Below are 288,358 nucleotides of genomic sequence, written 5' to 3' on the forward strand. Positions count from 1 at the left end.
GTTTCTGCTGGATTTTGCAGGTTGGGTTTTTCTTTTTTTTTTTTTCTTTTTTTTTTTATTACTACTTTTCCAGACCGACCACTTTATTCCAGGTCTGATATGTTTTGCACAGATCAAGAAGAACCCAAAACCTTGGCAAAAAAATTGGTTTTACCATATATCAAAACTCAGAATTTAGAGAGACACTTTCTCTCTTGCATACCCATCAACATCCCTTGGTTCCTCTTCATCATCCCTTGCCAGTAGATCAGCTGAATTCCCTGCTGTACTGGAAACATGTGGTTGCTGCTGGTTCTGCTTATGTATCAGAAATTAGATTTTAGAGAGTCAATTTATCTGTCACATACTCATCACTATCTTCTTCATCATCCACTGCCAGTGATTCAGCTGATGCTCTGGAAAGATGTGGCTGCTGCTGGCTCTGCTCCCTGTCCTGCAGGGGGGTAGAAATGGAGGCACTTAGGAACCATCTGAGCAGTCTACTCCCTGCTCCCCCATTTCAGTTTCCTAATTGCATTTGGGCCTGGAGCTGTTTCTTTCCCTTCTTACCCCCAAACTGGCAAATGCACTGTGGTATCCAAAAATATTTTGTATTAGATTAACAGTTGCTGATGAAAGAACCCCAAATCTAAACCCACTCCTGCTTTTGGTGGAACTGGAACTGGGTCATGCAGGTTCTGTTGTAAAGTTTGAGGCCTTTCCTTTGCAAAGGCTCAAGAATAATGCCAGGAGGTACCCTTTATGTTATGCCTGCTACATATTCTGCTTTGCGTGGCAGCAGTGACATGGAGACAGATTAAAAACCATATTCCTCCCCTGTTCCAGCTCCCTAACTGGATTTGGACCTAGAGCTGTTTCTTTCCCTTTTTCTCTCTCAAAAGAGAAAATTCAAATGTGATATCCATAAATACTCAGTATATGGTGAACCACTCCTGAAGAATGGAAACCACAACAGGCATTGGGAGTAAAGAATTCCAGTTTGCTGCTCTATTGGCACCAGGTATATGTGCAATTTGTTAATCAATTGCACATATTGCAATTGATTAACAAATTGGAATGTGTGCAATTTGTTAATCAATGCTAGAACTACAAGGAAGACACAGATCTGCCAGTGTCACCCTGGCAAGGGCTTCTCCCTCTATGGACACCACCAAGGAGGGACTTGAGGGATGGGCAAGTTGGAGCTTCCCAGCAAGGGCTGTGCTTCCAGCCAGCTGCCTGTGGCACCCACCTAAAACAACGGAGTTGTGCAGCTCCCTTTTTGTTCCTTTCCCTCCCACAAACCAGAAAGGACAAGAACATGTGGATCCTCACCTGTGAATCCTCATCTGACCAAAATGGACGATTGAAATCAAATCGTAGCCAATCACTAGAGAGAGCAGAACCAGGAGAACATACAGCCATTTAAACATGGAGCCACTTATTTCCTGGGTACCAAGGGTTATCACCAAACAAAATGTTGATACTTATAACATCCCCTATTTTGATTTAGCAATATCTCAGTGTGAGATCAATGATGTCGTCTTCACCAGTGAGATCAATGATGTTGTCTTCGCCAGTGAGATCAATGATGTCGTCTTCGCCAGTGAGATCAATGATGTGGCTGTACATGTTCCCCTGAAGGATGGGCCACAGCTAATGACAGGTTTTCCTCATCTTTGTCCAGCTTGGGAGATCCCAAACTCAGCTTGCCACCCTTCACTGTGGTAGCTGCACTGACTGCCAGCTCATCAGAACACACATGCAGCAGCACTTGAGGACTACACAGCTCCTCTGCCACCAGCAGCCAGTGTATTGAGCACAGTAACAAACCAAAACAGTTGTCAGAAGGCTTGCTCTTTAGGGATGCCATACCAGGTGCTGCCTCAAACCCAAGGTCTCTCTTCCTCCCCAGGGGAGGGAGGGCCTACAAACTGGCAAAAGCACATGGCCAGATGGTCTTCAACCCTCCAGAAGCAATTTCTGTTCTCACCAGGCTCAAAAGCAGGCGCACCAGTTTCCTCAAGGTCTATTGGCTCTGTCTGCGAAGCTTTATCTGCGCTGGAGGGCAGCAGCCTGCTCCTTTTCCGAGCTGGTGTGGAGCCAACTGCTCCTCCAGGCCGCTTTCGCTGATGCGGAGAGGGAACAAAGCCTTAGCATTTCCTGTGGCACTAATATGAACATGGCCCTTGGTTTTGCCACACCAATGACAGCACACAAGGATACAGAAAACTCTCATGCAAAGGCTGGAATACACACCAAAGGGCCCAAATGGGCCATTCCACCTGAGCACATCACATCAGGGAAAAGACATCACCCCTGATCTCCCACAAGACGCCCTCCCAAGAAAAAGTCTGTCCCAATGCCTTGAGAATGAGGAGACCAGTTCCCAATTCCAGCAGGTTGCTGCTCACACCGTAAGCATTTCTGCACTACTGCTAACACCCACAGAGATTCAAAACCTTCACTGTTGCAGAACACCAAGTTACATGAAGTGTTTGAAGTGTTCAAAGGTTTCTGTTCCTCTGCATTTGCTACAAACTCTTGAGATCCTTTCCAGAAGTGCCCTGGAAAATGTTTCAAGAATCAGATTTGCATTGAGTAGCAAAGTACTTACTGAGCTCATGGTGCTTTGAGACCGAAAAATACCGTCAAAGAAAGTCGGGCAAACACCAAAAAAGGAATGTCAGGGATGAGATCAATCCCTACTCTTCCTTTAGGTAGCCCAGTACAGATTTTTCAGAAGACAGAACACTGCTCTTCCAAACCTATCAGGAAAGTAGAGGGGAGATTATCTATTTGGAATGCCAGGTTTCTTGAACACCCCCATGCCCCAAGACTCCCATTCCTGAGTCCCCAGTTCCTGTCCAAAGCTAGAGGGCAAGCCCACGACTCTGGTACTTGAGCCCGTGTGCAGCCCATCCTGCAGCCCAGCCCAGCCCCTTGGCATCAGAAGCCTTTCCAAGAATCGTCTGCACTCACCTGTACAGTCAGTCCAGAGTTTGGCTCGCAAATGTCAGCAAATCGCTCTCTATTCCCAGCTGGGATGGAGAAGACAGATGCTCCACGTCTGCTGCGCAGGCAGAGAATCTGTCAACTGGCTCAACAGACTCCGTGCCAACAGAACCTTGGGAGCAGGAGTGCCCCTGGCAACCGGTGGCAACGTTCCATGCCCAGGTACGGGGTGTCTGTGCTCATGCATGGAGTTCCACAACTCCATGGAGACACCTCAACCATCACCTGCTGCTGCTGCCACCACCAGATCAGGGTGCTCAGGGCCCTGCCCAGCCTGGCCTGGAACATTCCAGGGACAGGGCATCCACAGCTTCACTGGGCAGCCTGTTCCAATGTCTCACCGCCCTCACAGCTCTTCCAAACATCTGATCCCAATCTCCCCCTTCTCGTCCAAAGCCCTTCCCTTCCCCCATCGCCCTCTGCCCCTTTGGGCACTGCGAGGCCGCACCGAGGCCTCCCCGGACCCTGCCCCTCCCCAGGCTGCACAGCCCCGGCTCTCCCAGCCTGGCTGCAGGGGACAGCTGCTCCAGGCCCCCACACATCATCCCCACGGCCTCCCCCGGCCCCGCTCCACAGGCACATCCTGCTGCTGCTGGCACGGCCGGGCACGGCTCCGCTCCTGGGCCTCAGGGCCGGGCAGGGGCAGAGCTGCAGCTCCCGCCGCCCTCAGCCTGAGCAAGCCGAGCACCACTGGAGCCTTTCTGTGACTAAATAAACCCCACCAAACCACACCTCCCACCTCAGAAAGAAATTTAAACCATGCCTTAACCCTCCTCCTCCACATTTATTAGTCTGTTGCTCTTTTATTGTCAGTGTTTTAACTTTAACAGTAGTAAATAAACCTTCAAATAAAATCCAAGTTTGTTGAGTTTTTTCCCAAACTGTTGAAAACATCTAACCATTCAGATCCTTATGTCAAGTCTCTGAAGTCTTGACATTTTCAGGTGTTCCACTAATCCTCTACCAGAATTTCCCAGCAGGGCTGAGGAGTTTTGCTCTGCTCCCAGGACAGCACCTTCCTCCTGAGGCCCTGCTCTGCTATGGAAGGTGACACAGCAGAAAAGGCAGAATTAGTATTCAGTTTTCCTTCAGCCACTCTGCCACAGGACCTGTGTTCAGAAGGATGGGCTGTGGCTCCTGAGAGCAGCAGGGAACCCATCTCAGTCCTGCCAGGTGCAGGGCAGCTCCTCAGCCCCTGGTCCTGCTGGGACCCCAGCTCTGTGCTGTGGGCAGAATGGTGGGAATTGATCCAGCGCCATGGAGAGCGCAAGGATATGTTCAGTTCATGCTCTACATGAGGACACTCATTTCTTGCAAAAGTTTCTCTGTTATTACAATTCATCCTTTTGGGTAATTGACAAAATGTTGAGTGTTGAAGGACGGGTAGGGATGACTTTTCCATTTCTTGAAAAATCCCAAAGGAGATTTAACACACATAAAAACGTTAAGATGCTAAAGGAATCCAACATACATTTAACATATGAATTAAGCACCTTGTTTGACTTCCAAAGCACTGATTATGAGAAATGAACAATGCAAATATGCTGTCTTTCTGGTCCTGGCTTTCAATGCTCAAAAAACTCATTTTCAATGCCTACAGATCAATGATGGAATGAGCTGTTTGGGGAATGTCCCTTTTGTGGGGTGTGCACCATATACTCCTTGGAGTAATTTGCACAGGAGTCATTCCTGTGCCATCTATATTCTGGAAAAGACATCCCTGCCTTTCTCCATGTGGCTTCATTAAAAACTGCCCTTTTCAACACAGCAGGGCTGGGTCAGCTGTGGTGGTGCTTTGTGCACACATTTCTACCTCCACACAGATCTTAAATGAAATCCAAAGTATAAGAAGGAGGAATCCTGACACTGAAAATGTCAATGGGGTGCTTGCATCCCTGGGGCAAGCAGGTGTGAATTTATGTACCTGGGCATCCTCTGGGAGAATAAAATTAAAGCATGTCACCCTCCATTCTCCTGAACTGTACCAGGTGATCTGATAACATTGCAGCTGGCAGAGTTGTGGGTCAGAAGAGGAGAGAAAGATCTTTGTTTTGCACTTGGAAACAAACTTGTCTGAAAAACTGCAGCTTTCCAAGACTTGCTGTGGATTGCAGAAATAAGGTGACATCTAGATCCAGAAATGTTTGATTAAAAATATTCCAGACTCTTTTCCCACCTATTCAATGAGGACACCTAGCACAGTGGTTTACTGCGCCAGTTTTGGACACTATAATTAGGATTCAGCTGCAGTGCAAAGAGAATGCAGTAACCTTAGCTGAGTTTCAGTCATTAAGCACATATTTCTATTTTCCATAGCTGAGCCTGACATAAAAAATTTGTTATTTTGCCCCTGTGTGTTGGAAGCAGCAGCAATTAGTATATAGACAACATACCTGGTAAAGCAAAATAAGGAAAAGGGCTAAATTACTACAGCAAGAAATTCAGGTATTTAAGGTTGGGAAGAAACCCAGACTATCATGGATCAAATAATCTCACAGCTTTCAGAGATCTCTCTCCAACAGAGCACATGAATATTTGGAGTCTGTGTTTTCTAAGAGAAAATGAGTGACATTATTCCCACATCACCAAGGGGGAAAAACTAGAGTGAAACAGCTTCACCTTGCCAAGGCATGGCACATGCCTGTGGTGGGGACAGGGACAGCAGCCATCCAAGGCTCACTCCTGTTTTGCTCTGCAGATGTCATGCCCAGGAAAACACATTTCAGGCCTGAAGTCTGGCAAGTGAGACAGAAAATGGGGGAAACTGTAACAGCTGATCATCTTTTTAGAGGCTAACACTGGTATAATGTTAACTCCTTTTATTGTTTAAATTTACCGAAGTGATTTATTATAAAACTATTCTCAGCATCCTTCTCTATTTTGAAAATTCAAGTATTTTCTTAAATTCATTTTGAGAAGACTGCAGAGAAGGGTACTTCTTTAGTCATGTAATTTCTGTTTAAATAAAAGCTACAACCAAAGAAAATTAAGTTGCTTTCATTTTTACTCTTTGTATAGAATCTTAATATATTATTGACTTAGAAAATTGAATTTCTTTTGATGATAGTTCTAGTAAGCTGAAACTTGCTAAGCAAAAGCTACTGAACAGAAACCTTGGTAGCCAGGTAGTTTAAGTGCAGGTCTGAACATGGAAAGTCCAGAAGTTTTCTTCATTTCATTAGGGGCATGTAAGTAACACTAGACATATAGACAGGTAAAAACATGATACCTAGGTTTCAATTTTGTTAAAAAAATGGCAACAAAACCACAGGAAGTTAGACTGAGATTGTACACGAGGAATTTTTTATGACAGACAAATGGTCCAAGGCAAGAGCACTGAAAGTAGTACTTGATTATGCTTAAAGAAAAATGTCCTTTTCCTTTGACTGACAACTAGGCACCAAGCCTGAAACTAATGCTTCACCTCTTCAATTACTTTTTGCTAATCTATGCTTTCCTAGATCAATACTTCTTAAAAATTATATATATATATATTTATATATATAAATGTTTATATATGTACATATAATGTGTGTTTAAACCTATTATAAAATCATCTGAGTGTCATTTCATTGCAGGTTACTTAAACTTACCTGACCATAAATGTTTTCTTTAAATGCTCTTTTCAATGAGAATACCTGGTATTGCATGTCACCTAGGAATACACCCACTTAGAAAGACATTTATGCTTACTGTCATTGCATCCACCATGTAGCTAAAAGTCTAGCAAAAATGAGAAACAAAATATCAGTTTAAAAATTGTGGCCACCCTATAAGTAAATAATTTTATGTGTGCTTGTCTAAGGATTACCTTTGAATAATTTTGGCCACTCATGCAGTTTTCATTAATAGCAAAAATCAAAAGATGGCTTTATCAGAATAATAGTAAGATTTTACCTTTTTTTGTTTAGATCAAGCCACATAAAAATTAAGGGGCACAATGAACCTACTAGGAATGCCCCTTGTTTATTACTACCCTTGCCTAAATACGGCAATATTAAGACATCTTGAAATATGGCTGAAAAAGCAGATAAATAACACAATAAAGACAAAAATTTAAAAAAAGACAAAAATAAGGATACATGTCCATACAGATGACTAACTTCTAACACAGCTTGGTGATCTGTTTCCTGTTATAAGATTACTTTTTCCAGCATTACAGGTTACAAGGGAAACATAAAAGAAGACTGTCAAGAACAATGAAAAATCATGACTATGCTAGGACAGCATTTTGTTCATCCTATAACTGGTCCCAATGGACCAGAAAAATGAAAAACATAAATAGTACTTAGATATGCACCTTGGACATCAAGATAGCTCCTTGCATAACTAGCTGCTAGAACAACAGTTGTTCACTCACCAGGAGCACACTGTTTAGTCACCTTGTTTAGGCAATTTTAGGCTCTATTAATTCTATATCATTTATGTATATAGAAACATAGGTCAAAGTAACATACCTAAAAACTAATATAATTGAGTTCATCTTTCTAGAGAAAAGTACATGCCACAGTTTAGCAATTTAATCTGTGCTGAATTAGGTATTATCTCTTGCTGCAGATCTTTATTTTTATGCTTTTTTTCATCTACTTCTCTTCAGTTTTCAATAAGCATCAGTTCATCTGAAGTATAGTTCAGGCTTTACTATTCATAGCAACGTAACTCCATCCTTGGATGTGAGAAAGATTCTGTTCTCCTGAGAAGAAACCAGAGCCCATTGATGCCAATAGCAACAAGCTCACAGCAGTATCACAAATAGAATGCAGCCTCACTAATCCTGTAAGCCACCAAGATGATGGATATTGTGAGATGCCATTAAAATATTCCCAATTTTGGGAAGGAAAAAAATTTGTCATAAACTCACTTTGTATAGTTTGGCTCATCCAAGAAAAAATGGGATGTCATCACGCATATAAACATAGCACTACTTCTGCAGGTTTTCTCCCTTGCTTCTATAAATCTTTTCTTCCTGTGAAGCCTATTTCTTTGTGGGGTTGCAGGTACAAAATAATTTACTTAAGTCACAAGTAAGCAACACATGGGAAACTGTCATTAACATGAAAACAGGTACTTTAATAAATTGGGGAAAAATGGGAAACAGAGATTGGTATTTGGATTCCTTTTTGGTTTTACGTGTTTTTCTAGACCATCTGAAGCATCTAATAAACACTTGGTCATTTGTCCAAATAAGGTTCCTTTTCCACCTCTCTTTTTAAGAAATCCTGGTTTTGCCTGTTAAAAACCCCATTTTTATCTTTTATTCAGTAGCACACATGTTCCCTGTTGTACACCCCAAATGTATTCCTTCTTTTCAGGTAGATCCAAAAACCATTACAGACTATTGATACAGATATTGCAAAGAATGTGAAGCACATAAGAGCAGAGAATTCTGCTCTACTGAAAGCTCTGTACTATTGCATAGTATTAAACCATGCCAAATGTTCAGCAGCACCATAATTAAAACTTTGATATTGCTACCCACTGCCTGGAGCACAGAAGTGTGAAAACCCTTACTGTTAACAGCATCAGTTTCCAACTGCCTCACCTTGACGAGTTCTTCCTTCAGCACAAGAAGGTCATAAAGAGACATTTGCTCACTCCAGAGAAGTAATCTAACGTGACTAATGTTCAGATTGACATACCACTAATTTAGAAACTGAATTCTCATTGGACAAGTATTGCAGAAAACTCTGGAGATAACTGGTATCGCCAAGTATTTTGTATTTGCCATACATTCTTCAAAACTCAAGTTCCTGTAACCACAAATAGCTGCAAAAAAAAGTATTTCATCATTTTCTATGGAATAACTCAAGCTAAAGGTACACTCCTACTTGCTCACTTTTGTGCTTTTTAAATAAGTGGGTAACATTCCATATGTTCACATTAAAAAAACCCTAAGTATTTAGATCTTTTTGATATCTATGTTTCATGAATAATGAAATACTTTTGGATTCTTTTTTTTTTGCTCCAATACCTATTGTTTGTAATTCAGTTAGCCATATCTGGAAGCTACGTTCACAGTTTTCAAACTTCAGATTATTTAAATTGAAACATGGCAGAATTCACAGATGTGCAAAACCCTTAAACATGCAGTAAAAACCTCATTAGGAGCTACCTTCCATTGTGTTTGTGTCAACAGGTGATTTAAAATTAGGGGGAAAATGGAGCACAGGAGAACACTTATTTTAATTTTAGAGCAGAGTAACCATGATTATCTTTTCAAATGGTTCCACTCTGCAGCTTTGGATAAATTTTACACTGAACATAAAATCAATGAAGATTATGTATGTAGACACATCAACTGTTCTTAAACATTTCTTCTGACAGCAAATTTCTTAGGAATGGGAATCAATACACTACTATTGCCAATGCAACAGTGAATGATCCATTCACTAACATCACGTCTAGCTCCCACTTTCTGGTCAATGGATAATGAGGAGTTTGGTTTCTGTAAGCCAAATGTCAAATGCCTGGTTACAGAATCCTTGCATAATATTTAAAAGTAAATCTGAAGTATTTAAAAAAAAAATTTGGCAAGGTAGAATACATGTTTAATAAGCAGATTGAGGCCCAAAGTATTCTGATGAACTTTTATTAAAAATAATCTTCCTATAGTAGTATGGAATTCTTTAGCAAAGTCAGGCCACCACCTGTTGCACAGCCATCTTCAGTAAAACAATAAATTTGATCTTCTCTCTTCCTCTGGTGATCAGCACTGCTGGCTGATAACTGCTCTGCTTATGAACACAAATGCTGTTTTGACCACGAATGCAATTTCCAAGCAGCCAAGACACAGCTTTACTGAAAAGGAAATCACCTTTCCTTCAACAAAGCCAGTTTTTTCTAAACTTTTACAGATGGATATAATTCCATGCACAGTCATTAGATCCAGAAACTTCTCAGTATGAGAACCAAAAGTAGCTTAATGACACATTACAAGTTGATTTGTGATGCTCTGCATGCAGTTTGCTTTTCAGGCCTTTGGGGGCTGCTTCCCTTTCTGAAGGCAATGCGTTCAAGATGCGGGATGTCTGCTTCCCAGCGCTGCCTCTATCTGCTGGATGTCATTATGCACTGAAGATTTATGTTCAGCTTCAAATCGAATGCAAGCTTCACACTCTAAGTAGGGATGCCCACAAACATATTGTTCTTTGGAGAGCAACTCTCTGGCTCCATAGATATAACTTGGACAGAATAGTTATGTTCTTCTGCAGCCCATGCCCGATCCAGATCCACAAGTCCCATACACTGCTTTCCTAAAATGAGAGCAAGGGAAAGCACAGAAACTCAAAATGTAGAAACATTAGCAGAAACATGCATGTAAATATTCAATGTTAGGAAAACACATCAGTAAGCCATCTAAAAAATAAGTTCCAAATCTACTTTAAAAAACATCTTAATCTGGTTTACGTTCCAAATCACATCTGTGACTTGTAACCCTCATTTTGCCAAGACCTTGAAGAGATTATTAACTCCTTATTTATGGAAAAAGGCACAACTATTTAAAAGTATTCTCAAAACTTACAGAAAAAAAGTATGCTTTAATGTAAATGGGAAGAAAAATGCTTGGTTTATACCTTAGCCCTCTGAATTGCCGACTTCTAGTCCCTTTATAACCATAGCTGTTTCCCTCCTGTACTTTCACCTAAAATCTGAAAAATCTCTGGTGATTGAACATGAATAGACTAAAATACCAAAAAGTGATCCAGTGTAATTGATTTGAGACATATTACTGTAACTACTTATAAACAAATATACTAAATTGGTAATACAAAATAAGCTTATTTCAGATTTACCTGCAGAAAAAAACCAGGAAGGATAGAGGATATTATTCTGCTTAGAAGTTTTTTATTATGATACAGCCATGACAAGATGATGGGACCATTTGTCTTTACTTATTTACTCATTATAATTGATTATTATGTTCTGAAAAACAGAATTGACTTGTCAGATTGTATTTTCAGCATCTTGAAACTCTATTGAAAGAAAAATTTAATGCTGCTTTGAAATGTTTTATCACTAGTAGTTACAGTCTCAAGTCAACAGGGCACAATCCTGCTTCAGTCCCAAACATAATGATCCTGCCTCTTCTCTTGTTCCTGACAGAATTGTATAGTTAAATGTACTTGGGGTCTGAGAGGAAGAGACAGGAGAGGAAGAGACATCCTGTTTGCCTTTGGAATAGGAGTCTGGCATTCCAAACTACCCTCTGGAACAGCTTACCTCTCTTCCCTGAATATATAAAGAGCTTTTGTGCCTGTGTCATTACCAGCCCTGTTATGCACCCTGGTCAGGTGCCATTAGAAGCTTTGGGCAGGTGGCACCAACACACCCTGTAGTATCCTTGTATTTCAGAGCAGTTGATGCACATCACAATTGAATGCAGGGCTCAGTCCAACCTACCCTGTCTGTCCACAGTGAGTCCACAGCCAGGACTATCCTTCTCAGCTGGATTCCTTAGTTACAAAAGCATTTCACTGCTTTGAATTCACTACTATGACATTTGGCCTCAGTTCTGTTGGTGGCTTGAGATTTGAGGCGGGTTGTAATTGGGTTGGAGACAATTTAAATAGACAATAATAAGGGAGGGCCTGAAAAATATTTTTCCAACTCAGTCCTGTATGGATTTGTATGTTGCAGGGAGAAATCACCAGTTTATATAACCAACCAGGACAGAACTCTGCAAATTACCTTTTGTAGCCCTATCCTCCCACATTAGTGGTTTCATAGAAAACCACTTTCTGTGGTTGGTTGAACAAAACGGCCACTGTCTCCAATATTATTGTTACAATAATACACACTGTCAGGACAAAACACTTAAGTTACATTTGTGGAAAAAATCCCTGCAGTTTCAGACACTGAGACCAGATAAAGTTACAATCCTTCAAAAAAAAAAAGTGGGTCCTATTTCAATTTTCAGTCCACATGGTGTCCAACACTAGTAAATGAATATTGACCTTTTTAAAATTTGTTTTTCAAATATTGTGACGATGACAAAAGAAACGGACAAATTTACTGTCAGCTTTTATGCACGATCTCTATTATTTGCTTTTTGTGCAGCAAGTGTAAGAAGTACTTTCAATTGTTAAAATTAAGCTTCTTAAAAACATCATGCTTATTAACTAGCACTGCTTTAATATACTTTGCAAATGTTTCTTCTAAGCCAAAAATGCAGACTTATCTCTAAGCAGACTTAGAGTTCCTAGCCCCTTCTGTCTTTTCTGGCCTGGAAGCTAGTTTACAACTTCCATCAAAACAACAATACCAGACAGTAAAATGAAAACTGTCACTTGCATATTGATGATTTTGGATGAAGAAAAACATTTCTATAGCAAGAAGAGAACAGCAAGATGAGAAGTGTGACAAAACTTAAATTTTTCAACTGTTATCTGAAGACATCTACTTAATGCCCCATTCATAAATGTCCTACTTCTTCATATATCAAGGTAAAACCATGGTTTACACAACAGCTGCAGAAATTCATACCAATTAGCCTGCGTTCAGGTGGAAGCTGAACAGCTGTCTGATCTGCAAATCTGCAAAGAATCATGTGCTCCTATAAAAAAGACCAAAAAAAAGAATTCATCAAGAAAAATCTGATTAAATGCTTAAGTGTATCAGAAATGCTACCACATTGAAGACAGTATTTCTAAAAAAATTTACCTGTGTGGAAATCCCAATTTTTATATCGCAAATACTTATGTAGGTAAAGTGTTTGTAATCACTGCTTCATTTCCCTTCATGAGTATTTATTTCTTCCTAAACTTCCTAATTCTTTGCAGCAGTTGAATGGGATGCAATGTATACAAGACAGCATTCTTCAAAGACATCCGAAGACTAATTTTGCCTTCAATAACTGATGAGCAACACAGCCATCTTTTAGCACAGTCATAATAGGGCAGCCTCCCTGCATCAATAAGCAGCTGAGACAAAATTCTTTAACAGCTGACTTGAACATTTCTCCCAGGCAGTGATTTTGAATCCCAGGATAGGCTGATGGGTCAAACTTCCTCTGCCCCACCAAATCTAATCAGATCCTGAAGGCAAAAAATACCTGGCTGTGAATAGGAAAGTCTCCTCCAACAAAAGGAGCACAATTTACTTTCAAACTACCCCTGTTCCAATAAAATTTTCTGCAGACACTTCTACAGAAGAATTTCTCCCTGCCCACTCAGCCAGGGGGATGGTGCAGGGGAGGAGCAGCAGCAGAGCCCCATCCTCACTTGCCTTCAATGCCCACTGCCTGTGCCAGCACTGCCAAGGAAGGCAGGTTAGCCAGGTGGAGAGAGCAAGAGCATTGCAGGTGTGGCAGTGGAATTACTGCTCTGGTGACAGCTGTGCTTTGTGGGACAGCTGCAATTCTCAGTACAGGGCAGAAGAAATCGGAACAATCTTAGAATCACACAGCACTCCCAAGTCTCCCACAACGTCATGGGGAGAAAAGATAATTGGGCAACAATGCAAAATGCTCTCCTAAGCAAAATTTCCAGAGCTATAGTTCTGAAACAAGGACATGTTTCAGAACTAAAGGACAAGCTTTAGTTTACCTTCGTGGATATTTGTGTCTTGCATCAAAAGGATTTTTTTTATTCTTGCCTGATAGAAAATTATTATTTTAAAGATTTGGTTCTTGTAACAGGTGGTGAGAGCAACTTCACCTAAGGATACTTCAGGTTCTTCCAGAATTCTGAAATACGGATACTTATTCCAGCTTTTTTAGAGGGCCATAAACATCCAAGCCTCCACCCCACAAAAACCCTTCATATTAAATCAAGATGGCAGTTCTCTCAGTACACTCCACTCAATTCATAAACAGACACCTGACCGCAAAAATTTTTCCCATATACTATAAAATATTATCACTGCTTGATACACAAATATTACTCATTTAAATATATTTATAATATCTTGATGCAAGGATATTTGCTCCCTAGTACACTGCATTGACATGAAGGTTTCCAGCTCACAGCTTCATAAAAAATATGGAAGCAAAATAAGACATGTCATAACACATTAAGGGCCTTAAACATGTTACACCTGGTCAGTTCAGTTCAAATGTGGCTACTCCTACAGTACAAAAGAGGTGAAAATGTTAAACCCAGATGTGGCCACTAAAGAAGAAGGGGTGCCATGGACAATGTGGCCACTGTTAGGAGAGAAGCAGCTTGGGGAGAAAAAGAGGGATTTAGAGGAGAGGGAGAAGACCCATGTTAGCACACAACTCCTCACCAGTCTTCGGGCACCTGACAGAACTTGGCTCTTTGCAACAGCAAGTTCCCAGCTCTTTGGACCAGACCAGAGCCAAGGTAAGTCATGTCACTTAACCTGAACATCTGAACTGACTCCAATCCTTGGCTTCTTACAGAGTGATCCAAAAAGATAAACTAGACGCTGTTATGACTACATTGTTCCCCCTGAAACAATGATTAAATTGTCATATTCCTTGTTGGCTGAAGTAAAAAAGGCAATTCTAAAGTAATGATTAGAAACTCCTCCAAAGTGTGCATAGACAGTTAACTTGGTTACTAGAACACCCACCTGTTCCATTTCTATTAAATTTCCAGAGCTGTATTTGCAAATTTATACAGTGCTACTTTCCAATTCTCCTCGCGTCTTGACAGAGTCTCAAAATGCATCACAGTAGAAATCTACAGCTAGCATAACCTTATTCCTTGCAACTATAAACAAATGAATTACAGCATAATGTTCTCATCAAAAAAGTTTTGGAAATGCCAGACTTCTGGATGTCTTTTTAGATCTCACTAAAATGAAAGATAAGAGAAATTAATTTAAAATGGGAACTGGAGTGGGTGACACAGACAATGTCTGGCTAACACATGGCAACTTTGGCTGCTAGCCAATAACCTGTAAGAATTTATTAATATGAAATATAAAAACACAGCTAGCTGCATAACAGGAGTTATTTATAACTAGGATTATTTGAGGCACCAACCAGCCTAGACCAATTGTATAGACTCTCATGTTACTAAGAGCACCAATATTTTTTGGCCTTATCTTTGACTCCTGTGCCCTTCTGCAACACAATTAATAAAATTCTGGAGCTTCTCCAGTATTGACAAACCCTGTGATTTAAATCTGCATGGTTTAACAGATTAAGAAGAAATTCACTGAGTTGCAATGAGATTATACACGCTGTCCTAATCTAGGCATCCTTGACTTTATAATTGACATCATCTCTCTCTGTACTGTCAGCAGGTTTAATAATGCTAGTAAATAATTTTTTTCTGAGCTGAAACCTGAGTTCTTTGAGATGATGTAACAGTGATGCTGAAAGGAACATTAATCATAGGAAAAATTAATGGCAGCTCCAAATCCATCATGTGGCTTTTGGCATCTCAGTCTTTGGGCATTTATTACCTGATAACTGAACTTCCCTTATAAGATGGCTGGAGATTTTCTGAATTCTTAAAACTCTCTCTAATTTAGGGATCAAAGACGATAATCTAGATTTTCCTACCACATACATTATTTTTGCACTGCCCCCTGTTTCCAAAAGCATTTGGATAACAGAAATACCCTCCTCTATTTCCATATTTCTGTTACAAAGAATTATTCTGCACCTCCAAAAATCACTTCTACATTGTAAAAGTCAAGAGTCATGTCTAGGATTTGAGCTGTAAGTTTACATAACCTTGCTTCTTTCAGAAGGAAACACGTTCTTTCCATGCCACATTAAGTGCCTCTAACCCTCAAATTTTGGGGTGCTCATCACTAACTAGTTTAAACTCACAAGATAAAACTTAACAGATCAGTACTAGTTTTCTGCTGCCCACCTCTCTGCTCTTCCTTTTCCACTCTCCTGTTACCCTTCACTCTGTCAGATCTGTATGCTTCAGTGATAATTTCTCCTGTGTTTCTCTCAAATTATTTCCACAGACCCCAGCTGCTCAGGGTCAAAACACACTTTAATATTTCAAAAATAATTTTTAACAACATTTTTAAAACTGCATAGAATATAAATACTGTATTAAATTCTTGCTGATCTGTTTAAGCTCTTCCCATTTACTATGTCCAATGTTTTAGACATAAATTAGAGGGAGGAATCTAATGTTTATTACTACAGTTGTATTTAACATCTAAACAAATTGGTATCCTGTAATTTTTAACTGATACACTGATTGAAGTACCTTAGGAATGGCTCACTTATACATAATGACAAAAAATGTTTTTTTTGTGGAGAAACTATTTAATTTTATTGAAGAAAAAAGCCTTTAAAATGGATGGTAGAGAGAAAACACAATGGCACCTGGTCTAATAATGAACATTTCACATAACACATGCCCCTCCTCGGGATTAGAAGATAACCACCTATATTTCATTTGATAAGAAGACCCAGTGAAATGCAGGAAGCTGCACACAAACATCTTCCCTCTGTCCTTTTACATACCTTGTAGGACAAAATTTCTTTGAACTGATGACTGAAAAAAAAAATAGATCAATTCAGTTCACATCTGAAAACAGCAAAGGTGGAAAATAGAAGCAATCATTATATATTTGAACACATTTAAAAAAACCCAGCAATATCTGTATCATACAGAAAGGCATAAAAATACCAAAACCCATTACAGCTCCAGTTCACTAGAAAATGGTGGGGTTTTTTTCCTAGGTTATTAATAAAAACTCTCTCTTTAAATCATTATAAATGCTAACATGTACCTACTGTGGTTTTCTCACTGTCATATAAGACTTTACATATATTCAATTACACACACATATATTTTGTTTGTATCACAAAGCTAAAGGGTCTTTACAATGGAATTGGGTACAAAACACAGCTACTATGGGGATGTTGCCAGGCTATCATGTTTTGTCATCATATAACATAAGGAAAAAAAGGAAAAGCAAACCCCAAAATGTACCTCAAGACCAGGCTGATATTTCACAGACTTATGAGGTTAGACAGAAAATTGCAGCAAACACAATCATTTTTGCAGCATCCACAGCAACAAAAATTTTCTAAGTGATCATTTCCAGGCTCTGTGGTCTAAAAATGAAGCTGGTGAAAAGTTAAACATTAACCAGCCAATTTTAAAACAAATCTGCTGAGAAAAATTATATGCCTGTTAATTTTAGAAGGCTTGGAATTTTATTGCCTCTTCATTAGAAGACTTATTTGTATTATTGTGTCACAAGACAAAATGAAAGAGATGGAAGTATCAAATTGACTAAGAAAGAACAGTTAAATGCAAAGGTTATCAAATTGACAAGTTATAAAAAATTACTTTCCATACACTTCTGTACCACACTTTGATACTACAGAAAAGTATGAAAAATATTTCACATGAATGCATATTATCTTTTTAGATTTGTTGATACCTTTTAAGACTGCATGTTTCAGTTTCTTATTGCAGAAAATATATACTTAAGTCATTGATGTAACTCCTGGTAGAATTAAATCTAATTCATCTTCGACATCCAAAATGCAAAGCTCAGTTTTATTAACCAAAAAAAAGTCCAAGCAAAACACAACCCTTTTCCTCCACCTAGTTCTGACTCAGAAGGCTGTTTAACCTCTTATCTTCTGCCACTTTTTGCTTATCTTTTACATTTTATTTATATCAAAGGCATTAAAATTCTTAAGCAAGAGATATATTAGTATCTCCCACAAGGCAGATTTGAAGACAAAATATGTACACAATCCATTGAAGAAGTATTAAAAATATGAACTGAAACACAGAAGAGCTTATCTTCTTGGGAATAAATCAAAGAAGTTCTACAAGCAGTAAACTGTGGTATAAAGCAGACCCATTTCTTTAAACTGACTGCTTACATCTTGCTCCAACATTAAAATGTCAATTCCCCTTCTTAAAGTAATTTTCATGAGTTTTCTATTCACTTTGTGATTTGAAGGTAGAAGGTCTGCATATAAGATACTATATCTACTATGTTGATTGTATAAAGCCTTCTGAACCATGAATAGATAAATCTAGAAAAAAAAAAAATCCAGGAATTATCAATCTGCCCGTGAGGATGGGTTGACAAACAGGAGGAAACAGTTTCATTTTAAGTGTGAATCAGCATAGTCTGGTCACTCTCAATGATCCTCAAATGATTAATTCTATACTCTTTTAGGATTTTATTCCTTCACTTAAACTGATCTTGCAAGCTTTAGTTTACCTTCGTGGATATTTGAACTTGACTGTATTTTGAATGAAGCCGTAGCAGCAGGGGGAGATGACAAAGGCTGCCCGTGCCCTGAGGCAGTGCTCAATCACCATGTCTGTGGCCACCCCACAGGCATGCAAGGCCACCTACAGCAGGCAAAACAACCAAGAAAACAGGGAAATTCATCACTGGAACATTCTAAATACAATCCAGCATTTTTTTTGGTTGACTGAGTTAATTAAATGCATGAGGAAATTTTTGCAACTAAAGCTGTTACACAGAAGGCCTGGTCCTTAATTCTCCAGTTTTTAATTTCTCTCCTTCATATCTATGTCGAGGAAAATTTAGGGTGTATTTCATTAACAAGGAATCAATCACTCACCAAAAGCACTCAAAAGGCAGGTGCACTTCATTGTGATCTCAAATAAACCAAACACAAATCTCCAGGACAAATAGTAGTTGTGGAATACATAATAACAGAAAAACGTATGTGGTGATTTGTAAAAAGTTTTTGTCAAGCAAAAAGGACTTAGAAATACAAAGAACTATGTCAAAACTGGATTTCAACTAAGCATCATGAGAAGAAGCAGATATACCTGAAGGTCACATCTTAAGGAAAAAAATTATGCTATTATGCTAAAATTAGGCTGATATTATATAAAATTAGATAATTTGATTTTCAAGTACTGAGTAAAATCTATAGGAAACAAACACTGGAGCTAGGGGAGGCATCAAATACAACTTGCCCTCCTTTAATTACTTTTTTCCTCTTTGTTATTCTTTTATTTATTTTTCTTTCTGTGAGGGGCTCTAACTAAAACTAAAATAACATTTGATCACAACTACCCGCGAGCACTGACATGTTTGGGCAACACAAAGGTTGCACCCAAATTCTTTCTGCTCTCCTACAGAAAAGCAAATGACTGCAGTACTCAACATACTGCAAGGGAACACAGGCAGCTCCCTCCTATCCATAGCTGGGATGCCAAATGCACCACTGAAATGGGGCATTACCTTCTCTGCCTCCTCCCAGGTGCCTTCTCAGCACCTCAAAGAGTAGGCCTGGTGCATACTTAAACTAAGGATGTTTTTGAGGCATATTTCTGATTTTATGCAGCAGTGTGGATTTATTAAACTACATTGTTTGCTTTGTTTTTAGTTCACTGTATGTCTAGAGAAGAGGTTTAAGACTGCAGAGCTCAGATTTCAGGGTTCAAAGCCGTTTTTCAAGGTAGAGCAACTGGAAGATAAAAACTTTGCTCTCAGATATAGATTAAAACAAAGTCTTTTTTGTTTCCAGTCTGCTGCTGTAAGCTCAGCTGAGGAGACCATTAATCATCAACTGAACTGTAATTGCATACAGATGGAAACAAATATTCTTGTCTCAGGCAAAACACTAAAAAATTAACAAGAAAATAATTGCATGATTAAATTTTCTGCTCATATGAATTTAACAACAAAAATAAAACTAGTTTAACATCAGAAATAGAATCTTAATATCACAGCTATCAGATTATCATGGAATTCAATTATAGTTACTTCCTCATCTATCCAAGTAGAAAACAAAGCCAGCACTCTGCTTTCCTCTTTTTGCTTGCAGAAAAAGAGACCTTAAAAAAGCAGCAGATAAACCAGTAGCTTTGCTGAGCCTGTATGACCTGTTACACCAAATGATATCTCTGGCTTTCTGAAAACCCATTTAGTTAAGAAAAAATCCCAAATAAAATTCAAGACAAAGCTTTCTCAGTATACCCTATACATTGAACTCACTATGTGAAACAAAATAAAATGTGAAGACTAATGCAGATATTTAGAAAAGAAGAATTTCCAAGTGAACTCTTCTGACATATACTTCAATATCTCCCTTGTCACAAAACTTGAAAGAGAGAATGTAATGCTTTTTTATTAAATAAAAACTCCACAGGGTTAACATTGTATTAACCTTTAAAATGGGCCCCCAGAAATCAGGATCAGAATTCCAATGACCACAAAATTGGAGACTCACTTCATAAAACAACTATTAAGCATTTCACACACACCAAGTCAGTGTATTATTCATGAGATCCTGGTATTTTGAAATAGCTCTCTAGTTCATGCACTGAGATTTATATGACAATGTAGCACAGAAAATAAAGCTAGAGAATAGGAAATTTACACTTGGAAGGACTGGGCTAAAACCATTTATTCTCTCCTCTGTCTCCTGCATTAAATTTCTTTTCCTTTCTTAAATAAACCAACCAAACAGTTAAACAGCACTGTTCATGTATCATAAACCTTTAGCATTACCTATCCCCAGCTACAATCTAAACAGGCTTTTAGATGGATGATTTAAAGAACAGTCAGTCTTGCATGGAAAGCTTGCACCTTGCCACACAGGTTCATATTCTATTAACAGCATAAAAACCTAGATGACAGGAATATTTACAGAGCTACAAAATACTATTTATGCCTTATTCTTCACTAGGGCTGTAAAATTCTACACAGAAGATTAATCTCATTTACTTTCACAGTCTGTATAGACATACAGAATTTTATTCTCTCATGTATATCAGTTGTTTTAAGAATAATTAATCAGACAGAAGTTTTGAAGTGGAAAAGTTATAATCACTTACCCCAATGTTAAAAGTCCCATTAAAATAGTCCAAATTTGCTTGAATAAACCAAATGTTGTTTAAACCTAGTTCATCACTTCTGTCTTTAGCACGGATCAGAGATAACTCCTTATTTTCTATGAGTACCACCTAAATTTCACACATAGGAGAAAGTAAGGCAAAATAATACTGAGAAATAAAAGTACAACACTACCAAGCAGAAAACTTTGTAGTTTGTTGACAAAACCTCTGAATCACTTGTGGCAGAGTCTGAGATCTACAAAATTATTATCTGGACACCCGGGAACAAACATTTAATACTTGCCAATATTAATCAGACTACCTTTGTCTTCTCTGGAAAGCACACACTCATTTGGGGATTATGCTAAAAAATTTGCATGTTCCAATCCTAAATCCTCTGCTGAGACAACTGTGACCTCTATATGTCCTCTCTATATACACATCTTTCACATCTTTTTAAGATGATTACCAGAAATCTTTTTATTGAGGATTTACCTGACATGATGGCATCATATAAGCAAGAACAATTCCAACATGGCCCTGTGAAAACAAAAAGAAATAACAAAATCTGAGTCATTTTTCAGTGTTCCCTGTTGTTCACTCATTATGTGATGAGCATCCCCATAGCAATGAGAGAACCTTTGAAAGCAGCTAAAATTTCAGCATCTGCACATCTGCTTTTCTTTGTAGCAGCAACCACCTAGCACTGCAAAGACGAAAGCTGAAAGAAGTTGCACCATATAAACAAAAACATACATTACCCCTCCACTGCAAAAATCCACAATCAAATCTCCAGGTTTTGCAAGTTTTGTCACTGCTGCTACCAAATTGTTCAGCTGCTGCTGCTTCCTGAGAGCCCGGTCTCGAGACATCTTTCCTGGGGATGACAGAGAAAATGTCTAAGTAATGATCAACAGCTCTCAACACTGACAATTTTACATGGGTAACTGCAAAGCACTGCAAATGCAATTTATCACTGAGATTGAAAACCGCTGGAAAACTTGTACATCTTAATCCACTTCAAGCTAAATTAATATTTAATGTATTAAATATTTGGTAGAACCTTCCCCAAAATTAACCTTCTAGTTGTTGCTGTTAATGTATCCTTAGGAACCAGCTCATATAAACTTAATGTAAAGCAATCAAACTCATGTAAGCTCTGGCCTAATTCTCCTCCAAACCTGTGATTCATGCTGAGAGACAGAGTTCAAACATATTCACAGTGAGGCTGCAAAAATAAATCCTCATTTACTCTATCTATATACACTATCCTTAAGCATTTTGGTTTTAAAACTTGTACTCTTTCTACTGTCAATTTTTACTTTTTATACTAACCAGACCTATTTATTTGAATGACTGCATGTGCAAGGAGGTACTTCTCAAATGACTATTTCTACATAGCAAAGACTGGCTTTCCATCACATCTCTAACAACCAAAACTGGAAAAACTATTCATTTCTTTCAAATGTGCTTATAAAACTGCAACAAGAGCTGCTTCAGATACAATAAATTTGTTGAGTCAGCACTTAAGCATTTGTAATGCTGTGTTTTGTCTCAGGGGGGCTGAGTGCTGACAGACCTATTAAAGACTCCTTTACTTGTTCAGAAAGCAGAGTTTGACACAGATATTGACACCTCATCTTCACAATAAGAAAAAAGTACTGAAATTACTCTTTAGTATTAAGTACAACTCCTGAAAACCATCAAATTTTCATACTGTGCAAAATTAGCAAATAGATTCTAAGATCCCTAAAAATCAAAAAGTAAAATAGTCACAGGTTTCATCAGCAAAACCAGATCCACTACTAAGTACTAGGTTAGTCAACGTCATGAGCATTAAATTATTAAGAAAAGTAATTTTTTAAGAATTAGCCTACAGTCTTCAAAAACTAGCAATTAACTCCTCATGGTCACCAACTAACAAGGTTTATCCTCCTTTACTGTGCAAACAATAAGTAGTAAATATTCCCTTGAAAGATGGATAAAATGAAGCTTGAATCAATAGGACTTTTGCCTGCTCTACCTCTGTATTTTGAGCTTGGTAGCCAGAATTACAGAAACATAGCAAGTTGTGATGTGGCCTGCAAAGAATGTTAGTTAGCATGGTTAATTAGTCCTTCACTACAGCAAACAGGAAATAAATTCAACTAAAACTTTTGCATCTAAAAATATTAGTTCACTTGCCATTTCACAAGCTCTGTGATTGTAAACTATGTTAATTGCCGTCTTCAAGAACAGTAAGAAAAAAAACAGTTTGAAATTTAGCTCTACAAGGCAAAACCTTGAAGAACTTGACATTTTTTTGTACAATACACTGAAAGGTCCCCATAAAATTATTTGCTTCATTCATGAGAACCCAACTAATAGATTGCCATGCAGTCCCAGAAAAATTCATTTTCAATAAACAGTCACAACAAAAATATTTCATTTGGTTTCACAAATCCAACATTACCGTTAATTCAGCCCATGTCAAGCAGAACTTTAAAGTTTCTGTGGCATTCAGAGGTCTTGTACTTTGGCACAAATAAATATCAACTTTTCAGAAGGCAAAGCCCCCTTTACTTTTGTATTACCTCGGTCAGTATTCAATTTCGTATAATCCTTCAGTCCTCAAAAATTCTTTCATATTTCTCAAGTTAAACATGAAAAGTCACTAAAGTACCCTTAAAAAAACCAAACCCCATATATCACCTCTAAGAATTTAACCCTATTCAACTTCCAAGTCCTACCATAGTACATCTGCACACGCAGCTACCAACACATCCATGTAACACAGGGTGTGCATTCTCCTGTTACATACAGTAGGGTTGCATACTTCTATCGTTTCAGCACAGGTATCTTTTACATAAGCCTTGGTTAACTAATTCAAATGATAATATGATTCTACTTTTCATGGAAATTCAGAGGAAGTGTATTCATGGCTGTACTGTTTAAGTACAACAAAAAGGCTCAGTAACTACAAACCAACAGATACTGTTTTATACTGAGCTGAACAAGTTTTTCTGAAACCAATGCTTTTCTTAATGGTAGTTTCTTATGATAATTCAGGATATTCTAATTATTTCCTAACACCCACAATATCTTTTGCTAAACTCTTTTTGATACCTGTTGGCAGGTAGGGGGTGTTATTTGCTTCTTTGTAGTGGGGGTTGTTGTACTTTTGTGTTATGGTGTTTTGTGTCTACACAGAGTATTAGTCACATTAATACAGCGGTACAGTGGTTCCCATGCAACCACTACAATAAGCAGAACTCAAAAAAGATGTAAGGAATCCAGCTCAGCTAACATTTATTTACAAAGAAATACTCTCAGCAGTCAAAAATAATACCACCTTCTTCCAATTAACTCTGCCAAATCTTGCAATAAATACAATTAGTAAAGCAAATAACTTTGCTGAGGTCCATCAGTTGCCTTGGTTATTTGAACAACATTCTTCTTCAAATTCAGCTGCTTTTATTAAATCTGTGTGGGCCAATGCTGACAGCTCAAGATCTGCCCTCCCCTTCTCCAGCCTGGGACCACCTTCCAGCTGCCCCTTTTCACTGCACTGTCCTGTCTCCCTTCCCCTCCCTCCCAAGCAGCATCCTGTTAGCTTTCAGCAACATCTGTTCCCTACTTGTTGCATGACCACACCAGAGGAGAGAGGGGAAGTATCAGAAGATACTTCCAGGCCAGCCAGCCCCAGCATCACCTCCAAGGGTGCCCTGGCAAGGACCCAGTGGAATCACAGTCTGAAATACACACTATATCAAAAGGCAAAGAGGCATGCAGGAGGAAAATGTCTCAATTCTCCTCTATTTTTGTAATAGTGGAGGGAGGCAAATTTGATTGGGCAAAAAGTATGATTATATTTTTTGAGCACTACCTGATTTCAATATAGCAAATAGTGTGTCTGTAGCTTGTTCACTTGGGCATAACTCAAAGTAGGGGACACAACAAGCACGGCTGTTGAGAGAGAAGTTGGACCACATCCTGCATTGGGACTTGAATACCTCCTCATTGACATAAATCTGTCCATTTAAAAACAAAAAGTTACATTCTTATGGTTTCAGCTTTGGGAATGAAACAGACTTTCATTCCAGAGTAGCCATAAAACAATTAACACTGCAAAATGTCTCTAACCAATTCCCCAATGCAATCTAGATTGTAGAATGACACTGACCTTGGCTCTCCACTTATCAGGCTCAGTGTAAATTGTTTTTGTTATGTTCAACTCTCTTACAGTTGTGAAGTAACTCAGTCAGGCTGTTTGAGTGATACTGGACTAAAAAGTATCTGTCACTGGAAGCCTGCCTCTTAGTTACAAAGAATATACTTCTTTACTGTGTGTGTTAAGCCTAAGGGTCAGACTTTGAGCTCTGACCTGAATGCAGAATTCAGAAGCGGGCCTCTAAAAGAGAAGCTTTAAAAAACCTGTTGAATTTGATCATTAAAGTCTTTCTTATAATGTGGGATACCTAATCTGCTGAAATTCACTAAGACAACATCATCAAATTAGCAAAAATGTTCCATGGCTTTTACATTTTCCGCTCCATCAGAAATGAACCCCCGAAATCTAATGCAACTAACTTACACAATAGAGGAATTTTCAAAAATTGAAAAGTAAATGGAACATTTAACAGCTTTCTGAACATCTTCATGAAATCTTAAAGTAGGTATTTAATCAGCATTTTCATTATGTTGAGATAATACTTCTGTGTTCTCCTACTTTCAGCAATGTAAAAGTCTAATTCACATTTTGGAAGGCCAGGGGGAAAAAAACATCCGAAAGAAAAGAAAACCCACTTTGAAGCATCAGGAATATCAACTATCCTAGCAGCCAAAGCTCTATGCTGGACTTTTTTTTTTTTTTTTTTTTTAGAGAAAACTACAGCAAATCTCAATTTTCTTTCTTTTTCATTCTCTTGACCTTGTTGCTTTATCAAGATTTCAGTCCCAAGGTATACCCAAAAAGGAACCTGTAGGTGGGAAAGGATATGCTTTCTGGCTCTGCAGAGAATCTCACAGAGTTACAATGTGTATGAAGACACAGGGGCCAGAAACCTCTGAACAGCACCAGGAGAACTAAATGCTCACACCTTTCCAAAAGGCACATCCACAAGCTGCAGCAGAAAGATGCAGTTAACACAAGATGATGTGGCAACTCTGCTGGCTTTCTGAACAGTCTGAGCCCTGTTACTGCAGAGGTAAACAAAGAATTCCTTTCTCTACCATTCCCTTGTCTGTACCACTACTTCTAGGAATGGCCAGGCTCTCTTGGGTGCTTTACCACTCCATATGGTGTGGGTCTCTCATGGTTTGTTGAGCTATATCCCAGTGCTGCACTCCATATGTACACAGCATATGTACACTTCAGCCTCCTCATTGGCCTTCTCCAGGCACTGTGACACTGGCCCAGAAAGCCAAACAGCTTTTGGCACCAAACAGAATTGTTTTGTACTTACAAGAATTATGACAATCTGTCTTTGTAAGTTTTTTAACACACACAGTCATGACTGAAGTGCTCAGACTGTAACTTACTTCTTCTCTTTAACCAGGTATAAACTCCTATGCAAGGACTAAAGGATATGCTTTACTGTTTGTGTCACTAAGAGACAACATTTACCAACCTTTTCTTTCTCCCTAAATTTGGATACAATATTAAAAGAATTACAATGTACAAAATTAAGCTTGCTCACTGAACAATTCTCAAGAGAAACCACAGTGTAAAGCAGAATGGCACCTATGGTAATTGCCTGCTTCCTAACTCTGCTAACACAGATGACTCACAACAATCTATCACTACATTTTAGTTCTCAGTGAAATACAAGTCTATTATATAATAACTAAATTTATGTGTTTGTTTACAAAGGCTACAACATTTGCTCAATCAAATACAAGATCAGATAGCTTAAGGTTATTATTGATTCATTTGTTCTTTCTTTGCATTTGAAAATTGCTATTCTGGTCTCTCTTTTAACACAGTGGATATGAAACTATTGATTTACTCTTAAAACACTTTTCTGATTTAAGTTCACAAGTAATGGAGTTGGGGCAAATTAAAAAAATCAAACCATCTAGTCCTGATTCTGTACGTATTTCCTTACTTTTGCATCAGAGTTTTAATGCATTAGTCCTATCACAAAATATACCACTTTATCACAGACATTAAAAAAAAAACCACCCAGCAACACTAACCAAAGTGTTGTGCTCTTATTACTGTCCTCCAGACCTCATCTTCTCCCATTTTTAAGTTTTCTCTTCATTCACTCTTGGAGAATTAAAATATGAACTAGAGATACAGTAAAAACACTGTTTCATAGATGAGGCTGCATTGCTGAAAACCTAACTTTCCTTCCTTTTTAATATTATCCTTTTACAGAATATCTTGTTTTATACTACACCTGTTTGAAGCAGAAGCATATCCTGAAGGCCAGAGTGTATTTTTATGAATAAAAGCAATCAGCAGCCACATTTATCCACTCAGTTCAGATGTAGGTGGTTGGGCTTTTTTGTTGTTGTTTTTGTAAGCTTTTTTTCCACCCTGCTGGATGTTTATCAAAACATACTCTGGAACTATGAGGTTTGGAAATACCCCACATGCTATTACTAGTTGGTAAAAGGACATGCAAAACTTTAAGAGGTAACAGGCACATATGCCAACTCTGCAGCTTCACATATTTCTAAAAGCAGCAATCTCTATTAAATGAACAAAACTGCTATAAAGTTGTCTTGGCATAGTAGGAATGTCTATTCACTATTTCCTACCAGAGCACTGCATTAATTTAGTTCATCCCAAGAATTATTAGATTTTCAGGAACATTGTGTTTTGTTTTTTAACTAACTCTGAGAAGCTTGGGACTTACAACTGGCCAACATTTTCTGTCTGGAGCCTCCTTACAGCTGAGAACAGATGGCTACTCTGCACTTGGCAGCTCAGAAGGCATCGGTCTCCATCCTGCAAAGACCACACTTGGAACACTTGAATGTTCCTGAGAAGCCTCAGAGAACGAGCAGCATTCCTAAAGTTACTCATGTGCACATATTGCAAAAATGGCATTAGCATTCACTGGGCTGGGGGAAAACAAACAAACAAAACCTCCTAAACATTACAAATGAAGCCTATAAACCACCCCTCTGGAGATAGTGCAGCATGCACTGAGAGTCAACAGGTAAGGCCAGAAAAGAAAATCCCAGAGGCCACATTACTTTTTATTACAAAAAGTTTTTTTATGATGAAATGTGTTGATGTTTTAGCTACAGTCAAGGGAATAGGAGAAGAGAATGCTACAATGCATGATTTAAAATATATTGGGCAATAGTCAAAAGGACAGGAAAGACAACTGCACTCCATGACAGCATTTTATTGGGTTTTTCTTAGGTAGGAGTCCCTCCTGATGTTAGTAACCAATCTGCTCTTTATTAAGGCAAGCTGTGCAAAATAGTTTTATCACTTCAGGCACAAAAAACCCCTACATCTCACATATGCTATCTTGGTGCAGTCTATAAAGGTCAGACAGCTATGAAAACTGACCCTTGACAACCTAAGCAGGAACTTGGCTCGCTTTCCTTTTTGTTTTTTGGGGTTTTTTGGTTTGGTTTTTTTTTTTTTTGCATTAAAGTATTTTAAGCAAGAAAAGAGTAAGGCACCTTTAAAAATCATAAAGACCTACAGACACTACTAAAAAGAAATGAAAATTAATGTTGAGGTCCCCCGAATGTAACTACGTTCTATTTTAAAAAGACTTGTTGTTTGGTTTTTTCCCAATTAATTATCTTCAAAACTTTTCTTCTAAATATTCAGCAAAAAGCAAACAAAGAAAACAAAGACCTAACATAACTAGAAAACAAAGACCTTACATTAATCTACTATTTACACTATTTTAAAACTATTTTGTACTAGATTATGAAGCCTCTATATGTACTTAAATTAACGAGTGTTATCCACATTAGCATGTATTTGCTAGCCGTGCTCTTCCAAATTTTTCACATTATAATATTGCCAAGAGCAATCTTCACAAAAATCATTTGTCAGCACCTTTCCCAAAACATTAGATTAGTTCCAAAGTACTCAGCTCCTACACATTTAAGCTGACAATGTCTGTTCACTCTTGCTCTCATTCTGAAGCCTTTGAGATTCCTGTTTTCAAGCTATTTTTCTAGAATCCCAAGGATTAGGGAATAACTTTGTTTTAAAATTTCATGACAGAATTATGGGCAGAAACAAAGACCCTGCAGTCACCCTTCTTCTACTCCTTTGCACATGTATTCATACACTCCCTCTCTCCCACTCCTCTTTCTTCACCTCTCTGCCTAACCTTCACTCCTTTAGGGTCAGGATTCCATCAAGCCAGCTATTTTGCCTGTATCTTATGCTCCTTAGGTGCCCAAACCCACCTATCACTTATGGCGAAGTGTTTAAGATGTGATGAAGAAAGCACAGCAATACAAAACTTAAAAAGTGAAAGATGATAAAACATTTGGGGAAGAATAAAGGAAAGGGAAAAGCAGCCTCTGCTGTACTAAATGTGGGAAAAGGTCTCTAACACAAACGGAGTGCTGTTCTACCTATACACAGCATAGGTAGAACACACGTTTGGTAATGTATATATACACATTATACCAAATGTCAGTAACACCCAGGCTTGGGAGGCAGGGGTTGCTCGCTTTCTGCAAAATATCTTCAAATGAAGATGTCACTGTCTGACAAGGAAACCAGAATCAAATGCTTGGTTTACCTTTCACAAGCCTAATATACTGATTAACAGCTACTGTCTTGCTGAGAAAGGGGACTTGAAGTCAGTTCTCACCGGGGACTAAGAGTGTTTGTCCTTGTAAAAACAGGAGAGCTCCTTCCCCAGCAGGCAGCAGTGGCAGCTGCGAGGTCAGAGCAAGGGCCAGAAGCCCCTGCTGTTCACACTCACAGCTGGCCAGCAGCAGCTTGCCTGCAGGGGACCAGCTCTCAGCTGCTCAGAGGCAGCAGGAACAGAGATTTCCCTTTCTGAGCTCCTTATGCTGAATTGTTTATAACTGATTGTTAAGGAAAAGGTAAGGACTGAATTGCCTCTGTACAGGAAGTCGTGAATTGCAGAATTAAAGGAAAGCCCAAAAGACTCCTTCTGATATGCTGTATATACACCAACTCATGAATTCCCATCACCACCTCCAATTAAGAAAAAAAATTACATATTAGCTATATGGATAATTTGGATGATTCCTGTCTTTGATTTGCTTATCAATAAGAGTGAGAGAGCCTGAAATAATAAACCAGAAACAAAAAAAAAAGCTGCTTGGAAGGCAGACATACTTCATTTGTCCCTTATGTATCAAGCAATTGGACAACTGGCTGCGGGACAAACAGCAGGACTTTCAGCTTAACTTCACACATTATGCCTGTTTACTTTACAAAGATGAATGGCTGGAGGAATTCCTTCAGAACATCCTGATGAAAAGTAATTTCATCCTTGAAATTTCATCCTGAATTTCTGTCATTACAAAAATTAAATCCCACACTGCAAAGGTTTGATGACATTTCAACATGCAAATAACATCATTTCACAGTGGCTGTATATAACTTCCAAACAAAGGCATCCAAGTTGCACATGGAAAGGCCAAGGTTACACATTTCTCCATTCTCTGAATTCTGTCTGATCTACACATTGCAATTATTACAACACTTTCAGCTTGATCCTGTATAAATCTGGAGTTTACGAAAATTTTAGGAAATTCAATCAAATTTGCTGTATGAAATGAGTGTCTTTGGTATTCATGTGCTTTATGTTAGCTAAAAAGGCTGAAAAAACATTCAAGAGTTCAGAGGAAATACAGGCATTACAGAGCTCCATCATAAGGTTTTCATTCAGTAATAGTAACTGCTTGACCACTCAACGTTTTCTTTTCATTTCTTTTTTTTCTAATTAAGTTTTGAAGCAAAGTTGGGGCAGAGGGGAATCAAAATGAACAGCAGTTTAGATAGCAAATACAATTATTTCCTTTAAATATATAGCTAAGTAGGGTATTTTCCATATAATTTAAGTGAGTCACAAGCTTTGGATAAGTGCTCTTTTAATCTCTGATGTTGAACATCAGTATCTGCTTGTGCCAGGTTACCGCTGTAAACGCTGATGATCAACATTAAAGTTTGTTTAACCTCCAGAGCTGCACTCTGGAATAAATAAACTTTTGCCATTAGTAGTTTGTATGAGACATTTTAGAAAAGCAAACACACAAAACCACCACTAATAAAAATTTTCAATCAGCATTTCTCTTTGCACAGCATGTTTTCTCCCCAGTGCTCTCAGCCTCTGAAGGCACAACGAGCAAGCCCCAAGCTGCTGAGGTGGCAGTCCCTGAGCCACAATGAAGCTCCTCTTACAAAGTGCCTGCTGGGCAACTTTGCAGGTAGCACGCCACGGCCAAGAACAGCTCCTAAATTCCCTTTGAAATGTCTATGGTGCTCTTAGTAACCAGTTTGGGTGGAAACCAACATGTATCTCAGCATTCTCAGCCTGGAGAAGTGCTGTAACTACGTAGAAAGAACCAGACCACCGGCTAATCAAGACTGGCATTTACTATTAGAGAAAATAACCCAGGCTTTGTAACAAACACATTCCTAAAGACAGCCAGGCCATTGGTACCCCACCACCTTTAAAGCTGTAATAGATATTTATCCACACTAACAGAATCAGGGTATTTTGCAGAATGCTTCTGTTCAAAGTGCTCCTTTTCATTGTTGTCAGTAATCCAAATGAACCATTCAAATCCTGCCAAGTTAGGTAAAGCACAAATTGACAATAATCAGCACAAACAAACTATGATGCAGTGGAAGACAAACCAATGAAATAAACAAAAGAAATATCCACTTCTTTCCTTTTAATATATAAAAATGATGGTGTGGTCATCTGGATCGTATTACATAGCAATAATCACCCATTACCAACTAATGCTACTTTATTGCACCTTTTATGTCAGAAAGATTGTGAAATAAAACAATTCTGCCATAAATAGAAATTCTTCATGACAAGTCAAAAACATGCAACATGTAGACAGTAACATTTTAGATCAAGTTTAGAAGATAAAAATTAAATGAAATTTCAATGTGTTTTAATGAATTTCTAAAGGACTACACATGAAAAAAAAAGGGGGGGAAATGCCTCTCAAGTAACACAGAACTGTCAGCTTATGCTACACATCACATCACAAATACATTCCTAGAAGGTTTTCAGAGCATATATAAAATACCAGTTAAGAGAAAAGTTGGTTTTGATCAATTCAAAAGCTGCCTAATGGTGGATTTTATTTTTTTTTTTAATTCTGGCTAATCCAATGAAACATAACCTCAGAAACACTGATGAAAAGTTAGTTGTGCACACAGTTCTCCACTACATACATACATACATACTTGACAAAAGAGCAGAAGAGGGTGTTCTGTTATTATAAGGAATAAAAGTACCCAGGCTTGAAAATATTGTCACAGGCTAATTCATTTTCCTGAAATCCAAAGCAGAGGCAAAAGTGAGTTTCCAAGACAACAAATACATAAAATTGGCACTTGTTGCCCAATCAATGGTTCTAATAATAAAAGGTTCCTTTTTCTTGTGTTGTAAGCAGCTTTGTGGCAGGTGGCCTTTTGTATTATTCTTACATAGTTTATGAAAGCAAATAATCAAGAAAATCCATAAATCCCTTCAACCATCTTTGAAACAGAGACCTGGATTTAAATGGGGAGGAAAAAAAATTTAATGAAACTGTGGGCACCAGCCCAGTACTGCACTCCAGCTCCCCAGGCCTTTCAAGTGGGAGCATTAGGAAACAAAGTCATGGCTTCATCTGGCCACTTGGAACAGCTGGCTGCAGACAAAGCAGCACTTTCTGCTTTACACATCACTTCTGTTTCCTCTACAAACTACCAGCATACTTCAGGCCACTTAACTAAACAGAAAGGTCATCCATAAATTTATCTCCCACACAAAAACTCTGTACTAATTAGTTAAGGGGAGAAAATGTACACAGTATCCCCTTCATGTCCTCATTTTGTTACTTTATAACAGTTTTGAGGGGATGGAGACAGAAACACTGCACAGCATCAACAAAAGTGAATTCAAACAGCTTGCTGAATTTCTGTAAATTGAAGCCAACAGAAATGAAAAATCATGAACTCTTTTCCAACAGAAATTAATCAGCTCTGTCAACTAAACAAAGACTCCGACTAAAGAAATAGCTGCCTTCAGAAACTTAAAAAGAAAATATATCTCCCACTAACTGCCAGAAGGCATGTTCTTGAAACATCTGCCTTAATGAAAAAATACACAACTAAACACAGACTTAAGATATTCAAACAACAGATAATTATTTGTAGCTTGTTGTGTAGCAAATGGGCTTTGACATTAACTTTATGTGCCAGTATAATGTCAAAGGAGCCAAAAGCTGGAAAACAAGTAAAAAAACCCAGCACAAAATGTCATCCCAGGAATGGGTTTTTTTGGGTAAGACCTCTGGAGGACCTACTGCCTTTCTAGTGCAAAAACCATCTCAGAGCTCCTTTTCCTGCACCATCATCAAATGTGGATAGAGTTGTGGTACTGGAGGTTATACACACATATTTACTCTGTCATAATCTTTTAATGCTGATCAGAAATTGATCTAATAGGTCACCAAGTATCTGCAGCTACAGACCCCATCATCACCTAATAAACTGAAAGAGGGGATGTCCAGCAATGAAACAAATGAATAGTTTGTAGACTTTACAGCAGCACCTGTTGAAGAACTGCCTCAGTAGTGCATCTGCTAGGCACTGCCTTAGCTAGCAGTTCTTAAACATAAAATCTCTTCTAATATATATATAAGCACACAGTCATTCTGATAAATGACTATAAGAATGCTTCACATCATTTAAAAATCAGGACATTCTAAAATCACTACATAAAGAGGAAAATAAAACCTCTGGATTTTTTGAACAAATTTGGCCTGTCACATGCACATACACAAACTGGGCTTAAGCAAATGCATATCAAGCTCAGACAGCAATAGAGTCACCTTCTTCAGAATGGAGTTAACAGTTTGCATGTTCTGTCATCCTACTGTCCTTAGTCTTCCTAGTCACAAGCTCCACACAGAAGAATGCAAGATTCTGCATCCCATTCTACATACAATGTACACAATGACAGCCAGCATTCTTTCTCTGGACTTACAACTGTGCAGGGAATTGAGAAGGAAAGACCCCAGTAATACTGGTCTCAAGGAAATAAAAGCTCTCCTAAGTAGGTGAAAGGAACTGAGAAACACAGGGATCCTTCACCTTTGCACAGACCCCACCTTTGAGAGCAGGGCACATCCACACTCCTGTTGGGAGCTCTGAGACAGATGTTCTGCAGATGCTCGAGCCCTCATTTAACCAGAGAGCAGAGGAAGCATTTGGAAAAGAGTAAGCCAATGGGGTATGGATGTTTTGTGCAAATTCTCCTCAAGCCAAAGGCACAAAACTGTCCTGACAGTAACTAATGCAACATGGCACAAAGCCTAACCCATAGTGAGAAGGTTCATCAGTCAAATCAATAGATTTGTACAAATATAATCCTTAACATGGGTGTTTCTGCTTTAAGAGTGAGATTATTTTGAGGAAATGTGATGGGATAATTTTACTTAGATTAAACCACTTCTGGAGTAAACCAAGCTGAGAAGATCCCAAGTCAGAACAAGCACATCTACACTAAAAATTATATTGCAATTACATGGAAAAGTGTTTGTACAATGGAGGGGGAAAGACTACCTGGGACTACAGAAATATCCTTAACTGAGTATTCAGTAATTTTAAGAGGCATTTTTCATTCAAAAAGCCATGAAAACCTGAGCTGCAAAATAGTAATCACAACCTCCATTGTGTACCTGCATAATGGCAAATATTGGCAGAAAAATGCAAGATAGTCTGCAGGCACTGAAATTTGAGCATGGAAGAGAATCACTGGTTTGCCATTCAATTCCCCCCCTTAAGTACAAAGGAATTCAAGATCCTTTGATAAATCAAAGTCTGTAAAGCCCATTTCTTCTCTTGTACTGCAGCTTTATACAAAAAATATAATAACAAAGTATGCTTCTAATTTTACTCATGCAGCAGCCACTGGATGTCTTACAAATGGACAACAAACCACATTCTGTCAGATTTGAATTCTCCATAAAGCTGTATTGAGTTAATAACTAAAATATTACAGAGCTAGGGTTTTTCTTTTAATTAATTAATTAGTACTGAAAATATTTCAGAAAAATTAGTTGCTTACTGTGCTCTGTCCCTCTCTGACACACAACAAAATTAAATGAAATATAAAAGTCCTGCAGTAGGGAGCACTCACCTATGTACCATATTTCTGATAAAAACTGAAAGAAATAATTAGTCTTAATGCTTGTTTCTTCAGCATTGCATATACTGCACAGTAGCAAATCTGAGTCATCTTAATGAACAACATAAATTTAAAAAGTGACAATTCTACTGAAGATCTTGTTGCTCCTTTTTTACATGACCTCAGCAGGACTCTTTCTACTCTGAAACAAAGTACACACATGGTTGCAGTGAGGTAGTGTAAGGTCTACAAGCCACTGCAAAAAATCAAATTTACCAAATGAAAAAAAAGTCAGAAGGAAGTTTCCTTATATTTGTTTAGCTAGCTTAAGAAACAGACAGCTTTTAAGCAGCTATTTCCATATTTATTAAAATTATCACCAACTTATTCAAAAAAAGCTCAATTCATAAAGAGTCTTGAACTAAATATGAGATACTACCTAATTATTTAAAATTAATTTATCCTTGCAGGACTTTCAGGAAAAAATGTACCACAAAATCTGCTCATCTTTCCAAGAGCCCAATCATGAACAAGTGTGTCCACCTAAACCTGCATGTTTTGAATGTGACACAAACCCAGGCAAAGTGCAATCTACAAGCAACTCCAATGTTTAGCAGAAAGTTGCTCCTGTGATTTTCAGCCCTACTGCTTGTCATTGCAACAACCTACCGACCTGATCTTTACATGAAATTTCTGACCTTGTGGTTCAAATAGGAGTTCAGCATTGATAATCTTGGCCATATGTTCTACTTGCTCCCTACAAGTGGGAATCAGCTGTGACCATGATCTTCATGGCACAGTTAAAAACATACAGAGCTGCAAAATGCATGTATTAACCACAAAAAAAAAAATCATTGGGGAATTGGGCAACACAAACAAGAACAAACTAACTTTTGTTTACAAAACAATTAAGATACAAAGTGTCAAGAAAGCTTGACTGAAGGTATTATTTATTTTCTGCATTTTGCCTTACCTAACATCATCCAACTAAGTTACAGAGAGCTTATAATGCCAATATACATCAAGTGAGATCACAAGTGGGCCACAGCATCCGGTAACAAGCACAAGGAGAGGAATGTCAAATACGTGCTGCAGATAAGATGGAAAGTAATCCATTTGGCAGATGTTTTTGAGTAGCGTAAAATAGAGGATTAAGAAGTGTTTTGTCTCAGTTCAGGTTGGGTTTTTTGGGGAGTTGTTTTCTTTTTAGAGAATAAGATTATTTTAATGAAGAAATCTTTTTCAGGCTTTCAAAAATGATGAGAGCACACTGAAGAAATAATGGCAGTGCTTCACAAAAATTGCCAAGTAATAGACTGTGCTCAAAAAAATACCTTATAGAACACTAACAATTCTAATTCTAACACTAACAAATTCTGACTCTAAAAGATGGCTATATATCTATTTATGTTGGTTTTCATAACCATATTCCTCAATATTCAGCATTACCACACATAGAAAAGCTATACTTCATGGGTAAAAAACCAAATTAGTTACAAGAATAAATTCAGAAGCTGTTCAAGAGTAAACATCCTTTTCTTAACCCTTGATTCTAAAAGTTACAAACAAAAAAAAAAAATAAACCTCCTGGTTAGAAGACTTTTCACAGTACTTGCTTACAGTTTTGTAATAGAAATATGAGACATGATTCAAGATATTATATCTATAAATGGGCTTATTTCTTGCACAAAATCCTGATGTTGGAAAATACTGTGCAAATATTGTACAAGTAAAAGCACTGTGTTGTTTACTAAAGACACTGCTTAATTAAATCCCCCTGAACTTGTACCAAAACTCATGACTCCATCCAGGATGCAGCATGAAATGTTAGCCCACGGCAGTCCATGACATGCACCAATATTTCTCCCTGTCTCAGGCTATGAAGGACAGAGAAATAAAACCAGTGTCCATATGCAGCTTTGAAAATTACACATCCAGCCTAAAACCATTGACCACCTGAGCTGATGTTCAGTGCAGCCTTAAAAATATCAGGTACAAAGTTTTGGACAGCAAGGAGTGTTTGTATAAAACAGCAGAGTTTAGGAGCCCATTTTTACTTTTGTCCAGCATACTCTGGTTCCTAACAAATGAAATTCTGCAGAAAACAGGCAAGGCAACCAAGAGCCAAGGTTGTCCAGTTGAGCTTCATGGAAGCACTCAGAAGTATCTTAAAGTATCTTTGAGGTGAGAGGATGTTCTTTTGTTTCTTATTTCTTGTCATTAAAAACACAAGAACATATGGAAGATCTGCAAGTGGGATATTCAAGAGCATTTAAGCAGATTTGAGTCCTCCTTCACCAATCAGATACATCAGAAAATTCCAGGGAAAGTGTGCTGAGGGAATGACTACATGAATGATACTTCAACTGGTCTACTCACATTACTTACACAAGCCATTCAAACACCAACACAAAGACCAACAACTCCATGACAGACCTGCAAAATTTCTGAAGCCCAAGCTGAAACACAAGCACCGTATCTCTCTCCATTATCTCTGGATGCTTAGAGCAATATTCCACACTAGGAGGGGACAAATTTTATTGTTTCAGATTAGGTTTGACTCATTTTAATATTGAGATTATTCTCCAATTCTTCTGCACTTAAAAAATAATTCTACAAACAGATGAACTTCCTACTTGCCTTTGCTCTTCAATGCTTGAAAAGTTTCTAAAGGATGTGAACTTCTTTAGATATTGCTATGGTAAGATGCCAGAAATTTGACATGAGACATGAGCCAAAAATTAACTTTTCAGAAGCATTTCCAAACCATCTGGAAAAGAGGCCTTTAGAGTACAAAATAATTAATACCACCTTCAATAAAACACTAAGCATACAGTAGTCTGGCCTTTCCTTTGTGTAATTAAAATTTTTGAAAGCATCAAACTACTCAGAACAGATCATGAATCACTGAAAATAATTTTATGGGGTTTTTTAACACTATGAGGTTTGGGTTTTTTTTCTTGAACACAGCAGTACTGACTTCCTCAAAATTGCTGATTAGAACTTTAGATGAACAACTGTGCATAAAAAGTTGCCTTCAGGAAAAGCCAAAATCAAACTCGTGACCTTTCCAATGTAAAACTGTATCCAAATCAAGTAATCAAGTAATGCATTCATGGCTCTTAACACGAATATCCAAAACCAATGAAAGTGCAGATGGAAGCCATAAGCAACTCCAAGAGGCAGAAAAATTCCTCCTTAACTCACACTTTACAGTCACAGCTGATTTATGGTTTGGAAACAAATTCCATACCTCAACTGTGCAACATAGCAAGCCTGGGGGAAGGAAGAAGGTCAATGCAGCCCCTTGCACAGTGCTCACCTTTGAGCACAAACATGAACTTCAAGGTACATCTTATGTGCTGGGATGAAATATCCTGCGATTCACCAACTCCTAATAAAATGTCAGTGAAGAGCTCCCAGAAATTCACTAATGCTGCACAAAACTTGACAATACTTGGGTAATGATTCTGACATACTCTTCTATACTTGTTTTATATTTCCAATGTACAAAATTGTGACATTGGAAAATAAGTTGTTCAAAATGTGTTTGCCTACATTTCTGCAGGAAACTGTTCAGTTTAATAACTACAAAATAAAACTCCCTTTTATTTAGTATGATAGTTTATGAATGCACATAAAATCTGGGCAACCACAGACTCTGGAAACTACCAGTAGCCTTAGAAATAACTACTTATAGATATTAAATACTAAGCAGGAGAGATTAATAGAGTTTCGGTAATCAGGTAAAATCAAAACTGCAAATTAAGAACACATCTTGAATTATCCATTCACAAATAATCTACAAATAATCTAATGGGTTCTCCAGAGATTATTACAAAAAAAATTAAATCATCTATGAAGTATTTCAACTTCCAGCAAGTCTTACTTTCCCCACAAGGAAACAACAAATAATGTTTTTAAAGGACTTAGCCAGAAAACAAAGTATGAGTATCAATAAACTTGAGTGAAAACATAATTTAAATTATTTTTATGTGTTTGCACTATTTTGTCACTGAGAAAGAGAAGGAGACACACTTGGGCTCAGTTTCATTTGCTTTCTAGGTTGTAATCTTTTCTGTGCATAAGCAGAGAGACTACACCTTCCTTCTCACACTTAGTCAATCTGATCTTATCCTCTGCATAATTTCCCAGTGCCTTTATTTCTGAAAGCAAGATTATATCAGGAAGAGAATTCATAAGAGGTTCAATTAAGAGAGAGAATCATTTTTGCCTTGTTTCTGGGGTTCATTTTAATGCTTTGCTCCTGTGCAATGTCTAGGCCACACAGCTCTTTACATTCCAACTCTTCTTTCCTTCTGACTTCCACTTCTACTTTCCTCCCATCCTAATGAGGATAGTCATGTGCTCAGAGTGCTGCTACAAAATAAAAAACAAGTGAATTACTGGTTAGTTCCTTTACATCCTTTCATTTGCCCATTTTTTCTTCTAACCTATTCAATAAGTTATTTCCCTTTCCTTTGAATTCCAGCCATAACCCAGCCTACAATGCTACCACGTTTTTTAATTTCAAAACATTGGCCCTTGAACTATTGCAGTATTTATTGACCAATTAAAAACAATAAATCTCTTGCATAAATATCTGCATGTTGTTACTTGTGAGCCAGAAAAAAAACTTCCAGAAATTTCCATTAAGCTCCTCATTTCCTTAGAAATATCTTCCCAGTATTACTCCTTTTCCCCAAAGAATGTAAAACTCCAGCAGAAGTTGAGCTGATCAACTTTCCCTCTCCTTCACTCTCTGCTCAGCTGTTACCTCTTTTCTGCCTTTAAGGCAGAAGTTGTTACTCTGCTGTGTGTTTATACAGCCTCAGCAATTACTGCTTTCAGGTGTACTCCAGCACAATGAATGTGTCAACTGTTAAATTACCAATTCTAATTCAAAGAGGGGGGGAAAATGTTTTAAATCACTTTTTACAACAGGTGGTCCCAAATTTTGGGACTAGAGATTACTGAGCTGAAAACTGCCACATAAACAGCATCTTTCTCTAGGATGACTCCTTAGTCCAGGGCACAGTTCCATCCATCCAGGTACAGCTCCAAATCCGAAGTGATTGTGCTGCCCTCCTGTGGCTTGTGAAGATTTTAAGCTCCAGAAGTCACACACACGGCTGAGAAAATCTCTGATTCTGCTCTTGAAAGACACACTGCATAGCTATGAAGTTTACTTTACTTTGAAAAAAGTAAAAAAGCCAAAGTGCTGTTGCAGGGGTACCAAAGGTCTCCTGATGCCTCTGCCTGAAAGGACCAGTTCGGCTTTGCAGAGGAAACACAGAACAGCCATGTGAAAACTCACCTGTCCCTCAGTTACAATGTGCAGAAAACAGCAATGTATGTTACCTACAAAAATACTACAAAAACAGGTAAAAACCCCCTAAGTTTAAATCCTTGTGTTGATTATGCCACATAGGTAAGTGAATTATCAATCCCCACACTCTGGGATATGGCAAATGGGTGACATAAAACAGCTAAAGGACACAAGCTGCACACTGACCATTGATGTAACTAGGATTTAAGCCTAATGACAAAACATACAGAACAATCTTCAAATAAGCACTGAAGACATTTTACAGCAAGAAATACCAGAATACTGAAGCAGATCAAATATCCCATTGAAAGTCAAGACTGGTGCTATAGAAAACCAATTTAAATTTTACAGTAACTGGAAATACTAAGATACTAATATATTCTGGAAAAAGATTATGAAGAGTAATGTCAACAACAATTTAACATTTTATCCAATAGCATATCTAGAATATTTGAAGACAGAAAAGTGTTAACTCCTCCTCCTCCTAAATATTTCTAATTAATACAAATATGATAAATGTCATCACTGCATTCTCTACAAAGTGATACTCTGTAGCACCACATCACTCTTAAGTACACCTTATTCACCATTAAAGGATATTAATTTCTAGATTTCTACTCCCCAAAAATACCTCTGACGATGATTTTGAGCCATGTTCAAAAGAAAATATCTTTTTGAATCATAATAATCATAATATGCTGGACATTGTTCCACACCATAACTGCTAGAATGGATCAGCATTCCTTCACTCCTCAGTAGTAATCTTCCACAAAAAATGACCTGCACCTCCATGCTGTGGAGCACTTAGTAAAAATGTAACCTCTAAACCTCTGGCTTAAGAGATGAATTATGTATCTCTGGGGATCTGTGATCCCATGAATAAGGAACATAGAAATAGAAAAGGGAGAAGAAAACTAGTAAACTCTACTACAATTATATCAGGAGTAAAAGAAAGACCAAATGTTTAAATGAAACAAAGGGCAGAGTTACTTAGCAGGCTACTTAACATTTATTAAAGATTTCTGATTAAGATATGAAAAATTAACTTAACAACCCTGTTAAAAAATATCTGCTAGACACCTATGAGTTAATGGTTTTGGGGTTTATGCCCTTCTATGTGTCTAATAACTTCAGAGACAAAAGAAAAAAAAACCCTCACAGCCTAACAAATAAAACTCTTTTTTGTTTTTTATCCAGGGCAGATTACACTCTAATTCTACACAGGTAAATAAAGTCAGTTTAGGCCACTGACTGCCAAGTGCAGACATTCTGTCAAAGTTAATTGTGGGTTAATCAAAAACATGTTTCAACCATCAGAACCAAGACAACTGTGAATTTACAAAACAAATCATTATGAATTGTCTTCAGTGCTCAAGCCATAAATCTGTAAAACATTTCAACTGCCAAACTGCAGTATTTAATTTTAATTCTTTAGTATGTTCAGTAAACAAAGACAAACCACAGCAGGACTAAAAAAGCCTACACTGAACTTTATGTACAATACTCTACAAAACAAATCTCTCCAAAGCCTAATAAACTCCCAATTAACAAGGACTTGTGAACTGTAAAAATCACACCTCCAGGAATTAAACCTTACCAAAACCTGAACTTTTGTTGTAGGGGATGTTCAATATGAAGCATTAAAGCTTCAGTAATTCTCTGAGGGCTTACACTTACTCCACAGAGGAAGGCACTGAAACAAAGGTGACACCTTCCAGTATGATGATCAGCCACATGAAAGCCCATCAATCACTCATCACAACACGAGTTTACAGAGCAGACCAAACACCAAGGAGAATGTGTCCTCAACTGAATCAGAATGCAGCTGTTAGAACTGAGTATCATTCTTTCTAGTGTGATTTTTAATAAGATACACTAGCAACTGTTGTTTTGTCTTTGCAGATTTTGAATATTTCAGAGGCTGTAGGCTTGTCATTTAGATCAAAACATCACTTAAGAAAATGCAACAGACTTCAAGCAAACATAAATATACTGAACTTCTATTCCTCATAATGCATATGCATTGATTTCATGAGGCATGTTTTCAAAGAGTATTCATTTTAGGAAATCATTGTGCCTAAAAATAATTACTACATACTAATTTAACGTGTAATAGCTTTGCCTCCTGTCTCCAAATAGGCATTATACAAATATAAAATAATTCATTCCCGTCCCTTGTTTTGCTTGGTAACCCAAGACAATCACAAAAGAAAAAAGGGAGGAAGAGTACAGTAACAGTAGGAACAGTGTACATTGTCATCCATGAGTTATCTGGTTTGGTGACATACCTAAGTTATTGTTTCCAGTTAAACCTAAAGAATTTTTGGTCTAAAAATTAGTAATTGCATTCAAACTTCCATGAAAATTGTCCTCAGGCCAACTACACAATGTTATATCCCTAAACAGTCAAAAGACCCTAAGAAGTCACATATGAAATACAAAGTTTTGCAAGAATACTCTTTTTAAGGCAAGCCAGTAAAAGAAGATATACCAGTATTACCTATATTACATAAATGAGCATTTTTGCTTTCTCTTTGTTACTGAAAATTATTTACTTCTCAAGTATGTATCAAGAATGTGAAGCAACCTGGCTGTATTGCCATCAGAGGTTTTCCAGATCTTGAACTGCAAAACATAATGCACACACAAATATGGTTTAAACTTATTTAAATGAGTGCAGCAAAACTGTAACTTAAGGGGAAGTTAATGAGAAGCAGCTTCAGCTGAATTTCCCTTGGATTTTACACCCATGTGGTTTGCAGGCAAAGAGCTCTCTGATATGGAAAGATCAGCTGAAGAAGAAGGATGAGTTCCTGCTTCAGGATGCCTGAGTCACTGAAATAGGCTAAAACACTATTAAAAAATCTTCAAAGTCTTTCAAAGAGTTCTGACAGGCTTGAAAGGGAAACAGAGAACTTTAAAGTGTTTCTTTAAACTCTTTTTGTTTTACAGAATAAATGAGTGTCTGGATTTAATTTTAAAAACACAGTTGCTTTTAACTTTCAAAATAAAATACACAATTTGCATATCTTGATTAGCAAAAGTTTTCATAAAATGTCAGATTCCCTAAACCACCTTTGATTTTTAGGCATAATGTATTCTCAACTCGGAAAGCATCTTTCAAGTCAAAATATTCAAAAGGTAATATGAACATAAAAAGCAGAACAAAATAAAAGTGACCTACCCACACCAAAAAAAAATCCCAGAAACAACCTGGATATACTGAATCAATTTTGACCATTTTGAATTAAATAGCTCTGCATCTAATACACCATTTATTCCACAATTATAATATTCAGTTCTATGAGCAATTACAGACAACTTTAACATGGACACAAAGTCACCAACTTTTATATTGGTCAGAAGACAATTACATCATTAAGTGCTGTTCCTTTCATTAAAACTAATTTTGTTTATGATGAGGGTTAGAAAATTTTCAACATTTCCTTTTCTCTGTTGAGAGGCCACACTACAATAAAGTATCCTTTACTTAATAACAGTTTTGGAAGCTGAAGCTAATATACTGATCCTTCAGGATTGTTGTTTGGTAGCCACCAAGACTGTTTAATCAAAACATCAGTTAATTCCACCGAACTGGAACACCATGCTCTGTGTTACTGTTCTAGCCTGTGTTATTGAAAGGTACTTAAGTTTCAAAGATGTTTCTAAACTACAAATGTAAACGTTGCTTTACTCTGTAAGTAAATATCATCTCATGCATACTGTTACTGAAATAATGGTTCATTTCAAATGATATACCACAAATAAAGCACTTCTTTTAAATTCTTTTACTTCCTGCTTAACAAGTATTTCAACTCCTGAGAAAAATAGTAAGGCTTTGTAAGACTAGGTCAGTTACCTCTCATTCTTGAATTTCACAGTTGGATAAAAGTCAATAAATAAAAAACTGTTTTAAAGAAAAAATAATTAATTCCTGTTATTAAAAAAATATCTTTTTTTTGTTTGTTTCACAGTGAACACAATGTTTAATGAAAAAATGTTAACAGTACCAAAAGCTTCTATTTCCATATATCCTCAGAGTAATAAAGCAGCAACAAGGGTTATCACCATCCAACCCCACATTCACACACTTTCCCCTTCCCTCCAATGTGCTTTGGATTAGCCTAAAGGAAGCACCTCTAATCATATCCAGCCAAACTGATCTTAATACTCACAAAGCCTTTGCAGCAAGTAGGAAATGAAGCTGAAGACAATGAACCCATTCACATACACAGGACCAGGAACACAAGCAAACACTCCATGACTGACTGAAGTTCCAAAAAGGAATGAAACCCCCTTTGTAATACTGCCTAATAAAACCACATAGAAGATGTTGCATTTCTTTGTTGGTCACAAATTAAATATAATCTCTTCTTTCCCAAACCTCACATATAATCAGCGTTAGCACAATATTTCCATTAAACAGTCTTATTTCAACAAGCCCCTCTTCCCAACATTTTCAGCCTCTGCCCTGCTAGGGAAAAATGAAAACATTTCCTATGATGATGTAGAGGGAAATAATCACATGATGTTTCTGATTTTCCTTCTCTCTCACACTGTGACCACCTACACTTTCATATTCTGATCTGCCACCCTCTTTTTACTGCCTGTACATACTAACAACCACAGTAACTTTATTCCTATGGAAGGTGTCTATGGATGCCTTTACTTCCATGGAAAACTCAACACAACCAAGCAGTAAGCTTGGTTAGGATTTTTGGGTTGTGTCAACTGCTGACTGAAATTAAGGCCAATCTTTTATCCCCAGTTTGCTCATCAGCTGTTGATCACCTGACGGAAGTTATGTCACCATGTGTCACAAACAGACTGAATTTTAATACAGATTTGAAATTGCTTACCTATCTTAGCTCTGAAACATACTGAAAACTGGCACATTTCTTATGAAACAGTTAAGTAGCTTCACCAGAAGAAGCTCCTGTTAAAAACACACACAGACATACAAACTCTCACCTTCCCCAGGACTGACTGCAGATGGGAGACTGGTCCAGTCTAGGGTCCAGCTGGGGGATGGATGAGGAGCAAACTTTGCTTCAATTCCATTTTCCTACATGAAAGAAGGAAAAAATAAGTTAAGACCCTTCACCCACTTAAGATGGTATCAAAATTCTCATTAACTTTAATGGCATCAGATCAAACTGCAGCACTGTCAGTTTAAATGAAACTGAACAGGCAGATGACTCTACATTACACAAAATTCAAATTATGTATTTCCCTCATTCTCATAAAAAGCCCTCCTAAGTTTTTTTTAGGAAATGCTGTCAGCTTCTATGCAAAAAATATTGAATTATGGAACATGATGGACAGCTTTCTTTAACAAAACTCATTAGGGTTCCCAGACGTTCACAGCTTTAATCAAACAGCAAAACAAAACCAAAAAAACCCCAAACCAATTGAAAAGGTTGGGTAATGAAGCCAAACATAAAAGCAACAGGGTTTTTTCCATTCTTTATATAAATAATTTTAAAAGAGAAATACAATATTGCAATTCAAACAAAATGTTACTTTGATTATTCAGAATTATTTATAGGGCTCCAGCAGTCCTATCATTGCCCAATTCCTGAATGAATCAAATATCAGAAGAGAAGAAAAAAGCTGAATCACTTCTAAGTCAATGAGGATCAGATTTAAGACAAACAAAGGGCATTAAACTGTTCAAGGCTGTCTAAATCAGCTTGTACAACTTTGATAAATTCTTCCTAATCCAAATCAAGCCAATATGCCTATAAAAATAACTCATTAAAAAGTTTAAATTACCATTAACTTAGTCATGGTTGGCCTTGGACCACCTATAAAATGACTGTCTTCATGATCCTCTTCTAACTCATCAGGAACTGAAGCAGAGTCCTGTAGCTGTTCCTTGGGAGGAGACACCAACTCTGGAAGCTGGAGCAGCTCCATTTTGCATTTGTCAGCAGCTTTCTTTACCCCAGGTACTTCTTGAACTCTTCGATACCAACTGGATATCAGTGGCAAGTTTACCAGATTTTTGCCTTGCTTCTTGCTGGAAACCTAAAATAATAAAATTAGAAGGTTAGTGGCTGCTGTAAATTTCTTACTACAGGCCACCAAAAGGCACAAACTACAGGAGGAAACTCAGCTCCACGCTGAGCACAAGCACTCACAGCATGATGGCAATCAGCTGGTTCAGAGCTCCACGTGGAACTGCCAGTTGGCCATTTAGACTTCATCTGCAATTCCCATTTGCTTAATAGGATGAAAAGGTTTACATGACCAACTTCAATCATAATTTCAGTCAGTAACAGGAAAACTCCATAAAAATAATACTCTTAAATATATGCTACAGGAAAGATTAGTTTTGGTTGGTCATTAGACAAAAACCCCAATTTGCAGTAATTTGCAATGAATACTGAACTCTAAGCATGACATTATGGTACCTGAATGGTTTTTCACACAAGTACTCCCTTAAAAGCTCATCCACCAACAGCTGTTTTGCTAGGAACTGCAAGTCTGAAATACCTTAGACTACGTGGTAACAGGCAGCCATTACCCCTGGTCTTTATTCAAGTCTTTGCACTATGTCTATGGCTTTTTTTTTTAAATTAGTACTGACTTTTTTTAATCATTAATTACTTTTTAGAATCTTATGTTCATATTTTTATACAATAACAGTAACTAGTATATTTATTTTCTGAATTAGAGTATGTGATTATGAATTAATGTGGCATCCAATAGAAACAAGCATTTTAAGTGTAAAAAACGAAATAAAAACATTTTGTGAGTAAGAATATCTTCCAAATATTTTTTAAAAATATACCCAAATCACTTTTTCAGATGAAATCCAACTACTTTTAAAAAGGATGCACTTGATGAAATGAAATAACTTTTGTTTAGATTCCCAAATGTTCTAGAACAACAGAGATCATCCTCTTGCAGGAGAGGTTGTGAAGTCTCCTTAGAGGCACTCAGAATATAACTGGACATGATCCTGGGCAACTGGCTGACCCTGCTCTGAGCAGGGTGCTTAGACAAGATGAGCTCCAGATGTGACTTCCAATCTCAATTATTCCAACTTCAACTACTCTGTGATGCTGTGCCTGCTTTAAACAGAAAATTAAAAATCACAATTACAGGGACAGGCAGAAAAGGCCATGCAAACCCAACATTCTTCCCCGGAGCTGTGCGAAGAGCGGAAATAGAAATTGGCAAAGAACACCTGAAATTACACAAAATTTCCAAGAGCTCTCCTGCGTGCTGTGTTTATAATATGCTTAGGGTAATCACAAGTAATTAGCAATAGCTAAAGGACAAAAAGGATGAACTGTGTAACTTTAGTATCTAATTTAATAACCTAATAGGAACATGGGCAAAACCACATTAATTCAGTTAAGGAAGAAGTCTTTTGGAAAGCAATTCTAAGAGGCACTGTTACACTTGTTATCAAGTGTTCTAAATTGTATTTTAAAAAGTGAATAGTGTTTTTTCCCAGATGAGGACCTCAGCTTTTGTTATACCTCTATTAATTTTCAACAGTTACAACTAATAGAAGGCACAACAAAGGTAACCTCAGAATGATAACAGCATTGAAATGAGGTAATGAAAAACAACCCTTCAGCTTCATTATCTTACTTTTGGTAATTATAATTACAATCAGCTAGTCAGGTCTCCTCATATTTATAGGATGATATTTTCCAGACACATACTCATTTGAGACTTCATTATTATTCACACCCTTAATTCAAAGTAGAACTGCAACTACAGTGATTTTTTTTAAACACAATCCAGGAAGCCCAGTTATACAAGTGACAAATAATACTTGAATACAGAATTGAACTCTGGGACTTCCATCAACAAGTGTAGTTTCAACTCACGGCCTGCAAGATGCAAGTCTTTCAATTTTGATGACAACTGCAGGCATCAAGGTATAATTGCTCAGAAAACATTCACCAGAGAACAGAAATAAACAAACATTATCCCAGAGCTCTGGTTAATCAGGTAAAAATGAAACTGAAAGCCAGGTTTTCAGGGCAATCCTTGGTGTGAGTTAACACAAGTGTACTGTAAAATACCTAGGTCATGAGCTGCAGAACACCAGGGCTCAAGGGCAACATATAAAAAGTCAATAAATACAAAATTCTTGGCTGCTCACAGTACATCCACAGAATGATCCCAACTACATCACTGAAATCAATTATGCATTGGATGCAAAAATCTTCTCATGCCTAGCACCACTAAATCAACTATTACTGTAAAAAGTTATGCTCTTATTTAAAAAGGTCTTGGAAAAACAAAGGCTGAAATACATTAAAGTTTTTTAAATAGTAAGAAAGCATTTTGTTTTAATACTTTTGTTTAGTATCATCCATAGAAGTTGCTGTTCACCTCCAGTTATGTGACTTGCAAAACAAACAAAGCAGATGTGAATTAAGAAGCATTTCTGTAAAATAAGTCATCCTCTCAATTCAAAGGCAGCATATTGCTATCATCATACAGAAATCTACTGAGGATGATGATAATGGTTAAAGAAGTTATAAAGTGGACATTTGTCACATTCTTAATATTTGATAGTCATTATCTTTATTTTGAGACTGTTATCCTCAATCTGACTAACAGCATCCTCTCCAGGAATTCCATTTGTTTTCAAACACCATAAGGGAAATTTGGCAAACCAACTTGCAAAATCAAAATGCAAATGTTCCTGGAATAGACACCAGCTTAGCTATAAATCTCACAGAGTAACTGCAGGAATAGAACTGTAGGAGGCAAACTCACTGTATCATTTCACTGTGATGGGAAATAAAGACATAGTTGTAATTTCCTTAAATCTCTCCTATGCATCTATCCCCATAAAAGTAAGTACACAGACTGTGCTGAGCAAGACCCTTGCACAGTCTTACCACAGAAGTTTTCCCCACTGTAGAACTAGTTTTTAAGTTGAGTTCAAGTCAACTGTACTAGTATTTTTTAATTATTATTTTCTGGGCAAATTGGTGCCAAAATATTTCAGTATAATATTTTAATAGTTAACAGAGTTTACTAACCATTGATATGCTTTATATCTAGAAGTAACTTTAGTGACCTCACCAATCCCCGTTTTTTGTGTTTGTACAAAGACAAGACAAATCTTTGATTTTGGGTTAAGGTCACTTTGGAAACGCCACGGTATGTTCAAATTAACATATTAACACATTTTAGATTCTTAAAAAACAAACATGTACACTAATTGATACTTGCAGAATTTGTCAGCTTACCAAGAACTGATGGATGCATGGCAAAAGCACTAGATCTGCCACAGTAAAATAAAGCCCTTCTGCAAAAACGTGGTCCAAGAGCGGGAGGTCAGAGGTTTTTGTTCTCCTGATGTGAGGGGCCTCCCTGTTGATTCCATCTGGTGCTTCCTGGGCAAGTAGTTTGGAGAAAGCTACACTCAGTTCCAAACTTGAGGGTGGATGTTCATGGACTTCTCCTGGTCTTAATCCCTCTGTTGCTTCTTCACCAAGCACAGGCACTGCAGCCTTGGCACCTGCCTTCTGTTGTTGAAGTTTCTGCCTTCGAATTTTGTCATCATTATGTACTCGGACAGGTTCTCCAAGCTTCCTTTCCAACAGTAAAATGTCAGGAGGAATAGCCTGGCAGTGCTCAGGAGAGGCTGTCAAAAATCGTTCAACAGCCAGAGGTATGCTGATCTCACAGAGCCTGGTCCACTGGCTAACCTGTCAAATAAACTTATGTAATTAATGTCTCCACAGAAACAAAATCCAGGGTAACTTTCAGTTGCTTTGGTTACTCAATCACTTCAAGCAAAAGAATTCCAGCTCTAAATACATTCTTTGTTCATCTCAGAAACTCAGATATTTCTCTACTGTTATTACAACAGCAGAATTAGGAAGCTAAATCTTATATATAACAGAACGGTTATCCAGTACAGCATATTTTTATTTCCTTGTTATTGACATAAAATTAGGGTGGCTGTGTAACTCATAAGAAACAAAGCTGTGAACTGAGTTGAAGGGATGGTGATCAATGGCAACCATGGAAACAGCAATCATGCCAGGGTGGAGCTCTGCCTCCTGAGAGGTGCGAGGAAGGCAAGTCTAGATGGATGAGCTGCCAGATGAGCAAACTGCTGCGTGATAAAGGGAATGACATCTCAACTCAGGTAGTGCTGGTTAACAGGTCACACTCTACCTGAAGGCCAGTTAGGAATGGAAATCTTTAAGGGTCTATGCTGAGGCCCATCCCATTTCATCTTTACCTGGAGCGGGGAGATGGATTACACTCCCATCAAGGATGACAGGGAATTGAGAAGAGCAGACAACAAATTCCCAACAAACTCCAAGGTAGAGCTGCTGCTCACATGAGCCTGCACAGACTAGAGAATGAGCTGAGAGGAACTGATGTGAAACTCAGAATATTCCATACCTAGGAGGGACTTATCCCCTGGAATGGTACAGATTAGGGACTGAACACCTGGCCAGTTAGCCTCTGCTGAAAAGACATTGGACAACCTGGTGAGGACAAGCTAAACAAAAGCCACCTTGACAGAAAAGGCTAGCAATATATCGTGCTCTTGAAATCAAAATCAGTAAGAAATTAGGTATTTTTTAGTTTACTTCAAACTTTGTAACTCATTTATACTGCTAGACATGAAACAAAGATCTGACCTACTTTTTAACATTAGGTTCTTTTTGTGCTGCTAAAAAGTAGTATCTTCAAAAATAATTATTTTTCATCTTTGTGCCAAAATACAGGTACTTCTCCACAGAAGAAACAGCATTTTCTAAGCAAATTAAGTTTTTTACTAAAAGAACTTACTTGACATGAATATTAAGAGTCTACTTCAGAGCATTTAATGCTTATTAAAAAAACAATCAATGTATCTAAGAGAGAGACACACTCACTTCAGCACAGGCTTTTAAGCAGGTCTTCTTAAAGCCCAAGAGTTCCAAAACCTCCTTTTTAGATGGATCTGCCTCGAATGTTTTCTGTATTATGTGTCTTAAGACCACAGAAAGCCCAGCTCGGCAGAATTTGTCATCTTTCACGACAACAGCAGGTAAAGTGCAGCTCTGCACAACCACTGGAAGCTGACACCTGGAGATTAAGTGGACCTCAAGGTCGCCAGCGAGGTTTTTTGTCACACACTGATCATCCACATCTTCGCCAGTTGGCACTAAAAAAACTTTAAATAATTTGCAGTCACAGTAGGATAGCAAAAACAGAGAGATAGATGTATGAAGAGGAAAGATACTATCTCTGTACTGATGAGAAAAAGCCAAATATAAATGTTCTTCAGCAACATTATCTTTCATCTTCTTCCTGAGATGAAGTTCCTGAAATAGAAATCAGAGTATGACATCCATAAAAGAATACAGAATAAAAAAAAAAAATTAAAAAAATTAAAATCACTGGTTCTTCCACTATCTGCTACAACTGATTTTAACATAAGACACTACTAAAGACATCCTGCCTGAATAATTGGCAGGCTCCTTTCTGAGAGAAAAGAATGATTTCACATCTACATCTACACTGTCCTTTCACATACAAGATCATGGATAGGAAAATGATCTCTGTAAATTTTTTTTTCAATTTTAGCATATTTCTGACATCAACTAAGACCTAAAGTAAATGTTTCATTTTCAATTTTTAAGTGTGTAAACATTTTAGAGCAAGGCTTTGTTTTTTTTACACTAAAATGTCCCACAATATTAAACATGCATTATTAAAAAAACAAGTTCCTGAGCACATATCTAAAACAGTCAGTTCCCTAACACAAAGATCTGTCTTTTTGTAATTGCTAAAAGACATTTATAGCAGGTCTTTAGGCCATGGGAAATAATATTGGTTTCTGTATTAAAAATTAATCTAGAGTTGGGTGAGATAATAACTGAAGGACTCATAAGCAAATAAACATTCATGTTGTGATACTACATGAACACCTCAAACACACAACTACTTTAAAGCAGTCCAATTCAACAGTAGCAGAGCTCAAATTAGCATCTTCTCAGTGTATTAAAAACTCACATTAATTTTCCTTACAGTCCTTACAGAAAGCTACATTTTTCCTACTACAATATTCCACAGGAGTTTAACATAAGACACTGATGCAGTAATTTTTCTGCTCCGTCACTCAGCAGCATTGCCCATTGCCTGAGAGATGAGAGGTGGCACTGAAAAGCCTCAGACACTAGATGGCCCTCTTACCACAGGCGACACAGGGCACAGCTGGAGCACGGTGAGGAACAGAAATTTAACTCTTGCTGAGAAAGGCCAGAATAGGGTTTTATAGACATATATATATATATAAAGCATGAGTGACACTGGAACTGCATCAGTCTTTCACACAACTGTCTAGATTAATAAGGTCTTTGCATAATTACAATTGCTTGCATTTTCCCAAATGCAAGTATTTTAAAATAAAGCTTTAATTTGATACATCTTGATTATTCAATTTCTTTTTTTACATATAGACATATACATCACACTTATTGTATTACCTACCACAAGACCAAAACAAATTGCCCAAAAAGAGGGAATGGAAGAATAAAATCAAGTCCACCTGACATTAAGAATACTAATGTCTGTTACAGTGACACATTTTTAAACCATTAAATGACAAGAGCAGTGGCTCTGCTACGAGTACTGCTGCTTCTCTTTTATTAATACACTGCCACACAAAGAACAGGACAGCACACAATGCCATACCTACTTCACCACAAGATATTTTACTTGGGCAAATCTTGACAGCATGGAAGTTGAGGTAGACTCTATATCCTAAGTGCACCTCTGTGGTAGAAATCATCCAGTGAAGACACTGCCACAGAGGTAAATCAAGAACAGTTACTGCTACCATAGTCACATCCATAGCTTCTAGCATTTAAACTCCTATTCTCAACTACAGTACCTCTTTCAATACTAAAAAGCACCCTTATATGCATTTGGGTTCATATTTATGCTCTTCATGTAAGCTCAAAGAGCTCACAAGTTCATCTTTTGCTGGGCATGCAAACCACTCACATTCACCTCATCACTGAATTTTTTCTTCTAGTTGATGTTCCTGGACTCAATCAGCTATTTTGGTCATTTTCATGCTACGCAAAACTGCTAAATATTCTGGTAAACTCTGGCAAAGTTTCTATTTCCAAAGTATATTATCCTGTAGTTTCCATCTACTAATCACCCAATCTTACAATTTATTTTTAAAAACTGCTTACAAGTAATTTTAACAAACTGGGCTTCCATAATGACTGTAAATTGACACACAGGTCATTAGAATACCAACACATTCAATCTGGATTTATTTGACTTGTTAGTTATTGCAAAAATTTCTATGTCCCTCCACCTCACCAGTAACTGAACATCTCACAGACTTTCCTCTCAGAGAGCCTTGCAAGGTGGACATTTCCTGTGTCCCTGTTACACATCTGAAAAAGCAAAAGCACAAAGAGAATTTATAGCTCAGTGTCACACTGGAAGTCTGTCCTACAGCAAGCCAAACATTTGGACATTTTTCTTTAAGGGCTTCATTGTTTGGTTAGCGGTGAGATTTTGGGGGTTTTTTAAGGTCAGTCCATGACAATGAAAATTACAGTCAGGCTAAGTTTATTCTCAAATCTCCCACAGAAGAGAAACTAAAATAATCTGCCCAGGAGTTCTGTCTATAAGTGACTTTACCTCATTGTTTCCTGTGAGAAGAAAGGCCTTCTTGAATCATCACTTCAACTGTGCTGTACACCCTTACACTGCCACACCCAACCCCTCTCCCATATTTTACTTGTGAGAATTCCTCCCAACATTTTGTCTCCAAGCACTGACACTATAAAGTTGCTTCCTATATTTTTTATTTCCAATACTGGTGCTCTTCCTCACTGATGGAGCTCTGCAGAGTCTATATTCCTTGTGGATTTATGCACAGATTTTCAATTCAAAGATTTAACAATCTGGTTACCCATTCTCACTTAAGTATTTTCACAAAACTACTACCTAGCCATTAAATGTGTTTATTAATCCTTGGAAGCTTACTGAGACAAAAGCAGACACAGACATACACAATCAAATGAAATGTGCAATACAGAACTAACCAAACCTAGTAAGACATTGCACTATTTGCTCACTGTATTTTTCCCAGCACATTTTTCTCTAATTAGACCATAAATTCTGTGGGAAGAGATGGATTTTTATTCTACTGTATTTACAGTAACCACTGTTTGAAAGAGGGAAAATGAAAAGCAGTGACCAATACAGGATTTGCACCGTAACTTAAAAGACAAAGATAAATCATGTTGCCTACCTTTGGTGTAAAAGACACCTACTTAAAAATTATAAATATTATGCCAGTGTAACTTTCACTAGCTGTGCTGTTTTTTACCATTTTCTCTTCCCTGTTCAACATGCACTAAACAATAGCCAAATTAGTTTCACTCAGCTGCCCTGTTAACAACGCAATAAAGAAAAACTGCTTTCAAAACAAGTGCTTCCCATAAAAAATTAAAGACAAATAAATAACTACATAAACATACTCTTCCTGTTAGTCCCTGAAACGGACCCTATTCATTTGCTGATTACTACACAATAAAAGGGATCTTTTGTTAAGCAGGCACGTCAGCATGTGAGAAATGTTTAACACAACGCCACTTAAAAAGGCGGCAAACATTAAACTTAGTGCCAAGCACCACCTGTGCCTCAAGGCACACAGAACCGCAGGCTCTCAAGTTATCTCTATCCAAGACGATCCATTTACTGGATGGATCAGGGCCACCCTGCACAGAAGCGGGAAGCACAGAAAAGCTCCGGACCCGAGCTTCAGGCGGCTCTGCGAATGAAGCCAAAGTTGTGGACGGCTCAGGAGAGCCAGACACGAGCGGGCCACGAGGGGCAGAGCCGGGGCACGGGGCAGCGCCACACGCCCGAGCTCGGCAGAGAGCGACACCACCGAACCGGCACTCCCCCGCAGCCCCGCTCCCTAAAGCCTCTGCTCCCGGCTGCTCCCGGTGCCCAGGCAGCGCTGCCAAACCAGCCCCAGCACTTTACCACCTGCCCTTTATCCTGCCCGCCCTCCCGCTCCCGTTCCTTACCCCGGCCCGGCGCTTCCGCCCCGGCCCCGCCCCTTCCTGCGCCGTTCTCGTCTCCGGTGAGACACCAGCGGGCGGGAAGAGGGGACTTGAGAGGAGGAAGGGAGGATCGGGAAGAGGAAATTTGCAGTGGGAAGGGAGAAGGAAGAGGGTGGCTGGGAGAAGGCAGAGGGCGACTGGGAGGATGAGGGAAGAGGGGAGTTGAGAGAGGGAAGAGGGGGTTTGGCAGCAGGAGGAGGGAATGTTGGGGTTGGGAGGGGAAGAGGGGGTTTGGGAGGAGGCAAAGGGGGTTTGGGAGTGGGAAGAGGCGTTTGGGACGAGAAAAAAGGGTTTGGGTGGGAGAAACAGGGTGTTGGGCAGGAGGGAGCGAGAGGGAGCCCGCAGGCACACTGGCCGCCCTTCCCCTCGCTGAGCCCGGCGTGCCCGGGCCCGGCGGGGCAATGCTGCTTGTAGGAGGGTGGCATTCTGTTCCTTCGAGCATTCTGAAGTGTTGCTTTCATATGCGGGGCCTTGCCTTCGTTTGTAAAAAGAAATCTGGGGAGAAATTTGCAGCGAGTATGTTGCGGAGGGTCGCGTCGTGGCTTTGGCGTAACTGTTTCAGAAATTAGTTTTTAACTAAAGTTTGCTTCTCTCTCTGAGAAACTACCAGGAGGATGATACCCGGGAATTGGTACACTTGATAAGTTTCAGTGTAGACACTGAATAATGCAAAGGTGAAAACAGTAGTGGAGGTGTACTCAGTTTACCTGTGGCTTAAGCCAGTGAGCAGTGATGTGTTGAAACGTCTTCAGGTCCATTTTCTGCAGAATATTGAAGCTCAGTGGTGGCAGAGCTTAACAAATCTCAGTCGTGCAAGTACAACGATCACAAAATATCCTGAGGTGGAAGGCACTCACAAGGATCATGCCATTTATCAGGAAAAGGATTCACAAGGAAAATACGTCACCACTGCTGTGTGGAACAAGGGTGTTAGTGACAGCAGAAACAGATCAGGGTCAAAGAGTTGATGTCTTCTTTGGCCTGGAAGGTCTCCCAAGGCCTTTTGCCACAAGGCAGAGCTTAAGGAGATGAAGAACTACAAGTTGTGGAAGAGGATTGAAGCAGGGTTGTTCCCCTGATAAGTCCATGGGCCCAGGTAGACTGCATTCAAGGGTGCCAGGAACTGACAGGGTCTTCACAAAGCTGCTTTCTGTTATCTTTTAAAGGCCATGAGACTGGGGGAGATCCCAAAGACTGGAAAAAGGCAGATCTTATCTTCGTAAAGGGCAAGAAGGACAAGCAAGAGAACTACAGACTGGTCACCTCATTCCTTCCTGCTGTGGAAGGATAAGGATTGTGGAGGAAGCCATTTGTGGCATAAGGAGGTAAAAACTGGGCAGAGCCAGATCTACCAAGCATAAATCATGCCTGATCAATTGGCCTGTCCTCTGTGACTAGAGCTAGAGCTGGACATGGAGGGAGTGTTGGATACCATCTGCTGTGGGCTTAGGGGGATATCATGGGAGCTTTAATTTACCTGAGGATATTATTGGAAAGATAGAGCCAGTCTCACTCACATGCACAGTGGGAGAATGAGAGACAGCACAGCTTAAAGCCTCCAATTCAAAGCAAGGAAACGAGGACAGTGAGGCAGTGGAACAGGTTGCCCAGAAAGATTTTTGCATTCCTGTCTTTGGAGATTTTCAGGATCCAGCTGGAAAAGTCCTGAGCAAGCTGGTCTGAATTCAGTGTTGACTTTGCATTGAACAGGAGGTTGCACAGGGTGGGGTCCCTTCTGCAAGGAATGATTCTATAATCCTGAAATAATTCACTGTTTCTGTGGAGAAAATAGGGCATTATTGTAATTTTTAAAATATTGGATAAGCTGGTTACAGTGATACTGATTGGAATACTAATTTAAAATAACATTATAAAGTATGTTGTAGAATAAAATGTAAAATTAAGGATGCCAGTACTAGTAACTCCATAGCAGGAGATCTTATATGTGTCTCAAAAGATTCTTTGAAGATGATGACAAGGAAATTAGAACTGATTAATACAATTGTTCTCATTAATACAGTTATCCAGACTACTGAAGTGCGTGAGTTTTGAAATGTCCCTTGTGGAAAGTAACTGAGAAATTATCCTGTCATAAATCAAGTGCTGATTAAGATACTTAAGTAGCAAAAACTGAAAAGAGAAATTCATTTTTCCCCGCTTTTAAGATTTTCCTTGATCTACTCTTTTAAGGCTCATCAGATCTGAAAGTGACCTGGAAGAGGCATTATTAGTAAATAAACAAAATCTACCACTGTCACTGTTAATAGATTTAGTTAGGAAGAAGGTAAATTCTGAGGAACAAAAGGATCCGAAATGACAGGGAAAAGTGAATTGATTTTATGGTGGTAAATGGAAAACAGTGCAGTGAGTGTGTTGGGAGGAATTATAAGCTGTTGATTCATGTGACTGTGTTTTAAGGTAACTGCTACAGATATTGAAGGTAGCTGAAAAGGATATGTGAGTGAAAGGCCTTTTAATCATAAGTGGCAGTAAAAAATAACAATATTGATGAGTCTATAAAAGGATGGCATAATAGCAGAAGTCCATAATAGCACTGCAATATAAATAGATGTGTGCTTTCTTGGAAAAACATCTTTAGTAGTGCACCTGCCTCAGAAAATAATAGGAATAGGAGCTCAGAAACAAATGGTTGAAAATATGACCATATCTGAAAATGTAATGGAAGTAGATCCTTTTAGCTGCAACTTGTGATGAATAAGATAATACATGAGCAAGTATGCAAAACAGTAGATGGCAAATGAATGAAAAAAAGAAGAGGGCTCATACACCCTATAAATCTAATAAATTTTAAATTGGAAGACCATGTAGTCTGCAGAGTGCACAGTTAATGTTGATTGTATTTGGCAGAAGACAATAATATACTCAAGAAATGAAAGAATCCAAAACTTCTTGGATGTTTTAAGAATTACAACTTACTGATTAACATCTATGTTTTCCCATGAATTTAAATCACTTAGAATAGCCCACCTTGGGAGGTAACAGAAACCCAGGCTGAGAAAGGTGCTTTTAGGGTTAGGCTGATGGGGGAATGTGTGGTTGCAAGAGGTTCTGCTTGCTGGGTGCAAAACCTGTTCTGCTCAGGGTTCAAGGGTTTTAACACAGCCCTCTGATCTCACAGCTGCATTATCACTCTAATACAGAAAAGACAGCGTCATACTCACTCTTTTCTAAACAGCATTTAACTATTTCCTGTACAAAGATTCCACTTCAAGAAGAAAGTCAAGGAGGTCTGTCTTGCAGAATCGCCTATGGTTTCATCATTGACACACTCTGCTGTCCTTGTCTCAAGGCTGTCACATTGCTGTGTGCTGACTTGACTGCCAGAGGTGCAGTCTGTACATGCAAACATGAATGAATGAAATCGGATCTTGGGTTTATAAGTGTCAAACCACTGTTTGATACTTAGAAATGGTTTGATCTTTGAACGTCTGGAAAGGGCCACTACCAAAAGCAATAATTTGCCTTTTGGACCAGGACAGATGTTGTTAGTAACCTGTTTGACAGCAGTGTTATTATGGTCCCATAGGAAGAGTGTAATTATCAATTTGCTTTTTTCAGATGATGATATTTTTAAGACAGTTATTGATGTGCTCATCTTTCCATTGAATATGCTTCCCTTTTCTAACTCAGTAGATTTTTACAATTTGAAAATACATTCCTAAACTGAGCATACTTGAACTGTTTACTAAGCCCAGTTTCTTCTCTTCTCATGAGAAATTTCTTGTGATATGTTAGTCATAAGTGAAGTAGCCTGGGACATTATAATTGTCCTCAAGAACAGAGAAAGAATTGCTGCAATTACATAGCAAATAAAAGAATAAATATGGAGAACCCTTTTGAAATTTGGGGTTCCTTTCAATATATGTCTTTAAAAAAACTAGAGCTAGAAGCAAATCTGGGAAGTGTTACCTTCAGAGAGATGAAAATTGAATTATGTTTACATTTATTCTCAAAATATTAGAGAATGGCTGTGAATGGCTGTTGAGGCTGCCTGTTTCTCATGTACACAATTATATATTCCTAGTAGAATTCCTCTTTTGCTCAGAGAAGAACTTGAAGGATTCTTTTTTTTAACAGGGAGTTCTACAAAATTTCTGAAATTAGTGTTTTGATTCTGCAGTTTCCATTCAACAGAGGGTTTAGCAGAGTCCTGGTTTGAGTGTGTGGGGTACTGACACTTGGATGACATGCTCACAGAACAAAGAAATGCAGGACATAATCTACCCACAGATCTCAAGGGCAGCCTGAACATTTATCAGAGGTAGATGGATAAAGAAAAGGGGATATGTGCTTTCTGTGCTCTGTGAATTCACTTTTTGTAATCATCAGAGAGAGACCGAATTGCCAGGACGGGTCTTGCGCTGCAGTCTGTGCTTGATCAGTGATACAGCTGAGTAGCTGGTGGGTAGCACTTCCTGGCAGAAGTTCTGTGGCCACCAGAAAATGATTTGTCAAGTAGCAAAGATTAAGGAAGAGAGAGGAGGCTCTTGAAGAGGTTTCTTAGCTCTCTGTTGGGTCCATTGATAAAATCCCTATGAAGTTCTGTACGTTGAACTCCTTGATGATCTCAGTCAAGCGATGCTCTGGTGTCTCGTGAAAGCTCAGCATGAGATAAAGGTTCCTGGGGACTTGCAGGGAGGTGTTGAGGGAGCAGCCTGCCAGTGCTGGTGTTTTGGCCAGAGAGGTAAAAGTTCACTGCCATGAATATCAAAAGGAATTAATGAGACAAAACCTTAGAAACTTCAGCTGAAAAAGCTGTCCAGACAGTGCTTTTGATGAAAGAACTGATGAAAGGCTTTTCAATAATGTCTTCTAGATTATTGTAGGTAAAAAACCCAAACCCACAAACATCCTGATGTGTTTTACATGAGACTTAAAGGGATTATTAACAATAACACTTCTCATACATTTTTAGAAAATATCAGGAAACTTCTCATGTTATTTCTTAAATTATTAATTGCCGTTTACTGATTTTAGTTAGGTATCTCTCTCTGTAGGAACAATTTCTGGTGTAAATGCTGTTCCTTAAGAGTTTTTTAAAGAAATTAACACAGTGCTCCAGAGTGCAGGAATATATTGCTATGAGGCAAACAGTTTTTTAAAGTCATTGTAACATTTTCCTCAGTTTGTTCTGTTTCCATGGACACTGTGGCATCTCACAGCTCTGGATAATCATTGTCTGACATTACACTTAGACTGTCACATGAGTATGTGGATAGGTCACAATCTGAGTTACAAGTTTTTTCAGTTTCAGCTAAATTTAAAAATGTATTTTTCAGCTATTTCATAGTTGCTCTTAAATGATCAACGAGTTAGAAATCACTGTATGTGCAAGAAGTGTTAAGGAGAAGGACGGTAATTGCTTTTCTTGAAGTTAATATTTATTTTGCATACTTTTCAGTATTTTTATATATGTAATATCAAGACTATGATTTTTTTTTCATTTATGTAAGTACGATGAGTTTCATTTCTGAATATCATACATGCCAAAGAATGGATTTGACATTTCAGATGTCCAGTCATATTCTAAGTTCTGCAGCACTGAAGTTCACAGTCATCTTCTAATGATAATTAATTCATGTATAATCCTTGCTGTGGTTTAATATAATTTCATTTTAAAAAGAAAATAAATCTTCTATTTGCCACATGATGTTTGACTTATGCTCCATGTGAATAAAATTGTCATTGTTTTTCTTTTTTCTTTTAACTCAAGTTGAAGACACAACTATGGCTGCTACAGTGAACTTGGAACTGGATCCCATTTTTCTGAAAGCCCTGGGCTTTTTGCACTCAAAGAGTAAGGACTCTGCTGAAAAGCTGAAAGCGCTTCTTGATGAGTCATTGGCCAGAGGAACTGACTCCAGCTATCGTCCCTCTCAGAAGGTACTGGTGTTGGGGAGCATGGCTCCTTTCTGCATGCCTTGATAAAGCTCCTGCTGTTCCTAGTTCCTCTTTTACAGCTGAAAAGTTAAAAGAGAATCAGAAGTTGAGGAAAAAGTAATTATGGAGTGTTCATATTCGTCATTCCCCTTTTACACACAACATAATCCTTTCAATTAATGGAAGTTAATGGGAAAAAAATCTCTTTACCTTGTTGATCCACCAAGACTTAAAGAGATATTCAGCATTATATTAGATATGCTGTGTAAGGTGCACCCACACTTACATATTTCTGCAGTTACATTTCAGAGCTAAAAGTTCTTTAAGATATAAATTACCTTTGCCACAGAGAAATAAAAAACCAAAATAAGCTATTAACCAATAAAGCTGTATCTCTTTCCTTGAAATTCTGTTGATGAAATCATATGAGAAAACCACCAAATGGTTCAAAGCAGAAATTAATTGCAGGCTGAAACCATTGCTGTCCAATGGACAAACATTACTTGTCATCTACTGAAAATCACTGAACACCTGCTAGAGAGAATATTTGACTCTGAGATGAGCGCATGGAAATAGCCAAGCAGGGACATCCTCGTGGTGCTGTGTATTGCCATATGGATAATGAGGTATTGTTCTCCCCTAGGATGCCTGCATGTCAGCCTGCTGTGTTCTAATGATGGTCTGTATGCTGATACATTTGCAATATTTCATTTCTACGTGGCTCCAAATAATGAAAAGATGCTAGTACTGCATCCATCATGCTTTATTGTGTGGTCTAGCTCCTTTCTATTCATTTTGTTAACTCCCTGAAACCCAACACAGGTCTCAAAACTCTCAGGTGCCCTTTATCTCAGAGCTCAAGGGAGAAATGTGTGGTTTAAAGAGGAAGCAGGGAGCAGAATAACAGTGCAGAGAGGTTTGGGAAGCCAATTCTAATAACAGCTTGGCTGGAAGTCACCTGCCCTCAGGTGAAACTGAGGTTCACGCCAGAGGAAGAAATCTTTCATTCTCCTCTCTTCAGTATATATCCAATATCAGCAGGAATGCAAAGGTCAGAAATGAAAAAAGTGCAAGAATTCGTTTCCTTGCATTCACAGGCTGCAGGGTTAATTTGTGTTTGACCATGAAATCCAAGAAGGATGTAGGGAGCAGAGGATTACCACAGTCAAGTCAAGGAACTTTGGAGGGCTGAAGCTCAGGGCTTAGGACCTGTCCCAGAATACAGCAGAGAATTGCTCCCATCTTACCTTGCTCCTGCCCATCAGTGTGACTGGTCACTCATTTACAGGCTCTCCTGACATTTGCTGACATTAATGTGTCATTAATGAGAACCATTTATTTCTGTTAAGATCTAAATTTATTAATCTGGACTGAGATTAAGAGGAGGTCAATATTTCTCTCCATGAAGGTATGAATTATTGATGTCTGGTTATATCAGTTGTCAGCTTATGTTTTTAGCTTGTACTGAATTTTGTCCTCAGAACTATCTGAAAATTCATGTTCATTACCTCTTTGAATTTTAAAAGCAGAAACATCTCCTTTTAAATTAATGTTCCAAAGAGGATCTGTCTTTGGAAAAGGAGCACCTTTTCCTCAGAAAGGTGAGTGGTAAGGGAAAATTTTATTAATTCTTTGCAATTTAAACACTGGTTTGTTGATGTGATATGAAAATGGTTTAAGAATCTTTTTTTAAATGTATATGTAGATGATCAATGTTGTATGGCATATTGTGTGCCTGTCCTATTATCTCACTAATTGCAAATTAGGTAGGAACTCAATAGCAGAATTTGGCTTCAATTTTTGTTTCTGTTTCCAGGAAGTAGAGCAGCCAAAAGTATCTGTCACCAAACCCATTAAGCAAGAGCCTAAAGCTTCATCAAGTTTGCCTTCTGGCAACAACAATGGCAAGCCCACTGCTTCAGAAAAGGTGAAAAAAGAAACAGAAAAGAGATCTGCAGATAAAGTAAGTTATTTTTGTTCTCTAGTGAAATAACTTGGTTAATTAACTCAAAGGTGTTTTAGACAAAGGCTCCCCTTTTCAACTCATTGTATCTTCAACTCATCTAGCCTGTGAGCTGTATTAGCCAGTCATGTTGCCATTTAGGCAATCTAATGAATGTTTTCTTGTAATCTGTGATTGTTTTCCCTGCTCATTGTGGGGAGGTTGGACTTCAGGGATGCCTTCCAAACCATTCTGTGTTTTAAATCCTAGGAGATTATCTCATAAAAGATTACTAAAATGTAGCAAGTTGAAATGTGATATTTCCAAAGCTTTTTCAAGGATTTTGAGGTGAAGTACAAAAAGGGAGCTTGAGCATCTAGTTCATAAATATTTTGAAGAAAATATTTAATTAAAGAAAATACTTTGTGTGTATGCTGCATAAAGTACACCTTCTTATACTGCTAATATAGCTGTTCCATTTTAACTCATTTTAATAATCTGCTAGCTTGTTGCATTTTCACATTCTGTGTGTGTGTGTTTAATAGATGAAAGGGGATCCTGCTGAAGGAGCTGATGCACCAAAGAAGCCCAGGGTAGAGAAGCAAGAGGCTCGTTCCTCTCCTATTACAGTTCAGACAAGCAAGGATTTATCCATGCCTGATTTATCTAGCTTTGAGGAAACCAGTGCTGATGACTTTGCCATGGAAATGGGATTAGCCTGTGTTGTTTGCAGGTAAGTCAACATTGCTTCTTTCCAGCTAGGTGTAGTTACCTTTTCTTTTTAATTGAGTTAATGCTTCTCAAAGTTTTTATTCCAGAAATAACTTAATCATTTAATATCCAAAATTGACAATACATTTAAGGCTCCTTCATGAATGAGAATGGTTTCTTGAAAATGGAACTTTAAGAGAGTGAACCAGCTTTTCTTCTTCAGGAAAGGACAAGTGAGAAATAAAACTAGATAAGATGCAAAACCTATAATGACAAATACATTTTTTCAATAATTGGAAAACAAAATATTAACGGCTAGTGATCTAGTGATAAGTATTTTTTTTTAAATTGTTCTCATCTGAAAGGACTTTCAGGTGGTATTAATATGAGATCTGTATGAGTTGCTCTTCTTTTCCTAATCATTTGACATCAGTTTACACATAGCCATGTTTTATCAGCAAATATATCTTGCAGTGAAGACAGGTTGTTTTTAGGTTCCAGTGAGGGCTCTAAAACTGGACTTATTAACATGGTACTAGCAGTCCATTTAGTGTTAACAGATTACAAAATACTTTTGAATAACTTTCCTAGGATCAAATCGCTCACGTCAGGATTTTGTTTCACAGATCATTTATATCCTTGTTAGACCCCAGTGCTGCCAAAAGGAACAGTTTGGCTCTCCCAATTTTACCTCCTTCCCTGGGCCTTTTAGGGAGATGTATTGCCAGTACAGTTTGTGATCAGCTGAATCAGCCTTTGGATCAGCTCTCCAACATGGTTTTTTCAGTAGGTTTGGGTTTCAGTCAGCTCAGTAAGAGTAAATGCTGGCACATGTGTGGATGCAGGAGTGTGGAGCCAGGACAGAGAAGAGGGACAGGCCTTTTGGCAGCAGTGGGCATTTTAGCTCAGCTTGAGTCAGTTGGGAAGTGGCATCTTAGAATATTATTCTTTCATCATTTCTATGGTTATTCCTGTTGTGAAGATAGGAAGGTGTTGTCAGAGCACAGAGGATAAATTTCTGTAGTTACAGATGATTATACTGGTGACCAGTTGGGGACTGATGGGATTTCATGTTATTCCCATGTGTTAGGTCAAATATTTAGTTCCTTATTATAGATATTGAAAAAGAAAGAAGTATATAAATATCTGAAATTCACCTTTTTTCCTGCAAATTCCATTTTTCCTGTCTCCTAAAAGAGGCAAAGCCCCATTCAGTGGTATGTTAAAATGCTGCTAAAAATAGTAAGGTATTACCTTGTTTGGCAGGAGGGGATAATGAAGTTTTGTTTATACAGTCTTGACTGCTGTGGATGATTAATTCTCTGTCTTCCCTGGCAAAGAAAAACACTTGCAGGCATAATAAGAAATGCCTGTGAAGTAAAGAAACAGAAGAAAGAAAATGCAATTCCTGTGCCCAGTGTAGCCAAGACTTTGAAAGGCACAGGCCAGATACATGGCTCCACTAGCTGTTCCACAATCTGTGTTTATTTAACCTGGCTGAAGGCTCTGCTCTACCCATTCATGGTCACCAACTTGAGTGTTCTTGCAAAAGATGTATCTATCTTGGCTAACTAAAATATCTCTGATGCCAGACAGAGGGAGAAGGACTGCTGGGGAAGGAACAGCTCATTAGAGAGAGAAAGGCAACAATCACCCCAACACTGTGGATTGTTTTCATTTTACATGGAATCCGCTGAAACTGATGTCACATGGTTGTGTGTCTGCAGCTCATACTGGACTGGATGTTTCTCAGAAGACTTGTGCTTTAAACTTCTGAATCCAGCACATTGATCAGACAGTATTCCTCTATTTATTGCACCCTTTTTGGGGTAATATCTTGAGCCAAAATAATAACATCCCTGTACGTTTTTAAAATACATCTTTTAATAACTCAATTACTCAAACAGTTGTGAATGAAAACATGTCAAATTGCAGAGTAGGTGGAGTTCATAGCAAAAGAGTTTATATTTATAATGCTTAAGAAGGCAAGCTAACAAGAAGCCAGCTGTGGGTTCACAAATGCAAAAAAGTCCTTTTGTATATTAACTATTCCTTTTTAGAGATGCAAAAACAAAAGCAGAGGCATGAAATGTTTCTTCAAGATTTGCCAAATGTCAAATGTATTTTCATAGTGATTAGAAGTAATTATTGTTGATGCCTGTGGTGTTTTCCTTCTTGTTCTTTTATATCAAGTTTGTTGTTTTTTTACTAAGTTAGGCTTAAAGAGGGAGGGAATATTAAAATAACTTCATCCTCTCCAGTACTTGTAGGCAGGGAAAAACAGAACAACTCGCCAGTTATGGAGGCTCCTCACTGGCTCCTGTGTTGTACAAAGAGATAATACTACATGAAATTTGTAGATGATAGCAAAGTTTTCCTTCCAAAAGGAAAATATAAATTAAAAGACTGGTTTGGAAATAACAACCTAATTTTCTATGAATACTTGTTTGTTTGGTCGGTTTTTAGGTTTCAATACTTGTTTGTTTTGAAACCTAAAAAATCATTCGGTTTGTTTCTTAGTTATCTTATAATTTAAAAGTAAGTGGTTTAACTTGTTTCTGGTCATGATGAGTTCATGGGTTTTTAATCAGTTGGGGATTGGTTTTTGTAGTTTTAAAATAGGGTGAGTCTCCCTCCTTGAGGCTCTTTGTTCTGATCCAGTTTATTTAGGAATAAGAAACAAACAAAACGTCTTTTAAATATCCTGAATGTAAAACAATGGACCTTAGCATTTCAGAAAGGTTTTCCTTTCTGTTTTTAAGTAGCCTGTTTAAAAGAGAAATCTTTCTTAGAAAATGTTCCTGTACTTATATGGACAATACCTTCAGACTTTGTTTTTCTGTTATATAAAGAAATAAGGGATTACCTTTCCCCATGTATCTACAAATAGAGTTTCCATGGTTACCTGGGTACCTGCTCCTCAGGGATATGAGCAAAAGCAGCTTAGCAATTAAATAGCTTGATTTGTCATCTGAAAGAAGGAATCGTTAGGAAAATGGTATTTGGGTAATTCACAGGCAGACTCCCAGCCATGTATATATCACTAATGTGTCATTTATACAGAGTGATTACTTTCAGCCAGGCCCACGCAAAATGAAGCCCTCATCACCAGCTTGCATGTTTGCTTCAAGGCAGGACTGCACAATTAATCCTTTCTATTCCATCTCTCCATGATCCTGGTATTATCTCAAATTCCACGTGTCTGTTTATGGGGTAGAGACCAAAGGGATGGCTAATAAAACATCTTCAAAGTAGCGTAGAGCTTGGGTGATGATGCTTTTAAATCCTGCAGCAGAAAGCACTCCTACATGCTTGTCATTGAGAAATTATTTGTTCTTGAACTGTATTGCTCTGCAGCTGACAGCAAAATTACCCAAATGGAGACTGTCCCTCATATGCTATTATAATGAGGAAGTCATAATTGGCATGCTGTGATGTATCCATAAAATGCCCAGGTGAACCAAAGCGGGCAAGACTTACATCTCTACTCTAAAAATCAAACAGGGAAATCAAGACTGTCATACACACATGTTTAATAGAATGGAAGTCTTCAAATCTCTTGAAAGAAATTACCTTTAAAAAATACCAAATTTCTAAAATGTTAGTTAGGAAGAACTGATACCGGAAGAAAAGGAATACATTCGATTTGCCACAGGTAGAAAATATATGTGGAAGGAAAAATATTTTTATTTTTTATCTTAAGCCTTGCAAAATTTTTAACAATTGGATAATCCTCCAAGTGCTTTCTCCCGTAATCTGTTCTTAACTATTTGCTCTGCAGGCAAATGACAGTTACTTTTGTGAATCAGCTAGTGGAGTGTCAGGAGTGCCATAATCTCTACCACCAGGATTGCCATAAACCTCAGGTGACAGACAAGGAAGTGAATGATCCTCGACTTGTCTGGTATTGTGCCCGCTGTACCAGGCAGATGAAGAGAATGGTAGGAGTCAGTTTTTTGTCTTGTGTGAGCACTATTTGAATACAGCAGGCTATTTCTACTGTGTGAGAATATTTCCTGGGCTAGACAAGTCTTAGGAAGCACATTGGCGAATCATTTTTCTCAGCAGTAGAGAGAAAAAAACCTTGCTGCAGCTGTGGTTTTTAATGTAGCATCTCAAAGACTATTCTGTAATACACTTGTTAAACAAAGCTTTTTAAAAATCAGAAGTGAGTGAAGAAGAGTAAAATAGGATTGTTTCCTGCTTGGCAAGCAGAAGTTAAATCCTTTTTTTTAAAATTTCAGGTGATACTCAGCTTTTAATAATAGCCCTGCAGTTTTTCTTCTCAGCTTTGGATATGAATGATTCTTTTCCTGTAGGACAAGACTGCCAATTTCAATCTGGCATGTTGAATGTTCTCAGGGTCAAAAATAAGCTAAGGGTAGCACATTCCAATTAAAAAAAAAATTAAAAAAGCACCTTTATTTTGATTTATCTGCATGACTGAACAGTATCCTACCAGATTCCCACTCATATCATTATGAGAAAAAAACATAAGAGCTTTGGGTGCATGCAACATTAGTGACTGTAGTTCTGATGTTTTAAAATCACACCTAGAATGCAGAAAAATACAGCCAAAAATGTGTTTTGAAACTGTTCTGTGATAACTGTGCAAGTGTTATCTATTGAAATGGCTCCACTAAGAAACAAGGAAAGAAGGCAAAGTAAGATCCTGGCCTAGGGTGTACCATCATTGACTGAAATATATGATTATTCTGCTGATCATCAGGCCTTTGAACTCAGAGGAGTGTTTGCTTGAGGTCAGTTCCTGCACAGGGTAGCCAGTTTAGCCATTGAGCAGTTGCCTTCAGTATGGCCTTTCTTTTATTTTGTTTTGGCATGAGTTCTGCCATTTTGCTTGCCACTTCTTAGCAGGCTCTTGCAGCCTACATCCCAGTACTGCTGGACTGTGTCCTTGTCTTCTGCAAGTTCACCTGTCTTTGCCTTAGTCCTGTAAAGGCCCAGTGCTTTGCTGCTCTCCAAGCATCAACACTGCCACTCTTTCCACACTGAAATAGCAAGCTCTGTTCAGGATGCTTTTTGGCTGGTCCCTGTCCCCAGTACCATACCCAGCACATCTCCACATCCCCTATTGCCTCATTTCTCAGGGACCATTAAACTTGAAATTGTAAAGGCTAGATTGCAATCTTAAAATGCTTATGGTTTTTTTAACAGTCAAAACAGTCCATGTCATGTGGCCCATAACTTACTCAGGGTGTTTTATTCCTGCCACTTACACAGGCTCAGAAGACACAAAAACCACCTCAAAAACCAGCTCCTGCAGTGGTTTCAGTTGCACCAGCTTTGAAGGATCCATTGGTCAAGAAAGCAGAAATCAAGTTAAAACCTGAGACCCCACCAGCTTTTTTGGCATTCAAGAGAACAGAAGTCAAGGTAATGTAGTTTAAATTTACCAGAGGAAGAGTTTCACTGCATAGATAATAGGGTTTTTTCAATTTGACCAATCTTTTCATATAAGAACCATAATTGAAAATAGTCTCCTACACTATGTGGACTGAGTAGTACCAGAGCATAGTGGGTTTGCTTGAACACTGAAAGAATGGAGAGCAAAAACCTCGCTTGACATGTGGATGCCCCATCTCTGCAAGTGTTCAAGACCAGGCTGGGTGGGGCTCTGAGGAACATGGTCTAGTGGAAGGCATCCCTGCCTATGGCAGGGGGGTTGGAACTAGATGACTTTCCAAGTCCTTTCCACAACCTGAACAATTCTATGATTCTATGAATTGTATAAAATGCATTATTTGCTCTCTCTAGTCATAACTTATGTGTATTTTGACACTTAAAAGGCTTTTTCTCATGGCAGCAGTGGCCATGGCAGTGCTGGGTTTACACTTGAATTTGATTATCTTGAAGGTCTTTTCTAGCCTAGACAGTTCTGTGGTTCCATTGTAGGGAAAGTGTTGCTGACTCTGTGAGATTTAATTTAGGAGCTTCTTAAATATAATCTGATCTAGAGGGTGGCATTCCTGCCCATGCTGGGAGGATTGGAACAAGATGATCTTTAAGATCCCTTCCTGCCCAAACCATTCTGTGATTCTCTTTGATTCTGTGTTGCCTCGTGTTTCTGTTTTTCCAAATTAAGACACTGTCAAAAGGTCAGATTGGTCGAAGGTGGTAAACCAGAAGCAGTGTAATAAATAACAGAGTAGTCTAATAAAGCATGACCCTTTCTTAGGAAAACACAGCTTTGTCTGAAAATTAAAGCAATTATTCATATGCTCAAAGTTTTGTTTGCCACTGCTCTGCCTGGATGCAAACCATCATGAATACTAGGATGGGTATTGCTCTGGTACTTACACTTATGAATTACTTTTTTCACCTCAGCAGAGTTCTTTATGTGCTTAAACAGGTTGTAAGAGCTGGGACCTGATTTCTTCCATCAGCTTTACTGTTTAGAAGTTGTCTGGGTATACTATAAAAGGAGTATTACTTTAATAGAGAGGTTTAGTTTTTGTTTTGTCTCTGCCAATTGGTCTAACTGATTTAAATCAACATAACATCCTTACCTGAAGCCTGGGGATTGGAGGGTTTGAGGTGTGGGAACTCAGTGTGGATAGCACAGTGTTTTGCAGGCAAAGGAAACCCATGTTTGCTGAAAGTGTCTTTTGAAATACCTGAATGGGAAAAGACTATAGGCTGAGAACCCAAAAGAAAGGAAACTGTTTAGATACTGCTGTTTGGACAGTAAGACTGTAATAAATCCAATACTTAATTGCTCAGTGTCTAATTTTTGAGCATCTGTCAGCTTGTTGAAAAGTGACACCTGGCAACAGCAGTAAACAAAAAAGAAAGCAAGCCCCACGACCTTTTATACAGTTCACAGATTTGGGCTTTTATTGTTTATGGAGGGATCACAGTGCTGTGTGGTAGTCTGCTAAGTGTGCAGAAGAAAGGGGAGAAAGGATACTGTGTGCTGTGTGCCTGGGAGATTGAAAGTTGGCTGTACCTGGCATCCTTTCCTGTTCTTGTTAGTACTTTTCAACTGTGGTGACCAGTGATGAAATATTGTCCACTGGGTGTTCCTGGGAAAAGAGCTGAATCGGAGGCTCAGTGTATTCCTGCTGTGATGTGTTACACAAATAGATGCTGCTATAATAAGAATGCTTATTTATTTTAGACCTCAGCAACAGTTTCGGGGAACTCTGCCAGTACAAGCGTTTCCTCTTCAGCAACGAGCGGCCTTACAGGATGGGCTGCTTTTGCAGCCAAAACCTCCTCTGCCAACCCATCCACTGCCAAACTGGGATCCGCAGCGCAGAGTGCCGGCGGCAAACCTGCAGCTTCTTCAAACAACCAGAAAGCCGTGGGTTTGTCAGGGCTGGCCACTTCAAAGACAGGACTGGGGGCCAAAATAGCTTCTGCCAACAACAACGCAAACCCCGTTCAGCTGAAGCCTCCCCCGCCGCTCACCCTGGGGAAGACGACGCTGAGCCGCTCGGTGAGCAGCGACAACGTGAGCAAGGCAGGGCTGCCCAGCCCCGGCAGCGCCGCGCCCGGCACCGGCGGTCAGGCCGGCGGCGGCAACGGCGGCAGCGGCTCCGCGGGCAGCAGCGCCGGCAAAGCCGCGGCTGACACCGGCAGCCAGCCGGCCTCCCTGAAGGGCCCGACCTCGCAGGAGTCCCAGCTCAACGCCATGAAACGGCTACAAATGGTCAAGAAGAAGGCTGCTCAAAAGAAGCTCAAGAAATAGCGTGGCCGCTTGGTGATGTTGTGTTTGTGAGACAGCGGCGGCGGTGTTTTTCTTAAAGAAAATCCCCCAGGTACTGGACTGAAGGAGGTTAAATCAGGGAAGCCCAAACCTTGTGTAATACAGAAGGTCGAATTTTAATAATTCTGGTGTTCCTTCTGCCTTTCCAAATCTGTGAACTGAATATGTTAGAGGAATTCATTATTACATGAAACTTGAAATTGTAGATGTCGGGTCTTTTTTAATATTAAAACCCCCACATTTGTGTAGATACTTAATAAATTGAACTTGCTGAAACCATCATTCTTAAATGTTAATAATAAAAAGATTATTAATCTGGGAAGTCATTGCTACTCTTCTTTCACCCCATATTCCAATACTTAAAAGGCTTCACATGTTCAATATTGTGCAGTTTATTACCTCAAATTATAAAGTTTATTAGAGGAAAAACTACTTAAATTCCAAAATTTAACTGTTCAACAACAGAGTATTTAGACTGAGATTTTTGGTTGGGCAGTTTGCTAAAATTGAACTGTTTTGGTTTTATACAGTGAGAAACTTCAACTAAAAGGAACAGAAGAGAGTCAAATTGTCTTCAAGTTTTCTTAAAATGTAGAGAATCATCCTGTATTTGGGAAATATCAGGTACTCCAGCTCTCCACTGTTATCCCTGAGCTGTTCCTCATGGTTTGTGCTCCCTCTCTTCATCCCAGCTGCTCCAGGTTGTGTTCAGCTTAGAATGGGTTCAAGATGGGCACTGGAAAATGACCTTCAGTCTTGCTCTCTGTGACCAGCACATGGCAATTTCTCTCCATTCCTTCTGTGATGAGGGGAGCACCTCTAAACATGAAAACATCTTGGACTGTATTGGGTTTGCATGGCCAGTGTTATTTTCTCCTTATCATAGTCTGATTTGATGGGTAATAAGCCACATTAATCTTCCCAAAGCCGAGTCTTGCCCATGATGGTAATTAGTGAGTGATCTCTCACTCCTCTTATCTTGACATACTAATCTTATTTTCTGTGCCCCCTGCCCAGCTGAGGAGGGGAGTGAGTGACAGAGCAGCTGGGGTTGGGCACCTGACATCTGTTCATGGTCAACCCACCACACAGACTGGCACAGCTACTGTTTTTCTTTGCCATCCTGTATTTTAAGTGTGTGTAGCTATTTCCCATACCTCATTTCCTTTCTCCACAATTGGGTAGGTGAAAGCTACTGTTTTAATTTGCCATCCTGTATTTTAAGTGTGTGTAAAGCTTGATACGTGGCAGCTATTTCCCATACCTCATTTCCTTTCTCCACAATTAAGATTTAGGCTAAAGTTCCTTACACAGCCAAAGGAATAGTTTCATTTACTCAGGATTGCCTCAGCTGCCTGGAAAATTTGCATATTTTTTCAGCTATAATTTCCTGTGGAGGGAAAAAAAAAAAAAGGTTTTATCTTTATAGTGTCTGCAGCTTCCAGGGCTGTGTAAAAATAACAGCATGAGGAGGAGGAATCCAGAACTTTTACTGCTTTTTGATCAGCCCATCCTTCCTCCTTTCTAGCACAGAGGGTTTTTAATGGTAGCATAATAGGAAAAGACACTGATGCAGTTTCCATTAGCAAACAGAAGGCATATTTTCTTCCTAGGTGTTAATCAGAAGACTGTTGCCTACACTGAGAAATAGTGTGAAGATGGATTCTTTCAATGGCCAAGTGCTCCTATGTGTTCATTCCAGTGGTAAAACCTGCTCCCAGTGGGGTGTTCAAGGTGCTAGGTGCCTCTGTCTTGCCTCTGAACACACATAAAGCTTTGCTGGTGAGAGTGCAGGAGCTTACATCTCAACTGTGCCCATTACTTTAGGTACCACCAATGAACACAGGCAGAAAAAGAATGATCCTTGTTTTCAACTTGTGGTAGCTAACGCCATTTAGAATACTCCTGAGACCTGATTCAAGTGTGCCCTGTGTCTTTGCATCTATAACTCTGGCATGGATGGACTGTAGGGTCCCTCCATTCAGAATGAAATAAGTGATGCTGTGCTTTTTTGTGCCTTTCTTTTCCCTCTAATAAGGCCAGGTCTGGCTGCACTCCTCAATAGCACTGCATTAGCAAAATCTGCAATACAGGTACAGTTTGTATCAGCAAAAGACTTTCTTCCACTGTAACTTTCCCAGCTTCCTAAATGAAATACAAAGTCATCCTCTCTTGGTATAAAAATGTCAGTTAGGATTGTGATTCTTTGAAGTGTTATATCAGAAAGGATTTATAGCACAGACCAAGTCTTTTAAATCAAGTGTTTAGCTTGAATATGTTAGATAGGCACTGCTGAAAAATAGAGAAGATTGAAGGCAACAGTTGCTTTCTGCTTTGATGTTATAGTTAGGATGGAATTAACAACTGTATTTTCAGGAAAGGAGTCTGTTCTACAGGCTTGTTTGACTGAAGTCGTGTGTCAGGTTGAGGAATGTAGTGTAGGGCAGGAAGAAGGAATGCCCTCTGAAATTTGAGAAGCATGCCTCCTATTTCGTAAAAATGACTGGAAAATAGTCCTGTGATTTTTCTATCCCCAAACCAAATTGCTCTGTGATTTACTATAAAAATAGCTACCTGACTTTTCTTAAATGTTTTAGAAATTGGTGTTGGTAGTATTTTACTTCCACTTAAATAGGATGTTTTTTTCATAGATACCCAACTTCTGATACCCTCAGTAATGTGAAATTATAGGTTACTCTGGTTCCATGAGTGCTCCTTCTGGCTGGACTAGAGGATGCTGGTGATATCTGTGTCTAAAAAGGAAGGTCTAACACAAGGCTCTGATTTACAAACTTTTATCTACTACAGCTCATAGTGGTCACAATCTCAGAAGCAGCTGGAAAAGAACAGAGCTATGCTGACATCTGGAACCTTGAAGTGTATTTTTAAACTTCCTTAGTATTTTTGATAGTGCTTGAAAAGTTCTAATGTATTGATCAATAAGCTAGGATGCATCCTAGAAATGCAGCATTTTCTCTGAGGCAACTAACTATTTCTTCTGCTAACTTTGCAGGCAGATCTTGGATAGCATATAAAGCTCTTTGCTCCTGGAAAAGATCATATTTAAAAAAATAAAGAAGAAGAAACATCTTTACAAAAATAGATTTTTATTATTACAATAATTTAAAAGAAGATTTTTTTTTTTACTATTTCCCAACAATATTGTAATTATTAGTAACAGATCTATGGGAGCAAGGATTATCATGGCTGTGTTTCCTAGTGCACGTGGTAGGTCCGCTTCATCTATCTTCATTTTTAAAAGCTATCTTAAAATGACAGGAAGAGTATGCTTGAAGAAAGGAAGGTGTTTGAAGGAATTAATTACTCAGTGAAGCTTCCAAAGATGAAGGAATAATTCTTCAGTCTGTGTTTGCATTGCTGAACCCCTGCTCAAAGATCAACCAGCCAAAGGGAAGATGGTGAAGCACGGAGGTGCCAGAGGTCAGAGCCTGGGACTCTGTTGTGTACTGGCTTGGACACTTTCTGGGTTCCAGGTTATCAATGGCAACACATAAAAATATTCAAATGATTGGAGAAGCACTTCAGTTTGAGTGGACCTGTGTTCTGGCTTGGACACTTTCTGGGTTCCAAGTTATCAATGGCAACACATAAAAATATTCCCTGATTGGAGAAGCACTTCAGTTTGAGTGGACCCAATCTTGGAAGTACTTGTACATGTTTATTGTCACAACACCTCCAGTAAAACACATGCATTTGAACACATGCAAGATCAATCCAGCAAACTGCAGCCTGTCCCTGCTTCAATCAAAATAAATTAGTTTTGTCATTAATGAGAATAAGAAAGCTCCTAGAATACTGTAACCTTCCCTATAGTAAAAAAAAATCCAGTGGCAAAACTATTGCATATTCTTCTGAATTTCTGGAGCCCTAACACAGCTCAGTTTCTAGTACTTAAAGCACTGTCTTAACAAAAATGTGACTGAGCAACTCTAATATGAATTGTTGTAAATCCTTAATTTGGAAGGCTTTAGATTCAAGGAGTATCTCTTAATTTTCTGCAATTGCTGTTTGCACTAATCTGTTTTAAAAATAAAAGTTTGCGATGTATTCATAGTATCAAATGATAATGGCTAACAATTTGAATTTCTGAAATGGACTAAGCCAATCCACCTGGGTACCTAATTACATACTTTCACTGGATCCAAAGTTACAAGGCTACAATAAAGTCATATAATTATCCCACAAAATAAAAATTATTATGGGTCCTAATTCTACAGCAATTTCATTTGGCCTACTAGGCATTCCCAGGTCCCCAGAAATTCACGTGGTCAACTCCAGTATATTCATCCTTCATTCCTTGTTACTTCAGGATCAGGATACCTATATTTTGGAGAGCAGCATTTGAGTACTCTTTGAGACACCTTCACAGAGTCTGATTCTTCATGGAGAATGTACCTAACACTCAAAATCTGAGCTCTCCTGTGACTCAAGCTGAGTTCTCAGCACTAAGATTTCAGAAATCCTTTTTTTTCCTCTTTCCCTTGATTAATTTTGCTGTCTGAAATAAAAACTTCATCATTGTGCTTACATGACTACATTAAGCCTATTAAGTACAATTCAGTCATTTCTAAAACTGTTTCAGCTACTGCAAAGTATAGATCTTCTCCATATAAAATATTCTAAATTGTAAAGCAGAGCTGAAAACCTTCTTGTGTGTATTTTCCCCATAAGCTCAAATTATAAAAGCCAAAGCAGTAAAAGGGTAGCAGTGAGTCTTTCAGTCCATTCTTCCAAGCTGATGCTCCCTCTGTATTTTTATTTTCTTCATTTAACTAAAGGTGAAGCTTTCCATAAAAGCAGCTAAATCCATTCATTAAATGATTGAAAATAATTTTTGCTTGCTATGGGAACAGCAAGATTTAAGTGCCTGAGGTGATGTACAATAAGGCAAAATAATGCTTACTGAATAGCAGTAGTACACAGAGATTCCCACACCAGATTCTGGATGTCTGTCTCTGAGAACTCTAAAAGTTTCTCTATCATATGATTTAATCCAGCACAAATTTCAGGTTTAATCTCTGTGATCCCCTGCTGCATTCAGTCTCTGAGCAAGACTGACAACTTTTTCTACCCTTCTATGAAAATAATCTGAAAATTGAGGACATTAAAGAAAGTGAAACTAAGTTCATTAGCATAGCAGAAACTATTGTGTGTAGCAACTGCCCTAACTTTTCTCATCCTTTCTTTGCTGACAGGTTATTTTCTATTACATCTCACTAAGCATTTTGAATCACTTCAAACCTCACTCTTCAAACTATGGGAAGTAGAAACTCAGACAAAAGCTTTAGAAGAGTTTCTGTTTGCCCTTGATCATCAACACGACCTGCCCAGCCCTCGATTGTAACAGTGTTGTCATTTTTGTAATAAGTACAAGCAATTATGCAAACCAGAAAATACCTGACAGGAGTTTACTTTCAGTTATTTGCAGCAGGCATAATCACTTTTTTTGTTTCCTTTTGCAGTGCTTTGCACCAGGTCTTGGCTAATCACTAGAGGACCTTGGCACTGCTGTGGTGAAATACCTTTTGTTGAGCACTCAGATACCAGTGAGAGTCACAAGGAGGTGTTTTCTGGTTGCTGTCACCATTTAGTCTGTCTTAAATGCAGGGCACCAGCCTGACCTAGGAATCACTGCAGTCAGTGAACCTAAAGAAACTTATTGACTAGATATTATGATCCCTGCATCTGACTTAAGGAATCAGAGAGGCACTAAATGTTAATCGAAAGGCACCACTTGACTTCTCTTCTTTTTTTCTTTCTTTTTTTTTTCTTTTTAACTAGTAAATTTCCCAAGACTAATAACATAGGTTTCATTTCACTACACAGATCTTGCACTAAAGCAGTTAGTGTGGAGACATATGTGGATTTCAAACTTGGGGCACTTCCATATTCCTACAAACTGTTCCCCTTCTACCCTGGGACTAGTCACTGGTACCACCACACCTGGTATGTCTTAAATGTTGAAATGTTTCCTTAAAATTAAAGCCCTTTTTCTTTTCCCAGTCCAATAATCTCCACTGAGAAAAAAGGTTCTTCACAAAAGCGGCTGAGCATAAAAACAGACTATCAAAATAGCTCAAGTTTTAAGATGTGTCTGTGTTCACTGAGATAACAGTTCAGGAACAACTCAGCCTACAGTATCCCTGATGACTGAATTTGTCCTTTTTCAAGGCTAATTCTCTTCATCTTGAATATTATTTGCTAAATATCATGGAAGAAAAATGTAATTTCATCTGTGATTTGTACTTGTAGGTTGAGTCTTGATGTACGACGCTTTGACAAAAGAGAAAATTATGGGGTAATAGAAAAGCAAGCTCTTCAGCATGTTAATCAGAATCAGTCTTCCTGTTAAATGTTTCCTCCCTCAGGTCTTGACAAGGTGATGGCTTTTGGAGAATGGAGGTTCTCAGTATCATCTGTGTGCTGGATACCATGGCTTCTGTCAATCACTTTTGAGCTTGCTTTGCTTGCAGCAAACCTAACGGATGATTATTCTGTCTGCTTCAGGGAGTCTGGCTCAACAGACCCTTCCCCTCCTAAGCATATGTCATCTTCCCTAGATAATTAGATGGTACATATCCCTTCTGGCCTTTTGCTTCAGCTAGCCACCATTCCTTATTTCCACTCAGATCGGAAAAGCGAAGTATCCTCACCCTCTGGTACTCCTGAAGGCTGAGTTCTTGATCACTTCTAGCTTGAAATGCATAAACAGCATAGAAGATCTGAAAAAGGAAAGCCACATAAACAAAAATCAGAATTGAGAAGTGTAGCCACATGTTACTGTGTAGTTGTGTGTCAGCAGCAGTTCTGTATACAGAAATGTAGTAACCTACAAACCAGCGTTCAGCTACATGGCCTGCAATTTATAGACAGGGACAAACTAAAAAGTAAAATTGAAGCATCTGGGGAGTTTTGCATGACAAATCAATATCCAAGACCTCATCACCTTGCAACACTGGTACAGTTTTCAGCTTGCACCAAGTGCCCAGGGGTTGCATGAAGAATTCTTCAGCAGGGTTTCCTCATGGAGAATCACCTTTCCTAAAGCTCCTATGCTCAAATGTGGCACATGGGTCACTTCTGTGCCTTGCTGATCAGCATTCTTGTCACAGCTTTCTTGTCAACAGTAAGTAGAGAAATCCCCCAAACTGAGCTATTTTGCAAGGTCCTTCTCCATATGAGAACCTTGAGGTATACATGGGGTGGGATGATGCAAGAGTGACACGGGAGTGCAATTCACAATTTAACTGATTCTCTTTTCCTACCTCACAGCTATTTAAGAACAGAGAATAACAAATTCCTATATCACACTGACAGATTGGTGCCACTCTTTTCTGGTTTGAAAGGAAAAACATTTAAATTACTAACAGTATAATTTTGGATTTTAAATAGGAACAACAAGAAGACAGGCACAGTGTGTATCATACTTACCTGCTGATCATCCATACCCTGAAGAGCCCCAGTCTCCGTGCCATTGATAGAAGAATTTTCACAGAAGTGAAAAGGTGAACTGCTGTCGCTCTTCTTGTACCCTGGGCTGCTCGTGCTGCTGTCAGTAAGGGGCCGTGAAGAGACAAAGAGGCTGATGTCATCAAAATCATCATCACCAAAGCCATTTTCTGCTACATCCTTCTGTGCTTTGGCTGGATTGTATGGCTTCAGGAAGGAGGAATACACATATCCTGTGAGGACTAGAAACCAGAATAAAGAGACAGAAAATAAATAAACAGCAAAATGCTGCTAAAATAATTTCAAAACCAACCGCTTTATGCAGCTGTCAGTGTGACAGAGGCAAACAGATGGGGCCAGAATGAAAAGAAATCAATATCCCAAAGGGAAGCTGTTATTGGGATATTTGTGCAGAGAACTTACTTCCTGTGTCAACAAGCCATCTGCTTGTGCTTCCAAAGGGATCCTTTTGCTCCACAACAGCCACCAGTTCTCCTTCATGCAAGTCAATATCCAATTCCTGCGCGGCGTTGCACTTGCGCTTAGCCTGGTACAGTGACTCGGTGCTGTACGTGGACAGCAGCTTGGACCTGTGCTCCTCTGTTTGCCGTGGGGACTCCAGCTGGAAACAAACAGATGATATTCATCCTCAGTAATGCTGGGGCCATTTCAAGATAAAAATGCTGCATGTGGCAACTGACCCAGTGTTTTTACACACAGACCAAGGAGTTACACCGGAACTAAATCTCCTCTGCATATGCAGGAAGAACCTGTCCCACTGCTATATTAACAGGTGAGAAATAAAGGGCAGATTTTAAAGAAATGTAGGATTTTCACTAATTAAAGACCTCTGTCCTCTGTCCTGTGCTCTCAAAGAGGTGGTGTTCTGCATGTGAACTCTCTTCTGCCTAATTGGTTTTCCATAGCCATGACCTTTGTATTCCGATGTAATATCACAAAAAAGCGTAATCCAAAAATGGGCTGAGGTGTGCTAAGGCCACATAACAACTTCCATGACAAGGCATTAGGCAAAAAAAATCAGTGGTACCCAAACTGGGTGCTTCTTGTGTGAAATTACCTCTCTAATGAGGACAAGATGCCATTACCTGCTGCAAGCATATTCATTTCAGGGTTTGGTTAGAGGGCAGAGAGGGATATGCTGCACATCAATGGGATCTTAACGTACCACAGAAGCAAGAACTGTGCCTTCACTGATGCTGAAAGGAATTCTACAACTGCCCCAGCTTCTCCTGTAAACCTGCACCCAAGTCCTTATTTTACTGTAAACTAAACTCCTAAAATCTCCAGAAACATCTGATAAGAGACTGCAGATTTCCTGGTGGATTTTCTGAGTCTTCTGCTGTGGTTGTGTATGTTTGTACATATATGTGTAAACACCAGTGCACATAACCACAACTGAGCACAAGGAAAAAATGTTCTGAATTAGAAGACTAAGATGCACTATAAGAGTATTTAACAAAAGAAGTTACCAAAGTTTACATATATCTTAGCCTTACCATGTGCTTAAAGGCCTAAGGGCAATCTGAGGTAATTTCAAGTGGATCTTCAAGATATTAACATGAAAAAAATGAAAAATCTTTAGAAGTTACTGGTCAATGAAAACTTTACTCCAACAACGTGATTCAGAGTCGTAGTGGAGAGACAAAGCCCAAAACTTTGGGTGGCATAAAAATGGATTTGCTTCAAAAGTGATCGAAAGAGGATGCTTCATACACAATTTGGATGTATGGTACTCACCGGAGAAGGAACAGGTTTCTTTTTTTCCAGGCTCGATTTTCTCTCAATAAAGATTGCACTGCTGTTTTCTTTTACAAAATTCAGTTTGTGAACCTCCTCTATCAATTGATTCTGCACTTCACAGATGCTTGAGGAGGACAGCTGCAAACACAAATGTGGGTTAGATCTCATGTACAAAATAGTAGGGAGATTGGAGAGAGCAGATTTAATTTAATTTGCTGAGAGTTAGGAGTCAGGAAATCTAACAAGTTATGTCTATTTTCTGCAGAACCCATAAGCAGTGCACTCTCTACGTATGAGATGTAAGGAGAAGAAAGGTCTTTGCTTAAAGTTTCTAATGGACGCTATTACATTTAATAGACATAGCAATTGAAGTTAAATCATTAAAAATATTCTAAATGGTGATGAAAATGAAGAGCCTTGCATTTATGCTACTGAGCCACTTGCTTTCAGATGCAAATGATCATCTCAGCAGCTATCAGAGTGGTCAATGTGCTGCAAGGCTTGGAGTAGTTTACTCCACAGCTGTGTGTTTGTGCAACTGAGAGCTGCCAACAGGTTAAAAATTGTTGGGTAACTGAGTCTCTGTCTGTGGCACTGAATAAGTGCTTTCTGTATATGCCTAATACCAAATGCATTTGCTGATGTAAACAGGAAAAAAAGAAAAATAAGGTAATTTTGTAGCCAAACCCTCAGAGAAAACAGTGCCCAATACAACAGCTTTCAACACATGAAAACATCAAATTACAGGGATGAAATTTCTTCATGCAGAAAAATCCTTAATTTTCCCATTAAACACCAGAGCTCTATGTTTTGATCCTGACCTTCTTTGCTTAATTTTTCAGCTGCCCCTTACTATTATGCGCTCTGTTCCAGTCTTGATGGAAAGGAATATTCCAGAATTGCCTCACTAGAGTGTGTTTCCCAAGCAGCCTTGCTTCTGTTCAGGTGAGTGGATTTGTATGTGTGGAAGGCATTGTTGCAGCTGTGTTTCTCGGGGGGTTCAAGTCCTCCAGCCGAGTATTCATTACTGCTGAGAGATATCTGCAGGAGTTTCTACATCATATTTGGGTTTTAAAGCACCTTGATTTTCATAAAAACCATTTCATCGGATCTCCGAACTTGTTTCTCTTTTGCAGTCATCTGTGACTCTGCAGGTCTAGCAGCAAAGGAGGTGTTCATGCACTTTCTTATAATTTCCTGTGTTTTCTGGAATAGTCAGGGTACATGCTAAGATATGCTAGCAGCTGCCTTCTTATTGCCTCCCTGTAATACTCTTGCCATCACTGTCACTGCAACAGCAGGAACAGTTCCATTAGGATCATTCCCAATGAAAAGCCCAGATCTGACAAAAGTTCAGAACAGAAGTTCCTCAAAACTCACTCCAGAGTGACTTACTGTGGCCTTCAGGACATGAAGGGGGCCTACAGGAAAGCTGGAGAGGGACATTTTACAGGGGCATGTAGTGACAGGACAGGGGGGAGTGGCTTTAAACTGAAAGACTGCAGGTTTAGTTTGGTTTACTGTGACCCTGGTGAGGCACAGAAATGGCTTCTGCAAGAAAGCTGTGGGTTTCTTATTCCTGGAAGCTTCAAAGGTCAGGTTGGATGGGGCTTTAAGCAACCTGGTCTAGTGGAAGGTGTCCCTGTAAATGGCAGGGGAATTGGAACTAGATGGTCTTTAAGATCCCTTCCAGCCAAACCATTTTGATTCTAAGAACTTAATCTGTACTGAGCTTGCTAAGGAAAAAAAAAAAACAAATCTGACTGTGCTCAGCAGAACAAACAAAGTCACAAAATCAGTAAATCAGTGTAGCTTTGTAGATATGTGTCCTACATAATTTTAGCCAAAGCATACAGAAAGAAGAAAAGAGAAATTAAGGCACAGCTACACCTGTTTCTAAGGTACTTACTGGAACAGGCACCACAACAGCAGAGTTTGATTGAAGTGCTGCAAACGTAATATTCCTGAGGAGGGTGATGAAGCAATGTAGACAGTTCAACACGATCTTTTTGGCTGCTCTGTTGAATACCTGAAGTTCTTCCACTAGCTGTGCATTTAGAGCCTCATAGTCTTTCTTTGCCAGGTCCAGCTCCTCTCGAGCTGACCTCTGAAGGTAGCTGTTGTAGTCCAACAATTTGTCATAGCGCTTCTGGATGAGCTTCTGAGGGCCTGGAAACAGGGCTTGCAGTGCTGTCAGAGGAGTCAAGACAAGCTTGTCCAGCTGAGCCATCTGGAAAGTATAAACCAACCTACTCATTACCTCACTGATACAGTCCATCCAATGCCATAAGGGGCTGAGCCTGATGCAGCCCATCAAGCAATCTGTTAATCACTCTTCACAAAGCTTTGCTGCCAGAGGCAGTTTCAAGCAGGGTCCAGCATGACTTAGAGTCTCCTTCATAATGGGAGATGTTAATTTTTTAGATGTTAGTTTTTCAGCTTACAGTGTCTGCTAATGGCAGTGGTCCCTTGGAGCAGGCAGCCTCAGGTACTGCCCCTAGGGAGCTGCCACTGCAAGGATTGGTCAAGTGGTCAAATAAAACTGGGATTTCCATCAATATACAGTCTAAAGCAAATGAGGTCTTATTAAGTGGCAGCCTTGAATTCTCTCAAAGCTGCTTTTCTTTTTTTTTTCTTTTTTTTTTTTTCTCTCTCGGGAAAAGAAACAGCTGTAACTCAATTCCTGTTTAAGCAAACACAAACAATCACTTGATTTGATTAAATTAGGTTATGCTTGTTGGTTTTATCGCTAGTAATCAACAAAATTAGACACCTGGTAAAAAAACCAGTCTTCCTTACACTTTTCCATTAGTCTCTAATTGTCTCATGGGATTAATATTGCATGAAATAAAATTTATTTTTGTAAGTCATTTGTTCAAATAAAGCACAGGCTTGTAGTGAGTGAAATTCATCATCATATTAAAGCTCTTGGACATTCTGTGTGAATTAAGTTGTTGGGTTGGATGTGACAATAAAAAAGCATCTGCCTCCGCATTCTCAAAAACAGCAGAGTCGAGGACAGACCCATTTTAGCCCCAGAGTTGCTCTCCAAGGCCAAGATGATGTACACTGGCTAAATAGCTCCTATTTTATTTCCACATGAAAAACTGGGCTGTGTTTAGTGAACTGATTTTTGATGCATTAAGAAAACAATTCTTCCAAACTGCTGGACCTGATTTCTTAAAAAGAGGCTACTGGGAATTTCTGCCCAGACAATTTTCCAAAAATCTAATGAGAGAGGAAAGTATACATTATTGACAAATGCACCTCCACCTCTGAATTTTTCCAGCTTGAGCAGCTGTCTGAATAAGCAGCCTGTCCCATTTTGAAAAGACATTTAAGTATCTTATTAGAGCCAGGCTCTTATTAGAGTTCATTTTAATTCTGAAAGCAGAAGACTAGTTGAAAAACTATTACTATTTTTAAAATTGCTTTATTAATTACTATGGGCTATATTTGGATTTTTCATGGTTTCCCCATATCAAGGATTTGACAGCTCTGTGTTAATATCTGGACTTGATGATCTGAGAGGCCTTTTTCCAGTTAATAAATCTGAGATTTTTACAGATCTGTGATTCCAGGAGCAAACAGTACACAAGCATAATATCAATCACAAAAGTCACTCAAACTGCAAGTGCTGGTAACAAAAGTAGCAAGGCAACAATCTCCTGCTCTTTTCTGAAGTTCAGGTGAAACAAATACAGAACTGTTTAGGTGATACAAATTTGATGCAAAGATTTTAGTATAAACCTAGGAATTTAGCTTGACAGGTTTTCTTTCGTTCTTCTAAGGAAAATGCAATTCATTTATATTGTATTTTATCTTAGTTCCTACAGAAATTCAACCAAAACCCCCACTTATCTTTCCCAACAGATTCCTAAGGTGTTTTGGTTTTTTTTCCTCTTTTCTGTCCTAGTCTTCCTCACATACAGCTGTTTTCTCAGACATACATATAGCTGTGTAACACTGGACATTGCATTAACTTACAAAGTCTTCACATAGATTTGCAGTGTTGGTCTGTTTTTCTGAACAGTCATCAACTTTGTCATCTTTATCTTGCAGGATTTCCTGAAGCTCAATTATATTCTGGGCAGCCAGATGTATAGAATCCTAAATTAAAAGATTGGAAGATGAAACTATTACAATCCGTTTTAATATGCTGCATTCACTCATGCAGCTACTCAATAATACTTCTGGAATCAGAAATATTTTCCATCTCTGACACCTGTGCAGTTGCTGTGCAGTTTCCAGTCATTATGAGGTTGTTTACTGTGAAAATATTTTCCTGTGCTTTGTCTATTTTCAATGTAAACTACTTAAGAATCAAGCTGTTAATGTTCAACTGAAAGAATTATGCCCTAAACTAATGAATATCCCACTGGAATTCAGCTACTCCTCAGCAAGAAGCCAGCTTACCATGCATCCTCAAAAATCTCCTTTGGGGGACCAAGTAGGACTACAGTGGTGTATTTCAGTTACTCAGAATTTAAATCTTAATGAAGTGTGGATCCATTTGGATAAGGAGCTGTCAGCACCACTCCAGGGAGCAGCCCTGCTTGGCTGAGCTCCCTGGCCTTTCCCTGTTGGCAGAACCAAACACGGTGCGTTCGCCATAAGCCCCGGCCAGCTGGTTATTGATCTTGCCTGTCTCCCAAACACCCTCCCTGCCTGGCTAGGGCACTCTTACACTTGGATAGGCCTCATGCCATCTACAAAGCTGGCAAGTAGTCCATGGAAGGGACAAGCCAACCTTCATCTCTGGAGAGGAGGGTTGAAGCAGAGACATTTTAGAGAAATCGAGTACTCTGTACGTCTAATGCTAGCCCTCAGCACAACCTAAACACAGAAAAAGGGAAGGAGTCCTTCCATCCAAGATATGTATTTTAGGATGTTTTCATTCATGTGGCTGCAGCTCAATTCTTCAATCTTTAATGAGAAGATTGGTTCAATCTCAGTTGGTCCCCCACTGCAGCAGATAGGGGTGACAGCTTCACACGGAGATTGAAAGTCCTGACTGTGCCACAGACAGAACCTTCTTCTCTGCACCTGTGGGTCTCCCCAGAACCTGCCTCTGTCAGGGGAAAAATGGAAAAGCATGGGCTTCAAAACTTTGCCATGGGCTCAGTAATGCAGTGGCAGCACAGCTTATTTATTTAATATTCTGATGTAGACAGCCCTGGTTATAGATAATTTGGTGTTGCCCAGCCAGTAGCAGAAATGTGTGTCAAACTGGTTATGGACAGGGTTTGTGACCACAGATTGCAAAAAGGCCTGACCCACCTGGAGATGTTGCGAACAGAGCGAAATGTTCTTCACACACAATTTCACAGTCTTCTCTAGAGTTTGAAACAACTTTTCTTCCTTATTAAAAGTTCCATCTTTCACCTAAAATAGACATTTGCACCGTTATTTTGGCAGCCCAAAGGAGCCTGGCTAATGAAAGAAACATCCAGAGCGCTGCTCGAAAAATCCCTGAACTCCTCCCTTTGAAAACATATCAACCCCTAATTCTCCCAAGCTCCAGCTATAATTCAAGAAAAGTCAAAACCACTGGGACACGTGGCAGAGAATTTCATTTTTAATCTTTGTGGGAGCAGGGAGTTTTACTACAAGGCCGACAAAATGCTTCATTTTCCTGTGTGCTGTTGCCCCACCTGAGGAGAGGACAGGGGAAAAGGTGGGATAGGTATTTATTTTGGAGGAAAAGGTGGGATGGATATTGCGGAGGAAAAGGTGGGATGGGTATTTCAGAGGAAAAGGTGGGATGGGTATTTTGTAGTTAAAGGTGGGATGGGTATTTGGGAGTGAGTTAAAGGAGGGATGGGTATTGCGGAGTTAAGGAGGGGTGGCTGTTGCGGGCGCTGTCCCGCACGGCGGCTGTAGGTGGAGCTGTTATCCCAGAGCCGTGCCAGCCTTTCCTCTGGAAACGCCGGCAGCCGCCGATGGCCTCGGGAAACTTCTTGATGCTGGCTGGGGACACCCTGCAAACGCGGTCATTCCTGCCCGTCTTTTCCTGCAGGGGCTTCAGAAATCTCAAGTCACGTCTTAGTGGTTTTGCCGTGGGGGTGTCAGCGTGTTTCAAGACACGTGAGTTGGGGACTTTCTCCATCTAATTAAGCAGGAGAGACGGCTGAATCTCTAACAGATGCATTCTGATACTAAAATGATCCTCAAATGTTTTAAGCTTAATTAGAAACAAAACCAAAAAAACATAAACCAGAAGTTTCTAAAGGATAAAAAAAAAAAAAGGGAAAAGAAAAATCACATATCCTCTTAATCAAATTTAATTCCCTTTTTTTCTCTGATTTTATAGCCTTGCTGGTGTCTGTCACATTCTGAATGCAAAAATTTCCACTGTATAAATAAATGAACAGAAGAAAGTATATGTAGGTGATTTGGATCAGAGAAAGAAGAAAAACACTGATAAAAAGCGAACCAGGAAAAAATGGCATGTATCTTGTAAAGTCACATCTAGAAAGGCAAGTGACCTTGTATAATCAGCCATCTCATGCAGTGAGGTGCACTGGATATCACTTTCAAGGTCATTTATAATTGATTTTCTTTGAGATTTCGATTTAAGCTTTCCTGAAAATGTTTATCCTGCTAGGTTTTGAATTACAACTTTGAAATTATGAAGGAGGATTTTACTTTTTGCTGCCCAACACGCATCAGACTCATCCCAGAGTTCTTTGTAGTTTTGATGGTTCCAGGTCTTTGCACATGTAGAGGCAAACCCTGTGGCCTTTCCTAATTAGAGGTATTGCTCATCTTCCTTGGTGGATTCCAAACCTTAATGCTACAACATGAGCAAGATGGACTGAACACGTTCTCAGCTCTGACAATAATTATTGCCAGGGTATCTGCAAAATGCTGACCTCAGGCTCAGTTTCACAAAACTACCTCTCACTTCCTCTCTGCTGAAGATCAGAAGTTTGAGAAACTCTTGTGTAAAAAAGGAAAAGGTGGAGAATGCATCACATTATTTTCTATTTCAATCACAAAGATCTTTCCTGTCTTCTGTGACAGTCAGAAAATGACGTTACAAATTAGGCAGGAAAAAAAGCAGCACCACAAACTCCATTTCCAACACGTTTTGAAAAACACCCAGTGCAAAAGCAGAACTGAAGCTGTCAATGCAAATCTGCAGTTGGATGAGTAAGTACCTGAGGTTCTCCCCTCGTCAGTATTTTCAGATGGCTGGTGACCCTCTTGGATTTCTTGCTAATGGAGTGAATATTCAGTCGGGAAAACTTTTCTTTAAGGGTTTCATCATCATCATTCTTCCTATACTTCAGCACTGCAGACAGAGAATTTCATTACATCAATAGTCTCTATTCGCAGGACTTTTCACCAGGACAGACACACAAATATGAAACCATTTGAGAGCAGACACTTTGATGTCATTTGGGATAATCTCATGTGAAAATGCTCAAGAGGAGGAAAACCTCATTATCAACAGTAACCTTGACAAAAGTGAAGTTAGGGCTTCAACCTGGCAAATCTAAAAATTATTGCTATTACTGCATCTTAATTATTATTAGTGTTTACAACTGCATTACAGACACTATAACATTAATTGCTTCCATGTTTTCATACTGAAGTTACCAGTCAGGTAACATAGTCCACTGAGGACAAGGGACATTAAGGCTTTGTTACCCTCTTGAAGCTCAATGTATTACACAACTTGGGTGGCACCAGCTAAAATTTATATAGTGAAATATCTGAGCTGAAATATGTCTTCTTTCTACAAAGAAAGAACTTTATGTGTTCTTTTCTTACCTAAATCTTTCCTCCTTTTAAGTTCATTGATGTTCACATTAATGTTTTTCATAGCAAAAAGGGCATCTTGTAGTGGCTTGTGGTCAGGGTGAGAAGCAGGAGTTGAGTTCAAGAGCTCACGGAGTAACAAGGGATATTTCATCAGCCGTTGCACTGGTTTGATCAATAGGGATCCCAGGTCCATTAGATTTGGCTTTCCTCTGTAATTTACACCAAAATAATTGTCACAAAATTAGAAATTCCTTGAACTGCAATTACCACTCAAGTAAAAAAATAAGATACATCTGTGAGGGAACAGGGGTGTTGTAAACGAAACCCTGCTGTCGCCCCCTCTATGAGAAATATACCCCAGGTCTCTGAATTTTCTGTTTTCAGAACTTAGCAGACATTAGCTCTGAAACCTTCCCACTCAGTCTAAAGGTGCATGTGCTATAACTCACACATCACAACACCCAGGAAGGGAGATGTAGGTGGAAGAACAAATAACAGGAAGTTTGAGAAATGCGTGTGAGAGCAGGGCTGTTACATCCTGCTCTGGGCCCTCAGGCTTAAAACTGCAACATCTCCGTGCTGTGAGTAACTGGGATTCCTGTTCACAGTGCATCCCTTCTCACAACACCCCTGACTTGGCAGTGACCCTTAAGCTTTTTGGCCTTTCACTTGTGGTTTTTTGCTGGCTGCCAGTCAGTTGTTTCTAATGATGCCTCGGCTTCCAAAGGGTACCAGATCTGGCCTGGGAAATGTTGAACACACAGGATATTCACACAGGCTTGATCCAGCTTGCTGGAAGGCTCCCTTACATAAAGGCAAAGCAGGCAAGTGGCCAGGGTGGCAGAAGGATGAGAGCAGGACAGTCCCAGCTTCCAGCATGGGCAGAGGGGTGCTCTGTGGCTCTAGGCTCAATCCCCACTGGATGGGCAGGGGCAGCAGAGCAGCATCCCTGGGCATTCAAGTGGCTGAGGCCATGAAGAACCCTCTGAGCTCTTGGGCCAGCTCAGAGCTCAGTCACACTCCAGCCCTGCTGCAGACAAAAGCCTTTGCTTGCACTCTCCAGGCTGGAATGGGAGAGGCTGTGCAGTTTGTGGGCTGCTAGAACAGCCACAAAGGAAACGGGGAAGGACTGAACCACAGGTGCCTACATTACCTTCCATGTGGTGGGTAGAAACAGGGGGTGTCCCCTGAATGGGTAACACGCGGTGGCCAAGACCAGGGCCAGCCATGCTGAGGTTCCAGCAGCAGGACAGGCATGTCCATGGCCTCCCCTCATGACAGCACAATCCTCAGCAAAGCAGGCACAGCTCCAGCACCAGCTACCTGCCACCTCCCCACTGGCACTACAGGTGAGCTCCTGGTGACAGTGTGGAAGGCAATAAAGCAGAGCAAGTTTTCCATTTGCCTGCCCAAAAAGGCTCTTCTGGCGCAGAAAAGGTTTTCTGACATTAACTATGCAAGAGTTAAGGGTAGACAAAGAAGGATTTCTGCATATGGAAAGATGAAATAACACAATGTAGAAGGAAAGTACAAAAAATAGGGAACAGCCACATGGTTTTGCAGGCTGACATCTATTGTTTTGTGTAACAGAAAGCGTAAAAGAAAAAAAACCCCTTCATTCCTACTTTTATATGTGTAAAAAGTACAAGAGCCAATCCTTACTTGCTGACTATTTAACTAACAATTTGAATGCCTTTGAGAAGAGACATCTGCATATTTAAACCATCTCTCTCAAACAGCCATTATCTGTAAAAAAGTTCTGCGTGAAAAAAAAATTAACAGTAGATGCCTTTTAAGGCTTCCTCATGTCCTGAAACATTCTCATCATTTCAATCCCCCTCATTTCCCCTGTATCTTACATTAAATAGAGAACTGTTTTTCCTTCTTTCAGCTTCTGGCAGCAATAATGAAAAAAAATCTTAAATTGTTATTGTTTTCTCTGAAAAGCCCTATGAATGCAAATCTATAAAAGCTGCCTCATGAATGGAAAAATCTTCAAGTGTCTTCTCTTTATGTAGCTGCACTTTGGACAGCTGCCCAAGTGATAAACAGCCCTCTGTTTGGTATCTGCATGACACAGTCTTGCAATATGGTGCGAGAGATAGCAGGTTTGTTATAAGATAATGACTCCCTGGGGCACTAAATGTTGCAAAGTTTGACTCATCTAATTCTCCCCAGCAAGATTAGCTGAGATAGCCACTCTGAGTCCCATTTGCAGGGCACCCTGTTAGGACCCAGCAGCTGCTGGGCAGGACACGGCCTTGCCACACCACTCAAGCAGGAGAGTAATGCCTTGTGACATCTTTTATGCAGAAAATTAAGTTGATAATTCATTTGTGATGCTACTTCAGCCTTCCCCCCACATTATTTTGAATTTAGCACATACTCTAAGTCACATGTAACTGTACTAATCTCACAGCAATTACCATAGTGCTGCAGTAAATGCAGCTGGCAAATGCAGTACTGGCAAACTGAGCTCCACGGCACAGCCCCACTCCTGCCTCCCAACAAAACTAGTACAGACACATTCCCACTTGTTTAAAAAGCCCGTGGTGGTGAGCTACACAAAGGCAGGCGAGGCAGGATTTAGTTTCATTTGCTCTCACTGCAAGCTTGGTCCAGTGGCAAACACGACAGCCGGCATGGTACCACTGGGCTGAGGCTGGTGTGATGTGCAGCTGCCAGTTCTGAGATGGTGAGCAGGAACCAGGCTGCAGCAGGACTCAGAATCTTGGGCTTCATGGTCTGCTATGCATGCCTTTATTTTAGTACAAGACATGTAGGGCAAATAATTCACTGTGCCATAAGTCTCTCAAGCAAACCCAGGGAATTCAGTGAGGCTGCACAGTTGTTAAGCCAAGCAGAATTTAACCTATTGAGCTGCCAGCAAAGGGCAGCACTGTCTGGTATTTATGTAATTGTTTTCTTGATCATGCTTGAATGAAAAGCAGCCTGGGAGCAGCAACAATCACAGACCATTTGGGGGGAGTTATGCTGTATTTTCCAGTTCAAGAGTAATCAGATTTTTGGGTGCAGTCCTGTCCAAGGGCTGTTGCAACTCTGATTTGCAGGTGATGGGACTTCTTGAGTGCCCTGCCTGTGAGGTAGCCAAGGCCAGGGAGGGTCCCACAGCTAAACCTGCTCATTGCACTCTGGACAGCTTTGTAAGAGTCCTTTTAAACTCAGAAAGTGAGCTGTCTCCTACACTCCACTGGAAATTGTTTGAAGGAGAAAACCAGGGATTCATATCTATTAGGGTTGCACAAGGCAGAACAGCCAGTCTTGTGTGATTCCGGTATGAGTTGCTGCCTCACATGATCATATTGTGACCCTCTGGATATTTTGTATCTCTTGGAGCCCCACTCCCTGTGGGATGGGAGTACACAGGAATATCCCTTATCAAAACAAACTGCAGAGAAACTATTTCCTATCACAGACAAAAGCTCAAAACCCCCAAAAGTAGAGTTTCAACATGCAAGTCTTTCAAAGTGTATTTTATGAAGATCATCATTTTGACATGCAATTGACTGACTGATTAACAAATTCTCTGACTTGACTTGAGGTCTGTTCCTCTCCTGCCAGTATAGACCACACTTGCTTCTCTTTTCTCCTAACATTTTGTCTGGGGTTGTAATCTTTCTCTTCAGTTCAGACAACCCCTCCTCTGACCTCTCACTGCAGGTAACTACAGGCAGTGCTGCATTTCAATGAGCCCAACAGGCTGGATGTCCAGAAACTGCAGCTGTGATAAATTCTCTTTTACAGCTTTTCAAAGAGGTCACATTTGGCACAGAAGTCCCTTAACCACAACTCATCAGTGGCTGGGGGACTTTTCTGGCTAAGTTGCAATGAACTTGTTCTTCCAGCCACTGTTGGGGGAGGATCCTAAGGTGGGCTTCTCACATAGGGCTGCTGAAGGGGTTGTCAGCTTAGAAATAGCTTTACCTGCAGGCCTGCCTGAATTGTAGCAGGAAATTGGATTTCAAAGACTGACACTATGCTGTTGACACACTCAGAGCATTCTGCATATGTCCTGGAAAATTCTCCAGGGCATACTGACACAAAAGGCTTGTGTTCTTACACATACTAAAGATAAATCAAAGACACTTTAAAGATTATTTTACATGAAAAAAAAAAAAAAAAGCATAGTACTTACTCTTCTTCATATCTTTTTCTGCAAAAGAGAAGAAAACAAAACATGCATTAGCTTCCTCCTAAAAGGATTTATACAGACCAGGAGATTCTCAGATACACTTCAGTGACACAGGGTAGCCATAACTGCCAAGCTAGCTTAGGTTTATGGCTGCTACGTGTCAGCAGAACTGCACAAAGCAGCCAGGGGGTACTGGTGAATCTGACCCTGTAACTTTTTGAATGGACAGCCCCAAATGAGAAAGGATTGTCAGAAACCTGGCTTTGCCTGTGTGAGCCTTGTCCTCACACTGTTAGAGAAGGAAGTTTGGATCACTCTGCTAACAAATACAAAAAGTAAAAGTAACCATCATTCTTACACTTCACATTCATCTGACTGCTCTCTTTAAACAGAAATGTATTTTTAAAAGAAAAAGAATACATTTTAGCATTTTAGGGTGTAGAGTCAATGAAACTGTGAAGTTTTTTGTAGACCACACACCAACTGAAACCTCTCACGAGTAGGATGGTGTTGATACATATACCAAGAGCATCAGGGAGTTAAAATTGTAGTTTGCAAACTCGTGCATAGAATGTTTTCTTATGGTATGAATACACTCAAATGAAAGAGACCCAAATGTGTCCATCTCTGCATCAGGCTTTCCTGACATCACATCCTCAGCCAGTCTTTTCTGACTGCCTGCACTCTTATCTCCTGGCCCACCAGTGCCTAGCTGAGCATCTGGAAGCTGCTGCTTTCATTGCCTCTGCACTGTCAGCATTTTGTGTGCTTGTGACGTCCCTCTGCCCCTGTAACAGTTGACCAAGCTACTTCAGGCTGAAAGCTGAGCAGGTAGTTGCCAGCATCCTTTCATTTTTACCAGCTGCATTTCTTTGGCTAGGCTAGCAAACAACATCCCCAGTTTGCATAATCACTGCTGAAACACGGGACTCTACAGAAATTGGATTTGCACATGTCTCCAATGCAGACACCTACATTTTGGGATGCATTTTTTCCTCTTCAGTCAAAAGGAACAGGAATCTCAACATAGCTAATTAAATCTGATTTGTCTGTACAGATGTGCAGAGTGCCACTCTCAAATTGCTCCTGATATAGAACTTGTTTTTCACATGTCAGATATTACTCGGTGGAGGAACAGAAGCCCCTACTAATGTCAGCTCATTTAAAATTTTTTAAAGTGGAACAATATTCTTTCCAAGGGAAAAGAAAAATATTTAACAAGTAAACATTTTTCAAAGATAGTCAGCACCAGCCTCCACATTTGTTATGTCTCACAATGGAAAACAGCCAGTAACTTATTTGGTAACAATCCTGCATAGTTTTCTTCCTAGGGCAAATATTCTCCACTGGGTAGAAACAGTTTTAGATGACCACAGTTCTGAATCTCATCATGCACTTTCAGATCTTAATAGTTGAATTGACTGCAATCTTTAGGCACTGGGAAAAATCACAACATAATATACACACACCAGTGCTTTTATCGTTGGTTCCTGTTTAAAGGCTAATCAGGAAAGAATAAGGCAAAACAAGGCTTCATTGTAAGGCAGTCCTTGTCACTTCCTTTTAGCAAAGGCTACAGTGGCTCAGCACAAAATATCCTTTCTCTTCACAAAGCCCAGCTGTGGTTTTGGAGCAGGAGCACCTCTTGCTGGCTCTGGAATACAAGTAGCAACATCCACCCTAGAATGTACATGGACATAATATTTTATCTTTATTTCCTTCCATGTCACCTTGTCTTAACAGCATGGATAAATGAAGGACAATTGTGGCTTCTCTTGATTAGTCAGGAAAGTTTATTGTAGGCATCAGCTCCAAAACACCTACTTAGGGAATATACCTGGCCATCCATTATCCTGAAGGCCTGAGTTTATATGAAAATTTATTTCTTTCAACTTCCAGGGTGGCTAAAACTTGAGAACCCCACAAATATACTTTGTTATATATTGAAGAGCCAAAAATGTTGCACAAGATAAGCTTCATTTTCAACATAACCTGTCTTCAAAGCAAACATTTCTCTTTTAATGTTATTAATATTTTCCTTCAGCTCTCTTTCCAGATTTCACTTGGACATACTTCCCATCTCCTAAGTCTTAACAGGTCTCTGCAGACCAATCACAAAATAGGGTGTGGCTGAAATATCAGTTGCTGATGTACACTCCTTTATTTGTGATAACTTTACATCTCTCCTGCAATGTGCAGCATGGGCCATTCCTGGAGCTGGAGCCAGACCTCTGGTCCAAATCTGTGGCATGACCCCTCCTGAGAGCTCTGTGTGATGCTTTTGGGAAGGTGAGGGGCAAGGGGATTTATGGGTGGGAAGAGAAGCGCTCTCCATGGAGTGGATGAGCTGGTCCCTGCCCCTAGCTGCAGGAGAAAACTGTGCTGGAAGATAGATGGATCCATTATTTGGCAATGTCCCCAGTTCTCTACACATCCCCCTCCAAGGGGCTGGCACTGGAACCAATGGCACAAAGCACTTCCCTCTCTCTAGTGGGAACTGGCAGCCTGCTCCACCACTGTTTCCTCTCAGATATCCCCCTCATGAGGAGTTGGGAACTGCACAGCAGCTCCAGATCCTGGGGCCTTGTAGCAGCAGCCCAGAACTGCCAGTGCACTTGAGCAGCTCCATAACAGCCTGTTCCAATTCAAGCAGCAGACTAGCTGAAGACAGGGGGCAGCAAGTTTCCTGGGAGCTGGAAAAAATGTTCCTAATAGCCCATGATATGATGCAGCATTTTTTTCTTTTTTCTTTTTTCTTTTTTTTTTTGCCAGTGTGGGGCACTGAAACTAAGGAAAGAGCAACCTTTCTTGTGCTATTTTTGGCCATCTTAGAGAGAAAAAAATCTAATCATGGCCCCTGGCTTGTCATCTTTTCATGAAAGCAGCATAAGCCAGAGCTCCCAGCAAGCCTTATAAAACTCCGGATTTACAGGGGACCTTTCATCTACATCCATTTAAAATGTTCCCTGCCAGGCAACTGACTATGGACGGAAATCATCATTTGAAAAGATCTTACTTTAAGGACTGTACACAGTCTCTTAAATGCTGCTTCAGTTCTTCATCCTTTTCATAGTATTCCAGCATGGTGTGTGCATCATCATGGTGATAGCAATAGATTTTATATGTGTCTTCTAGTGGGCCTTTAATCTGCAAGAACACTTCCCCTGTTAAGGAGAAAAACAAAGCATGTCAAGTCAGACAACAGCATCTCAGAAGGAGTTTTATTATTCCACCACATTAGCCGTGAGCTAAAAAGGCTGGCTTCCACTTTACTTCCCTTAGAAATGATCTTGCGTGTTTATGTGCATTATTTATTACATGTATTTCTCAGCTGCTCATCTTTGTCATAGCCAGGCACCATTATATCAGTGTTAATGCACAAAAATTCCCTCAGGGGAAAAGCATGAAATCTCTATACCTCACACCCCTTCAAACACAACCTCCTAATTCACTGCCCCAGCTTAATGCCCCTTCATTGGAAAACACACAGGAGAGCTTAACTAATAAAGGGAGACCATTTTTGTATCGTGGGCTGGCAGGAGGGATGAATGTAAGCCTGTTAGTTTTCCTTTTGACTTTTTATCATGAATATGAACTTAAATGGGTAATAACAGGAATAATGACTCTATCTTCCATTAGCCATTTCAATTTTATCTGTTTTGCAAAACCTTGAAATGGCAATTGTTATGACCTAGAATAGAGAATTTTCTCCACATGGCAGAAGAAAAACCTCCAACCCTCCCCTAATTAAATAAAACCACCATGGATTACAGCCATTTTTCTATAATATCTAGGTGTATATACGGCTGAAGAGGGAGAACCATGGATTACAGCCAGTTTTCTATAATATCTAGGTGTATATACAGCTGAAGAGGGAGAACCATGGATTACAGCCAGTTTTCTATAATATCTAGGTGTATATACGGCTGAAGAGGGAGAACACCTCCATTTCCAGTCCTCCACGCCACCATTTTCCCATAAAGAACAGTTGGGAATTTTAGAGGCACTAAAGTAGTCCTACGCTCATTTCCCATTTACTTCTGGAGCCTAATTCTCTCAGCCTAAAACTCCTGTGTCTCTTTCTGTGTATGTAAGAAATTTGAGCAGGGAGAGCATGCTTCATCTCTTCTGCTGAGGTATTAGTTCAGTTCTTACACACTTATGCAGCATCCTTGGAAATACATACAATAAACAACAGCAATGCTGAAAACTCCTGTCGGGCATTTACTGAAAATTATATCTATGTGGCAACCAGTCCAAATAGATGTTTATAAACATTCCTGTGGAGTTACAGCAATGCTTATTAAAGTTAAAAGCTGAGCACTGCATTAATTGGGAGCTCTCTATTCATTCACAGAGCAAGCACTGAGCTGTCAGGCATCCTGCATGTTTCATCCTGACCGGAGTGTGCTGTTCCATAATACATTGCATTGAACTGCTCCATCTTAAAGTGAAAAATGATTCAGTTACCACAGTAACACAGCCCGGGGTTTTATCCCCTAGCAGTGAAGGTTAACTGAGCTGTCTAATGCATGTTGGTTTCAGGGTGCAAATAAGGGAAAAAACAATGAGGAGCTAAGACCACCACAGTACATTTTAGTTACTGTAAGGGCACAGTCAAAAAAGCACCAGCATCCTATAGTTAAATGCTCTTTAGCTGTCTTCTCTGCCTTGTGCTTACTGCTAATGCTGATGGCTAACAATGCACATTACATCCTGGCTTTCCCATGAACTCTATACAAGTCTTTATTAGCCAGCAACCTAAGGGGAAACCTTAACAAGCCTTAACCCTGATCCTGCATGCTTGGCACCCGATTCTAGAGATCATGAGCTCTCACAATTTTCACTAACATTAAGCAGAGCTCCAAGTGCTTAGCATGATCTGTATTATGCTAAGCCCTCAAGTGAGGTCATGCTTTCAGTAGGAAAAATGCAATGTAGCCTCACAGCTCATTTCAGTGTATACTACAGGCTGAAAATTAGCTTCTCCAGAAGGAAAAATCTGGGCAAGTTCTGTTCACTGAAGTACTGTGCCACAGTGACAGATACTGCCATTGATGCTCAATGATGAGAAAAATCATGTGCTGATTTCATGAGCAGGGCCTTTTAACAGCAGATGGATTTCTCAAACCTAAAGCCCATCTTGGTTCTGAGCTGTATGGGCCAAATCAGATGAATTTTGGGCATATCACTGTGGGAGCTTGCTTTATGAATCAAAATCACATTGTATTTGGCACAGCTTTAAAAATATTCTTAGAGATGCAAAGCTCCTTGATGCCTTTTCTGGAGTTGGTCATCAGTCTCAAAGAGAAATTCCTAGGAGGAAGACTTGAGCAACAAAGCAGTTTCTCCCTGTTGCTCTCAGTGGTGCTTCCAGTACACACAGCAGTAGGAGAGGGCGGAAGGAGTCTAAGAGCTAAAGCTAAGTCTTCATATTCCTCCATATACAGAGGAATATGAAGAATATGTACCCAGAACAGAGAGAAGAAAAAAAAATCACAGAAGAACTACAAAAGTTATTTAACCTATTTTAGCTCAGATTAGGAGATGCGTTTTGAAACCAATCACTCATTAGTCCTTATTTCCCATGCCTTGGCTGTGGGGTGGAGCAGTCACAGTGATACAAACTGGATCCCTTTCAGGATGATAATTACCAGAAGACACACTCCAAGGGCACATCCTATGAAGTCCAACTATAAGGGCTGTCAATCAACAACATGACATGGCCCTTATGTTGCCCTCAACATAAGGGGCATGTGAATCCACAGGCACAGGCTACAAGCTGAAGTAAGGCCTCTTAAAATGTACAGTGTGGATGCCATCTCCTTAGCAGAAACTCTCACTCTGCAAGTCTGCTCCTATTGGACATTACCAGTTGTCAATGCGGACATAGAATAAAATGTGGAGAACACAGACTAAAATAAGACATGACTATGAACAACCACATTGTTTTTCTTTCAAAACAGTGAATTATTAGTTCTTTTGAACCTCACCATGACTGGGTTGCCTTCCAAAGCAAGATACTTCAATACAAGATTTTAAAATACATTAAACATGACAGAATATGATGAGTGTGCTTTTTCTATAGACTGGATTCAACAACTTTTACACTGAAGATCCTGAAAACAAAATTATTACTTTGATGTACTTTCAGAGGACAATAAACCTACCAACTTACTGTTTATAATGATGCAATTATTCTCCCTATTTTTGTCTTAGCCTTCGGAAGAATGTCTCACACCTTACTTGACAACCTTTTTCCTGTCATAAGTTAGCCAACTCTGTGATCAATGATCCCATGCATTTTCATGGTTCTTTGTATCATTCTGGAGAAATACACCCTAATAGGTGGATGAAATTGTTTGTCTTTACTTTTGAATGTGGCAGGGAACTAATAGAATGATTCTCTTGGCTGTGAGAAAGGCACTTCCTGCTAGAATAGAACATTGCTTATTAAGAGTGTGACTCATCATGATGCACTTTTACTGAAATACTGCCAAACAACACAGACGCATCAAACTACGTTAAGCTGTTGCCTTGGCAAACCAGATTGAGACATGCTAGAATTAATACTTTTCCCAAGCCACTTATGCTTTAATATCCTGTTTCTTAGTAAAGTGGCAACCAATATGTTTTACCCAATTATTTGAGAAAAGAGGGGGACTTTTTATAAGGTGTTACCTGTAGTATGTGGTCAGGTTAGGAATTAAAAAACTTCTCTTGACCTCTGAATCACAGCTGGAAATTTTTTAAACTGAACTGTTTAATTTTTTTAATTAAACTGACTTCGCACTGAAGCAAATTCAGAATTCCCACCTGACCCCTTAAGGTAGCTCACCCTAAGGTGCCTCTGCACTGACAAAGCAGTCATGGGAGAGCTGATGTGTGCTGGTAACTTCTTAAATCTCTCCAGCTGTGCCAGAATATCACTTGAATCACAGCCTTAATGTTCATGAACTGACCTGCAGAACTTGTGACTGCTGTGATATATCCACCTGCTTGCTGAAAATACCCGTGATCCCTACAGACATTCCCACACAGAATCCCACAAACTTCAGATTCATTGCATCTTTCTCTACTGTCTGTGTCCCTTAAAGCACATTTAACCACCTCTTACAGGAACTGTATCACCAGTAGGTACATGTTTCAAGTGTGGGTTGGGGTTTGACATGCTTGTTATTCCACACATTTTTAATGCTTTTCCTGAATGGTACAACTCTGAGTAAGCAAAATAAGAGTTTGAGTAAGCATAAGTGGATTTAGGTAGGCAATATAAAACTAGATGAAACAGATCTTAGCAGTAAGTTGTATAACTCATTGCAACAGGTTTTACTTGAAAACCCATTTTCTTCTTCCTTCCTTCCTTCCCCTCAGCATCCAGATGGATGGGAGAAAAAATCATCATAATCATACAAATACAGTACAGCAAGTGGACAGGTTTCACATGTCATTTTTCCTGTGTCATTTTGGACAGCTTCTAGCATGCCAGCCTCTGCGAGGGGTACGAGCTAAGTCTGATGAGAGCAGAGGACAGGAGAGTGTTATGTTTATTCTTTCACATAGCTTTGTAGAACTCAAGAGGACAGTAAACATACCGATTATTTGCATGGGTGGTTCCACATCTGTTGTGGCTTCTTCCAACAATGACAGCAGTTTGGCTGATAGCTGATGGACCAATTCAATGTTGCTAAACAAGCCATCCACGTCAAAGCGAGCAATCTAATGGAATACAAATATTAAGCAGCTACTGGCAAAGGATAAAGAAGGACGTTGTGCACTACACAGCTTCTCTTGCTATGCCCTGAGTGTTCAACACTCCAGGAAGCACCACTTCTGCAAAACCTCATATAAACATCCTCCTTGTGACTTCAAGGACACATACACAATTTTCACATTAGTGTAATATGGTTGACGCAGTGGACAAATTGTATGTTATCAAGTGTTTTTAACCTTATTTGAACTATCCCTAATCTGAAACTGTTTACCTAGGAAGGAAATAAATATTATCATCTGAATAAAGAAAAGATCCTTAGCTGGCTTTGAAATGTTTGTTTACTTTCCCACTGGGGAAAACAATAGTTGACACTGGGTTTGATTCCCTGATTACCACTCATTATCAGAGGCCACTACATAAACTGGGAGCTTGGCACTTTGGTGCCAGCTACCAGGTATACAAAGACTTCTAGATAGCTGGTGCCATTTTAAGTTAGTTGTCCTATAAATCCAAAGTCAAGATCATATAACTTCCCCTAAAATAAACACCTTTCTAATTCAGAATGTTAATGCAACCTAAAGAACTTCTTACAGAGCCTGGGCATACAACATGGATTTCACTGAATTGTATCCATTTCCACCAACAGAAAATTTGGTTCTGTGTCCCTACTCATTTTGGAGGAAGTAAAGGATTTCCAGGACACGTACTTGTCATTGCTCAGAAGGACAATAGTTACAATTCGGGGATCATGGGAGATAACCAGTGCTCTTACTGAGAACAAAGACAAGACCAATATCATCACCCATAGATACTCTCTGAACCTACCTCTCCATTTGGAAGAGAACTGCTGATTTACATAGCAGCTTACCAGATGCCAGGAAGATCAAATTGCATGCTATTGTAACAAAATCAGAAATACGCTTTCAGTACTGATGCAGTTAATTTCTTTATAAGCATTATAGGGGCTAAAACATGTTCTATCCATTTGGAAATATGAAACAGATTCATTGCCTAGACCAATTTTCTAAACACATTATAAACTTTCAATATGGTAGTTTATTGGAAAACTAGCATTAAAAACATATAACATTCCTGAAAGCCTGTCAAAAATGCAGAGGTTATTAGATTAAGACAGTTATAATCTCTAAATTACTTTTCCTGTGTATATCTAGCACAGGACTTCTGACTTCCTCTCCAGCATGTCTACTTAGTATTTGGAACTACGTCATGCATGAGCACTTCCACACTTCAGCACAGTGACAAAGGACAAACCAAAAAGAATGCTTTCAGCTGGGTGAAAAAGAGCGATGGAATACGGCACATTTTTCAAAAATCTCAGCCAGTTCAACCAGGGAATACTCTTGCTCAGTGCTGGCCAGGCTGGGGAGGAAGTCAAGTGGAGACTACTTCTAAGTGGATGAACAAGTGAGGGAGGAAGAAGAAGTCAAGAACTCCTTAAAGTTATGTCAGCAGATGCCAGCTCTTCTGAAAATGGGTTGGAGCAAATTCTGACAGAGTTTTAAAGAAGCAAAAATGTCCTGCAGGAGTTTTAGCAGCACAGGTTAAGAGGCACTGCCAATGTCATCTAAAGACACTTTGGCATCTGCACCTGTATTTTGTCACCAGTTTAATACAAAACCCTACATAAAGATTACATGGGTTAAGGTCTGTTTAAAATTATTTTTATTCTATTTCTGCAGCAGATATCATTTGTGCAGCCTCTGTGGATGCTATGTTTCAGGCCTCACAAACATAAATCTTTCTCTGGACAATCTCCTCTATTTCCAGCACCATTTTTCTACAAATTGAAATACTGTTGAGGAAAAGGTGCTCTTTGAAGTCTCAGCTGAAAAAGAAAATAGGTATCATTGGCCTAATAAGGTCTTTTCCATGAAAGGTAGTTTATGAGCCTTCTTTCTTAAATGTACCTCTTTTGTGTGGAACACAAATATCTCAAGTTCTCACTGGCCTGTCAAGCATGGTATTTATCCACTACAGCTATCTGAAAGGATGGATAAAGTTATCTTAATAACTGAATTTAACCTTCTTGCAGAAGTACATGCCATTCCAGTCTCTACTATGGAAAAAACCTTCATTTTGAGGTACCAGTAAACATCTGCCATGGCACTTAACAAGGGTTATAACTACAGAGCAGAATGGAGAGCTGGAAGCTGCTGCTGCAGCCCATAGGCAGGGATATAACATCCAAGCTGGCCTCTGGACAAGTACCTCGACACAGGCTTTACGCAAGTGCAGCACAAGTGGTCAGGAGCATATCTGACCTTCCACGCTCCTCACCAGAGCCCTGACACATCACATCCCGGAGCGCTGGCTCCAGACCCGCTCCCAGCACCACGTCACTCTCACGCTGACACTTGTGCTTGCATGGAGGTTGTCTGCAAGCAGAACGTGGCTGAGCTGAGATCTTGGCATCACTGCCTCATCCTCCACTCCCGGCACTCACCTGCATGTTTCTCAGGGGCTGAATCACTTCCTTGATGCAGAGATCCAGGTCACTGATATAGTCTTTCTCCGTCTGCAAGAGTTCTGCGATGATTTTCATCCTCCTGGCCATCATGCGTCTGCTGACTTCTTCTTCATCTTCTTCATTCTCCTGCAGCGGGGTGGCAGGGGTTGAGGACACCGCCTGCGGAGCCATTTTTTCTGGAAAAAAAAGGAAGAGATTGTGAGGAGCGTCATAATTCCACATGCTCACCCAGCTTGCCCTGCATGACCATGGGTGGTGGACAAATGGCCATGGCAAGCAGGAAAAGAAGCACAAGAAATGGCAAACCCAAATCAGACTGAGTATCATCCCATCTCCTTCTTCTAAAAGTGGACAGGGGTATGCCAAAGCAAGTCATCCATTTGGCATTAAGGGGATAACCCATCACCAGCTCCCCTGGTTTCGTTGTTTGGTATCGGGCAGAAATTTTCTGTGGAGAACGGGAGAGTCCAATTCTTGCCACACTGAAATTCAAGGATAGCTGATGCCCTTCTACTCCTTTGGAAACAGCCGTGGTCTGACATCTATTATGATTTGAAGGATGGAAAAAAATGTGCTCCCGTTTACCATAAAAAAGCTTCACAATAATAACCTTTGTTCTGTACAATGTAACGTTGAGTCTATTCATGGGAAATTGAGGACTGCAAGTACTGGATGACAAACATTCAAGTGAAGACAATGTTACTAACAATGATGGTGAATCCTCCAGTTCTGTTTAAAAATAATTTTTTGAAAGAGACCAAGGAATTCAAGGAGAATATGAGAAAACCTTTAATGATCAATAACAACTGTTTCTTTGAACAGCAGAGATCATAGAGATTAGGACATTCTTCACTGGTTTTCAGTATTTAACACCTAGGATGTCTGATTTGTTTCAAATGCAGGAAAATGCAAGTGACTCTTCTACAGATGGGTAATTTATGTACATTACAGGGCCTGTACACAACCTATTTATCTTTAATGATGGTCTCTTCACTTGCTGGTCTGTAAGCTAGCCTGCAGAGATCTATGTCAGCTGTAGAAAGGACACTGACAATCCATATTTTTCATTAAGAAACACACACAAAAAACCCAAAAACAAAAACCCGAAAAAGACCCAAGTTGAAGATTTCAGAGGCTATTCTGGTGTTTTTCTGCTAGCCACAAGATGGTGCAGAGTACCAGCAAAGATGGACATATCATTAGCATGCTCAAGTCTGCATCACTCAGGCTGAGCTTTGACAGCCCCGGCTTTTATTGCTCAGCAGCAAAGGATGGGAATCTCTGCTGACGGTCAGACTGCTACACCTTCAAGTCAGCTTCTTGTACAGACTGTACTGAAGGAGGTAATAAAAAGCGGTATCAGGTGCTTTGCTCACTGAGGATATTGCAGTCATTTGAATTGATTGTTAAGGGTAAGGTCATGAGCACTCCAGTGAGCATTGAACAGCACAACTCACCCACACGACACCAGCCAAGGGGGTAGAGGACAGCCCACAGCTGGACTTGTGGGAGCCAAGCAGCATTCAGGACAGAGGGATTTGGGCCATCTCCCAACAAGAGGTGTAAAATACAGTAAATCAAATATATAATCTTCGCCCATACCTTCCACACTTATGCTGACCACTGATACTCAGAAAGGACAGGTTTTTTATTAATGACTCTCCCACCAGGTTTTCAAGTGAGACTGATGTGACTACAGATAGTTTTAAATGGCTGCTTTTGGGACAGCACATCTGTCTCTACACCATTAGTTTTAAACAGTGAGGACCAAGAACCTAAACAGACCGGGGTGGGGGAATAGAAGGCAGATGAGATGGGAAGCTGTTTTCTCAAACTTCTTTGTATTTAGATACACTTTTCAGCTTGCAGTTTTTAGCCTTGAAGTTTGTGTATAACGCAGGCATGAACATTTTGTCCTCAAGTTTGTACAGAGACAATGAAATGGAAACATGAAGAGAATGTCTCCCCTCTGCAAGGTCTTCGCTATCAAAAGAATTTTATACTTAACCTTGCCCTGGTGAGTTTTTGCTAGTGTGAGTGCATGAACTGCACAAGAGTTTGCACTGCTGCAGAGCTCATCCACCAAAGGTGCTGTGTGTTGAATATTACAGACTCTGCCCTTTAGTGAGGAGGAGAGCAAAAGTGGTACCAGTATCACTTCACAACTCCCTCGGAGAAATTTACTGCTAGGGTTGCAGAACAGGACCACCTTGCCTGCTGCTGACATGCTAAACCAGCAGGTACTTTTTTTTCTAAAAACTTACAGTATGTAACCACATTTATAAATTCACAAGGAACCATATGAGCAATCCATTTCTATTTCACTTTTGCACTAAAATAACGATTTTTCTTGAGATTGGGTGTGAAACTGTTTGCATGCATGTAACTATGTGTTAGAGTTCAGGGCAGCTCCTGAGAAAGCACAGAGACGAAGATCTCAGAAGCGTAGTTTTGTCTCAGACAGAGATGTTATAATATCAGATGGAATTTTAAGGTAAACACAAGATGTTGTATAAAAAAACTTTCTAATCTTTTATACGGGTGGCAGGGGAGGCCATTATATGAGCAAAATAAAACCACTCTATTTCACTTCAGGCTTGAAGTCACAATCCCTCGAGAGGCTGTTTTTTCAGTTTGTGTCATTAGATAGCCCTGATCAAATTTGATTCTTGAATTATGTCAGGGTTCATCTATTATCATTATTGCATGATAGATAATAATGCCAGGAAAGCAAAATTATTCTCAACAGGAAGAAGTAATCACGAGAAATATCAGTTAGATGCTGTTTCCTTATAGAAAACATGTTTTTTAATAAATGTTTCCTTTAGTTAAATGTAATATAATTTTCTATTTTCATTCAATATGTTCACTTTTTCATTTCAGGCATATCTGTCTCTATACAATGCAACAGCAAGGTCTTGAAGTGATGATTACAGCCAAAGCATATGATTTCATGTTCAGCTGATTGCTTTTGACCAGTTTGAGAACATTAGTAGTTTGCTGAAATCCTTGTGGAGTAAGTGCAAGTTTAATGATTGCACAAACAGTGAATTAATATCTGGAATATAATCAGACTCATTTCTACCTGGTAATGTGTACCAGCCCTGGAACAGTTGAAGAGAGGATTAGCAGAAAAAGACATAGCTGAGGATTAACTTCTACACTAAGAATTTGACTCATTTGTCCTCAGAGATACCAGGTACAGAAAAATGAAAAAATAGTCTGTTGAATAGATTATTAAACCATTGCATCTTAAGCCCAGTTTACAAAAAAAAATAACTGGTACTTTTAGTGGACATAAGAATAAAAACTAGAAGGCAATGTTTGTAATTAATGCTTTTGTAGTGTCAGCTATCTGCAGGAGTTGCCTTTCTGGAGGACATTCCTTTGGAGATGACTTAGGTTTTTCAACTGTGTATTGAAGTACACGGCTCTAGTTGCACGACACAAGAGGTTCATTATGTGATGACAAGGACAAAGAAACCACATGTCTTACAAAAGCAGTTTCTTGCGAGTGTGAAGTCTAAAGATGTCCCCCAGATGGAGACATCCCACAATGTGGTTGAGAGCATGGAGGAACAGAGCTTGCAATGTGCAAATGCAGCAGCTCTCTTCTAGGCCCAGGGCAGGTACTGGGGAACTGCTCCAATCTGCTTAAAGCGAGGAGAGGCAGCTTTGCCTCAATCCACAACTGCAGAAAGGAACCAGGCTCTAAACATACCTGAAAGCGAGATTAATACACAAACGAGGTTAAATGTTGGGATCCAGAGCGATAATGTGACTTTATTTTCCATAAAAAAGGAAAGAAGGAGAGAAAAATCAGAAGAGTGGGAGAATGCCAGAATAATTACAAGAAGCACAGGAAAGGGGTTACCACCACCAGGGGTCCAGCGCTGGCTTGCAGGGTGCGGCGGGGGAGATCCGCGGGGGTGCAGCGGGTCTTTCTCCGATGAAGCCTCTCCGAGAGCAGCCCAGTGAGCCAGCGAGGGAGCAGGGCCGGAGCAGCAGCAGGACCAGAGCGGGATGGGGAGCATGGGCAGCCTCATTGGAGCAGCCAGGACAGCGAAGGACAGCACAGACAGCAAAGATTCCAGCACTGTGCAGATTTTTGCAGCGCAGCCCCCAGTGACAGCTTAGGCGTTTGCTTTTAGAGGGTTTTGAGAGCAGCAGCTGTCACATCCACTTCATGAAGTTCATTGGCCGGCTCCCTGGTGTATCAAAAAGTTTGCTGCTTGCTCGCTTAATGTATCAAAAGTTTGCTGCTCACTGCTCTGTTGTATCAAAAGTCTGCTGCTCGCTTAATGTATCTACTAAAAGCTCTATGATTAACTTTCAACAGGACGCCTCATTTTCTAAAATAAAGCAGCTTCCAGAGTTTTTGTTAAAGGTAACTTAATACTTTAATTTTCAACCCTTAATCTTTGAAGAGGTAATGGAGAAACATTCCTTACATTTTACTCCTTCACCACAGAGACCCTCAGCAAGTGACCAGAGGAGCAGCCATAGCAGGCCTGCAAGATCTCTGTGCATGAATCTCCCTGGTTTGCATGCCTAGAGAGTGAGCAGCTCCAAAAGGTCTGTTCTAGCCATCCTTCCTCCCAGGTAAGGTGCTCTGATTGGATATTACGTTTGCCCTTGGTGTGGGGACCCAGATTTCTCCCCATCCAGTGCTTCCCCAGATTTCTCCCCATCCAGTGCTTCCCATGCGGAACCAAAGGAACTAGCACAGAATACAGGAGCAAGTACAGTGATGCTGGTGCATGGAGTGAGTTACAGACCTTTTTGTTACCTAGGCAGCATTTGAAAGATGCCAAAGGAATGCGAGTTCTGCACTCTCACTGTGCAAATACAAGGATTTTGCCTGGCACAAGGGACTGGTGAAGGCATAAGTTATCAAGGTATAACAAACAAATTACAGAGTTACTGTGTTTTCACATGTTAAACATGAGTTTTGTATCACCCTGGATAAATTACTCCTCTGTGAAAGCAGGTCCCCAGATAGCCTTTACCCCCAGATAACCTAGCAATTACACAAGGGAACATACACCAACTTTTATCAGCTGGATTTGGGAATGAAATGCAGGCAGCCGAATCCAGACTGCTGCCGTGGCAGCTTTCCTCTCCCTCCTCATGCTGTCGCTCTGGCTCCGTTCTCTACATGCCTGCATCCACTGCAGGAGCAGTGGAAGGGTGCAGGGCACTGAGACACTGGGATCCATGGAAGTGAGAGAGCCTGAAACAGGACAAGCAGTGGGGAAAGATGGAATGTGACTCTACGTGCAGAGGAAGTGCATCCCATTAGATAACACACCAGAGATGTACTCCAGATGCCCCTCCCTTTGTGAGGGACCACATGGGGTGTCCTTACAGCTCCCACCAGAATTCTTACAGTGCAGCAGGACGGTGCAAACATGGTGCAAATTAGGCCACTGAAGACCAAGTTGGGCATTGAAATAGAAAAATATTGGGAGGGGCTTGAGGAAAACCTTTTTTTAATTTTACTGAGAGGCTCACGACAGCAGCATTGTTCAGGAGCAGGTTTGCTGTGCACAGGCTGTGAGTAACACATGCAAAAAGCCCTTTTTCTGAACCCAGGCAGAAAACACCGCAGGGCCAGAATGACCTTGCACCCGTATTCCTGGGCAACAGGTTTGCTTATAAAATCTGCATCAGAGACTTCCGTGCAATTAGGTCATTCAATCTTTGATCATTTTTCTGTTCCATAAGGTACAGAGAATATTTACATTCAACGTGCAGGTTCTTTCTTCAATTCCTTGACAGCAGACCGCTCTAATTATGTGTGTGCTGACAGGACTACAGAGAGCTCCCATGTGACCGTGGTGGAAGGGAAGAAAGCTTATCATCAGGTGACAGAAGAATGCCCTTATTGTTAGCTCCAATACTTACAAATAAACCTTCCCAGGGTGTCATATACCGGTATAAATACAGCACCCCTGTGGCACTGAGCTAATATGTTAATAGAGCAGGAACTGAGGGAGGGCTGTACCTGAACCACTTCCTCCAGCACACAAGCACCTCAAGATTTGGCATGGATTAGCTGTATGAACTGTGGCCCACGATGCACAGTATCCCAATTAATAAAATGTTTGCTAATATGCTCACAGGAGGATCTATAACCCTCCTTGTGTCCCAGTCTTCCCTTTGGCTGCAGCTCCCAGTTCTACTGTGGTAGCTCCTGAGACTCCTCAGCCCCACGGCAGGGTTTGGTTGTGCAAAGTGCTGTGCAAACACTGCAGCACAAAATGGATTCTGCTCTGAAAAGATGAGCTCGCTTCCCAGCCTGACAGACACTGCAATAAGTTCAAGGAATAACTCCAGCTTTATTGCAGCAGAACTTAACAGAATTAGATCCCCCGAGCCTAAATTTACATGGGAGAAAATAGAAGTATTTGTTAGATCGTGACTTCACATCCCAGGGCACAGGGGGGAGAATTTTCATCGAGCCATCTCCTGCACGTCAGGAAATAACCTGAAATTTTACTCCTTACTGTTCTTCAGCAAGCCAACTGCTCCACGGATCAATACATTCTGCAGTGAAATAAGATATTATCTGCATTGTAGTCCATAGAAAGTTAGCACAAAGCAAATAAGGAACTGGGGAGTGGCACAGAGGATCTTTACACCTGGTGGGAGGTGCAAGAAGCTGACATCATGGGCAGCCCATGCAAGAAGGAGTGGTGTTCTCTGCAAGCAGGGAGGAGGATGGGATGGAGAAAGGTGCCCTGCTTGAGGTGGAGCAAAGGTGGATGAGTTGCCTAGGGCTGGGCTTTTGTACACCAAGGGATAATAGCTTTCCAAGAATTTGTATAATTTTTCTGGTTTCTGCATCATTAGTTAGTCTCATAACTCCATTAGACAGAGAAAACACACAGCATTCAGGGTTCAGACATGAGCTCTGAGGCAGTGTGTTGTGGTAGCTGTGTGATTTGAATCACTATCTAATACAGATATGTCCCTGATGCATTTCAAACTGAAGTGTGTGCAAATCATTTACCAGGGCAGTTGACCCGTTCACAGCCAAAGTTGTAAGGGAGTTAATATGTCATAATTTGTAACACTGTGTGCTTTTTTGAGGCATTAATTGTTTCACTGAACACTGCAAACGTGATCTCTGATTCCTTCAGGAAACTCACTGCTTTCTATAGCTCATTTTTCACAGTAAGCACAAGTTTGGCATACAATTATTAACAAAAAGCAGCAACCTGCCCAAAACCTAACAGATAGTGAACTACGCTTCAAATGCCTTTCCATGGTGTGCCCTTTTTAGTTAATAGCCTCTATCCCCATGACACACTGTATGCTAATCTGCCCTGATCTTGCAAATATTTATGTGCCAATAAGTGCATCAAGCAAACCCCTTTTATTGAAATACACAGGTACTCACTGCAAGTTTTGGGTTAATTCAAAGACTGATCCCAACATTGATACAATACATAAATATTAATATAGTTTCTTTCAAAGCTTCTACTGATGGATTTTCGCTGCAGAAAAGATAACTCATACCAGCTAACCAGCTACAGATAATACATTTGAAAAGAGAGATGCTAAATATCACTTTTTGTTTTGAAACTTCTTCATTCCTCTTGAAAGAACACACCCGCCGAATTTTCTAGTGAATGTAGAGCAGAGCAATGCACAGAAATGTCACAGGAGCTCTGCCTTAGCTCTTATAATGATCCTTGATATTATTTCTGCATCTCCACCACAGATGCTAGTGAATCTATCTTCCTCAACCCCACTCTTCACTCTTCAGAAAAGTAGTGTCCACTTGATGGAAGAAATATATATGGCCTGATCAAGGTATTCCTGGACTCTTCCAAGTATGCAAGTGTAATCTGAGTTCAAATGACTGCATGGTTTTATTGTGAACCTGGCATTTGATGGCAATCACCTTATTTTCCCCTATCTAAAATGGGGCTGGCAGGCATTTGGTTATCTCACAGGATGAGCTGAAGTAGGACACGAATGCTGGCCAAGATCTTTGAGAATATAATGGTTACTTTGCATTTTATTTCCTTTTTAAAAAGAGTAAAGTCAGGAAATGTTGCATGGCCATTCACACCAGATAAGCTATTGAATAGATGCATCTACTAAGTCATTAACCATGAAAATGCTTTCTTGTGTCTTAAAGAGTCCTTAATTTTAAAGTGAAAAACACTTGCAGAAGTTTTCACCTTTGGCAATGCCATTGTGCACTGCTGTTTGTAGACTGACAGAACAAACCACCTCGATTACCCTGGAGGTCTAGAGTGAGAAAGGAGAAAGCTCTTTCTCACTTTTCATAGAAAACACTGGTCTACTGTTTAAAACAAAACTTAAAAGAAATCCAAGAGCAGAAATTGAATTCTTAGGAGTTTTTATGCCTGACTGCTTGCTCTCCTGGGCTTTTTGTTTTGTTTTCTTCACAGGCTTTTATTTGGGGCCCTCTGTTTCCACCACACTGAGCTGCATTTTGAGCATACACTTCAGAGCTGCTAGCAATGGCTGTGGAGGGCAACAGCCCGGTTCCTACTCAGGGAAACCTTTAGAGTCTGCAGGGGGCTGGAAGAGCCCTCAAGAGGTGCCTCCCCTACGCTCCACCTTGCAGAAATGTACTGCAATGTGAGGCAGGCACGGGTGTGTAAAGACACCCTGAGCTCTGCCTAGGCTGCCTGCCACTAGCACCCAGCAGGGTCCTGCAGCCCCTGTGCAAGCCTGCCCCACTTATAGGAGATTTCCTTCTGCAGGGCTTGCTGCTATTGCATCTCTCTTACATCCTTGGCTGTGCTAATACCTACCCCAGGTCTGCAGATTATGTGTTAGAGAACATATTAACAGGAGCCAATAGAAGGGAGAGGCAACTAAACAGAACTTTTCCCACAATTCGTATTGTAAGCAAGTGCAAATTACCATTTGCATAATTTTACAAAGCATTTACCACTCTAGGGTGATCAGAAAGTCCCGACCAGGTGACATACAACAGACAAGCTGTCACCAACAGAGCTGCTGGTTTTCTTAACAAGAACGGAAAACTCAAAAGCTTTGTGCCAACAAAACCACTTCCTTGCTGTAAGCTGCCTTGCATCCAAGTGCTAGGAGGAAAATGCAGAACACAAAGGTGTACAACCACAGCACATCGTCAGTGCTGGCAGGCAGCACGTTAGGTCCGGGATCCGTGATCGTTATCAGATTCAGGCACGTCTTCCTCAGAAAAATTTGATCCAGGTCAGGCCTTGGCACACGACTGCAATTCTGTGGCGACTGCAAATATACTTTATAGCAATTTCTACCGCCTTTGTATTTTCACTCTGAGGTAACTTCTAATCCAATGCAAAGCCTGCAGGTACCTTTGTAACCCATCACTGCTTTTCTCAAACAAACACAAGCAAATAGAGTGAGCTGATACCAGCCCGTGCTTTGCAATACGCAGCCGTGGCAGCCTCAGCATGTGGCAGGAGCTGTAAAGCTGGATTTAGTGTCTCCTTGGACTGCTGCCATAAACATAACCTCACGCACTGCCATGACTTCCTGGGCTTCCCCACCGCCTCTGCTTCATATTTTAAACAGGAGGCATTCATGGCTTGAATGCAGCTGACACAGGACAGAAAGAATTCACACTTTTTTGCTGGATACTTCTCTGATAACCTTGACCTCACCTGGCCAACCCCATTTAGGAGTTAAAATCTGCTGGTTTGATGGGACCCGTGCCATGAGCTTGCCACAGCGATCCGTGCTTGTGCCCTGAAACACCCCTGCCAGATTCCTGAATTGTGGGCCTGACCTAACTGAGTATTTTTCACCTTCTCATTGATTAGCTATCATGAGGAGGGAACAGCATAATTGATGAACCTCTCTATTCTCAGCATATGCAGTCCCCATAGAAAACCTATTCTTTTCAGGCTTATTATTTTATTTTCTGCTTTTATTGTCTCTCTGAAGCAATGCTACTTCCTAATTAAGTGCATCAAAACCACAATACAGCAATCCAAAGTATTTTTCTATTTTATTTCCTCATAAAGGATTATGGTTGCAAGAATGACTGTCACTAAGCAGTTATAGCACTATTAGTAATACACACTTATAGTATAATAATACTCAAACCCTGTTGTTCAAGACCCTGGAAACCCACAGATATTCATCAGCTGGTGTTCCAGAGCACTCCCATAAATTGCCATTCACATTCTTCATGCTTTTCCTCAATTTGTGGCATCACGTTTAATTTTTGATTGACAAACCCAGTACTGACATACTTTACTACAATTTGAGGTCCATATGCAATTTGGTTATTTGAAAAGCAACTCTCTCCATAATCACAGAATGGTATAATTTTCATCAGTATATCCATCCAAACATGTATTTGGACATACTTTAGTTCAGGCTTGTACAATCTATGCAACAGTTTACAGACCACAATATTTTTAATTCAGAAAAAAAAAAGTCCTTGATGCTTCTAATGACTTGGCACATAACCCGCTTAATGCGACAGCCAAAGACAGGATGGAGCCATCGTATTTTCACATTACTGTTTGTGTTGCAAATGCATTCTGGTGAATGAGAAAGATTTTGGTTGCATATGAGTTTTGCAGGCACTCACCAAAACCTTCAATTATATTTTGTGTCCCGTCTACAAAACACCATTTAGAAAAATTAGGGGAGACATGTCACAGCCTGGAGGTGGGGGGCAAGGCTGAGAGGCCATTGCTCATTCCAGCTGTGGGTGTGGGGGGGGCAGAGCCTGCCATTCCCTTCTTTATCTGAAGGCTGGAGGGCACGGAGACACCACCCCAGCTCAGAGCATCCCTGGCAGCAGAGCACCAAACAAGCTTCCCCGGTACCTTGCAATTTCTGGCTGTACTCTGTCCTGTCGGATTGACTCCTCCTCAAGTTGCCGTGGTCCCCGGCGGTGCTGGTGCTCTCTACCACGGGCTCTGTCCTCCTCCTCTGCCCCATGTACAGCTTGTTCCTTAGCAGGGTCAAATTCCTCCTCCTTCCCCCGGTGCCTTCCTTCCCCGGACAGTCCATGCTCGCCACGGACAGCCTTGCGTGCTGCTGGTGGTGCTGGAGGGGGACAGTAGCTGGGTTTTCAGGGAGGTGGCCTCCCTGCCCAGGTGAAGGCTGGTTGCCTTGGGCTCGGGTTTGCAGCAGGGCTCGCCAGGCTCGCAGGGCCCCGGGCTCAGCCCTGCCACCTGTGCCGGAGCAGCTCCACCCCCGGGAAGCTGCCGCCCCGGGCAGCGTTTGCATTCACCTGCCCTGTGTGCGAGCGCCTGGCGGGGCCGCTTTCAGAGCCAGCCCCAAACCGCAGCCATTCCCGGCCTCTCCCTGCCGCAGGGCATGCTCCTCACCCCGCCGCAGGGCTGCCGGCACACAGGAGCGGGAATTGCCTCCTCCCGGCTCTGGCAGGGAGGTGGCAGAGCGTGGCATCTCCCTCTGTGCCCTCTCTGCACTGAGGGCAGGTGGGCGCAGAGAACAAGGCCAGTGGGAAGGGCAGGCCAGCCACCTCACTCCGGCAGCCTGGTCAGGACCCCAGCTCCCTGCATATCAAGTTGCATCTGCCAGTCTCCTGACCCCACTGAGAAGTGCAGCTTTTGGGCTGGAAACTCCGGATCTACAGGTTTGAAAGGAGACCAATCCCTCAGGACAATGAAGGAAAGGGCTGAGAAGGACATGAAAGCCCCTCTGGGAGGCAGGAAGCAGCGTTGAGCTGGTGCTTGTCTCAAACCAGGCTCTGTCCCACTCTACACTATGCACTGAGGAGCCAAAGCCAAGGTGAAAGCCTGCCAGGGGCCTGTGAAGGATACCACAGCCAGCCACCAGGCTGTGATAGCCAGGGGAGAGGACACCAAAACACCTGTTCATAATACCTCTGGATTAGCCCCTGGAAGAGATCTTATTATCCTGTCTGTTAGCAATGGCCTCTGGCACACATGTACTGTCTAGTGATCCTCTGTAGCACTGGTCTAATCAAGCTCATGTCAAAACAGCAGGACTTGCTGGCATCTAAGCTTGGACCGGGCTTATCCTGGGAAGAGCCCCAACAGCCATCAGCAGCAATCAGTGCTGCTGCTGTGATACCCAACCCTGCAGCCCTCGCTGCTGTAGGAAATGCCTGGTGGGAGCCCCGTGGTGCAGCTTAATCGGTGTCAGTCTCACGCACAATTATTGCCACAGCATCTGCCAGGGGACACAACGAATGTCCCTCTGACAGAGGCTGGCAGAGCGTTTGGCTTTAGCACTGCCACGCTATGTCCCTGAAGGACTGTCTAGTAAAAAACAAGCTGGGATGAGACGTAGTAGTGTAACCTCATTTCCAAGTTTTGGTTTTTTTTTTACAAAACTGGTCCTGAAATGCAATCTTCTCATCAAAGCCCTTCATTTCTACCCTGTAGTGAAAAGAAGAGGTTGTGAAACTGTTAAGCAATAAACTACGTCAAATTGCAGCACCATGCCAGTGCTGCACAAAGTGTCCAGCCCAAACACAGCCTGGCAGAGGAATAAAGTGGTGAGGGGAATACTGGGAAGACTTTGTGCTCACACAGAGAAGTCACATATTACATAGGCAATTCATGCGTTACGTCCTGCCTGCTCTTTGATATTTCCTAAGAAACTCTTTATTCTGCAAGTCAGACCACAAAAGTTCCTTGAAAGGCAAAGCAGTGGTGACAGCAGGGAGAGGCGTAGGCAGGGACAGACTGGTGACACACTAGTGACAAACATCAAAGCTCTAGCAACAAGTAGTACACAGACTAAAGTGAGAGTTAGGGAAATCAATCAGAAAATTTCCTTACACTGGGGACTTTGGGAGGAGCTTTTATTTGAAGCAATAGCTTGGTATTCATCAAGGGTGGTAAAACTGGTTTAAACAGTCACCACCCTGACTGCCCCCCTTCCCCAGATGAATTTGTTCCCATTATTGCTGCAGGGCGTAAACAAACGCATTTGAGATGAGATGGAGGAATTGATCTGGCAGAAAACTCCTTCCCTCGCCCCTTTTCCCTGGGCTATTTTCCATCTGGATCTGTGCTTGTGATTAGTTCCTCAACCAGCTAAGGAAGCAGTTGTGGCAGCATGAAGCAGGGGATGACGCAGGGCACATATGAGCAGCTGTGGGTAGGGCTGATAGTTGCTTAGGCCAGAATTACCCAGAGAAGGTATCTCTCCCCATCAGGATTTCAGTGCCATGCTTCCCAGAAAACAGAGGTCCCATCATTTGAGATTAGATTTCATTATATTTATTTAAATTAAAATGGTTTGGGGGAGAACTGGGGAATGTATCTTGACTGGGTGAACATGGAAGAACAAACTTAATAGAATTCTTGGCATTGTAAGTTCTGGCACATGTGCAGAGTTACAGCCAAGACAGGATATAGTAAAGTTTGCTCAGGTGTTTATTATGACAGCAATCTCCCCACATGCAAAAGTTGTCTTCCTCTTCAACTCAGTCACAGGGGGTAAAAAAGTACGTGTTCATTCAGCAACAAAATTGTTATGGGGAAAGCCAGCTGTAGTTGCTGCTGCTGTTGTACTTGGAATGGTTTACACGGCTTTAGCCAGCAGCATTATTTTGGAGGCAGCCAGGAGCCCAAAGCAGGCCTTACACCACAGTTTAGAATGTAGATGAGAACTTACTGCAACCTTAAAATATCTCCTCTATGCCACCCAACATAGGAAAGGCTGAAAATACCCTATCTTCTGTGATACTCCAAATGACTGGGACATGGTCAGGACTGGTGGCTTCCCTATCCCGTTTGGAGAGAGTTTTGCAGGAACTTTTTGAGAGACAGCCAGGTTTATCCATCATCACATTAAATCCCATCATGGATTTACACCAGTGGGCTATTCCTGGCAATCAGCATAGGGATTACCTAAAAATAATCAGATGTGTATTTGAGCAAGACCTCCTATAAACTCCTATTACTGTTTGCTGATCTTTACTGGCTATAGCAAAATGCCACAGAAAGCACGGGTCAGAACTGTGTGTGAAGCATTCACTGCCATGCACAATAGTATGAGCAACCCTCTCTCAATTTCAAATTATTCCTGCTCTCTTCTGGCCCCATTCGCAATTGACGGAAAACAGTACCAAAGTCACTAATCCATAAGACAAGAGGAATATATGGTATCTATGTGGACAAGATGCTCTTTTTACAATGAATGTGGAAATAACTTTTACTACTCTGTTATGCTCAATTCCACAGAGCAAACTGGAATCCAGTTGATGCGAACACTCACAGGAGTTATTTGCACGGAAGCCACCCTGCTTAAGAAACAGAACAGGTGCTGGTGTCAACACAGAAAATATTGGCATTGTGTTCCCCAGCAACTGTATTGGCCACATATAAGAGCTGATTGTTGTATGGTCAATGCCAACCTTTATCTCAGTCCTGAGCTATAAATGAACCAGAAGCACCATAAAGACTGATGGCCATTAAGTAAGCAAACAGTTATTTGTTTTCTTGTCATACCTCACAGCTGTTACAGAAGATTTCTTTATAACTCAGGATCCCAGAAGTTATACAAAAAATACTGGTGTGGGTTGATTGCTGTGCCTGTTCTCTTTGAGTGGAAGCACAGACCACTGCTGGAGTCCTGTGGCAGTGGCATGGGATTGGCATTTCCAAGTTTGCTCGCTGCAATGACCAGCACAGACACCAAGGAAAAGAAAGTCTCAGTCCACAGCTGCAGAGTGACTTGCCAGTTTCACCTGTATAAAAGGATCACATTTGACAGGCAGTGGAGAAGCAGAAAAGTACCATGGTACTGCTGCAGAAAGCTGTCCTACCTTCCCACAGGTGGAGCATGACAGCAAAGAGTGCAGATGTCTCTGTAGCTCCCCATCTCCATACAGAGAAGCCTCAGTGCAAATAAAAGCAAGACTGTACCTTGTCACTGAGCCTGTATGCACGTGTCATAGCAAAGATGTCTTCTGAGGGACAAAATGTGGAGGCTTTGATAAGAACAATCCTGTGTAAGGCCCAGCGAGGACTTTGAGCACAGGAAAGTGGCTGGTACGTACACTCTACCTGTTTGCAACAGTACTGGTGAGATAAGAACAGCATGACAGGTGAGGAAAAAAGCAATAAAAAGATAAGGCTTAGGGATAGGTAAAACTGGAGTCTACACGCTGATTTTTCACAATGAATGAATCAAAATTACTTTGAAATATACATAGGAAAAAACTTCAAACACATTTCAATAGTACAAAAAGAGAAAAAAGCCTGTCTTGTAGGTGAAAAGTTATTTAGTGTGGCAGTCTCACCTTCACTCCTACTGTTGATCTTGCCAGACTGGTGATTCCTGTAGAGAAACAGGTCTTTAGAAGTAAGTGCACTGTGATAATTTCTTTTAGCCCTGTCTACAGTGTTTCTTGTCTAAATATTTGTAGGAAAAATTCATAAAGTACGTGCCTGCTGGGGCTCAGGCTAGGCTGTGGATATTTCTAAGAAGGAATGGCTCAACCTTTCAAGATATGCAATCTATCTCCTCCGACTGCTGTGATGCTTTCTTACTCCCAACAAAGCCTCTGCTCCAGTTTACACACACAAAAGGCTGACGTGTTTTCTGCCTACAGAGGGGGACCCATCTCACAAATTGAAACACCTGCCAGAGAGGAGAAGGGATGCTGAGAAAAGGGTCGGCAGGGCTCGAATTGTCCTTGCAGCGCTGTGGATTTGTCACTATCCAGGGCTTTGTGTAGGTCTGATAGGCTTGGAGCTGGGCCAGCTCCCAAAGGGGGACATCTAAGGGCAGTGCTGCTTTGAAAGGGCTGGGAGGTGAGAAGGAGAGAGAACTTGCCAGGAAACTGAGCAGCCCTTTGATTTCTTCAGTGTTACAGCTGTGTAATTTTCTAAGGAAAATAACCTGACTCTGTTGATCAAGTAGATGGCACTGTGATATCAAAGCTAATGAGGAAAGACAAGCAAGAGAGCGAGGCACAGGTAAAAGAACAGAAAGATGATTCTTCATTATTGGTGTGTTTCAATGTAAAATAAGAGGGCATAGAAATTACCAAGATAAAATATTTTCTGTAGAATTCTTTGAGAACCTTATGTCTGGCAATTCACAAATCAAGAGAGGAACGGAACCTAAAAATGGACTATCATGAGCAACTGGAAAGATTTTCCTTCTAGGTCTCTGTTTTGAATCATTATAGATTTGCAGCTTCACACTAAAATTTCATATTTCCAGACAGTATTTTTATAGCTGAACTGGAGCCTTTTTTTCCCTTTTTCTCCATGTTCCTGTTTGTGCACATTTGTGAAAGAATGAGTGAAAGAATGAACCAGAGATTTGGTAATTTTTGTTTTGTGATGGGGGAGTTGCCTTGGAATAACAAAGATAAGAATCTTAAAAACATTAAGCTTCAGTTCATATACACAAACAAGTTTAATGGGAGTTAGGGTAGGCTGAAAATCCTTGGTTCACAGAGCTTAAAATTAACTCAGTACAGCTGCCTAGGAGGGAAGAAATGGACATATCTGACAAAACTAGACTCAGTCGTGGTGTCCTGGCCTCTTGATAGGCAAATCACTTTCTAGGCAGAGGTCCAGAGAAGTAAAGTCTGGCAAGCGAACCTAACACACTTCACAGGGGTCCCTAACAAAAAGCATGATTAAAAAAAAAACAAACAGCTTAGACAAAACAGCTTAGACAAAACAGCTCAGACAAACAATTTATTCAGGGAAAAACAGGGTGTAAACTTAAAATTTTCCTAACAGTAATGAGTATTATTACTAAATCCAAATTTTGCATAAATACAGAAGATCAGTCTCTTTAAAGCAATTGGGTTACTGAAGTGAGCTCACTGCTACAAAACAAGGGTTCACAGTCTGACCCAAGGTACTCAGTGTCTTTGGGATAGGAGCCTCTGTTTTTATCCACATTGAGATGGAAAGGAGTGTAACCTGATAAACCTAATTCCAGTTACTGAAATACACAATGATTCCTTTCAGTTGGATGACGCAGTCTTCATTGCCATCAGGCATCCATCAGTGAGCAATATACAAATCCATATGTGAGTTGGCTGCTTGTAGACATCCTCTGCCAAATCCAGCTGTGCCAATCAAAGAGGTCACCGACTCCAATGATTTGTCATCCTTGTCCTGCTGAGGACTCAGTGCAAAGATCTGCAGGAGTTGTTCATGGCCCTTAACTTGCTTTGGCTGAAAAGCAGCTTGAATAACTTAGCCCAAAGTCCCTAAACTGCCTCAAGGTAGCCTTGCCTGGCTTGATCTGCCCTAGGGAGCACTGGTTCCAGCTGATCCACTGGCAGGTGAGGGAGATGGTGTTGGCTGAATGAGAGCACTGGCCAGCAGGCCCAGGGAGTGATCTGTTCCACCGAGGTGGCTGTGCAGGGAGGAAGCCTGGCTGTGACTTTTGCACACAGGTAGCAGCAAAACCAAAGGCTGGCAGGAATTGATTCCTTCAGATTAATGGTTTTATAAGCCATGGAGATAGAAGTTCTATTACAGCAAAGTTTAATGATAATGATGTGATCACCAGCCAAGAGCAAATGCACTGAAATAGCACGCAGTCGTACTAATGAAATTCTTCAAAGCTTTATTAGGTGAAAAGATGAAAATTATTTTCATTCAGGAGTATGGGTTTCCTTAAATTATAATATAGACATTATTTTCTGCATTTAATTTGCACAGCATTTTAATGGGCAAAACATTAATTTTAAAATATTTATGTGTGTATATAAAATTTATCTAAAATCCATGTAAATGTACACCACAGAGTACAAACCTTTAAAATAAGGACGTCCTTCAGGCTTAGATGGTTATATTGCTGCTGAGTTTTTGCTATACTCCAGTGGCATTTTGCTGGAATGAGATTCACCCCTGTGCAGAGGGCAAGCATAAAACCTAAGCACCATGTAAGTTCTACTTAAGTCTTAAGGACCTGGCTCTAATTCCATTGAAATAAATAGCAATATTTTCATTGTTTTTCAGTGGGAGCTGTTACAAGGTCAATGAACGGGATCAGTCCTATAAATGCTTTTTGCTGGCCCAATTAGAATGATATGCAAGGAGCTAGATGCAAAATGCTTGGCAATGAATGTGAAAAAAATCCCTTGGTAGTAAAAGACTTGGTAATTCTGGAGGAATTTGCTCAAGGTAAATGCTGGAACCAAAACATTGATTTGAAGGATGGTAGGTAAATTTATTCTAACCAGGGAGCTGGTCTTAATCAAATATGACTTGAGAAGAATTGGCATACTTCACCTGTATTCTGGGTAATATAATGCACAATACTGAAAAATACAATCAAACCTATTTAAAGGATTAACATTTCTACAGTACTAGGAAAATTGTGGATACCATAGAGTACTAAAGCATCATGTTCTCTGCTCTGGTAGCATTAGCAGGGTTTCAGTGTGGTTTTCTGCTGTATCATCTACCCTTGCTAGGTAATATGATGGTTATTTATTTATGCATCTAAACAGCGCCTGCACAGAAACTCGTTTATATTTCATAAATTTTATGTGCTTCACAGCTGATTTCCCATTACAGATGAGAGAGGTTTAGGTAAGACCATGTTCACAACACAAAGCAAAGGAGAACTCTGTGCTCAGACTTTGTGCATCTTACCAGGACTCCTGGACGCTGCAGTGTATTTCACTTTCCAGCTTGTAGAGGAAAATAAATATGAATTGGACTCCTACTAGAATAAGCTTACACCCATATGTCAGCTTTGCAAGTGTAAAAATCCTGTGTTTATTCTCAGTAAGTGATTTTCAAAGGCTCTAACCTTCCCTAAATGAAATCCAGATTCCTCAGAACTAAGCAGAGGCAGAATGCTGGGCTTGTGGCATGTGTTTCCTTTTAACCTTGCCCATTTCAGCAGCAGCCCAACTCAAAGAAAGCACATAATGGATTTTATTATAATAGGAAAAAAAGTCATACAGTTTTTTTTTTCTTTTTTTTTAATTACTCCACATGAAAAACAGATTGTTTGCCCTCTAGACAAACTTAAAAAAATTAGAACTACAGAGACCTGCTGGTTTCTGAGGGGAGCCTAGAAGAAAGATGGAGAGGGACTTCTTACAAGAGTATGTAGTGATGGGACAAGGGGGAATGGCTTCAGACTGAAAGAGAGTATTTTCTTTACTGTGAGGGAGGTACTGGAAGAGGTTGCCCAGAGAGGTTGTGGATGCCCCATCCCTGGAAGTGTTCATTGCCAGGTTGGATGGAGCTCTGAGCAATCTGCTCTGGTAAAAGGCATCCCTGTCCATGGCAGGGGGGAACTACAAGATCTTTAAGGACCCTTCCCCCCAGGTCTATTATTCTATGAAGAATTTCACCCCTACATGTTCAGTTCAGGGGATTACCCCTGAAAGCCTTGCATTTGGTGAACTCAGATGCCAACTCCTCTGATGAAATATGAAGTACTATTTGGTAGCTTCTGCAGAAGTGGGCAATGGTCCTGCAAAATTGCCTCTCTCTTCTCAACAGATGTCTATTGTTACAAATGCAGCAAGAAGTGGCACAAATCAGAGGAGACCATAGCTTTTTTTTCCCTCCAGAGCCTTCTTGTAGTGGGAAATCCTCACACTAGAATACAGCTCCATCAAAGATCCAGAGCTCCAACTGACACATTTCAGAGGAGTACATGAGGGAACAGTAGTGAGGCCATCATGAAAATCTCCTGCTCTAGTGTAAAATAATTGTGTCCTTGCTGCACCCATTGAGCACACAATCCTGACACTTTTGGAGCCTGATCTACCAAAGTACTAGAGGGAACAAGTAATGAGAAGTAGTTATACGCTGCTTAAATCTGAAGGAAGATACTGATTTTTTTGCAGCCTTTCTGCTGCAAAAAAAAAAAAAAAATTCCCAATAACATTCAAAATAATGTATAAAATAATGAGGGTAACATGGAGTTAGCCTAGAGAAATCGTTCAGGGTAATTCAAATCAGAGTTAACATTCAAAGCTAATATTGACCACCTTTCAAGATGAATACACAAGATAATTGTCTTGGGATTGAAGAGTGATGAGGCAACAAAAGTTGTTCTGCCTCAGTCTCTCCAATGAAATGCAAATAGTGGTATTTGTCACTTTTCAGGAATTTTTGAAAGATCCACAAATAAGAAGCACTACTTCAACAACTACCATCTTTATTGACAGAGGAAATTCATTTGAAATCATCCTTAAGGATCAATGAAAAGGGAATTTAAAAGAATCAGATCTTATGTAGAGTTATTAGGCTTTAAAACCAATGCAAGGTGAATACAGAATCTAAATGAAGTATCAGCAGTGTTCTATATAAAAATTTATCTCTGATTGGGAACCCATGCAAACATCCCAGCTATAAGCAGAGCAGACCCGGAGTGGCTTGGGTGACATAAAAATGTGTGCCAAGAAATTAACATTTTGCTACCTAGGGAGCAGCAGGGTAGGGTCTTCATTCTCTTGTGGGCCTCAGGTAAGGGTACCAACCCTTGGTACCATCACCCCTAATTTTGCATCCACACTTTTCACAGAATCACCGAATTGGTCAGGGTGGCAGGGTAGGCAGCAGTTCATCTGGTCCAACCACCCTGCTCAAGCAGAGTCAGCCTAGAGCACATGGAGCACGATTGTGTCCAGATGCTTCTGGAGTATCTCCTTTACAGACTCCACACCCTCTCTGCGCAATGTGTTCCAGCGCTCGCCACCTGCACAGTAAAGAAGTTCTTCCTCGTGTTCAGGCGGGACTCCCTGAGTTTCTGCTCACTCTGTGTGTCCCGTGTCAGCCCTGTGTGTCAGTCTCTGCTCACACTATGTCCTGTGTCAGCCCTGTGTGTCAGTCTCTGCTCACACTATGTCCTGTGTCAGCCCTGTGTGTCAGTTTCTGCTCACTCCCTCGGGTCGCACTGCTCGGCATCACCGAGAAGAGCCTGGCTCCATCCTCTTGGCATGCTGTTTCTGGCAGAGCTGGTGGTTTGTGAGCACCTCAGCCTGGCTACACCTGGGCTACCACCTGCGCTGGCCTGCCTGGCTCCCGCTGGGGTCACCTACCGCCTCAAGGAGGGCTTGGCTTTCCTTACTATTAATTTCAACCCGGTGGGGCCCTCCGTGGAGGCCGGGCAGCCCTAGAGGCTCTCTCTTCCCCCGCGGCGCTGCCCTGGCCCGGCCGGGATGCGAGCGCCGCCGGGGCTGGCGCGGCTGCTGCTGGCGGCGCGGGGGTGGGGGCGCCTGGGCGCCATGTCCCGCTACAGCACGGAGCAGCGGGGCCGGCCCAACTCGCCCGATTACCGCCTCTACTTTAGTAAGTAGCAGTTCCCGGAATCCATAAACCCCTTCCTTCCCCGGCCCGCGGGGCGCACGGAGGTGGCGGCGGCGGAGGCTCCTCGGGCTGGCTGAGGTATCGCCCCCGAGCCTTCCCACCGCTGCAGGGGGAGAGCGGTGTTTTTGTAGAGAGCGAGGGCAGATCCTGTAGACATCCCGGCTTTTGGAGGGGATGCTGGGCCTGCTGAGCCCCGGCCCGGCCGTGCCCTTGCAGAGCCCCGGAGGACGCCGGGCGTGAAGCGCCGCCGTGGCGCGGTGTAGGGCAGGCTGGCCGCGGGGGCCCGCGGCACCGCAGGGACGGCCGTGGGAGCTCTGGGTGTGACAGCCCAGCCTGTCCCTCGTGAGCAGGACAGCCCAGCCTGTCCCTCGTGAGCAGGACAGCCCTCCCTCCCCGCAGACACGTCACCGGGGCGGGAGGCTGGCGTCCCAAACGTGGGGCTCCAGCCCCGAGCAGGGCCGGCTAGTGGCAGTGCGAGGGCACGGGCAGCGCTCCAGGAGGCGTCTGAAGCCGCAGCGAGAGCTGAGGGTGTGCCGCGTTCAGTATTGCGCATTTTCGTAACAGCGTTGTCTGTTTGTGTGCCAGTCCTGTCGCAGTGGGTTTGTACGTTTCTGGGCCATTGACCTACAGGCAGCTCTGACGTCTGCTGGTGTGGGAGAAGCGGAGGCGGCGTGTGCCCGCTTGGCAGCGCTGCCAGGGCTCCCTTGTGCTCATTCATGGGGTGCCAGTGCAGATCGCCTAGAGAAAGTCACTTTATCTGGTGGGAATAAACAGCCTACCACTAAACTTTGTTTTATTTGGGAGGAGCATCTGGGAGGTCATCGCACATCAATTCCATTTACTCTTCTTTGCTGAGGTGGTCAAAAGTCCAAAGTTGAGTGCAGTGCCTTGTCTGCTTTTTCCTTTGGTATGAAGAGGGGTGCTAGCAGAGGAGAAATTCCTTGGGATTTGAATTAGTGTTTGCACTCTTTTGATGTGATACTTAGACTTGAAAAACTTAAACATACACTCCAGTGAAATTAGTTTCTTTCTAGAGTGGAGGCAAGGCTGAGGTGCAGGTTGGGCCCCCATTAAGTTAAGATCAATTTCTGCTGGTTTCAAGGGGTGGTGTTTCATATTGAGGGCTTAGAGCAATTATCTCATCCCTCACTTACTCTTGATCAGACTTCAGCCTATTACGTTGGGGGATTTGTGGTCATGACACTGTTTATTAGAAATACAATGCAATCACAGGGCAACATTGCTAGAAACACAGATGAATTCACTTACCAGTGATGGAAATGAGGTTCCTTTGGGTTTGTTTCTTTACTTTATTTTTTAAATTTTTTTTTATTTGTTAATGGTTGTGTATGGCCAGGGAGTAGAAAAGAATTAAAGAATCTTCTCATCCTTATATAGCTTGTATTGCCAAGTAGAAGAGAAGCATAGTGTTGAATTTTAAAGCAGTAACTTTGATTCTAATGATTCCTTGTCAAAACACTCAAATTCCTTGTCCTTCATGTCGGTATGTGCTTGAAATTGAACTTCAGAAAAAGTTTAACCAATGCACAATCATAGCATATATACATTTCTGTATTGTGTGATGTTTAGCAACACCAACATCTTATGCCGTATCTTTAGGTTTGCAATGCTACTCCGTTTTGTCTTTCAGAGAATGCAGATGGTAAATATATTTCCCCATTCCATGACATTCCCTTGTTTGCTGGACCTAAAGAGGTATGTTTTTATGCCTTGAAACATGATTTTCAAAATGCTAATAGTTTTGTTGGTGTTCCTTAGATAAAAGTACAGTTTTTAAAAGCTTTTTTTTTGTAATCAACATAGAAATGTATAGTGCCAGAAAGGGCCACTCTAACCCAGACCGGTGCCTTATGTAATGAAGGCAAAATGACTACACCAAATTTTCTCTGCTGAGTTTAGTAACTTGCAGTGAAACATAATGATGGCTGTTTATACAAGCCTAGGTGTCTCTTTAAGTCTCTAAGTGATTGAGGGCAGGAGAGCCCTCACTGTATCTTGTGATAATTCCCTGTGTTTAGGTTTGTGCTTGAATTAATTTTCTACTGTTACTCTTTTTGAATTTGCAGTTTTCTACACCTGCCATTAAAAGTGTACATTTCTTTGTCGTGGATGTACAGCACACACTTGCATAACTTATGGTGTATGTCTTTAATTCCCAAAAGGAGCATTAGAATTGGAAGCCAACAGCAATGCCCAGGAGAGAGGTGGTAATCACACCTTTGGAGATTCACAGCGTGCGAGGTGCAGCTGAGCACTGTCACGTCTTGTTAGCCGCCCTCCCTGGGGTTTCATTACAGCAATAATGAAACGGCTGTTTAGTCTGGCACTGATGGGAGAGCTGCCAGCCTTTGGTTGAGGCTGAGGTTTGCTTATCACAGGGTGCTTGTGACACAAACAGGCTGGGGGAGTTCTAGTCATTTTCTTGTTTTGTTGCTGAGTCTCTGTGGGTGATATGAGTGGTACAAAAGGTCAGTAGTTTGAACATGTTCAGATGGAGACTCCTGAACTGATGAACCAATCTCTTAAATTATTAAATCCGAGAGATTGGAAATCTGAATGAAACCTTTTTGATCAGCAGACCCAAGTGCTTGTCACTGAGAGAGGCAGGCCATTCAGAGTGTCATTATTAAGATGCCATGTTCAGTCCGTGCTATTGCTGGAAAAGCAATGGGCATTTTCATCACGTTCCCAGAGGCCTTGCTGTCCATACATCTAGAGTTAAGTTTGTGAGAGTAGCTTATAGCCTGTGATTTTGCCAGTAGGTTAAATTAGAGCAGAGCAGTGTCTGATCAGTGTGGAGAGACTTTCATTTTGGTGTGTAAGTGGAGAAATAAATAGCATTTTACCCAATACAGGGCCTGAAGGGTGAGCAAGAATGGAAGTCATGGTTAAGGTCTGTTACTTTTGCCTTGTTTGCAGGAGGATGACTTAAGGATGTATGCTAGAGTCTTTCCAGCCCCTTGTCCAAGATTTATGGACTGTATGATGGATTGATCCAGCCTTATTTTTTATACTGGTTTTGTTTATTTTGGAACGGTTTTTGTCTTCTTCAGCTGTACAGAAGGATGACTGTTTTTAATCAGTTGAATACAGGCCTAAATTGCTGCTTAAATTTCTTGGTAGCTGGGAGAAAGATAAAAAAATGTACAAGGACACATTTACTTCCTTTATTAATGTGTTGAAGGTTAGAATTTCACAATGAAACAGAACTGAGTACTTGCTTTTCAAAGTTATAATTTAGGCCTTTGTGCTCACAAAGGGCTGTTTCAATTGCATTGCAAAGTACTGTTTGTTGCCTGTATTTATGTGAATACAGTGTTGCTTTCTGGTGTTCTTTATATACTTCTTTACTTCACTCTTTCCCTATAGGATAAAGAAATTCCTGCAAAGAGGTCAAAGACTACTGGATCAGAGGTACTGCTAAGTTTTTTTTCTTGTTGGTTTTTTTTCCAACTCTATTTCCTTTTCAACATCATTTTTCTGCAGAGTGAACTTGCTGTCACTGAATATAGTTGACATATCTTCAAATGCAAGTCTTTTAGGAGAAGACTTAAAGGGATTTAATATTTTCTTTTTGAATGGGCCAGAAATGTCAGAATTCCTTTATTCATCAAGATGTTCTCAAAGGCAAACACTTATGCTAGTCTTTCAAAGGTTTGTTATGACTTTTGCAGTGTAGATGTGTTATCTTTTTTGCTATTATGTTCAGAAATATTTGCAGTAAAACCTCCCTTAATGAAATATTCATTATTCTCTGACTGTGGATAATCTTTGGTTTATATACAGAACTTAAAAAATCCTAAGTATGTTAGGGCAGAAATTATACTTGAGTATCTGCTTTTTAGAGCTGAGGTTATGTTGTTTTCTGTACTCAGCTGGGAAGCCCAAAGGGAGAAAAACCACATCTGCTAATGTTTCAGCATTATTTAGCACTGAAGTTAAGGCTGATAGAAGCCTAGAAAACATGGAAAATCTGCTCAGGCTTTTACTGTGAAACAAGAGTTGTTTATTCAAGTGTCTTTTCCAAAATATGACCTTTTTTTGCTGTGCTTTGCCTGGCATAGGCTCATCCAAAACTTAGTGGAAGAATGTGATAGAAAAAAATGAGCAAACTGCTTTAAGGCCATTATATGTGGGTGGGCGGGTGTGTGTCCCAATCCTTATCTTCTCCTATCTGTTTGGCCAGTCATATTGCAAAACTGTAGCTACCCATATGATGTGAAAGAACTGTCCTAACTGTCTGGGTTCTCACAGTTTTGCAGCCAGTGTGTGGTGCACTGGTGCTTGTGCTGTACAGCAGTGCCCACACAGTCCTGTACTATGAGTTTCCTGTCCCTTTGCTCTGTGATTCATTCAAGTTACAATGCCTAAGTAAGGATTTTTAGATTTCCTGTAGCTTGATGCCCATTTAGGTACTGTTTAGTAGGTATAGAACCATGCCTCAAAGAGGAACTATTCAGGAGAAAGAGTATGCGCCAGTAGACTTTTATCAAAAATCATTGTCTTGCAACATAATTTCTTATTTACAGCTCCTTCTGGCAAGTCAAGTGTTCTGTGTCTTAGCTGCTTATAAATACTGACTGGTGCAAAGACATTTCATGCAGAATCTGAAACTGTTCAAAACTGCATTTGTCTGTGCTGTGAGAAGCATGGTAGCTTGTTGAAAACCATGTTTCTAGTAGGCTGTGGAAAGAGGGGTAAAATGCCAGTGAGGCTGAGCAGCTCTTGCTTCCTTAGCCAGTGTAGCCTTCAGAGCCTTCCTGTAATTCCTGCTATGAGACAGTTCTGGACTGTGGTTTAATAGAACTGCAGAAAATGAGCAAAGGCAAATGTGCATTTCAATCCTAGCAGGCTTTTGATACAATTAGGCAAACAGATGTGCAGGCTGTGACCTTCCCCAACATAGTTAGATGGTGAAATGTGAGAACACCTTTTTCATCATTATCTTAGGGATTTAGGGAGGAGAGAGAAAACAGAGGGATCTTTGTGTTCAGGAAAGCAGTTTCTTCTTACACTGGGCTCTTCAGCAGCTCTGCTCACCTTGCCTGATGAGAGATGCATCCTTGTTGTTTGTATGCAGGGAAAGCATAGCTTAATCAGGCAATAAAGGGAAAATGAGGAATTTAATGTCATGTACTAATTTCACAAGACCTTTGAAGCCCTGGGCTCCTTGTTCTTGTCTAGGAATGCAAAGGCTGCTGTTGATACCTGTTACTCAGTTGATCCTTCACTGAATTTGACCAGAATTCAAAAGTGGTAGTTTTTCTTGCCCTGGAAATGCATCTTTGAAACTTACGCTTTTGGAGTGGCAGTTATTTGTTACTCTGGACAAAAGCAAGCCCTCTTAAGAGTTAAATTAAATCAAGTTTGTTAAATTAGGCTGAACAGGTGTTTATCAGATGGCGGTCTAGCTATGGAAAATAAAGATAATTTTGGAAGAGTCTCTTTAGTCAGTCTACTCTACTTTAAATTGTCCTTGATGTTCCTGGTGTCAGAAAAGGCTTCAAAGTTAGAGGAGTTTCAGATTTCAACATTTGTAGGATAGAGAGCACACATCCTGCAAGTCTGTGTCAGCTGTTTTACAATTTCAGTTTGTAGTTAAGGGAAACACTTTTGTGTTTCTGTATTAACTGTTTTCACTAGTTCAACCACTTCTTGCAACATTTTAGACCTTCCCAAATCTCAGTTAAATTTAGCTTTGCAGATGCTGCTGACAAGTGACCTTTTTGCTTTTGCAGGTGGTTTTTGTCTGAGGACAAGAAAGAAGTTACTTTGAGATAGAAACTATTCTGAAAGAAGTAATATTCAGCTCCAGTCTTAAATTACTAGCAGCTTGCTATTAATTTCAGGGGACTGAACCCCTGTACTGCCTTAAGCATTGCAAATATTTGGAATCTACTCCTGCCCAACTAAATCTCTGTGACAGGTTTCAAAAGTTTCACATCTCTGTCCGGAAAAGTGGATGTTTCCACTAGGTTTACAGTCAAAACTGTCAGAGCCTGACTGTTGAATATGGTCTTCCTTGTCTGGCAGGAAGAAGGTTTGAAGAGGTCATAATTTTCTTTTCAAGGCCAGCATGACATGTTGTTCCCTGCTGTAGTTGAAAGGGTTTCTAATCTACTTGTCTTGGTGTGTCTTTGGAGAAGTATTCACATGTGGTGTGTTTCAGAGGACCCAGGTGTTCCTGAAATACAATGTTTCATATGCTGGCCCTGGTGAGGAGTCTGTCCAAACATACAGAGATTATTATCCTCTAACTTCCAGACATTCACAAGAGCATTTGAAAAGAAAATAGAAGGAAAGAAAAACAAGACAACTTTTGTTGCATCCTGGGGATTGCACGTTGCTGGGATGCCCTAGTGGACTTCAGCTGAGATACTTCTGTGAGCCATAAAATTCTGATAAATTAACTAGTCAAGTGAGATTTAAGGGCTCATTGGGGTAGTATGCAGTCTGCATAGGTGATCTGAGCTTGTGCTTCCAGCAGTGTTCAAAACTGGTGCCAGAGATGTCATTTGGTAAAGTTGGTATGCTTCATAGCAAAGTAGAAGCTGTTGTCATTTTCTGCGCAGAGCAGGTACACACTTTGTGCTGACTTTGTGTTCTGCCTTAACTACAGTCTCTGTAGCTGTCCTTGGTGATGTTAGACAGTTTTTCAGTATATGTGACCTGGGGTACAGTGTGTCCAATATGTGGTCAGGAATTTGTGTTCCAAATTTTAGGTTATCAGTGAATCTTTCACCTTGATGCTTGAACTTGCACAGACTTTTGCTATGGATGTGTCCATTAGATGCAGCCTTGCTTTGTGTTCCTAAGATGAACAAATGCTGAGAGTGGAAGTAATCTTCACTCATCAGTCCAGTTGAAATCTACCCAGAGTATTGTTTGTTTACTGAGAAAGTTACATAAATTATTTGATCCAGCTTAACTTCAAAGAAATGATTCCTTAAACTTGAGAAAGCCAGTGGTTCGTGTTTATCCATGTCAGGGTTGTACATGGCAGTTTTGTAGGTGAATGTGTTCCATAACTGGTTTGTCAGAGAACGTGCCAGACGCCAGTGAGATTCCTGTGTGTAAAGCCTACCTGTACCTACATGGTGTTTGTGATTCCCTTTCCAGTACATCAGGAGGGAAGTACACTGTGAAAAGACTGCAGGCACTCTGTGTTTATGCTGGACGTTGCATTCCGCTTTTGCTATGTGGCATGTTAATTTATATTGGAGAAGTTCCGCTTTCTCTTTGGTGTCCAGATGTTGCTGGCATCTGGTTTGTTGTTTTAATTGGCAAATACCTTATAGCAAGTGTTACATTGGGGGTGCTTATAACATGGCTACTCATTTGATAAGGAAGTCCCACTCCAGTTATTTCTGGATATATTTAATGACAGTCCATATTTAGCTTCTCCTTTTTTTCTTTTATTTGCTTTCTTCCTTTTAAACACTACCCTTTGTTCACACTGCTGCTAGACTGCAGCTTAAGATTTTCATTCTTGTTAGTCCTCAGGTGCATGCTGCCATATGCAGGTCATGGCTGATGAGAATCCCTGCCAGATTGTAAATGAGCAGACAGAAAAAAAAGGAAATGGTAGCTGCTTTTTCTTCTCTCTTTCTTTTGGACTCATAACTTCTCTATGACAAAGAGTCAGCAGCCCTCAAATGCTGCCTCTAGTGCTTTTAGGTTTTTTAATGCATTTTACTATAAAAACTACCAAAGTCACTGTAAGCTTTAGCATATCTCTTGTCGTGCATGGTGATGGCAAATTGCAATCTATAGAGGTTACTCCACTTCTGCCTCAAATTATCTGAACCTTCCAAGCTGAGCATTAAGGGTTGCAACCCTTGAGCAAAATTATACCTATTCAAAACCCTTCCCTCAAGTGTATGAAATAAGGAACTTTGGAATGACTGGGAAAGAAACTAGTTGAACAAGAAAGGGAAAGTTAGGTGAGGAAGAATTGGTTTTGAGAGGGATATAAAGCAGTCCAGAAAGGCAGGCATCAGAAAGGTCATGGATTTTTTTTTCCTGCTGATACTCAGTTTTCTAAAAATAACCCCAGATCAAAATTAATTATTTTCTGTAAGAATCCATCCAGCCAGAACTAGTTGTTTTTTAAGGCCATCAGTATTAGAGGAGAGAATGATGACTAACAGTTTACCTGGGTGCAACAGTCTGTATTTTCCTTGCTTTTCTCAATACTTGCTGTACAAATATGCTGAAGTATTTTTGCATATCTTTTTATCGTTCTGTGTTTTAATTTCAAAAACCAAAAACTGTTTCTGTTTTCTGTATGAAAGAGAGACGTTTTTGCTTGTCTCAACAAAAACTATGATACATTAAAAATAATGTTCAGCTGAGATGGAATGCAGTAAGGTGCCAAGAAGTGTTAAAGACAGCACCCAAATAAAGCAAACAGTTAAAACCTACGTGAGTTCCCATGTAATCTACTTAGGGTGTAATTCTTAGGAAATTAAGGGTATCATTTATACATACAGGTTGTTCCTACTGATGTAATTTTCTGCTGATTTTCTTATGCAGTCTTAGGAATTAAGAAATGTACTTTTGACTTCTCTGTGTTGAGCAAGTAGATTTTAGACCTCCCCTGCCCTGTCACCTCTTCAAGGTATATCAGAGTTTAAGTACAAATATCTGTCTTGTGTTCACATTGACCCAAAGTCAAACAAGCTATGCAATACCCTGGGTTGAGTGTCCCTCTGAGCTCTTCAGCTCCCTTTCCCTAGCAGATGCATTCTGACCCTTTTTCTGAATCTAGGACACTTTCCTTCTCTTTTCTTGCATGCTCCAGGAATCCTGTCCTGGGGAAACCGTCTGCCAGCCTGTTGCATGGTTGGCACTCGTGAAGTGGAGTCCTTTCTACATGAGGCACTTGCAGAACTGGGTTAAATCTGGAGTGCAGTGATCTCACAGGCAGGCCAATTGACTGCTGTTGTACTGAGGCAGTTAAATGGTAAACTTTGCAAGCAATAGGTTTTGTTTAATGAGAGATCTTTCTGCTGTGATTTGAAGGTGTGTCAGATGGGCTGTTGAAACAGTCTTGCCATTGCTTGAGGGGGTAGAAGTGCTTACTTAGGGGGTTGGTGAGGTGGAATTTTTTATTTTACTGATTTAAGATAAAAATATCAATTACCAGATGCATTCACCAGCCAAAACTAACCGCTGAATAACACATGCAGATGGTAATCTGTGGAGACAGGTGGTGTCTGACACTTGCATTTCTGTTTTCAGCTGAGGCAGGGACAGTTTAGAGCAAGGGATGGAGGACAACTTTCAAGTGGTTAGAAAGAATAGGTGCTTGGTCTGGGGAAAAAAGAGTGATGGAAACATTCCTGCATAATACTTAGTCTAGGAGGAAAACAAGATGGGAAAGAGGAGGAAAAAACTCTATAATACTAGGTAGTCTAGTTTTCTTTCAATCTGTCAAAATATCTAGTATGTACTCTCCTTTCCACACGAGTGAATCTAGTCTTACCACTGTGAAAATTTGATTGCCCTATAAATAAAACTTTTTATTTTTAAATGTAAACACTGAATGAAGTCATTAATCTTTTGTAAATGCTTGTGGCAGCTTAGCATTAGAGAGAGTACTTTTGGGGATTTTTTTTTTGCATACAAATTAATCTGTCAGGCTGTCACATTTAAGACTCTTGACAATTCACGTTTGACTGATACCACAAATTATGAGGGCCTGGTCTTCAAGCTGAGTTGAATCCAAGTGGTTTTATTATGTTTTTGAGAGCAGCATTGCATTAATTTCAGTCCAGTGTAGTCCAGCCCTGACTGTTGGTTTGCTGAAGACCTGGACTAACTGTTGACTAATTAAAAGCTCAAAACCAAGCATAGAGGCTGCTGAAGCCTTTGCATTCTACATGGTCAGGAAAGCCTATAGCAGCATCTAAACAACAAAAATGTAGGATTGTGGTGGAGGGGAAGACATCCTGTATAAGTCCAGTAGTTTGTAAGTTTTGTGCCTGTAGCTACCAGTCAGAACAATTTTTTGACCTGCTTGGCAGTTCCCTAAGAGTTTCTTGTCAGCACTGGCTTTCATATTGTGCATTTCTCTTTTCCAAGTGTTTCCCAGATGGATGTGCATACTTTATTTGGCTCTCTTCCAATCCTTCTCTTACCTGCTCATGCATGTATGTTGCTTTGTTCTATCTGCTTGCTCAGTGTTGACATTTTTGAGCCCTCTTTACTTCAGTTTCAACTGTTCTTACATATATGAGGTGTATTTTGTGAAACTGAGACTTAGCTGAAACCTTTTTTTTTTTTTTTTTTTAAAGTTTCAACTGTTCTTACGTATAAGAGGTGTATTTTGTGAAACTGAGACTTATCTGAAACCTTTTTTTTTTTTTTTTTTTTTTATATTTTTTTATTTGGTCATGACCTGATTGGGAGAAGTGATTCCATCTGACATGCCACTGATTGCGTTGTGGGCACAGTTTTTATGGATGGCAAATACAGTTTAAATTTATTGGGAATTGGCTGTCAGTATTGTGCCTAGCTTATGATCCCTTACTAGAAATGATGAGTGACAGTTGGGGTTTTGCTTTGCTTTCTTGCTTTCCACATTCCAGATTTTTTTGGGAGGAGATGATCATAGAACCATTGGAATTAATTTAATCAGATTGTGACATTGACCTTGGTAAAGCTGTTTGTTTGTTGCAGCTGCAGGGTACAAGGAGAAAAAAACACAAATATTTAAGGGTTCACCTTAATTGTTTTGTAGTTAAAGTGTCGGTGCAAGTCGACATTTGATTCAACTTTCTATTTTTTTTCTTACAAATTTCTGCAAAAACATATTTTGTCTTTCCTGATCTGTTGCGATTGCTAATACCAATGTGAGTTTCCCTTGGCTGTGAAGAGATGTCCCAGGCAGTGTGATATTTTGAGGTTATTATAGTGTCTAAAACAGGTTGTAGACCTTGCTTCATGGTTTGTTCTTGTTACCCAATTCAACAATACTCTGCTCCTAATGGTTAACTCAGCTTGATAGGAAGAAATCTTAAGGCAGTTACACAGAATTTTTCTCTTTGGAAAATGTTGCTTTAACCTCCTCAGTAAGAAGGTGTAGACTTATTTTTCTTCTAAAAAAATGAAAGTTTACATGTGTCTTGGGATTTTTCCTCCCACACCTCCATCTTAAAACTTTTGCTTTGTTTCTGTTAGGAAGAAGGCTAACACAAATGTGAGGTGTCTGTGTCCATGCTCTTTTCTGCCATCACTTTTGGATTAGTGTTGGCTCACTTGAACCAGATTTGACTGAGAAACAGAAGTGTCATTTGTATGAGTTTTTAAAAAATAGTAAGGCAAAAGAGGAGGCCCTGAAGGAATAAATCCTTGGGGGAAGAAACCCAAAACATCGTCCTTTGCACTGCTTAAGGGAAGCTAACTCTGTCCTGTGGAAACATTCAATCCTCTTTGACAAGTAGACTGAACCTCTGCCGCATGGCAAACGATTCCATGGACATTTTGAACATTTTGTGAAGGGTAATATTGACATGGGAGCAAAAAACATCAGTTGTATTTCCATTGCTTCTTGTTGTCTATATTCTTAAAGGGATGAGGTAGGGAAAGGATGAACCATGGAGGTTGTAGAGGAACTGTACAAATAAAAGCAGCTGTACCAGAGAAGTGTGATGTAGCTTGCTGCTGAATGCACAGGAGAGAATTTGTGTTATTGTAAAATACTAATTGCCAAGTGGAATTTATTTTCAGTTCTGTCACTATTTTTTTGTTTCAGGTCCTGTTTAATATGATTGTAGAAGTGCCTCGTTGGACTAATGCAAAAATGGAGGTAAGAAAAATACTTTGATATATCGGTATTTGTGGAAGTTACAGCAATGCAGTGGCTTCCAGTAGGCAGAGTTTAATCATAGTTTGGATTGTCTTTGCACATTAAAATATTCTCTGTTAAAAAATTGGTTTGAAGTGGTGCATACACTTTCCTTGCAATTGCAGAAAAAGTTGAGCTACTGATTTTTCTTGGTGGAAACAGGAAATGCATGTGGGCACTGCTTCTTGATAACCCTCTCACTGGAGAGTGCAGCATATCTGCAGCTGAGTCCTGGAGTACTGACTTTGTTTTCCAGCATTTAGACTAACTCTTGCTTGCTTATGGAGCATTCCACTCAGATGATTTAATTCATCATTTCCACTGTATAGTGTGTTAGGCCAAATCCCAGCAAATGGAGTTACAACTAAAAGAGCATTTCCTTATGACCAAAAAGAAAAAAAATATTTGGGGACTTCACTGATTGAAAGTATGAACTCCTGCAGGGAGATATTTTACAAGTAGTAAAAGCATCTGTAGTGTTTGTGAAACAACAGATCTCACCAGGATATGTCCTGTCTTCCTCAACATTTGTATTAATTTTCGGCATGCTTCCCAGATGCTTTTAAGGAAGTTTGTGGTTGAGCTGTTAACTCTTTTAATTATTGGAAATAGTACCAAATAACCTTCTTGGCCTGCTATTTGAGAATTTTTTCTCCTTTCCCTGATGATGAAACTGTTTGCCATCACAGCTGTTACTCTTCAAGCAGGGTTACCTCAGATATTTACCCCTTATTTTAAGCTCGTGATTTATCATAGCAGCTGAGTTCTTTTTTGCAGAAGATCCCTTTGACAATGCTACTTGAACTCTGCCTAAGCTCAGGTTGCTCTCCCTATGCCTTCTTCAGCACATTGTCAAGGGTAGAAAAGTTTGTCCTGTTAGATTTAGAAATCATTGATTTTAGGCTTTTGGGGCTTGATGGAGGAGATTAGATGTAATTTCCTAATATTTAACTTTTAATATCCTTAAAATTTTCTGCATCAAGTAAGGTAGTTGTCGTGCCTTGCCATCATGTCCTGGCACTCCTTCAGTCCAGACCATGGTAAGCTGCTAATGCCTGCTATTGCCAGATCTTGTCTGCTCATCTCTCCTCACATGCAATGGAAACTTCAGGACATTAAGCCCTGCATTAGTATGAATATTTACCCACTGTTACATTTCCTGCAACAGATCTTCTGCTCCTCAGCTTGTTATATTTCTGTTCTTCTTCCCTTGCTGCCCTCAGTTATCCTCTTTGCCCCAGTTTCTATGAACCAAAAGCATTGCTGAGCTCCGTTTCCATCAGTGTCCCAGGTGGCCTGTTTGAGCTTTTTGCTCTTAGGTTATGACCAGAAGCAAGCAGAATCCAGTGTGAAGCCTTAAATGTGTGAAGCTTCATCTTGGTTCTTGGGGAGGGTTAGTTTTGGAATGAGTACATACTATTGAGGTTGGTGGTTCTAAAAGGTGGAATTCTTTTGGGATGGCTTTGATGACAGTGCTTCAGGCAAAGGGCAGGGATATAAAATCAATGTGGACTAAGGGCTGTGTGCTTAGGCAGAGGAGCTATGCACCACTTGAATGTAATCACTTGAGCCCATTACAAATGTTTAGCCACTCAGATGAGTGTTTGTAAGCAAGAGCCAAGCAAACATGGGTTGGGCTGTGGTGTGGAGTGTCAAAGGGTGGTTATGGTGCAGATTAGCTGTGGTGGGTAACTCAGGCAGTGGCTATACATGTGTGGTTTGTGTATGGGCTTTGGGGGAGGATGTTACTGTTCAGCTGTGCTTCAGCTCTTCTGTCAGTGTTTCTTTAGGAATAAGAGTGCCCTCTTCAAATGGTAGCTTGACTTGTTCCAAATTGCATTAAGTTGGCATTTGGTGACTATGAGGAACTGGTGTTTGGGGAAAAGCATTTGTATGCAGAGATGATGGAAAGAGGGGGTGTTTGCAATTGGAGAGCTAGGAGCCGAGGGCAAGAATATGGAACATTTCCTCTGTGGCTGTCAAAGCCCCTGTTGGAAGATATTGTGCCACCATTTGCATGTCTGTTGAACTTGTCCTATAAAGTGCAAGAGCTTCTGACTTAAGTTCCTTTCAGTTTTTATGTTTGACCATGACAGCCTCCTTAGAAATTTATTGCTTTCTCTTCTAGATTAATTTTTTCTTGCATACTTTACAGCATTATTTAATGCCTTAATAAGCTGCTTTTTGAATATGACCCTTGAGATTCAGAGTGAGGCTATAGTTGTTTTAATAGTCCTCAAACCACAAGCATGTGCTGCCAGATGGATCTTTCTCACTGGTTGGGTATGGAATTAATTGCTTTCCATTTTAACATTTTCCTTCTCTCTCTCCCTCTCCCTGCTCCCCCACCCTTTTTCACGATCTGCTTAGATTGCCACTGAGGAGCCGTTGAATCCCATTAAACATGATACAAAGAAAGGCAAGCTTCGATATGTGGCAAATATCTTTCCTCACAAGGGTTATATATGGAATTATGGTGCCCTCCCACAGGTAACATTTTTGTTATAATGGTGAAAGTTTTCTGTCTTCTGTGTAAATTGCCTTGTAAATCTTGGATACTGCCTGAATGCAAATCAGCGGCAAGAGGGGTGATTCTCTTTGATACATTTGTAAATTAGGATTTTTTTTATGTTGGACTTTATTGTGTCCATAAATTTTGATTGGAATTTGGGTGTGGGAATAAATATGAGCTGTGTTTTCAGGAAGGAGTTAAATGATCAAGAAACCACCTATCTTTAGTCTGTGCCTCTCTACTGTAGTGATAGAATTGTCATGGTCTGCCATTCAAGAATATTTTGTCAAGTAGACCTTTTCTGCTTAAACAAGGCATTTATTTAAAACTCATTTAAGATTTTCATGTACTGCAGCTTAAATTTTACTCGGGATTTCTTAATATCTTTAATGAAGAAGAACACAAGGGGTGTTCTTTTTTAGATTAAACCTCAACTGCCTTCCTTAACATTTCTCTGAACTGTGAAACTTTACTGATCATTGAAAACTTTGAGCTTTGAAAAAGTCCATCTAATGGATGAAATTTTTAGCATAATGAAAAGCTTTAAACTTTTCCATTTCTGTGAATAACACATTAGACTTCAATTAGTACTGAAGAACATGATGGAGCTTGAAAAGAGTAATTTATTTTCTTTAACCTTAATTGCATAAGCAATGGAAGTTGAGTCCCAAAAATCTGCTTACATGATTGATCCCTGGAGAGGAGATACTAGGCAGGTTCTTGAATACAGCAGTGAGGATCTTGTTCAGTGAGCAGTGTCAGTAGACAAAGTTTCCAAATAGGTGTAGTTGGAAACCAGCAACTCCATTTTATGTTTTGAAATTTGTGTGTTCCTTAGTGCAAAGCCAGAATTATTTGAAAATGCAAATATTTTCCTGCACAAAGTGCATTATTTTGGACTTAGAATACTTTCCTCAGGATGAATGTTTGGCATTTCTTGTTAGCTGGTGAGCTGGGGAGGGCTAAACATAATTGTCATTTTTAATTTTTTACTATATTAGACTATTTGCTATCATAGCAGAAGTTGCTGTGCTGTCCAGAGAACAATATTATTCCTTCCTTCTAACCTAGAGGTGAAGAGGTGTGGCTGGGCAGAAGAGAAGTACTGGTATAATGCAGCCCTAAATAAAAAGCCCTTTGGAAGGACAAGGGGACAGAGTGTTAAGCTGCCTCAGGAGAAGTTTAGTCTAGACATAAGAAAGGACTAACTGGGCATTGGAATGGGCTGCCCAGGGAGGTGGTGGAATCACTGTCCCTGGAGGTATTTAAAAAAAGACTGGATGTGGCCTTCAGTGCCATGGTTTAGTTGATGAGGTGATGTTAGGTTATAGGTTGGACTTAATGATCTCCAAGATCTTTTCCAGCCAACATACTTGATTCTGTGAAGAGTACTGGAAAAATAAATATTAAGTTTAAATTCTCTATTGATTTCACTTCAGCAGTTTTTTGGTAATGATTCTGCTACCTAAACATATTCTTTTCACCATTTTGCCTTCCAGTATCAGTCAAGTTCTCAAGAGCAAGTTTGAGGTGGAGTTATGGTTGCAGACAGTAGAGGCTAGTAAAGAAAAGGAAGTTTTCTATAATATTTTCAACAACGCCTAGTTGGACTCACAGTTCTGAACAGAAAAGCTTCTCAACTGTAGGATGAATTACTCATTACTCATAAAAGTAAAAACAAGTAGTTGTGTAGTAATTAAGTAAGTATAACTCAGCTAGGCTTCCTTGCTTTTGCAGTGCTCAGAGCAGGGGTTTAAACTTGCCTCTTTGGTCTTAAACTCTTAGATGTCCTTTGGAATGTACATGTCTCAAAATACTCAGAAATACTTCATACCTAAATCTAAAATCTTTAAAAAGCTTATTGGGTGCTGACAAATCTATGTGTAGGAATGTGGTTAACTCAAAGCTTAGATGTGTTAGAAAACAACTTATGTTAATATCATGGTATTTAATAAGTGTAACAAAAATGTAATTATAAGATGTCCTAGCTTGATCCCAGTATCACTAGTAACTAGAAAAATCCATATTCAGGGTCCTCTGATGCTTTAATCACTGCAGTTGGGTAAAATGTATCTGTTGAGTCATTTACACTGGAAAAAGTATCCGGTGTCAGTTACCCTCATGTCGCTTGTCCTGAGTATGAGTTACTAAGTGTTAGTCCACTGGCTGTTTACTTTTTCTCCTCCCATTGAACAAGCCTGTTCTCAGAAAGCTGATGTTTTTATTGTTGCTTTTGCTAATCTTTGTAATTTAGCGGTAAGATGAGTTGTAATTGCAGTTCAGCAGCTAACTGATAGTTCTCTTTTCCCTGACAGACCTGGGAAGATCCAAACCATAGAGATAACATGACAGGATGTTGTGGAGATAATGATCCTATTGACGTGTGTGAAATAGGTTCAAAGGTTTGTATTTATCAGGATTAATTTAATTTATCAAGGTTAACTTAATAATTTGGTAGCAACTTCTGAAAGAGAAGATCAGACAGAAAACAAGAAAAGATGTGTTAATAATGTTAGGGACTGACAAAAGTATCAACAGGATCTAAAGAGAGAAAAGTTAAGAAAATGGTAGATTTTTAAAAAAGGGGGGAAAGTAGGTTTTGGTGAAGTCTTTGTACTGGTTAAAAGAGAAAATAAAAGAACAGCATCCTGAAGTTGTGTAGCTGGACAGTAAGTTTTGGGTGAAGGAGGTGAGGGTTAAAATTTTTGGGGAAGAAAAAGATTTATTTTTTTTTCCCTGTTAGCAGTATTGGAGCTAGGAATAGGTTGCTGAAAGATGAGGAGATATGACAGCATCATGCATATTAGAATTATAAAGTCAGACCCACAAAGGAGGTGGGTTTGATTTTACTCATGGGTGCTAACAGAAGTAGATCCTCTTTTCTAGAGAAGACAGGAATCTGCTGCAATGTTGCAGAGTTATGAGTCATGGAATGGATGGCTGAAAAAGAGGTGCAGCAAACACCATTAGTAGGTATAAAGGAAAGGTTTAGCTCACTGAAAGAAAATTCTACGTATCTAGAGGCAGCGAAGAATGGAGCAATGCTGTGTATTGAAATTGAGGTTATGAAATGGACGAGTTTGAAAGAGGGATCTCTTAGGATATTTAGGCAGGGGCAAATTTAATTTGTGACTTCAGTGAAAGTGGTTTACTTTGGGTAAGAGACCTAAAGATCAGTTTGCAGGGATCCAGAAAGAGTTAAAGAGGAAATATTAGCTGGCAGGGAGAAGGTTCCAATGAAAATGCAAAAATGGTTGTGTTGGTATTTCTGGGGGAGTGCTGTGTGTTTATATGTGTATATTAGAGTCCAGAGGAAGGAACAGCAAGACAGAAATTAGGACCCTGAGTTCAGAAAGTAGAGAGTCAAGGGTCAGGAAGAAGTTAAAAAATGAGTATGAGACACTTCAGACTTGCATTTTGTGGGGAAGACCAAGAAAGTGTGGGACAACTAGGGTAAAAACGAAGGAAAAAAAATTTAGCTATTTGTCTACTTAAATAAATGCTGACTGGAGAAAGGCTAGAAATACTACAGAGATGTGTACTGGGTTTGCAGATTTATCTTGCAATTTTTGTTACAGCCTGCTGGTCAAAAATGTAAAACTATTTTTTAAGGTAAAAGAGAAATTTTACGTGTTGTTTTCCAAATCTTTGTGGCATTACTTTCTGTTTCAGGTTCATTCTTCTGGTGAGATTGTTCAGGTGAAGGTCTTGGGTGTTTTAGCTCTTGTTGATGAAGGAGAGACAGATTGGAAGATAATTGCCATCAGTGCAGATGACCCAGAAGCTCACAAAATCCATGGCAAGTATTTTTGTCTTTCCTAATGCAGTTATGTCAGAAACCGCACAGCAGAATGGTACCTGAGTTTAGGCCTCCCAGGATAAGAAGAGGCAGACTGTGGAAAGGGAAGGCTTTTTTCTTTATTGTTGTTGTTTAGGTCAGGTGCTTCCTTCAAGTAGGGCATGTATGCTTTCACACTAAACTTCTAAAACAGTTTGCTTGGATTTTCAAGAAGACATGGCATGCAGTAAGTTTTTTGGCTTCTGAAACAAAACTGCCTTAGAAAGTGACCTCCAATAATTACAGGCTCACGTACTATGTAATAGTGCATATTTACCTGCTCTATGTTATGTAGCACACTACTGGTTTCCTTTTTGAAAGTGTTTGTTCCCTTTATATTTATAGGCATTTTATTGTGTTCTGAAAAGGCATTTCCAATGTCTTGCCACTTTTAGGAGGATTACTTCCAGAGTTTGTTGCTTAGTATGAACAATTAGGTTTCAGCTTTTAGCTTGAAAATTGGCAAAATAAACTGCTAATGCAGCTTACCCTAATCAGCCTTGATGATGATGAGGTGTGCACAGGGAAATATCCTGCTCAAACTTATCCTCCCTGTGATCAGACTTCTGGTATCCAAATGAAACTCAGATACTGAATAATAGCACATGAGGCATAATTCTGTTGTGTTAAAACTGCAGGAAGTTAGTTTTCATAGCACAGATAAAGTGCAGTTTTTCTCAGGATAAATGGAGATTTGCTTCCTCAAATGTAATATTACTGGGAATCATGAGACTTAAGTGAGGAGGTTTGTCTAAAATTGACAGTTAGGAAACCAAAAAACTGGATATGCCATTAGGTATGTACAATGAGAGCCTGCCCTTTGTTGGTAAGGGAGCACCAAGGTGCAGAGTGGCCTTTCTGTAGGAATAGAGCAATGCAGTAGCTTTTTAAAGAAGTGTGTTTCTCAGCCATTGAGGTTTTTTCATGGTTTCTGAATGTAAAGTGTATCACTGGACTAGCCCTTCATTCTCAGTTTTCTTGCAGGTTACTTTCACATGGAGAATACTTGACTTGTGGGGAAAGAAGGGGAGAAGAAGAGATGAGGAAAAGGAAACTCTTGGGTTGATGCTGATTAAAATCATTTGGCAGATGAATTACTGCATAGTGTTTATGACTCTTTAACTACTTTGACAGTTAGAGATTAAGAAGTTCAGCTTAAGGAAAGAGTAAGTAATAGTTTGCTGTTAATGTCAGTATCAATTTAAACCACTCTGTAATGTGCAGTAAAATGCAATATAAGTGTCAGTAGTTAAAAGAAAAGTGAATAGCATTTCATTTCTAGACACTGTTCTGCTTAAAGACTTACCTTTTCTCCCTGGCAATTTCTGAGAGAATGTGGTCAGAAAAGTGGATGAGAGAATTCAGGAGTCCACTAAGCAGGGGCAAAACTGTTGTAGTTTATTCCAATATTATTTATTATTTTGGGTTGACTGTCTGTATTTGAAAGCTCTCTCTGGTTTTTTGGTTGGTTTGGTTTTTGGGTTTTTTTCCCCCGGTAATGGCTGATTTATATCAGCTCTATTACAGCTTTAGTTTATTTGGGAGGGGAGGAGTAAGAGCTTTAATCTTTAAAAAAAAAGAAAAATAGTGGGAGGAATAGGCAAACCATTGCCTGTAGTTGATTCCTATGTGCATCCTTTCTTATCAGGTAATATGTGCAAAACTTCAAGAAGAGAACTGTCCTGAGATTCAGAGAAGTGTAGAACTACTTATCCAGTTTAATATGATTTCCCTTTGGGACTGGAGTTGCAGCCCAAGATTTACAGAAGAAAGAAATTGGGGGATAAAAAAACCCCTGTCTGCTTTCAGAAAACATGACTGGCTTGCAGTGTTTAACAGCAATCATTCTTCAGTCTGAAAACAAACAAATCTGTCGGAGCAGGCAGTACAATATGTCCTTTTATACTTGTTTTTCCCCTTTCCCAAAGTTGTTAATTATTTCAGCATAAAGGGATGGCAGCTACGGCTAAAACCAGTCTCTCCCTCTGTAATTGATGTGCTGCTGTGTTACGGAGGTGGCCTCCTGGGGAAGATGAGGCTAAGTGTTGCCTTCTAATCCTGTCCAGTCACTTCTGTATCATTTGTTAAAGATTTCCAACTGCACTGAGAATCATCACATTTGCTTTCAGCTCAGTATGTGCAGAGCCCCCAGTGAACATTTGGAAAAGATAATTTCAAGACACCAGAGTGGTGATTACTTGCAAACCCCATCCTGAGCCTGCACCGTGTGTTGACTCCCCTTGCCTCTTTAAGCACACCCCAGGTACCTGGGATATTCTCCTTCTGGGATTGTGATCGTTCTCATAAGTGCAATTGATTTTTCTGAGAGTTCACAGAACTCAGAACTGAGAAGTCACAACTTCTGAGTGCTTCTCATTGTTTATTCATAGCACTCCACTGGACTGTGTTGTGCAGGCATTTATTGATAAATACTGGTTTAAATTGGAAACCCTGCCTAGAACTCTGTTTCACACAGAGCAGTGAAAAACTCTTGTTTACAGTGACAATACCCAGGAGTGATAGGCAATGCTTAGCACCTGTTTAAGTGGGAGCTGTGTCATCAGGAGGAATAGCAGGGTATTAGTGTATTTTTGGACTAACTTTGTAAGGTAATCTGTTTGAAATAATAGCACTTAATTCTTGTGAGCATGGGGACAATCTCTCACCAAATACAAGTGGTATGTCAGATGCAGACATCTGTGTGAGAAAGATAAATCTGCACATGTCTAGTTTGAGTCTAAAAGCAACTATTTCATTAAGATCTGTCTTTGTGCCTGTTGTCTTTCTGCTCCGGCAGTTGCTAGGCAGATGGCTGATAGTGGACCACGGGAGCAACTTTAGACCTAACAACTCTGAGAAAAGACCTAAAAGTGCCTCCTTGCAGACTGAAACACTAAATCTTGGTTATAGGTTAATAGGCTTGCTTGCATTCTTTATTTTGTTGTTGCTTTTTAAATTAGTAAAATAGCCAGGAGGAGAAGTAAATTCTTGGAATAGAAAGGTTGCTTGTCTGCTTATCTCTGCTTATCTCATAGTCTGGATTGAATTTAATATATTGGAGTTCACTTGTATATCTAAAGCTTATCTAGTTTGGGTTCAGAAGGGATGAGTGATAGTTTTATGCTGTGGTTTGGTCTAAATGTATGTGGCATCTTCAAATTGGACAGGAAGTTTTACAAATCACTGGCAGTTGAAGCAGGAATTGTGTACCAAGTCTGGCTTTCAAAAGGTCATCTTGCCCTCCTTCAGCAAATTGGACTAATCATGTATTAGTCCATGGCTTTTTGGAGGTGATTTATTGGCCTGGAATCTTAGCAGCCATTTTTGCTGCCATTGCTCCCTGGAAAGGTGCCAGGATCTATTCAACAGCAGTTGGTGATGTCTGGCTCTATTGTGCTGCCCTTTGCTGGCACTGGTATAGTTAACTGTGCTATGCTGCCATTCGACTTCTACAATACACATCTCAAGATAGGGTTTAGTGATCAAACCCTAAATGGCAAAACTAAGGCATATTGTACATTTTGTACTAAATATTGTTACAGACCTTTGCATGTGAGTGTGTTTATTCACAGAGAAGCAGCACATGCCCAGAAGACCTTTGTTGTGGATTGGTGTAAGCACTCAGTATAAAGAAATTAATTTGCTGTACCAAGGCTCCCTTCCTACCCCCTGCACAAAATACACCAAATGCCTTTATATGGAATGTAGCTGCTGCTTCCTGTAAATGTTTATAAGATGTTATTAAAAACATATGTCCTCTCTTCCCACAGACCTTGTTTAGAAAGCTTGCTGCAAACATGTTGTTTTAGCTTTGCTTGCAAGAAACAGCATCTGTTGTACTAAAAATGGTAGTTTTGTACAAATGCTTTTGTTGCTCTCTTCTGTAAAACCAGCTAGAATTGGGACCTGCATTCATGTTAGCTCACTCCCTTTACAGAGAGGTAGCAGCAGTTCATGGTGCCAGCCTCTAGGGGTTTTCCTTATGGACACTGAACTGCAACCCTTAATGTGATCTGCTGTCTCTTTTTAACCCTTGGCACTTAACTTTGGTGCCCAGAAAAATGAGACCTATGGTTGTATGCAGACAGTGTAGAGAAATTCCCACTTAGAGCTCCGTGGGGAAATGCTGATAATGTATCTGTGGGAGCCTGACCTGCTCTGATACTTTGAGCAGGGCTTGAAGAACAGCATCTACTTCATCTTTTGGCAGAGATGAAACTGCTTTAGGCCATGTAAACACTTGCTGCTCCCCCACCTGCCCCTTTTACCCCTTTTAACATCAGTGTGAGTACATAGCTCTGAGGGACAGTAAGCAGTCAACTTCAAAAAAGACTGTCTTGACAGTGTTTGCTGCATAAGACATCTAATTTGTTTGCTTTCTAAAAATCATAGTAATTTGAAGCTACTTTCTGTAGATATTAGTATAGTAAATTATTGTACTGCTTAGTGTGATCTTTTCTTTTACCTTTTGCTTACTTTTTTGTTTTCTGAATGTGGGTTTTCTCCTTTCCCCCCGATATCCCGAAGAGGCAGTTCAAATTTGGAAGACAAACTGTCTTTCAGGTTTGTCTGTGGTGACTTTTAATGAACTGAAGAGGAGGTGGCTGTTGAGTGAGTGATGCAAGAGCTGCTGTTTTCCTTGTATTTTGTATTACATGCTGACTCCACAGCAACAGCATTGATACTTTTCTGGGGTTTGTTTTGTTGCATTGTTGCCCTTTTTTCTACTGCTTGCCACCAACTTCCCTAATAATACAGATGTTCTGGAGTCTTTTTTTTTTTTTTAGTCAAACATTCAAATTTTATTTGATGTTTAGTAGCTGTCCCTTATAGTAAAGAATAGTGAAGTGTAGGGATGAAGGAGAATAACTTGCAAGGAACCCAGAAAATAAAAGCAACCAATGTCCCCCTTAAGTCCTCAAAACCAGAGTATAATCCATCCATATAATGCTGTAGTATGATTGTGTTTAGTCATTGTACTTAGGCAAGGTATTTTCCAGTAGAGAGTGTGAAATTCAGGGAGACGATTCTATCCATGAAGATAGAATCTCTAACAAAGGGAGATAATGAAGGTCTGTCCCAAAGCCTATCCTAATATTTGAGTCCTTCAAATAAGTATAAATAAAACCTATAAATAAGAGACAACAGATGGAGAAAAGTACCAAGTGCCAATTAGTAGACTGTAAAACACTTGTGATGAACAGTTTTTATGGGTGTAGGAGGCAAATAACCAAGTAGGGGGAGTGGAGAAGCAGAGTTAGGAGAGACATTTGCTGGAACAGGAACCAGAAAAAAGGAGCAGCAGTGTGAGAAAGTATGCTTGATCTTAAGTAGTGTCTGGAGATGGAGGTCTGGAGTTTGTCCACTGCTGGGAGCCAAGGAAATTGCTGCAGCAGCCTGATTTGCTTTACAAACTTGAGGAGATACTGTCTCTTCAACAAGTGTTAGATACTGTGAATTTAAATTCCACAAGAGGAGGAGATGATAATGGCTCAAATTGGAAGAGGGATGTTCTCTTGCTTGGAGAGAACAGGATTATACATTGGAGTCCTGAAACTGATTTGAATTGGAGCTGCAGTTTTATTAGTGCCCAAGTGAAGCATTTGGCCTCCAACCAAGATCCCACCCTTTTCTAAATCATTCCTTCTTGGTTGGTCTTGCCCACCCATCCTAGTGAAAAGCTTTCTGTGCTCTTAAACACGTATTTCAGCTGGAAGACCTGCCTCTAGCACAGCCTTATGTGCCCTTGTTTTTTTCTGGGATTCTGCCAGTGCAATTCCCTGATCTCCTACAGACAGATGGCCAGCAGCCAAGTTCAAAATGTGTTTTACTCTGAGCCCATAAACACGTAGCCCTGTAAAGTGTGTGCAAAGCAAAAATTTACATGGGGTTCTTCAAAGTTTTATGCTTTATTCTTTGGGTAGTGGTAATGCAGTGGAATTTGGCAGTGGCATCTATGACATGCCTATTAACACACAGAATATCTTCTCACATAGGTCTGGCCTCCCACTTCAGTCTACATGTCATCTCTCTTGGTGGTCTACTGAGAATTGAATGGTCTGTAGCACAAGACCTTTTCTCTCCTCTTATTGTTTTCTTCAGAAATACTTTAATGTCTTTGTTCAGGTTCACAGTGGTAGGCATTTAGGCACTTAAAGATGGAAAGCACATGACTAGGTATGAATTCCATGGACTAAGCAACTCTAATTTTATAGGACTGGATAGACAGAAGAGTGTCTTAGCAGAAATCACTGCTGACCAGATGTCATCAAGTGAGGCATACCTATGGGAGAAGATAATGAAGGAACCAGGCAGTACTGAGAGAGAGCAAGAAGGACTAAGGAAGGGAGACATGAGTGAGTGACTTGCAGAACACTAGAGGAGAGTAACACCATGGAAGGTGGCCTGAGCAGAGTGAGGTTATGAAATAGTTGGTAGACTACAGCAGTAAAATGTCAGCTCCCATTTCCATCAGAAGTGACTGTGGAAAGGAAATAGATAGATCACACCAGATGCAAAGTATTTGGCTTTTGGGATGGACGAAATCCTTATTCCTAATTACATCAAAATAATTAGAGTAGTGTTGAAAGCTTTTCCATGTAAACATGTTGCCAGGGAGTTAATTTGTTAAGAGGTTGATAGGACCACGACATTGCAAGTGACAGAAGTGGTGGTAGTCTCAAAGGATAGCCTGTTAAAATTTGATATGCACAGCAGGTAAGGGGTGGAGGATCAAGAACTGCATCATCGATATGGCAGCATAGTCTGCAAGCTGAATTACTGTGATGTTTCATCTCCCTGTACACACCATGGCTGTGGTCATCTCTGTTTCACAAGGGTGTCCCACAAATGGAATACATTCCTCTTTGTGTCCTGTCACATCTTTGTCCATCAGGATTGTAGAGGTGGAATTGTTTATCACTGTATGCAGATACCACTCAGTTACCATCCTCAGATATCTGAGTATGCAGATACCACAAGGTTATCAGTAAAGTTAGTGTTTAGAGCTCCTGGCATGTCTTTCTCATGTCTTAAAGGGGATGAATTTGGAACTAATGTGAGCAAAAAAGTGCCTTTTAGTATAATGTTGACAGGTCAAGCCTGTATTTTGTTTAGAGGTGCTGGTTTAAAGATCCATGTATTGAAATTGTTTTTATAGTTATTCTTCCATTATCAAAAAATGCTCATAGTCCCTGCACTTGCTGGAGGAAAAATTGTGTCAGTGAATAATCTAAGTATTGCAAGGGCTGCCTGCTGAGATAAATAAGGATTTTTCTTCTCCTTTCACAAATATGGTCCTTTCATTCATTGTAACTTTATTAATGAAGGGCAGGAGATGGCTGGTTTACCTGCTTAGTGTGGTTGTGAAATAGTAAGGTAGCAACTATGGGCAGCTAATGAAATAAAGTGAAGTTTACCAATGACTTCAAAAGTATTCAGTGAAATCAAATTGCTGCAGATTCTTTAGGAAAATTAAAAAAATTAATATTCTGAAACCTGTGAGTGAAATGATCAGTCCTTTTTTTTTTATTTTTTAATCTTTTTAACCTACAGATATCGATGATGTCAAGAAGCACAAGCCGGGTTATCTTGAGGCTACAATTGATTGGTTCCAGTTGTATAAAGTCCCTGATGGTAAACCAGAAAATCACTTTGCTTTTAATGGAGAATTTAAAAACAAGGTAATGCAAAATCAAAAATGCATCATTCTGTTATGTGGACTGTGTAATACCTTGTCAAGGTTTTAGAATTGTAAAGGAGGAGGCTTAATGAAAAGAATTTTGATGGGAGGGACTTCTGTGTACAATTTATTAGGCTGGGATTAAATAATGTTTTCTGCCTTCCATTTTGTTCAGGAAAAATGCATAGGTCATTAAAGAAAGTCTGGAAAAATTTTTAGTCCTAATCCTGATGAGATTTACTCATGCATCTGTGTGTTTGTAGGTGGTTTTCAAAGCATTTTCATTCTCCATGTCAGAGTAATGAACAAATTGTCTTTTCAGGTGTTTTTATAGTCCTGTTGGTATAATTTTCTGACTTTTGTTTTTAGGGTATGCAGTTTAAGACAATGGGTTACAGATTTTTTCATATTTTGTATTTGCTCAAGGCATACTTTTTTGTGGTAAATCTCTGTAAAAACATTTGAAGTGTTTGGCTTCAAAGCCTTTTCAGCCTTTCAAAGGCTGAAAAATTACTGTCCTTTTTTTAAGAAAAAAAAGAACAGCTTTTTAAACTACTTACAGTAAGAATGATTAGTGTTTGAAAGGAGATCAGACTAGGGAATAGACTTTGTTGAAGGAAATACCTGGATTTTTCCAGAGAAATTGTATGTGATTTGAGTAAAATTACTTTGCAGCTTGTGTATTGCATGCTCTGCATAGATTATTCTTGGCAAAGAATCACAGGTTTCTCATGAATGATGTCCATGTGTCAGCCAGTTCAGCCTTGCAAGGTGCTGTCAGAGTTACATAATGCCTTCTAACCAGCACAGGCAACTTTAACGTGCTTTGTCTGGTTAAAGAAATGCCCTGACTCCCCTCTGCACTAAAACTGCCTTTTAAATCAATCAGTTGTGGAGTTGTAAGGCTTGATAGCCTGGTCTGTCCCCTGTTCTCCCAGGAACTGCTCTTAGAGGTGTTCCTGCACTGCAGAGTGACAGTAAACCAGTATCCCTGTCAGGCCATTGGAGTTCAGCCTGAAAGCACTAAATGCCCTGAGATAGCTGGTTTGGAGCACTTGAATAATTCTCAAGCATTTCTAGAGACCCAGGATGTGGCCAGGCAGCTGTGGCTGTGCTCCAGCAGCTCTGGTGAAGTTCACAATGTTCCAATGGCACTTTTCCAAGTCACTCCTTGTTAACAAATGTGAATGTTCAGTTGGCAGCTTTTTTGCAAGTTTAGCAGTCATCATCTGGACACAGGGCTTATTTTACTTTAATTTTTGGAAGTTTTTTTCATCCCAGCCCCACCCCCAATATTATTTTCCTTTCAATCAAGCAGAAACTGTTAAGCAGCTGACATATTATGTTCTTGCAAATGCTTAAGTATATGACTGGGCATTAATAAAGTAAATGCAAATTATGCCTCTAGAGGGGAAACCTGAACTCTGACCTGCATCTGTAAGGGTGGAGTCATAGCTCACACACTTGATCCCATTTAGAGCCTGGTTCAATTTTCTACAGCAGTAGGGATCTCTGTAGCATCTAGTGCTGATTTCATTTCTTTCACGTAGCATTCGTATTTTGTGTCTGCAGACTGAGGGAAAGTCCTGAATGTGTTGCCAATATATTTGATAAATAGTGTTTGTTTCTTTACATAAAAAGGGTGTACTATTCTTCAGAAATTTAATGAGGCTTCAAAGGAGGTGCCTTAAAATAACATAGGAAATAGTATATTTTAATAAACTAGTTCTGTGGCTTTTTTTCTGTTTAATAACCTTTTAATTCACAAAACTTTCCTTGTTGTAAACTAGGATTTTGCTGTTGAAATTATTAAATCTACCCATGAACACTGGAAAGCTTTGCTTCATAAAAAAGTTGATGGAGGTGCTATAAAGTGGTATGTATCCAGTCACTTCTCTTGCTCTTCATATTGTACTATACTGGTGCTATTCAACAAGTTGCAACTGTCCATGAATTACTTAGATATTTTTTTTTTAATTTGAGATGACAGGAATATGAATGGGTGTAATAATTAATTGATAATAAAGCATGATTGACTAATTGCTCCTTGTATGATGATGATTTACTGGTAAGTGGCTCCAGAAATATATTGATTAAATAGATGTGGCATTCATTACTTCAGCTTTTGAGAAATGGCCCCAGAGTGTTTGTTCAGAATTGTTTTGAGAGAATCTTGGGCCTCTTGTCATTGTTAATTGTGTTGTTTTGGGGAATTGAAGTTTGTGCAGTTTATTCTGTAGGACCTTAAAAACTCATGATCAAACTCATTTTTGGTGTGAAAGGATACAGATTCATAGGGAAACATTTCTGCCAATGATGTTGTCCCAGAGTTTGTCTGGAAATACTGTAGGTGTCTGCTGCTTTATGTAGGTGTAGAATTTTGGCCTGTTTTTCCTTCTTGTTAGATACTACAGCTGGGTGGCTGAGGTAAGCTGCTGTTACTTCAATGATCTGGGTCCAAATCTGGCCATTCTGCAAGGCACATCATCTCCGCTAGCCATCTAGTTGTTCCTTAGCTCCCTCAGGAAGTGCCAGTTTATTTCTGCTGACTTCTTGGGGGAATTTAGCTTCTTAACTGTGGTCCTCTGCACTGTATCCAGGCTAGCAGCCAAAAGCACTGTGAGAGCATTGCTTGCATTAATACAGAATACACAGCCTAGACACCTCCTCAAACTCAGAGAAACAAAGAACACCCTTCCACACACCTGTTCCTTCCAGCCTTACTTTGTGGCTTTTGCTTCCTCATCTCTTACAGATACACATTTCCTAGCTCTATATGTGATGGTGGGCTTTTCCATAAGCACTGAATTGTGTGTGGCTCTTTACTGCTGATGGATAAAGCAGCTTTTTAATTTTATTTTTCAGCACAAATATTCTGGTGAATGGCAGCCCATTTTGTTGCAGTGAGGAGGATGCCCGATCGATTGTGCAGTCAGTAAGGATATTTACTTTTTTTCATCCCTTTTTTCCTTTTAATGGTGAATTGGAAAATTCAGAACTCCAAAACTGAAATAAAGCAGCTAAATTGGAATAGTCCTTCTTTAAGCAAAAATTTAAGTAAAGGAGGAACAGAAAGGTTGTGGGGGAGAGGTAAGCGCTGTGATATAAACTTTTCATTGCAGTGGTCCAGTTGTGCTTTATGGAAGGTTCATTACTGTTCTGGTGAAGTTCTTTTTCTTTTTTTTTCTCCTTCTGTGGTGCTTTTTCTTCTGATCCTGAATAGCAAGATGGATTGCTGTTTGTATCTAGCCTGCTGTCTTCTCTGTCTCCCCTGTTGCCATGAGTTACCACCCAGTGTTAGGACTCATTGACGAGCTGACTGTAGTCCCTAATCACTAAACAGATCCTTTGTTTGTCTACTTGCATAATTAAATGCAATGCCGAAAGAGATTGGATGCTTATTTAAATTTTTCTTAAAGAATACTTGTCATATTCTGAAAATTAACATAAAATTAAAACATGCAGGTTTCCTGTTCAGGCAAGAAAAATGTCCTGCAGGTTTGATGCTTTCATGTGCAAATGTTAGTGGAGGAGAATTTTTTCCATTTCAAAATACTAGTTTCGATGCCAGAAATTAAGCAAGGTTTCCAGAAATTACATGGAGAAATGTGCCCCCAAGTATTACTTTTTCTTTTCTAACATAGGCTGTGATTGAGCCTGTGCTCATGAGGTACTTCGCATGTGTGCATGGCTGCCAGGGCACCCAGTGTTTCGACTCAACAGTCACAGCAATTATGCAAGCTCAGGTGTCAAAGGACACGCTGTCACTGTCTGTGCAGTTAACATTCCAACAGCATTTCTAGTAAGAATGTGTTGTCCTGGACGCTGTTTTGTTACAAGCAAATAAGACTCTCAGTTGGAAAGAATTGTTGGTTTAAGTCATAAAGATGTGTCAAACCAAACTTTTTTCCTATTCAGATACCTTGCTTTCTGCACTTCTTTTAAAGCATCTCTGTGTTGCATTTGTGAATGTTGATTAATGGGACTGTAAATTTTAAATGAAAGAAAAACTCATTTTGGAATTCAAATATGATTTTAGACATGTCAGTCGCAGCTAATAGCAAGTATTTACCTTCTCTGTACTTCCAAATTTACAATAACTATGAGTCTTTAAATGTAACTAAAACTTCAAGTCCAAATATATTTGAATTGTGACAAATGTGCAAAGGAATATTTCCTTTTACATTCTCTGCTCTTTGTACTTTGAGGCATGCAGGGCAAATAATTATTAAATCAGCAGTATGTCTTACTTTGTTTCTCAATAACAAATTTTTTTTTACGTGGTTTTTGGGGAAGGAAGTTAGTAAAATCAGTTCATAAAATAGATACCTTTTATCAAACTGTAATGCCTTTCTTATTTGAAAGCTTCCCTTCTTATCAAATAGTATGACTTCCTGTCTTTTTTTGTGCCTCACATTCATTTAAGTGATGGTGTTTTTGTGAAGTTGTTCCCACATATTCCTTTCTATCATTCTGTTTCAGTTCAGTCTAAGTATTTTAATTGCATCTTTGAAGGGCACTGCCTCTTGGTGCTTTCCAGACAGGGAAGATATGCAATACTCTATTATAAATGCTGTTCATACTGCATGCAGTTGCCAATTTGCTATAACTAAAGTAAAAATGGCCTTGAAATAGGAATTGTGGACAGTTGAACTCTAAATATAAGCAGGAAGGTTGACTTGCACATTTTAAGCAGGTATCTTTTTGTCTAATACACTACACTGCGTGCTTTGGTTGTCAGACATTCATCTCTTTCACACTGAAGTGAAAGTACGTGAGTGTTGGCTGCAGAATTTTAATGGCTGTGGTGATTTCAAATGAAAGCTGCCTGTGTTTGCAGAGGGTTTTGTTTGGGTTTTTGGTGTTGTTTCTTTTTTTTTTAATTTAAACTAAAAGTAGACACATTTTCTTCTAATTTATATCCATCAATTAGGTCCTGGATAAAAACAAAATAATGAAAGCTGAAGCAGATCTTGTATGCAAGTACATTGAGAAATTTATTTCAGCTACTGCAAAATTTCTGAGCTATTTCTGCAGTGAGAGCTGGTTCCCTACAATTCTTTTTCCAGTGTCAGATTTCAGTTGCAGCATTTTTGAGCAAGTGATTATTGCCTTAAATCAGATATATTGAGTTTCAAAAAAACTCTGGAACAAAACAAAAAAAACCCCAAAGACACCAAAAGCCAAGAGGTAACAGTCACTACTGCTGTGGAAGAGTTTTTACGGTGAGGAAGAGAATTATAACAGAACTAAACAGAAAATGTTCAAATCCTTACCAAGCGTGCACTAATCAGAATTTCCTATAGATTTTGACTGGGTAGTTCCCAAGGTAGTCCAGTTGTTCTCAGAATTATTTGACCTTTTGTTACTTTACAGATGAGGAACTAGAATGGCTTGTCTGGGTTGGGGAATTTCCACTCCACTGAGGGAGTTTCTAGATGGTTGGCATCTTGGGGGCAAGCTAAGAATGATTCCACAGCAAGTGAATTGTCATGACAATCAATTCCAAAGAGATAGAAGATAACCTGTGCATATAAGAGCACATACTGAACATTTGAACCAGCCAAAATTACACCAGACCCCTGCAACTACAAATTTAGATGAATTTTAACACTACATAGTGAAAATTTCTGATGTTCTATAGCCTCTGAAAGTTGTTTCATCTGTGTCTCAGCTCCAGCGTCAGTATATGTTGCACACTAAACCCAGGAGTCATAGAACTTTGTAGATGAATGTGTTAGTGCTAAGATACACTGTTTATTTCAGGCTTTTAAGTGTTGCCATCTGTAAAACTGACCAGAACCACCAAGCCTTTGTTTAATATTAATCTTAAGAATTACTTGCTCTGTGAAGAAGCTGCTGAGGACTTTGCAAGTTGGAAAATCTCCAAAACAATCTATATATAGTTAGTAGAGCAATGTTTCTCAGACTTAGCACATAAGTCTCTTATAATACTGGAAAGTGAACTAGGAAAGCTTTGCTGGTGGATGTCTCTTTTGATAAAATGCAGAACAGTGTTTTACAGGGAAAAATATTTGGCTTTTCCTGATTATTTAAAGAAATCTCTAACCAAATTTGAATCTGTATATTTATTGATGTGTTTTGGATAATTTAGATCTAAGCAAGAAAGTTTGTTTACTGCCTTTCTCCCTACACACTTTCTGTGAGGACATTTCCATTTGGGATTTAGTAAAGGTAGAATTTTCTGTAGTGACCAGTAGTGAAACAAAAGGTTAGTGAGGTTGTTAGTCTGGGGTTTGTTTTTATTAATTAATTATTTTATTTGGTTTTTAAAAGGTGTTCCAGGTGAAAGTATTGTGTAGTGAAGAGAGTCTTGGTTCAGTGAGATGAGATTTTGATCTGGTCATGGTGGGAAAGTACTGAGTCCTTATCTCAGGCTTTTTGAGCAGAAGTGGCAGGCACCTGTTTATAACTGGTGACCTCTGGATCTCCCTGCCATATGAGATAAAGCTTGGGTTTTGCTGGAAAGAGAGGGGATATTCTGCTGATGGGATCTGGGTTATGTTTGTCATACTGGGTACCTCCTTTCAGACCAGTCACATAACCCCTCCCCATGAAAATAATTACCCTGGGTGAAGTGGGAAGAAGAATACTGCTTCTTCCTTCCCTCCTCATGGGCTTTGTTCTGCTCTTCAGTGTTCAGAGCCCTGTGCCTGCTCAGATGCAGGAAGGCTGTGTCACACCAGTGCAGCTCAGCCCGAGTGCTGCTGTGCTAAGGAAAGGCAGTGGAAGATTGTTACATCCTCATCATGAGGCAGGGTGATCCCAGATGTGTTAAAAGTGTCTTTAATTTTGTCCTTTAAGTTACAGGACAAGACAGACTGCACACTCCCTGTCTGATTGAATAGTGGCATATCCAGCTTTGAAATGCCAGACCTGAATTTTAAAACAAACAGTCACTTTCTGCAGATTGGAATTATTCTGTCAAAATGGAATTGTAAAAGAGAATCATCACACATTTGTTTTAAATAGTTTGCTTGTGTATTTAATGTAAATTGTATGTGTGTGTAGGTATTCACATGCATACCTGACAGTGAAGCATGTAAAAATCCCTTTCTAGTTATTATACTCTTTAGATGTAAACAACAAATCCTGTTATTCTCAAAGGTGGTACAGTCCTCAAAAATCCCCATTGCATTAGATAAGATGTTAATCTATCACTCATTCTTTATGTGCTTTGTCTTTTATGAGCAACAAAGAAATTTGAACAGTGGAAATGAGAAATCTGTAAGGTAGAATATTGTCCTGTGGGGGCAACAGAAAATTCTGGTTTAGTTAGTATCTCTTGACTTGAGCATTAAAATACTTTTGAATTTGGGTGCTATCTGTGAAACCTTAAGTAAGTACTGAGATGTTGGTTTGGGTTTTTTTCCTATCTTTTTTTTTTCTCTATTTTAGGCACCAGCATTTATGAATGGAGAGCCTGTTTCCCCAGAAGGTACCTTTTTTCTGAGTTGTCATATGACTTCTCTTAATTGCTGGCTTTAAAAATTGGCATGAAAACTGTTTTGTTGCAAAAAGGCAGTTTTGTGTATATGAAAATTATAATAGTTAGATCCTGTCATATGGTATTGCCTGTTGCCTGCTAAATAGAACATGAACAGAAATTCATAAATGCTTTGTGGGAGAAGATTACTTTTGCATGAAAGCGTAGTCCACATAAAAAGATAAGAAGACAAAATTTTTCTCTTACTGATCATACAAGGCAAATGCATGACATTTATCCTTTCTAAAGGAGATAGGTTGCTTTGCCTTAGTTTTTGTCCGTTCCTCACAGTAGCTAACTAATCAAATAAACAGCTCCTTTCCTAAAATTGACATTACCATACCTACTTTTAAAGTGTAAGTTCTAAAGACAAAATTTTATCCTGTCACTGTTATGACTATTTTTCTTGTTAACAGAACATGTGTTTTTCTTTAAAAAATAAGGATGCATCCTGCATTTTCAGTTTTAACTACTTCAAAAAAATATTTTTGTACTGGCAGGAACTACAGAGAAGACATATGTGCTTTTTGAGATGGAGAGAGTTACAGAAATACTAAGTTAAACTTAGTCATGAGCCAAGTGCCAAAATGTTTGAGAAGCAACATCTGTGTAGCCCATGTCATGGGAAAGCAAGTTGCATTCCATTTGCCTTTATATGGCATGCCAATAAATAGCATTTATTTACCAAAGGATTAGATCTTAGACCTCTGACAGACAACTGAACATCATCTGCCTGATCTGTGATGTTTTCCAGGGATGGTCACGACAGTGTTATAGCTTGTTGCAGGATTGGTACAGCCAAACTTAAACAGATATTATTCTGAGGCCATGCTTTTCTCAGGGCGGGGAATAGAGCTAACACAGTTAATGCTGCTAACACAGCAGTATTGTTATGGGAGGGAAGGTAGATGAAAGGGCAGAATGTTGTTTTATCAAGTGTTTTGTATGACTAGTTGTGTAGAACTAATGTCACTCTTGTATTTTTTTGTTTGTTTACTTTAGTTGATTCCTGGTACTTTTTCCCCAAGTGATCATCAAGGTCTTCTGAAGGTGCATCATCAAATCTTAAAAATCATCCCTTTCTTTGAAGATGGACAAAAGCACTGATTGTTGGATTCCTGTTGAAACAACTTCTCAACTTGTGTAAACCTTCTCTAATGTAAATAAACTCTGCCATTATAAAATGAATGTTTCCTTTCTATGTCTGTGTAGGGTGGAGCAGAGGGAAGAGGAGGGGTTGCTTGCTTGTTTGTTTCTGAATCTCACAACTGCAGAACTGCTCTTATCCACTCATGAGGTGTACCAAACGAGATGAGAGATAAGTTGTCCTCAACCCTGTTCTCCAGATTTTGGAATAATTGAACCATTGGGTGTTAATTTCTGTCTCAGGGCTTTTCTGGCCACCCTGACTATAATCCGTTTGAAGTTGACAGTAATCTTTATGTAAGAGGCTTAGGAGTTTACCATGTTCTTTGATAGGTGACTGTTTCCTGAGTTGCATTTACTTTTGTGCCCAGTTGTCTCTGCAGGCTTCATAGAGTTAGGAGCAGAGCATGCTTGCTTTCAAAAAAAAAATAAAACGTTCCTCCAAAGATTAATTCAACTAGGAAGGACTAATGCCATAACAATTGAAGTAAGGATGCACGTGTGCTCTCTGTTCTACATCCTGTTTTGGTAACTCGTGTGTTTCATCACACAGGAAGGATTTTCCTTATGGAAAGCTTCCATTTTTAGCACTGTGTATGCTTTTGATAATTATTTGTTCAGTGAAACAAGATTAATAAAATGTACAGAACTGAGCTTTGTACTTTCATGGTACAAATATCTGCCATTTTTTCCTACTGCAGGATTATGTCTGGCCTATCTGTACCACAGTGTTCATTAAAGACTAAAAAGGCAGCTATTAAGCAGAAAGAGAGGAAATGATAATATAGACAGACAGCTTTATCCAGCTTGTTACTGAGACCAAAGGTGAGCATTGTCTGCTTTGTCCAGTGACGGAAACAGAAGGTTAGTGCTGCTGACATAGGGTGGAAATGGAAGACAAAGAACTGCAAAAGTTAGTCTGTGGCTTGCCAGACAGTATAAACTTTTCCTTACAAAGAGTAAGTTTTTAGTAATAAAGGTTTCATCTTTGGGAATGTCTCTGATTTTAGGATAAAATGTCTCTTCTTTAGACTCCTCTTGAGTATTGTTTAGTGTACAAGCACCAGTTACTTTGAAGATCTCTGTCTGGGCCTCAGCACTTTAGAGGAGATCAAGTTCTCCCATCTATGTAGAGTTTTGCATTGTTTTATATTCAGGGTTCAAGTGTGATAGGAGAAATGCAATATAAACCTCAGATATTAGGGGCTACTTTTATTTTTTGTAGTCAAGAGACGTTGCATCCAGCATCCACTTACAGAACTGATTTCCCATGCTTTATTTTATGCTTAAGAATTCTGAGTACATGCAGCATTATACCCCCAGGCTTTCTTAAACAGAGTAAATGTTTCTTGAGTGCCCTGTGTTCGCATGCAGCCTCTCAGGATGAGATTCCTGTGGTTGGAGGTGAGCTCTTGTAGCTCACAGAACAGCTGCTGTATTTTCCCATATGGTAGTACACCTAGGAGGCTTGCTGTTTTGTGAAGTGCTTAAGGACAGCTGAACAATGAAGGGCACTGTGTAAATCAAATTATTTTCCCTCTACATAATCACTGCTGTCCTTTTTCTTACCTTTTATTTTAGACAAAGAGTGAAAAAGTTGTACCCATGTGGAAACCAAATATTGATTACAAATGCACCTGTGTTAAGCTGTCAAGATAGGCCATAAGTTACTTCATTTTTACTTCATGTAAATTTTAGCAGTATTCTTTAATTTCTATGTATATTTATGGAATGTGGTTATGAATCTCAGAAGCAAAAATAAATTTCTAAGTCAGATAAGACCTTGTGCAGGGAAATAACAAATAGTACTTGAGAAAACTGGAGTGGTCAGAGATACCTAATACCACCATAGATTTGAAAATGTTTAAGTATTTCTTTCATATTGAATATATAAACAGATGACTATCATGGTGAAAGTAGTTTGAAGGAAAGGAAAGTGTTCATGTTCGTTTTTTGAAAGTTTTTCCTAGGTGGGATATAAAGATATGCTGTTACATGTAGCCTTGCTGAGAGATGCCACTGAAAATTTTCAGGAATTAAGCATAATGAACGAGCTGTAGATAGATGGGACAGAGAAACTAGACTATATTTGTCAGATCCTAGGAAAAAAAGTGTGAAATTAGCATTTTTTTGTTTTATTTTCACCTTTTTCATAGACTAGGCCTTCTTTTTGTATTTATTTGCATGTATTGTTCTATTTAAAATTGGTTTCATTTTAGCAGAAAGGTAAGTGTAGCAGTGTCCACTTTTCAATAGTTTTATGGAAGGAACTTTTGTATATCTGATACTAATATCCTCTGGAAATGAGGACACAAAGAGAAACATCCCTTTTTTCTCCAGGAAATAAATCCATCTTAACTGTATTCTTTACTGTGTTGAATATATAATACTCACATGTACGTAGTTCTTTCAGTATACATTTTTGTCCTGATTTCCTCTTTGCAGAGAAAGGAGAGGTTATTTTTTTTTTCTCCCCTTGCTGTTGTAACAGTGAGGGTTCTTTTTACTCATGTAAATCATTAACTGCTGCTCAAAATAGTAAATTTCACTGGCATGAAGTTCACACATTAATCTCCCCAGTTGAAAGTGGGGTTTGAGTTTTACTTACGTGGAAATAATGTTCATTATTCTTTAAAGTGTGAAAATAAAAGGACTGTGAAAATAGGATGGTATTGTCCCTGTCAGGATGTTATTTTCATGCTGTTAGTAATAATGGATATACTCTGAAAACCTCTGGAAGAATAGGAAGTCATTCTGAGGTATGTTTGGGAGAACTGTTCATAGATGTTATATCTTGCCATAACTTTTATTTATTTAATACTTGTGAGCTACAGCATAAAGCAGTATTAAACTGATTGAAGTATTTCATGCTTCCCTTTGCTTTTACTGGGCTGAATCTTTTTAATGGCTTGTAGTTCAGTTTTTCTGGTGAAAAGGCAGACCCAGTGTTACATCATTAGGGTGCAAAGAGTTTGTTTTTTCTGCCCTTGCTGTAAAGTGTAAGGTGGTTTCCTATCAGGTTTGACAACCTGGTTTCCACTTCCTATGGACTGGAGTTCTGGGATTTAGAGAACAAATAGGAAAAAAAGTTCAGCTTTTTGAAGAGAACAGGAAGAATCTAAGGGGTTCAGGCAAATAAAACAAATTAGAATTCTAAATAGGAGTGACTGAAATGCTTTAAAACATGCCTAAAAAATATAAGGGCAATACATAACAGTGCTGATTTCATGTAACTGGGGAGGTCAATAGGATGCACTTGCCAGGAAAGAAGGTTTACCTACCGCATAAAAGTTGTAATTGCATCCTCTAAATGCACAGAAACAGTGCTTTCATCTTTAGCCACCTGAGTGGTGGATGATAATGGAAAGCAGCAACTGTATATACTCTTGATTTCCTGGGAGTCTCTTGAGTTATGCAGATATGACCTGGGTGCTCAGCAGTGTTGACTGGCTGATACACCCACACAGAGTCTGATTTCTCACAGCTCACTGTTACTGCTGTGTTCTCTTCCTGAAGCTACAGATGAGGTCTAGAGAGTAAACCAAAAAAAGCCATGCTCACTGCAGCAGATTATCACTTTGCGATTATTTGTCAGCTTTGGCTAATTAATTCCTCACTACTTCTTGTAGCAGAAGTTTTAAATTGCTCTGGGCAGAATTCAAGTAGTGCTGCATGTTTTTTTAAAATTTTCATTCTGGATCTGCTAAGTTACAACTGCGTCAGTCTTGTTAAGTCAGTATGTAAGATTTTTGTTGGTGATTTGCTCTACTTGCAAGGGTCAAAAAAGAGTTTCTTTTCATAAGGGGAAATGCAGGAGCCAGAAATAATTTCACTATTCTATGCATGAACAATATTTCTTATGTGCCAGAGTACTTTAGCTTTTTCCCTAAGAACATCCTCATAAAGTTTGTAGATTCTTTACAGATGTTGCCAAATTTATCACTAACGTTTTTGTTCGTTATCTTTGGAAAAAAAATACTTGCATTACTCAGGTGTTGCAGCACATATGCAAATTTGTGTGTTCAGTTGCACACCTACTTGTTTGCTTCTGTGTATGTACTAATACTTGCCTGGAAACTAAGGGGGTTTTTTTCAGACCTGAAAATCTCGTTTTCTGTGTAGTGTCCAGTTCTAAAAAATCACTGGATAGTCTTGTAGGCTTCTCTTTTGGATGAAGAGAGTAAGTGTAGTCACTGAAATTGTTGCACTTCATAGCTGTTATTAGTCTTGTGCTCAGTTATTGGTGTGTGTATGAGGCTAGGGATATTAGAATGTTATGCAACTGGTTGGCCTACTATGTAATCTGCCTGCTGCTGTTGTACCATTGGGGATTCTCTTAAGCATTTTGTATTTCACATTTTTAATTTGCTGAAGAGTAGACATCTACCCATAGATAAAAGCTTTATGTTGGACTACAAAGAATTAAATTCTGCTTCTCCATAGTGGGCTTGGGCATACCTCGTGGGCTTGGGTAGCCAAGTCACCTTCATTCTACCTGTAAAATGGGTAGAAAAGTTTCTTTTATGAGTGGTGTGATTTTTAATAGAGACTTGCCCCAACATTGAGTGGGGAACTCCTTCCAGTGTCTTGGAAAACATAGGATTCATTCAGCTTTGTGTACAGTGAGGAGTGGGCTATACTGACAGGCTTTCTGCAGGATTTGGCTGAAGATGCAGGCTTTGCTAGTCAGACTGATCTGCCCAAAGGGGGTTGTCTGATGGCAGTATTTTAAGAGTGAAAAGGACATCAGTGGTGATGAAAGTTCAAGGTGTAAATTAGCATCTTGTCCTTGTGAGTTCTTAAGGAGACTAGACTCAATTTTTAAGCAGGCCTTTAAGTCCCCTCATGGGTCTATTCATGCGGTTTTTTTGGAGTGCAGAAATGCCAAATTCGAAGTGTGACTCCTGACCACCTGGGAGTTTTGAGCATTTTAAATTTGAATCATAGGAGACCTGGGAACAAAGCTGGTTTAAGAGTCAAAGTAAAAATATCCTGCTACTTAAAAATTTACAGTGTAGTAAAATATCACATCTGAGTGGAAACTTACTTCCCTTGGAGAGCTGGGATGAGAGGGAAGGTACAGTCAGGTGAGGACAAAATTTCCGTGACAGCTGTTCACTGAAATTCACTTTTTGCCTCATGCTGCCTTGCTTTAACTAGATTCCTTGTATGTTATGATTTGGGAATCAAGAGCTTTCTGACTGACAAACCACACAAACCTCTCCCTCACTTTTTTGTGTCTGTAAATAGGGATAGTATCTGTTTATGTTACAGTAATGTTGTAGACATTAGTGGCTTAAAAACCTTAAAGATCAAAGAAGTCTGATTACTAACAGATGTCTCTCTGGCCTTGTAGGTTGGCAGCACAAAGCTTTTCAGTGTTCAGGAGTTTTGGGATCCTGTCAAAGAAAGTTTCTAATGCTGTGTGTATGTAGAAGGGAAATCCTGCAAGAGAAAATAGTCAGGATAAGCACTATTGTGAAATGCATATGAAAAGAAAGTTTTAGCTAGTCATGCAACTGGGAGAACAAGAGGAGAGACCAAGGGGACTCAGATGTGGGAAAGGAAATGGCATCTCCTGTCCCAGTACAAGAAGAGATTGGAGATGTGTTTTTGTGGACATAAGTGTCACTGCAACCTCTTTGTCCCTTATTTGCAAGCCCTTTAAAGGTGCTCTTCCCTGGTTACTGATCTGCTTTGTGAAGTCTGTTCTTGGATTCACTTAGCACATTATCTTGAGCTGGAATGGTTCAAGATACCTCCCAGCTGAAATGCAAATTAGTCTTAGATGTTTCTCTTCAATTCACACTTCTTGGAAGAAGTGACACAATTCTTGAAAATATCATAATGATATTTCTGTGACGTACAGGCTCTTTGTTGCATACTTAGTGTAGCTAATCTGAATCATACCAGTATCCTTATGGTCTGCCCGAAAGTGTTATGTATGCAAGTTGCACAGCACGTGATATTTTTCACTGAGTATGTGATCTGGTGATCTTGTGTAAAAGACATCTCTTCAAAACTGGGGGAGAAATAAGGATGAGGATAGGATGGGAGATATGTCCTTTTCCAAGAAGGGACCAAGCAAGCTGTAGCAGTTAATGAACATGTGCATGGCAGTTCCTAAGACTAGGATTTTTTCCTTTTAACTTAAAAGCCTAATCAGTTTCTAAATATAAGTTTATTAAAATAAGTTTAGCAGAACTGGTTTCTTTATGATGATTAGTTGCATAGTGAATAGATGTCACTGACTCATTCCCAGTTCTCTTTGGGTTTTGCTTTCTGAATTTTTAAGTTACACATTTTCCTATTTAAAAATGTCTATTTTTAAATTACTCATTTCAAAACCATGTTGCACTGAAATACTCTGACCCATCGAATGATAGAGTATCCTTAAAAATAAAATTTTTATTCTGTATAACATCTAGAAAACTGGTTTTTTCTAATTTTAAAGATGTTACTTTCCAGAATATGAATAATGGAGAAACCTAATTTTGCAGCAGTAGCCATTTTCTGCATCTATTAGAACTAGTAATCATGATCAGAGAGCACTGTATTAGGTGCATCAAAATATATATACCACCTTAAAGAGCTAACACTCATAAGCATAAGAAAAAGGCAAGACATGGTAGAAGAATTAAATGCTTTTCCTGTTGTGCCATGGAGAGAACTTGAGGAGCAGGTGAACACCAGTTGGTTACTCAGGGGCAGTGGCTGGTATGTGGAAGAGGTGAGCTCTATACAGACCCTGACCCCTCACCTTCCATACTGCAGTGTCATGGTGCTATTGTTTGACAGTTATGTGGAGGAGACTGGCTGTTTGAAACACAAACCAGCCATGTAAGCTGGATAAATTTAGCATACCCTAAATAATAAAAATGTAGGCTATTGGGACTTTAAGTGCATGGTGTTGTGTCTTAATGTCTTGCTGACCTACGTACCACGTGTTGCAGAGGTCCAGAAAAGGAGGCCTTGTGTTCACAAAGGAGGTAAAAGTGTGACTTACCTTGAGGAAGTTGTTTTCCCTGGAACTAAACCCTATCTGTTGTGTTCTTTTGTCAGCTGAATCCTGGGGCTCTCAGGAATGACACCAGCCTTTATGTATTTCTCTAACATGAACCAAACAGAAGAGTTTGTGAGTGAAGAGTCACTGCCTTCCAAGGGTTAAGCTAGCAACATCTAAATTGCTTTTGCAAACCCTTTGACCTGGCTTGGAGATTACTGGCATACCTAGCTTGTGTTACTGTAAAATACTTCTACAGCACTGACAGAGATGGTGGGAAGTTAAAATCTTTTAATACATGAAGAAACTTCTGCACATAATGCAGACCTACTGTAGTCCTTTCTTCTTACTTCCAATCCTGTTAATGAAAGTATAAACTAGAAGCAATTCCTTTGACGGGGTGGCTGAAAATATTTGTACGGTAAGACTGCAGTCATCCAAGCTGAACTATTCATAGAGTCCCAATAAGTAACTATATTTGTTAGCAGTTTTCCATTAATAAGATGTTCTGGTGTAGGAGTCTGTGTATTTGGCTTTTTATTCAAGCTGATGGTGTTTGTTTCAGTAGAAGTGTGGTGTTTCAACTATATGCTCAAATGTTAATATGTTTAATGCCAGCAGCAGTTTATTTACATTAAAGGATATGGAGCCAAGTTAAATCAGTTGCAACTTTAACTGAATTACAGTGTTACTAGCAAAAACCAGCTGTGATAGTCAATTGAGTATATCTTGCTTTTTTTTCCTCTCTGATTTTTCAAATGGGCTGAGGCAGATCTGTCCTTGTTAGAAGTGTGCTCTAATCACTACTTTAATCCCTTGTGCAGCAGTGCAGAGGGGAATGCCAAGAGGTATTCTGCTTGAACCTGAAGCTCCTGAGAAGGAGGGATAGAAAGGTGAGCATATCCAGAATTTTATTCCATCCTCCCTCCCTCTTGTTAGGGGACGAGAAAATGTTACGTGTCTTTCTTTTGACAATGCACAATTTAGCTATGTTAAATTGAGCAGTAGTTCTGGAAGAGAGATTTTATGGGTAAGTTTGATGCAGTTGAATAGACTGTCCCCAAAAGGCTGTTGATGCACAATATCTAACTGTAGCAAATGCCTCATGAGCTTTCCACCTCTCAGATTAGGCTATCAAAGTTTTATAGCTTTGATTGTTTAACTGAAGCAAGGGCATTTTGATAGAAATGTCTATCAGAAGGATAACCAGACTAAACAAGTCAGCAGATTTGAGGAAGTGGTAACTGAGCAAAGCATGGCATGAACAGTTAGTGATGGACATCTCTGTTACAGCCAGAGGAAATGGTCTGTTCATAGATCACGTCAGAAGTGGAACTGCAGTGCAGGAATAAAATCTCTGTACTTTGTTTTAAACAGTAAGGAATAGGGCATTATTTACTGGGGTAGGATGACATGACCACGAAGTGCAGAATTTGAATAAGCATTCAGCCTTTAAAAGATCACCAAAACCCAACTCCTAACAACAGCCTCAAACCCTGGATGATCATTAAGCCAGTTTGGAAAGAGGATCAGAAAAGTCTTTCTTTATACAGTTCCCCTTTCCATCTGAAAAAGAGAACCATCTGAGGAAGGCAGAAAGGAGAAGTTCAACGGATCTTTTATGGTTTGTTTGTTGGCAAACACTAGGCTATTTTTTTTCTTTCTTTTTTTTCTCCCTCCCTTTTCCCCTTCCAAAGTTGTTAGTTCTAGTTCAGCCCATTTCAGATGTTCATGGAGAGGGCTGAAAAGGACTTAGCATCATAGTATGATCCAGCCATGAGTGATTTCTGCAGAAGTTGGACTTTGGCATCCCATGTGAAATATGTCTGCCTTCAGAGGCATTCTGACTGTTTTTGAGACAAGAAGGCAGCAGAAGAGCCATACAGTGGAGAATGAAAAGCTGAGGAATTTACACAGAGGAAAAATTGATCTGCATGTGAATTAGGCAGCAGTAGAGCTCTAGAGAGTTTTCTCCTTGCTGAGCTGATGCTTCTGAGACTGGGGATAGTGAGCGTGCAGGCGAGCTGAGGGCTTGTACGCTCCTTTTTGGAGAACATAGATTTGTAGAAGTGTTGGAACTGGAGTTGTCTGGGTGCTGAAGGTGAAAGAAGATGATATATATGAAAACAAGAGAATGTGAAGTTGAAAGAAGCAGAGTTTTGTGAGAGATCTTTTTTCCCACCTTGTGCATTACAGTTTTGATTTTGTATTTGTGAGCAGGAGTGAATGAGAGAGGGCCCTTTTGCCTGGGTTTGTGTCTCAGAGCCCATCATCTTTTCTGTATCATTTGCAAAACCCCGTGACACACGCTGACCACAGCAGCCTGTTTCTCATTCTGAGAACATGGTCAGACTGTGGTGAGGGGTTAGAGAGGTGGTAGCCTCAACTTCCCCAGTTATTTTAGGCCCCAACCACTTCTGAAACGAGCATGATCTTAGGGGGGAACAGTTGATTCATTCACTTCTTAAAAGTCGTCAAGCTGTCAATCTATTTTGTGTTATTTTCCTTGTTACAGGTGTCTTAAGAAAAGATCCTGTAGGATGAAAGTACTGACCCAGGAAGAAAAATGGCAGTTGGAAATGTCAGGTGGAACAGAGGCAGTATTTTCATGTTTGCAGAAACCTTTGATCCATGCATTCACCGTGTTTTTTTCAAATTTTTGTTAATGGCTTTTTTTACTGCCCTTTATCCAACAACCTGGTCCAATTCCTTGTATTGAGTTGGAGCAGACAATGGTTTATTTCATTAAGGTGGTCACTGATGGAAGTTGGTTGGAGAGCACAGTTCAGTGGTGCAGGCAAATGAAAAGAAATATGCTTGGGGGAGGGAGCTACGTAAATATTAAGTCAAATTTAAAACTATCAAAAACAAATAGTGGGCTCAAGTTCGGTCTAATTTTCCCTCCTGAAGTACTTGGAAAATTGTCTCTTGCATTCCAGATCCCAAATTGGAAGCGTGGTCATACTTTGTGAAACTGAAGACTTACTACAGATGTTCATTTCTATACATGATGTAGTGGTTTCAGCAAGTGGCAGATTTACCGCATCAGGACTTTCAAGTTTTATTGCAGCCGGAGTCATTTAGTGACCTTTGGGTGACTCTCGGTTAAACCCCCTCGCACAGGGAGCGCGGCCCTGCGCCGTGGGGATCGGGAGCCGCTTCCCGCTGCGCTCGGCCCGGGCCGGCCGGGGCAGGGCGGCGCGCCCCGCACTTCTGCCCGCCAGCAGCAGGGGTAGCTCCGCCGCTGCTCCCGGGCACCGCTCCGCTCCCCGCCTGCTCCTGCTGCCCTGGCAGAAGGGGCCGAGGCAGCAGCCACACAGCTTCTCCCCCTCGCTGCCTGCGCTGGGACGGCGGCAGGAAAGGGGAAGCGGTGCAGGGTGTCGGCTCAGAGGAGTGCTTTTCTGGGAGCGCACTGCTGCCTGTGGAGGTGTGCATGGAGATGGGAGTTACTGCCGTTGCTTTTGCTTTCTGCCACCCCCCTGCAGGACTTGGTTATGAAGTTTTCTTTATTGATGTTGAAATGAGTTTGTGGCAAATGCTGCAATACCCTGAGCGGAAAAAAACCATTTGAACCTATAGGAGGCTTTCATGAGGTACGGAAAGAAGGAAAGGTGAGCTGAGGGAAAGCAATTGACAGCTTCATCCCGATTAGCGTCCAAGTTAATGCCACATGGCAGTCAGATGACTGAGCACAGCTGCATGGTTGCATGGTCACATTATTCACATCCTCACAAAGTAATTTGTTGGTTATTTCAGAAGGACAAGTCAGGGAAGGGGAAAACAGAGGGACTGCTGGGACCCACTGTCATGTGGCATGGGAGAATCTCTGGTGCTACACTTCCTGCTGGATAGTGAAAACAATGAAGTAAATACCCTTGTGCACAAAGCCTGCTTCTGTGAAAACCCAGGCCTAGAGGACAGCAAAACAAGTCTTGTCCAAATGAGTAAACACTCAAAGATTGTTGACTTCCACCTTCAGCATTAACTTTTTTCACACGAAGAGGCATGGTGGCAGGTCTGGAACTGCTGGCAGGCACAAGAAGAAGAAGTATTGAGCTGCATGGGCAGTATTTACTGCTCCTGTTTCCTCCACAGAAACAGCTGTGGGCGGGTCTGGTTTTAGTGCATATCTCTCAAACTGGCTTTGCACATCATGCATGGTGTGGAAACCACGGCTTGGGAAACCTGACCTAGATGAAGGGAAGCCAGTGAATTACTGCTCTCAGCCTCTTTGAAATGCCAGTGCAACAAGGGAATGCTGCATCTAAAAGGAGTTGTTACCATTTAGGTGCGGCAAGCCAGTAGTGGTGTTCCTTGTGTGATCATTAGCAGAACTGCTGAATCAGACAGAGTTTCTCTAAACTTAGTCCAACACTAAATGCAGAAATTGGGTAGAGGAGGTAGAAGCAGACAGGGTAGTGGCTAATTTAGTTCTGTTCCTGTAATTCTTTGGCTTCACGGAACACATCAGAAAAGGATGTGAGAGGCACCTATGGGTTGTGATAGAGCAACTCCTGGAGAAAGTGTGTGAATTTGAAAGCCACGGAGTAGTTGAGACATCAGCTTCACTTTTTGTAATTACAAGGGGAGAGAAAACTGGAATAAGGGGTTAGACTCTGGCTAAAGGCAAGTCCTGTGAGGCAAAGGATATCCTCAGGGGATGTTGCCCTACCAGTGGCTGTGGCCACTTCTGTGGAAGGGCAGGAGTGAGAGACTTCACTACTGGCTGCATAGTATTTCATTGCCATTCTGCAAATGCTCCAAATTTTCAGTACCTTTTGCTGAATGTATCATAAAACAGCCTTGTTTATTTCATGAGGCTGTTATGATATGTCTGCTCTGCTGTTTTTTGTGAAAACTGCTCTGCTTTGGTAAAAGAGGAGTGGGATTTTATGAATTTGAAAGATCTCAAATGAGTTGGTTGTGAGCTCTGCATTTTTTCTTGAAAAACACACACCAAACAAGCCTCCTCAAAACACAAAAGACGTTAAAAACAAAGGTTATTTTCTCATTGGGGAATTTTGAAATGTTCAAACCAAGCAGCTGTTTTTTCAGCTCTTGCAGGTATTAAACAACAGCAAGAAAATCCTCTGCTATGACCTGTCACAGGAAATAATCCTTTCTTGATCATGCTGAACAGCAGTGTTCATTACTTCTCCTGCAGTAGTAATATTCAACTTCTCAACTTGTTACCTGCACAATGACTCGTCAAAATTTTAAGCTAATGGTATAAAACGTGAAATAATGAAATTGCAGATGTTTAAGTGCATCCTTGGGATTCATAAATTATGGGAGCTATAGTGAATTGTTAGGAATGAATTAGTTGTTTGGAAATGAGCAACTTTGAAGATATTTTTGCTTTTTAAAAAATGCTAAATGCTTTTGACCTTTCTCCCCATTGCAATGCAAGTGAACACCTAATAACACCACTTCAATTTTATTGCTTTTTTGTGATAATAAATAACATTTACTTTCCATGGTGATACTTCAATTATGCAAATCAAATTCTCACTAATGGCTTTTTTTCAGACACCATAAATCTGGAGTGTAATTTGTTTTTTACTAAATAAGTCAGGGGAAATGTAGCACTGACAAAGATGGGCAGATGCATTTTGGATCCTCAGTTTAACTGCATCTATGCTGCGTAATCACTTAGGGAAAAAACCCCCAGAAGCCAGAAAGCCCAAAAAACTAGTGTTCTGTATAAATGATAAGAAATGGAAATCATTATTAGAATTACTGTAGTTTCTGATGTTATTGTCAATAAGGGAACTGTTGCCAATTTATTTTACTTTAAAAATATCAGTGGAACCAATCCTAAAAAATATTACTTTGGGAATATCCTGTAGGCTTCCTTTACTTGGGGACCAACATTTATTTCTGGCTTCAATCTGCTTATTGTTTAGATTAAAATCTGCTTTGCATGGTCAACGTAGTTAAAAGCAAGCAGATTGGCTTCTGACTCCTACATTATCAACATAAGAATAATTGCAATCACAAATAAAAAGGCAGGAAATAACTTGCATTACTTGAAAAAGAACACAAAGCTTTCGTGTACACAGATTTTTAAGGGTAACAATTACTTTCCCTTCTCTTTCTCCTGTTTTCAAATCAAAACAGAATCATATCCCTAAAAAGCACCAAAAACTCAAGAACAAGCAAACCACCCCAAAAGCTGAGAAGCAGGCAGTGCTCAGTAATTGCTGGTACAAATAAAAATGGACTTCTGCTGTGTCATTTCAAGAATCATATTTTAGAATGGTACAGTGATTGAATGGTTGCTGCAGTACAGAAATAAAAGCACAGGAACGTACTGAGGCAGAGCTGCCTGAGCCAGACAGACCAGAAACACAGTGCACTGCAGAGATGTTTAAATTCAGTATGTAGCAATATAAAGTAATTTCTGCACACCAGCCAAGGTCACTTCAGCTGGATGAGAATCTAGAAGATAATATTAGAAATGCAGGGTTGTGAGGAGAGGACTGGGAGGAATGCAGTGCTTAGGACCATCCTGTGTAGGTTGAGGGTCCTGTGGTAGCCACAAAAGGTGCATTTGGAAAGAGAAGATCAGATGTTCTCCATAATATGCTTGCACTTTCCCTTTACCATCTTTTTGGCATTCAGAGATTTTATAAAGAAAATTAGGGTGTAAGAGCATGAGACACCTTAAAGAATCAGCAGGTGAATAGCAGTCCTTTGAAGATAAGCACACTCTGGCTCAGAGGCCCTGTTGGTTATCCAACAGCAATTTGATCTTATGCTCTGTTGGTTCAGTGATTTGACACATGGTGTTGGCATTGTTATTTAGGGTGTTTTATGTAAACCGGTAGGAGCTGGTTTATCCTGTTTGGAGTGTAAGCTAGTTCTCCCATTCTCCCAGCTGAACCTAACAATTCCATTACAGTGAGTGCTTTCCTTATTTGTCTCTGAACTGGGAACTGTGATCACAAAAAAAGCAGCTATGACCTCTGTCTTTGACCTGAGGTAGTCAGACTTTTCTTAACACAAGATGAGATCCTGCCTTGCTTGGCTTTGGATAGTTGTTCCCCATTATCTTCAGAAATTAAATCTTTTTAGAAAAGGATGGTAGTATTTGAAGAACCGTCATTGTTCAAGCGTTTCTCAGGCTGCAATTCTGGATTGCTGGATTCCCATAAAACATGGGAAATTATGGGCAAATTATTAGCAGGTACACAGTTTTAGCATTGTTTCTTTTTGGAAAATTTTAGTAAGTAACAGGGAAGCAAGCATGGCCTTGGATATTGTTTGTTTAATTTTCTGAGTTAACAGATAGTCCTATGATTGTTTATGTCTAGGTGCTTGGGCTCTGTTTTGGTGGGCCTGATTATCATGGACACGAGATGCTGTCTGTCCTGCCTCTGATCTGGAGCATGGAAGTCACAAGCCGTGGTCTGCAGGAAGAACTAATACAGCTCCTATTGCAGCCTGCTTGTAGCCATCTAAATTTGGAAACTATGTGGTCCTTGGTTTACATACATAAATCCCTGGACTTGGACAGTCCTGCTGTTGCCATTGTCAGAAACACTTCTGGTTTTTTCTTCGTGGCTAAGGGCTGTGGCACATCTGTGTTACCTGAGCCATACACAGACTGCCCTCCCTGCAGTGCTCCATCCAAGCAGCTTCCAGAGAGGTCATTTTACACAATGGTTCAGAGTCTTCAGTTCTCCAATTTCTGAGGAAATTCAGCCCTTGCAAAACTGAACAGATGGATCTGAGTTCCAGCGTGTAGACGCGGAACTGTGTTTTATTCCCACATCCTGAATGAGTGCTGTAACCACTGAGGAAGGGCAAGGAAACTGCTGCTTCCTCTGCTCATGCTGTGTAGCAGAGATGTTGCCCTTCCTCATGAGAGCAAAGGGGTAGGCAGGGCAGACCTCAGCATGCTGAACTGCAGATGAAAAGCAGGGCCTCCTGTTGCCCTGCATGAATAGCCTGAGTCCCTGAAGAGGGGGATTTAAGGAGCTTCCCCTGCTTGGTGCTCCCCGGTGCTGGTTGAACCAGCTCGTGCTGCAGGGAGCTTTACAGAGTGTTGCAGAGTTTACATGGACTGCGCTCTTTCCTGCACATTGCATGCGGAACTTACTTGCTGAAATCACAACTGTTGCTTCTGCTGCAAAATCTGGAGACTGCAATAGTTTTGTGTCCTTTTTTGCAGCCCTGCTGTGCCAAAAACCTAGGTCCACAAAAAGATTAACAGCTTGTTCCTTAGGGGACATTAAAACCACAATACTCTGGAAGTATGTGCTTGTACAGAGGAAAGGTAGCATTTGGCACTGCTTTCTTCTCAAACCTTCCTCCCAGCAGGCTCCATATAAAATATACATTAACTCCCCCAATAACTACACAATTATGACAGTTGAAATAGAATTAGAGGAGCTATCATAAAGCCCAGACCCCGTGTCCCACTTCACTGCAGGCTGCCGGCAGAGCACCTGTCAGTTGTGATTTGCATCTTTGCAATTGTTTCTTCCCTGAAAGAAAAAAAACAACAAAAAAGCAGGCTTGCTTCCAGCCAGCTACCTGAAAAAGATTATCAGTCACAGTAACAGCTATGAGACATAGGCAGGATAGCTTCTAATGTGTGTATCACCATGCTCTTACAAGCACAGAACAATCAGTTCCTTGCATCCCATTGCCCTTCAGCTGCTGGTGGGGACATCTACTCTGCACTGATATTTTTGTCAATCAATTTCTTAGTCTTCTATTAAGAAAGACTGTATATAGAGTACACAATATATACATACATATACAGTACACAATGTACTGTATACAGAGTACACAATAAAATAGTTGTACAAGAAGAAACCAGTCCACTCTCTCTAGAAAGCTCTAAGCTGCCTGGGATGATCTAACACCCAGAGTCCTGTGATATATTCATTAGCATCATTCAAGAATAGTGGGCATATTTTTCTTGAATAAGCAACATGCTTAGCAGGAGAAATAAGATAAACTGTCTTCCAAATACCTGGTATAATGCATTGGTATTTCCAGAGGTTCATTGGGACTTTCAGCATTTGTTCTGGTAGCCCTAGCTCTGAAATGTCAGTATATAGTATTCATTGCTTTGGGTGGATCCCTTCTTTCTAAGCTAAGACCAAGCACCAAGGCAGTTGCAGTTTAAAGATAATAATGCCTTTAGTTAAATAAGCCCAAGACTGCAATTTTTAAAAAATGTAGCTCTAACCCATTTGTTGCAAATTATGACTTTCTGTGTTTGCACTGCTGTGACTATGCCAGTTCCTGATGTGGGCTCATTAATAGATTATTTCCTTGTTAGCTGTAGGTAAAGCTTTGACCTAGAGCTGATTAGGGAAAAGAACTTCTGTATCTATTATCTTTTCTCTCTCTTAATTAGTATAATTATGCTTCTGTGCCCCAGACAGCAGTCTCAGACAGTCTGCTGTGGAGCCAGAGAAACTGTCTGGACTCCCAGAATGGGAGTTTGCTGTTAAGCAAGGCATAGCTGGGTTCTGTAGTGTCAGGGAAAAGCTGAATTACACCATTACACGGAAAGTAACCCAACCAGAGATTTCCCTTCCTCCCCACCCAGTTAAATCTAATTAACTGTGAGGAATGCAAAAAGCAGGTTTTGTCATTTCCACTTTTTCAAAGGTAAACTAGCACACCTATGAGACAGAATCAGTCAAAGGCACAGTATTTCAGTTTATGGGTGAAAATAAACAGGCATTGTTGAGGAGCAGAGCACCCAGCTGAAACTGCTCTGGTTTTGACATAATACCTCAGCTTTGTAGTAATGTGTTCACCTGCTCTGCATTAGCTGATTGAGAGGGTTTGCAGCTGGGCAGAGTGGGTGCGACTGGGACTAGTCCAGCACTGGGCTGGGGGCTGCTCTCCAGCAGTGAGGGGAGGGTTTCCCCTTCCCGGGGTATGTCTGCTGCCTCTTAAGTGAGGTTACAAAATGAGAGCAAAGAAGGGGAGGTCTCTTTCCAAGATAGATCATGGCAGTTTTTAGGGGAAAACATGTTAAGAAGGTGAGTTCAGTTTAATACCTACTACTGGTGTGTGTGGAAGGCATTGAGCAGTGTAATTGGCAAGAAATCTTGAAGCTTAAAACTTGAAGGATTTTAAGAGTGTGTTGGAGAGCAGTACCAACTGTGGTTTCTGTTGCCTCTTACCCTTCCCACCATGCTTGCACCTGAGAGTATGTGTTACTTTCCTTGCAGTGTGGCTGCTCTGACAGGATTTAGCAGGACTTGTTCTTTACGGCCGTCTCGGGTATCATTGCTCTGGAAGTGTAATTCCCATCATGAAATGGTAGCTGTGGCTGAAATGCAGAGCTCAGTAAAAGGGGAAAGAAGATTATGGCAGTAGGTAATTGGGAGGAGGCAGCAATTTAACTCCTACCTTGGGCTCAGGACTTGGAGTCCTTGCCTTGTGCCTTACAGTGGAGTTTTCCAGTGAGGGGGAAACAATTGGTTGTTCAGTGGGAGCAGCCTTCATGCAACTTTTTGAATTAATCTTGCAACCTGAGAGTTTTGTAGTCTGAGTGGCTGTATCTGAAGTGAAGAGGGAGGCTCTAGTGTTTCATGCTCTTCTCCATATAATGACAAATGCATGAGCAGCCACTGGAAGAGTGGAGAAAGCTCAGGTTCTGGGATACTGTTAGCTTAAGTGTTAGGATGCTTTCTTGGGAGCTAAGAATTATAAAATTGGATCTCCTCCCAAATGGAGAGGGTTTAAGGCCTAATCTACCACATCTCAGCTAAATGCCAAATTAGATGTGGTCTAAAAGCAATAACTCCTACCTTGAAATTAGGACTGGAGGTGTTTTATTTTAATCAGAGCACGTGCATCATAGACTTGTGATGCTGCTTCTTCGTAAAGACCTGAAGGTCCCAGGAGACTGGGCTCTACCACTTGCCTGCATCTCCTGAGGAACCTGATTGGACTTTGGGGGAGCTCAGTGATTCTGTTGACACAGTCCCAAGTTCCACCCAAGGCCTCGTGTTTGCTTAGACCCTGCAATGCCACCTGTGGAGCTGCTCAAGTCCCACTGTGGCTGAATTCCTTGCTGTTAGCCCTCAGCACTGTCAGAAAAGAAATCACTGAAAGGTGTGAAGATACTTTGTATAAATAAAGCAACTGGTAACTGACAAGGAATAGTTGGATTTTGTTTGTTTGGTTGAGTGTTTTTACTATATGATTTCTAAAAAAGAAATTAAAAATAAAATTAAATAAAAACATAACCCAGCTAGAAAATTATAAAACCACTCTGGGTTGTGCTGTGCTATAACTATCCATGTTCCTTCTGTGCTCCATATGTGATAAAATAGCCTGGGAGAGGGTCTGTAATACTGTCCCAGGCTCCTTGCCTGGAGGGGTGAGCAAACCCAGGGATGGGCTGTGATGAGGGGTGTGGCATCTCTTCTGGCTTGATGGGCGAGGGAATGAGTGTGAGGCTGTGATTAAGGCTCTTCTGATGGGCCGTGAGAAAGTGAAAAGCTTGTCTGTGTTGTCACTGGAAATTGAAAGGACTTTTGTGATTTATGGACAAGTTTGCTCCTGCATTTAACCCTTTTCAGGCTGTGATTAAATGCTCTTGAAACGAATGATTGTCTGGTTGGTTTGTTTGCTTTTAATACAGCATTGGTAAGACTGTTTTGTTAGTGTAATAACACATTTTGAAAGTAAATATGTGCTTGAGCACAAGAGCTTATGTGTTTAAATTAGGTTAGTGTCTTGGGGCCCAAGAAAACAGGTAAAACCTCCTGTCAAGGGGAACGATGCCATTGAATCCTGGGTTACCAAAGAGAAATCTGAGATGCTGACTGCATGGGAAAACATTTCAGGTTTCAGCTAGATCTTGACTAACTTTGGGACTGAGTTCCAGTTAAGAAGCATGAATTAGTTTATTAACTGGCTGCTGCTGACCTTTCTCTCTCTTTACTCACACTGTTAATGCTTTCTGTGCCTTACAGAAGAAACCACAGCTTAGGCTCTCTTCCTGTGGAGATTGCAAGCATTTACTTTGCAGGCTGAAACCTCTCCCTTCAGCTGATAAGGAGCACCCTGTGTTAGAAGTGTAACTATTGGAGCTGAGATAACTCCCAGTTGGGCAGGGTGGAGGCTTGGAGTGCTCATTAGCAATGGAATGTCCCCGTTCCAATGGGGACAAGCCCATCGTGAGCAAGGCTGGCACGGAGCAGGTGAAGGAACCTGGTGATCTTACACTGTTTACACAACCTACTGCCAGTTGACCAAATAAATAAACTTGCCTGCTGACTGTATCCAGAATGAGTCAGGCCATTTTACAAGAGGACTGTTTTGGCTACAGAAGTGTAGGTGTTTTCCTCCTGTGAAAGACGTTGAAAAAGAGTGGGACTAACTTGTTTCTAATGTGTGATGAAGTTCTGGCATTTGCTCCTTGGGTTTCCTTACCTCCTGTTTACTAGTTACATTAGAGTGTATTACTTGTTTCCTAGACTTTCTGAATATAATTTATTATTTTTTGTGATCCAGTCATCATGCCATCTTCCAGCCCAAGGGAGTTAGTCATCCCCACGTCCATTTTAAATTTCTCATTTTCAATATGTCTTAAAAATCAAAGTTTTAAGTTTGGATGTGGCTCACATGTGAGAGTACTTTAAGAGAGTGTTGTTCACTGACTTTTCCTTTCAAAGTATCTGAAATGAGGGGCTTTATTGTTCATATTTTTTGTTTCTCTTAAAGTGAAAAATGTGAAAGGGTCACAATGCACATCAATGAATTTTGAGGTTTAGATCTTGGTTTAGATCCCATTCCTTGCCACTTTGCAAGATAACCTTTTTTATTAATTTTCTTATAGGTCACAAGTATTCTTTTAATGATGCTGATTTCTGTAGGTATGGTAAACAGGTTATTGAGTTGCTATGAAGAGGGGTAGAGTGGATTGAACAAAAAGAGAGGGGGTGACTGAAGAGAGCTCATAGGTTTGATTCTTCTGTAAACTCTGGCTGACAGGCATTTTGGTGGCTGCAAAAGCTGGTATGATGTTCCCTTGTAGAGCCTGATGTGAGCACCTGTTGAAGGTTGAAGGCTTTTGTTCATTTCCTGGGATTAGTATCGATGGCCACAGTATTAAAGGTCCACAGCAGGAAAATGTCATGAAGTCATGAGCAGGTTTGGGTATTCTTTTGACTGAAGGAAGGTGCACAAGCACAAAATTTACTAAAATATTCCATTGTGAACAGAAATTGCACAATGACAAGTAGAATTCACCTAATAGTTCTCAGAATGGCTTTTTATTTTTGCTCTTAAAATTTCTTTGCCAGCTGAGTCAGAGTGGGGATCCTGGTAGAAGAGGGGACAGCTCTGAAAGGCTCCTGCAAAGCTGCAGTCACTGTGCAGTGAGGTTTAAAGGTCTGAGACTATTGAGGGATGAGGAAAGCAGGATTTCTTAGAAGATATAAGAGGTCTTGTAAATGATGCATAAAAGTCTGGGTGTCCTAAGCAGAAGTAATAGCCTGGGAAATGGTGTTTACTAAAGACCCTCCTTCTCTGTTAGGAGAAATCTGTTTCCAACCTGTTATGTGGATAGATCTCTTCAGCACCTGAAAATGGATGCAAAGAAGGAAATCTTCAAAATCCTTGGAGCAATTTACAAGCTGCAGAGACTCCCAGAGCTCTGCATAGAATTGGGAATTTTTTGTGGTTTTTACTGACGTCCTGGTAGTCCTGTGCTGCAGCTCTGAAACCTGAATTCTGGCTGCCAGGATCAATTTCTCTGCCATTCCCATGGATGCACCAAGCTCGGTTCCCAGGGGCTGCTCTGCAGGTAGTGCTGTCTGGTCATAGTTTGTGTCTGGTCATGGTCTGCTTATGAGGCCCATGGAGAAACTGGACATTCGGGAGGTTGTCTTTGCAGTGTGAATAATCCTCTTTGTCTCGGCCTGACTCCTGCTTGTAACAGGCAATGGTGAAATCACATCCACAGCAAAAAACAATCATAGTTTCTGTCCTTGGACTGTCCTCCCTCTTCTTCCTCTTTCTGTGTTGTGCCAGAATTGTGCTGGTTTTCACTATTTCTGTTAATTTTTTTTTTTTTTTTTGTTTTTCCATACAGAGAATATGGAATGGGATGAAGCATTTTCCTTTTTCTTTCTTTCAAGCCAGCCTTTCCTCTGTCACATATGATCCACTCAGAAATCCCAGTCCACATCTTACTGTGATTGGTAGCAGTTACCAGATGGTGCTTGTGGTTCAGTGTAGCTTGCGTGCATCTTGGAGTAAAAGCTGTGGTGAGCCTAGCTGGAGTTGTGCAAACACTGCCCAGTTGCTGTACTGCTGACTGATGGGCCAGGGTGAGTGCAGTGCACTCGCTTCTGTGTCAGTTTTTACACCTTCCTGGTTATTCTGTAGCACTCTGCAGAAGGGCTGCATTGTCTTGCCTTGAGCTAGCTTTCCCACAAGTCCCATAACCACTGTCATGTTAGTGCTTTCAAACTTTACGAATTGCCTTTTGGGAAGGACCTTTGGAGAACTGGGCTGTTGTGAGAGTTTCTTGGGTCTTAAAGAGGCAAGAGGGTCAGAGCAGCACTGTCAGCTCTTGCTTGCTGAGCTCAGCCCTGTAAAGTAAGGCTCTGAGAAAGCTCTGCATTTCATAACCAATTCCCAGAATCTCTACTACTTATATCCCAGAACTCAGGTTTTGCAGTGTATCTGGACTGTTTTGTGAGCAATCAAAAATTGTTTAAAAAAGGTTTACTTTGTAAATTTACAGATTACAAATTGTAAATTTACAATTATAATTGAGGGAAAAAAAAAAGATGTTTCAATAAATATGGAAATAGTTGTTACTGTAGTCTGATCCACAGTTAGTCTGCACTCAAATACTTCTCAAAGTGGCCAGCTGAGTGTTGGCTAGTTAATGTGAGATGTTAAAAAGAAGTTGAAGTGCCTGTTTATATTCCAATAATCAGGTGGCTTTCTAAGGTTTTCAGCATGCACAGCTTGAAACCTTTTAAGGTTCCAAGAGTTTGTGGTGTATTTGGCCACATATTTTCTATAGACTTCAAGATTTGTTTCATTCTTTTGCAAAATGTTCTAAGTTGGAAGGGATGCACAGTGATCAAGTCCAGGTCTAAAGTTAAAGGCCCTTCAGCCACAGTGATGGGGGTTTTTGCTTTCTGCATGCATGGATTTACACTCAAGGGAGAGAATTTCGGTGTCTTCACCTCTAATTATCTTACCCCAGTGGGCCAAAGGATGCATTTGAGTAGCAGACACCTTTTGCCCCGGGGCCATTTGCAGTCCCCATCAGCTCTTCAAGGTCACTGCTGATGAGTTGGGGTAGGGCCTTTCTGCCTGCAGAGCTGTCAGCCAGTGGCAAGATGCACTTTTCAGCTTGCCATTTGGGGCAGTTCACTGCAAGATGCTAAAGTTTGCATGGGGGGCTGCTACAGCGTGCCTGTAGTGCTGAGAGCCAGTCCTGTTACACTGCTCTGGCTGTTGAGGCAACTACAAGCATGGTTGTTGAATTGTGTGGCACTTCTCCAGCTGAAAGTTGATTCTGGCCAATGGGGTTTGTTTTTTTCCCCTCACCAGTACTTGATGTGATTAGAATTGGAAAGGAAGCCATTTTTAATGGATTTTTACTGGAGAAAAAGCAGTAAGTAGATCTGCATCTCTGTTTCTGGGGTTTTTTTTCAGTATTTTGGGTTGTTTTTTTTTTTTTTTGTTCAGCATCTTTCCCATCTTTGATGATGCACATAGGATTTTATGGGTCATAGTGAAATATTTGATTGATCATATGAAAAGTCTACGAAAAAGCTGACAGTTTTGTGCTGCCTACTATGTATGCAGTGATGGGCTTGACTGCTCAGCATTGTGAACAAGAAGAAAATACCTTGGGGTGCCCAATTATAGCAGCAGTGAGAGGAAATTCAGAAGAGTAATTTTGGCTTCTTTCATTGCCTTTATGTTGGCCTCTGAGCGAGTGGCCGTTCCACTCCTTTCAGATTTCACAGCAGCAAGAGCATTAATGGCAGCTCTGTGCCATCCTGACTTCTCGTGTCTGTGAGACTGAATCAATGCTTTGCCTTCCACATTTAGTAAAACAATTTTACACACACACTGAGAAGCTATTCTTGTCTGTACCTGCTTTGAGGTGGACTAGAGCTGGAAGATTTTACAGAAAGCTGTCTCTGTCATTCATTCTCCCTCACCCACTATTTTTCTTTCTTTTTTTTTTTAAATAAACTGCTTAACAATAGAACAGTTCTCTAAAGGAGGTACTTTTAAAGCAAAGATGAGGAAAAGCCATGTGTTTTAATAGGGCTTACCTCATAAGAGTGGAAGTTTAAAGCAGGGAAAAAAAAAGTTAAGAGAATAAAAAGCAGTTGAGCTTGCCCAGTTCAAGCATACAAAAATCAGGTTCTGTTACCACAGTATCTGAACACTTAAATTGATAATATGTTTATTCCCATGTGGTTTGGAGCAGAATCTTTTGGAAGTCAGCTGTGACCTAGAAACTGAGTTTAGGGGCTTGAATATCTAAACTAGGTTCTAAGCAGAGTTTAGATGCTGAACTCCAGACTGCAGTCTGTCTATTCCCTCTTCAGTCCCTCCTTACCCTTGGAGGTGAGGAACCTCCCTGACATCTATGACCAGCTGGATTTTCTGTTTGTACCCACTCAGGACTGCTTAGAATGGGAGGCCCACAGCACAGCTCATAGAGAATTGTGACCTGACCCCAAAATGAAGAGTTTCTTTGCCTAAGTTGTGATCAAAGTAGACTCATTGCTCGGGGGAACCAAGCTCCTGACAAGCATCACACCTCTGTTTTGGCTGCTTTTAAATTGTAGCTGGGAAAGGAGAGAGCCTACAGGGGAAGGTGCTTGCCTGTGAAGAGGAAGGCAGGGGTCAAGCACGATTTATGAGCACTGTCTTTTAATGTGCTGTTTAATATTAACATCACATCCATAAGCAGAAATGAGAACAGGCAGCAAAGCTCTTCATTCCTATACTACAGAGTCATGCTTCCCCTTAGGCATAGTTCTGTCCCTCTGGCCTGGCACATGCATTATTATAATTTGGGTTGAGTGGCAGGAGGAATCCCCTTCCTCGAGGAGAGGCTTGTCGTGGACTAATGCTCTTTCCCCTGCACTGAAGGCTTGAATCTCCTCTGGCAGTCATTTAAAAACAGCGACCACGCCTCCCAACAGGAACCCAGCTGCGTTTTGGAAGATGTTTGTGTGTGTGGTAGGCAAGAGGTTGTATAATGTATAATCTTTCTTCTTAACTGTAGTTGATTGATCAGTGTTAACTGAGTAGGCAAGCACTTTGTTTACCCTTTTGCAGGAATTGTTTGGGAATACTTGCTAGAAGCAGGACCTTCCATGGATCAAACAGTGTCTGCTCACTGCTTGGTGTGTGCTTTAGAGGCAAGCAGGCAGGCCCCACATATGCAGCAAACCTTTGGTTTGTTTATCAGCACAAGTATAACACATAACCCTCCTGAAAGAAGGCACTGGCTTTCCTAAAGTGACAATCCATGGCTTTCTCTGTAGAAAGATCTTCACAGTGTAACTTAATGGCCTTGTGTAACTCGTGCCTATCAATGGGCGGCAAACTGCTTTCTTAGAAAGAGGAAGAAAGTGGCTTCTAATATTCCCAGCTAGTTAAATGTCAGCTGTACCTGACCTTATGCATAGGGAAGAATAAGCCCAGGCACTAGCACAGGCTGGGGGCTGACCTGCTGGAAGCAGGCCAGGAAGGCCAATGGTGTCCTGGGGTGCATTGGGAAGAGCATTGCCAGCTGGTCGAGGGATGTGATCCTGCCCCTCTGCTGAGCCCTGGTGAGGCACATCTGGAGTGCTGTGTCCAGTTCTGGGCTCCTCAGCACAAGAGGGACATGGAGCTCCTGGGGTGGGTCCAGCAGAGGCCACAAGGGCAGTGAGGGGACTGGAGCATCTCTCAGAAGGAAAGGCTGAGGAAGCTGGGTCTGTTCAGCCTCGAGAAGAGATGACAAAGAGGGGACCTCAGAGTTTATAAGCATCTGAAGGGAGGGTGTCGAGGGGATGGAGCCAGGCTCTGCTCAGTGACACCAGCAATAGGACAAGAGGCAACAAGCAGAAAGTTCCACCTGAGCATGAAGAACTTTTTTTACTGTGCAGGTGACAGCACTGGAACAGATTGCCCAGAGAGGTTGTGGAGTCTCCCTCACTGGAGATATTCAAGAACTGTCTGGATGCAATTCCTCTGATGTTTGCTCTAGGCTGACTCTGCTTGAGCAGGGAGGTTGGACCAGATGAGCTACTGTGGTCCCTTCCCGCCTGACCCATCCTCTGTGACTCTGTGATATGTATACTTAGCTGTATATCTGGGTAGTTTCTTAGTGCCTAACTGTAAATGCATGAAGAGAGCACACAGAAATACTTGCTGGATTCACAGAAACTTGTTCTCTTCAGACTTTGTGAAGTTTTCTTCTTCCCCTTGCACTTAAAATGTGTTTTTCTGGGCTGAGTCTGAGAATGTGTAACTAAGCTGTTTGTCTGCCTTTCCAAGGAAGCAGCTGCTGCTGTGCAGCAACGGAGAATGTGGTGGAGGAGAAGGCAGCACTGCTTTCTTCATGTAACAGGCACAGCTGCAGGAGATCTGAAACCTCATGGCTACACTTGACCTGGTTTCCTTGTCAAAAGCACATCTGGTGTTCAATTTGATTTAATTTGGAATCTATGTTCTGCATGTGCTGGGGCTAGGAGTCCTGAGATGCAAATCCTGCTGTAAAATGCTAGTGTGTTACTGCTGGGAAAATTACCAAAAGAGCAGATCTAAAAGTTGTCTTGGTAGTCCTGTGGGAGAGGTTCACGTTTGTCTTGTCACCTGATGTGGCTGGGATTTCTGTCTGGCAATTTGAGTGCTCCAGGAACTGTCAGAGTCCCCCCTCCTCCCTGTACTGCTTTGGTTTGACTTGTATCACCTGGCATCCCCAGCAGCATTGTCTTGCTACAGGTGACTTTCCTCTGTGCTGGTCTTTCTTGCCTGGCACTGTGGACAAGAGGAGCCCAGAGTGTGCTCTGTGACACACGTGCACTGTGCCATGGACTTGGTCCCTGTGTTCCCTGGAGCAGCTCAGCTGAAGAGTTTCTACAGCTCGCCTAAGGCTCCTGCAGGAGCTGGGTCAAGGTGGAAGCAGGCTGCTCTTGGTTGCATCCTGTGCCAGAGCTACTGGAATTCTTTTGTGCAAATGAGCAATAATTTTCATCTTAAGAGCTGGGAGAATAAATGCCTGCAAACTGCAGCCCTCTGACAAAACCTCTGCCTGCTTCTGGTATGGAGAGTGTTCACAGAAGAGACAAAGAGAGTGGTGATTTGCAAGGGTTACTGATTATAAGACTGTTTAAATTCCTGAAGAGCAGGCAAGCCTGAGGTTTTAAAATTCTGCCTTATACAGTATCCTGGCTTAGGAGGGCTATATGAATGCTGCAAATATTCAAGTACAGACCCAATATTTGGACTCTGGATGCTTTAAACCAGGGCCTGAACTGAAGGGCTGTCATGCAAAACAAATGCACTGGGGTGGCAGTGGAGGATGGAACAGCTAATAGATGTTTTCCCTTTGCTTGACATCTGTCACGTTCCCCCATGCCAACCCTTCCTCTGTTTATAGCAAACCATTTGCTCCCATTAATTATAACTGGATGGCTGCCATCTGACCAGCTTTGTGCCTGTACAAATGTCAACAGAACCAGGACTACACAGGTGGGGAGAAGGGCCAGTCAGAGGAGATCTGTTGCATCTGTCTGGGGATGGATAGATGGGGGGAAGGGAGGGGAATGCCACCCCCCCTTTCCAAATCAGGCACATTGGCCTAAACAATAATTGAAATGTAGACTGGGAGCCCCAGGATGCCACTTTATCTGGCCCTTTTCAGAGCAGACTGCACTTAAAGCCATCCCCTCCAGTTAAATCTCTTTACCAAAGTGGTCTGTATGAAGCCTTACATACAAGATAATGGTGCTGTCATTTTTACAAATAATCACAATGGGAGCAGAAAAATAAAAGGAAGATGATTGCGCCTGAAAATGCAATGAGGCTCCAATTGCTAATGCAGTGGAAACTAAAAGGAAGCTGAACCACAATCCCAAGCTGTTCCTGCCAGGCTGGCTTTTCTGCTATGATTTAGGAGTGTACAGCTGTGTTGCCATGATGTTAGGAGGAAGTGTACCTACCCTGGGATGGTTTTCCTTGTGCAAAATAGTATGAAGATAAAGTATTTAGTGTGATAGTAGAAGCAAATCTTGAGTGGGTTAACACAGATTGACTGGGTTGTAAAAGAAAAATCCCTTCAAACTTTCCTGTGGCTGCCTCCAGCAGTGATGTTCTGCTTCTGCTGGGACCATGAAACAAAAGGGTGGCACTGGTTTTAACACTTTTAAATGGGATTAAACCCCATTTTAAAAGGAAGTAGAACAGCAGCCTTTCCTCATTCCTTCATATAACTATGAAACAAGAGGGTGGCACTGGTTTTAACACTGAGGATTAAACCCCATTTTAAAAGGAAATAGAACAGCAGCCTTTCCTCATTCCTTCATATAACATTGGGAAGTGTTTCTTTGTGATGTGGGAAGAAGGGGGTTGATGGGATGCGCTTGTGTGTACCCCAGAGTACTTTAAGCCTTTTAGAATGGTGATGATCTGAATCTGTTCAGACATGGAGGACATGAGTGCCAAGGCTAGGAGTATTCCAAGCACCTGAACTAATGGCAAAATTGTTTTGGGGGAAAAAGACTGGTGTCTTGTTCTCACAAACTTGCAAGGAAGGAGACCTTTTGAAGTCAACAGAAAAGAGATTTCTAAACAGAAAAGCCTGGAGATGTTTTTACTGCATGTTGTAGGATGTATATAATTCTCTCCTCCATGGCCTGGCATCTGGGGATCCCTTCTTCAGGGCCCCTGGCCCCCACTCTGCTGCAGTGGCAGTGGTGTTTGTCTGGGGCTTAAGTGCCCCATGCTGCAACATCCAAGTCAAGTAAGCAGCTTCCAGCTTCAGTGTTCTCCCATCAGAAAGGACAGCAGTAGATCTTTAACACACTTCTTCCTTCTTTGTCACATTCCTGCCCCCAGTGCAGGATTTTTCTCTCCTCTAAAAATGAGCATTTTTTGTTTCTTTAAGCAGCACTTTCTGTGCTGATGACAGATACTCCCTTTGCTGGTTAGAGGTGAGGCAAATAAAACATGGAGCTGACTCGTCTCCCAGATTGTGGAAGAATCTCTCCTAGCACAATATTTTCCCCAATTAAACTAACTTAGGGAATAATTTACAGGTCAAAGTAAATGGACTTGCTTAATGCATAAACATAGTTGGAAAGCAGAGTGTCTCACAGGGTGATGCATGGAGAGCAGTCATTGTGGCTCATGGGTTGGTGGGGATGGAACTGTCAGTCCTCTGAGACATAATGTGCCTCAAAATTATTAGTTGTGTCTGCATTAGGTAAACAGAGCTGAGTGTAACAGGAACTTGATGGATGCATCTTTTTCAGGAAAAACAAATATTACTGTGACAATTAAATAGCAGATTATTAATTTGCTGCTGAGATGATATGTGCCGGTTTTAGTATCAGTGATGCTGGATTACCAACAAGCCTTTGCAGGTTTGGGGTGGCACTTGTCACACAAGTGTGGAAGTAACAGAGAGCTCTGCTGGCAGGGCCTTGCTCTTGGGAACAGCCTAAAGGCAAAAGAATGTGCATTTCTATAGGCTCTGTTTTGCAGACAGGGTAAACCACAGGGTTCATGTTTAAATCCAAGGTCTTGTTCCTCTGCTTGGAGCTTTACTTGAGTGAAAGGATTTGAGCTTTTCTAAAACATTTCCTCTTTGAAAGTGTGTTGAAAATGTGCATGTAACAAAACTACCACTGCCCACAATTTAATCCCTGCCTTCTGTAAGTTGTTTTGCTTCTCCAAGAGAAATCTGTTGTCCTTTTCCTCTCATCCTTTTTTGTGTTGGATACTTTTCCATATCTCTGAGCGTCATTACCTGCTGCTCTTAATTTTTGTTTGGGGTTTGTTCACCCTTGTTTGGCTTGTCATCACAGGCTTTCCAATCATTCCCATAAAAAACTGTATTGTCCTCTCTGTGAGAGTCAGAAGGTGGGAAATGGCAAAACAGATAGGGAAGTGAAGAGAAAAGGTGAGGCAGAAGCTATTTGGATGTTCAGCTGGGCATTCCCGGTTGTAACCACTGCATGGGGGCTACAGCCAGCGCTTTGGGTGGTAACAGTGAGCAGTCACAACCCCCTGAGACACAGCAGCAAAGTCCCCAAGTCTCAGGAAGAGCCTGTGTTCCTGGGAGAAGTGTCATGGGAAGGTCTGGTTTGACTTCTCTGGGTCTTGGCTATGAGCACATTGTGTTATGTTAGCACCTCTGGAATGAGATCTCTGGAAATACACTGAAGAAATCATGCTGAAAGGCAGAAGTGGGGATATTCATTAATGTCAGGATTCTTTGCCAAGGAAGGCTAAAGGGTTGAAAGAGCTCCATGAAAGCCAGTGCATGCGTCTGTTCAGCTGGCTGATGCAGGAACATGCACCTGTGCACAGAAAAGAGCAGCACTTGGCTGCTGCAGGGTGCTAGCTTCCCTCAAGACATTCCCATCTGGGAACCCATGAGAGATGGGGGGAGCATTACAGACTGCTGAGTGTGAAATCCTCACCTTCCCAAGACACTGAGTGATGTGAATGTGCGTAGAAGGGGGGCTTTCCAAGGTGCGTGGAGTTGATGGATGGGGGGACCACTGTTGATAACAAACCCAGGCTCTCAAAAAAGGAAGCTTGAGAATTCTTGTTATTGTCACAGAAACATTTTGCAACTGTGGAGAGAGCAACTTCTGTCTCCTCCCACAGAAAAGGCAATTTCAGAATTCAGTCCCCCGGTATGCCCTGAAGTTAAACAAAGGGACCAGGAGAACAAGGTTTTGTCTGATGCCTCCAAGAATGTATGTCCTGGTATTGATTCAGACACACTTTCTTACAGCTTCTGCTTTTCTCTAGATTGTGAGTGATTTAGATTATACCTGAGGTTTTTAGCTTTAATGGTTTTGGGGTATTTCTGGGTCACAGAATAATTTAGGTTGGAAAAGTCACTTAAGGTCTTTAAGTCCAACTGTAAACCCACACTGCCAATTCCACCACTGGAATTCACTAAACCATGTCCCCAGGTGCCACATGTACAGGTCTTTTGACTAGCTCCAGGGATGGTGACTCAACAGCTTTCCTGGACAGCCTTTTCCAATCTTGCAACTGTCTTGGTGACAAAATTTTTCCTCACATCCAATCTAGCCCTTCCCTGGCACAATACTGTTTGTTGGAGCCTCCTACCCTTTGGGAGTGATTTGAAATAAAGTAGAAAAATGCTTAACTAGGTACAGCTGAGTACCTCAAACAAAAAAATGCTTAGAGTCTCCCCCTTGTCCTGCCTCTGCTAGGTGTACGTTCGTGGCTGTTACTTGAGCAGCGAGGGCACTGGCTCAGTAAATATGCCATATTCATTTGTGTACGCAAACACCAATGAAAAAACAGCAGTGGAGCTCTACTGTCTCTTCCTAGCCATAAAAATGCCTCCCTCTTTCCCTGTAAACACAGATTTTATGGAGCAGTAGCCTGGTCTCTCTAGCCTGTGTCCCAACCTGTTGGAGGTAGGAGTCAAAGCAGAACTAGGAATAAATGTGATATCTAGGCTTTCTGTTTTGAAGTCCCCAGTGATGCACTTTGTTTGAGCGTGATGCCTGCTTTGTTGTTAGCTGGTAAAAATTACAAGGAAAGACAAGTTTCTGCAAGACAGACTTAGAGTGCATTAAATAAATATAAATTTTATTAAAAACACCCACATCTCAGCGTTATCAGGAATGATATAATAATAAACAGCTTTCAAATAACCTGCATTACATTACAATACTTACAGTATTTATAACCATCCTTGGATTCTTTTTATAGACATACCAAACATCTCATGAAAATGAATGAAACTAAAGTAAAAAAAAAAGTAGAACATAAGCATAGAAAATGCACACAGAAGTTCATTACCTTAGTGTCAAACTGCTAAAGTTTCCTACACAAGTTAACCAGTTAACCACTAGCTTTAGAAGTGAACTTTATACTGCTGTGCGTCAATCAAGATGAAAAATTCATTCAAGTAAAGTTGACAACTCTCAGAAGCATCTTCAAGTATGGCTATAATCGACCTGATAATTCTATACAAGCAACTCTGTCTGCTTTGTCATTCGTTCCAACTGAGGCAGGGTTCTGTACACCAAAAATTACAGCTCAGGTATTTACAATAAAAACTGATTCACCAACTAAGCTTCCTGCTCCTGCTGCCAGCAGTTTGGCAAATGACAGTGCATGGCATATTGACCAAACATCTACTATGGATTACATGAATTAGATAGGATTTTAAAAAATCATCAAAAGGTGAAGATATATAATGACTTACTTAATCTCACATAAAACCATAATTTTTTTTTTCCAAAGAGGTGAAACTTTTGTTTCAATGAGTGGATAAAGTCACAGACTGAGAAAAAACAAAATTGCTGTAATAAATATTTGACCATTAAACCCAAAGGCCTCCTTTGATTTACTTGAGTTAGGTTGTGATTCTGTTGGATAGAATTTCTTTTGACCAAACTTAATCTTACAGTATATTGCACAAGATATAGCTGGGACATGGAGGTTTGCATGTTTAGGGAAGCCCTTGTAATGACTGTACCTTTTTATATTTTATTTTATTCATTACAGTATCCAAGAAGCCTTGTTTAGAGAGTGACTTGAACAACTCTAGCAAACAGTCACTTGCCAAACCCCTGCCTTACATATTTCCCTTTAATCAGCTCAGTGCATTCTACTTTCTTTTTGTTTAATCATTTGAAACAGTCAAAACATTCTAAATCTCTTAAACACTTCTGTTACAATAAGAAGAGCTAACAAATTTACAAAATTAGTTTTAGTTACACAATACATGTACAAGAAAAATAAGAGAAGGGATTCAAAAGAAAAACATTAAATCCCTGAAAAAAGAAACAAAACAAAAACAAAAAACCCAAGAATAATATATTTAACCTACAACAGCTTTACATACACATAGGTGACACGTTGGCATAGGAGAACATGAGCTGAAATATCCCTGAATTTTTAGAACCAAAAAAAAAAAAAGTTGAAGTTCAAGTTATACTTGCTAAAATGTCAAGTATTGAGAGTTTTTTTTGTTTAGGTTTTTTTTTTTGTTTGTTTGTTTGTTTTTCAAAGGCTATTGGGGGAGAAAGATGGTGTACAATATATAAACTTTCACACTCAGTTCAATATCCTATTGCCAAACTAGTGTTGAGGTATATGACAAGTAGGAACATCACTCAAACCTTTTAATGTATTTTTAGCTCACATTATGATATATTTGTAGCAGGCTGAGTAGCACCATGATGTGAATTCAGCTCAAAACCCAAATATATATAGATTTAATATTTTTACAGTACTAAAATACTAAAGCATTGCGTTAAAAAAAGTTTTGTTTACAATTTAATTTACTATACAACTCTCCTGCTTTTTAATTTTTTAATAGAAATTAATGATTTAAAACCACCACAGCAAGCCAGCTGCCTATTTTTTTTTTCTATGAATCAACGGAATCGCACAGAACTAACCCTGTTTCAGTCATCTTGTGTAGGCATCGGTCTGCTCAGTCTTTCTGGAAAAGAGGCCACTTGCACCGAGAAATGACTTGCACCACAATGTACATAATTATCAACACAAAAGCAGTTCTGCCATTCCATAGTGGGAGTGCACAGATCTCTAGAAACAGCAGAAGCCCAAGCTAACTAGGTGTAGTCTGTTGCATGCTGCTAATTATTACCTGTGGTTAATATAAAATTCTTTAATTAAAACTGTACATATTTGAGCAATGAACTTGTCATAATAATTGTAGAAAACAGTTTACAGTATAGCTGTGTGAGATGAGCACCAGAAAAAAATGTGTTTTGTGTACTAAAGTATTCCCTTATATCCAGTAAGCCCCATTTTTACCATAACTGACTGTATTAAAAATGGATATGTAGCCCACTAGCTGATGCATGGCTAAACCAAAAGTATTTAAAAGCTTTTTTAGTTTAAAAAAATTATCTTTGCATTTTAAAATCAAAGTAAACTCTTCTTTTTTTTTTTTTTTAATGTCTTAGTACCTTAGCATTGTTCAAGTTGCCAAGCTTAGGTAGACAAAGTGCTTTTGAAACACTATTTTAAAAAAAATATTTTTCTCTCTATTTTTATTGTCCTTTTCTAGGACTTGACTGGATGAGCAAAATCCAGAGGTCTTTGTAATTCCCATATGTTAAAAAGTAAGCTTATTTTAACACCAGGTAACTTCAATACATACATGAATGAAAAGGTCCTCCCTGTTGCTGAGGAACATTTGACTACATCATTGACATTTTGTTATAAAGGCATTAACTGTTTCACTGATAAAATAAAGACACCATTCTCTTGGATAGCACCATGGTTTTAGAATATTCAAACAAATTCAGTGTTTTGCTGTCTATTTGTCTTATCTACTTTGTTAAATAAAATCAAAATACTATTAAGATTACAGTAAAAACTGAATGTTAAAAAGCCATAATTCCAGTATTTCAGTACATCATAGATTCAGCACCAGATGTTATTTTAAGATTCCTGCAGTTGCAATACTACAGTATTATTTTTTAGGGTTGTTTTTGCTCCTGTTCCATGACTATGCAAACTTGATGACATTAAAAGTGGCCACAGATGTGAAAACTGTAAGAAAAAAAAAAATCCATTTGCAGATTATCTCTTTCAGTAATAGAGCCAGTGTTTTCCAATATAAATTGTGAAACCCTTTTTTGTTGCGTTCTCTCCTTTTTTCTTTCCTTTTATTTTCTTCTTCCGTTTTTCAAATTTTTTTTGCATAGGATGCTTTGGTCTGTTTCCTACGTGCCATCTGTGACCACTTAAATCAGTGGAAAACAAGTGCTCTAGTGAGATTTACCTCTTTTTTGCTGGTGTGCCGAGGCTTTTTCCACTGATGAGCTCCATAAAAACACTGTTTTCTTCTCCACCCTTGCCTTCCGCGAACCCTAAAGCACTACTGCCCTAGTGATGACAAGGTGTTTTTTCAAATGAGGTAACCAAGCAAGGTGTGAAGTCAGATATATCGGTTGTAAGGCCCTGTAACCCGTGTAAAGGCATATGGAGATGTGGTGACGGTGGAGTCCGTGGTGACCGACAGTGTCCTTTGTGCCAGGGACTTGATGAAGCGCAGGTACGTTGGCTCAGAGGGCTCGTGGGGCTCCACCGGCTCCCGCTTGGCTTTTTTGCCGTAGGATTTCTGAGGCACGTAGTCTGGGCCGTACTTCTCGCATTCCTCTTCTTTCTCTCTTGCCTTCTCAGCCATCTTTGCCTCCCACAGAGCCAGACCATGTTTTGGCTCATTCATGCTCTTGTGCTGGTAAAATACAAGGGATATTCTGGTGGGATGGTTCCTGTTGGGATTTTTTAAGGGAGTCGTTGCGTGGAGCTCGCGTTTTGCACACTCTATGAGAATTGACCCATGAGATGGAGCAACTGCCACTCCTCCAATTTCTGGATCCAGAAAGTTCTGCTCACTATCTGACCAGACTTCATCGGGATCCTCTGCTTTTTCTGGATTCAGCACGTCAGTTTTATCTAAACCACCCTGGGGAGCAGTCCTGTCATGGTTTTGACCTGGAAGCATGTTAGACAAACCATTAACTGCATGTGAAATAATTTCATTATCCTTATTTTGGAGATGCAGTGAATTAGGAGGACCACTAAACATACTTGGAGCAGGATGGTAGTCATGTGATAAATGTGGAGGGGGTTGCGTGTGATGATGTTCACCTGTTTTACTCATGGAGGCATAATCCATGCTTGGATTATTCAGATTAGATTTTAACCTTGAGGCAACCTCCATAAAATGGCCATTGGCCTCATGGGTTGAGTAAGAGGAAAATGACCCTACGTGGTGTAAATTTGGTCTAACGGTGCAATTACTGAAGGAATCTACCTGCATATTTTGGTTTCCATAATTCAAGTACTTGGGACCAAAACTCTGGTTATTCCCAAACCTATGCTGGTATAATGTTTGAATGGGTGGTAGACTTAGTTTTGATATATGGTCTTGGCTCTGGCAATTATACAGGTCCATGTGCTGATGCTGGGAAGAGTAGGAGCCCAAGTAAGAGGGGCAGTTGTCCATTGCTATGTTTCCATTGCATTGGTAGGGGGGATATTGGTTATTTTGACTTAAAGGTCCTGAATAAGGGTTCATGGGACTGGAAGAATTCAAATAAGACCCCGCAGACTGTGATGAGGTTGGATAGAGGTTCACGGGATTGGACCCTCCATATGGATCTGAAGTGTACGAAGAGTTTGGATAAGCATTGGCTGGATTAGGCAACCTTCCATAGAGATTTGCAGAACCTGAACCCGAGTAAGAGTTAATGGGATTTGATTGAGGGTTGTTAGGGAGAGAGCGCTGTGGATGTTGCTGCTGCTGCTGCTGCTGTTGTTGTGTGGCTGGTCCTGAAAGACGTAAAAGATCTGTAGATGTAAAAAGGAAAAAACAAACAACCACACAACAAACAGGCTCTTTAAAAAAAGGACCCAAACCAACCAACCACCCAACAAATTACATACTTCATATGAAATTTCTAAGACAAGTAGATGTATTAACAGATGCTCCCTTTCTCATATCTCAAACACCATCCTTTAAGAAGCTGAATAAATACTAAGGCTACTCTTCCTTTTTGGCATATGTCCAACAAGATCAGATGCTAGTGGCAGTGGAAAAAAGAGGACAGTGCAGTGTGTTCAGAGTCACATGTACAAAATCCAAAGAGTTGAATAATCTTTTAAGTAGCCCATGAAACGGAGCATCAAAGTGCTCCCAAACAGCCATGCACAAAGTGACTTTCTTTTCCCCAAGAATAAATAATTCTTCTCATCTACATGAATAGAACTGACTCCAAGAAATGTCCCTAGCAGTATGTTAAAGCCAACATTCACTGGAAGACAGAACAGTGCAGTAGTAAGTGAAATTAACTGAAGACATAAGAGCAAAAATAACATTCATTAAAGTGCAATGGCATCATTTAATGGTCACAACCCTTGCCTGGGTCATGGGACAGCTGACTTTTATTCATAGGTATTTCAGTGACCTTCTGGGTGGCCCTGGATGTATCACTTTTTTCCTCTCTGGGAAAACTGCTGCAACAATAAAATAGTTCTGATACCTCCTTTGCTCAGGATTCTCAAATCTGCTGCTGAGAACTGCCGTAAACTCTTACTCCACTATGGAAAACCTGCTTTGCTTTTGGTCTTGAGGCAGAGAGTATAAATAGTGGTAAAAAGGTTATGCTTATGTCTCCTGAAATTAGGAGGTGCTCTATAACAGGGGCAGACATTGAGTGATGTGTAGGTCATTCTTTGGCAGCAGCACCACAACTTCTCTTCATGGCTTCTAGCACTACTAGTTCTTTAAAGATACTTTACAATATACTGGATAGCAAGCAGGGTTTGTTTCTACATTTCTGTAAGTGTTAACTATCCAACAGTAGAAGATTTCTCATTGCAACTTTATTTTTTCTTCTCTGGAGTTGTACCAAATTTGGCACTGTAGTATTGTATAATATTGATATTCGCTTTCAAGTAATCTCTTGCCTTTTTACTTCAATACATTCTTGGGCTGAAAAGAATGGTTTTCTTAAGGCTGATTATAACTGGCCCTGATTTGTAGGATGCTTACCACTGCTGACCCCACTCAGATTCCTGTGTTTACCTGCCAGCTGCTTTGCGTGGCTTGCTGCTTCAGAGGTGCCTTGCTTGTTGCGTGCTGCAGCAGACTTCTCTCTCTCAGCTTTGCTAGACCCATTCTCCAAGGAGGAAAGCTTTTCTGCAGCTGCTTTCTTTGCTTCCAGCTTCCTTTGCCGACAGGTCTTAACGGGCTCTGCTAACATCCGTACTTTCCGTCGAAAGGAGGTAAGGACCTGGATGCTGCCATTCCTCTTCTTCTCCTCCTGGCCCTCAGTGCTTCCAAACTCATCCACATCAGAGACTTTGTATAACGGGAGCACATGGAGCTGCTCATCTTCTGGTGTTTGGCCAATTTCACGATTGTCTTCTCTAGTCAGTGTGCAAACCTGTTAGAAAAGTGTATTAGAGATCTGAAGCTCTACCTCTACCCTGACACTGTTCAGCACTGGCATGTGGCAATCTCTTTGTAAACTGTAAGTTTCTCTGCTATTTTTGCATATCACAACAAGCCTGAAAATGTAATTTCTTCCATTACTTTGTTGGCCAGTGTTGAAAGAAACAGAAGGTGTACAGATATTTGTTTCTTTTACTTGTGCTGAAATTAACAGCATAGTTAGGGATTACCCTCATGTGAAATAAACTCTGTGATCCATTGTACTGTGGCTAGAGAGCTAAAGTAGTGAAACCTGGGACTTGGTACTCACCTGAAAATTCTTTCACTATAATACATGAGGTAGCTGCCTATTAGAGAAAGTGTGCAAGATAACATACTGGTATTGTACTTCTCACCCTCTTTACAGTGCAACTGTAATGTTAATAACAAGATTTAGGGGAGTTACTGCAGCAAGCCTGTTGTATTCTAGCTAGAACAGGTATCGGGAGGATCTTTGTGGAAAAAGGTGCTGCTAGGGACATATTCTGCTGCAAAATCATTGTCCCAGCTTTGGGAAGAAAGCTCAGCTGGAAATGTACATTGTATTGGTGGTGATTAACTTGTGAATTAAGTCAGACTCTGAAAACAGGAAAAATTCAGTTTGACTTAAAAAGGCAGATAGTCTCTTTGGTCATAATAAGAGCTGTACTGTGAATCTAGGGAGCTGCTTCTAACTACAGCCTTAAGAGTATTCTTTCCTTTGTTTGGCCCAACTGTTTTGCCACAGAAATAATCCAATTTAACAAAAACATTCAAAACCAGCTTGCTTTTCTAGTATCTTCTACAGAACTTCTGCAGTAATCAGAACTGAGGAGAGTCAAGGTATGTGGACTTGCAGACTCTCTGCTCATCCAAAGCAGGAATAAAATCCAAATTTTCAAAAACTCACTCAGAAAGTAGTTATTTGTTTCTACTTTTATTTTATTGGAAGATATAATCCAAAGTTGTTAGAAAAAGAAGGATTTCAGGAGGATGAATATGAACTGTTTTGTGCCAGGAACACTGAAACAGGTATTTCAGTGCTGCTGGGACCTTCTTTCCATTGTCTCCACAGTTCCTCTTTTACCAGGTCTGTGTTAAACCTTTAATACACCATAAGTCTCATTCATTTGAAACAAAAATATGTAGGGGGTAATAAGTTAGCTCAGTTATTGCCTAATGGTTTTTTGGTTTTTTTTACTAATCTGCATTGTGCAATATAAAATTAAACAGAGGAGATAATGAATGAAATCCAGGAGCTGAGTGCTGGAGTGAGGAGGCTGTTCCACATGCCAGACTTACCAGAGTACTCCCGTTTTGCATATTGTGCAAGTCTCTGTGAGCATGAGCACAGAAGTCGAGGCAGGCAGTGACCCCTGAGAACGGGCGACCTTCCTTCAAACCCAGGCGGCACTCGGGGGCTCTGTGCTCGTACTCGATCTGGAGAGACAGGACAGGTTTCACTGCGTGCTCCAGCGAGTGCACAAGGAGTGCTCTGCTGTGGCAAAGGGCAGGTCTCCCTCGTGTCTTGGAGGTGACAACAAACACATCTTGAAAGCAAATAAACTACAGCTTTGTTCCCTGGTACCTTCAGTCTCTATCGTGATTGTGAAATTAGTCACTAATACTTTTCTTTGTGTATTACTCCTGATTTTCTGCCAGGTGGTTGGTGTTTTTACATGACAAATGCAGTGCATGGTTTCCGTGACTGGCACTCTGAGAGTGATATATTTGTGTAGGCTGGAAGTTTACCAAGCTATTAAGGGAAAATGGCTTTAGAAAACTAACTTCAGAATGACTTAATGAAAAATAATAATTTGCTTTTTGATTTGTAATATTTTGGCATGTTAAACATGTATTTCATTAGCTTAAGTACAAATCTAAACCCTGACTAAAAGGAGAGAGAATTCAGTCAAGACAGTACTTTGTACCCATGTAGTCATTATTTAGGAGCTTTACAAAGAACTCAAAATGCAACAACAAACCTTACACAAAAAGAAATTATTTTGTAATGGAAGATAAAGCCTTAAAAAAATGATGGTTTCATATTTTATTTTGAAAATTAAAAATGAAACCACATTTATAAAATGCTTTGCTGAAATTCTGAGCCTTTCAAGTGAATGCACAGAACATCTACACTTAATGGAACTTAATGGATCCCTTTTTAAGTTAAGGCCAAATTAGATGCTTTGCCAAGTCTTCATTCAAAATCACTAAAAACATGTCTAGTTTGCTCACAGACATTTATTTTTCAGATCTGGATTATTTACTTCCCTGGAATCTGAAAACAAGAGCAGAAAAAAAACTTGAAAACTGTGTAAACTTCTTTGGAATTAAATGTGAGCAGTCTGAAATGTTAGCCAGACTATAATTGTCTGATCAAACTATATGGGTTTAGCTGCTCTCAGAAATGTTTGGTCCAGTTGGGAAACAGCTCCTTTCCATTTCTTGGTTGTAATTCAGAAGTGGTCCAGATTTGGATTAGAATAAATCTGGGAATCTGAAATGTGGTTTTAGTGCTTTTTTTGGTTTTAGAACCTTTTACAATATCATACAAATTGGAACTCAATCATCTCCCATTAAAGCCACTGGCAGTAGCTCAAGTACAGTTTCCCCACAAATACAAGGTCTACATGAAACTCCTGAAATAAGCCAAGCTATACACATGCCTTATTACGCAAGGTAAAAACTGAAACTTGTAAAAGCATGTATTTTCAACAAATGTTGGGCAGCACCACAGTTTACTTGGAGAAAAGTTCTTCAGTGAATTTTTGTGGGAAAAGAACAGCAGCCCAAGCAAAGAAACAATTTATTATTCACCACCTCATTTTTCATTTCTTTCTCTTCCTATTTTCTCTTGCAGAATGTCTCTCAGATATTTGGACAGATAGCCACAACTAGTGGGCACATAGCCACAGTTTTCTCCATAATGATCTCCAAAGATTATCTGATCAGGTAAGTGAAACTGGCTAAGTCTGCACTGAGTCTGCTTACCCTGTGTAGTTGCTACTAAATACACAGTAAAGGAGTGAATTTTGCAGCAGATAATAATGGACAGTTTTGTGTTAATTTACTGTTTCTGTTAAAGCTGAGAATCTGTCTTGTGCTGGTTGTACAGTGCTGTCAATAGGAATGCAGGGTGATGTCACAGTTTGCAGTAGATGCTGAAAGTTTGGGGATTGTAAGTTCTGTAAATGTTCCTAACAGTAGTAAACCTGAGCAATGAAAATAAGGTCAATAGTTACATGTTTGCAAGTGGTGTGCTGTCCAATTTTGGCGTAACTATCTGAAAGACATTTTGTAATGAAATGTAGATGAGACACAGCCACAGTGGGAAGCTCATCAGAGCTCTGAATGTGTCCGGGAACAGATCCCCTCGTGCAGGAAGGCTGGTATAGGCACTTGTGTGCATATACAGGGCTGAGTGTATTCAAATATAGAACTTCACTCTAAAAGCATGTTTATAAAGGCTGTTTGGGTGAAAACTAAATTCATCTGCTGCTTGAGAGAGCAGAACTGAAACTGTGGCTTCAGAATTTGAGTGTAAACTGTTGCCAATTTCATGCTATATACATGGCAGCTTTGTTGGTTTGGATGGTAGTTCATACTAAATCATGAAATTTGTTTTTTGGAGCTGAAGAGTGACATAGTTTTATCATGTTGATGCAGCTGAAAAGATTAATTCTATTTAGTGGACCAAATCCTGCTAGTTTTACTTGTGAGAGCATTTTAAGTGAAATTGTTCATTTCTATTTGTCTTCATGCTGATATCAAAGAAATATTAGCACAAAATGTGTATGATGGTTTGGTGGAAGGCTGAAGCATTGGGAAGTATGTTAAAAATCAGGTTATTTCCATGACTGCTCATATTCCTTTTTCCCCCATCACATACCTGGTTGTTATATGCATCGGGTGCAAGCTTCTTGTAGGTAGGTGCCATCAGGGTTGACAGGTTCTGCAAATGGGATTCTAGTTTTTCTTCCTGTTAGAGATGAAACAGGATTCAATGACACTTCCATACTGTACATCTGGGATCCAACAAGTTAGGGTCTGTACACAATCATGTTTACACTGAGAGCTGTGTAAAGGCATAAACCAGTATCATTGGTGTTTAGACAGTGACTGGTGTGAATCTCCTTTTAATTTCATTGTTCCAAGGTTTTTAAAGGAACGGAGCAGTTATAGCAGTGTAGTGGAAAACCTGCAATAGAACATCATATACTATACTCTTGATTTGTTTTATATTAAGAAAAATCACATTCTTCAATGTGGATATGTTTTAGATCTAAGTGATAATCCTCATTATTTTCCTTTTGGAGTTGTGGGGAAATAATACTCTTCAGAAAGCTTGAGAGAAATAACATCAGAATGGTCCAAGTAAATATGGCTAATTTAAGGGTTTTGCACATTGCAATGACAATGCTTTGACATACTGGAATATTTTTACATGCAGAAATTTAAAAATATTTAAATATTGCAGCTTTCAAAAGGTTCCCAATCCTTAAGTAATGGATGGCTGTGTCTAGTAATTGGTGATGGGGAGGTGGGAATGACTTCCCCCCCACACTTCCTTTTTTTTTTCTAAATTGTACACTGTCAAAATAAAGCATTCAAAAAAAACCCAAAAAAACCCAACAATGTAATAATATACTCCAGAGTTGTTCCCCATTGTCCAAGGATGAGAATCCCAAATTCAAACCTCCCTGGTATGAGGCCCTTATCTTTAAGTGCATACAAAATGGTGGCATACTGGAGTAGCATATTTGTTTTCAGGAATTTTTGCATTTAAGGAAGATGTGAAGAGCTGGTAGAAAACAGGTTTCAGAGGAATGCATTTGGTGTGTTGAAAGTTTGCATTCCCTACTGTGGGACAATATCCTAGTTTGGTTTGACATGAAATTGTCAAAAAATATCTTGCTGTGATCTTGTGTCTGCTGCCAGAATGTGGAGCTTTTGTATGGCCTGTAGGTTAGCATTTGTTAGTGTATTTTCTAGTTTCTATTGGTGAGGATCCTGTTTGTGCTGCCTGTAAACTGTGTCTGTGCTATGGAACCCAGCCCCTGGTCTGGATGCATGCTTTGGCTGGGACCAGGACTGGAGGGTAAAGCCCTCTTTCCTGCACAAATCTGGCTTCCATAGGACGTAAATCCAAGAATGTAAGTTGGAAGAGTGCCCTGGTGAGCTCTGGCCAGGTATCCATCTTAGAAATGTAGGTAGTTTAGGATTGCAGGCTGTGATAAAGAAGGCTTTGTGCCATAGGAGGAGAGCAATTCTGTAGTTCTTGGTGCTGTAGAAGAGCAGTGGGCAGGAAAACCTGTATGTTAGTTATGGTGATATTCTGAACAGTGCACTCTTTTCAGCACAGGCTGTAGGATGTGGAATTACCTGTCTCTCTGATTATGAGAGAATAATGCTTGGATTTGTGTAAGACAACAGAATACAGTGAAACTAATGTGCCAGTACACAGGCAAGAGACTAATTTTGCACATCCTTGCCAGAAAGCAGACTGGGCCACTGGAGCTTCACATGACTTGCTGGAGTGTCCAGGAGTCACTGCAGTCATAACTTCAGGGTATCTTATGTCCAAGCTAAGGTCAATGTTTATTACTCTGGCTCATTTTAAACATTCTCCAGTTTGTTGTAACACAGACCTCGGTCTGGAAACATTCAGTGGAGCAGGACTGTATGTAGAATGAGTCTTCCTGTCCTCTTCTTCCTATTGTGATCTCTGAGTTTCATCATGTTTGTCTCCATTGAACCAGTCTGCTCTGGTTCCCAGTTGCAGTGTTATGTGCCATTAGCTAGTAAACCTTCCATTGTGCCACTGGGGAATGCTCAATTGCAGGCCTAATACAGCCAGAATTATTCAGGCCATGCCTTCTTCTCTAATTGTGAAAGCCTGAAAACATGGTTTCAAGTCTCAGGGCTTTTACCAGCTGTCAGAATTTGGACAGTCGATTCAGCTGGCTCAGTGACTGGAATCAATTGGTTTTGACTGGCAGTTATTTAATTACCCTACATGTGCAGCACTCAGGGAAGCCTCAGGCTCTGCTCCCTTGTACTGTATCTCTATTTACGGAGCGACAGAAAACATTTCTTTGCAAACGAAGCTCATTTCAGAAAAGGACACCAACCTCTTTTGGGTCATCCCCCATCAGCTTAAACTTTCTTGGAATCTTGCTTCTGGCAAACTTACAACCATTGTAGTACATGCTCCAGGAGCAACCAAAGGAAAATGAAGCACCACAAGTTTCAGGGTCCAGCCCTTGGCATGCACAAGTCCGTCTAAAAGATAAGAGAACACAGCTGTTAGCAGCAGGCAGGTCCCCCTGTGGTGCTCTGGCAGTGGCCATCAGCGTTCTGCCAGTGCTCCAGGGAATCAGGGATGTGGGTAATCTTCCAACAGTAAATAATGAAGAAATGCAAGAGGGAGACATACACATCATAAGAGAAGAATTTATCAGAGTGAATAATTTAATTGTTACAAAGCAGGGTCTTTGGGGATTCTACACTTGGGTGAGAAACGTGGCTTTGCTCGGGTGAGGGTATGTTTGTGTGGTGCCTTGTTAGGTACTGATATTCATAGTGCTTCAGGGGCTTGTGCTGACAGCCCTGCAGGAATGCGGGAGCCCTCTGACAGGGGCTAAGCATTAATTCCTGAAATATGACTCTGCCCATGAAGCCAAAGTAACATACAGCGATAGCTGTGGTAATTTTGGTCTAAATGTTCTTGTCTCTCAGAAAGGCATGGGAAAGAGATACAGTGCAATTTCTGTAGATTGAGGCTAGTCTGTGTCAGCTTACACCAGTATGATTTAATGTACCCAGCTTTTATTTCAGTGTTGAGATATCAGGTATCCTGGCCCCTGCTGAGATCTCTTCTTTGAAATACATTGAGATGCTTCACAGCTCTGAGAAAATGTTTTTCTCAGAGTGTTTACTTTGGGTTTCCTACAATGTTTGTGAGTTTTCAAACCACATGAAACAGCTGGGAAGGTTGCAGATGTTTCGGGGTAACAGCATGAGTAGAGGTGCTGGGTCTGAAGATGGAGCTGCAGGTTTGGTGAGCACAGCCTTTGCTCCACTTACTCTTCGTTCAGGGCGCAGCGCCGGTTGGTGAGCGTGCCGTACTTCCTCAGGGTGTCGGTGAGTTCTGAGTAGAGCTTGTCGGCCAGGCTGGTTGGGATTCCCTCCCAGACCAGGATGAGAATCACGATGACGGCCGTCTCACACGTGTGTCCCGCTCGCTCGCGCACCAAGCAGAGCAGCTTCTCCTCCTGACTGCTTCTGCGGACTACCTGCATGTACAGCAACACACACCCCAGAGCCCCAACACAAACGATGCCATTCTTAATGTGAAGAGCAAGAGAGCAGGAAACCTCAGCATTACTGTGTGTGTGGGTAGGTTACTTCTACTTGTGTCCTCCTCTTTGTTTCTGGCAGTTCAGTCTGTTTTTCTCACTGTGATATGGCAGGGCTACCCTTTGTGTTTAACAAAGCTGACTCTAAGAGGTTGACTGATGGCATGGAAAGCTGTGTGGTGGAAAGCTTTCTAAAAGTATCTTCCATGCTCTGATTCAGCAGGATTCCTCTCCTGAATCTGTGTTACGAGTGTGGACCAGATTGATTGGTGAGCAAGAGGAAGTGAGCACCCTGCACAGACTGGGTAGTGGACACCTGTCTTAGGGCAGGAAGCATGCAGGGAAAGGCAGGCAGTAAGGAAGGGACTAAATAACTGGACATGGGAGCTCTCTCCCCTTCCCTTCCAAACTTAAGCAGCTCTACTCATAACCAGCCACACATTTTTGTGACCTCTTCTTGTTACATACAAACACTGCAGTGTTGGGAGGAAAGCAGTAGATGTTTTTCAAATAAAACAGTGTCCTTCCAGTAGCATAAGCACTGAGAAGCATTTCCTAAAAAGGGTGCAGTCTGGCATGCCTAAAAACTATAATGTATTAGTTTTTCCTCATACTGTCTTTCCCCAGCAATCCAAACCACTCAGTAATTTGTTCCAAAGTACAACAGTGTTTGCTAAGAGGGTGTCCTAACACCTCTCTCACACTGGGAGGGTATTTTAAAAGACATCACAGCGGTGCACTTACTAGACTTATTTGTAGGCTAAAATTAAACAGCAACGAAAACGTCAGGTGGTGCAAAACTTGAAGCAAACATGCCCTTCTTCTTAGGTTTTCATACCTTTGAATTAAATTTTATTCTTGCTATTCTCCATGCAGCAAGCCAATGGAGTGAGAGAAGGGTGGGAGCAGGCTACAGGCACCCCATATTGCTGCTGCTTTGAGCCATGTGAAATTTCCTAGTGTCAGTTAACAGGACATGTCACTGCTGGCAGCTACATGAACCATCATACCGAACTAGATTAATTTGTTTACATCACTTACCCATTTAGCAATTGGACATCCTTGAGAACTTTTGCCTTCTTTCCCAGTGTAGACAACCCTCTCAATCCTTATAGCTTTACCCTTCTGTCCAAATCTTGAACAAAACAAAAATATGTACAGTAAGCAGATTCATGTGGTTCTGTGTGAACACTGAAAAGATGGAGTACATTTGCCAGTCTTATCTTAGAAAAATAAACACTATGAATTACAGGGAAAGATGTGCAATGTGGTTTGTCTTCATGATTTTATTACAGTGGTGGAATGATATATTAAGAGAGGCAAATGTCTTTAATACATCCCAGATGGGTAAAAATTATCAGTATCACATTAATATTACCAAATATTTTAGCTATTTCTTTAGAGCATTTGTTATAGATGACATTTTGAAAAGTGAATTTTTTTGAAAAAATAAGTCTCTTTATTTTGGTGAAGAATTTTATATTTTTCTTTTAATTTCTGGGTTGAAGTTGTTTCTGTGAAATGTACATAATTAAGTTGTCATGGAACAGCTGGCATGTAACAGTCACTTTATTAATTTTCTGTGCTTGTTTCTGGCTTAGTGTGAATCAGTTAAGTCAGGATTAATTTGTTTCATATCTATTTTTTTAACTTTATAATCCTCTCATAAATTGTTACTTATTTACTTCTACTCGACTTCTATACTCCAGATAGGATCACAAGGTGCCCTCAGATGACACCATTTGTGTGCCTTTTTGCAGCCAAGGTGGGCAAGCTCAGGGGGATTACGCTCTCAAGGCAGGCTCTGGCTCCAGATGCAGGCAATGCTGGTGCCAGAGCAAAGAGGATCCACTTTCCAGGTGGAGATATGTGACAAATGCCACGTGAAGGATATCTTGACTCAATAAAAAGTGCAGGATGTGTTGAGGCAGTTCCAGGCATTTCTCTAGGACTGCCCACCTGCTGGGCCCAGGAGCACAGCAGGGCTCAGGGAGGCCGGGGCAGAACCCACAGTGTTACACAGACTGAGCCACCCTGGCCACTTGGCGGCTGCTTGGGCACTGGGCAAACTGCACTTCCATCACCATTTCTGGAATTCTGCCACTCTCACTGCTGTTAACTTTTAATAGCAAGTGTGGGGACTAACTAAATCAGTCTCCTTATTCGTTGCCTTTACTGACAGAGTAATCAAGGTATATTCCTGTTATGCAGCCATTTAGTGATGCCTGAAGGACTTTTGACCCTTTTTCCTCTTACTTTTGCACTAAAATCTTGGTGACATATTTAAGGGCCAGTATCTGTATTTAAACTTTTGTCCTGTAAAGGAAATGAAAAATGCTTATTTTTAGATGTGATCTCATTGTGAAGTTTCAGTGTCACAGGAAATTATACAAACAAAATGAAGTTGTACTACACATGTTCTGCAGGCAACTGTTAGGTCACTTTTTCCTGCTTAGCTTGGATATTAGTATTTATTTGTTTCTTTAGTTAACCACATTCAAAAAAACATTTTTAAATCTTAACATTTCCTATCAGTTTTCTAATCTGGATTGCAAGACAATTGTGTGGGTGCCTCTATAGAAGTATCTTGTACATTACATACTGGAAATGAAATGGACTTCATCCCAATTTTTTTCAAATGTCAGGAATTACTGCCTGATGCTTGCCATGCTTGCTTTCAGGTCAAAGCTGATTGGCTTTAAAACTAGAGCAAATCTTGCTGAGCATGAAGTAGGAATTGGGAGAAGGAAGAGGTTAAATGTCTGTATACACTGTGGATTCTGCAAGAAATTAGTTCTGGTATAGCTAAAATATTAATTGTAAGTCTAAATCCAAATCCTGGCTTCTTTAGCAGTGCTGATTCCTTAACAATCAATCCATATGCATGGGAAGCCAGGTTAAAAGTGCTTGAGTTGCGATTAATGTCACCAACTGCACATGTATGCTTGAGAGTATCTTTATAGTGAAGGGTTTGGAGTTTTTTTACTTAGGGATACAAAATTAACTAATGAGTTCTGGAGTTCTTCAGTCAGAATTTCATAGCTCATACCATATAGGTGAACAGTAACCATTGCTCAAGTGGCTGCTGCTATACTCTGCTGAACCTGGCTGATTAGTTGCACATTATCTATGATATCTCCTAATTTCCTTCTGCCAACATGAAATTAAATTAAATTCAGAAAAGAAAAGAAAAAAAGTAAGGTCAATATTAAGAATGAAAAATTACTTTCCAATGTAAAAAAAAAAAAAAAACAGAAAAAAATTGTATCTCTGTAATTGACATCACAACATGAATGACTTTCCTCTTTTATTTATTATTTGTAAATACTAAAGAACCAGTTTATGAGAGCTCTGGAGATAACAGATGATAAAGAATTTCTTCAGAGAATCAGTGTTCACTCTCCCTTCCTAGAAGGAAGCTGATTTATGTAGTTTACCTGCACTCAAGCTGCTCTCAAAGCTGAAAATTACTGGGGCAAGCCATGCACAAGAGTCACAGGGAAAGAGGTGCTAAGAAAGAGAAAGCACCTTAGGATTTATTCTGAAGGGTTTCATAGGCTACAAGTGCCCCATGGTTGTGCAGTGATGAACACAAGCTAACAGGCCTTGCTAAGAAATGGTGCTCCTTAGCTCAGACCCAGCACTGCAGTAATGCCCACTTGCTTTTGGTTCTGCAACTAGCTGGGGCTTCACTGCTGTTCTGGAGTCCAGATTTTTAAGGTACTAACAAACCAAATTCCCATCTGTCTCTGATTTAACTGAATAGTTTTTCTTTTGCTTCTTTGTTCAGGGGGGAACTGAATTCCCAGATACCTCTAAAAATCTGGTCATTATTGGCTACAAGTAATGCAGAATTCACAGTGCAGAAGTCACTTTTGTGACAGCTTTTAATTTCTGTATCTTAGATACTCATATTTTTAAGTAGCACATATCATATATCTTTTCTGTGCCTTTAAAAATTCCTGGTTTGGTTAGCATTGATGTAATAAATACACCACAGGATGCAACATGATGAGAGGGGATTGTCCATAATCAAGATAAGACTGGGTTTGTGCAATACTCCAAAGCAGGGGAATGTTTTCTCACAACACTACTTATTGATTCTTGGGCTGAAATCCCATCCAGCAATTTTGTGGCACTCCTCTGGACATGAATGAATGAGATTTAGACATTTAGCAATTTTGTGAGGGGGAACTAATGCTGAAATTTGGTATTCTGCTCTTCATCCTCCTTCTCTGCTGGCATTCTCCTAGCCAGAGGGAACACCAGCTCCATGTCTGCCTTTGCAGCCACTGCCAGCCGCCTTGCTTGGCAGGCTGGTGAGAACTTGTTCCGGCTTGGGTTTGCTGGCATCTGTCAGCCAGGGCACAGCCCGTGCCAGCCAGCAGACTATTAGCCCTGTCAAATATTGTGACTCTCTGGTGAATAGCAGGGTGCGTAATGTTGGCAACACTGGAGTAGCTAAGCCTACAAGTAATTACTTGATTTGCAGTTGTTTATTTCTTTATGTGCAAAAGCTGGAAAAATTCTGACATCCACAAAAGGATAAAAGTTAATCTGCTCTGTGCCTTTGCACTAATTACCTTTCTTCCATGATTTCTCTAATAGCTGCCACATTAGGACCGGCTCCTAGATGGGTATAGAAGGGACCTTCATCTTTTTCAATAATTTGCTCTGTTTAAAACAAAATAAAGGTTATTACTTTGAAGCTAAATTCTTTCATGTAAAATGTTACATTGCAAAGCTTGTTAGAAGACTGTTGTATGGGCCTGGGGTCAGTTTTCAAACACTTATGTCTAAGGTATTTGCCCACCAGTTTGTACTAAACATGCAAAGCAATGGCTAATCCTGCAAACAGCTGTGATAGGGACTGTGTGCCTTTCCCTAGCACAAACACTGACGTTCAAATTGGCATTTTCCTGTTATCAGCGAACAATTGTTTCTCCTTCTCCCACTTCCTCCTCTCCTGGCATATAGAAAGGAGGATAAATGGGATAACAGTGGTAAACACTGATGTTGAGAGCTGTATCGTGCTTGTTTTTTACTGTGCAGGAATTTAGAGCTTGAAAAACTGGCCACTAAGGTTACACAGAGAATTCCTGCCACTCATGAAAAGACTGTGAAATTAAAAAAAACCCCCAAGTTTGCTGAAAAAAAATCATGCCCAAGGCCTGATAAAAACCCTTGTATGCCAAGAATGTGGCCTCAGTTTTTTGTGTGTAGGTAGGACCATATCAGCAGTCACAATACATGCTGTATGTTTGGTTTGATACCAGGAAGCAGGCTCCAGCTGTGTGAAAGAAGTGGCCAGGCCCTGCCTGGGTTCAGGAGATGGTGGAGCTGTGCTGGCTGATGTCTGATTGCTGACTTGATGCTTTCTGCCATGCTAACTCCACAGGCTGGATGGGTAGTGCTGCTCTTGACAGCCAGCCTCTGGAAGCACGATGAAGGCATGGTAGAAATATGAATATGTCAGTGGGAATGGCTTAATTTAATCTTCTTAAGGACAATATTGATAAGAAAGAGCAATAAACCTATAGATTATGCTGTGGCACTGGGTTCTTCAGAGAGAGTTTCATACTCTTGTATTTCCTAGTGTCTGCTAGGACTGAAGAATTAAAATGTAAATGGAGGATAAATTCTTAAGTTTGCTTAGTGTTTCAGTATGAAAAAAAAAAAAGTGAGGATAAGGAATAAGGAAATAAGTGCCAGAAAAACTTGTGTTAATTATATGGAAGAAACAATATTTTAAAAACCCAAAAAATGACAACTGTGTTTTCAAAAAAACATATATTTTGAAGGTTGTTTCTTATAAAACAAGGAAGAGCAAGGAACTGTCTTCCAGAGTTCCTCCTGGGAGTTCTAGAAATACACTGCTTCCTGGTTGTGTTCCCACATATCATCTTTGAGACACAGCCCCAACATTCAAAAAGGCAAAAAGGTCAATTTTGCATTTTGGAGGAGCATTGATTCAACTTTCCTCTTTTATAGTTGATACAAAATCCTAGTAACTGAAACTGTAACAAGGATTTTTATTTTCTTCTTCTCATTTTTCGTGCTGAACCTTTTGTCTCAGCCTGAATAGTTTATCCAGTAGAGTCTGAAAGTGCCTCTTACACTTGGCTATGTGCAGTGTCAGTACTGTATGAAAGCTTGGGCGAGGGGACCATGCCTATCACTCTGCTTCCCTCTGCTCTATTTTTCCTGCTCTTGGAGACAGGGTTTGCCATCAAGCAACAACAAGGATCTCCCCACTGCTTTTTTTGGTGCTGCTTGCGTAGCTTCTCTATGAAACTGTGGATTTCTTTAGCCTTACAGGAGACAAATGCCTGAAAAGGAGGATAAACTCTTGCAACAAGTGAGGAATAATCTGACATCTGGTTTTCCTTAGGCTTTACTAAGGGAAACCTCAACAATTTCACTGTTAGAGCAAAAAATGGCCATAAGGCTCTAAAGTTTTGGAGCGGGATAGTTTTTTTTAAAAGCTGTATCTATCCTTGACAAATAAATGAGGTCATAAAGTTATGACCTATTTTTTATCAGTATGTTGTTGTTACATGTCTGCTACTCAAGGAGAATGAATCTGAAGCCATAAGCATTCTGACTGAAAAATCAAATAGGTAATTGCTTTATGGAATAATGAGAAAGGGACCATGTTTAGGGTTGGTAAGTGGAGTAGGCATAAGTGTGTAAAATCCCAGTTTTATAAGTCTTCACTAATTACTGTTCTTTAAAAATCCCAAAAAAATTTTCCAACAAAAACATCCAACTAACCCTGTGATCCCAACTTGAAGGCTCATTTCCTTCCTGTGAACTATTATGTTTTTAATACATCTCAGCACTTACCAACACAGCTGCAAGATGGGAAATCATACTGGGTTTTGGCAGGTGTGTCCAATAAATTTTTTACAGGCGTATCCAATAACTTGGAAGGTGAGTCTAAAAAATTATTGAGAACAGTTCCAGCTGTTCTTTTGGTCGGGGTTTTCTCAGCAGACAAGTGTGCTTGCTGATCTAAGATTGGGGTTTGAGTGTCAAAATCTGCAGCACTGGTATTTCGAGATAGGATGGTAATAGGGCCTGCTGTTTCAACCTTCACATGTTTGGGTGATTTGAGAGTAAAAGTCTTATGATCAAACAGTGATTTGACCTGTATCTGTTTTAGCTGCTGCTCCATGGTCTCAATGATGCTCTTTTGTTGCATGTTCTCACAGCCAAAGTGCTGATTCTCTTGTTTAATTGTTTTTTTCCACATTTTGTTTTCCAGCTGTCCAGCTGATGGGCGCATGCAGACATTAGACTTTGTGCCAGCCTCAATTTTTATAGGCTTGCGTGCTGCACTGGGACCAATCTCAGTTTTGGGTTGCTGGTATGCTTGTTGCTCCTGTTTTTGCAAAAGATGCCACCGCAGAGCAGCATGCTTTTGAAAATCCTTAGGGGTCTGGGACTGCAAATGGCAGCCTCTCTGGTCTTGGGCGTGGGGGGCACTTTGGCCATGTGGTAAGTACTGCTGAGGGAGCTGTGGAGCTTGTTTGCTCGGGAGGTCTTGGTTCAGACTAGCACCATAGCCCTGTGAGGGCTGGAGGGGTGGCAACTGCAGAACTGAGGCTTGTTGTGTCTGTTGCTCTTGTTCTTGAAAACAATGATTCATATCTTGCTTTGCGGTCAAGTTATTTGAAAAATACTGCACATGCTGCAAGTCCTGCATTTTGTTGGCTCCAAGGCGTTCCATATTTGCGGCGTTCCCTTTCTTCTCAGAAATCAGGTGTCTGTTGTTTGGGCAAGGGTGCTGGAGACTGGCATTTGCCTTCTGAGTGTAAAGGGGAGCTTTGTTGTTCATGGTCTGTACCTGCTCTAGGCCTAGCTGAGGGTTAGGCAGTGGGAATGCAGCTGATTTAGTGTACTTACTCCCAGTTTGGAAACATTCGTCTGCTTTAAGTTGATTGAAGGATGTCCTGTCTAGAGGCTGCTCAGCATTGCTTTGAGGGTGGGATACGGCTTGGGGCAGGTCTTTAGTTTTCATTGGTGGAGCCTGCTGCTGGTTTGGGGTTAGCTGTGGACTGCATGGCAGTTGCACTGGACTTGCCTGTTTCTGCAGCATCTGTTGCAAGATGTGTGAATGCAGGAATTGCCCGTTTTCCCCTGGCTGGGGATTCAAGTGCTGCTTCAAGGGGGCCCCTAAAGGCTGTTCAGCTTGTTCTGATCTTGGCTGGAAATGGAGCTGCTGTGGAGGGTGTTGCTGCACTTGGGACTTGAGAAGGGCATCCACCTTTGTGAGCTGTGGCTGCGGTGAGTGTTTCTGGAACGGCAGCTGCTGGTCTGCTGGGGGATGCGGCTGCAGCTGGGAGCTCTCGTTTTTGTACAGTTGAGGAAATTGTTCCTGTTGCATTATCTTCTGGCTCTGGGCCTGTCCTGAAGGCCCTTTTAATGAATCAGGACTTCCAGCATACTGTTTTGTATAAACTGTTTGGGCTGTGCTTGCCTGGTACTGAAGAATTGACCGCAATAATGCTTCGCTGGGCTTCTGGGGAGGCTCTCCCTGGTGGAACTGGGTGGAAACCAGTTCTATCCAGGCTGGTTTTGAATAATGTTGAGCCTGTTGTACAGGCTCTTTCACTTGGTCCTTTTCTTTGTCAGGAGGAGTCTCAGGTTCTCTCTGTCCTGGGAAATGCTGATAGTGTTGTTGCAACTCACCCTCACTTCTGTGTGCGTGCAGGTTTTGGAGGGGAGATTCTGACGCCAGCGTCACTCCTTCGGGGCGCTGCGGAATCGAGGCGGCCACAGCAGCTTGTGGGTTGCTTTCACTGACATCTTGTGACATTTGTGCCTGTTGCAGAAGGCTCTGCTGAGGTTGAAGTTGTTGTTGGCTGAGGCTGGGACTTTCTGACATTGGTCCCTCCTGTTGCCCTTCATTTTTTATCTCCCCAGGAAGAGTTTCATCACATCTGTTGTCATAGGAGTGTTGTCCTTCTCGCACCGCGGCAGACAGTGCACTGTTCATTTCTGGAGCAGGAGCAGTGGAGGAATCTTTGTGAAACATTGAGTTCTGTGTAAAGAAAGCACCATTATTTTCTGCTTGCTCAGAGTACCTTTCCAGAACAGTGCTCTGAGCTTGCAGGTTACTGCTGGATCTTAGAGAGAGGTCTTGGTTGGGAATCTGCCCTATGCTTCCATGAATATTACTGTTTCCTACAGGTAACTGGTGAGGATCATAGCCTGGAATCTGTTGCTGTAGTTGTAGATCTGTTTTCTGAAGTGAACAGCTACCTGGCAATGCAGGTGGTTTACTGGAGTCTTTTGTGTTGTAGACCTCAGTAACCACTACAGCTGGCACTTGAGGCAGCTCAGAGTTTGAGGTCTGTGGGGAAGTGATCTGCCCTGAGGTATGGGATGAATGCGTTGTCTCATAGGACAACTCATTAGTAGCCTGACTGGTAATGGCATTGATATGAGATGTGTTCTTCTGCATTGCTATGGAAACATGTTCTGGATAATATTGAGACAGTGTTTTCTCCAGGAGTTCACCATGCATGCTTTCCATGGAAGAGGCAGAAACTGTAGCACCATTAGGCATTGGCACTGCCTTGTTCTTAAGTAGTAAGACAATGTCCCTGTTATGGCAATGAATATTTTCCTGCTCCTGCTCATCCTGAATCAGAAGGTCGTGAGGGTTTTCTGAACCAACGCTGTTGTATCTTGCAGATGGTATCAAATCTGAGGCTTCATTTTCTTGTCTTTTATAACTCTCACATTTCTTCTCACTGGAACAATTGGAGACACTTGGTTTTTCACTATTGTCCTCTGGCTCAGCTCTTGCTCCATTTACTTCTTTGTCTTGTTTCACTTTCTTGCTCTCATGAAGTCCGTACAGAGAGGGCTCACTAAAAGTGCGTTTGATCCCACCATTTTGCATATATTTGGAATATACTTTCTTTTCTTGTAAAAGGTCTGGGCTAACACGATTGTTTGGACTTCCCTTCAGGTGGGGCACTCCAAAGTTGCTTTTATTGAACAGTGGCTTGTGGTCTCCATTTATTTCCACTTCAGACCTCTCTGTTGCTGGACTCCCATTCTGCAGCTTCACTGCAGAAGGCTCTGCCTGGCAAACGTGAGAAGACTGTGGTATTAGAAATGGACTCAATCTATTGCCGTCAGCATGGTTGGTTCTGTCCTGTTCCATCTGGCCTGCTCTGAGGCCATCCACAAGGCTACCCTCTGAACGTATCTGAAAGAGAAAAGAAACAGGAGAGAATCTAAGTCAGTTTTAGTGTCCATTGAAGGATAGCCAGTTACTGACAATTCCTGCAGCACTCAAGCACCCCTTGCCCTGACCAGCTCTCACACACAGCGTGAGCCTGCAAGCACACCCGAGGGGTGTTTCACTATCCTAGTGCATCTTGCACCCTCAAGTCTCCCTTTTTCTTAAAGGTTTGTTCTTCAAGATAAAAAGAGAGTAAAAATACAGAGTGACTTCCTTACTCCCATTTAACACACAAGAAAATATTTTACCAGAAGGAATCTCTTGTAGTGGTGCAAAAAGTATTCTCTGCTTTTGAATGATTTGCATAGACTCCTCTGTCATCACATTTTGCCCTTGGTAAGGCAGAAAGTCATGTTGGAACTGTGGTTCCCAGACTTGGTGCTAATCCTGTAATTTGATCCAGTGTGCCAAACCTCTTTTGTCTGACTTGAAGGAGTATTGCCACCAAGTTTCCAATTAGAGGGGAAAATGTTTTTTTTTTTTCTGTCCTCAGCTGTCTGACAGGGTCTTTTAAAACTGGCATTCCTGAAGACCATGCAAGTGGCACAATACACAAGTCAAAGCCATACTAGACTGCTGTCCACAGGAACTCTTACAGTTCATCAGCAGGTTAGTAGAGTTGACAGAAAAAGAGTGATTTTTGAAAGGTTTGATGGAAATGTTTTTTTTTTCAGGTATCAATATCCTTTCAAATTTACATATAGACATCATGCATGGCTTAAACTGTGCTTTGGATTTTGAATTGACTTCTGCAGCTGTGGAACTAGGATTTTTTTCTTTGGTGGGATGGGAAATCCCATTTTTCATATACTCTTTACTTACAAAGTGAAGTTTTTAGCTGGATAAAAGTACTGACAATGTGCAGTGAGCAAATTCCATACAATGACAAGCTAATCCTGTTCACATGCATCTTTCCAGAATTCACAGACCCAGTTAACATAGATAAAGCCCTTGTTTGACTCTGATCATTATTTATTCTTTGTTGGTTTATGGTTCTCAACCAGTCACAAATGACAGAAGGCAGACTGACAGTGGATCTTACAGATTTGAAGTTGCACAGAGAAAATTTGGATATATGCATGTCTGTTCTGAAGCTTTTATTTTTGCTTTGCATAAAGAAGAATTTGAAGGGTTCTCCATTACCAGGTCAGCGCTGCTTGGACTGCAGAGTCAGAAGAAGCATGACATGTGGCTAGTATTGCCACTACCTAGTAAGAACTATTATACCGAAAAAGTTCTCCCATCGTGGTTGCTCTGCTTATGTATTTATCCTACATTAATATTTTTATGTTATTAAAATGTAATTTTAAATGTTATTTATATGTAATTTATATAATTTTCAGTGCAGTATTACTGCCTTACTCAGTTTAGTAATATGATTCTAAAATGCTTTTATAAGTAATATTAATGCATTAAATATGTTGCATCCACCAGAATTCTCTCTGCTCGCAGGACAATTCAAATGCACACTTTCACCAGCAAACATCTATATGATAACTTGTATTCATTTCCTCCAAATGCCAGACTTGTTTTTAGATTTACTTTTCACCTCCTGATGTTTTTTTTTTCCTTCCTTTACTCAATTTATGGGGGTTTTTTTATGACAGAAGTAGAGAAGTTCTCACTGCAAGTGACGATACTTTAAAAAAGAATTTTTGCAGGGAAAGCTAAGAACAGGGAGATGGAAAAATATGTTTGTAAGTCTTGCCTGGGTTTTTTTAACATGGTAGTGTAGGCTTATTTGCTTCTAGAAGTATTTCCCACCCTAGCTTTATAGTACCACAAGAGATGAGCCTTTGCAGCTTTCCCAGGGAGATGATGTCCCATGCTTAGCAGAAAGCTGTGTGAAAAGGATCCCTCTGATGTGTCATTCTAGGCCAGGCAGCAGAACGATGCTCCCAGAGTGTCTCAAAAATAAAATACCAGACTAATTTGGAAGCTATTCTTTGCCTTCACACCTTTCATTCCTAAAAACTGCAGGTGAACCACAGACATGAGTGTATAGGCTGCTGCATTTCACGAGTATGAAATGAAGGGCACCATAGTGATTAACACTGTGCTGTCAAGCTGCTTCTAAAAGATTTATTTCTTTAAAAAAAAAATTTAGCCTGTGCGAGTAAGCTGTGAGAAACTTTGTCTGGCCCTCAAAATCTGCCTTGCAGCTTTTTCTTCTGGTGTACCTTGTGGGTTGCAACCAAATTCCTTCTGGGAATCCCCAGGCAATATCTTTCTTCTCAACTCCTTACTATCTATCAGATAAACCCACCATTTTCTTTAGAAGTGAGGGCTCCCTGATTTCTTTAAACTTAGCTTGCAAACCCCTCAAAGGAGCACATCTGTGGTGAGAAAAGAGTCTTAGGTTCATGCTGTTCTCAAAACCCACAAGGTTATCTTGTGAGATGAATTATTGTTCATGGCATTCTCAAAGATCTCATGGTATGTTCCCCCAAATTCTGACCACTTTCAGTGTAAAAGGCACTGGTGTTAGACATTGCAAGGAACATGGGAGTCATTTGGTTCTTCAAAATACGAAGTTAATTCATGCGTTAAAAGTGCCAGATTTGCACTATTTGAAATGTATCTAGGATGGGGGTAACTTTGCATTACACTTCTTTCTCTCACTGTCTACACTCCAGTTATTCACTATCCTCAAGTCACACCTTAGCAAAAATCTTTCTCAAGCAACTACAAATCACAGCAAATGTAAAGTAACATAATTTGTAATGTAGAACTGGCAAAAAAAATAAAAGAAATGGCCATGATATCTTTATTATTGGTTTTACCTGGGACACCATGAAGTAGTACTGCTACTTGCTTGCATCTTAAAAAGTCTATGTGGTTGTCTTTACAAACATTGTGGGTTGAACTCTCTACCTCTCAAAGTAAATCTACCTTCCCCCAAGTGCAGCAGTTAGTCTTTTTAGTCTTTCCCATAACTGTATTTTATCCAGACCATTTAGAAGCTCCACATATTTTTCTTCAGCTACAATTCATTAGAAATTCAAGTCACATCATCAGCATCTGTGAAACAATTACTGCATCTAGGACTGACTCTGCAGTCTAATCCATCATAATTATGACTGGCCTCTTTGAAGATGCCACGATGCATGACTTAAATATAGCACATTACTGTGCAAATGGATCAGCATCTCATCCCACCAATATGCATTCAAGTTAGAATTCAGACTACCACTGTTTGACTTTTTCAGATGCAATCGATGTAAGTACATTTATTTCTTGCCGCACACAGGGCGCAAACTGGAAACTAGGCACTGAATGAGAGCCTGAGATTTTTTTGTTGTTTGTTTTATGGACAAATTTGGCAGATTCCTGCCACCTCTTATCAGTGTACTGTGGAAGGTGTTGTTACAAGCAGAACAGACATTTCTGCAGCAACAGAAGTTGTGTCATTTCCTTTCACCGAAAATATTTCTTTAGTTTTAGCCAGTTCTGGAGGTTCATAGCTTATTTTCTATAGCACCTGTATCTGGGGAGTTTATGAATGAAAAGCAGCTCAGATGAATGAATGAATAAATACACCCATTGCAGGGGAGTGCAATCTTCTGCAAAACTGGGCAAGATTCCCAGAAGAAAAAGTAGGTGGGGAAATAGCTGTGGCAGAGCAGTCACGGACCTAAAAGGACCAAAAGGTGGGATGTCAGATGGGTTGTTTCCCTTTCTGGGGTTAGCTGAGATAGACATTTATCTCCTCAGAGCTTTTTTCCCCAGCAGAAATACATATCCTCAGATCAAAGCCTCAGCTGACTTGTGCTCAACTGATTATCAGGAAAGCAGAAGTCAGATACCCAAAAGCTTGTTGATGGCTCACTGGGTTGTTCCTGGGGTGTTGCCACAGCCTCCATCCTGCTGGCACCCTTCTGCCGCTGCCAGATGACACAGAGGTCTAAAGAAACCCCTCTAGCACTTTCTCGACAGGAGGTGAATTTGCCCACATGCCTTGCCAAACTCCATTTTGGTAAGTTGTACTTTCTGCTCACACCTCCTGCTCCTGTTGTCTGTGTACGGTAGCTGGCCTTGCTTGTGGTTACGTATCCTTATGTGCTGTTGTGCAGTTGCATCTCTCCTCTGAAGCTCATGCATCTGGCAAAGAGTTATAAATACTGAACTTCCAATATGTGAAAAAGCTCCTGAAGTTAGGGGTTCGGGTTTTTTCCTATTTCACTATCAAATGAAAATTTGAGAACAGGCACGAGTGGTTATTACTTAGGTAAGAGCACTCATGCATAACATTTTCAGAAAGTTCAATTTCTGTTCTAAGCCTGAAATCTTCTGGACTTGCATACATTCAAAATTGTTTCTGATTAACCCTATGACAAAGCTTTATCTTCTTTAACATTGGAACAAGATGTGTAAGCAGTTACAATGACACTTAACACCAGGATTTGATATTATGGGATGTGATTCCGTGGCCTAAAGACCAGTTGCTGCAGCTGTGCCCTCGGTTAACACCTGTAAGCAACTGCCGGTGTCCCTAGAGGAGAAAAGACATGCAGTGAACTCTGATGGCTAAGGGCTGATGTAACACATCAAAGCTCCTTATTAGTGAGACATTTCCATTATTGCTGGGATAAAGAGTTGAACACATGTGGTAGAGTTTAAGGATTTCTTATATGTTTTGCACTTAAGGTATGTAGTTTATACACAGAGACACATGAGCTTCCACATGGAAACTTAGAGGAGAGGCAAGACCAGATTCGAGACTGCATTCATACCCAAGGTGAACTGAGGCTCAAAACCTCCCAACATCCCCTAAGGATTTGCTCTGCTCCTTAGCAGCAGCACTGCTGTGCTGCCCCAGTGCATATGTGATGGCTGAGGAAAACACAGTGAAACTTCAAGGCAGACGTAAAGGAGGCCCCAGAAGGACAAGGACGCTCTGTTGTTAGCTGGGCTCTATGGCTTACAATAGGGTCCTTTTGCACTACATTCAACTGTCGCTTCATTTGGATAGTTTATTTATTTAGGGCATTAGCAATGCTTTGGAAAAAAACTTGAGTAAGGATGCCATGACTTGCCTTTCTCTTAAAGTTTTTTAGTTAAAGCTATATTTCTTCCTAAAATATACATATTGCTTTCTTCATGTAGCTTTAAAGAGCAGTTAAGGGGTTAATCTAGAAACTCCTCAATGACACTGTGACTGTATTCTGCAGAAGGTCATATTACATGAATATAATCGTCTTCTCTGGCATTTAGATCTACGATAGTCTGTGTCAAACAAAAGAAAATGTGGGATGGATAAAATTTGTTACTTAATTTATAGCTAATTTAACCTTAATTTACAGGGAAAATGGTGACTAGTGAATATATGTATAAGCAGACATAGAGGAATGAAGAGCATGGGATTTGTGACATATGAGAATTAATAATTCATTAAATCTTCTCCAAGCCAGACGCTTCAAAAATCATGCATTTTTAAAATCAACTAGTGCTAAACCCCCCTCAATTTACTGACGCCAGTTCCTGCATTTCAGTGATACAATGGTATTGCAAAAGCACTTGAATCAGTTTGATTTTTGACCTTAATACAGAGGGCATGATAGTAAAGCTAAATAGTGATTTCCCCTTGCTACATTATATAACCATCAACAAGACTGGATACTGTATAATTTCTACCCAGATGTGAAAATCTGTACTATTTTAACAATTGCATAAAATCAAGGGAAGTAAAAATTAAATGCCTCTACATATGGGTGGGAAAAAACAATTATGTAAAGGAAATGAATTCAGGATTATAAAATATGAGTAAACAGAAATTATAATGTCGCATCACACAGCTCTCCAGTTCCCATTTTTTATGATTTGTGTTCCATACAAACTTTGTACCTAATTGTACTATGTAGCACTTCTGGCAAAACACCACAGCTCCTAAAGTAGCTGCTTTAAATGCCACCATGGTATGACCAGATAAGAAATGTTTCCCTAAAGGTCAAACTTCAGAACCAGGTTGAATTTAAGAAACAAAAGGACTCTCCTGCTGCAATAACCAGATCATTCAAGGTGAGGTTGGCATCTATGTCAGTTCTTGCCAGTTAGGAGCTCTTTTCTGTAGTTTAGGTTTGGAGTATGGTGGATCCAGGTGTTTTGTAAGACAGGCCATTCCACAGAGCTGCAGTGCTCCCCAGGTTAGCTTGTTTGGTATGACCTTGGGTGCTGGGATCCCAACATACTCTAAGACCAGAATTGCTCAATTTCTTGAGCACCACCCTGACTATTAGATGTCTTTAACAAATACAGGGAAGCTGAACTAGAGCACCCTTTCGTCTTTGCTGTTTTTTGAGAATTTTTGTATCCGACAGACAGAGCTATAGCCTTAAATCTCAGGGGTGCTCAAACAAGTGTGTGTTGAGTGAGATGTTTTTGCATAATGAGAAAATTCTCTGTGAAGTCTGGGCCAGCAAAATGATTTCAAATTGTGACCCACACAGGACATAATTCAGTAATTCTGTGGTGCCTGTGAATTAAACGCTGGCAAAGATGTTTGGGTTGGAAAACAGAACAGTCTCTTCTTCATCTCAGTCCATTACGCTAGGCTAGGTGTGTTGAGCAGAGTTAATCAGGTGCACAACTGGTGCTTTGACCCGTCTTTGATGTCTGCAGAAAGGATGATATATATCTGGGGGATGATTTTCCTCTCACTACTTCAGCTCCTCCATGTGTCAAATGGCAGTGGTGATATAGGCTGCTGATTAAAATCAGCTCCCTGAGAGCAACAGCTGACTTCTCTTGCTGTTCTGGCTAAGCTCTGCAGTGCAGCCTCTTGTGAGCACGCCAGGATAAGCAAGCGTTGGTGGCTGAACCGTTCCTCAAGGCACACTTGATGTTATCAACCTGCTGTTTAGGGAGGGTTACCAAGAGGTCACTGTCATCATTATCTTCCAGTTTCTGTGATCTTTGTCCATTTGGCTTCAGACCTGGATATAGCACGGATTTCTTGGGTTGATGACTTCCTAGCACCAGTCAAAGGTCAGTTATCCATGATGATTTCATCACAGATTTTGGCAGAGTGAAAAACCACTGGATGGAAAAAAGAAACACTGGCAAGCTAAAAATTTCAAGGTTTCATCGTGTTGGGTCAGTAACATTAGAAAATAGACGTATGAGCGGAAGAACTGATAAAAGACAATAAAATCTTGTGGGCTGCAGTGTCCTCAGAAAACCTATTTACACAGCTCTGACTTCCATTATCCTTTGAACTTCAAGTAGGAAATCTTTTTGGTCTCACAGTTCTGTTGAAAACAAAATTTTTTACAAAATGCAGGTTTCTTAAATTTCATTTTAAAAGTTGAAGGTCATACTGAGAGGAGAGTGGGGAGAATGTAAAGAGAAGGTTGATGGCTCCAAGGTGTACTCTGGTGCTCCTGCATGTCTAGCTGGTAAAGTAGAACTTTCAGCCCCTTCAGTGGCCTCACTACGGTAGCCTTTACACCCTTCTACACATTCTTCCTCAGTTTTTCTCATGGCTCTGCCACACCTAGGCTGGGATGTTGTAGTGAACTCAACTTTTGGCTGCTGTGTTTTGAGAAATGAGAGGCAGCCAAAGAGGCAGCTTCCACACTACACAGTATGCCATGTGTGTGCTGATATAGCCAAGGGGCAGGTTCTGGGGATCCCTGCCTGGGCCAGTGAGCCCTGAGATGCCCTGTGCCCCTGAGAGAGATGCTGCCTGTCCCTGCATGTCCAGCTGGGGCTTCACTTCCACACAGTGGAGCTGGAGGAGTTGAGCCAAAACAAGGGTACTTGTTTTGGAAACATCTCACACTGTTTTAATTGTTGCATGATTTAATTTCAAAATGTGTTTTCATTCCCACTTGTGATTTAGTTTATTCCTCCCAATTTGTGCCTTTCGTGACTTACAAACCAGACCAATTGCTCATAAACACATGGGAAAAATAGGTTTGTCAGTGTCCTGTTCCTTGGCTTCAGGGCAACACCAGCCAGACCTGTACCAGTCCACTCCAACCTGTTTTCAAAAGTCTGTGATGATGAGTGTTGCATAATAACACACAGTTACACGCAGTAATTAATCTAACTCATTAGAAAGCTTCTACCATGTAAAACATAACCTTGTATCAGCTCATCCCATCTGCCACAGACATGCAGAGCAGGCTTTTTTCCCTTCTGTGCTATGGCTTCTTTCTCCCCATGTAACTGAAGACTATCATTAATGCTCCCCCCTTAGACAGAATAAACAACCCAGTTCATGACATTCAGTCTCCTCCCTGGGTGGATCTATATCCATACCATTTGTTCCCTGACCAAATTCATGGAGGTCACATAGCAAATCCACAGTCTGTTCTCTGGAGACATTATGCATATGCTACACTCCGCTAGATTTTCTCCAAATTCAGATGCTTGATATATGAGCAGCTATAACATATATCTGTATAATCTTCTGAAAACCTGTATGAATTACCTTGACTTTCCCCTCAATAACTAAGCAGTTTCATTCCCTCAGTGTATAAATCACACTGAAATCAGCAGAAGAGGCTTGTTACTCCTAGCAGAGCTTTATAGAAAAGGTTGTTTCCTTAAAACCTTTCAGTGTTCTCATGTCTTCATGCTACTTGCACAAACATCTCTTCTGACTTCCACTGTTGCTAAGGCATTACAGAAGATAAGAATCTAATGCATTTTTAGAGGTCTATGAGAAGATGCTCCCTGGAGCTATGGTTGCCATTCAGCTTTTCTGCATTTGTGTGTGGTCTTCAGGAGCAGTTTTCATGTGGGTTATTGCAATCTGCACAGAACAATGCCATGGATTATTGGGCTGAAATCCAGATCTGAGAAAACAGTTACAGTTACCTCTCCAGATGTACCAGAGATGGAAGATAAGGTGGTTTTGATGACCAGAGCCAGCTGACAGCCTAAGAAAAGCTGAGGTCTAATCCTGATTAAAAGCAAAACTCTTGGAGAGAAACAAAACCTGAGCTGGTGATGCCGTACCACAGTTCCAAGCACACCAGAGAGCTCAGCATGGGTACTGTTACCATCCCCTTCAGCTTTAGGTTTGAGATGAAGGTGTGGGACTGTGTTTTCATTTTGAGTGCTCAATATAAAAGCTTGGGAGGAACTTGGTCATTGATCTTAGATGAAAAGGCTCAGAACCCAAACAATTTGTCAGTCAAAAGACTCCAACTACGCATCATGGCAGCATTTATTGAGGAGTTGCAGCCTGGCTTCTTAAGCCTGGCTTGAAAAACATATTTTCTGTAGTTTCCATCTTGGCTACAGTATTTTTTTCTCTTTCTAATTTTAGTTTTATATCCCTTTCCAAGAGAGTTTTTAGGTTTTTCTTTAGAAGGCTGCTGTTAATCTTGTTCTGAGGATAAAGTGATAGGCTCCAGTTCATGCTTTCACACAACTGAGGCCATTTCTCAGTTACTTCTTATCTTGCTCTATCCCCACTTAGAAACAATGTGGGTTTTATGTATAGCCATTTAAAACTTCTTAGTATTTAAGCATAAATGGACAGTATATAGGGAGTTCCCTGTATTTTGTGACAAGAAACAGTTAAGAAAACTACTAGAGAAGAAAGATTATTACAAGGTACAGGCTTTTTCCTTTCTGTGGAATATCACTTAGGTATTGCAGGAAAACTGGAAATGAGTCTAGATTTTGTGAATGGGACGATTGCTTAAAAACACAGCTCTAGCATGAAAGTTTCTCCCTTTTAACTAAATTAAAAGACTCAGAATTGCTCTGCTGAGAAACAGTTGGGACTTGAGAACGAGCTGGCATTCCTGCTTTTCTTTAATTTCCAGTAATTCAAAGAAACATTGTTTCTCCTGTTTAAATTTTTCCCTTTGTGGCGGGATGCAACATGAAGAGGCAGAAAATTCACTGCTGCCAAGCTAAAAGGAGCCAGGGGAACTGGCAGATTGTGATTTAACTCTCACTAAGACTTTTAGACTCCCACAGCTGACACTTGGAAGAGCGGCATTTGAGCAGTCCTGAAGGGAAGTGCAACACTTCTCTCTCTGTCCTTCCTTTTCAAATATTTTCAAAGCTTTGAAAACAGTCGGTTGTTCTTCGTCCTGGCAACTCGCCACTTGCTGCCGGCTCACATCAGTTCATGGTCTTCTGAGGTATCTAGTGGCCTGCATGGATTTGAGAGAGTCTGAAGCTCTGATGAAAGACCTTTGATATTTTAGGATATTTAAAAGACATACAGAAACGGGTGAGTTAAAAGAACTGTTGTCAGCCTCTGCAAAGCCCACTTCATATTCTCAGTCACGAGATACTGTTTCACTAATTGATTATTGTCTGTCCCCAACACAGCCATGCTCTTGTGCACAAAGAAGCAGTGTGGATGAAAGGCTCACCATTGTAAAGTACACACTCAACTGGATTTAGAAAGCTGGGAACTACAGACAAATCTAAGATATGAGACTACTTTGAATGAAACTCATAAATCATAGCTGAGACTTTTTTCAGCCTAAGTAAACATCTTTCCTACAGACAATGAAAGTTAATGGAAGTCTTTTAAATGCCTCTCTTTAGTCTTCCTAAGAGGACCTAAGCGGAGGAACTCTTCTCAAAAGGGTCAGGTGACTTTTCATTTTTTAAATCCACACCTCCAGCAATGAAGACTTGATCCCACAAGCCCTGCAGAACTGCTCCTACCTGGCAAGGTTATGCAGAGTGTTTGCCAGGCTGGTCCTTCAGCCAGCAGCCTCATAGCTGCGGTGGTCTTGAGCTCAGGAATGCAGGTGTAGGAGAGAACGCCCTGCATTGTGTGCTTGAGTTCCCGTAAGCGTGTGTGTGTCCTCGTGCACCAAGTGGATTGCACAGCACAGTCCCTGCTTTTCTTGCCAACACAAACCTATGGTCCCTCTGTCACCCTGGTGCCCCCAAAACACAGCAGGAAGAGAACAGTATTGGGGACAAAGCAAGGATGATATGCAAGGATTAAGCTCTGATATATGCAACTGGTTTTACTCAGAAGAAATACAGCGCAGACTGTGATTGGTAGTGTTACTTCTGTGCAGCCTCTGGGGACAATGAACAGCTGCCTTTTTTTTTAAAAAAAAAAAGGCAGGGGCAACTGGGAGGAGACATCTATCAGGATACTCAATGTCTAATGCAGTCAGCTAAGCTAATATGAATGCCACTGTCAAATGCATGTAAGGGTACTTTATCTTTGGTTTGTTAACTTTTGAGGGCCAGCCAGGTTGATTATGAGAAAATGAGGTAACAATTTTACTGTGAGAAGGGTGGGGGGCAAGGATGAATGGCAAAGTTTAGCTGCTTATTACACTCCCCAGCAAACAAACCTTCCTAACAGCCTCATCTAGCTCACCAAAGCTTTCTGCGGAAACTGTGTTTAATAAATCAGATGTGTGCCTTAGCTTCCCAAACCAAAATTGTCTTAAAAGTCTTTGATAGGTATTGGTGATTAAGCAAATGTTCGGAAAAGTTAGTTGCACATAAAATTAGAACTGAAAACTAGATGGGAAAAAAATATCCTGGAGTAACTGCAGTTAACCTTTAAAAAAGCATGTGGAAGACTAAAGCAAATCAGGTGAATGCTAGAGACAGAAGATGTTCCCATACTGCTGTGCATCAACTGTGCAGCATGAAAGAGAGAAATTATGTCATGAAGCTGTTTGGACTCCATGTTCAGGGTGCTGATGGTTCCAAGCCCATCCTATTTCCTACCTTTTCCCTCTAGCACTTTTAAAGTCCTGTCACTGACAGATCCCAAGAAAACCATGCTGCTCTCTTCAAGCAGAGGGGCCAACTGAGCATGCAGTGTATATAGGGCATGTGTCAGCATCATCCAGCAGGGCCCCAGCCCCATCCTGGAAACTGCTGGGAATCCCAGCAGCTCCCAACCTCCCCCTGCCTGAGCTCCCTGCCCCAGCCCTTTTTCCTGGAGCTGTGGAGGCAGAGATGTCTTCAGAGTTGTTAGATGTTTTCTCATACACTGCAATATAACCAGGCACCGCAAAAGTCTTAGTCCGCACTTCAGTTTTCTGTCTTCATTGAAAAAATTCAATGTCTTGAAAACAGCTGGTACTACTTAATGATCTTTTGGTAACTAAGGCTGATTCCTTTTGTTATGCTCTCTGAAGATTAAATTTTGCTCTGGACTCTGTTGCCTGAAGGAGGCTATTGTAAAACACGATACTCGGAAATCAGCAAAAAGATGTTCCAGCTAACACAGAACACCAAAACATTTTAACTCTAGTGGTGCTGCTGCCAATGAGTTAGAGGAAAGATCCTGAGATTATGCTAAAACCAGTCTGGTATTGTGGGCTAATGGCTGAGGAACTGCTTTGTAAAAATGTGCACAGCCTTGTAAATTAATCAAACCTCCATGATATAGAAGATGCTTCTTTGAAGTTCAGTTTTAAATCCTGACTTGGTCAAACAGGCTATCATAGAAATAACTAGATGCTGGTATACACTGCTGTTGCTTTAAATTAAAGGAGGGAAATACAAAGCTCAAGGATTTGCAGTCCCCTTTACAAGAGACACATTGGGAACAGCCTGTGTCTACCGAATACCAAAAAGCTCAATCAGGATTCCAAAGGAAATTGCTATGAAAGATTAAATATATGGTCAGCAGTAATAACTCTGCCTCTGTTTGTTGTATCAGATTGTATTTGTGTTGGAGGAAAGATTGGTGTACTTCAGATAGCAACAAGGAAGAGAGAGAGAGAGAGATTTTGAGAGAGATTTTCCATTACAAGGTTAACAAGAGGAAGTGGATGGGGGTGAGGGAATGTACTCCACAGAACTGCAGGAAGCTGAAGCTGGAGGAAGGCATTGCAGCAGCTAGAGATTGTGGCTAAAAGTTTTGATGACTAAAAACACTGACAATAGTTTTTAGAGAAAACTAAGGACTTTAATTGGTAGAAATTTAGAGAAATTACCAAGGACTGCCAACCAACAGTCTTCAAGTTTCCATTGTTGGGATGCCCCTGCAGCACCTGTGGGGGCTGGCCTGTGAACCCTGGAATCAGCAGGCAGTGACCTTTATTGGGTATTAATTACAGAAGCTTCCCCCTGGATCTGGCTTGCTAGGAACCTACTGTGGAATTTGCACTGGCTTATTTGAAGGTTTAAGCTCATGGTTTGCAACTATGGCACTCATTTCCAAGTAACTGCAACAACTTTGATTCAAACCAGTCTTTACAAGAGCTGGTCCATGCAACCTTCTGACCCCTCCCAGTGCAGAGCAGCTCCATAGGCCTTCCAGTTCTGCCAGCTTGCACTGGAGTAGTCTGCTCCCACCTAGCCTGGCATCAGCACACACACTGAGATCCCACCTGTGGGATTTGTGCAGCCACTCCTTTGAGGCTGTCTCTGGAGAGCCCTCCTCGGCCCCACAGGGAGTTACTGAATGCTGCTGGGGCTTGCACGTGACACCACTTCCTTTACGCTCCAGCAGCAGCCTTTGCCAGTTATTTTGCTCATATAGGTCACAACCACAGATACAGACTCACAGGGAACTGCAGTAACCCATACATAACAAAGCACAAAATGCAGGGAAAACATTTTGTGAGCACGTTGAACTTCATTGTTGCCTCTTTCTGTTAAAGCTACAGATATGTGTTTTTAATACACAGAACCAGGTTAATTAAGGCGAGTACTGCCAACATTCTCTTTCAGGAGTAGATTTGCACTTCATACATGAAGACATGAACAGTAACTAGTGCATGTTATGCTGAGCATAACTGAGTAGCACTCCCTGAAGGATTCAGGGTGGCCAGACACTGTAAAACAGTGGCCACAGGCCATGAACTGTGTACAGCGTGGCATGGCAAAATGTTGAGCACACAGGACAGGATATAGGGTGTTTTTTTCCGACCAGAAGCTCAGGGATGGACTATTCATAGGCACTGTAAAACAAACAGCCAAACTTTTAAGTTTTAAATGAACTTGCTTGAGTTGAGACTTACTGGGTTTTCAATAAGCTGACTGAAAAGAGGAGCAGCTGTAACAATCTGTTATTGACTTTTTTTTCTCATTTCTGGCCTTATCATCATTTAGATTTAGTTTTAGGTACAGCAACCTACATAATTGTAAAACAATTTGTTACTTTATTAATACTTTCATTTCTGTGGACTGTACATGGAAAAGAGGAGCATAAACTTTTGCATCCACTGCAATGGATGGAAAAACTGCTGTTGACTAGGCCAGATATCAGATTTTTACACAGAAATGTTACAGTTTCTAGTAACTTAAAGGCGTTACTGTAGATTACAGGAAAAGTACTGGTGGTATTTTGTATATTGGTCATGCCCCAATAACTCCCACAGTGCTCTTCTGTTGTAACACTGAGTGTTTGATGGCTTGACAATGTTTATTTGCATTCTTTGTACTTTATGCTTGAAGGGAAGCTCTTCTGTAAGCCTTTTAAGAAATAACAAAAAAAACTTTATTTTTTTTAACTCTAGTTTCTGTATTTCTCATTTTCTCATTTCATTAATCAAGTAATCTTGTCTTTTCTTAAAGGGGAAAAAATAGATTTATAGTATCTGAATGAAGAAGACAGATGATATTAAGTACCTGACACCTCAAAAGAGCAAAGATCATCAGCTTTCTCTTTCAATGTTATAGTTAGACAGTGCATTTGACAAAGTTAGGCTGTCAAGCAGGTCATCTGCTGGGAAGATTTACACAGTTCTCTCACTTGTTATCTCTACTCATGACAGAAAGCTTAGTTGAAGTCAAGTCACCCAGATGAAAAATGAGAAACTGTGCTTCTTCACCTAAAATTTTTGGTGATTTTAAATGCACTAAGTAGATGCATTAGTTTCCTGCCCTACATGATGTTGACCCTAAATGCATATTTAGCATCAGAGCATTTGAGGCAGAGCCCCAAAAAGTCAACATGACAGCACAAGGTCTTAGATAAGAGGGATATTCCTGAAAGATTCCCCACACCCAGGAAGATATGTAAATTAATGCCCCATCTGACTTTGGTCTGTGTTCAGTGTCTGTCTTACAAGCAGAACTGAAAAATGCTTTGCAGAGGAAAACGGAATCAGTGTTGGATGGGCAGAAATCTTTCTTTCCTCAGTTCTACAGTCCTCACAGCTGGTTGTTTTTATTGTCTTCATTTCAACTTTAGCTGTATTTGAGAGCTGCTGAGGAAGAAAGAAAATCTAGGAGAATCTTATGCTTATTTCCTAGCTTTAAATGGCATGTTAGCAATTCAGAAAAACAAGCTTTTGTTTGAATAATGGAGAACAGTATCATCACCTTGTAGCAGGTGATACAAGTGGTATAGCAAGATTTTTTGTTTTGCAAGGGTAAACCCTAGTTCTGTAGTTCAGACATAAAATAGGAATCTTTGTAGATAGGAGAAGGAGTTTCAGAAATGCATAATCCTTGTCACAGTTGACCTTTTCTCTTCTTGAGCTTGTGGGTGTTTTCTCAAGAAGTAGAAATTCTTGTTCTTGTTCTTTCTGTGCATGGAAGAGATAAGGACAGAGGGAGGCAGTTGTGTTTTCTTAAAAGGTAAATTACTATTTAAAGAGGGAGGTAAAGAACAGACAGAAATTGTTTGCGGGGAATATTTTGCCCAGGGGAAGAAGAAAATATGTAGTATCACAGCTGAGACTAATTACACTGAAAAGACTAAGAAAAAGAAACCGCAACAGTGAAGAGGGGAATCCAAAGCTTGTAGAATTAAAATGTACCCACCAAGGGTAGAATGGCAGAAATTAGCATTCAGATTTGAAAATAAATTGATTTACTGGCTTTCTAGAGAAAGAAAGCGGGGGGGATGGGTTTTTGGATTTGTTCTTGTTCGATTATTTTAAGTCATCATCTGATGAAATGCTTAGTTAATAGCCAAGAAAAGAAAAATTCAAATACAAGAAATCTTCCTGTGCCTTGGTAAAGAAAACTCTCAGAGTCACTAACACCATGATTGAATCCTGTTTCAGGCAGGTAATGACTTGAAACTCCCTGCTGACAACAAAGGTGGTTCACAATGATGCGTGACAGATGCAGAGGCAATGTGACTGTGAGGTGGCACAGTTATTCAGGTTTCAGGGGCGACAGGAGTTTATCTAAGGATAAAGGAGGGAGGGATTCCCTGTGCAAGGTCAGTGTAGGGGAGAGATCCAGGGGGAGACCAGCTGTCTGTGCTTACTAACCTCTAATCCAGGAGGATGGCTTTGATGTGCTGCTCCAATACAGAACAGGTTAGACTGAGTGTTGATGAGGTACCAGCCATCTAGGAAATACTTTTCTGTTTCGCTGATTTTGGTTCTCGTTGTTTTGTTTTCCCTTCCCTTTGTATGTAAAACAAGCGTTGAAGGAGTTCCTGAACAGAGGTCGCTCTGCTCCTCTCGAAGAGCGGCCTTGAGAGCAATGAGGCTCTGCCGGCCCAAGGGCTCGCCAGCACTTCACAAAGGGCCCTGATAGTACATAAATTCAGATCGTCACCAGATAGATAGTTTTATGTGGTCTGCAGAAGAATAGGCCTTTGTCAGAAGGAGATGATAGCTGACTTTGTTTGGGAGGGGGAGGGACGAGTTTTCTCATTTTCTGTGTATTTCTATTCAGCTGCTGCAGAAACATCCCCATCTGCTTTGAATCTACATTTTAATTCCAAACCCTAGCAAGAAATGCAGCAAGCTGGCTTGTTCTGCCTGGCAAAGTAAATACACAGCAAGTTGCTGAGCTGAAAGCTGTTCCAAAATCTAGGAATATAACAAACTTAAAAGCCAAGTTACCTGGCCTTACCTTGTGTTCTGTTTAATGATATGATGATGATAATCAAAAATAAATTTCATTTGTCTGTCCTTTAAATGTTGTTACTTACTCAAGAGTACATGTTTTTTTTTTCTATCTACTTAGAAAAATTTGGTTTAAGGATATGAAATGGGTGTGGGTTTTCATTTCTCTGTTGGAAGCATGCAATGGAGCTTTGCCTGCTTTTCCTGCATGACGAGAGGGTAGTGAAACAGGAGGTGCAAATTAAATTGTTGATTACCGTCATTTATAACACCTATATCTGAATTCATGTAGTATGACATGACTTTTACTACTAGCAGTGAAATCTTGCATGGTATATATATATGTGTGTGTGTGTGTGTGTATGTATATGAAAGCTCAAGGACTCATGTTAGCTTCAGGATCTCCACACTTAGAGTTTCTGCTTGTCCGTCCTAGCACATAAAATTTTATCCCTAACTGTCAACAGGTGTCAGAAACAGAAGCAGCTGGAGCCAGAGTTAAACAACATTTCTGTTCTGACCTCATACGCTTGCAAATAAACCATGTGTGACTCCTGTTATGGACACCCAGCAAAAGCTAATCATGATGCAGACCCGAAGTTAATTTCTGTGCCTGTTTCACAAACTACAATGGGATAGAGAGTGATATACAGACTAACTCACAGGCTGATAAGCAGAAATGCCTCTAAATTGTTCCTAGCTGAAAGGAATCATAGAAATGCAAGTTATTTGTGTGGCACTCTGGAGAGTACAGTTGAAAGGATTTTTTTTTTGTGATGGAAAGAAAATGGACAAGCAAAACTGTTCAAGCAAACTTAAGCTGTTGTGAGAAAAGACAAAAAAGGAGAAGAGGGTTTACTGTGAGCTGAAAGGGAAAAAGAATTGAAAGATGCCCATTCAGATGCTTCATCTGCCTGCTAATTTTAATTAAGACTCCTCCTTTGTAACTATGCCACAGAGCCTGATTCTTAAAAAAAAAAAAAAATTGTCACTAGGCAGATTTCTGAGAGTCTCCTGATTGAATCATCATTTTAATCTCTTCACTGCCACCCCCCTCTCCTGAGCAGAAGCTACCCGCTGCACTATGTGACAATTAACATGCTGAGAAATGCTACTGCACTCCTCGGGGAGTTTCAGTGATGCAAAACACCGTTCTGCTGTGTGACAAAAACACCAAAACCTTTAAAATATCTCTCTGGCGAAATATCATGGCTTTTTTAAGCCTGGATGCACACCTTGTTTAGTGTAGGAAAAAATACTCTTCATTAACTTTTTCTTAAGAAAAGAGTATTCCTTTCCTTCAATTCCAGCCCTCCCCAAAATCCTTTCCAAGTTCGGAGAACTTGATAAATTTGCAAAGAATTACCAACCAGTAACAAAACCTGCTCTCTGGATTTGTGTCTTTGCTCAGTGTACTTTTACTTTCTCAAATCCTTCCTCATCCTTGCCTTACTGCTTCATATTTCACCTCTCTTCCCTAATAAAGCACTAGAAACAGCTTCTTGCTCTGTGCCTGCTGTGGTCCCAGCCTGCTCTTCTGCACTGTCTCACTCCAATCCCACAGGAGCCAAGCCAGGTTTATTGAATTGGGTCACTGCTCCCAGTTAGACACCACCCACTGTACCAGTCTCCTCTCCTAGCAACAAAAAAGAGGGGGGTAATAAAAAAGCAAATTAATCCTTTCTGCATTTTCTCTCTGTCACCTTTGTAAGTCACAGATCAATCCAAGCAAGGTCTGCCCATAGGGACATGCTAATTGAGATGCTGTTTGGCAGCAGACTCTGTCCTTGCACAAATGTTCACAAAACGACTAATTAAAAACAAGCCTCTTGCCCTGCTTCCTTCCCTTGACAGGCTAACATAGGCATGTTTTTCCTTTCATTATTTTATGGACAACAATAATGAACACACCAAAGAAAGAACACTTCAGGAACAATTTTGTCTGAAGAAAATACCAAGGGTGGTTGTCTCTTTCTTCTCTCACACCCTGCCAGCATTGCTGAGAGGGTACAGTCCAGGAGGAAATTGTCAAGAGGGGGTGTATGGGGGAAGGTGAGTCACTCCAGGCAATTCCTAATTATAGTGAAAAAGGAGGAAATATGCCTAAGCTGAAGAATTCTGTTTCTGTTTTTCCAAAATATTTTGGGTATTTGTGAGGAGAATAAACAGATTTTCCATGAAGCCAGGAAGGTTAGGTCTCAGTGAGAAACCCTTCTGCTCAGCTGAATGTCTGTCCTCCTATGGCCTTGCTTGGAAACTAGAAGGCACCAAGTAGCAGTGCAGAGTGCTGCATTACTCCAGAAAGCATACACCATGCCAAATGGCAGAGCTCTTAATTACATCATAGATAATCATAGAGTAATCATGGAAACATGCAAGGAATGGGAGTAACTTTAATTCAGTAAAAATAGCTAAGTGGGTTGTGTAATGGGGAAAACCAGCAAATGCAGGAGGAGAACGCAGTGGTGAGGTGACTGCTGCAAAGCAGGCAACAGAATGATTCCCACAGTGATCAGAGATCATGAAGCAACAGGCTGGATTTTTATCTGGCTGCTGTGCGTGACTAACATCAGCTCTGTGTGTGCATGAAACACTGAGAACTGCTTTCACTGCTGCTCTACTGCATGTGTGTTCATTTGTCTAAACGTGGGAATAATTGCTGTGAAACTTTCAAGCACGTAAGAGTTTTCCTGTAGGCAGAATGGACAAACTCTTAAGGGAGAAACAAGCTGGCACCTTCTGAGGACCTTGATCTCAAAACTTGGAGAGGAACAGCTTTGCCGTGCTGGAAAAAGCTGCATGTGCATCCACGTGCTTTGGAGGCAGCCTCCTCGCTGGGTGTGAGCCAGCTGCTGAGGAAGCAGCTCTCCACGCACAGCCAGCCTGCTGGGGGAGTGCCCGCAGTGCACAGGGACACGGAGGGGAAGCCTGGCCATTCCTGCTGAGGCTACCAAGAGACGGCAGCGTGGCCCTGGGCAAAACTTGAGTGTGAGACTGGAAAAATGAGCGAAAGATGGGCCAAAATGTGCCGTGGTGTTTAAGCACATAGACATGCAGATGGACACGTCCTGGGGATTTACAAACATAAATAGAAACTCTGTGGAATTACAGAAATACCAGTCTGACTCTCCAAACATCTGAATGCTGGTCCTTAGGGCCTGTTTGACCAGCAGTCAGGTATGCAGGTTTGGCGACCACAGAATGCACAGGTCAGATCCTTGTGAATGCAGCTGTCCTGCAGGATACCTGTGGACTGCTGCTGGTTTGGTAGCCCACTTTGCATAACCAGCCTGTTATGCAGCTGTCCTGCAGGATACCTGAGCTCTGCTGTGGACTGCTGCTGGTTTGGTAGCCCACTTTGCATAACCAGCCTGTGCCATTCAGTTAGCAGTGCCATATGTAGTTCGTGAAACTGCTGCTGATCTCCACAAGATCCTGACAATATGTGGACAGTTGCCAGAATCAGACTTGCGAAGCTGAGGTCAAAGTATTATGAAAAAAAAAAAAAAAGAAGTGCAGTAGCAATTTCACCTTGATACTGGACCTCCTTTGCTAAACAGGTATATAAACTTTGTTACAAGGAAAAGCCAAATGCTACAGGAAGTAGGATTCATATTTCCATGTGTAAATCCACCTTCCTTTTACGTGAGCTCCAAACTCTCAACACAGAAAGATGAAGTAGCCTGATTTGCAGGCACAAAAATCGGTCTTCCTCTGAAATAGTTAACTACATTTTTGTTCAGAGTAAGGAAAGGGCAGGAACTGAAAAGAGTGATCTTTACAGGTCAGGTTTTTATTTATGTAAACTATCCAGAACACCTTGACAATCTGGGGGATACACAGAGCTATATATAGAAATATGAATAACTGTATAAGTGAGCATGACACTGTGTGCAAGCCAGAATACTCCAGAGTGTTTTCAGCCATATGTTTTCTTTCTTCTCTATAGCCTTGCATAGGCTATTCTAAATCACTTTAGCACTATGTAAAATATTTTTTTCTTGCCTTTTACGGTAGTTATTTCAGTATTAATACTATGTAGTCTGAGACTTCCTCAAAACTTCCTAGTTTGTCTTGAAGTTTCCCCTGAATAAACACTTCTGTTAGGATCCTGGAAAGCTGTATCTCTATCCCATTGAAATAGATCATCCTGCAGTGAGCAGGTTATACAGGAACATCATTGCTGAAGAAGTAGAAGTGTTATAGCATGAGGATTAGTAGATCAATAACCCAAACATGCTGAATTCAACTCCAGAGTCATTATCCTGAGTTATTTACAGAGCTTTTTAGAACCGAATGAAAACCTACAAGGTAAGGTCTTTTCCAGGGATTTTGGTACCATTACTGTTGCTTGTGTTCTGAGCATGAAGAACACATGCTGTAAACTAATATTTAGTATTTCTGAGCTGAAATGCAAATGCTAAATTATTCTGGCTGGAGTGGGAACTATTCCTGATTTGGGACACATGGCATGCTTTCCAAGCAGGTAGTTTCAGGAGCACCAAGCCTCAGGAAGATTAAGATTACTCTGGGTTTGCTTTTCTTGGGTGTCTGAGAGTTTCAGCAGTGAACCTCTCCTGCTTCACAGGAAGTTTTTCTCAGGAAGCTTTTCACAGGAAGACACTCCCTGTTTGTGATCACAGAGAGAGGTGAGAAGGTAAGAAGTAAAACTGACCAGGTCTTTTTGAAGCAACAGATTTACTGTAATCTGACTGGCTAGAGGACAGTACTTTGGATTTACAGATGTTTTGTCTTTTATGGAGAGAAGCTTGATAAGTAATGTTTTGGGGAATGTAAGTCAAAAATAAAGCCCAGAGCAATGCTTGAGAAGGGGGCAGGGCAGACAGGTGGTACAGTTTATAAAAATTCTCTGCTGTTTTAATGCATGCTAAGTCATGCAACAGCAGAGTAGGAAATTTGTGCCAGTCAAAAAGTTCTCCCGAAGAACATTTCACACACACTAAAGTGACACACATGTGAAAGGCTGAAGAGTTTCAGAACTAAAAGGGACAGAAAGCTGTGAATGTGCTAGACTAAGTCCCTTCCTAATTTTTAATTTGGGAAGGGAACTGTTTAGGAAACAGTTGAAGATAGTTGCAAAGTTTGGTCACAAACTGAAGAGAGAAGTTTGAAGGATGTGAAGGGAAGCAGGGCAGTCACACAGGCAGAAAATGTGTAGGTGCCTTGGGAGCATGCAGCTGCCAAGAACTGAGTAAGGAGAGCGCTTACAGATACAGATGTAGACCTTGCTTAGATTATTCAGATGTCTGGCCTTCTTTGGGAAAAACAGCAGTGAGATCAAAGGAAGTATCCTAAAGGAGGGCAGGAAGGGATGAGGAGAATGTGAAATGGAGAAGGGTAGATATAAAAAAAAAAGAGGTTCTGGATAGTGGAAGAAAAAGCTTACAAAAGCATGTTTTGAAATAAAGCAGTAATATTTTTCCACTTGCAGAAAGTGAACAGAGTGAACAGTGTTCTCTTGAACAGAGCAAGAGGTGAAAAAAAGTTTATAGAGGTAAGAAATGAGATAAGAAATAGGATTTTCTGTTTTCTTTAAAACTAATCTAACAAAATTGTGGACTTCAGCTTTCTGTGAATGACAGTTGTTCTTTCCTTCTAAGAGCTAGTGTGGTGTGACCAAGTGGTAACAGTGATGGACATGATGAGAAAAAGGTCTCTGATGTGGCAAAAATACAGGAGGATGAATTTACCCATCTAGTTAGTTCACAAGATGTGCTGTGAACGCGTCATTCAAAATGATCAAATGGTTTATACGATATCTTTTCTGCAGCACGTGGAACCAAATCTGTGTCCTGGAGTAAGGTCACTACACTGTCAGCTGGGTGACAAACCCAGTGTGAGCATTGACTCATGATTGCAGGCCACGGGCCTCAGGCCAAGGGATGTCGAGCGTGCCACAGAGGTGACGCGCGCGCTCCCGGCGGAAGGCTCGCAGCCCATCGGCACGCCGCCATGCCAGCCCCGCGCCAATTCATGGAAGGCAGCCGGGCTGCCTCCAAAGGAGTGTGACTTGTCTGCCTGTCCAGATGGATGTGGCGTTGTGCTGGCAGCAGTGAAAACCTGGCAGAGAGGAGGAAGGGAGTCTGTTGGGTAGGCACTCACTGTATGGGACAAGAATTTTGCGGAGACTGAGCGCTTGCCCAGGATGCCCTGTTAGCTTTGCCCAAAAATATCTGGTATTTTGCAAGAAATAGTGGAGACGAGGGCAGGTGTTGCACTGCTGTGGGTCAGGGCAGCTCCCCTGATTTCAGCAGAGTCATACTGGTTGAGTTTTGGCTCAAGGTCTGAGCAATAGCGTTACACGTGAGGCTGTCACTGCACTCCTGTAAAATGGTACCATTCCAGATCTTCCTGGTATAACACAGATGTCAGCCTGCCCCTAAGTGTTCCTGTTAAGATATGTTGCTACTGAGAATTTATTTGGGATTTCTGCATCGGTTTGAAAGATAGCAACCTCCTTGCCGCAGCTGAGAGCTTCAGACAATGCCATGACAACTGTACCACACGGTGCCTGCCAGGTTCAGGCAAGGACATGGTGGAGCACACGTCAGCAGTGAAGCTGCAAATGAGGTAATGTGTTATCAGCAGACAGGTCAAGGCTCTGTGTATCAACTTCTGGAGCACAGAGTGACTAAAAATAGCTTTCTATTGCAAGTACCCATTTCCCAAAGAAGGAAATGCCCTTAATTAACACCTTCCACCCCAAACAAACCAAGAATGACTTAATGTAGTTACTGTACCCCTTTGCATCCTCATTGTCTAGCTGGATACCTGGCTCATGTGCTCTGCTTTTACCTCCAGAAGGTGACCATAAATCAGGAGTCATATAAAGACCTGAGCAATCCCAGCCACAGCCCTGTCACCTGACTGTCACCAAGGATAGTATTACAGTTATGCACCAGCCTCTCTCTGTCAGGAATGTGAGTGTCTGGAGCAAGTGTGGAGATCAACTACTCCTCGTGGCTTTTGAGGTACACATCATCAGGTCAGGATCTAGACTACTAAATTACCTCACATGTCAACTTCCTACTAGGGTCTGAACTGTGAACAGAGGCCTTCGGCTTCTGTTATGAAACCAGACTTTATATCCATACACAGGCACCAGAAAGATCCCAAGGAAATAGTTCTATTATTTAAAAAAAAAAAATTAGCATTCATCTGTAGCTTCTAGAGTGCCCTAAGTTTATTTTATCCACTAAATTGTAGTGGATATTTTGGTCCTTGCAATGTATGAGGAAGTCTATAGCACAACACTTCAGTGAGAAGGGAATGAGTCTGTTCTCCTTTAATAGTGTGGAGCAGCATGGACATGAGGCAAGGGCAGAAGTGAGTGAGGTCCAGTTTATTATTAATATTGGAGGACAAAAAAATAATTAAGCTTAGGTACTCTAATTGTGGTTTTGCATCTTCATAAAAAAAGTTTATTTGATTTCAGTAGATTGTTTCTCAGTAGGTTTGTTGCTCACTACCTTGTCCATCATCTCTGATGCTTTCACTCTGGCCAAGCAATTTCTATTCCTTCAGCCCTCCTAATTATACTTTTCCATATATTTATATTAGTAAGTCATGGAGTATGCTGATCCTGTCTAATGAGAGTGACAGGCTTACAACTGTGCCACTACAGGCCACTGCAGTCTTCTCCTGAAGACACTGCTGCTTTAAGAATGTGCATTAGAAAGCAAAAATGAAAAAGCAAAAGCATTTTGAAAAGGCACCTACGAATAGATACACCAGAAACAAGCATGGTGAATAATTCATGGCACATCTTCTAGTGACCACAGGTGTTTTAGTAACACACATAAGCAAGGAGCTTAAGCAGGTCCATTGGATCAGGCAGGCTGAACTCCTCTGCATTTGCATTGTCTGACTCGGGATTGGGCTTTCTTTTTTTTTTCTTCCTGACTACACACAGTGCAGTGAGTATAAAAAGGACAATTAAGCACCACTGCTGAGCATGTCTCTTCTTTCCATGCTGCACACCCTGGCAACAAATCAGTTTTGTCCTTTGCTGCAAGACTTTCTCTCTGCTGCCTCAAAAATTACTCTCCCAGAATCCTCTAGAGCAACTTTTTTTCCCCCTACACAGTTCATTCTGCCAGTTGCCACTTCAGTAAAAAGCATATAGCAAGCAATAACTTTGTGTTTTCCATTCCCTCTAAAGGTTAACTATAGGTGAATGTTTTATTCTTTATAACAAGTAATTGACATGCATGAGCCAACTTTCTGTTCAGAACATAATTTGTATTCTTGAGAGATCTGTGCGTGTTCTTGTTCATATTGCTTCTTCCCTGCAGGGATCTGGGAGGGGGAGGAGAAGGAGAAGCTTTTAAAGTTTGGCTCACAAAAGTTACAGAGAAAGATCTAGGCTTTCAGCTCCATCAGATAAATGCTAATGTAACTGCACCGTGTACAGTACAGTGGCACATACTGATAGGAAAAGAACAGAGTAAATAAGGGGGAGGGAGAAAGGGAGAAGTCAGCAGGCAAAAACCCCAGAATACTCAAGTGTTCAGGCAAGCTTGCTGCTAAAATATAAATCATCAGGAACTTTGATCCCCAAGGTTGGTGAGCTCATTAGAAATACAATTCAGTTGGGTGGGAATTTCGTGAAAGCTTTCTAATGAAAAGTTGATGTAGTTTTCCATAGCCTTACACCTGGGCACTTGGTCAGCATTTGTTTAATTAAACTTAAAGATATGATCCCAAGATCACTGAAATTAGATTTGTTTCACTCATTTCAGTGAGTTTAGAATGAAGTTCAAAAAAAGCACCATTTTAATGGGGGTGTGGTAGGGACTTTCACAGAGCATAATTTTTAAATTTTTTTTAATAAATCAAGAGTCTTCTCATGTGGTTACATCTTCTTGTGAGAAAGTGTTTTTAGAACTTTGCTTTAAAAAGAGTGTCAGCACATATACAACCCCTGTAATTCAGAACATAGTGTGCGGGTTGTGGTCTCCTCGGTCAGGCTGATAGGTGTGGTGGGTACAGCTGTGTAATCCTTATGATGCTGGCATCTGTCAGCTGCAGCTTTAATTCTACTGCACAATAGTGATTTTTTGTTTTGTAATAGGGATCTTCAGCCCCTTTACATATGTTTTTTTTCAAAATTAAACAGACCTAACATCACCTTTAGCAAACATAGAATATTGTGAAAAGCTAATGTAAAATCACATATAGAGACTTGATATTCACATTTTAACCTATGAGGGTAGCTCCTGCTGACCAGCAGTAACCCCCTCCCTTAGCTTGTAACATTCAAATTTGTGGTTTTGAAAGAATGAACAATGTAGTTTTACTGAAGAAAATATAATTCACAGGCAGAACTGGGACAGGATTATGTATTAGTTGCACATGATCATGGCCATTTATGAGACTTAGCTAGTGGAGTCTTCACGCTACTTAGGTTACAGTATCCTCTTGTAGCCTGCCCCTTGCAGTTTCCTGCAAGCATTCTCCACACACAGATCCCAGCTGTCTACTAAAAAATAGTCTAAATACTAAGGAGCTAAGGCAACTCAGGCAGACAAAGCCACCTATCTGGTACAATAAAAGCTTGAAAGAGCAGCGTGAGGTTATTCTTTCCACTCACACTTTATTTCAAACAGGTGTGCAAAGGGAACATATCAGAGAGATTTAAATAGTTTAAGCAGACTGTGAATTTCCATCTACGCTTGGTCTAATTAAAGCTATGAACATACGTGAGAATGAGAATTTTGTTTAGAGTAATCCCATTTTCAAAACTGTCATATGCCAGGAAATGCTAGAAGCAGAGTTGCTTATTCCCCATGTTCTTGAACTACTGTGTTTGCCATTTAAATATCAACATTTCTCAAGAGCTTTCAGTTTAGCCCACAGAGGTTTTCCCACAGTAACTTCTGGCTGACTTGTGAGCCCCTTACTCATACCAGTGATTAGTTAATTCCACAAATGCACTTGGATCACATTTAATTATGACTGCATCAATGTAAAAGGTTTCCAGCCCTTTAGGACTAACCCAGATAGTGCTATGAGATAATCTCCCAGAGGCTGTGATCACCAGACTTTTTTCTACTTCTGCTTGTGTGAAAGGTAAGCCAGTGCCACCACAGACAAGTGACAGAATGTTTCTATTGCAAGCCATACTAAGCATGGGGGATTTTTGTCTTTTTTCTTTTCTATTGTTATCTTCCTACAAAGAGCTTTCTGCCTCTCCTCACTCATATTCTACCATAAAAGCAGACCTTTAAGGTCTAGGGTGCAAGGATTTTCCCAACCTTACAACATCTCACTCAATATATTTCCAAGCTTTGCACCTCTATCCAGTATTTGCACTTACAATTTTTTTTGTATAATTTGTTAATTATTTTTGTGCAATTTATGAACCACAGGCACATCTTCAGGAATCTTCTGAGCTAGGGGGCCTCTTGGTCAACACTGGAAAGATATAAAATGTCCTTTTGACTCCCCTCACTGTTATATGCTTCTCCCAAAGGGCTATAGAGTGAGTTCTTCTATAGAGTGATGCATGTAAGTTCTCACATGTCATCTCACTGTAGTCAGTGACATTATTTGTGAGATTAAATAATCACCACTGTGGAAAAGCACTCATGTTCATGTTCTTTTTAATGAAAGGGGGGAAAAGCTTTTCAGTACAGGGACTACAATCCTACATGGAGCAGCAGTCAAAGGCCAGACCTGGAAACAGGTGCTCATGGATCACACAAGTCCTACTGAGGCTACCAAATGGGTCCAAGGCTAAATCTACATACAGACCACAGGGCTACTCATTCCCTAGGGTTCCATTTGTTGGTGTCTGAGGGACAGATTTCCCTCAGCTTTTGCCTGCAAGTTACAAAGCTTTCTTTTTTAAGAACTTCTATGTAATAACCTAAAATAGCCTGCCCCATCTATCCTGAGTGCAGCCAGGCAGAGTTCCTTCATAGTATCTGTCATGCCTAAAAATATTCCTGTTATGAAAATAGAGATCTCTGTTTTTGTGTGCAGTGCCTGTGTGTTTAATGTACCTGTAAGTGCACGTGGAGATAGTCTGAGGGTGAGCTTCATCATCCCCAGAGAGCAAATGCTGTACCAAAGGATTATTTAAACAGTGAGCATCACAATAAGGGCTTGATACCTGTTTCTGACTATCTGTGTATAGCTTTACTGCTGCACTGTAAATACATCAAAACCAAAGCAGACAGTATGTAAAGTAGAGCAGGGAATACCTCTGACTTCTAGACTTGCTAAACTTGCAAAGCTGTGGGCAGTGCTGCTCACAGTAATACTAAGAGAAATACAGAGCAATACAGAGCAAAATACAGAGAAATAAAGAGCAATGAGGCAGGCTAAGCCTCATAAGTGAGATGGGGTATACAATGGGGATGTTTGGAAGGAAAGTAACTAAACTACAGAGCAAAGTAGGTAAGATGTTCCTTGACTGGTGTGTAGAGGATGACAGTGGCGAGGGTCACAGTGACAAGGCAGAAAAGTGAGAGGCGTTTTAGATCACTTGTGGTTTTCCTTCTCTGAAAGTTTTAAGTCACAGAAAAAGCCCATAAAGGAATCAGATATGACCATACAGAAACAGGAACTGATTAAAGAATTTAAGTCTCAGGGTAGAGGAAAACCCTGTTAGTTGAGTGTTTCTCACAGGGTTTTTTTCCCTTCTTGCTTTTAAAATTATGTTCAGCTCCCTAACAGAGGCAAACCCTGCAACTGAACCTGGCCAGTTTAGGTGTTTTAAGGTACAGAGGGAAGCAGAAAACATGCAAGCACACATACCAGCTCAGTTTAGGAGAATAGAGAGAAACAAAAGAAAGGATAAAACAAAGAAAAGGCCTTGGTTGTTTCCAGTTCCCTCTGAACCTTGTCCAGGTCAGCACTGTTGCTGACTATAGTGCAAACCAGGAGTTTCTGCAGGATGCCCAGATTGTATGAAAGGATGTTTATTTCTCACAAGTGCTATCTTTGCATCCAGTGTTGCTTTGAAACCTTCTTTGTTTCGTAGTCTCTACACTTCTCCAGCCAATACCTCTGTATACTCACCCTCTGAGACTGCTGAAAACTACTAAATTCCCTGGAGGGAAGGACACAATCAGATAAGGTAGCACTTTCCTGCTTCGTTCTGAGCACAGAACCCATAACCCTTCCAAAAGGACTGCCATTTACCCCCTTGAATGTCCTGATTTAGTTCAAATCATATTCATATATATAATTAACATTTTAAAAGGATTTCTACAGTCTGTGTCTTAGTCTGTGAAATGCTTTGGCACATGCAGAGGAATTTAGGTACTTTAAGGTTAAAACAGTTTTGGCAAAAGAAAGAAAACCAGAGGCAGTAATAAAAAGCCCAAATCCTTGAAAGCACATTATGTGTCCTTCCCCATGCATTAGGGTGCAACAAGTGTGTTGATAGGCAACATTAGATATGCAAGGATGAAGTAAACAAAAAGCCCAAGGATTATAAAATAAATATTTGGGTGTATTAGCTGACTGTTTGGGGGTGTTTTGCGTTTTTAAAGTTGTTTGTGTTAATGTTTGAGTCCAACATGCCTTCTAAAAAAAGATAACTGAAACGATCTGTCTCCTGCCCACAGTCATCTCCTCCATCAATATTTTTGCTTATCTCTCTTTGCATGTTTCATGTTGTTTCAAGCAGCTCTTTAGCAAGCCACAAAAATGTTAGCTATCCAGCTAAGTTTAAGTGGACCCCAGCTGAAGTAAATACTCCAGGCATATTATCTCTCTTTTCCATTTCTTGGTTAGTATTCTTTGGGCCTGCTACATGTAGATCAGGAGTCTTTAAAATGTTTTGTGAGGGAACTATGCATTACAGAAACTCTTGCTTTCACAGTGCTGTGTTTCTATAGTAACCACCTTATTAAAGCACTGCAGCCATCTGCTTTAGATACTAACTTCACAAGACCATCAGGACTAGCTTAAAACGATATCACATGTTCATTAAATATTAAAACTAGAAACAAAAGGAAAGAACTAAAGGAGAGAGCTTTTTCCTGTTCCTTCAATCTAATCTTTGAAAAAAACCTAACACTTGTTTGCTCTTTTTAGATAATTTAACAGTTCATGCCACTATACAAAGAACAGTGGAAGTGGCCACAATTGCTGCTAGTGACATAAACTACAACTTTCTGGGATGTTGCAAAACCAAAAAAAAAATGAAAATAGCTTCTTGGGGTAGGCAGACAGTCTGTACATGTTTGTGATAGCAGATTTTCTGGACCCTGTTTTTGCAGCAGTACTCTCAGGCATACTGTGGTGAAGTCTTTAGAGGAAGGAGCACACAGGGAAACAGCCAGCAGCAGCTGAGAAGTGCCACACTGAAGCAAACAACTGTCTGCTTTTATCATGGTCTGCTAAAGGGCAAATGCCTCAGAGAAATGTATAATCACTCTGTAATACATTCAGCCAACCTCCAGCTGATAGCCAAAACCATGAGACTTAAACCCCCTACAGACTGTATCCTTAAGGAGCAGAAGCCTAGACATGGCCCTAATTCACAGAAATGTCTGCTGCTTACAAAGGAACCTGCTTAAGTGACAGGCTGTGATGGCAAGGTCTTTAGATTAAGCACACCCGCTGTCTTTGTTTCCTTCCAGCAATTTTAAATAAGTTGGCTGCTACCTTCTTTAAATACTGTCTTTCTTCAAACTGTGCCAGAAAGCCAAAGGTAGCTCCTCAGAGCCCTTCTGAGTCTCAGTGTATGTTATCTAGCTCACACTCCAGAGTTATTTTCACTGTGCTTTACTTCCTGCTCCCTCATTCTCTGCTGCCTGTTTTGAGGCACTGATCCAGCACAAGCTATTGTATTTGGAGTCAGAATACATGGCAACACTCATAATTTGCAAATTTCATCTAAAAATCCCACTGGAAGAAGAAAGAGGAGGAGAAATCAGATCTTCCCATGGTCAAACCATACACCTCTGGCACTACAGCTCAAGAGAAATTTTCTAGTGTTTTGCATTCTCTAAAACATGTTTCTGTTTTCATTCACTACAGCTTAACAAAGCCATACATACTGCTAAGATTAAGTACTGTGTTCATCTGTTTTTCCCACTTCTCTTTACTGCCACATTGAGCAAGTGCCTACACGTAAGCTGTTCATTGTATTGTCCAGATCTTCTGTGGCAGAGAAATCTTGCATCACATACAGAAAAGCAGCAGTGTGCTCAGATAACACAGGCATGGTCCTTGGCCAAGAAATGCACATTCTGATGGGTCACCAGACCCTCACAAAAATGTGTAATTATTTAAGATCCCCCCACTATGCAGTTCCTCCTCCTTGATGACACTAACTTCTCTGTCTCACACACTAGCTTTTTTTCTGAAATTCTTAGGGTGTTTCTTGTATCAGTAGCCTGAGGGCAATGTCTCAAGGCAGGAACATTCATAAGCATAAACACTGAATGAGGAACAGCAGTTCCTGGAGTTAGAGTGAACATCAAGCTGAGCAGTTATGTCAACATTTTTGAGGAAAAAAGACAATTTTTGCAAAAAAGGCTCTTTTTTGTGGCTTTGTCACACATTAAGTTACTTTTCTTCTGTAGCCTTGGCAGGGCTTCAACTGAAATGCTTTATCTGACCATAAGATAAAAATCTTCATCAAAATGAGAAGATCTGGAAGAATACAGAATCTCTGTTAGCAGAGGTCTTCTAGAGCAGATTATCCACATATTTATCAAAAGTGCCAGTTTTTTGATTTGGCTGACTTGGGAGAAGAAGATGGAACAAATGGTCCTTCCATGACTATTTCATACAACTTTTAGGAGCAGCTTGTCCATCTTTCTTACTGCTGTGCACTGGTACAGGGAAAGGCTATATAGTATATCCCAAGAATTTTCCTGGATAAGGGTGCAAGCAAGTTTGAATAGGCCACAAAGGAGTTCACAAAGGAAAGATACTGGCCACTCTTCCCCTCAAAATTAAACTAACCCAAATTGTCCACATCAAAACATTATACTGATGCATGACATTATTTTGCATGGAGTTTCATGGAAATTGCCATTCTTGAGACAACGACAGTCCACATTTGTGGACCTGCAGCAAGGATAAAAAATCAGGAGGAAAAATAAAAAGGCTGCCAGGATAGTGAAACATGAGTAGAAGAGAAGTCTGATTTTGCTGCTTCTGGTGTATCCCTGTTGAATTAATGAATCGGGGTTTCTGCAGCTTGGCTGTTAAATATATGCAGCTGCTTTCTTTTATTGGCACATAACTTGACTACTAGAAATAGGGCTTTTTGTCATGTTTTGAAGCTTTGAGGCTGGCCATGGCCAAAGCCAGGCTGGTGGGCAAAGCACAGTAGTGTTTCTTGTAGGACTGAAAGACATGGAAAGAAACCTCAGCACCTCACTGGTTTAATCCTGTGGATATGAAGAAGAGCCATTGCTGGTATGGCTCAGCCATCTTTTGTTTTTTAAACTCACTCTATAAGGGGGGGATTTTCTTGCTTTCCTAAGAACATCTCTGGGCACTTTTCCCCATACTGTAAAAAATCTGAAATGTTCCCTGTTCATTTCATTGATTTTGTTCTCTTATTCACATATTATAGTTCTTGTGACTCTTGAATTTACAGGACTTGTTATATTTTTAAGTAGGGTGATGGGAAACATTTTCTGCCAGTTGTTTATGCTGAACATGTATTTAGGGGGCCCGTTGCATGTACCCACCTTGCCTTTGAGTGCATCATGCAGTTGTTAGTCTAACTTAATGTACTGTCCAGCAGGTATTCTGTACATTTTATTCTCTGTGCACAAAAACAATAAGCAATTGGTCTGTGTAGGAATCATCTTCTGCTACGAAAACAATGAGTAAGAGAGACAGAGGAACAATTTGACCCATCTGTCTACCTCCTAGGTTAGGAAGTCCTCTCATTGCCTCAGTCAGTGCTTCAACTTCTGGAGCACAATTAATGTGCAATTCAGATCCTATCCAGGATTCTCAGCTCCAAGAGACATTAATACAGAACCCTTGGGTAAATACCAGAAGTGTTGTTTCATCTCTTCTCCATCTTCCCCTGCTTTTTTTGGTAGATTGGCTTTTCAGAGTGGTGAGGAAAGAGGAGTTTGACTGAAAAATATGAACTGGCAAATAATCTCTTGCTCTATCCCACCTAGGTGGGAGAGAGCTGTGGCTGGGAATAGTCGTTTATTATGCCAAGGGATTTTCTTCCCCAAACTGTGCACTGACATGATTGTAGATCAATCCATCTAAGTGTAAGAAAAATCAAAAGTTCTAAGTTTGTTCTTTGGGAGTTGAGTAAAACTCTTTAGTAAGACTTGTACCTGTGCATCTGAAGACATAATTAAACTTTAGGCGTGCCTTTTGCTGAACTTGTTAAACAAGATTTCCACTGCTTTTTTACCTAGAGGACAAACGCATGACAGAGTCTGTATTTATTTTGAGATACTCATCTAAACTGACACAATGGCAGTATTCACCCTGTAGCATACAATGGTAATCTTACACTGTTCCCTTACCTCCTGCCCCCAGCTAAAGCATTGAATAAAATAAATTTCATCATAAGCAACACTTCTTCCCTCATATTCTCTTCATTGGGTGACTAAAAGAAGCTCTTCATATAGTGTAAGAAAATATTATAAACAATAAGAACATTCTCTGAGTAAGAGAGTCACCAGACAGAATTTGTGTATCTGTATAGTCATTATACTGGTTAAGCTAAATGTACTGGTAAAGCCCATAGACATCATAAATACTAATAATCCAATCCTTGTAAACCTCAGTACTCTCTGATTCAGAACAATTTAAAAAGTGCTTTAGGGTTTCTGAAGAAAGACTCCAGAGGATGTACAATGATGTACCCAAGAGGAAAGCTATATACACTAAGGAATGACTTTACACTAAGGCTCTAATTCTCCATTCTCCCACTCTGCCCATACTTGTACAGTTTCACAGTAAGGTGGATTTGCTTTCCTCAGGCAGGAGAAATGCTACAAAGAGCTCTTAAAATAGGAACACAGAAGTGACCTATTTTCAGTACTTCCATTCTTATTTTCAGGTCTATTATATACAGTGTAATGAACATTGTAATGAACGTTCAGCAGTGAAAAGACAACAATAACTTACCAAGTACATTTGCTCATATTCTAAGTGCAAGACTAAAAATAGTTAGGAGACTGGACAAAACTGGCAATGGGTCAGGGGCTGACCTGCAGAGCAGTTCCCCAGCTTAGGTTAGAGCTATCATAGACCACATGAAATGAACTAGTGACCAAGCCAGAGTGAACACGTGTCACCCTCTCTTGTTGCATTTTGCTTACATAGCAAAGAAACTTTGCAGGAATTTTGACAGCTCTAATGTAGAGCTGCCATGGGTATGGTTGGAAAAGATGACATCTATACCTAGAAAAATTTTATTCAGTAATGGAATTGAACTGTATTGCAGAAGAGGCATGGAGAAGCTCATAGTGTGTCTTTCCTACAGGCTTTATCATTATAATATTTACAAACACTGCGATGTATTACAATAGAACTACCATCTGTTTACCAACTCATCTGCTTCTGAAAATTCAAACTTTCTATTTGGGCGGAGCAAAATCATTTTTCAGCATTGAGGAGGCTTTTGCAAAGCTAATATTGAATTCTTCAATTCCAAAAGTGAAAATTGGAAGTGATTTTTAACAAGGATGGATTATTTTTGCTCATTTTGCAGCTTTTTCAAGGAAACTCTGATTATCTTAAGCAATCACTCACAGTTATGGTACCTGTCTTCACATACGTGTATTTCTGAGACAACTTCAAGAATGCTACAATCTGTCAAAAATGAATTGTTGGATCATGTACTCCACTCTACTATAAACTGCTAACTTCTAGAGAGCAAGCTGCTTTGGAATACTTTGGCATACAATACAAACTTCTTTTAAGAGCTTCAACAATGAGGAAGGAATGCTTTCTTTTTTTTCAGTAGATGTGTACTGTAAAAAATATACATGTGAAGACAGAACATGGACATTTGACAGTTGAACAGTCTATGCTTAGTTTGCTGAAGCAGCATTTCTGTTATGCTTTTTTTTCTTAAGGCCTATGTCAAAAAAACAAATCAGCCATATAGTGATATTCATGTTTTGTAGATGGAAGTGTTTAATTTGAAATTACTAAGGCATCTTTTTCCTAAATGGATGGTCACAGCCTGACTACAAAGCATTCATTAGTGCCCGAGTGCAAGTGTTAATAAAGGAATAAAAAAGGAACTGTCAATCAGGAACTACACGATCGTGCAGTGTTCTTTTCTTTTAGCCAGAGTAATCCAGCTTTGCATTTCCTTCCCGTTGTGAGAATTTTATGCGCTGAGTTATTTCAATGCAGGAACAGACTTAGAGTACCAAAGAATGCAGTCACTTCTATCCCTGAGGTGCTGAATCACTTACCCGCCGCTCCTGGTAGTTAATAGTAGCTATTTTTAGTTTATGGTAGAAAACGCTCTCATGGTGGCAATGATACTTCAAAACAGTTTGGGAGCAAAATCATCTGCTTTGAACGTCTCTCAGAGCCTGTGTGGGTACAAGCGCCTCGCTGTTCGTTCCCAGCACTGGTGATCTAGGTCAGCCTGGCGCGCGGGATGTGGCATTCGCTGCCTCTTTCATAACTGCCTGTAAGAGTTCTGGGGTCATGTTTGTAAACACTGCTGCCATGTGCGCGTAAGCACGTGGCGAGACACCAGCATGACCTGGAGTGCCAAAGCCAAGAGGTAAAGCTTGGCGCCGGTGTGATGTCGCTGAGCCAACCAGCGCCAGCGCCCCGGCTGGCGCACACCCCGCGCAGCCCTGGGAGACACCACGGCGGGTGTTGGAAGGGCAAGTGGGAACCTTCTTCCTGTACGTGGCACACGTGGACGTGTGCTAATGTTGATGGTGGCCCCGCAGGTTCGTCTGTCAGTGTAAGCAAATGGCAGTGCTGAATTGTTCTTAAGAAGAATGGGACTCCTTTCTGCGCTAAGTGACTAAAATTGGAGCCCACATGGTCCCAGAACACAATGCAAAACTGTGACTCTTAGGGAAAAGAACTGTATAAGGGCACATTGCCAAAGTTTCCAAAATGACTTCAAAGACACATAACAGAGACTTCGTGTCTGTAATAGCTTTTTGCTGGCTTTGCACTGATGAAATTAAGACCATGTTTCAGGCATTTGAGGAAGTAGCTCCTAAATTATTTCTGTTTATCAGTAGAAGTTGCGTGATATGGCCAGTACAAACAAAAGTCACAAGTCTCTAATTTCCTCTTAACGAGAAATAAGCAGATTCAGCCACCCAAACCTATGCAAAGTTTCATCTCACGCTGGCCACACATTTTATATGCTTCAAGGAAGAAGAAACTAAAACATGTGACAGGGGGAACAGTCTGTTGTCAATGTCCCTCTCCATTATAGGGGCTCTGTTTCAAGCGCAGCTGTAAGTCTCATTTGCTTTGACCTTTCCTGGGAGAGCTGAGAATAGGACAAAGAGTTAAAGTGTTACCAGTCTCTGCTGAGTCTGCACTTCTCCACCAGGCAAGCCAGAGAGGCGGCTGGAAGAGGGTGTGCACGCAGCAGAGGGTGAGCGGGAGGGGGTGCGGGGAGGGAGAGTAAAACAAAAGGAGAAAAATAAACTGTGCACACCCCGAAACAAAACAGGGGAACAAGTAAAGAAAAAGGCTCGTCTTTGAAGAATGGGAACTTTTCTGTTTGTTTCCCTCCATGTAGTTTTATCTTGTTATCTGAACTCAAGGTACAGTGGACATATGAGTCCTTGAACTCTGAACTGGTGAGGAGAGTAGCAAAAGTAAGTGAATACAATTTTAGCTGAGCAGCTGGAAAGAAACAGGCTTTGTCTTTTTGTGCCTCAGCTATAGGAGGCCATTTAACGCTGCAACACAGCTGTTCAAACCTCTTTCAAACCTTTCTGTATGCCAGTGGCCTGCTAAAACAAAGCAGAACTAAAGCAGTCTTCTCTGAGTGACAATGCAACTCTGGTTTTAAATACTAGCTGCTCCCAATTATTTGAGCCCCATCTCTTAAGCCTGGACAAGAATTGGTCCCTGGTTTGTTAGTGGGAAATGAAAAAAATAAAAGGGCACATTCATTTCCACAGGCTTTTTGAAACCCTGCCTACTGTAAACGTTACCCAATTCCATAGTAGTGTTTCTGGAAAGTAGAAAAGTACCTTCCTCACTGTTGTGTGTACATCTAGCTAGCGCTCTCCAGTGCTACTACGCTATCGAGCAATGAAGTTTCTATTTTTGACTCACTGTGGACAACCTCGCTCTAAACTCCTGGCCTGAATATTGCTTAAATGTAAAATGAGTAAATCTGAACGAGTTAGCAGGCTCCACAGCCTGTCATAGCCCTGCCTTTAGCCACAACTGCTACAAGCAGCCAAGACCGTGGGTGAAAAACAGGAGCGCTCACAAGCTGCAGTGTGGCACCCAGCGGTGCCTGGGGACACCTAGGAGGGTGTTTGTAAACAGCGTGGCCACGTGCACATGAGCAACGTGGGGCTGGGCTTCCTGAACCTCCAAACTGCTGTGGGGAGAGGAGCAACTGTGGGAGGCAAGTCTGAATGCTCTGCTCCATCTTTTTCCAAGGTATTTGCAATGGTATTGTATCTCTAAACATGGCAGGGAAAAATCCATCTGTCCTTCACGGTCAGCTGCGTCTGCCAGCATCAGAGATGCTGCATGAGCTAAATTACTATTGGATTTTATTTCCAAATGCAGATTGTATCACAAGTCCACGAATGTGCTGAAGTTAAATAGGGTGGTTGGTTAAATGCACTGTGTAACGAGGCAGGTGAGCTATGACTATGACCCACAGCAAAGGAATTCTCAAAGTCCAGAGACATTAAAGATTACCATCTCCAATTCAGGTCCAGGAGATGAAGGCAGACTCTTGAACAGAAAGCTATGAATGCTGTTATGGTTAATGTCAGGTCAATGCAGGTTTGTGCATCCCATCTCCAGCAGAGAGACAACAAATTAAAATTGGTTTTATTTTGGTATTTTTCCCTCCTTTGAGCTCTGCTACCAAGTGTGATGGCAACATGAAGGTTTGTGGACCCTGACAAACCTCTAATTGATAAAACAGATCAAATGGGAATTGTGTGGTAGATTGGAGCTGATGTACATGAATGGCTTGCAGACTGTGGGAAATCTTGCCTGAATGAATAGGAGGCTCAGGGGTATTAAAGGGAGTTATCTGGAGTACCTCCTTATAGAAATGTCATAACTGTTTCACACACTGTGATTAACTGACACAATCTACTACTTTTAATTATTAAGTATTTGTTTGGAGGTATATGAAGACATCTACAGTGCCAGTAAAATGGAGACAACATTCTTCCCTGCATCCTTTCTCAATTGGAGTGAAGGGTTTAAACAGTGCCACAAAGCAAAAAGTCATCCTTTTCCCTGAGGAGATTTATTTAATTTGCTGAGTTGTTTTGGATAAGCACTGCTGATTAGAGGTCCAAAAGTTTGTTCAGCAAAACCAGAATATGTTGTCAATCAACAGAAAATGCTACTGAAAACCAAATTCTAAAAAAAAGTGAAAAGCGTCTAGTTTCTGTTTCTTAAAATTGATACTTCTGTTATCTTAGTAAGCAGAGAAAACGATCACTAAACTTCTGAATGAGCAGGAAGGAGGGTATCATGGGTAAAGAACTGGGGTTTAAGAGATATGGGTTCAGTTCCCAGCTATACCACAGCTTTCCTGTAGGTCTTCTAGGGTTAAGAAAAAAAAGGCACAGAAATGAATGACTCCAGCAGGGTTTGTACCACATTGCATGATCTCTGTGTGCTTTGGCTCTCAGTTGTTGCTTATTAATTTTATACCCTTTCTCTCCTTCTTTGCATGTTTTGCCTGCTCATTAACATCAGCACCCTGGGGAAAAGGCTGCAGCAGTTCTGCTTAGGAACTCCTCACACACACACACACACACACACACACAGAGCAGGCACTAATAGCAGCTTTGCTTTATTTACTGCAAATATTTAGTTTTTTGAAAGGGAGCTGCCTGCCTCTGCTATAAACAGGAGTTACTAACACTCTGGCCCCTTGTGTGCTGCCAGACCCCTTTTTTCTGCCTCTTATACTGAATTAAATAGTAAGACAGAACAAAAATGGCTTATGTTTGCACAGCCCCAAGCACAGTGGGATTCTGTTTCGTGGCTGGGATATGAGGTGCCTCCTAATGTGCAATAATTAATTTCACTCTATCCACTCTCCTTATATTTAGAAGCATCAGAGTTGCCATCCTGAATTAGGCTCATGCTCCAGCTTGTCCAACAAAGTATCTCTAACCAGTTCATTGTTTCAAGAAAATGCAGCTATTCTGTTAGTAGCTAGACCCACTCTTCCAGAAGCATAACTTCTTATTCATCAGCTAAAATCTACATTTTATAGCAAAATACATGTTAACTTGCAACTGCTTTGAAAATATGGGGTTTCTAAGTAAAAATTAGGTTTTTAGCTTCTATACCTGTAGTATTTCCATCCATTCCTTCTTCCTGTCCCCATGAAAAAAATCTCTAAAACTACTTTTTTCTTTCCCAGTACTACAAAGTAAATGACTGATTAGGTCCCTCACTGCTCCAAGAGTCTCTGCTATAGCTTGATGAGCCCAAGAAAAATGAATAGGGCTTTGTGAAAATGGCAGTTTGCAGGATCACAAGTCAGCTGACATTGGGAAGAAGAAAAAAAAAAGCCACCTATACTTAAAGTATTGTCAACTGTACAACATAGACACAGTGGAAAAATAGATATAAATCTGTATTTTACTGTCTGGCTTCTCACTTCTCAGGCAGTACACAGAGTTATAGAAGGAAAACAGATCAGCACAGTTCTTGGTTTTCTTACTGCTTTCTCACACCTACAGAAGCTTCTCTGCATTAAGGATTACAGGGAAGCAGAAAAGTACAGGTCTGGAGTTATTTAGGAAAAACAAATGTTCCATGTAAAGTATGGAAAGCACCATAGAAAAAAACAGAGAACTGAAAGGCTGTACTTTTCTGCTTTGTGTGGTTTTCATCTTTATGAATATCAAGAGTGTTTTTCCCTATTTGATCTGTATTTTGACTTGCTCCTAGGTATGTGATGTGTACATTTGCAACTACCTGTGAATGGAATGGGAAACACACTAGCATACATTTTCCTTCCCACAAAATGTCTACGAGATACACAAAATGAAAGAAGTGTTAAATCTGACCCTTTCCAGTTGTTCAGCTTTCATGTTTTTGATATTTAGTGTTGTCATTTAAGTAATACTTCAGAGCTGTTTTGGGCAAACAAAGTTGAAATTAAATAGAAAAGCAAGAAAAGGAGTGCAGAGGGAACAGAAATTTGGTAACCAGAAAGTATGTCAAAATCTGTAATATGTGTGCACACATACCAGCACTGCTCTGTATCCCAGGAAGAGGTGACCCGTGTATTTGCCAGCTTTCATAATTTCTCTTGTGGGGATAAATTGTATTTGTTTTATTAAGCTATATGTGCACTTAGAGCTTCATGGAAATACTTCACTTCTGTGGTCTTTAACTTTGGGAAAGCAGTAGAAACTCCTGTTTTACTGCAACAATTCCTTTTCCTCATTTTACCATGAGCAGGAGAGTCCAATGCTACTTGCACACAAGAGAAAATATGCAATCATTCTTTTCTCCTTTTTGCTTACATAAGAGCTGAAAGAGTTTTGTGTCCTTTGGCAAGTATAAAAATTTTATAACTTCAAAGAATGTGACTTCAAACACAAGTGAAGTAGCACTGAAAGAACAAACAGATTAAACAAAGATGAAAAAAGCATCAGGGGCATGAAATGGGAGTGTTGCATGAACAGTTGTCTTTCATTTGATGGGACAAATCTGGAAAGATGCTAAAGGACACTGAAGATGGGGGCAGAACTCTCCCTTCAGAATCAGGCCCAGGGTTAATATTTACCCTTTGATCTCTCTAACAATGCTAGAAGTGGCAAGAGAAGGAACAAATAGTCAGCACAACCTCAGGAATGCCTTTGTCACATATTCTCTCATATGCTTTACTCTTGCTTGCTACCTTCTGCTGCCCAGACAGCGCAAGAGTAATGGGAACTGTAAGTCAAAAAAAAAGGCCAGAAAAGAAAATGAAAAGTGGTAAAGAGCTTACTGAAACAGAAGCAGATTCTGGACAGGACACAAATCATTTTATCCTGCAAATGAGAAGACACCACTGCAGTGTTACAAAATTACAAAATTACAGTGTTGTAATAGGTATCAACAGAAAATGGGAGCAACCAACGTGAACATACAACTGCTAGCAGAAGCCATGTGTATAACAAGATCTGTGATCAGCCTTCCTACTCTGTTGCATTACAGTGAATACCATGACTCATCCAGACAAATTCAGAACATGGAAGAGGCATTTGTACCAACTGCTTCCTTGCTATGAGGAGAAAACAGATCTTAGGATTCATTTTGTAAAGCAAGTAATGTGCTTTGCACAATGTTCTGAGTGATTCCTGCAAAACTGCCTAAGAAAGTCTGAAAATTGTGCATGGGACTGGATAAGGAGTGTTACAACCTCTGATAATGAGGTCCTAAAGCACATGCAGGGCATAGGCTTCAAGTGTCTCTGAAGACCAGAACTGGCCTGACAGGTTTGGTTTAGCTCCACAGGCAAGAGCATGAAACATGTTGTCAGTTGGGTGCTTCTGACCAGCTACAGTGCATTTCCACAGAATCACAAATTTTTTGTCTCTGCAAGGGATCCCAACAATTAACACCACTTCTCTCCCCGCACTTCCGCTCTTTTTTTTTTTTTTTTCTTTTAGCAACAGATTGGTGGCATTATTCATTTGGTTGAGTAAATGCAGAAATTTCCACCAAGCTTCTTACATCTAATGGAGATCCAAAACTTGCCTTGCAGTGGTATAAGCTTTTGTAATGGCAATGCCTCTTTGTGTCAACATGTCTCATTAAGTAATAAAGACTTTCAGCTATTTGATTTTACTCATAAAGTTAGTGGGATTCACTATTTCTTTCTTGTTCTTTAAAAAGAGGATTGTTCTAGTATCCTAACAAGCAGTGAATCATGCTTAATTAAGGAAAAAATATATAACCATTTACAGTGAGATTCTTATATTGTAAAGAGCTGTTTTGCCATAAAAGCTTTTGAGACTTTAATTAATTATACATTTTTAAAAGGGGAGGAGGGGCACAAAAATAATTTGAAACCTTTGCAACAATTCCCTTAACCCCCATCTCATACTTCGGGTCAGTCTGTTCCAGACAAACCCGTCAACACAGCCCACACTGCGCTCAAGCCCAGAGGGAAAAAAACACCAGCATTCGACAAAGGATCCAGCGGTCAAGAATGCAGCACAGATGCAGAAGGCACAGCCAAAACCCAAACTATGATATGAGTTCTTAAAACTCTGCATTTTTTTGTTTCTGTCCCCCTCCTCCGCCGTCCATGAGGACTCGGGACATTCCTAGAACTCTGTCCTCACTGCTGCGTCAAGGCAGCTGCGAGGATGCTGGGACACTGTTTGTAAACACTCAAGCCACGTGCACGCAAGCACATGGAGAGTCATCGTCCTGACCTAAACCTACCCACTTGGTGAGCCGGGGTTTCGCTGCAATGGAGCCAAATCCTTTCCCAACACGTTGTGACTTAGAGTAGCTCACGCCAGGACACTGGAACACAAACTTGGACTGCTGATGCATTATTGGAAAGGAGATCAGGCAGCAGAGTTGTTTAAACTTTAGTCATTGAAATGTGAGTTTAGGGACAGGGTAGCTTATGTGGAGTGCTGAAGATGTTCTTTATACAGCTGCAAAAATTCAACTTAAACCTGGAAACTTCCCCTCCCCCATGCATACACCTGGTAAAACCAATATTCCTATGCTGGGAAAACATATGGAATATATTTGAGGTTAGAGGTAATGCCATAGAACATGTGAAGATTATTTAATGTTGTCTAAATTGCATCATAGTATTTAATCAGAGTGCGGATGGTACTGCCCTGTGCCTGGGGAAGACACTTCCAAGGGGTATTTGGTAATTGAGCTATTCCTGGTTATCTTAGCTATCTAAACACTCACCTGCTCACTTCTTTGAAACTGTCTGTTGTGGTTTAACAAAACTTTGTACTTGATTAGGCTTAAAATGCTGAATTTTTCTTCCTTGCTGAACTTGAGCATAGAACAAGCCTATTCCTTTCCACACTGCAACAGAAATTCCTCCTGTATTTAACGTTTTATTTTTGTTTTAGTAAGAGGAAAAACACACACACAAGGAATTAGGTCAAATACTGCAAGCCTTTATTTATCTGTGAGAATAATCCTTCTGGGATTTCTTGCCATATGTATACTACAAGGCAACAACCCTCCAACTTGGAATCCCCACCTCCACAGAAAACTTCACTTTTTAAAGACAGCCTCAGTTTTGTTCAGGTTGCTAAGATGATTCAGCGTTCTGGAAGGTGTTTTACAGAGATGAACAAGCCTGCTTGAAAAGACAGACGGGAATCTAAATCTTTATGCCTTTTATTTGTTAAAGTGTTTTTCAAAGCACGGCAATTGTCTTTAAAGTGACCTCAGATTTAAAATTCTTTACTGTGAAAAACTAGTAGAAAACCCTTTCTGATCCACCTATAACATCTGTTAGGACATATTTTTTTCTTCATTTCAAGAACAGTGTGAGATACTTGAGTAAAATTAGTTTGCTCTTCTTTCTGTTTCTCAGACCTTGTTTTTCTCTACCTTCTTCTCTGCTATGTAATGCGAGGCACATTCCCAGTATTTTAATCCAAACAATCTTTTTGGGTCAGTCATCAGCTGTATTTGGGATTAGTCCGGCTGATGCTGGAGGGTCCGAATTTTATTCCTTAACCCCACCATCTCTGCATCCACCCACTGAGGAGTTCCTTGGCAAAATGGGTAATTTTCCATATATATACACACACATATGCATACATACACACACACACACTTACATATACACACACATACAGATTTTTAAAAGCAAACTTATCTACCCTAAGGTAAGGCAGAAGTGATTTCTTTTCAATGGGTGACTGAGAGGATGATTACTCATGGTACTTTCCATTTGTAAGGTTTTATTATCCAGGATTATTGGGACGAGGTATGCAAATTGAACATGTAAGCAGTGATGATAAAGTAGTAACTGGAACTATGGCAACTTGTTAGTAGTTACTTGTTCAGTGTTCAAAAGATATTTCTGCTGCAGAATGTCACTAAATGAGTAAGATGGTACTCACTGCCTTATGAAGTAAGGGATGGGAATAATGCTGCAAGTGTGATTGATTCATACAATTCTCTTTTTGGCTTTCAGCCATGATGCAGTCATATGCTTTATCTCTGTCAGACTACAGCTTTTTTTTTTTTAATAATGAATCATAGTACATCCCACTCCATTTCAGAACCAGCACATTGCCTTTCAAAATGATGTCACAACACTTAATGCTGCTGGCTGACTGCCTTAATAGCAATCAGAGAGCTGGACTAAATAAATACTGTATATTATTTGCCAAAATAATTTGTGGTTGTGTTCTCCAATGCAGTTTCCAAGATAACCACCAGCTCTACTTGAAACTTGGCAACTTTCTTCTACCACTTTCAAGCTCCAGCTGTGAAGCTAGCTTACAGATGCTGCTAACATGGCTATAGCTACTGTGTAGTAGCCCAGAGAGAGAGGTAGAGGGGTCACTCCCTGTGACCAGCCAAATTTGACAGCTCTTCTGGAATTCCACCTTGACAAATTGTCAGCTTTTTAGAAAGAACCTTACTTGGCTCTTGTCGAAACATGAAATACATCTTCCACTTGGAACTAAATGGAACAAGGCATTTAAAGTCACTGCTTAGGCACACTCTGATAAAACCACTACTGTCCGTGCAAGTAACTCAGGATTGAGACACTCCCTGTAAACCTGACCAGGCTCAGTAACATTAATCCAACCTGACCTTCATGTTTTTTCGAACAGCAGATTTGCTCCAAAAGATGATAAGGGGTTTTTCCCCCCTTTTCTTTAGGGCTGTCTGGCTGTTGTTAGTATTTAAGGCAACACTGTGAAAGACACATGCCAGCAGCATCTGAAGTGCTTGGGCAAGAAGGAACAGTCCCATCCAACTTTGGCAGCTGAAATATCCATTTCAGCAGCAACTGCAGGTTCTCCCAATTCCGCATGCAAAAGCCAAAACATTTACAACTTTGTATTTCTGCTACCCAGTGCAGCACAGGTACCAACAAGAGACCTTGGAGATCTGTCCATCATAATAACTCGATAAGTCTGCAACAAGAGCACAATTCTTGTTCTTTAAACAATGCTGACATGCCAAAGTCTAAGACCATGTGCACTATATAAAAACAATACCACTTTTTCTGGCAAAAAGCCACCACAATGAATCACCACAATGCCAAAGTTCTCATTAAAAACCTTACTACCAACAGTGATAGTTCTGTAGATTCAGGTGCCTCAGTGTCTCCTGTTCAGCCTTGTCTTCTTTTGAAGATTTGTGTGGAATGGGCAATACAAAACCACTTTCTTAGGTTCCCTGGATGCATTCACAAAGGGTTTTTTTATGCAACTTCCCAAAATGTAACAACTCTTTCCAGTGAAAGATGACTTTTGAGTTCTTCATCTCACATTAACAGCAGTTTAGTACCACCAGCAAACCACTGTTGTTTTCCACAGCTTTGCATTCCCTTTTTTCCCTCCTTGCCTCACCCTGGCTTCTAGATTTAAATGTTTACTGACTTCACTGGCAGGGGTCATTCTAAGCTTTCCAAGAGAGAGACAAAATACTGCACAACAGAGATTTTTTTTTTCATCGGTTCCAAATGGTGGTTTTCTGTGGGATAGAATCCAAGATGGGTACATTGTTTCAGAGAGTTAACAGCAGCAGTCAGATCCCGCTGTAACTCGAGTTTAGACATCACAATTGATCATTGACATTTCCCCGTTGAGTATCTCCGGCAACCACGTCCTGTTTTGCACTTTACAACCTCCAAAGTGGAATACACATGCAGATACACAAGTGCACGTGTGACTGCACTCACCCCCTGCTGCAGAAAGTCAACCTGCCATTAACACGCGAATGGAACGGCCTCATTACAAACAACACCCACTGACCTGCTTTCACTAGGGACAGTGTTATCTGCTCATCTCTGAAACTCTTAAACTTCACTTTGAAAGAAGAAGAAGAAGAAAAGAAAATGATGCTGAACATATATTCAGAGCTGCCGATCACTGCTCAAAGCCTGCACATTGGCACGCCGCTCATCATGGAAAGCAAATCTTGTGATGAGATCTCAGGCTGCAGCGTTTCGATGAAAGCACGCTAGACCACATCACTTTTCCCTTCACCTCACTCCGAAAAGGAAAATCACTTAGCAGAAAAGAGTCTGCTGAATTTCCAACACTCAGACCGCGAGCCGAAAAGCCCCCTTTTAACTCTGGGCAAGAGAATCAGTGCTGGTGTCTAAGGGGGTGATTTAACGCCGATAAACGCCCCGATGCGAGCGAGCGAGCGCGCACCGCCGCGCGTCCGACTCAGGCGCGGTGCGGTTCTGCTCTTGTCTGTCATCTGGCGGGGAACGAGCCTGACCCGGCCGAAAGCGCTGTTTTAGGGGAACACGCTCGGGAAAGTGATTCTCCTTTTCATCCCGTGGCCGCATTGTCCCCCGACGGCGGGGTTTAGCAACGCGGGCAAAACACGCGTGTGGATCATCGCACGGAAAACGGGAGGCCTCGCTGCGAGCCGCCGCCTCGCCCGCACGCACTTCTCCCTCCCGAGCCCCCCGCACCGCGGTCCGCTCGCCACCCCTCGCCCTCCCCAGGCCCCGCAAGCCGCCCGCCTCTCTCCCCTCTCCCCGGGCTGCGCCCGCCTTTGTGTCCGCCCGGGGCCGGGGAGCGGCACAAAGCCGGGGCGCCTCCGGCCGCCGTCCCCCGTCCGCAGACAAAGGCGCGGGGAGGGGCGGCGAGGCGAAGCCCGGGTCCGGCCCCGCGGGGAGGGGGCGGCGGCGCCCCGGCCGCCCCTGTCAATCAGCCATGTTGGGGGACCCCCGGCGGCGCCCCCTCCTCGCCGAGCCCCCGGCGGCGCGGCGCGGCGCTGCCCCGCGACACCTCCCGGCGGTGCCGGGCGGGGAGGGCGGCCGGCGCGGGGATCCCGCTCTGACCTCTGCCGCGTCCCTCAGCCTCGCCGACATCCAGCACGCACAGCCCGGGCGCCGCGCTCCCCGCTCCTACAGCGCCGCCATCTTGCTTCCTTCTGCTCCTTGGCGAGCGCGGCCGGGCCCCCGCATCAATATGCGCGCGGCGCCCTGACGTCGGCGCCCGCCCCGCGCACCGCCCCGCGCGCGCGGCGCGGCTGCCCCCGGTCCCCCCCGGCGCGCGCGCGGGGGCGCCCCCAGCGCCGTCAGCGGCGCCGGCCCCGCTCCGCTCCGACCGCGCGGGGCTTTCTTCCCGGCTGCTGACGCTCTTTCGGCCTTCTGGGGATTCCCACCCCCGCCCTCTCGCACCCCTCCGCCCTTTCTGCGTTCGCCGGTGGGTTCGCGGGACACGGCGGGGCGGAGGGTACCGCCCTCCGTGCGCCAGCCCCCGCCACCCCCCGTGGGACACCCCCCGTGCCGCATCCCTCCCGTCCCCGGGCGCCGGTGGCACTTTCCCACGGCCCCGGGAGCCCGTCTGCTGTGCTGAGGGGTGCAGCTTGGCAGCGCGCGGTGGCCGGCTGAGGAGTAAAAGAAAAGCCAAGAAAGAAAAGTGGGCGGGGGGGAAATCGACAAAATCTTTTCAGGCTTCCCCAAAATGAAGCCCCGTGTCCGCAGACACCGGGATTGCTCAGCGCGGGGTGAGCTGGACGCTCATTCCCGGGAGCGCCCGCATCCCCGCGGCTCGGTGCGTGACGAGCGGGACCAGCGGCACCATTCCCAAACTACGGCCAGGAGAAACGGTGTCGTGCCCGCGACAGCTGGAGCCGCAGAAGGAGGTCCGGCTGCCGGTCCCAGCCCGCAGCCCCGGGAGCGGAGGCTGGTGGCCCCGAGCCTGCCAGCCCCGCCGGCGGGGGACAGCTCCCCGCTGCCATCCCCTCCGTGCGCCGCTCGCCGCCTTTCGCCCGCGGAGCTGGAGCCCTTCCAGCTGGGCAGCTGCGGGCAGCAGAAGTAAAAGTATGCAAAATCGCCTCTCCGGGAACCGGCGCTGGGCTTTCACAGCGCCGAAACACCGCCCGGAGCCCCGAGCGCCGGCGGACCCCGGGCCGCCCCTGCAGCGGGTCCCTCCACTTACCCACTGCGCCAGGTAGAGCAGCCCACAGGTTGCTGTCCTCCGGCTTGTCCGGGACGCGTGCGGGGCCCGGGAGGATTTTAGGAGAGCATTAGCTTTCCGGCCAGGCCCTCTCCCCCTCTCCGGTGTGTCTTCCACCCCGGGGGGTGCCCGGAGAAGGTCTACAAGCGCTGTGTTCATCAGTGGTGCCCAAGAGATGCTGAATCTCCGTCTGTCTCCTGCCTGGCAAAGGCAGGCTGGTGGAAATGGGCTTCAGCAAGATGACAAATCCGGTGCATTTGATGCAGATCGGAGTGATTTCTAGGAAGTTCAGGTCATCACTGAGTAATTTGTTTTTCATATCACAGGTTGTACACTGAGTTTTGGTTTTACTTTAATTTCTGTGAAACATTTCAGAAGTACACCAGAGATAAAAGTTTGCACTTACAACTTGCTAATATAGCTGGTGGCAGAGTGTCACTTGGGTACCTTTGTGAGGCAGCTCGTTCTCCCCAGCCTTTGGGAAGGTGCTGGGCTGCCTAGCCCTATCCTGTAGGAAAATGCAGGGGTTTCTGACAAAGACCTTTGTGTTTACTACTGCAGAGCTGACTTCAGCAGCATTTCGTGCAGCCTAAATCTATGCAAATAGACTCAGGTCTCTCTCTTCTTGGAAAAGTAAATGATGCAAAAAATGGTTAAGGTCTGCCTCAATTTTGCCATTTTTGTGCTTTAACAGCACTTGCTTGATTTCCAGCAGGCTTTAATCAGCATTTAAAACTCTTTTAGGTTTGCCTGTTTTATTAAAGCCCGGGGTTGCTTTATTCCCTGGCGTGGCACATGCAGCTGACACGACAAGGAGCAAACATGCTCAGCCTCTCAGTGGCTTCCCAGCGCTGTCTCGTCCCTGAGCTGCTAGCACATAACATTTAACACCTCCATCCTCTGCACTGTCTTGCTCTGCCCCACCAGGGCTCGGCTTTGGCGGGGCCTCTCTCTGTGCTTTTCTCCAGCAATTTGCATTGCGCTGGGAGAGGTGACCCTCCTTTGCATGGCTCCGATCCCTCCCGTGCCCGTGAGCCCTTTGTGGCTGGAAAAGGCAGGTGGCTGGTTTTGGCAGGACGCTGCTGCACCGGAGCAAAGACCTATCTTCCCTCTGCATGAGCAGGCAGCTGCAAGCCTGGGTACCTGACAGGGTGGGTAAAATAAAAAATAAAAAAAAAAAAAAAAGAAAGAAAGAAAAACCCTCCAACAACCACCGAACCCAAAAGCAACAAGCAGGAGTTTGAAACTGAGCTTTGTTTTTCTGACTGTGCTCCTGTGCTGAAGATAAGGGACCACTCATGCATGTTTTACCTGCACATATGAATGTGAGAAACGCGTGCATTTTTTGAATGCTTCCTGACATAGGTGTGGTTCCCTTCCCTATTCTTTGCTCTCTCTCACTCTCTCTCTCTTGCAACTTTACTGCCCTAATGACAGCCTGTTGTAATCACGAGGCTCAATAAACTCAGGAGCAGTCCTGCTGAACCAGCAGTAGTGTCTCGCCTCCGGGAGCACAAGGCACATTTACCGAGCCTCCCCGGAACAACCAGCTTGTGCTCAGCTGTCTCGACCTACAAACCTGCTAAGTGACCCGGTGCCATCCTGACATCTTGACAAACCAGGATCTTTTGGCTTCCAAGACAATGGCTTTCCGTTGTGCATACCCCTGTCAAATGTAGTGTGCTCTACAATGCATGTTACTTGGTATTATGGTGTTATGGTTACTGTGTTAGCAGCCTGATGGCAGGGAAGTGAACCTAAATTCTCCCTAAACAGAGTAGTTCTGTTTGCTTCAATGTATTTATTGAATGAGACATTTTGACCCATTTTGCTTTGCCGTATCTATCAAACAGGGAGAGAAATGACTGAACATGACCACAGTGAGAAGTCACATAAAACCCCCCACACTTTTTCACCCTTAAAGAGTTGGGGGCAAAAAGTCTTTTACCCCTCAAACATGCTGTTCCCTGACTTAAGCTGTATGCATTCCTCAAAGAACGTATCTGCTGTAAAAAACAGATATGCAGCTTCTTTGGAAATGTGCTGAAATGCACTTAGCTCAAACAATGTTCTGGAGCTGTTTCTACAACAATCATACCATTTCTCATGGGCAGAACGTCAGGTGAAAAGCATCCTGCAATGAGAGCATTTGTATGTACAGTGTGTAATTGCACACAATTAATCCAGCAGTTTCAAAGAATGGGGGCCTTGCCCCTCTGCTAGAGGAAGACTTGCTCACTGTCAAGGATGTTGGGGTGGCCAGGATGAGAGATTGGAGTGGCCAGATTCCTGCTGCAGTGAGCAAACCTGACAGACTCACTGAGGGAATGTAATGTGCGTGGCCTCCTCAAAGCCCAAACGAAACATACAGAGAGATGTACAGTACAGATAATATTTCATCCTGTACCCCGCATTGCAGAATAAGTAGGTTTGTATTAGCTACCCACTTCACACAGCTTGCAGGGGCAAATTGAACTCTGACTTTGAATTTCTGTGCAATAACCAGTTCAGAGCCATAATTCAGTTGTTTCTACTGAGACTTCAACTTCTCGTCTTGTTTTTATTCATGTTGTCTTGCTCCCATAATAAAGTGTGAACAGCTGTGTGAGGTGAGAGGAAAGAAATTTGCTAGATACCTCATTTCACCTCCTCAAGCAAACCTCTGGAACCCAGAGAACTGTCTGCTGTAACATGATGGACCTGCAGAAAATCTCTTGTGTCCTTTCTCCACACAGACATTTGTCTCTGTGACGAGGGACACTGATTCCTCATGGGCCCATGTCTGGATCACAGCAGCATCCACCAGAAGCCCTAGAGGGACAAGGTGAGGGAAAGACAACAGGACCAGTTCGGTGAGCTGTTGTTTTGCTTTGGTTTATACTTTCAGCAGAGCTGAGGGATCACACTGATGCTGGGGCTGCAGCAACGCCAGCAGGCAGCAGGAGGTGGCCCTGCCATACTCATATTGATGACAGGATGCCACCTCACTTTTTTCCCCCGAATTCATCAAAGATCTTTATTTGTCATGTCTTTGCATTACTACCCTGGACAGGAAGGGACTTTTCCAGGACTGAAGAGATGAGTTGTTGCAGAGGAAACACATAGGAGCTTTGTTTGTCTGTTTGGGAGTGAGGTGCCCAGTGGCTGGCATGCCTGCAGGGATGCTGTGATGAGTTGTCTGCCCAGTGCTGTCATTCTGTTGGTGGGAGATGTGTGTTTCCTAAGAGCTGTAGATGGCTCAACTTTTGAAGCCTTGGCTTTTGCCAGTGGGTGTAGATGTCTTTATGCTGCTGTTCAGTGTTTATGGCTTTAAGGTGACTGTAGTCCTGTGATTGCTAAGGCATTTATATCTGGAAAGCCTGAATTTTGGCACCCTAGACCTCTGCTAGGCAATTGTTGGGATGGTTGGGATGAATACCCTGGGGGAAGGAAGCCCCTGGCAGAGGAGAAGGGGTAAGGGGGGCTTAAACAGAGGTGAAGCAGGAGGATCCTTTCTGAAGGTACAGCTTGTCCTTTTGAGTTCCCAAGCTTGCTTTTTCATGGTTGTAGAAGTAAAATCTTGAATCCTCTACACAAGAGAATCAGAAGCTTTACTCACAGGATGTAGGGCAAAGTCTGGGCTGAGGGATGGACAACCAGGTCTGTGGTTACTCCTGAGAAGTGTCACTTTACTTGGTTGACTTGTGGTAATAACCTTCCAAGAAACTGACCTGCAAAGAAAGAGCACTCAGCAGTGTGTAGATCCTAGATACAAGTGACATTCAGGATCAAAATCAATTTTTCCTGCTCTGCTCATCCCCGTCCCCAGCCTGCCAGCATTGCTGATTTGTGTTCACTCCTGGACTGCAGCACCTTTGGGAAAGGCAGCAAAGCTGGGAAAACAAGTGCATCAGCCCAGTACCACAGACCAACACACACAGGGGGACAGGAGAAGAGTGCATGGTTGCCCTTCCCCAAAACACCTCCCTGTGAGCAGAGGCAGCAGCCAGTCTCACTCCACCAGCCAGGCTTGCTGTGGAATGTTCTCCCACAGGCAAATGCCTGCCACAGCAAAGTGTGGTGAGCTGTGCTGTTGCTGTCAAGTGCACTACACAGCCATCAGGTGGCTTGAAGCTACACCATCAGTCAGCCCAGCTCTGGGGAGCAAAACTGTGTTTTTAACCCTCCTCAGAATCGTTGGGCAATGACGTGCAACCAGGACTGCTGCACTGGTGTCAGGTTCTGTATGTGACAATGTGCATCTCTCCCTGAATTTCTGGGCTAGAGCAACATTTGATAGCTGTATCCATCCATTCTCTGATTGTTGGAGGAATTAAAATCCTTAGATAATCCCTGAACTGTGAGCATTTTGCAGCTGCATGAATAGCTTAGGGCTTGAGTGGACTGGGCAGGAAAGGCATGCTACAGCTGCCAAATCCTTTACTGATTTTTTCCTCCTGCCTTCTCCACTGATGTTTAGTTTTCTCCTTATCTTCAAAGACTTACACAGCCTGGTGGGTTGCATCCTGGTGTGGTTTTTTACGTGCTGCCCATGGGGTCTGCTGCACTGCTCAGCATCACCTCCCTTGCTGGCAGCTCTCGCCCTGTGGCTCCGCAGCAGCGTTAAGGGAGCAGGCAGGTGGAGGAGGCCACAGAGACTCCTGTGTGCTCCTCCTGGTCTCTGCTGTTGACACTGATGGAGGGGGATCCTTTGCATATGATGACCCCTCAGTAGCAGTGTGAGCCTGTGTGAAGCAGGGTGCAAGAGGCTTTTACAGGAGTTTGGTGCTTCTGTTGCTGGAAATCAGTAGTATTCACTCTGCCTTCTCAGCTTTATTTAGAAGTGTCCCAGTTTGAGCAGTGGCTTGTTTTCAAGGGCTTCTCTCTCATCTGTCCCTGTACATGACTTTTGCTCGACTGCAAATTGAGCAGGATGGAGGGCTAAATTCCTACCGGCTAAATTCCTACAGCTTCTGAGCCCTGAGAGGGGCTCAGTGTCTTTTCTCCCTGGAAACTGACTTCACATTCCTCAGAACATCATGATAGAAAGTGAAGGAGTGACTGAGCACTGATCTCCTGAAACCACATTTTCAAATTAGGTGTCTGAAAACAAGCTCCCCATGTCTGTAGCACTGAGGAAAGGTATCTCTGTTCCAGTGAGCTTGATGTCCGCTAGTGACACTAGTGACAGTGTCAGTAATCAGTACTGGTCCCTTTCAGTTAGATATTTTCCAGTGTATATATTTTAACATACAGCTTTAGGTATCAGGAATTTGGTCATTTTCTACAGTTCATCTCTCAATTAGGAAGGAAAAGGTTTTGCTGTTAACAGAGAAGTCAAGGATATGTGCCAATTCTTGCAGTGCAGCCTGTGATTTCCTGGCATATAATGAAAGCTGGCTCCTAAGAGAGTCTTGCAAAGGGAAAAGTGCCAAGGGAAAACTAGAAGGGACTGATGAAACAGTTAAACAGGCTGATATACAGACACCTGGGATGTGATACAGCAAATGCTACTCTTTGGAAGGAGCCTTAGTTGTGTGCCTGGGCAGGAGCTGGGAAAGGCAGAAGCTGCAAGGTTGTATGACTCAAAGAGCTTTACTTTTTCATTTTTAATCATTAGTCATTTTAACAAGCTCAGTAGGACTTTACTTGTTGGTTGCTGTTCTCCCAGTGCTTCCAGATGAAAAACCCAAACCTTATAATGGGGTTGCCATTGCCTTGTGACTCAAAAATTCTCAGCCCTTGAGCAGAAGTGTCATGTTTGTTCATGTCCTTAGTGCAGGCACAATTATACTGAGTTAAATTCTGCTTAAATCAATTTTACCTTGTAAAAGAAAGCTATATGGAAAGCTAACTGCTTTGCAGCATGCATTTAAGCAGCTAAATAGTGTTCAAAAGCAATGTAAATGCGTGTGTGCCGGTGATCTCTGTAGTGTGGATTTTCTAATCTAGAAGCAATGTATAAAGAAGATAAATGCTGTAGCTGTCTTTGTCTCTTTTGATTTCCTTCTCTGGCAGAGCAGTTTGTCTGTGGTCCTAGCTGAGCTGTCAGCTTGCTTTGAGTTTTTCTTACATGCCTCCTTCTGATTTAGGCAGGGAGTCAGCACCACATCTCCTCAGGGGCAAGACACCCAAGGAGCACCTGTTTGGACATGAACTGGCAGTAGCCTAGGGTTTTGCAGCTCGAGGAAGGAGCTGGGCACTCAATTCTTTTTCTTTGGGTGAAACTGGGGATGTTGTATACAGTTGCCCTTCTGCCCTTCTTCAAATAGCTGTTGAGAAGCTCTGCTGAAAGATGCAAACATACATCAGAGTCACAGTCACTGCATTATATTAAAAGGTACATTTTTATGTTGGGATTTGAAGAGCGAGAAGAGTGGACTGTCAGAGCTCAGCAGCTGTGAGGCACCAGCAGAAGCCCTTGCCATCCTGAGCAGCTTAAAAATCCCACAAATTCTCTCTTCTTTCAGGAGAAGGCAGCTGCCTTCCTGGCTCATTGGGGCAGCATTCACTCTCACAAGGTCTCCTCTGTGATCCCAGTGTAACAATGTGTGCCCCTTTCTGCCTGGCAGCAGGGTGATGCAGGTGGGATTTCCTTTTGGTCACTGGCATCAGCAGGTACTTTGGGCAGGGCTGGGGGCTGGAGTCCAAAGCATGTTCAGTGGTCAGCCTTAAACTGGCAACATGCACCTTTCCACTGTCAAAATGAAAAATAGCTGTACTGCTTCTTGGGGGTGGCAACCTGCCCTGTCTTCTGCTTCCCTTAATAAGGTGTTGAGAGACAAGGAAAAGAATGATTTTATGAACCTGGTGAAAAGTTTTAAAAAAAAATTATAGCTGTTGGGATGACGTCTGCCTTGCTAATGCCATCTCTGAAAAATTAGGAGACATATTAAAAAGTAATTGCTCTGATAGAAGAAGGTTATCTGTGACTGAGGACTCTGACTGGCACATAGCCTGCAATGTACTTATTTCCTTCCACAAAAAAATTGTGGATGAGCTCTATACCTCTGTGGCAGGATCCTCAATTTTATTCATTACCAAGGGCATGGGGATGTCACTGATTTGAGGTCCCTAAACTGAAGCACCTTTTGGGGCACGAATTTTAGAGGATATTTTATCTGTCATTTTTAGAAGATTCAACTGCTGGATGTTTTCAGGACATCTAAATAAGGGACTCACTTTATGAGATTTTTACTTACAGTCCTACTTTGCCTTACTCTTCCATTTGTAAATAAGAACACTAATACCCTTATCAGCAAAGGGATTTAGCAAAGATAAACAGATTTGGTTTTAATTCCTTCAGAAATCATGCCAGAAGTACAGAAAATAAACAGGAAGTGTTTGGATATTTAGCACAGAAGCAAACTAGGATTTAACAGGCACCACAGAGACTCTGGGGGACAGATTACAGCTTGGAAAGGCAGATATGGAAGGGCACAGCTGATTTAGGAAAACTATGCAGAGAAAATTGGAGTTAAATTTTGCAACAAATACCAGGAAAGGCTGTTATTCATCTGACATTAGTGAGGAAGCAAGAGGAAGATTTATTGAATGACTTTGGAGATGGAAAAAGAGGAAAGACAGGAGGGTGTCAAGAGGAGGGTTGTTACAGCCCTCTTGGTGGGAAGGGAGATGTTTAGGAAGGTGCTGCACGAGCAGCTGCTGAGCAGTCACCCCCTGGCAGGGATGGGCACCTGCCCACAGGTCCCCAGGAGGGGCACAGGTTCAGCATCAGCAGAACAGGCTGCTCCGGAGCCAGCAGCCCAGTGGTGCTGTGCAAGGGCAAAGTGTGCCCCACAGGGAAGTATCCTCCTCACAGCTTGGTGAAGCTTTGGATGGAAAAATGCAGCCAGCTGGAGAGCTTCCAGTAATATATTAGATGAGGGAGATCAGAGGTCATCTGCAGGAATGACAGCTTATACAGCAAAGCTCTCCCCCAAGCAGAAGGGTTTGGAGTTGCTGAATTGGGATTTTGGCAGCTATGAGGACATGGTAAGTCATCCGCTCCCTGTTAAATTCTGTTAAAATGCTGAGCATCAACTGCCCTTCACATCCTCTGGAAATAAAGCAAGGAAACCCTGGGCTAATTGGCAGCAATGTGCATCTATTGCCAGGACAATAATTTCTGACTGTAGAGATTGTTCTGCACTTAAAGAAGTTGCCTGAAGAAGATATTACACCAGAGGCTCAGCAGGGTAAGGCCTGTCAGGAAACATCCACACAGGCAAGGATGGACCAGAAACCACCTACAGTCCTTCAGAGATCCATGTTTGCATCATGTCAAGAAAATGATGGACTTTTTTTAAGAGTCTCAGGAAGAACAGTAATGTCATGGTTGGAGAAAATGCAGAAAATAAAATCTGGGTGCTTGGAGTAAGATAAATAGTGGAGAGGTGCCATTTGCTGGGCTGTCCACATTTAGGGAGTTACGGAACACATTGTCACAAGTGAAGGAGGGGGAACACCTTACATTGCTTTTTGCTAGGATGCCAAGGGGTGGACTGAACCTGGAATCAGACAAAGACAAAACAAAACACAATAGATGAGGGCTAACACTAGAGAAAATCAGCCTGAAATGTTCTCATTGTTAAGAGCAAGTGGCATTTTTTTCTTAAATTGTGGAATAATTTAACAGGGGAAGTGTCAGAGCCTTTCAATCAAGGGTTTGTCTAAAAGACACCTCATGGTGCTTTAGCTGGTTACCTAAAGGCTGTGCTGTGTGAGAAGTCAGAAAAGTTGTTTGTGTGGTCCAGTTTAGTCAGTGGATCACACTTTTAAGCCATTTGTGCTGTTAGTGTGACTAAAGCATCACACAAACCTGAAGATCTCTGCCCTATTGCTGGAGGTCTATGCAGAGAGCAGATGCCTGGCATTCCAAAGTAAACAGATAATATCAAATGTCCCTGCAAAAGAGTTGTAATTGTATTAATTTTACAGCCTTTCCAGGGCTTTTGAAACCAGGGATTGACAGAGGAGTCAAGAGAGGTGGCTGCTAGCCCACTATGGAGCTTGTGAAGCTCCCACATGTGTCCTGATTATCAAAGGAACTTTGTGGGCTGTTGCTGTAGGGCTTCTGTGGCTTTGACTGTTTCAGCTGGCTGTGCTTCCCTGCCAGAGCTTTTCTGAATTTTCAAGCAACAAAAAAAGGGTGCTCCATCTGAGGGAGGTCAAGAGAGCAGCAAGTTTATGGAAAGGGCAGGACTCAAATTAATAAATGTGGGTGGGATGGAGATGGCGAGGTGCAGTTGTCTTTCACATCTAGTCACCCATGTTAATCTGTCCTAATTGCATTAGAGAGAACGAACAGGCAGCAGAGCTGATGTTTGCAGAGCTGATGTTTGTAACAGCTCTGGGCATCTTCTGGGAGATTTCACCAGGTCAGCTGCACTGAGGGCGAAGGCACCGATCCCAAGTGAAGGTAGACACTGCCTGTACATGTGCACATGTGTCTGTACTAGATTAGTGACAGGGATGTAAACATATATGTGCATAAATACTCTCAGGAAAGACAGCTTAAAAGTTTGATGAATATAGTGCCCCTTCACTCCAAACTTAGGTGAGACCCATGCTTAGCATGTTGAAAATAAAGTTCTCAATTTCTCATTTGTTTCTCTTGCACTTTGAACATAATGTTTTCTCAGCAGATAATATTTATCACCCACAGTGTGCTTTCAGACTGTTTTTCTCTGGCCAAGCTTTTGAGCAATGAATTGTGTCTGGAGGCTTCAGTGCAGGTCAGAGTCTGAGTCTCACTAAAGGCAAACTTTTGTGAGGCAAGAAGAGCAAGATCTGGTCTGGAAGCTGAACGTCACCTAGAATTTATGTTTTTGGCATTTCAGTTCATTTAAACTCATTGACATATTTCTCACAACTCCTTGGTTTTGCTACATGCAAATCAGCAGCAATGGGGAGGTAAAAATCCCCATCCGGAGCCTGCTCATGGCATTGCAGTACCTGACATGTGTCACCTGCGTATGGAGGTGACAGCCTGATTTAATGATGCCTCCAAGCCCTTTTGGCCCGTGCACACCTCACATGGTGGGAAGAGTGGAGAAGAGCAGCATGGGCGTGCAGAGCCCTTGTGTGCATATTCAGTTGATCCAGCAGCTGCAAGGAATTTGCATTTTTAAACAATGCCCTCATTACCTGCCCCCCATCTTGCTTTCCTGGTTTGTTTTCTGTCTTTAGGTATGGCAGTGGTGAAGGCAGGGAGCTGCCCTTCAACAGAGCACTGAGCTGGGTATGAAATGTGACATGTAATGAAACCTGCCGGGTAAAGGGCTTGTCCTGGGCTCATCTTCTCATCCTTCCTCCTTCTCATCCCTTTTTCCAGTCACCTTTCTGGTCCACCGTGGTCCTACAGGAAAGCAACAGCCTTTTCTTTCTGCAGGGAATTGTTTGGCATCCCCATCATTCTGTGGATGGGGATGCTGTAGCAGCATCCACAGAATGCAGCCATGGAAAGCTTCTTTTTAAGGTACATCCTCTCTCTCCCCAGGAGTTGAGAAAGCAGGAGGCCTGCATTCATCTCCTTTTCCTCATGCTGTAAAACCAGCCTTGTTTTAAGGTATCACAAATTTTGGCTGGCCTGAGTGTGGGGAAAGCAGGGTGCAGGACGCTGTCAGCCCTACTGCCCAATGAAATGAGAAACAAACCTTGGTTTGTTCTGGGTTGTTGCAGGCTGCTGAGGGTCTGGGACTATTCCTCCTAATAGATTAATTGGTTGTCGTATGGCTTTCAAGGTTATTCAGGTTTTTAAAAAAAATCCCCCCACTTTTCCCCTTGGACATTCCTTCTGCCAGTGGGTTTAGAAAAAACACTCATAATATGCCAGGCCTCATCCCTTGGGAAGCACTAAATGGGATTTAATGATTAACATCTACTTCCAAGCCACCCAAAAGGTGTTGACACTCTCCCTGCTGGTGGGTGCTAAGCAATAGGCACTGAGCTGTCTGTACTTATTGTGCACATGCTGATTAGTGTCACACATGTGGCTGGGAGTCTCATATGTGCTGCCCATCCCCACATGCCTGCTCTGTTTGGTGCCCCTTCCCCAGAGGTGAGGGCTTGGGACCTCTTTCCAAAGCACCTCTGTGCTGGTACAGGATGAACCTCAAGGGCAGAACATCCTGAGGAGGGATGGGCACCAACTGGTGCAGCTCAGTGAGCAGCCAAACTCACCTCCAAAGCGTGGAGAAATGTTTTTAATTTAAATGCACAGGCACTTTAAAGTCAGGAGAGCAATCTTAGTGACAGTGTGACCCAGCCTGCCTGAGCTTTAACACACCAAATTGAAGAGAGCAGCACAGCTCCCAGTTGCAACAGGGGCAATTTAGAGATGGATTTCCCTAAAGAGAAGGGTAGCCCTAGGCAGCAGAAACCTCTTGTCTTCTTTTGGTGCTTTTTGCAGGATTTCAATGACATTAAATCCCTCTGAGTCCTGCAGGTGTGTTTTTTCTCCTGAGGTAATGGTGTTGGTTGGAAAATTGCCTACAAAATGTCCATCCTTTGAGATTTCAATCTGAGGAGTTGACTTTTGTTTGTTAATTTTGTCGACGTATTTATTTCACATTAAGGTGTGGAAAAAATGTATTTACAAGAAAGCAGCCACCAGTACAGTCAGACCATGATGGTCCCTCTCAGCTTTGAAGAGAAAGTGTTGTTCTCTGCACTGCGAAGCCAGCCCAAATCAGCACAAACAATCGTTAAGCATTAGCAAAGGCTGTGAATGCCAATACTCCTAATATTAAGCCTTCTGGTGCTCTCCCTGGAATTGTCTGACTCGATTGCATCCTGTTACACTTGCAATCTGCTTTCTGCTATCGGCTGATAGACTGGCAGACATTTAAATTGTAATTTAGAAAAATCTGAGAGCGCTTGCTTTGGGACGTTTTGGGTTTTTCTCTGTTTTTTTTTCCTTGTTCTGACAAAATGTTTTGGTTACCATAGGGCAGCCTGAGGAAGGGCTTGATCTCCCTTGGGGCTGAACAGCAGCAGCTTGCTTTTGGGCAGGTGTAGTCCTCTAGGGAGCAGGGACAGCTGAGAGGAAGGGTGAGCCTTGTTAGGTGTGGGTGATGTCTGTGTGCTGCTCCCACCTCCATCCTCATCCTCTGCCTCGTCCCTTATTGGATTTGTTTTCCGAGGAGACATGGGAGAAGGAGATTCCAGCATTCTGTAGCCCACAGAGGCACAAACCTTTTTAGTGGGGTTTTGTGGTGCAAGGAGACAGCGTGAGGGACACGGGGGGAGCTGGGTCTCATGGAGCTGGGGTTTGGGCTCGGCACTAGGATAAACTTAAGTCTTCCTGGAGAGACTGAGGGGAAGAGAAGTTGTTCTAACGTGAACAGGGAGGTTCTTCCTCCTCAAACTATTGCATTCCTCCTCCTCCTGACAGAAAACACGGGGGAACAGGGAGACCCCCTCTTGCCATCATACCTCCTGCAGCCGTGTGTGCAACCCCGGCCCCCGGGGCCACATCCCAGCGCTGCGGGAATCGCTGCCTGGGTGAACAGGGCTCCTGCCGAGCCTCCCACCCTCCTCCCCATGGCCTCCGCCCTGCCTGGATGAAAGGCTCTTTGCAGGAGACACCTGGCAGCCCTGGCGCCCGCAGTCGCCTTTCAGTCTCACGGAGGATTTCCCTCTCCCCGCTGCCCGAGGTGAGAAGCTGCTGCCGCCAGCGGCCCCGCTCCGTGCCTGCCATTTCGGCATCCACAGGCGTCAGACACCGCCGGGGATGCCAGCTACTGGCACAGCCTGCGGTGGCATTAAACACTAATTCATTTACTCATTTAGCTACGGGCAAGGCATTTCCAGAGGATTTTAAATGTGCAGGGACATGAATTCCCCCTCGTGAATGCTTATGTGTAAGGCTCTCATTTGCACAGCGGTGAAGGTGTCAGGAGGTTTCCTGTAGGATTTGGCTGGGATGCCGACCCTGAGGGCAGCTTTTGCATCCTTAGGTCTGCTATGTGGGAAGGATCTTTAGATGTGGAAAACTTTCTTACAAATGCTATCTGCCCGGCTGGGTTTGGGAGACTTTGTCCTGAGGGAGTAATTTCTAATTTTCGGTCGTGGCTCCATGAGATAATGAACTGTAACCATGTCCTGGCATATCTGTCTGTATACAAATCGTTACCTAGTGTGAGGAAAATCATTTCCCCAGCAAAGTTTAGCTCCTTGGTGCTGCTTTACACAACTAGATTCTACAAGCAATCAAAACCTAACAGCCTCATTTGGTCTGGCATGGACCACAGCTGTCCTGCTGCCTGCCTCCTGAGAGAGCTGCACACATCCCCAGTCCAGGAGCGCCATCACATGTGCCTAAGCTGTGCTCAAGGACTTGAGGGATGCTTTGGTGAGCATATTTCCTCTGTGGAAGACACTTTTTTTGGAGGGGGCTGGGAAGCCACAAGATGCAGATACGTCCCAGCTGATGGCACATCCTCTGACCTGCTTTCCACCAACATGTGAAAACCATCCTTCCTCATTCCTTCAGTTCTGTGCATGGGGGTAGGCTTGGCCTAGGGCTGGTCCCCATGTGTATGGTGGGAAGGGAACTGATGGGTGGTTTGGGGCAGTTTGATTTAATCTCATCTGCCAAAAACTGTCTCAAAGGAGTCTGAGAAGAGAAATGAGTTCCAGGCTTGCCTAATGGCTGCACTGCTGGAGAGAAATGTGCTAAAAATCCTAAGGCAAATGTAGGAAGCCTAGGAGAACAAAGAATGTTTTGGTAGATGACCTGAAGTGCTCTAGGAGCAGAGTTAGGACCACCAGTTGAACATCAGGCTCATGACTCCAAAATACAGCCTCAACATGCTCTTTCAAGGCAGTCCACAAATCTCTTGCTTCCTCACCTGGTTGTGCAAGGAGCGGACCAAAACACAGGAAAAGTGGCTACTGCATGTTTCTCCCACCTTCCTTCCCATGGCTTTGTTGGGAAAGAGGGGTGCTGGTGGTGCTCTCCCTGCCGCAGCTGAGCTCCAGCTGCATGGGCAGGTGTGGGGACTACACACCTGCCACCGTCCCTGGAGGCCAAGTTTGTTCCTTGCAGCATCTGTTGGGAGGAAATGGCTCCTGCCACAGAAAGGGGCTTCGTAAGGGAGGGGCAAAGGGCCATTATGTCACTGCCATCTCCCCTCTAAGGAGGTAGAGATCTCAGAAGCACCACCAAACACTTCCAGGGAACTTAATCCCCTACTCAGAGACCGCACGGGGAACAGTGACTGGACCAAGCCCTGCTGGGAAGGCTAGGATAAGAAGCTGCTTACATGCCCTGAGGAGAAACTCCTTTCCCTTTTCTAGGTGACAGGTTTATGACATGTGGCTGAAGGCTGCTCAGTTTCTCAGAAGTCACAAACATCCCTCAGTGCCAATAGCTGCCAAATTAGGTGTACTAATGTCTCGGGGTATACAAATGACTGCATAGGCAATCATGCATGTATACGTGCATATATATGCAGATTCATATGCATGCACATATGCATGTGTACAGCACGTGCACCCAAAGCTTTTATCAGGAAACAGGGTCTGACACAGTGGCACAGAGATGTCATGTCATGGCACATGTTCCCCACCATCCCTGGTCCCCTCCCTCCCTCTCTCCTGGGGGCTTAAGGGGCATCTTCTGCAGTGTGGGGGTGCAGGGCTCAGCAGCACAGCCTTTGGCACCAGCTGCTTCCCATGGTGCTGCTCTGAGTCAGCACAGGTGGCAGATGATTCATCTCTTGCATCAGTATGATGCTCATCTGCACAGTCTCAGGTTAGATGTGTTCTTTTCTTTATTTTTCTCTTTTTTTTAATGGCATGATGATTAATCTCCTTGTGCTGGTACTTCAAAAGCTTCATTCCCAGGGGCACTGTCTTATGTGGTTGGTCTTCTAAAGAAAACTGTGCTACCACTTCCCTTTCTCTTTGCTAAGCTGCACTGTCTGGGTTTTTGCACTTTGCTCCTTCCTTTCATGTTAACTTGTGGTTGGCTTTTTGTAGCATCCAGATAGCATTCGCCACCCAGGAGTGATAATTTTCCCTGTCACCTTATCCCTAATAATTTAGGAGGGCAGTGATTACCACAACATCCTCAAATCTCACTCCTGCAGGACTTGGTCTAAAGGTGGTGAAATGGTTTGGCTGAAAATGTCTTACACTACCAGAAAAATCTCCCCAACTGCCTCTCCCTGGACTGAGTGGGCATATCCCTCCTGAAGGAAACCGAAACGCTCACCCAGTGTGGAAAAACACATATCCAGCTTTTAGCAGCACAGAAGTGAAACCCTTTAATTTGTCAGCAATGTTAGATATTGGTCCTCAGTTGTAATTGCTGGCTCCTGAAGTGGAGAGAAAGAGCTGCTGGAGGTAATGAGAGTGGGCTTTAAACTGGGTGTTTGCAAGCACCAGCTGGAGATGGACAAGAGGACATCAAAGAGCCATGAGATTGGTCCAGGCAGTGAGAGAACTTTCAAAGTACAGATATATCTACCGAGAGGAAGGAAATACCCTTTCTTCCAGGAAGAAAATATCCCCATGGATGTGGAAAAGAGGGACAATGAAGGAGAAGGGGGAAGGTCCAGTCCCTGGCATGGATGCAGCAGAGACCACGTGGACTTCTGGCTTTGATTTTGATTTTAGTGGTTCTTGAAAAATAGTAATAGTTTCTCAGAATACTCTGGCAGGTGTGAAATATGTCCTCACCATGGATATGTTTTCACTGATTGTGGTGTTCCCTCTGAAGTGGGCTGTAAAAAGCCTGCCTTTCTAATTGAATTTGTGTGTAGATGGAGAAGGTATAATCTAAGATAATTAATGCTAATTAATTATTGCATGGTCAAATGAGCAGGAAATGCATATAGAAGCTTGAAAAAAATTAATTATATGAAAATAGGATAATTGCTTGTGTGTTCAGATACACATTTATCTGAGCAAGCATATACTCAGCATTTTAAAAAGGGTTACTGTAGGACAAAAAGAAAGCTGTGAAGAGAATACATTTCCTAAAAGACTCCCTATTGCATATTAAGAAAACCCCAAAGCTAGCAAAAAATAGATTAAGTAAGAAGAGGCTAGTTTCAGTATCACTTGCTTTTGAAAGGGAAAACATTGACATCACACAGCGTACTGCACTCTCACCATACAAATACACCTGGCCTCTGAATGTAGCCATTGTTTAAAAAAACCCCCCAAAACCAGAAAAGGCTAAATTTTGGTAATTTGTCTCAGAGGGTGCAGCGCTCTGTTTTGTGAGGAACTACAGTGAAGCTGGAGAAAGGTGAGAAGGCTGAGGGGTGAGTGGCTGAGACCCATAGGATGGGAGGGTGCAGAGGCAAACTGATGGTTTTTACATCTGCCACAACTTGGCCCAAACACCCATTACAGCTGCTGCTGACAGAAGCTGGTTTCCTTACAAATACAAAAATACTTGCTTAGAAAGTCTCCAGAGCTATCAGGATCCAGGTTTTCGTCCCATATGTTTTTTTCCCTGTCAGCTCCCTGATTGTGGTGCATGATGAAATGCTCCTCCCTAGCAGCCAAGGCTGGGCCCAGAGCTGGTGGAGGCAGGAGGGGATGGTGGCTGCAGCCTGGGAAACTGGGGTTCCTTAAAGGGACTTGTGGGGTTTGCCTCCCTCTCTCCGCAGGCTCTTGTGCTTAGATGAGGCTAAGGCTGCATTGCTAAGCAGGTGCATCACCTCCAGGGTTACTGGTGGGATGTGTGGGACTGTCTGTGATGGAAAATCTGTCCAGGGAGCATGAGATGGACGCCGGGGAGAGAGAGATTTAAAACACAAACCTTTATAGCCAAAATTTATAACCTTCTTCCTCCTCTTCGTCCAAGGATTATGATTTTAGATGGTTTATTGAAAAAGCAAGCTTGCCAAAGGTTTGCAAAAAGTTGCTTGGTGGGAAACCTAATTTTTTCCTGTGTGTTTGGTTCAGAAATTCATCCTAGCCCTTGTCTGAAGACTTGCAGTGCCCAGACATGTGTTTATCTGCTTACACTTCTCCTCTGAGAAGAAAGTGATAGGAAGATGATCAGGGCTTGGACCTTTCTCCACAGAAGAACACCACAGTTTGCTGTTGGTGCATCTTAGTACCAACTTTCTGTCATCTTTGGAGAAAAAGAAAGAAAGATGGAGAAGCTGTTCTTGGAAATGGATCAAGGGCTCAGTATTTTCTGGGTCTGCTCTTGTCTGGAGGGCTGGAGGAGGAGTTCAGTGCTGCACCTAATGGCACAAGTCCTCAAAAATATCTAACAGCTAAATTCTCATCTCTAAAAGGCTGCAGCAACACTGGTTCAGGATTCATTGAATATTTTATCCAGGCACAGGCACCAGGTTGGCTTCCAGGAAGTGGGTGGATCAAAGTGTGAGGGGGAGTGTGTGATTTGTATTAAATTAGAAATAATCAGTTAAGCCAATAGTGGTTCCAGGGAGCCCCAGCAGACCATTTCCAGTAATTGATTTTTTTGGGAGCCCCATGGATAGAGCTTTTTTTTATAATGGATCTGTTCCCTGATGATTAACTAAGTAATTCCTCTAGCAATTACATTCTCTCTGAAATGACAGCTTCATGGCTTAGAAATTACTGGGAGCTGCTCTGATCACCAAGCCTGTGCAGTTTACACCCCTGGTGAAGTCCCACCTCATCCCTTCAATATCCCCATCCCTCTCAGCTTTGTCTGTCCCCACAGCTTGAGCCCCATGCTGTCCTCTGTGCTGCCCACTTGCACATGAGAACCTCCTGGCAACGCTGTAAATGTGACATAGAGATGGCAAACAGCACAGGCATCTCATATTTCACCTGGGACTTCAGCATTTGGTGGCACTGGGGACACAGTGGTGCTGGGCAGTAGCTCAGGCAGGAGCGACTTGTCCTCCCTCAGCAGCCATAGGGTGGTGAGCGCTTGCAGTTGGAGGTGTGACCGCTCACGGAGGACAGGTCTCCATCTGTGTGTGGGGCCAAACGTGACACAGATCATCTGGATGTCCGTGTTGTCCACCAAGATGCATTTTGGGCATAGCTAGGACATAACAGACAGATTGCTGGTATTCTATTCTATTGTATTTAAAATTGCCTCGTGAACTCTAGTAGTTAGTAGGGCATGATTAACCACTTTCACCCTTGAGTGGGAGCTGCATGGGCACACCTTTTCCCAGAAGAAAGCCGTAAACTTGAGGCGTGTGATGGAGACAAGTCCCTGTGGCTACTGGCCAACAGCAAATGATTACAAACCAGCTGGGCACTCACTTCCTTCAGCTTCATATAAACCGGATAATTATCCTTTGGCTTCGGTATCATCCGTGCAGTGTTGGCTTGTCAAGTTGGCAGGAGCCTGTTCAGTCTAAGCAACAGGAAGTTTCGTCTGTGAATACTTAAAACTTTAATAATTATTTATTGAATAAGTAGGATGAGAGCCAGGACATAGCAGAAATGTGAGGAGTTTCCCAGGTGACTTTCCAAAGTCTTTGAGATACTAGCAGGTCCAGCTCTAAAGTTATTAAAAGGAAAGAAAATCCTCTCTAAAGAGCTTTTGGCTATTCTTCTTGTTCTTTTTCCCTTCTTCATTTATCTGGCCAAATCTCTTCATTCTGCCTTTATTTAGTGAAGTTGAGGAAACATTTTTTTTTGATAAACTGAGTCCTTCCTGAGTGATCTTGGTGGAAGAGATAGAAGAAGAGAATACAAATCACAGCACCATATTTATTCCTGACAATGGGAGCTGTTGCTGCTAGTCCCGAGACAAACAGATAAGTCCAGTAATTATAGATAAGTGCTTTTGTTTGATCTGTATAACAGTTTCTGCATTTTCAGGTAATTTCCCTTAGGCGTTCACAGGCAGGTGGGAAGCTCTTCTTATACAGTCTATATTTTAATCTATTTTCAATTGACTTGTTTATGAGCAGACAAACAACTTTCTTCCATTTTTAGGACTAAGCCTTTTCCTGAGACTGTATATGAGCTGAAGTTATGACAGGATTTAATATTATACTTTCTGACTTCTGCCCTTTCCTCCAAGTAAGTCAGCAAATAAAATAAAATACCCAGTTGCTTCACTCCTGGTTTTTCCCAGCAGTGAGAACTTCAAAATGCCCTGGCATGTTGCAAGGCCACCTTACAATACAGAAACCAAAAGCCCAGGTGAAGATTTGTCCTAAGCCTGCTGGATGGAAGTTATGAAAACTTCTCTAGAGAAGAAAGAGTAGTGTGTGAATAACTCAAAGCATTCATTTTCCTAGCCTTCAGATTCCTCTGAAAGCCCAAACTGGGATGTTTTCCAGAGGTATGAACAGACACAGAGGCGCTCTGCTAAATCCCATTTGCAAGCTCACACACTGTCAGAACTTTAGGGCTGCTTCACACTCCCCTGGCCAGGAGGTTCAAAAGTGGACATGAGCTGAAGCCAGCTCCATTAGGCAGGGATGAGGCCAAGCATTTGCTATCCCACCTTCAGCTCCCTGAAACAAAGCCAAAGTGACTGGGCAGGCTGGGCTGTTAGCAGGATGGCTCATGCAGGTGTTTAGAAAGCACTTGCCTGTCTGAAATTGCCCCACTCTGTTGGTGGCTTTAGGTGATTGTGAGAAGTTTCTGCTAAGGAAGGGTATATTTTTTGATGTCTGAAGTGAATGCAATATTAGGTTGCTTAATTGTTCTTTTAGTGGTGAAACAGCAGCAATTTGAGAAGACCTAAAGCAAACTAGGTATGTTGAGCTTTGCATCTTGCTCCTCCTCCTCTTCTCCACTCTTTCTGGTCCCAAGAGCAGTAGCCTTGCTCCAGTACAACAGCATTTTCTGCTCCTAGTTCGAGGCTCAGTTTGACCCTAACAGCAACCCCAAAAGGAGTGGCCAGTAGGTCTGGCTGAAGAAGAGAGTAGGTAGGTGGCTTCCTTTTCAGTTTTTTTGCATCCAGCTGAATGCTGATACTGGATGGACCTAATGGCAGTGCAGAAAAACAATGAGAGTATGGCCCAAAAATCAGAGAGTGGTTTGGGTTGGAAGTGAATGTGAAGATCCCCCAGTTCCAACCCTACTCTCTGCCATGGGCAGAGAGACCTTCCAAGTTGCTCAACACCCTGTCCACCATGAACTTGAACACTTCCAGGAATGGGGAAGAAATTTGCTTGCTCTGAGCAGTGCCTTGTGGCCTTGTGGCAGCTGCCTCCTGATGAGGGACAGTCGTCCTTTGGCAGTGCAAGACCTCTTGTGGTCAAAAGAAACATCTCCCTTGGCAGTGCTGGGACCAAAAGCCATGTCTGAATGGATTCCTGCTCAGCTTCTTGCAATGAAGTTTCAAGGATGTTTCAATGAAGTTTCTAGAGCCTGATGAACCCTAGAGTTTTTAAAGCATCTTGTCTGTATCTGAGTTACTGCCACCACCTTAATGAAAAGGCTGATGTTGAACTGGATAAAGAAATGTCAGTGTAAGGCAAATGGAGAATGAGGCTCCCATTTTGGACCAGACAATATCTAATGGGCTCATATTGGGTAGTGTGATTGTGCCTGGCAGTGAGGGAGCATGGGTGTTTAATTGTGGGCTACGTTAGTGTCAGCTAGGTGTAGAGGGAATGAGTGTCTAATAAGTATTTGACAGAGTTCTCTATCAGTCATGGTAGATTAAATAACAAGACATACATTAACTCATTTAATAATTAGCTACCATCATATCAACTTGATGAAAGAGTACTATTAAGTTAGTCTGACATTGTGTTAATACAGTCTTTAATTTTTCACATAGAAGATTAAGATAAAGTGACTGTCAAGGATTGCATTGTAGCACCTTTTCCAGCTATGTTGGGGTAAATATCTCTTTGACAGCATTTGACATGTTAACCCCCATGTCTGGTATTTTTCTGAAACTTTGTATTTGCATTAATTGTTCCCTTGCCTCCCTTTCCTTTGGGAAAGAGCAAACTTGGAATGGGCACCTGTCAGAACAGAGCCAGTTCCAGGGGAGGAAAGGTGAGGATGTGGCGCGGAGCAGTGACTGTCCCATGCCAGGAACTACACAGAAGAAGAATGGATGAAGGACCTGGCTCAGCTCTGTTGTGGGGTTCCCCATTCTACTCAAGGTCTCATTCACCTCTCTTTGCATTACTTTACCTGTGTAAAAATAGTAACATTGATATTTTTTTCCCCACGTCATGTTGTTTGGTATGTCACTGCTAGTATTGCCGTATTTCGTGTGGGGTTAACCACATTTCCTGGCGTGGTTCGGGAGGTAGTGAGAGCACGAGAGCTGCTGTCCTGTGTGTGCATTTCTGTTGACCACATGGAAAGTCTGGGTTTATGCTAATGTGGGAACAAAAGTGATGTGTGGTTTGCAAGTGACTTAAGCTGGTTGCACGTAGCAGATACCTTCCTCATAGTGAAATTGAGTAGGAAGTCTGATGAGAAGCAATCACTTGGGTTATGATCATGTCGTATAAATTTGCTGTGCGTATATTTTGTCTTTTATTTTGCTTACATTGGTGCTGGGGTGTTTTGTGCTAGCAGTGCATTTCTGAGTCCTTCAGGTAGCATCCTCTGGCAGGATTTTTGATCCATTGGCTTCTGGATTTAAAAGCCATGCAGGGGAAGACTGCTGGTGCGAGTCACACCCAGCAATAGGTGGGATATAGCAGCCTCTGGCTCTTCTTTGTCCTCTGGCCAAAGCCCTGGTGGGCACCCAGGGGAAAGCAGAGCTATGGTGGGGTTTTCCAGCAAAAACTTCCCCAGTAAAAGGTGTTCCATAATGGTGATGGAGGGATTTCTTTCATTGGAACTCATCTAAGCCTCTTTCAAACCTAGGTAAGCTTTCAGCATTTTCAAAGTGTGTGCTGCCAGGATTGGCCAACCACTGTGCAGATGAGTTTCTTTCCCATCTCCAACACTCTGCCTATTAGTTGTTTTCCATTCCTGCTTAGCACCTGTGTTAAAATGAGTGTGACCAATCCATGTCTGTTGATGCATAACAGTTCATTGCCTTTGCTATGTCACCGGGCAAGCCACTGCATATTAATGTGAACGTTTTGGGGGGTTCATTTCAGTTTCAATTCAGACACTAGATTTTTTTTTTTCTTCCCTGGTGAAAAACTGATAGAAAATGAGTATTTGGTCTGCAAATAGATATTGACTAATTTGAATATTAATTCCTGTGTTTATTGCTGACATGAAAGACTAAGTGGCCAGACCATAGAGGGGTTGGAGAGATCTCTATGGAAGGGACTTGAATACTGTTATACCTGTGCATTCCTTGTTAAATACCACAGTAATGCCAGTGGCTGATACTAAAAAATAATGGCAGGCTCAGAAAAAACCAGAAGTCAGCTTAAAATCATAAGAAGAAAAGGAATATATACTCACATACATTTGTAGAGAGGCTATTTTAGTTCTTATTTACCCTTTGGTTTTTGAGCTGCTGTTTATGTTGGTAAGCTCTTTTCCTGTACTCACATGCTGTATCAATACTTTTTTATTGCATTGAAAATGAGGTGCACATGATATTACTCAGCTGGAGGGCCAAGGCTTTAAGAAATATGACAGGATTCTTGATACAATCATGGGAGATGACAAGCTACTGTAGCTGCTTAAAGTGTCTTTACTGGTGAAACATGTTGAATAGTCAATTGGGAGTGGGTACAGGTAATGATTCTGAAAAATCACATTAACAGTGCTCATTCAGGAAAATGAGCTCTTGATGGGAGGTGCTAATTGTTATTAATTAAACAACTTACAGATGATATGATTAGTATTGACCCACAATATTAAAACAGTAAATTACTTACAGTGTGGGCAAGACTACAATATGGGAAATTGAATAAGTTAATAAATCAAAATTAATGGGTGTCTGGAACAATTATAGCCATTAGTGGAACTACAGTCACTTTAAATATATAAAGAGAAGTTCATAAAAGCTAATAGTGTTGCCCTGAAAAGGGGCTTCTTGGACCAAAACAGAGGTACAGACTACCCCAGATCCCATATAACAGGAGCATCAAATGAGGGGTCACTTGTGGTCAGGAGAGGGTTTTCTTCCTGTAGATTTCTTAAAGTGGTTCAGAGAAACAATTTAAGCTGTATGCAGTATACACCTCCCAAGTGAAGCCAATGAAAATTAATGACTGAAACTATCTCTCAAGACCAGGCTTTGATGTGAAGTCCTCCCAGAGATTTACAAAAATAAATTGCACTTAATTTAATAAGCCCAAATCCTGCTCTACACTCATAAGGGCTTTTTAAACTGCTCTGAAACTTGGAGAATCTCTAAGGGTTTAGAAGAAAAACTACAGCTTGTGGCTGCTGCTGGGACGCTGGGCTGCCAGTGATTCATGTTGCTTTTGCTTTCTCACCAGGCTGGGTTGGTACAGCTGCTTTGTTCCAGTTTGGAGCTGGGGCCTCAGTCCCTAAACCTTCTCTCACCTTGCTGAGTCCAATGGCGACCCCTTCACTGGCTGGAGTGGCATGATGTGCTTGGTCTCAGCACGTGGAATCTCACCTATCCCTGTGAGGTTTCTGTCTGTGGAAGGGAGAGGGGCTTGTGGGATGAGCTATTTCTGCCCCTGAGGGCAGAGGACCTTGTGTTCAATGATCTTCTTGCCTTTCAACATGAAGCTGTGGGTCCTGGTCTCCTCTGGAATCCACTTCCACTGGCTTCTGGCTCGTGAGGACACATAGGGCTACTTTTGTGGAGAGAGGGACAGGAACACACTCTGAGCACGTGTCAGGGCAAAGGAGGTAGCATGCTATGGATCTGCTCTCCCTTGTATGTGCTAACTTATGTGGAAAGGCAGTGAAGCCTTAACACCCAATCACCAGGAAACTGAGTATCTCCAGCCAAAGTTGTACTCTGTTACTGAGGCAGATTTAATCAACAGGAACCAGTGCTGGAGGGCAGTGACAGATAAGCAGAGAAATTAGTCCCAGAGTCATTGTAATTAAAAACATCTGGGTCACGTCAGCCTGCCTAAAAGGCCATTTTCATGAAGAGTTTGTGAGTACTCCTAAACCCCTCATACTAATTGGCAAGAACAAGCCTGTGCATTACCTGCCACCACTTTTTTCCCCCGTGTGCATGTCTGTGCAATATTTATTGGTTTGGATATTCCCACAAAAAAATTTTCCATTTTTCAATGTTGGAAAACCAATGCTACTTAAGAATTTAGAAGGACAAATTGATGGCCAGACTCCTCAGCAGATGGAAATGTTTAACAAATTTCTACATCCACTGGAAAGACTTCCACAGATCTATCTTACCCGGAGACTTCAGCCAAGTCTTTATTTGTACATGGGGAAATGTTCTTTTTTTATATGAGAATTTTCTTTTCACTGACACCAAGCAGACACAAAGAAGCAGTACCTCTCACTCCCACCTCCAAGGCAACAGAGTTGGCTCTAGTGAATACAATTCAAATGGGAAATGGGGAGAGTTCAGCTCTCCTTCCTGGGATGTATGGCAAGGCTTTCAACATCAGTGCTCTTCAGGGAATATGTCCTTTGCCTTATTATTAAATAGGGAGAAACAAATGGGTCACTTCAGGCCATCACTGGAGCAGGAGTTTTCCACTGGGACACTGGGAGAGTTGAGCTGAGTGCTGGGCATGGGTAGGGATGTTGAGCTGGGTGCTGCTCTGGTGTTCTCCAGCATGGGAAAACAAGGCCACAGAGAAGGAGTGGGTGGGCAGGGGACATTCTCATCAAGGCACCGCAGTGCACAGGAAGCAGGGCTGACTGCAGACAGGCACCTGTGCTGCCCTTCTGAGGATGGGCAGTTTAGGGACATGCAGAGGATTTCCCTGCCAGGGAAATCAGCCAGGGCAGGTACAGCCACAGGATGTTTACCTTTTCCCAAGATCAGTAAGACTTTTTGATGAGGCAGGACTAAAATGCTTAATGTCTGAAAGGGATTTTTTTTTCTTGGTTTAATTGACAGCTGGCTGGGATTTTTATTGTTTGTAGGACATGCTTTGCCCCTGCTAAACCTCACATCTTATTGGTTTAGTTTACAGTCTGAGCAAGAGTTATGCTCAATAATGTTAGCATGAGACTGTCAAGTAAAAGAGAACTCAGGCCTTTTTCAGATGCTCTCCTTGTTATTTTGTGGAAACCAAAGCAGGGGAACGGATGCTTGAGTGCAAACTTGCTGCTGCTCCAAGACTGGTGTGAGAAGGGCCAGTGAGGGTCACTGAGAGCTGTTGCAAGACATGCCAGTGAAGTGTTACTGACATCTCCATTAGTGAGCTGCTGCAGGAAACTGTAATTGCATGAAAATGAACCCGGGGTATTATTTAAGCATTTTAACAGACTGATCTAATCTGCTTTTGCAGGTGTTTATATCATAACCATAGTTGAGGTATTTTTGCATGCTACAGAACTCTCTTAAACTCTGTGAACACGTTACATTAGAGATTGAGCTTTCTCTGTGTAAGCATCTCCCTGGAGCAGAGAGAGCTCTCCTTGTCTTTCCTGCACAGAAAAGTGGAAGGGTTTTTGTTTTGATGAGGCCACTATAATACATTCCAAGCTCATTGTGACTTTATGGTCTCTGCAGCAGAGAACCTCATCCCTTAGTCCCACACTTTCATGAGCAGCCTCTAACATGGGTGCTGTGTGCATCAGGCTGGTTATTCTGGCACTGGCTCACAGAGGTGTGGGGCTCTGGTTTCCCACAGGCCCTGGAGGGATCTTCTGCAGCTCTGGAACATGCCCGTGGGCTGAGCACACCACAACCAATTTTTCTCACCCTGTGTGAGAAAAACAGCTGCTGCTTTTATAGGTGTTTCAAACAAAAGGGAGGGAAAAGAGCCGCATTGTCTGACCCCTTTGCTGCAATGTACTCACCATATTATTTCTCCTGGCCCACACGAGGTCATGTTTTCTGAAGTGCACAGATAGCTGTTCCAGTAGCCAGGGCTATTTTGAAGACACCTTTCTGTTATTTTTTTCTCTGCCATGCAGTCTCTTGAAAATACTTTAACTTTCTGCTAAATAGAAAGTAAGTTTTCTTAAATAGATTTGTGTTGTAGAAGTACACACAGAATGAAATCTGCCGTCCATTAGGAATACCTAACTCAATTTGTGTTAAAGTGTGTCATCAACCCCATGAGATGAATGGGCTACATCTGGGCAAGGTCAGACATGCTGTCTTTTAACCAAGCTTCAAGACAAGTCATGTGGTGGCAAAGTCCACCCAAGTAAAGAAACAGTCAGTCAGAGGGAGGCTTGTTGGCAGCTCTGCTGCCTCATCCTGCTCTTTCTTCCCTTGCAGCCCCCAAAAGCTTCCTCTGTGGAGGGGGTGAGAGTGTCTTGCCAGAAATGCTGCACGGCTGGGATGGAGTAGAGTTATCATCTGTCCTTCTCTCCCAGAGCCCATGTGTCCCACCATATGTCCCCAGGTTGATCACAGTGCATTCTAAAAAACCTGAAGGACACCAAAGGATGCCCATAGGATGGGCTGGGGGAGCTTGTCCAGCTGCATTTGTTACTGCTCTACCTCCAGAGTTGATGAAAGGAGCAAGCCCTAACTTTTGTCCAGCTCTAAAGCCTCGTAAAACATAATAGAGCAGATCAAAGGCCTCTGCAGCTTAATAGCCACTTCTCTCCATCCCTCCTAGCTTTTTGCTAAGGCAGTGCCAG

The 288,358-nt window shown here is 41.1% G+C and overlaps 5 protein-coding genes and 2 long non-coding RNA genes across 16 annotated transcripts; 3 read left to right on the plus strand and 4 right to left on the minus strand.

The window, feature by feature from the left end:
* Positions 1–9,567: 9,567 nt before the first annotated feature.
* Positions 9,568–55,425, minus strand: GSTCD (glutathione S-transferase C-terminal domain containing). 6 transcript variants are annotated; one of them, XM_039703786.1, is made up of 14 exons: positions 55,025–55,425; positions 53,697–53,773; positions 53,059–53,163; positions 51,251–51,682; positions 49,601–50,062; positions 46,146–46,400; positions 45,342–45,435; positions 21,491–21,606; positions 21,225–21,269; positions 20,730–20,858; positions 18,130–18,263; positions 16,400–16,430; positions 12,478–12,547; positions 9,568–10,247 (listed from the first exon to the last, which is right to left on the minus strand). In XM_039703786.1, exons 3-14 carry the CDS (start codon positions 53,149–53,151, stop codon positions 10,111–10,113), a joined length of 1,998 nt encoding a protein of 665 aa, XP_039559720.1. In that variant the 5' UTR covers positions 53,152–53,163; positions 53,697–53,773; positions 55,025–55,425; the 3' UTR covers positions 9,568–10,110. The 6 variants fall into 6 exon arrangements, with proteins under 6 accessions (XP_039559720.1, XP_039559718.1, XP_039559721.1 ...); XM_039703784.1 differs by having other exon boundaries at positions 54,024–55,425; XM_039703787.1 differs by lacking the exon at positions 53,697–53,773 and having other exon boundaries at positions 54,024–55,425.
* A 46-nt stretch (positions 55,426–55,471) lies between these two features.
* Positions 55,472–72,064, plus strand: INTS12 (integrator complex subunit 12). 2 transcript variants are annotated; one of them, XM_039703793.1, is made up of 7 exons: positions 55,472–55,479; positions 61,194–61,363; positions 63,177–63,323; positions 63,848–64,035; positions 67,795–67,954; positions 69,255–69,407; positions 71,152–72,064. In XM_039703793.1, the coding sequence occupies exons 2-7, from the start codon at positions 61,208–61,210 to the stop codon at positions 71,722–71,724; spliced, it is 1,377 nt and encodes a 458-aa protein (XP_039559727.1). In that variant the 5' UTR covers positions 55,472–55,479; positions 61,194–61,207; the 3' UTR covers positions 71,725–72,064. The 2 variants fall into 2 exon arrangements, with proteins under 2 accessions (XP_039559727.1, XP_039559725.1); XM_039703791.1 differs by lacking the exon at positions 55,472–55,479 and adding an exon at positions 55,810–56,784.
* Positions 72,065–74,832: 2,768 nt separating this feature from the next.
* LOC120499746 lies at positions 74,833–77,007 on the minus strand. Its single transcript, XR_005626957.1, has 2 exons — positions 75,396–77,007; positions 74,833–75,299 (listed from the first exon to the last, which is right to left on the minus strand). It is a non-coding gene; the product is annotated as an uncharacterized LOC120499746 (long non-coding RNA).
* Positions 77,008–77,095: 88 nt separating this feature from the next.
* ARHGEF38 (Rho guanine nucleotide exchange factor 38) lies at positions 77,096–114,599 on the minus strand. The gene is made up of 14 exons (XM_039703794.1): positions 113,934–114,599; positions 103,075–103,274; positions 100,492–100,615; positions 95,913–96,060; positions 92,900–92,917; positions 88,753–88,952; positions 88,137–88,270; positions 86,254–86,358; positions 84,961–85,083; positions 82,883–83,203; positions 80,971–81,111; positions 79,636–79,834; positions 79,195–79,454; positions 77,096–78,485 (listed from the first exon to the last, which is right to left on the minus strand). The coding sequence occupies exons 1-14, from the start codon at positions 114,337–114,339 to the stop codon at positions 78,300–78,302; spliced, it is 2,565 nt and encodes an 854-aa protein (XP_039559728.1). The 5' UTR covers positions 114,340–114,599; the 3' UTR covers positions 77,096–78,299.
* Positions 79,711–87,213, plus strand: LOC120499745. 2 transcript variants are annotated; one of them, XR_005626956.1, is made up of 4 exons: positions 79,711–80,005; positions 81,816–81,918; positions 86,392–86,650; positions 86,993–87,213. It is a non-coding gene; the product is annotated as an uncharacterized LOC120499745 (long non-coding RNA). The 2 variants fall into 2 exon arrangements; XR_005626955.1 differs by having other exon boundaries at positions 86,392–87,213.
* A 9,620-nt stretch (positions 114,600–124,219) lies between the features above and the next one.
* Positions 124,220–158,965, plus strand: PPA2 (inorganic pyrophosphatase 2). Its single transcript, XM_039703782.1, has 12 exons — positions 124,220–124,349; positions 126,019–126,083; positions 127,758–127,802; positions 136,147–136,200; positions 138,610–138,729; positions 141,067–141,153; positions 142,424–142,550; positions 150,144–150,271; positions 152,061–152,146; positions 153,136–153,205; positions 157,690–157,729; positions 158,780–158,965. The coding sequence occupies exons 1-12, from the start codon at positions 124,220–124,222 to the stop codon at positions 158,806–158,808; spliced, it is 981 nt and encodes a 326-aa protein (XP_039559716.1). The 3' UTR covers positions 158,809–158,965.
* Positions 158,966–189,741: 30,776 nt separating this feature from the next.
* TET2 (tet methylcytosine dioxygenase 2) lies at positions 189,742–260,858 on the minus strand. 3 transcript variants are annotated; one of them, XM_039703779.1, is made up of 10 exons: positions 260,656–260,858; positions 210,342–213,720; positions 208,079–208,169; positions 204,537–204,630; positions 203,224–203,432; positions 202,269–202,419; positions 200,027–200,116; positions 197,437–197,574; positions 195,748–196,108; positions 189,742–193,652 (listed from the first exon to the last, which is right to left on the minus strand). In XM_039703779.1, the coding sequence occupies exons 1-10, from the start codon at positions 260,683–260,685 to the stop codon at positions 193,093–193,095; spliced, it is 5,103 nt and encodes a 1,700-aa protein (XP_039559713.1). In that variant the 5' UTR covers positions 260,686–260,858; the 3' UTR covers positions 189,742–193,092. The 3 variants fall into 3 exon arrangements, with proteins under 3 accessions (XP_039559713.1, XP_039559711.1, XP_039559712.1); XM_039703777.1 differs by having other exon boundaries at positions 189,742–194,510; XM_039703778.1 differs by having other exon boundaries at positions 193,035–194,492.
* Between the last annotated feature and the right edge of the window lie 27,500 nt (positions 260,859–288,358).

Source organism: Passer montanus, unplaced genomic scaffold (genome assembly GCF_014805655.1).
Source record: "Passer montanus isolate IOZ18808 unplaced genomic scaffold, ASM1480565v1 scaffold169, whole genome shotgun sequence".
In the NCBI taxonomy this organism is placed as follows: Eukaryota; Metazoa; Chordata; class Aves; order Passeriformes; family Passeridae; genus Passer; species Passer montanus.

What these genes read in the sequence shown, in the direction of transcription:
- GSTCD (XM_039703786.1), bottom strand. Translation starts at nt 53,151, where the DNA reads ATGATTTCTACCACAGAGGTGCACTTAGGATATAGAGTCTACCTCAAC. An exon ending in CAACCATGACTAAGTTAATG is followed by an intron (nt 45,436 to 46,145) that starts GTAATTTAAACT and finishes TCTTTCATGTAG; the next exon opens with GAAAATGGAATTGAAGCAAA. An exon ending in ACCTGAACGCAGGCTAATTG is followed by an intron (nt 10,248 to 12,477) that starts GTATGAATTTCT and finishes CTCTCATTTTAG; the next exon opens with GAAAGCAGTGTATGGGACTT.
- INTS12 (XM_039703793.1), top strand. Translation starts at nt 61,208, where the DNA reads ATGGCTGCTACAGTGAACTTGGAACTGGATCCCATTTTTCTGAAAGCC. An exon ending in CCAGGCAGATGAAGAGAATG is followed by an intron (nt 67,955 to 69,254) that starts GTAGGAGTCAGT and finishes CCACTTACACAG; the next exon opens with GCTCAGAAGACACAAAAACC. An exon ending in TCAAGAGAACAGAAGTCAAG is followed by an intron (nt 69,408 to 71,151) that starts GTAATGTAGTTT and finishes TATTTATTTTAG; the next exon opens with ACCTCAGCAACAGTTTCGGG.
- ARHGEF38 (XM_039703794.1), bottom strand. Translation starts at nt 114,339, where the DNA reads ATGCAAACGCTGCCCGGGGCGGCAGCTTCCCGGGGGTGGAGCTGCTCC. An exon ending in GTACAGCCAGAAATTGCAAG is followed by an intron (nt 103,275 to 113,933) that starts GTACCGGGGAAG and finishes TTTTTTTTCCAG; the next exon opens with AAAAAATGGCTCCGCAGGCG. An exon ending in ACCACCCATGCAAATAATCG is followed by an intron (nt 96,061 to 100,491) that starts GTATGTTTACTG and finishes TCTCCTTAACAG; the next exon opens with GGGAAGTGTTCTTGCAGATT.
- PPA2 (XM_039703782.1), top strand. Translation starts at nt 124,220, where the DNA reads ATGCGAGCGCCGCCGGGGCTGGCGCGGCTGCTGCTGGCGGCGCGGGGG. An exon ending in TGTGTGAAATAGGTTCAAAG is followed by an intron (nt 141,154 to 142,423) that starts GTTTGTATTTAT and finishes TTTCTGTTTCAG; the next exon opens with GTTCATTCTTCTGGTGAGAT. An exon ending in ATGGAGAATTTAAAAACAAG is followed by an intron (nt 150,272 to 152,060) that starts GTAATGCAAAAT and finishes GTTGTAAACTAG; the next exon opens with GATTTTGCTGTTGAAATTAT.
- TET2 (XM_039703777.1), bottom strand. Translation starts at nt 260,685, where the DNA reads ATGTCGGCGAGGCTGAGGGACGCGGCAGAG. An exon ending in GATGTCCAATTGCTAAATGG is followed by an intron (nt 203,433 to 204,536) that starts GTAAGTGATGTA and finishes CTGTACATGCAG; the next exon opens with GTAGTCCGCAGAAGCAGTCA. An exon ending in TGGGGGATGACCCAAAAGAG is followed by an intron (nt 200,117 to 202,268) that starts GTTGGTGTCCTT and finishes CATCTCTAACAG; the next exon opens with GAAGAAAAACTAGAATCCCA.